At 36.3% G+C, this 288,358-nt stretch overlaps 4 protein-coding genes and 1 long non-coding RNA gene across 7 annotated transcripts; 2 read left to right on the forward strand and 3 right to left on the reverse strand.

The window, feature by feature from the left end:
• Nucleotides 1-11,634: 11,634 nt before the first annotated feature.
• LOC149954457 (diacylglycerol kinase delta) lies at nt 11,635-159,083 on the reverse strand. 3 transcript variants are annotated; one of them, XM_090169073.1, is made up of 30 exons: nt 158,881-159,083; nt 87,824-87,871; nt 85,934-85,996; nt 63,061-63,141; nt 58,768-58,872; nt 53,512-53,641; nt 52,189-52,295; nt 51,997-52,125; nt 49,715-49,977; nt 48,183-48,291; nt 45,646-45,785; nt 44,184-44,241; nt 43,378-43,472; nt 42,404-42,491; nt 40,529-40,714; nt 39,868-39,955; nt 38,674-38,960; nt 32,683-32,980; nt 31,199-31,514; nt 29,189-29,299; nt 28,622-28,780; nt 27,635-27,680; nt 27,117-27,230; nt 26,464-26,598; nt 21,315-21,457; nt 20,604-20,718; nt 17,523-17,618; nt 15,729-15,845; nt 14,227-14,604; nt 11,635-12,831 (listed from the first exon to the last, which is right to left on the reverse strand). In XM_090169073.1, exons 1-30 carry the CDS (start codon nt 159,037-159,039, stop codon nt 12,748-12,750), a joined length of 4,248 nt encoding a protein of 1,415 aa, XP_090025199.1. In that variant the 5' UTR covers nt 159,040-159,083; the 3' UTR covers nt 11,635-12,747. The 3 variants fall into 3 exon arrangements, with proteins under 3 accessions (XP_090025199.1, XP_090025198.1, XP_090025200.1); XM_090169072.1 differs by having other exon boundaries at nt 17,523-17,627; nt 158,881-159,082; XM_090169074.1 differs by lacking the exon at nt 158,881-159,083 and adding an exon at nt 113,915-113,994 and having other exon boundaries at nt 17,523-17,627.
• Nucleotides 159,084-162,063: 2,980 nt separating this feature from the next.
• Nucleotides 162,064-168,990, forward strand: LOC149954458 (uncharacterized). Its single transcript, XR_016480109.1, has 4 exons — nt 162,064-162,211; nt 168,472-168,567; nt 168,628-168,717; nt 168,817-168,990. It is a non-coding gene; the product is annotated as an uncharacterized LOC149954458 (long non-coding RNA).
• Nucleotides 168,991-170,151: 1,161 nt separating this feature from the next.
• On the reverse strand, nt 170,152-174,924 carry LOC149954459 (F-box only protein 31-like). The gene is made up of 10 exons (XM_090169908.1): nt 174,885-174,924; nt 174,642-174,817; nt 174,399-174,461; nt 174,102-174,178; nt 173,523-173,687; nt 172,978-173,058; nt 172,607-172,716; nt 172,010-172,169; nt 170,962-171,194; nt 170,152-170,320 (listed from the first exon to the last, which is right to left on the reverse strand). Exons 2-10 carry the CDS (start codon nt 174,796-174,798, stop codon nt 170,152-170,154), a joined length of 1,215 nt encoding a protein of 404 aa, XP_090026034.1. The 5' UTR covers nt 174,799-174,817; nt 174,885-174,924.
• A 1,090-nt stretch (nt 174,925-176,014) lies between these two features.
• Nucleotides 176,015-177,136, reverse strand: LOC149954460 (zinc finger MYM-type protein 6-like). Its single transcript, XM_090169909.1, has one exon. It carries the CDS (start codon nt 177,134-177,136, stop codon nt 176,015-176,017), a length of 1,122 nt encoding a protein of 373 aa, XP_090026035.1.
• A 26,185-nt stretch (nt 177,137-203,321) lies between these two features.
• LOC149954461 (F-box only protein 31-like) lies at nt 203,322-207,874 on the forward strand. The gene is made up of 9 exons (XM_090169910.1): nt 203,322-203,525; nt 203,889-203,951; nt 204,233-204,309; nt 204,644-204,808; nt 205,266-205,346; nt 205,602-205,711; nt 206,116-206,275; nt 206,975-207,207; nt 207,552-207,874. The coding sequence occupies exons 1-9, from the start codon at nt 203,369-203,371 to the stop codon at nt 207,718-207,720; spliced, it is 1,215 nt and encodes a 404-aa protein (XP_090026036.1). The 5' UTR covers nt 203,322-203,368; the 3' UTR covers nt 207,721-207,874.
• The last annotated feature ends 80,484 nt before the right edge of the window (nt 207,875-288,358 follow it).

The raw sequence follows: 288,358 nt of genomic DNA on the forward strand, positions 1-288,358 counted from the left end.
GTGCGTAAGTTAGTGTGTTAGTGCGTGTAGTTTGCGGGTTATGGCGTATGTTTTGGTGGTGGTATTTCTACTCTCCATCTGCTACTAGTTATTTGGGACGAACCGAGCAACCAAATTACAGGGTTTCCACAAAATTTTCACGGTATACGACTTATTATCAATTTTCAAAAGCGTCGGATGGGATTTGAACCTGGGCCCTCCTGCGTGGCAGGTGAGAGTGTTCTACCCAGTGGCGTAGCCAGGGGGGGCACAGGGGGCACATGCCCCCCTCCGAAACGTATGGTCGTACCTACAAATATTTTTATTTTTTTACTTTTTTTTCAATGGCTTGCCCCCCCCCCCCGAAATAAAATCCTGGCTACGCCACTGGTTCTACCACAGAACCACCGACGCATATTACGCTACAACGAAATAAATCCGTGATCCTTTACGCTTTTGTAAACGTATTACCGTCAATTTATTCTAGTATTTTTTATATTTATAAATTAAATTAAAATTAATTAATTTTTTAATATAAAATACGGTCGTGGTCAGGAATTGATCCCGGGTCGTATTTCTAGCTGGCGGTTTGTTTACCGCTGAGAGGCCTGAGCCATTGTCTTTTATGTCGCTACATTGAAAATAGAAAATATCACAGGAAAACTCTTACGAGGAGAAGTATATTTTGGCTTGCCAACTTGTTATTTATTAATATGCCTAAGCAATATTTCCTTTTTAAAAAAAAACATTTATAACCGAAAAAAACACTTTATTGTACTTAAGGCAGGTAAATCATGTTTCTAGCTTAGCAACTCAAATGTTAAACTTTAAGCATTTATAAATTTTTCTTTAAAGCATTATTTTGCACTGGAAGTGACGGTATTTTTTTTCATTTTGTTCAAAATTCGCTTTCTTTCACTTTCATGCACAATTTCTTGGTTAAGGAATTTGCATGCATAGAAAATTCTTACTCTACAATATATTTGTACTAAATTTTTCTTAAACCCTTCACAAATCTCACTATTTTCAATCACATTGGCTTTTCTAATTAACATCTTTAAAACACCCGAAACATGCATATTTTCATTGAAATTCTTTTGCATTGAAGCATAAATTGGAGGACAACATCAGAAGGTGAAATTAAACCCCCTTTTTTAGTGCTATAGGCTTTTAGGTGGGTAAATCTTTGACTAGAACTTTCTAACATTTCGCTTTCTGTTATGAAAGTACATATTTCCAATTTACAATCGTGTTTTTCTCGAATTTTTCTCGTTTGACTACCAACAATATAAGATAATGCATTTAGGTGAATACTGGACGAACCAAACGCTTCTGCCATTTTATCTATATCAAATTCCTTAAGGCCAGAAACCCTTTTTTCTTTGATTTTTGTGGTGAATTAGTAACCGGAGCTGTACTATTTTCTAACACTGGGCTATTTTTAATTGATTTTAAAGTTAATAATGTTTGGCCAAAGTCAGCTTCACAATTTTGATTTTCACTACTCACTAGAAAAGATTTAGTTACCATCTGTTTGAAAGTATGGCGAAATTGTTCACAATTTGGGTTACTGCGGTTTCCCCCTCTTTGTCGAATTGCTGCAAATAAATTATCCAAAGGATCTTGGTTTAGTCTCCGTGTAAAAATGTAGTTTATTCCTTCCAAGTGAAGATCAGTCCAAAGTCCTTAAACAGCTGCTATGCTCAAGAGCCATCCATCAACACAATACACTTTTACGGTGCCTGGCTTTGCGAATCCAATACTTTTCAGCATTTCTATTGATTCCTGCAGAACCTTCATGTGATTTGAATTCCACGTCATTTTTGTCCGAAGAATTTTTGGAGACTTATATTTATTGCAGTTCATGGCATCAAAGAGCGAATCCATTTTTAGAATTAAATTGGCCGTGTAGATAGCCTCAGCTTCCATAAGACCTAGAAAAATTGTCATTGGTTTGGAAGAAAATTCAGTAAAATAGAACCAACCTAAAGATACATATGTTGACATCGCTGCTACCACCGTATCGCTTAACAACTGCGCAGCGTCTTTAACTTTCATTTTTGAAAATGCTGTTGTGCAAATATGCCTCTGTGTTAGTTTCGGCGCCAATCTGGTGGGTAGCTTGTGGTCAAGTTGAAAAAACTGGTCAACGTTCTTAAATTTAACTGGTTTGTCATACACTTCCATTAAGTATATACGGAAATTATAGCGAATACTCTTCAGCAAATGGGGGGGGGGGGGAGTCGTAAAGACAATATACTTTATCATCATTGCAAATGAAATATGGCTTGCTTTCGGATATTTTCAATTTGTTGTACAAACCTCTATTTGTCGGCCCTTGGTCACATACAACAGCTCAAATTTTGAGACCAATTCCTTGTAGTCGTTCGATACTTTCAAATAGGAACAACCTAAGATTTTCAGAGCTTGTTGTTCCTCTAGCAAAAGTATAACTTAAGACTTGTTTCCAAGGGAAAAAATTCCATGAACCATAAGCCAAAACCTTTTCTCTTTCTAGACCAGTATCAACAAATCCTTCCACTTTGTCTTGATTCCGATTATACGAAAGAGCGGTTCGCAAAGATATCTCATCTAACATTAAAAGACAGTTCCTATCTTTTTCCTTCATCACTTTTACCTTATTGCTAAGTGCTTGAAAAATAAAATCATTGAATCCAGGTTCAACCTGAATTTCTCCTAGCCATTTTCGAAGCGCTCTTGGTGTTGGCAAGGCAAATATCTTCCGTAATGTACGGTAAGCTCTAGCACTCTGGTAGTAAAGTGAAAATGCAGATTCTTTATCGCAATTCGTCCACCTTCTTCCTTTGTTGCTTTTCCCAGCTAAACGAATTTCAGTTTCAAAAAACTCCATTTGCTCCAGTGTTTAAAATTCCTCACACATTTTCATAATGACTTGAACTTTTTCTGTTCTTGTTTTTAGCTTTTTCTTTAATTTTCGTAGAGTTGCCACTTGACGCTTTGAACGGCTTAGCTGTGCTGATTTGGTGTGTAGCTTCTTTTTTAATATCTTCTTTCGTGGTGTTTCGATGGTTTTAATGACTACATAAAAATGTCCAGAGAGTTTTGCTATGGAAAAGGAAATGTACATGTGTGTATACTTACCACTTGCCGAGTCAAATGTACTAGTAGGGTATGACGAATATGTGCTCTTGCTACCAGTTGGCTTTCGAATGACAAAATCATCATTATCTATAATAGAAAATTTCACCTTTATATAATCATTAATTACTTAAAATATTTCCTAATCACGCATTACCAGTAGCAATACACGGAGCTTTACTAAGTACAGGCTCATCAGGGTGCTTTTGTACCGGCTCGTTTTTCTCTAAATTCCAAATACATGTACTAGTCGGGTGTGAGGAATATGTACTCTTGCTACCAGTTGGCTTTCGAATGACAAAATCCTCATTATCTATAACAGAAAATTTCACCTTTGTATAATCATTAATTATTTAAAATATTTATTAATCACGCATTACCAGTAGCAACACTTGGAGCTTTACTTGGTTCAGGATCATTAATACGCTTTTGAACAGAGACATATTCGTAAAATTTGCTGATTTTATTGCTACCGGTTTCTATAGAGCTTTCCTTGAAATTCGAAATTGGCATAAAGAAACTTGGATCCAACAAATATTTATCACAGATCTGCTTGACTAACGATATTCTAACTGGATTTGTTCGAAAGACTTCAAAGGAATTTTTGTTATAGATCTGTAAAAGAATTAACAAATAGTAGTTACACAGATACTGAAAATATTAGAAACAAAGTAGTTCCCCACAAGATTAACATACCTCACTCTCATCCATAAAAATATTACATGTAGCTTGATAACCATTTTCAATCAATTACTCTATTAATAAATAATCTGGATGCCAATATGAATTTGAGCCTGCCGGTACTGCTTCTTCATCTAACAAAGAGTTATGTTATAAATATAATCAATACGAACATGGTATTTGGGCAAAACAGGTTTTAAATCGGTTAAGAATAATTACATCAATATCATAATACATACCAGCTGGTTCTGGCCCAGTAAATTTTATTTTCTTATTTGATGCGCTACAAGTACTATTTTCAATGTGAACTCTCTTGAGAGAACGAACCATACCGGTATCATTACCTGTAGTACCTATAGGACTACTTGCCTTAACGGGCAAGCCTCCATTGCAAAATGAAAAGATCGAAGGGATTGCCACTTTTACAAGACTGTTAATTTTCACAGAATTCATGAAACAATCTGTTTCAAAATGTTCTGCACAAAGAACGTAATTCTTGTACAAGTTATCAGGGGTTTTTTGAGGAGGTCTAACCTACCGCTATTGGTAACCCATATTTGACATCTGAAAGACAAAAAGTCATTATATCTACGCCTACTTGAAACTTATTTCACATGAATTTCTAGAACAAACCTTTCAGCATCTTTAGGAAACCTGAAGAATGATATGTTGAACACTGTTCCCCGAGAAATTTTGCAATGCAGGGCGGCGCAATATTTCGTACCTCGAGTCATCCATCGTTTTTGATTTTCCATATTTCCTAGTTTAATTTTACTATCTTAAACTAAATAACTAATCTAAAAACTAAACTGACGCTTAGTTTAAAAGCTATTATACTCATCTTAATCTTAAAACGCTTAAGCGAAGGCTACCTAGTTCATCCACACGCGTGCACACACTCTCCGAAAGAGAAAAAAAACTAATAATGTCCAGTTCTACTCACTAGGAGCGCTGCCGTCGTGGTGGACGATTCGCCGTATTCGACGTTCCTGTCTATGTAGCTTTATTAGTCTATGGTCCAACCTGTTGACTTGTTTTGCATTGAGAATGGATTGCAGATGGCTTCTTAGGCTACCCAGTTAAGCGACGCCGTAAATATTTCATTCAGTGAACCCCTTTTCGTGACAGTTTCGTCGATAACTGCAAAAAACTCAAAGATCGACGTAATCGGTGACTACAGAAAAATGGCCGATGTATAAGGCCCGGTTGGCTGGTTAAAACTACACTGGTTTAAACTATTGTTTTAACCAAGTGATTTAAAAAAAAACCAATGGTTTAAACCAAGTGATTTTTTAAAAAAAAACAATGGTTTTTTTAATAATTCTGTTTTTTTTAATTAAATTATTCCAAAATGATTGTGCATTTTCTTAACGAAATGATTACATTTATAAAACATTAACATTTCCTATATTTTCCTTAAGTTTTCTCATGTAGTATATAACCCGAAAACCTTCCGTCGTCATGTATCCTTCTTTATCCTAAAATTAACTTTATTTAATCTACGGTTTTTCGATAATAATCCTTATTTTAGCTATATTTTCCTTTAATTTGCTTGAATATTTCCCAATCTTTCTATACAATTTTCGAGTTTTTTCTGGTCACCCTGCATTTATACAAAATCAAAAATGAAACTAAAACTTCGTTTTGGTGAGCCTTGTAAGAAACAAAACCAAAACTAAAACTTCGTTCTGGTGAGCCTTGTAAGAAACCAAACCAAAACTAAAACTTCGTTCTGGTGAGCTTTGTAAGAAACCAAACCAAAACTAAAACTTCGTTCTGGTGAGCCTTGTAATAATCGAAACCAAAACTGGCGAGCCTTGAAATAAATTATTTGAACTGGCAGAGTTTAACCTAGGCATATTTTTTATTACTCATATTAATTTTGAGTTGATTGGTAATATGTATGCACGATTAAAAAAAAGCAAAAAATACATTAAAGGTTAAAAAAGCAGTGTTTATAAAAACCTGATTTAAAAAAATAAAAAACCAAGTTAAACATAAAAAATGTTTTTTCTTCCAACCCTGATAAATTGTTTGTTTCATTAGAGCTCGTTTGTTAAGAAAGAAATCAAAAACTTTGGGCATAGTAAATAAATTTTATTAAAATGCTTAAATTTTACTAACAATTTACACAACATAAATTACAAAATAACCCAAACTTATTGCTTTGGGTCCCGCGAAAAACATATAATCAAATTTGAAATTTCAAATATTTTTGTAAATTAATTTTATTATAAATTCAACCTGACTTTCTTCAACCGAAATTAAATTTAAACAAAATATCTTCGTTAACCAACATCCCGATATTTGCAATATAAAAACTTATATTTTATTGCGTTATTAATTTTTCCTGTAATTAGAACCACCTAATTAATTTTCGAAATGCTCCCTTAATTCTGTACAGATTTTATGAAAGTGATAATTTTCATTGAAATTTTCCCCCTTTTTATAAAGCTTTGTACCTTTGTGATCATCGTGAACATGCCACGATCACATTTTTAATCACGATTTTTTTTCAGTTTTATATACAAATATTTAAAGAAAGAATGTCAGTGGCGGCCGCGGTCGAATTGAAGAAGAATTCGACTTTCTAATTGACTATCTAAAACTTGAGGTTTTCGACTCCAAGCCATCTAAAGTTACACTTTCATTTTTCAAATTTAAAGCTTGATATTAAGTTGAAAATTTTGGAATTTTAGTTCTTATTCCCCTCAGATTTAATTGAATTTCATTCAATTTTTTATATTTAGTAGAATTTATTTTATTTTTAAATTTAGAATTTTTTTATTTTGAAATTTTAGAATTTTACTTTTTGAAATGTTCCGATTTCAACTGAATACAAATTTTTATTCCCCACAAAAAAGATAATTTTAATTAAATGAAATTTAAAGTGTAATTTCTTACATTTTATAATTTTGAAAGTTTGATGTGATTTTTTAAATGTTCCAATTTGCATATTAGTTTTAATATTTTTCGCGCAAATTTTATTAAATTTTAAAACTAGTTCATTCCTATTGGTTCTTATTTTACATTTTTGACAAATTTGAAACGTACGCACCTGTCGCGGTGGCACTGAAAAATGACATTTTTATGAAATCGGTTGACGTCCTAGCCAGTTTAAATATTTCCGATATTTCTCTCTTAACATTTACACAAATGAGTATTTTTTTAGTATTGAAATATTGTAAAAATATTCTTCACCAAGATCTTGTAGATATTGTGTAATTTAGATTAGAATCAATTGTTAATAGCAGCGTTTACAATTTTTATATAATAATTTGTTATAAAATCGCGTATTTTTGTTTTGTTAAAATCGTTTTTTTTCATAATATAGGATTTTGTTGTTGTTAAGTACAAATTTCATCGCGCGAAAACCAAAACCAAGTAACACGAATTACGTTTATTTTAAAGGGTTATTTAAATTCTACGATTATTTCTGATACCGGTGACGGAAATCGCAGTCTCCTATCACGAATATTGGCGAAGATATCACCTTCCTTCACTATGCCCTAATCTTTCAAATATTTAAAGCCACTAAAATGTTACGTGGTTTTTGCTTTCAGGCGACGACTTTTTTCAAATAAATGAACATTATGTATAAGAACACGCAATGTATAAAATATAGGATTGAATATATATATACAGTCACGCGAAACATAACAGAGGTGCGGAGTCGACGAACAAAATATTAAAAAAAACATCGCTTAATTTAATTTAAATAGACGCGTTCATAAAAACAACTGTTTGAAATGCATCAGTACCCACACTAAAGGTTTTTCTAAAATGTTCGAATTAGTACAAATTCTAAAGGTTGGTATCAAATGTTCGAATTGCATTAGTACGAACGTTTTTCGCAAATGTTCGAATTGCATTAGTATGAACTCTAAAGGTATATTTCAAATGTTCGAATTGCATTAGTACGATCTCTAAAGGAATATTTCAAATGTTCAAAGCATTAGTACGATCTCAAAAGGTATATTTCAAATGTTCGAATTGCATTAATACGATCTCTAAAGGTATATTTCAAATGTTCGAACTAGTACGAACTCTAAAGGTATATTTTAAATTTTCGAACTGTATTAGTACCAAGTCTAAGTATTTGTCTCAAATGTTCAAAATTTGGTTTCAAATCTGATATCCTTGCTCTAAAATGTTTTGGGCGTGATCAGTTACAGACTTTGAATTTTTAAAACATTCAGATTTCAAGCGCCATATACAACTGTCAGAAATGTTCATAAAAATAACCATAACTAAGAAAAATTTCATTGAAATTAGGTACAACTTTAAACTGGAAAAAAATGAGAAATTCAGTGATTTTCATTAACCAAAAAAAAAACTATTTAAAAACAAAACCAAACAAAAAAAAACAGATGGACCATTTATAAATTTTTTTTAAATGTGATCCTTAATAATTTTTTAAACAGGTGATCAACAACAATTTTCAAATAGACTGATCAACAATCATGTCAAAATTATGTTTCTCAACTATGGTGTTTGGAAACCCCAAACCCAACTTACAAAAGTAACAAATCTCATAATTCTGAATTTGTTTTCAATGTTGGTAATTTTTTACCAATTTTCAAATTGGCACAAATGCCATTCGAACAATTGAAAGATCACCAAGTGGTTCAACCGCTCAATCAAGTCAATGATCCAAGTCAAGACTCAAAACATTCTGATGAATTAATCTTTTTCCGTTAAATAAAGGGATTAAAATTATTTTTTGAAAATCAGAGAAAACTTGATATATATTTGAATTAATCACCTCGTGTTGGATTTGTAAATTAACGTTAATTGGTTAGTGAATTATTTAATAAATGAATCGTGGACTCGCACCTCTACGTTATTGCGAGTATATTGGAGACGACATCAAAATATTTGGGGAAATAATGTTGTTAAAAGACAAGACGAACAATGACAATAAAACTCTGTTGACCAAAGGTCATTCAGTTTGTGTCGCAAATGAGCCGACCGACAATCACGGACTAAAAGGCCAAGTTAAAATCCACGGCAAAGCACTCCATTATTGGTTCATTACGCAATTTCAAACTACTTAATTTGTCTTATATTACATTTATTCAGTGTGAAATAAAACATTTGCATAGTTAAAGCACCCATCACGAGAAAAGGTCATTATTGAATGAGAGCACGAATAGTGAACTTCCTACAAAGATAACAACTACTTTACGTTCAAATTGTAACTATTTTGGGTATATATGTTATTTTAGGCACACACAGACTATGGTCATTTAAAGTTACGAGGCGTTCTTGAAACTACCGTCTCTAGAAGCTCGCCGTTTCGTAGCCCACTTCAGGAATAGAGTTTGCGCGCCATCTACCATCGGGACAGAGGCTTAAATTTCAATTTATCACGTTTCCGCAACACTCGCGTATTTCTGCAGCTTGCGCAATTGGCTGAAAAAAACTGGGAACAATTTCTCCACGTCGAGTTTGCTAGATCTTTCGCCGGTTGGTAAAGGGGTTACTTTGTTTGCCCCATTGTATAAAAAACTGCAGAGGTTTTAGAGGTCTTCCGAGTGTAGGGCTATCTGTGGCAGGGCTAGCCACAACCCTCTCGCGCGGTCTAACTTTCTTTGTATCAGAAGGACATCCAGTCTGTTGTTACACTGCTTATAAACACAGATTATTATTATTACTAAAATGGTATACCGTCGTAGATGGCGCCACGAACCAATGCTGAAGTGGAATACTAATTTTTTACAATATTGAATAACGTTTTTCTCTTGGAAAACGTATTAGCACTGATACAAAGACAAACCTCATTTTGTCTTTGAAACGAAACAAATTACAAAATGTGTAAAGGTATTAGAAACGTATAATTTTAAAATAGCAAAAATTAATAAATAAGAATATAAAATCTCTTCTAGCACGTGTATTATGTAGGAATATATTTATTGAAAATAATCACGAAGAGAATTTCAATCTTATAAACAGGCTGTTCAAAAAGTCCCTCCTCCCCTTATCGAACTTATATTTGAGCTTGGAAATTTCTTCCAATCCTGCCAGTCTAGTTACTTTGTTCAATATGTAGATCTCAGTGCATAATCATACTTATTTGTCGGTGAAATTTTTAAACAAATCATTGTATTTAGTGACATAAGTATTTCTCACTGTTTTTGTTAATATTCCGTTGATAATTTTGTTATATTTTGAAAAATACTCATGTCACGTAGGGTACATTAGCTGGTGATATATTGAAGAATTTAAGAGTTCAGCTATTTTAGTTTGACGATATGTCAAGGAAATATTATAAAGCTAGATGTAACTGTGATGACTGTGCGTTAACATTCTAGTAATAATAATAATAATCAGCTAGGCTAATACCCAAGGCACCACCTTAGGCCCAAGTCATCTTGCGACTTTTAATGCCTTTTAAGTATAATGCATATTTAGTTTCACCTCCATCGGAAACCTGGTTCTTAAACAACAAGGGAAGAGGAACTCTCATTACACCCTGTACAAAACGAATCTATGACACAAATCAACATAATTGCTGTGCATTACGTGTAATTACTGGATTGAGTAATTAAAGTTGTCGTTCGATTATAATATAAGAGGTTTACGAACTTTCAGCTTCGCCACGATTGTCGTATTATCAGAAAAGCAAAAAGAACTTAATAGTGGTTGATGACAGTCTGTCGCAAAGCGGTTGCAAGTTTCAACACAGGAAAATGGGAAATACGTCATTTGGTTGGCAGAATTATTGCCAGGTTAATTTGAACGCGTTTAGGAAGGAAGATATTTATTTTGATGGACAAACCAAAAAAGCAACCGTTATCAAAGCTGTGACGTCGTACCATAGTGGGGGTCTTAATTGGGTATTATTATTTTACTTTAAGGGGAATCATATGCTAGACTTGGAAAGTCTTTGTGGCAAAGCTAAGAGTCCGGAAGCGTCCTGAGTAACAATCGTGGCGATTCTCATCAGATACAGACACGAAACAATAATTGACTCTTGAAAAGGCCGTTGGGTCCCAAACCAGCCAGTCTCGCGCAATTACTAGTTTTTTTTCCGCGCCTTTAACCTCGGTCAGGCGTATTTACGAGCGCGATCTCATGGGTCCTAGTGGAACCAATTAATTCCAAAGTGTAAAGACAATAAATGCGTAGAAAATATTTCTTAGGGAGGTCAATTTTTTGAGAAATTGCGCGTTTCACGTAAGCCCGAATTACGTTATTGTCGCGTTGTGGAAATAATTAAAACACACGAACATCAAAAACATTTAAAAAAGATCTGTTGTTCAAAACGACCAAAACCAATGTTCACGAACAACTATAACGAGTTTACACGCAACCGTGAGTCGAGTGACTAAAATGATTACCGATACACTTGTAAATGTAAAGAAATTGACATATAAACCAGTGAAATAACTCGCACACGATACAACACTCAAATCGAAACAAGTGCGAAGGAATATCAATTTGGTTTTCTTCAATTCGCCACCCGAATTGTCCCTGGTCAACAGCCCAGCGTTCAACGACCACTTAATAATTTCCGCAGTGGTACTGTCGGATATTGCGCTGGTTGTAAAAGGTGAAATTTGAAAGCCAAGGGCGAATTCGTGAGCGAATTTACGAGTGAAAGACACCAGCATCGTCCAAACGTTCAAAGCGTCATTTTCCGCGAGTGTCAGACTATCAGTGAAGCGAGTATTTGTGAGTCTTTATTCCAGACAGGCAATGTCTTTAACACGCGCAAATAAAAATATAGATCATTTTTGTAATGGTTAAAAAACCGTTCCGATTTTGAAAGACTTAATGTATATATCTTAATTTAAATAGTCAATATTTAAAATCAGAGCGACCAATTAGAATTAAAATGTGTAAAATACAGTACGAATGGAAGCGAATGCGAAAATATAATAAGCACCCAAATTTTAATTTAACAATGACCTTGTAAAATATGTTCAAGGTCACCTACATTTTAATTTAACAATGCATTTATAAACGATGTTCAAGGGTAACCCTAATTTGTTTTGTAAACGATGTCCAAATTTATAAAAAAATTCCAATGATCACTGGTCACCCTAATTGTTATTGTAAATGATGTCCAAGGTTATCCAAATTTGCAATTATCACTGACCTTGTAAACGACGTCTTAGGTCACCTCAATTGTTATTGAACAATGATCTTGTAAACGACATTCAAGATTACCCAAATTACATTTATCAATGACCTTGCAAACGATGTCCAAGGTCATCCCAAACTACGTTCAAGGATACCCATATTTGCATTTATCAATGACCTTGTAAACGATGTCCAAGGTAGACCACGTGCAATGTAACCCAAATTTTTAATTATCAATGACTTTGTAAACGATGTTAAATGCCCTCCAAATTTCGTACCCTAATAAAATAGAACATTTCTTTTTGAGACAATTTATACATTGAGTCTTCTTTCGAACTGTTTTGAGTAATTGAAAGGATTCATTTCCTTTCACAGACTGCGTCCCGAAAGCGAATGATTTCAAGGCGATCACGCGGACTTTCGCCATTATTTGGTATCAATTATAAGGCATAATTTTATTGTGTTTGTCTATAAAGGCAGTCTCTCGAAATTTATTTACGATAAAATGGTGTTAGTCCATTTCGAGAAACGCGTGTTCCCGCGCGCGAATTTCTTCCAAATGGCCCCGATTTGTTTGTGTGAATGAGTGAAAACATTTAATTCAAAAGAAATTTAGCGCGTTCAGACCTTTCAATATACATACAGAGAGAGATTGTCATTTTGGAATGTTTACAGAGCTAAATACTTCCTAATATTCACCGTCACGCTACTTTCGGAATAGATACAAAATCACTATCAACAAATGTTTCGTACAAATACGTCAAACTAACTTTATAAAGGAAACTAACAGGAAGTATTTGGCACTTTTGAATTTTTGTATAATCTCTTTTGGGTTTGGAAGATTTGTCGTATTAGCGAATTAAATCAGCCCAAGCTTCCTCAACGGTTACTTTTGCTCACAGAGATGTCTTTGATGGCTTGCAGAATTCTTTTAATGTGACCGACTTTCGTGATTCCAAGTTCCTAATAGAACAAATTCAATATTTTGTAAATTAATAACATTTTTAACAACGATAATAAATTTTGTAAACGCATACAATGTTTGAAAACGATACAAATTTGGTAAACGATTCAAATTTTTGTAATTGATACAAATTTTGTAAACGAATAAATTTTTGTAAACGATACCAATTTTGTAAACGAATAAAATTTTTGTAAACGATACAAATTTTGTAAACGAATTAAATTTTTGAAAACGATACTATATTTTGTAAACGCATACAGTGTTTGAAAACGATACAAATTTGGTAAACGATTCAAATTTTTGTAATCGATACAAATTTTGTAAACGAATAAATGTTTTGTAAACGATACCATTTTGTCAACGATACAAATTTTTGTAAACGATACAACTTTTTGTAACCGATACAAATTTTTGTAACCGATACAAATTTTTGTAAACGATACACATTTTTGTAAACGATAAAATTTTTTGTAAACGATACACATTTTTGTAAACGATACACATTTTTGTAAACGATAAAATTTTTTGTAAACGATACAAATTTTGTAAACGAATAATTTTTTTGAAAACGATACCAATTTTGTAAATGATACAAATTTTGGTAAACGAATAAATTTTTTGAAAACGATACTAAATTTTGTAAACGATACCAATTTTGTAAACGATACAAATTTTTGTAAACGAATAAATTTTTTGAAAACGATACTAATTTTGTAAACGATACAAATTTTGGTAAACGATACAAATTTTGTAAACGAATAAATTTTTTGAAAACGATACTAAATTTTGTAAACGCATACCAATTTTGTAAACGATACCAATTTTGTAAACGATACCAATTTTGTAAACGATACCAATTTTGTAAACGATAAAAATTTTTGTAAACGATAAAAATTTTGTAAACGATACAAATTTTGTAAACGAATAATTTTTTTGAAAACGATACCAATTTTGTAAACGATACAAATTTTGGTAAACGATACAAATTTTGTAAACGAATAAATTTTTTGAAAACGATACTAAATTTTGTAAACGCATACCAATTTTGTAAACGATAAATTTTTTGTAAACGATACAAATTTTGTAAACGAATAAATTTTTTGAAAACGATACCAATTTTGTAAACGAATAAAATTTTTGTAAACGATACAAATTTTGGTAAGCGAATAAAAATTTGGAACAAGAAATAAAAAATTTGGTAAACGAATAAAAGTTTGGGAAACGAATAAAAGTTTGGGAAACGAATAAAAATTTGGGAAACGAATAAAAATTTGGGAAACGAATGAAATTTTTGGAAACAAATAAAAATTTGGGAAACGATAGAAATGTTTTTGGAAATGAAACAAAAATGGATGAAATGAAAGTAAATCGCGCGTTCGTTGCAACAGTGGTACCTTCAGATCCCTCCTCTCCAAATCCAGAAGCTCCGTTCCGTGAATGTCGTGTTTGACGAAATTGTCTTTGTACTCGGACATCTGAATGAAGTCCAGCCATTCGGCGACCTCTTCGGTGCCCCAAGACGAGACGCGCGAGCTCTTGAAGTTGGTCGGCGTGTCGGGTGGAGTGCCGCAGCCCGCCGCCCCGCCACAATGGCCGCCGCTGCCCGAAGCGCCGCCGCCAGATGGCGCCACCGGCACGCCTCCGCTGCTGCTACTGCTCCTCCTGACGCTGCCGCTTCCCGGCTGCGCTTCGCCCTTCAAGCCACTTTTGCTCTGCTTCTTGAATTTCAGTTTGAACAAACCACCCCGGTGGTGCGAAGACTTCTTCTGCTCCTGTAATGAGGGGCGTCGTTTGTGAAATCATCAGCAATATGAAAAGGTAAGTATGACACTAGACCTCACCTCCTACTTGGTTAACTGGTCAGGTTAGTTTCATAAGGATACTATAATTTTATATAATTGGAAAATCTAAGGAAGATTATGGTGGCCCTGATGATTCTCATATAAATGGGCGTGGTTTACAGCCGAGAATTCGCTCGCACACCTAGTCGACATTAAGCCTTGCGATTTTCCGCGGAACTAGACTGTAGGATATTAAGTGTGAGAACTAATCTATTTTCCGAGTTAATGTCTTTCATTTCCTTCGTAACGAGACCAGCCAGCCAATCAATTTGAAAAAAACGGGTGACGTGTGAGAATCTACGTAGTTTAAGCCCCGCCCCTTTCTTGACCCGCTTTCGTGGAACCTTTGGCAGCGCATACTTAAGCATCTCAAGTGTATAAGTGCATAGTTTAGCTCTCAATATCAAACCGATTATCCTCTTAGCGCCATCTGTCCGTCGGTTTTAAGGGGAGCATAACGTTACATTTTTATGGTGTATCAACGAAATTAACATTTTATTAACACAGCTAGGGAAGAATCCTTGAATAAACCCCTTTTAAATATTCGGTAAGAAATCTTTTAGTCGTAGTCGGTATCGCTAGGTTTTTACGATCAATCGGTAATTTTAACGCGAGCCGGTTAATCAGTTATTTAAATACGATCCGATTAATTAGTAAATATCAGTAATTTAAATGATATTCGGCTAACCGGTAAATATCGGTAATTTAAATAATATTCGGTTAACCGGTAAATATAGGTAATTTAAATGATATTCGGCTAACCGGTAAATATTGGTAATTTAAATGATATTCGGCTAATCGGTAAATATCAGAAAATTAGACGCGAACCAATTACTCGGAAAATATCTGTAATTTATATGCGAACCGGTTAATCGATAAATATTGGCCATTTAGAGGTGGTTAATATCAGTTAGCGTCCATCACACGAGGTGAATATTCTAAAAATAACCGAAACTTCGAAGTAGGAATATGTATTGACCCAAGTCGGATAATCATAAACTTTGGACGAAGATATGTCTTTTAAAAAGTACAAGCTTCGCTAAGGAAAGCATTACCTCATCTTCGGCTCCGTGGAAGACCACCACCCCCTGAGACTCGGAGCACTTCTTCATTTCATTCTCGACGTTGCTCAACAAGGCCAACAACTGCTCCCCGCTCGACGACGACAGTTCCTGCAGATATACATACCAATCAAAAAATTATTTCCTTCCATAAAAGCACTATCCAGTCAAATAAAGAATTTGCGCGGTAGTGACAGGACAGTTTTATTTACACTGCCAAAGATCTTGGCAGCGTGAAAACTGGCGATTTTTATTGGGATGAAGAAATGTAGGTGCCGCTAATTTGACCAATAATTGACCGGAAACCAGGGTTGGAAAAAGCCGGCTTTTTTGGAAAAAATCCAGACCAGTGGTTTTAATCGGTTATACCTGTTTTTTTTTGTTATAGCTGGCTAAAATATAAACAGTGCCTTTTACATATGTAAGTAGAAATTGTCTGCAGTTATTGTCGTAAATAAGGAACTAAACAAATAAAGCGAAATAACTATATAAAATATTTGAATTCTTTTGATTTCCTCGGGAAATTAACCCTATTTTTTGTGTATGACGCACCGATAGAAGCGAGGCAGCGGACTTTGGAACTTTAAACCTACCGAAAAAATGGTAAAAGTAAACCGGTTTCTAAATATGAAACCAAAAATAAACTAAATTTCTAAATAAAAACTATTAATTTACTAAAATATTCATATTGTAATTTATTTTAAAAAATAGCCAAAATTTCTGGAGATTTTCAAGTGGCTATAACCGGATTTAACCCAGTGGCTTTAACCGGTATGGCTGGTTCTATGCCAACCCTGCCGGAAACACGTGTTCGTTAGTGTCAAGAAAAGTATCAGTTTGTTCTTTGCTTTGGTCTAGACTATTTCTTTGACTGTTGAGGCGATTTTTGAGTTGCACCCAAAACAGTAAGCTCCTTTCGCATAAAATCATATCAGCCTGGTATGTCGTTGGTTCCTCAACTTAAACGTACTTCTAAGGTCTAGTGTGACCGTGGCTACCGATTGCTTTTCAATGAGGACAAACCAACCTGATTCAGAATTATCATGGATTTTAAAATCACGCCGGAATATATCGCATAAAGAAATTTATAAAAAACTGAAACAGCGGTGAAAAATGGACAATCCTTAGTAAATGGTATTGCTTAAAACGGCTAACTGATCCGGTTATTTGGCTCATTATTCTCAGATATCTGATGATAATCAGTCAGTCAGATCTGGTTTATCTCTTATATTTCCCTCACACTGCAATCTGATTTCAAATTGCATCCGATTCATCATCCGAAGTAGCCGATCGGAACGGTTCAGCTATAATTCATCTCACCAGATTCATTGCACCTTGTCAGTTATCTGACTTAAAGGATTAGTATGAATACTTGTGGAAAGCAAATCAAAACGAGCAGTAATTAAAATTCCGAAAGGAATTTAGGAAAGCGATGTGTTAAATCTGAAATGTTTTTACATTATCTATTCTTTCTGTCGATTTACAATGAATTCCAATTAGTCGCGGGTAAAAACTATCGTTTATTCATTTTGACCCATATAAACTACTGAACGTATAATATCTGAGCCTAAATTCAGATAACCTGATGTCTTATCTATGATAATTATTTTCTCAGGTCATATGACACAACTGTTATCTGAAAACTGGTTCAAAGCACTAATAAATGGCGAACCCGATTTGAAAATATTCATCTGGAAAATATAATAAAATGTGATAATAAAAAGTAACTATTATGAACTTTAGCCTGTTAGGATGTGTGAAAGTTCAAAGAATAAAAGGCAAACTTACAGTTTCGAAAATTTTATCTTGCATGAATTTGGAAGTTCCCCAAAAGAGATTGCGCACACTGGCCACGAAATAGCTCACTTCCTGCCGTGAGATCACCTGAAGACACTAAAGATAGTTTTGTCAAAAGATCCCGCGAAAGGCCCATTGTGACACTACCAATTAATCACTGGACTTTAAATGACTATGTTGAGACGCTTTTTAGTGTTAGTACCAATCCCTTTCATGCTCGAAGGGTACGCACCCAACTCTTAAACAATCAAATCAGCTTGGTATCTCATTGGTTCCCTACGACTGACGTCTTTTGACGCCATTGGGGCGCATCCCGGCGACGTGTTTCCGGGCCCCTTCTCATTCCGAGTGGAAACTTCGCCACGATGCCGTCAGACCGTCTCAACATAGTTATTCCTCTTAAGTAAAAATATATTCTTGGGAAAACCCTACGAATGTTTAGTCACGGTTTCTACCACCAGATGGAGTTATATCTCCTTCAGCTTCGCGCTGTATTGACTAGTTAGGGTGAATTAAATAAAATTTCCAATCACGAGGGTTCAAAAACGACTTTCTTTAATGAATTTATACATTAGTGAAAAGGTATGCAATTAAAAAACTTAGGCCTATTCACAACATTTTTGTTAGTTTTCGGCTCTAGTTCTCAAAACATGTAGCATTTATAGACAAGGACGAAAAGGAATTTTCGTGGTAGGAATAGTGTAGCGTTGTGCATCAAGCAAAACGGGCCATTTAGTGCAAATTTTTAATTTTAAATCGATTTTAAGTCATGGCGTTATAATTATACTATTAAAATAATAAAGAGTCACGATACTTCATGACTTAAAAGTTTTAAAATTTATTTACAATAAAATAAACACGGCGAGCTTTCGGACCGCGTGGTCCCTCTTCTTTTTGTAAAAGTTTATTTTATTTTAAATATATTTTAAAACTTTTAGTCATGAAGTATCCTAACTCTTTATTATTTTAATAGTGGAAATTGTCCTTATTGGAAAGTATTTATAAATACTTAAGGCAAAAGCAGAAACTCGCAACACTTTAATATTATTTATTGAAATGATCTCATTCTAAGCCACTAACTTATGAAAACACACGCGTACTAATGTTTTCGCTTATGCGAGCAGATTATGCTTAAATGGAGTTCACACGCAAAATATTTTGAAAAACATTCAGTATACAACTACAGAAGCGTGGTAATTGAGATCGAAAATACACGCCAGCATTTATTGTTAAGTTAACTTCATAAAATACCGTAAAAAGCCAGGTTACGTTTCTATGTAGTTCTACCTCAAATGCCGCCATCTATCGAGCCAAATCGAAAGTATTAATAAGGCAAACGTGTTCGTTAAAATTATTAATCATGGATAGAATGATAAAATAATAATAATAAAAGCAGCTGATACTTAAAATTAAAAAAAATTGCTGCTTTTGGGTTCAAGACGAATTCCTCCGGCGTTTAAATGGCGCTACAGTCAGGGTAAGAAACCAAATTATCTCAACCGTTTCCTTCCCCCGTTGTCTCGCCCTGGCGTATACGCCGGTTAATTGGGGCAAGCAGACTGACGGGATTACGAAAAACCCGGCGCACAGACAGACAGACGGACACGTAGAGCGCGGGACTATAATCAAGGATACTGTATAAGAGGATAGGTAGCCCGCCGTACCTCCTGTATTATAAAAACGCCGGCAGCATTGGCGCGTTTAAAATAAAACGAAAGACGCGCCGGCTTGTTTCTTTTCCGTCAAGGACAGAATTCCAATGGCTCCGTATAGATAACAACTATAAAATTTGACCTGGACGGAATAGAAAATTTGAAGCCGAGCTAGGATCTAATGCGCATGGCCGGAATCAAGTTTCGCCATTTTTTCTCTTTGCGTCTTATCCTCTTAATACAGTATCCTTGCTATTCATAAAACGTTCCGGAACGTCCCCGCGATAGCCAAGGAATTCAATCCATAAAATAACGACATCTGGCAATTTACATTAATAAAAGTGGGCAATATTAATATTTTAATTTAGTTTTATTCAATCAAAAGGATGTTTCGAAAATGACTTAATTGTAGGGCTGTGCGAGTACTCTAATATCATCGAACTCGACCTCGAATAAGTAATTGGAAAACACTCGTCGATTATCGAGTACCAAATCAATACATAGTCAGGTAGTCGATTACTCGAATAAGCTGCTCTAACAAGTAGAGTACCCGAGGTGTTTATTGCCGATTTTGTTCAAAGTCGGCCGTAATGTAGACGTATATGAGATATGAAATTTCCCAAAAGGAGACGTTGCACTACCCATTCGATTTGCCATGGCAACCGAAAATGTTTCAAGTAATCGATTACTCGACTCGACTTCAATTATACTAGACTCGAATACTCGATGAAAAATTTTCGTACTCGATACCCGACTTGATTGCCTAAAACCAACTACTCGCACAGCCCTACTAAATTGAAATATTTAAAGCTAAGCCTCGGTCATAAAAACCAACGTTCTTCAAAACTTGACCACCAAAAGTGTTTGTGTGTCCAATAAACTTTCTCCAATCACAAGGAGCAGCTCGGTTTTACGACTAGTGCTGGCAACAACGTTTCGCGTTGTTCGTGTGAGTTGTAATATGTTTCAAAGTGTTGAAAGTACAATAGATTATACATAAAACATAATTTATTAGGCTAAAGCGTGATTAGGTTAAGCTTTGGTTAACTGTCAAGCCTGAACTAAAACGAAATCGTCACTCTCGTAGGATTTTCCTTTTCACTTTAATACAACTAATAGCATAAATAACATAATACCAAAAAGTATGACAGTTTGGAAAAATTATTATAGAATTGATTTTCAGAATTATTGCTCAATCAATGTTTAGTTAAGCACAGAGCCGCCTAGGTTCCAAATATGCCCAAGGCGTAATATTCAACTACCAAGGATGATAATACATTTATCAGTTTGGTCACGAGTCCAAATCTGGGTCAGTGTCAGAAAGATTCGATCAGAAAATTAGCATTGAAGCCAAGCTAAGTTTCATACTCAAGTTATTATGTTACTTGTGATAAAAATTGGTACAATAAATAGAACTAACCCCTTCTGTAACATTTCCACTTGGGAACAATTTGTCCATGTAGTTCAGAGTTTGCAGAACCAGCGGAATCAGTTCGTGTTCAACCATCAGGTAAGAACTCGCCAAGCTCTTCAAACTACATTGAAAGAGGAATAATTATATCAAAAGGGCGTAACATCCAAAAGGACATAATATCCAAAGGACATAATATGAAAAGGACATAATATCCAAAGGACATAATATGAAAAGGACATAATATCCAAAGGACATAATATCAAAAGGACAAAATATCCAAAGAACATAATATCCAAAGGACATAATATCCAAAGAACATAATATCCAAAGGACGTAATATCAAAAGGACATAATATCAAAAGGACCTAATATCAAAAGGACCTAATATCAAAAGGACCTAATATCAAAAGGACCTAATATCCAAAGAACATAATATCCAAAGGACATAATATCAAAAGGACATAATATCAAAAGGACATAATACCAAAAGGACATAATATCAAAAGGACATAATATCAAAAGGACATAATATCAAAAGGACAAAATATCCAAAGGACAAAATATCCAAAGGACATAATATCCAAAGGACATAATATCAAAAGGACAAAGTTTTCATTTAAAACCTTAAAAAATAAGATTACAATTTGACTGTAAATAAATACTTTAAATGTTTATGGTACTGTGGGAGTAAATGAATAAATGAATGATGATGGTTACCTCTTAATGAGAGCCGCCGTGACGTGAACGAAGCTCTCCAAATGGTGCAGTTCGTCTTCGGACAGGGGCAGGGCGGGAAGCGAGCGGTTCGGATTGACCGTGCGCTGACGTTCCTGCCACATTTTCAGGGCGCTTTCCAATTGCTGCGAAAGGGAAATATAAATAGACATTAAAAAAAACACTATTATTAAAGGGAGTATGAGCTTTCATGTTTAGGGTGAATCAACGAATTTCACATTTATGTTACCCTGTTTAACAGAAACTAGGAGTTATTGGCGCTAGCAGACAATTTTTGGTTTAGTCAAACTCGGTACTCCTTTTAAAAAATAGGTGGGCATTTTACTCAAAATCTATAACAGGTAGTTTTTTTAATTTCGCAACTTTATATATTTTTAAATTCGGATAAATGGAAAACATTTACTTGTTTTTCATTAATATTTTTTTCACCGGTAGATGAAAACTTTCCACGACTTGAAAAGTAAAGTTGGTTTGGTTGAAAAAGACCGATTTCTCAGAAAGATACGAGGTCATTGTAAAAAACCATGTAGGTCATAGGAGGCAATAGCCGTGCTCAAAAATGTTGGAAATTTACTTCATGTGTGTATAATTTGTGTCTTATCGGCAAAACACAACTCATTTTCATGTGACACCAAAAATTATTATTTTTATTCTATTAAAGTGCACATTCTACATGGAAAGTTTATTAATTCAATTGGTTTCTGCGATATCGATTATTTGTTGGGGAAAAAAGTGTATGGCCTATTTAGACCAAGATTGTATATAATATGTTTTCGTTTGTATAATAGTCGGTTTCCAAAGTAGTATTTTAAGCGCCAGTGGTTTTATTTGCCATAGGTATTTCCAGTTACTCATTTCAATTAGAGATCGGCGTTTGAATAAGAAATTATCCAATTATTTATTTTTATTCATAACCGAAAATTATCCAAAAAATATCAGAAAAAAACCCGTTATTTTTGCATGTTAAATCGTTGTTTATCAGTATAAAATGTTCATAATTAAACAGTTAACCAAAATTTTTATAATTAATCGAAATTTATTTATTTGTTCCGCCGATCTCTAATCTCAATTAAGTATGCCTGTTTTCTCATCAAGAATGCGCTTCAATGATGGAATTATTTTTATTTAAATTACTAATCCTTTTTCTGCCACAACATCTGAACGGACAGAACTACTTGCATCTTTTGCAGAACGCATTCAACGACATTCCTTTCGCCAACTATACAGACGACTATAGTTCCAACATGACGGTGCACCATCACATCTAGATAAAGATTATCTGGGCACCAAGTTCCCTCAGATATGGGTTGAACAGAATGGTTTTGCGCGAAGACCTACACCACTCGATTTCTCGATTTAGTCGTGTGGGGCTTCATCAAGGCGCACGTGGCAAGCATTGCTGAGTAAGATCAAAGAATGGTCGAAGCTTCGCGTCGGGTCACTCCCGATATGATCCATCACTTCTTTCGAAATATAATGAATCGTGCTGAGAACATATTGCAGCAAACGGGGGTATAGTTGAACATTTCATGTGAACTATTCGATGTAATAAAAATAAAAGCCATTGGTTTTATGAGAAATTAATTATGTAATGATGATAAGCTACACATTAGGCACCCAAGGTAAATTTCCAACATTTTCGAACATGGCTATTGCCTCCTATGACCAACTTGGTTTTTCTTTGAGAAAATCGGTCTTTTAAACCATGTACCAACATTATTTGTACGTTTTCTAGTATGCTCTACAATTTTAACATTGAAATGTTTTGAAAGACTCAAAAATCTCTTTAAATTTTTCTGAAATTTAGAAGTTAGTTAGTTTTCAATTTCATACCTGAAAATTTCAAAACTCTACCTATAAAAGTTTTTGAAAAAAAATTCTCTGTCGGAGCAAAACCAGACACCCTGCGTAAACGGATATGCCTAATCAGAGCTGGAACACGTAGCTGAACAAACAAGTACTTACTAATCAAAGAATTTACACTTTTTCGAATATTCTACATACGACTAACATTGTTTTATTTTGGTAAAATAGTGGCCAATAAGTGGTACTTATTAGTACATAAGTAACTTTGATAAATATTAGCGAATAAGTATTAATATTTTGTTGAACGGAGAAATGAATTAATTAACAGTAGCAAAACTATGAAGTTGTTAAACATTATTTACACTAAAAATGTATTTATTTCAACACAGGAAGAAGGGTTTGTGTTAAGACGATCTTGGTCTAGTATTCCCGCCACAAGAGGTGATGAAAAACGTGGTCAGTGGGCGCTTCAGTCGCGTAGGGAAACTATGAGATGCCGGACTTATTTGATGGTTTGAAAGCGGGAAGATCTTTCTCTTCGGACATGAAGCCATTCTCCCAAAGTTAAATAAAATATAATATTGGTTACACCTAGGAGCAACAAACACAAGGAGAACGCAGCTAGCCTTTAAACACGCTAACGAAGGGTTGTGTACGAATTTCATTGGACGAGCGTCACGAGCCTTTACGCTGAACGTTTTACGGGCGGGGGGGAAGACAATTTCCGAATTTTCCCCTTCCGACGGCAGCAGGCGCTAAAGCGTCTAGCCAATGAAAAACGTACACAAGAAAATCCACGACTTTTGACGGGTTGCGTTCTCCTTGTGTGGGGTGTTGTGTTTGTTGCTCCTAGGTTACACTGAGCAACTGAGAACTGTTAATTTAAATTTATTTTTTAAGTTATTGATGGTCATTTATTGTATATAATTATCTTCCAACGTTTTGAATTTTATTTACCACTTCGGAAAACTGCCTTACGAGAGAACTATCCGTGTTATTTAGTTGAAATATACATAAGTTAAATGGATTTAGTTACTGAACGAGTCTGGTTTATAAATAAGTACGAAGCGGCATAATAAACACGCGGGTAATTTTCGATCGTTGTCAGTTTAAGCGATTTTGTACCTATTAGAATCTCAATATATCTGCGGTTTCACTATGATCGCCTCTACTCTAAAGTGGTCGGCATTTATTGTTAATAAATGTTTATTAATTCTATATTATAAACATCAGTAAATGTAGGGTGCACACACAGCAACAACGTTCGGTCTTTGCACTTAAGCTCGCAACGATAAATTATTGCGTTAATTCGGTCCAATCGTTAGTCTTCGTTTACATACTTTTATACAGGATTGCTTTTTTATACCTATGTATATAGACTTGGGTCTTTAACAGAAATAGAATCTGAATATTTATAAAAAGTTAAATTTAACGAAACTACATAATTTTGGTACTTTTTCACTTAAATTAATTTTTTGGTTAATCGCGAGTAGATAGTTACATGTTGTCAGAATTTATAGTCCGCTGTACCGGTAAAATCAAGAAACCACACCAGCGGAGGCCTATCATCAGAATGCCCTACGCCAGCGTCCACAAGCCCGGACAGGTGACAAAACCAGCATGGGTAGCAGAACCCCACTACTGATGGTCGCACCCTCGACGCAAGCCGCTCAACCCAGCAGAAGGTGCAACAATGGGACGACCAGCCCGCCACTTCGCACACAGCAGTGGGATAGAGAACGGATGCTCTAGCAACTCCGGCCGACACCCCACCTACAAAGGCAGGGAGCCAAGCCCTTTGGAGAGAGCGCCTAAAGGGGAACGGCAGGCACGCAGCAGCCCGCATAACCCGGCACAGCTGGCACCGGAGATCCCGGTGTGATCCAAAAGGCCGGGAGATGGGTCCGCCGCGCCCTCATACAGCAGGCAACCCAATCCGCCGAGGCGGCCAGTTTGCCCGGCCACTCTCCATTAGCCTGGGCCGAAGCCCAGTATCCAGCCCACACCTGACCGAAGTCGGAGGTTGGAGATAGGACCCTTTGGTTACAAGAGCCGGACCCCGACTCCCCGGTACAGCCACCAGTTATTGCACACTCCGACCCCTTGAGTAGATAGTTACAGTTACAAAGCATTTTAAAAAGTTACAATTAATTTAAAATAATTTAAATCAGAATTTAAACTTAAACCAAATTTATTTTCAGCTATGCGTAGAAACGGAAGATATTTCTGTTTCCCCTTTCCTAAACATTTCTTGAGTGTAACGGAAATAGTGAGAGTAGGGAACTGTTAGCTCGCGTGGTATGAAGGGCTGGCCACCACCCTCCTACGAATTGTAACCCAACCACCTTATTCAAAGGCATTAAAAATCACTTGATTACTTGGTGGTTTTCAACCTGTGTAAAAAACCCAAATAACAAATAAATAATCTAGCCTATATAATAATAATTGGCTAGGCTTATACCCAAGGCACCACCATAGGCCTAAGTCAACTAGCGACTTGTAAAGCCGATTATCGGTGACCGGGTTATATTGCTTAGGAGGGTGGTGGCAAGTCCTTCATGCCACGCGAACCAACAGCTCCCTACACTAACTATTACCTACTTCATAGTTGTGTTATTTGGATTAATAAATTTAAAATTCTGCAGTTTTGTTTTAAATAATGACCCACGGGACATTACTTAATTACTAAAATTTCAGGACTTCCGCGGATTTCGTTTCTGATAGCGAAGGATTCCACGAAATATAAAGGCTGAAAACCACTGGCCTAGCTGATAATTTAACCTTACTCTAATTTATCAATACTTTATCTACATGTAGCTGACCTTTGGTAGTGGTTGCAGGTCACTCAAGTGACAAAGGTTAATATTAGGGATGGGTAATTCTTTTTGAAATATAAGCTAACCCAAAAGTGTGACAATCCCTGCACTTTCGTATGCTAAAGGTTTAATGAATGCTCGACTCGAGATCGACAACATAAAAGACTATTTATTGTCGCTTTTCTTGATATTTGTTTAGTCTATGGTATTATATCGTAGGTAGATGGCGATAGCATCTCCACAGAATGACGAAAATAAAAAAATACACTAACTTTGACCACTGCTACTTAGTTCCTCCGTTCCTCACTACGAGGCGTTATTTGTTGGTTTTAACTTCCTTCCCTCCCCAAGGCATACTTTCCCTTCTCCCCTCCCAACTTGTATTTCGCTCGTAACATTCATTATGAAATAGGTCCGATTGACACACTTTTGGTAATTATGTCACTTTTGGCTAACCTCACTCTTTCCACGGGCTGATTTTTAACGTGTGAATACACTTGACTACTTACCCTATTGCGACATAACACTTGGGTTTTGTTTTTGTGAACGAGACAAATGTACCCGGGCGGTTGCACCCAGGCTTCTCCGTCCACTTGAACTGGAACGCCTTCGTCTCCCAAAATAGTTATTTTCACTGATCGACACTTCAATGAGAAATAAAAGTCAGAATTGTCACTTTCAAATGGGATGTTATCCCCCAGACCACTTATATACAACAGGACTCGTAACGTACCAATCAAAATATTCGTTCTTTTACGGTAGTTGATAAAATTTGGTGGTGCCCACCTTTTTTCATTACTGTAAACTTATAATATGCCTTTTAAACATGCTTTTACCATTTTAACTACATCTTTATAAAAATAATCTTCAAGGCTCTTGTTCATATTAATTAGTAAGATATTTTAAATTTCAATTTAATATTAATTTATTAAAAACCTTAGAAGCTCTTATTAGTATTAATTCGTAAATTTTATATTAAAAAAAACTAATTACGAAGCACGGTAAAGCACCTTTAAAGTTTACAGAAACTGACAACAGATGTCGCGCGCTTTACAAAAAATATCCTAGTTTGTATGAGGATAATTTCTCTGTTGCAGCATATTGTGACATTACGAGTCCCATTGGGTATAAGTGGTCTGAGGTTATAGGAAGGATTTCTGACCTGCGCAATTCTGTGCTGTTGAAGGTTGATCACTCTCGACGCCGCCATTTGAACAGTACCGAAAACTGCCAACACTTCCAGAATTTTATCATCAAACGTTGGAATGTAAAATACCTACAATTCATTATCACAGAATTAATGAAGTTTGTTACTTATGAAGATTTTAAACCAAGAACCTTTTACCTAGAGGGACAGTTAAGCCGTTACCAGAAGTAACTTATTACTTCTCGTGCCATGTGGCTCTTAGCAATACCATAATTATTATTATCATAAATCTATAATTACATGACGGTCGTGGTATATAGATAATTTTGGTTGAGGATTTAAGATAAACCTTAGAATATTCAATTTAAAACTAGCCCAGTAAGCTGTAACCAGAATTTAAATTACGCTCATAAGCGTATACAGAACCCCTGCTGTAAACCCCAATAGGAGGCAAGGTCATTAATTTTTCCTCTCCCCAGAAGAAACTCATAGTTTATTGTCCTTCTATTTAAAAGGTTCTTGATCTTACTTACTTCTCCTTCTTTGGGGTTGCCCCAGAAATTTGTACCACCTCCATAACTGGAATGTTCATTAAAGTTTATTAATTTTTAAATAATTAAAATGAGACGTAAAAGCGGTTTAAAGGGAGTAGATCAGGGTTGGCAAAATTTTGCAAAGGGTGAAAAAAAACTAGATTTTTCCACCTATTGTTTTCCTGTTAAAAACCGTGTAGAAAATCGTACTTCCATAGTTTTTTCCACCTCTAGTGGCAAAATTCAATAAAAAATAAATAATAAAAGCAGTATATTCTTCTATTCTATTCACTCTTCTTCTGGACTTTTTTTATTTCTCCTATTTGCAATGACCAAATTAGTCACTTAATAGATATACCAATTATTAATTTAGCATGAAAAGAGTTTTTTCCGGTTTTTACCAGTTTTACCCACATGTCCAACCCTGGAGTTAAAATTAAACACTTTATCGAATTTTCGAAAACAAATCGAACTAATTTTCCCATATAAATTAGTAAACAATATAACCTCCTGTCCAAATCACTTAATGTGTGCCTCATTATCAAACAAGAAATTTTAATCTGTTTAAAACCGAAAAGAACCAATTAAACCCTATTAACAGGGCCTTAAACACTGCAAATACAGATAGCGAAAAAATCGTTCTGTACGATTACTCAATTTCCATTTTGAAACAAATGCAATGTTAAAACTGTCATTTATATTTATAATTCCCTGGAATTGTTTTAATTGTATAAATTCTTTCATTTATCAATGTGTTTTATTTTCCCCAATATGCACCACCTTAAATACTATACCTATTTATAAAAATTGTTCAACCTTTTAAATATTATGTACGTTATGTAAACTCTGTGTATTGTTTTAATGCACAATAAACCACTTTTTCATTTCATTATTATTATCTAGGGTCGGCGGCACATTTACGGTGGCCTCGCGCTAGCCGCCATGACAGTGTGGAATCGGCTCATTGTGAAAGGAATAAAAGCAAACCTTGGTATGTTAAGAACAACTATTCCTTGTAGTGACGGCAGAGGTATCCTGTAGCCATCGCACTCCAATTGAACCCTTTGCTCCAGATTCTTAAAGGTCCGCTGAACCAGCTCTTTTCCACCTAATACACCGTACCACATCAAATTTTTCGTACGCGATCTGCACAGACATTTTATTCGAAAATATTTGGTCATATCTTGGTAAGCAATAATCGTAATCATTTAGTATTTTCGACAAGAACTTATTTAGGTTATTGAGAGCGTTAGAGTATAGGTCATTATACTTGGGCCACACTGGAGAACAATAGCGCCATCTGTCAGGAGCTTGTGTAAAATGTTTTCTTCAGGCAATAATAATGTTGAATTAAAGTTGTTCATATTAAATCGAAAATTTCGGTAACTAATAATAGAAAAAGCAAACTTTAAGCTCGATACTAGATGCCGCCATAAAATTGTGAAAATGGCAGTTTTCCGATGAGATTAAGTAAAAGGTTAGGCTAGTGAGCGTGGCATTTAGACTCTTGGGTTCTCAGTAACCTAAATAGGTTCTTGATGGCGAAGCGCAAACCTGCATTTCTCCGGATGTTCTTCTCTCTTGTTGTGAAATTCGAGAGTAATTTTCGCGTCCAAACCAATTCCGAAATAATTGTTCATCACACATTTCTCTTCAAACCCGTCTCTACAGGGTAAAAAATTAAAAAGGTTACTTGCAAGACATATCAAAGGTCCACTATGTTCAACTCTATAAGAACTGGAATTTGATTTCGATATTATCTACTGATTAACCATAAATTTCCAGATTTTAACTGTATAGTTTCTGTTAAATTAAAATTATCTAAATAACTACGGTTATTTTAACTCAAGGGATTATACCATTGAAAAATGATTTTTAAATAGTTGATTTTATAAAATTAAAATTTGTCTGGCCCAACTTGTTAAAATGTTGCTCTTACGTCACAAGACACAACTTTATTAGTATATTCTTCGCTAGGTGGCGTTAGTTAGGTGCAGTGGGCTCTCGGTATTTCGTATACTTGGTATTGTGTCGAATGTTTAAGTCTCATAAAGTTACAATAGTCATCCGGGTTAAGTACCAAAATATTATTATTGTTTTAAATTTACCACATAGCGGCAGTGCACGGATTCTTTTGGGGTTACGTAACCATAGGAGTAGAATTGTATGTATATTCAAATTATTCATAGGCCCATTTAATCGTGAATTCGGTAGGCTTAAACCATTGAGTCAACAATAGTTACTTTGTATAATTAATTTCAATTAGTGTTCAATTAAGTATTCATAACATTTGGTTCATTAGAGATCCTTCTCATTAATTACCGACAGTTAACGCTTTTACTTAATTAGATTGTGTAGGTTTTTGTCTAGGATACTTCACTAGGCTGGCTACCAGTCAGTTTGATTAAGGGTAATCAGGAAATATGCTACATGTACAACTATAACCCGGCCACCAGAATTAAACGCTTCAAAAGTCGCGCGCAGCCTTAGGCCTAGGCGGTGTCTAGGGTATTAGCCTAGCTGATTATTATTATTATTATTATATTAACCCAGCCACTTGGATTAAAGGCATTAAAGGTAAGTGGATTAGTTGGAGTATTTGTGACAGCGACCCATCCCCTAATTACATATTTATCACTTGATTTAGGAAATGGGTCGAAGTATTTGTCACTTGATTTAGGAAATGGGTCGAAGTATTTGTCACTTGATTTAGGGGATGGGTCGAAGTATTTGTCACTTGATTTAGGGGATGGGTCGAAGTATTTGTCACTTGATTTAGGGGATGGGTCGAAGTATTTGTCACTTGCTTTAGGGGATGGGTCGAAGTATTTGTCACTTGCTTTAGGGGATGGGTCGAAGTATTTGTCACTTGCTTTAGGGGATGGGTCGAAGTATTTGTCACTTGCTTTAGGGGATGGGTCGAAGTATTTGTCACTTGCTTTAGGGGATGGGTCGAAGTATTTGTCACTTGCTTTAGGGGATGGGTCGAAGTATTTGTCACTTGCTTTAGGGGATGGGTCGAAGTATTTCTCACTTGCTTTAGGGGATTGGTCGAAGTATTTGTCACTTGCTTTAGGGGATGGGTCGAAGTATTTGTCACTTGCTTTAGGGGATGGGTCGAAGTATTTGTCACTTGCTTTAGGGGATGGGTCGAAGTATTTGTCACTTGCTTTAGGGGATGGGTCGAAGTATTTGTCACTTGCTTTAGGGGATGGGTCGAAGTATTTGTCACTTGCTTTAGGGGATGGGTCGAAGTATTTGTCACTTGCTTTAGGGGATGGGTCGAAGTATTTGTCACTTGCTTTAGGGGATGGGTCGAAGTATTTGTCACTTGCTTTAGGGGATGGGTCGAAGTATTTGTCACTTGCTTTAGGGGATGGGTCGAAGTATTTGTCACTTGCTTTAGGGGATGGGTCGAAGTATTGGTCACTGGATTTACGGGGGTTACTCGTAGGCACGAGGGAGAAGGTGTCCAAAAGTGATTTTTTTTGCGTTAGCTAATTTTCGAACTAGCGCACCCCTTTTATCTTTTAAATGAACAAAATGAAATGATATGAGACTTACAGACAAGTTTCTTCAACGTTCATGAGGGGGGAGGCAGCGGCGCAAAGGACGTCGGAATTGGCCAATAGAACCTGACCAATGAGGCTGTCGTTATTGAGATTCGGCCACATCGGCAAGGAGGCCAGCGGGTTGATGATGGGGAAGTCCCTCTTGACGGGGTCCTCGGCTTCCGACAGCCTCCGCTTGCCGTGCTCCTTGTGCGCCAGCAACAGCGGAACGCCCAGACTCATTTGAAGACCAATGTGACCCATTTTCTTCAAGGTGGAACCGCTACTGATACGCCTGCTGGCCTTCGGTGAATGGTGAGACGATGGTTCTGCAAGAAACGATGAATTTGATTTGGGGTATTTAATTATCAGTGACGCAATATCCATCAGGCTGACTAGACTATGGGCTAATGCTTCACAGGGAAGAGGGGTGTGTCGAGGGGCCCGAAGAAGTTTAAAGCCTAGGGGCCCACCAAGAGCCCATGTTTCAAAAGGGAGAGTAGGATGTAAGTTATGTCTCCTCGAGGGTTTTACCTGGTCACTAAAATTTTGTTTCTCAGTAATGCAATAGAAAGAAAGAGGATGAGGAATTGTATGGCTTTCTAGATCCTATGGTTAGGAGGGTTAAGCTTGGTTTCCACTAGTGCGTTTCTCAACTTCCCCAAGTTCATATGCTTCACGAGAGTAAGAAAATTAACATAATAAAGCGCGCTAATGAAAACTAAGGCTTATGCCTAATACATACTGGCGTCCAAACAAAAGTGCTTCGTCGTCGGGTACCCGGTTTTAACCAAATATTCACAAACTTTGAAATTCATTTGAGCAGATAACGTGTATCATGTTGAATTCCAATACAATTTCAGAAATCAGAAACTGCTTTTGAGATTTAAGAGCATGATTTTCGTGTTGATTTCTATTTTATTAGCCATATTTAAAGATTTTGGAATAACAGTGTTGCCACAATATTTTCAGAATCATTTTCCCTGTTTTCCCTGACCATTTTAAGAGATTTCCCTGACTTTTTACGGCCAAAATTAGACAATTTATAACTTTATAATTGAGTTTTAACAGAAGTTAACTTATATTTCAGTACAAAAGTTATTGCAACGTTAAAAAATTAGCAACACTTTCAAAGAACTAAATCACAGAATTTTTCCAAGATCTAGAGTAAAATCACTCTCAAAAAGTGCCAAGATTATATTGAAATCCCTGACTTCTCCCTGACTTTTACAAAAGCTTACAATTCCTTGACCTTTCCCTGACCTATTAAGCCTATTTAAAAATTCCCTGACTTCCCTGTGGTCCCTGACGTGTGGCAACCCTGAAATACTTTTCACCCAGGTTTCTGTACTTTCAAGTTGATTTCAAGATTTCTGAAATCATTTATTTTATCTAGAGTGTACGAGATTTGTACGAATGTCGGATTCCTCTAGCAACCTTAGACGTGAAGATTACTCGCAAAGCAGATTTTTCTTTGCAATAGAATGGTGTCCATACCTTTGTGTTTGTGAACGGGGCTTCTCTTTTCCTTGCGGTCTTCGTCGGCGTCCAGCGTCGGAGGGACAGGGGAAGAACAAGGGACGGGGGAAGGGACAGGAGAGGCGGCGGTCGGCGTGCAGGGACGGAGGACGTCTAGAGACGCGCTGGCGGGAATGCCGAGAGCCGGGGCTTCGTGTGGAAGGGGGGAGGGGCAAGGCGAGTACGCCGGAGACGGCGTCAGAGCCAGGAACGGACGCGGCGAAGGACACGGCGAACTGTCCACGCTGGCTCCACCCACTATTGTTGGCAGTGTAACCTAAAAGACCGATACAAATTAGCCTTTACATGCTCAATAAACATTTCACGAAGAATGTATTTTTTTCAACTTTGGGGGACAGACAATGTCTAGACGATCCAAGGACACCGGAGTCCAATTGGCACATCGGCGCAAGGACAGTAGATACAGGGACGAGAAAGTGTATTGGCGGACTCTGTTGGAATATATCACCTAAAACGACCTAAACGCAAGGAGTAGAAGGAAAGTCAGGTTCGGGATCGGGGTCCGGGATTTAAGGGGTGAAATGAGGGTAAAATCGTCGAAAAGTCAATGTATTTAGGGTATTTTTCGCGACGATTTGTTTTTTCGTATATCAACATATTGTGTCCAGGCCAACTTGTTCATTTATCTACGCTTATCTCGAAAGATACTTGAACGTATATCTTATCAAGTTTTATCGTACGGAATAAGTTGAAATGATGTAAAAATTGATAACCTAGGCGACGCGTGCGCAGATTACCCCGGGGGACGCGGTTAATTTGAATTTAAGAGTGTTTTGACGTCATGGAATATTCGTTGTTAAAGTAGAATGGAAATATTTTTTAAACTTCATTTTAATATCATTGTAGTACGCTTGGCACTTGAACCAATCTCACGAGTATTTCTTAAAACGAATACCTCGATCGCGTGTTATCGTACGAAATAAGTGGAAATTATGTAAGTTGTATGATACTTGATAACCTAGGCAGGAAGATAGCGCGCGCGTGCGTGGATTACCTGGGAGGCGTGGATTACCTGGGAGGCGCGGATTGCCCGGGCGCGCGGTTAATTTGAATTTAAAACATGGATTCCCTCTCCGAAATAATTCATGTACCCAAAATTGGACCGCAAGTTTTTTTCTTTTTAGGGGAATCTCTATGGGAGTTTAACATTACAATAGGTCCAGTTTGGGGTACTTTTGGTCCGAAATGGGGTACATAGGGCCGAAAATGGCGACTTTGGTCGTTTTTAGGGTACTTTTGGTCTAATTTGGTCCATTTTTGGGTACATCAGAAAAGCAGTTGGAAAAACGAAGAGCCTTATTTTTTTTTCCACCCATCTCCAAACTCCAAAAATTTATTGCTTTAATTTATTTATCGCTTCCGTAGGTATAAAATAAGATAAAAACCACTTACCTATATTTTAATTACGGTAAATTAAAAATACTTAATTAGTGTACTAAGTTACGTTTAAAAGAACTTTTTGTAACAATTCCAATATGTAAATATAGGTATAAGGATTGAAAAAATACTTAAAGTGGTTTTACTGATAAACTCTAAAGGAATTTAACTTCAAAGGGTATCTTAGATTATTGTTTTTAATTTTATTCAAGTTGAAAACGTATTAAGAGTCCTTCAAAGTACTATAAAAGGATTTTATTTACGAACTTAATTCATATTTTCTTCAAACTTTCAATTCGCTTTTATTACTATTTAAATACGGTAAAATATAATTCTTATACACAAATATAGTCAGAAAGATACTATAAAACACTAAAATTAAAATTAAATTAAATTTGTGTGGATAAGATTTGTAAATATCATTTTGAAACTAATAACTTTCACGCTTTATTTAAGTTAAGCCAATAAAAACAATTACATATATTTTAAATACGGTAAAATATAAATACATTTCCGATATGTAAATAGGTAGAATAACACTATGAAAAGTTCCTTTTTCTTCTTTTAATACGACAACACACAACTGTGATACGCAAATATATAAAGAAAATATAAAAAAAAAATTTACTCTACGTTCGATACGTTAAAATACAATTTTTTTTTATATTTTCTTTATATATTTGCGTATCAGAGTTGTGTGTTGTCGTATTAAAAAAAGAAAAAGGAACTTTTCATAGTGTTATTCTACCTATTTACATATCGGAAATGTATTTATATTTTACCGTATTTAAAATATAGGTAATTGTTTTTATTGGCTTGACTTAAATAAAGCGTGAAAGTTATTAGTTTCAAAATGATATTTACAAATCTTATCCACACAAATTTAATTTTAATTTTAGTGTTTTATAGTATCTTTCTGACTATATTTGTGTATAAGAATTATATTTTACCGTATTTAAATAGTAATAAAAGCGAATTGAAAGTTTGAAGAAAATATGAATTAAGTTCGTAAATAAAATCCTTTTATAGTACTTTGAAGGACTCTTAATACGTTTTCAACTTGAATAAAATTAAAAACAATAATCTAAGATACCCTTTAAAGTTAAATTCCTTTAGAGTTTATCAGTAAAACCACTTTAAGTATTTTTTCAATCCTTATACCTATATTTACATATTGGAATTGTTACAAAAGGTTCTTTTAAACGTAACTTAGTACACTAATTAAGTATTTTTAATTTACCGTAATTAAAATATAGGTAAGTGGTTTTTATCTTATTTTATACCTACGGAAGCGATAAATAAATTAAAGCAATAAATTTTTGGAGTTTGGAGATGGGTGGAAAAAAAAATAAGGCTCTTCGTTTTTCCAACTGCTTTTCTGATGTACCCAAAACGGGACCAAATTAGACCAAAAGTACCCTAAAAACGACCAAAGTCACCATTTTCGGCCCTATGTACCCCATTTCGGACCAAAAGTACCCCAAACTGGACCTATTAGCTTTATTGTAATGATAAACTCCCATAGAGATTCCCCTAAAAGAAAAAAACTTGCGGTCCAATTTTGGGTACATGAATTATTTCGGAGAGGGAATCCATGTTTTAAATTCAAATTAACCGCGCGCCCGGGCAATCCGCGCCTCCCAGGTAATCCACGCCTCCCAGGTAATCCACGCACGCGCGCGCTATCTTCCTGCCTAGGTTATCAAGTATCATACAACTTACATAATTTCCACTTATTTCGTACGATAACACGCGATCGAGATATTCGTTTTAAGAAATACTCGTGAGATTGGTTCAAGTGTCAAGCATACTACAATGATATTAAAATGAAGTTTAAAAATATTTCCATTCTACTTTAACAACGAATATTCCATGACGTCAAAACACTCTTAAATTCAAATTAACCGCGTCCCCCGGGGTAATCTGCGCACGCGTCGCCTAGGTTATCAATTTTTACATCATTTCAACTTATTCCGTACGATAAAACTTGATAAGATATACGTTCAAGTATCTTTCGAGATAAGCGTAGATAAATGAACAAGTTGGCCTGGACACAATATGTTGATATACGAAAAAACAAATCGTCGCGAAAAATACCCTAAATACATTGACTTTTCGACGATTTTACCCTCATTTCACCCCTTAAATCCCGGACCCCGATCCCGAACCTGACCCCGACCCCGGGGTCGGAGCCTCGCCCTTACTTTCCTTCTACTGCAAGGAGAGTTAGTTGTAAACAAAAAAAATGGCGGTCACCTGATTTTAGCGGTTCTTGACGAGGCTTAAGTGTTCAAAACAAATGGGCATTTTTTTATTTACGCTCGTAATTTTATTTTTAATTAAACATCAAAATGGTAAAAACTAACTACAATAATACTGTCCATGGTGAACCACGCCTTAACAATGGCCGCGGTTTGTTTACATCTAACTCCCCGAGAATATGAAGACGTTTAAAATCGAACTTTCTTTCCCTGCTTTCTCGTCCCTGCATCTACTGTCCTTGATCAGCGTGAGACAGGGTGGGAGAGGAAAAACCCCACCCGCGTGCGCTTCTAGGACACCAATCAGATATCGGCCCGATTTTATTTTATTAAAGGGCTCTAATAAAAATAATTGCATTATTGGTTTCATCTTAAGTTTGTGCCCTTAATTATTACATTCAATCGGGACGTAAAAAAATCAACCAGTATTCTTTAAGATGACCTTGAAGTATGTCAACGGTCACGAGAAAACCAGTTTGTAACTTATAAAACGGAAACTTATTTTAATCCCACGATGACTTAAGCCACGATCACACGACAACTGGAACCAAGTAACCGTAGTCGAGTTATTACATGTATTATAATCGTTCATAAGTATGCCTTTGTATAATATTCCCATAGACGGAATTTCAATGAGACCTTGTTTCACAAGGAACATACAATAGGTGGACCGTGAATGGAACTCTTATATTCCTTACGATTTTGAAAATGTTACCATGGAAACCAAATCTCGTGATAGGCACGAACTAAATTTTAGATGATCAAAGCCAAAATTCGCTCCATTTACTTCCGTTTCCCTTCTCTAAGGCTCTTAACACATTTCTCGTCATGCAATTGGAAGTGACGTCATTTGAAGAAAATACCATTACTACCATAACTACTTTCATTAACCTAGCAAGAAAACCGTTTTCAATAGTAACCTATTTCGCCACTAGTGAGGCCGATTCTAGAAAATATTTAACAACTAGTTATTATTATTATTATTATTGAAAGGGGAGCTGGGCCAAAAAAGGACCAATCGTGCACTTCGACTAAAGGTCCATTGTTCAATCCGTTTCGCCAGCATTTTCAAGAAATCTGAAGTTTCCAGTTGATACAAGCGAAGATGCTTAAGCCTTTGAGAGCTCTGCGTATTTTCGCATCTACAAAGTACGTGGCTAACGTTTCCTCCTAGGCCTGACAGGCCCGGCAGATTGGATCACCTTTGATACCAATCAAGTATAAATGTCTATTGAGTTGGTAGTGACCTGTAAGTAGGCCAACAACCAGCCTAATTCTAGACTTGGAAAGCGAGAGCAATTCCAAGGGTCAAAGATGAACGCTTTGGCCGGCCTTTGTCCATCCATCTCCAGCCAAAGATTGAGTTGATGGTCAGTCGTGAGATAAGAGATACAGTCACGCACTATGCCTAGGGGATAAGGACAACGGGTTCACAGCCTTGATTTTACTCTTGACCACCAGACTACAGCCGCATAACACAGCAATGGTCTAATGATCATAGTGTACAGCCAGTAGGCCACTTTGGGGCTAAGACCCCAAGACCTGCTAACTCCTAGTCCTCCAAAGTAACACCTTAGCCTTCTTAATGACAATGAAGTCCAGATGACGTTTTTACGTTAGTTTGCGGTCCAGAATAATATCAAGGTTTTTAATCTCAGTGCTTCTACTCAGGATAGTCCCAAATAGGGAAATATCATTAAAATAATTCTGTATCATTTTGAGAATAAAAGAACCAGATCCGTTTTACTACGATTAACCGTAAGGTTGACCTCTCTACCCTAGCATTCCACCGACGCAAGAGCCCTTCTTGCTATAACAATAACAGTGTTTGGAACCTTACCAGTAACAATGATGGCGATATCGTCGTCATAACCGAAGCAGCAGCATCCATCCCTGTCTACCCTCCCGATTAGTTCATCCACCACCTGGTACCACAGCAGGGGTGAAATGGCACCCCCCACCTTGCGGGCAGCCATAAGGGATTCACCAAACAGGGAGGATACCACTATACGCCTCATCAGCAAAGCCTTGATCCAGAGACCCAGCGTGTCAGTTATATCAAAGCGCTTAGCAACCTTCATTATAACTGCACTAAACCCCTTATCAAAGGCCCCGCGATATCAAGGAAAACTGCTAAAGCTATTGCCTTAGAATTGCCAGCCCTTACAATGCAAGAATTAGTAAGTTTGCGGGTTTTAGCTGGCGCATGATCACGTCTTCCGTCATCATGGGATGATCAAGTTACTTGTTTAGGCTGGGAACCAGTAACTTGTCTAGTCAAGAGCAGAGCAACGAAATAAGCGTAAATTACCTGTAAGGTGTCTTTTAAGGGCGCGCCGACACTTTGTCCCATGGGCTGTCCCCAGGGATTCCAGCACGGCAAGCTATTAGATTCACAATCCTCGCAGAACGTCGTCTGGAATACTGGGATCGTAGATGTTGAAGGCAATGTTTTAGGGGCACTTGGAGCTTCTTCGGCGGATGAAGAGCATTCGTCGGGTTCAATGACGATTTGTGGTCCACTGCACGCCGCCGCCAGCGAGTCTTTGGCCTCCTCGTCCTGGCGCTCCTTTGTTTGGGCGTTCTGCTCGTCCACGGCTATCACAAACAATGCGATCAATTAATGGTGAGTTGAGGGAGCTGTTGGCTCGCGTGGCATGAAAGGCTTGCCACCACCCTCCTACGTATTGCACCCAGGCCAACTAAATTAATGGCTTTAAAAGGCTTTAGGCCTAGGGTGGTGCCTTGGGTATTAGCCTAGTTGATGATTGATGTTTCAAGTTTCACTTATCATTTAACGGATTGAAATTGAATTTGGAAAGCGACCTCAGCGAGCAGGGTTGCTTCAATTTTTTTTTATATTCAAATTCTCTGAATTTTCTAGGTTTTCGATGACCATTTCAGGAGATTTTCCATGACCATTTCAGGAGATTTTCCATGACTTATTTTAGGCTAAATTTTAAACTTTAATAAAGTAAACGTTTCCTGTTTGCAACCAAAGTTAAATCCCTTGATTTTTGTACTACAATTGCAAATACCTTGAAATTAATAATAATAATAATCAGTTAGGCTAATACCCAAGGCACCACCTTAGGCCTAAGTCACTATTTCAAATACCTTAATATTTTTATTATAATTTCAAATACCTTGATATTTATACTACAACTTCAAATACCTTGATATTTATACTACAATTTCAAATACCTTGATATTTATACTACAATTTCAAATACCTTGATATTTATACTACAATTTCAAATACCTTGATATTTATACTACAATTTATTTATTCTTATTTATCAACGTATTTCACATTTATGCCATCAGGTGTAACAGAAACTAGTTGGGAATTGGCGCCAGATACGTTAAAACAAAGCTGTAACGTGTTTCAATGATAATTTATTTTTGTTATTACCCAGGAATTTATTAACGCGTTTACCAGACGATTTTTCGATTTTGTGCATACTCCCTTTAAGAAATGGAACTAGTGCATGTTTGAGCTGACCTTTTTCAGTGTGTTCAATGATCTGCCTGACGGCTTTCTTCAGACTATTCGCTCTGGACATTAAGGCTTCTTTTTGAATGAAGGTAGTCTGGAAAGACACCAAATCCTACTTTAAAAGCCATTCCTTAAAATACATGCACGCTAAGATTTACCAAATGGCACCACTGATTTTTTTAATTTAAATTTATTTAATTTAAATCGTATATTTTATGATTTTTTGTCATTTTATTGACCAAACTATTAATAATAAGTTTGTTCGTGATATTCCCATTTTTTGGGCCAATTTTCAAATTCCCTGATTTCCCTCTAATATTAGGTCTATTCTAAAATTTCCTGATTTTTAAGGTAAATTTTAAAATTTTCCAATGATTTTTTAGGTTTATTTTAAAATGTTCCCCAGATTATTTAGGTTAATTTTAAAATTTTCGCCAGATTATTTAGGGTAATTTTCAAATTTTCCCCAGATTATTTACGATAATTTTCAAATTTTCCCCTGATTTTATAGGTTTATTTTAAAGTTTTCCTCGATTTTCAGGGCCTATTTAGAAATTCCCAGATAATCCCCTGATAATTAAGGGATATTTTACAAGTCCCCGATTTTCCTGACGTATGGTTGTTTGTGAATCGGCCAATTTCGAGCAGACGAGAAACAGTAGGTAACCTTTTTCTTTCGGCTTCTGGGCTGAGGGAACGCTTTCTGCGTGTCCTTCTTTTCGTCGCAGTCGGGCACCAGGGGGCCGGAGTCCCTGGTCGGGTCGCACTCTTCCGCTTCCTCAACCAGAGAAGCCTGCGACTCTTCGTTCAAGGTCTTCAACAAAGAATCCAGCTTCTCGTTCAACACTGCGCACTACAAGATATTTACAGATTAGTGAGACGCGCTTGGACCACAAACGTTACCGTTCTCGATGAAACAATATTCATTCCCATCCCGATTCAGTTCAAGTATTGGTTTTCCAACCATTCCCATTCCGTTCCAAGAAAGGTTTTACCATTCCCGCCCATTTCCGTTACAACAATATCTATTCCCATCCCGATCCAGCTCAAATATTGGTTTTCCGACCATTCCCATTCCGTTCCACGAAAGGTTTTACCATTCCCGCCCATTTCCGTTACAACAATATCTATTCCCATCCCGACCCAGCTCAAATATTGGTTTACCGACCATTCCCATTCCGTTCCACGAAAGGTTTTACCATTCCCGACCATTTCCGTTACAACAATATCCATTCCCATCCCGATCCAGCTCAAATATTGGTTTTCCAACCATTCCCATTCCGTTCCACGAAAGGTTTTAACATTCCCGCCCATTTCAAATATTTGTTTACCGACCATTCCCATTCCGTTCGACGAAAGGTTTTACCATTCCCACCCATTCCCGTTACAACAATATCTATTCCCATCCCGATCCAGCTCAAATATTGGTTTTCTGACCATTCCCATTCCGTTCCACGAAAGGTTTTACCATTCCCGCCCATTTCAAATATTTGTTTACCGACCATTCCCATTCCGTTCGACGAAAGGTTTTACCATTCCCGCCCATTTCCGTTACAACAATATCTATTCCCATCCCGATCCAGCTCAAATATTGGTTTTCCGACCATTCCCATTCCGTTCCACGAAAGGTTTTACCATTCCCGCCCATTTTCGTTACAACAATATCTATTCCCATCCCGATCCAGCTCAAATATTGGTTTACCGACCATTCCCATTCCGTTCCACGAAAGGTTTTACCATTCCCGCCCATTTCCGTTACAACAATATCTATTCCCATCCCGATCCAGCTCAAATATTGGTTTTCCGACCATTCCCATTCCGTTCCACGAAAGGTTTTACCATTCCCGCCCATTCCCGTTACAACAATATCTATTCCCATCCCGATCCAGCTCAAATATTGGTTTACCGACCATTCCCATTCCGTTCCACGAAAGGTTTTACCATTCCCACCCATTCCCGTTACAACAATATCCATTCCCATCCCGATTCCGTTCATGAATTTGTTTTCCAACCATTCCCATTCCAGTTGACATAGGTTTGATACATTTTCTCAAACTAGAAATCCAAATCTACGATTCAAACCGGACGAAAGCCCATTTCAGACTATCTCCTAATTCAAATTAAATTACAATTACCGACCTTTTCTTAAACGAAAATTAAATATCAATCGCGTGGTCAGCGTGGTAAATGGAAAATGGATAGTCTGTCGTTAAAAGATTGGAGTTTTGGTAGAGGAAACTCGACAATAAACACAAACTAATTGCAATAACTTCTCTACTTCGGGAGAGTGACTATCACATGTATCGAGAAAATACATTCTTGGTAGAAGCTACGCAGTAATCGACGAGCCTGGTTTGATCCCAGTTTCTGACACTGATTAAAAACGTCTTGAGGTTACGATAATAATTAATGTAGGGAGCTGTTAGTTAGAGTGGCATGAGGGACTTTCCACCCTGCTACGCGTTGAAACCCGGCCACCTGAATTAATTGCTTTAAAAGTCGCTCGATGACTGATTCAGATTAATATATTGCCGTGACGTACTTTGTGGGTGATGGAATCTTCTTCGTCGGAGGCGTCTTGGGCGTCGGCCACCTTCGCTATGAAGTCTTTGACGGTTTCGCAAAGTACTCTAAAGAAACACAAGAGCCATTGCAATTATATAAAAAGGAATTGTCAGGGTTGCCACATATTTTACATTTTCGAATTCCTCTACTTTTACAGGTTTTCCCTCACTGTCTAATATTAATTAATTTACTGCATTTTCTAAAAGGCTACCAAAACCGGATAACATTTATAAGGTCTGAGAAAACACCGAAAAAATTTAAAATTATAAAAATTTCAATGCCAACTAAAAAAAAACCGAAATATAACTAAATTCCTTGACTTATCCCCGAAGTTTTTACTTGATCTTAAATTTCTCTGACTTTTTACTTGTTCTGAAGATTACCTGTCGGTTCCCTGACTTTTACTTGTTCTGAAGATTCCCTGTCGGTTCCCTGACTTTTTACTTGTTCTGAAGATTCCCTGTCGGTTCCCTGACTTTTTACTTGTTCTGAAGATTCCCTGTCGGTTCCCTGACTTTTACTTGTTCTGAAGATTACCTGTCGGTTCCCCGACTTTCTGCTTGTTCTGAAGATTCCCTGTCGGTTCCCGGACTTTCTACTTGTTCTGAAGATTCCCTGTCGATTCCCTGACTTTTTACTTGTTCTGAAGATTCCCTGTCGATTCCCTGACTTTTTACTTGTTCTGAAGATTCACTGTCGGTTACCTGACTTTTTACTTGTTCTAAAGATTCCCTGTCGGTTCCCTGACTTGTTACTCGTTCTGAAGATTCCCTGTCGGTTCCCCGACTTTCTACTTGTTCTAAAGATTCCCTGACTTGCCATAACGTTTTACTTGATCTTAAAATCCCTGAAATTTCCATGACCATTTTACTTGTTCTAAATATTCCTCGACTTTCCCAGGATTTTGAGGTACTGTGGCAACCCGGATTGTTGTTCTGTCGTGATACGTACTTAGCGGATGATATCACAACGGAATGTTGATCGGATTGCAAAATCTTAGTTAAGTGAGCCACCACGGAATCTTCGTACATTGATATTGGGTCGTACTGTCGGAGGAAAGTGCACCATTCCAAAATGAAAAAGTTATATTTAATAAAGACCAAAAGTAATTGACATTTCTTACGAGAGAAGGATCTATCTAGGCTACAAAAATGAAACTTGTACCTTCGCAAGGTCCACTCTAAATGTACGGTATAAAATGTCAAATATGTTGTATTTCCAGGGTTGGAAAAAAAACGGCTTTTTTAAAAATTGAAAAATCCAGTATGCTTAAACCGATTAAATCCATTAATAAAAAATGCTCAAATTGCTTATATCTATCCCTCATTACTTCGAAAATGCTCAAATTGCCCGATTTCAAAATAAAGTTTTTGCGAGTGAGAGTACCTTTACATTGTGAGGTATAGCATACTTATTTACCCGCTTTTATACCCTAACATGGCGGCGTATTTTCACGCGCAGAATGAATTTAAAAATTCCCCAATTGCTTATATCTAGCTCTCATTACTTACGACAAAAAGTGAAGGTTAAGTTTTAGTTTTTTCAATTTTTCTAATTATTTAAAAAAATATAAATTAAAAAAGTGGTTTTAGCCATGGATTTTAATTCGGTGGTTAAATCAGGTTTAAACCAGGGTGGATTAAACCAGTCTGACTGGTTCTTGCAAACCCTGTGTATTTCACCCCGAAGGAACCTGCTAAGGTACATGTTTCAAGCAATTAATATTATTAATATTATTTTCTTCTGATAATATTTACTTGAGTGGACGTTTTTCGAGTAACCGGCAATGTTCCTTCATACGTCATAATACTCCACCTAAAGCAAGCGCACATTAATAACCGAGACAATGTTTTTCTTGAAGTAAAGGACTATTCACACGAGTTTACATTTTTGTAAAACATTGTTGATCAACAAAGGTCGGAAAACCAAGCTACTCAAAGTTTTAGGTTGAAAATATTTCAATGTTATAGTTTTCGTACATATCTTTTTTACTAAGCAAAACCGAAAAAAAATATAAAATTAATCTTAAATACTTTAATAATAGTCATATTTAATAGTGGAACTATTTTTTTTTGGAATTTCGAGTAGTTTTCTTCGCTAGTTAACGGGCAAAACGTGTGATCGAAAACTCAACTTGTTGAAAAATGTTGACTTGTGTGAATATGTTAAAGTTATTAATTTCCTAAAAAATTACAAGTCGAAAAATTTCAGGAAAGTAGTTTCCTTTTTATTTAAATTGTGATTAAAATCAAGATTTAAGTTATTTTTTAAAAAAATCATTGATTTAAATCACACAATGAATTTCAATGGGGGAATTAAAATTGGCAAAAATTAGGTTCTTAAAAAATTAAAATACATAGAAAATCTCCACTAAAATTATAAAAGTCATGAAATTTCATTCCGATTTCATTGAATTCAAGATTAATTAGCTGATAAAAGTAAAATGTCAATTAATTATACTATTAAAGAGCCTTTAATTGTATAAAAATCGATAAATTCAATAAAATAAAAAAAATCCGGTTTATATTAAAAAAATACGATTTATAATAAAAAAATACGACTTATAATAAAAAAATACGACTTATAATAAAAAAATACGACTTATAATAAAAAAATACGACTTATAATAAAAAAATACGACTTATAATAAAAAAATACGACTTATAATAAAAAAATACGATTTATAATAAAAAAATACGATTTATAATAAAAAATACGATTTATAATAAAAAAAATACGATTTATAATAAAAAAAATACGATTTATAATAAAAAAAAACGATTTATAATAAAAAAATAAGATTTATAATAAACCAAAATACGATTTATAATAAACCAAAATACGGTTTATAATAAAAAAATAAGATTTATAAAAAAAAAATACGATTTATAATAAAAAAATACGATTTATAATAAAAAAAAACGATTTATAATAAAAAAATAAGATTTATAATAAACCAAAATACGATTTATAATAAACCAAAATACGGTTTATAATAAAAAAATAAGATTTATAAAAAAAAAATACGATTTATAATAAAAAAATACGATTTATAATAAAACAAATACGATTTATAGTAAAAAAATCCTGTTTAAAATTTAAAAATCTGATTGATTTGATTTTTATAAAAAACAATGCCAACCCTGATCCTTCAAACTGATTGGTTAAAAATGGTTTTGTTTTGGTATTAGTGCGTCAACGTGTAAAGGTGGAACTGACCTGTCCAGCTGTTTCGAAGTGGCCCACTCGTACTTCTCCAGCAACTGCGGCAGTTGCGTGTCGTCGTCGCAAACGTGTCCCCATCCCAGCACGCGCGCCAAGTCGTTTCCGGTCCCCAACGGAAGTACTCCAATCTGGCACTACCATAATGACCAAATAAAGCACCACTTTAGTAACACACGCGACACTAACTGTTCTTTGGTTTAAATAATTAGGCTGATGTTCAGTCCTTTTTCATGCAGCTCCATATTCCAGATTTGGTTTTAACCAGAAGTAACGTAATTTAGTATAAGTGTAAATTAAAAGAGACTGAAAACGGCTTTAAAATTCACAATTTATTTATTTTAAAAATCTAACGTTTCGGAGGAACTCTTCCTCTTTTTTCAGGGATTTATTTTTTAAATAAATAAATTGTGAAATTTAAAACCGTTTTAAGTCTCTTTTCATTTAGTTTTTTCACAATGCGCTTCTCTTAAGTGTGATACTGAACTATTTGAATTAATGGTAGTCCGTCGATAAGTGATTGCGTAAACTCTTCACATTCACAAAAGACAAGCTATTAGCACCTGAATTAATCGCATTTAAAGTCTCTAGATGTGCCTAGATATTGTCATTTATCCATGAGAACAATTTCCCTAAATATTTAGTTTTTTTTTTGTAACAAACAACATATGCTAAATCCATTTGTGCCATTTTTGAAATTGAATTTTTATAAAACTTTTTTATACGTATAACTTGGACCACAAACTGTAGTTTCGAAATATATGTACGCAAAACTTATTTATTGTTTAACTAATACTATAACCAACCATGGACTAAAATTTACAGTCCGTGAACCAACTAACCCTCTGTATAACTCTGAGAAGTGAGTAAAACATGTTGTTATGCAGAATAAAAAAGGTTAAATTGAATTATTATTATTATAATCATATGTAACATAGTTACTCATAAGTATGCCACTAGCTCTATTTCTTCACTATCGGTTTGTTTCAACCATACCCTACGTAATATTTGACGTCATCGGATCTCAAATCCCGATTATGCCGTCGCGCAATTAGCTCTACGTCTGCTAAACCGACGGCCATTATTTTAGTAAACAAACCGGTTTGAACAACCAAGGCTTAGAAGCTAAATGAACTCCAAAATACTGTTGAGTGCTGTTACTGCAATTAATATACAAATTAATGAAGTTTTAGGAGACTCAGGTTCTAAAATTAATTTGTATTGTCAAATAAAAGAAGTAGGTTTATATGAAAAAATAGTTGAAATTCAAGTTGAGCTTTTCTGGGCCATCTACAAGATTCTTTTGAGCCTAGGCTTATCTCTTCTAGGCTTGGTATGGGTTTTAATAACGGTGGTGGAATATCCCACTTCGATGACTTGTTCCATTTTCGGAAAGGGATCACTCGAATCATATTGGCCATTTTCCCAAACCGTTTTTTTCTAAACTACTCATTATTTAACTTCATCCGCACCAACCGAGCGAGTTTATAAATTCCGATAAAGCTACATTGGGCTGACTAAAATTCCTTCTCAATTTAGAGGTTTTCCATTGGCTTAAATACATTTGTTAGTAGCCAATAGTGTGACTCCTAAAATTACAAGGATGTATAAAAAGGTTAAAATCTACCGTAGTTCACCTTTTTACTGGTTCGTGGTGAAACAAACCATTAGTGAAGATTTTTGAATTTTTGAATGGATTAAAGGTACAGTGGCATACTTATGAACAATAATGTTACATATGTTATAATGATTATTAAAGTAACCGTTATTTAGTTTTAAAAGTTCGGCTGATGTTCAGTCCTTAACCGAACTTTTAGTTTAGGTTAATGGTCGATCTTAAAGGGGAACGGCCAAGCTTTTCCAAATATTTCCTTATTTCCGTATCAAAAGATTAACAAGACGTTCAATATACTAACACGTACCTTTTTTGTCTTGAAAAAATTGCTTTTGGCCCAAAAAGTTGAAACGAAAAATAACGCCAGGTGTTTGGGTTTGAAATTTCGCCGCCATCTTAGGGGCTGCCGCCAGCGCCCCTAACCCCATATCGAGGGGCTGATCACTCCGCGTAATCGGTGTACAGAGCCGTACCTTTGACTGTACTAATGGGATTACGCGTAATCTTTGAAGTCCCTTCCTTTGGCAGTGCTAATCTAAGCGTAATCCGGTGTACAGATTTTCTAAGAGTGGTTAGCTCCTCGCCCCGTATACGAGCGATGTGCGAACTACCCTAACTTTTAAAATAGCGCAATCTAAACTTAGGTCTCTTACAACTGAAACGCGCCGCGCGTGCAAAACATATTTTTCGCGTCTTCAGCAGCGCGCGCTTTTACGTTGTTTTTCTGTCTCACCGACTTCTCACCAGGTGTCGCGGCGGACGCGCGCTTTTCGATTAAAAATTAACCACTCAATATTTTTGATGCGGTTTTCGCCATAAATTTTATTTTTTAATGGGCTATATGGCTATCTAACTGGTTAAAGCTTGACCGTTCCCCTTTAAGAAATTTATTCGAATGACGTTCTAAATCGGCGCTTACTTGATTATGCAAATGATGTAAATCTATTTCGGTCAACACCCAGCTGACGCTGCCATCTCCGCCACACACCAAAATCCGGAATGGATTGAAACTCTTGAACATTCTTATTCTGAACAAATTCAGGAAAACTTCAATAAATATATTTAAATAGTAGTCATTATATATAATATTCTTCCAAAGACACCCTGTAAGGCCCAGGGTAGGGGGGGGGTTTGTTTCCCATTTTCCTACGATGAGTGAAAAGAGCGCCAGAGAGCTTCAAAGTGTGGTTTACTAGCCCCTGGAAGTAGGCTGCAACGAGCGCCAAACCAAGCAGCAGGGACTTTAAATACTGTTTAAGTTTACTTTTTTACGCTGGTTACCTCGATTTGTTTACAAAACCTTTCTTACCTATCACACGAACCCAAACCTTTATGTTCGCATTACTCCCGAGCATTAGACACACTTCGCCTACTCCTGGAGCAATTTGTGAACAAGCAAACTTTAGAGATCAGCCCCTCAACCAAAGTGATATTACATACGTTGGACTCTTGAGGTTCAAAGTATGAATTTCCAGAAGGAAACAAAGTTTTTACATTCATATTCCCTGTTTTCCTGACCATTTTAAAAGAATTTCCCTAACTTCTAAACGGCCAAAATTTTAATTTTAGTTAATTTTATATTTTACTTTCATCAGAAGTTAATAAATTTAAATTGACTTATATTTCAGTAAAAAGGTTATTACAATATTGAAATAATTAGCCCACTTTACAGGAAATAAATGATAATCATAGAATTTGTCATAGATCTAGAATAAAATTACCTTCGAAAAGAGTCAAGATAAATTGAATTCCCTGAATTTTTCGGCTCATTTTTAAATTCCCTGACGTTTGGCAACCCTGTTATTTTAAGTAAGCCCTTTACGATTAGTATTGTATTCTTATTTGACAACTAAAAGCCTTAAATGAGGTTTAAACCGTCTTTAATCACAGAAGCTGGTCGGCGTCTTGGATGACGGATATAAAGACGGGCCCGTAAATATTACGGGGGCCCGTGCAGTTTGAGAGGCCCCGGTTTGAACCTGTTTTCAAATTCACCTGAAAAACGTACAATTGTTTCAAGAAATAATGGCATTCTTGTGGCTGGAAATTATTTAAGTACTAAGGCCCGGGCCCACTTGTCGGCAGTTAAAGGGGCAAAACAAAATACGAAGGGGCCCCGGTTTGAACATGTCTTCCATGTCACCCGAAAACGTATAATTCTTGCAAATTTTCTTGTGGCTCGAAATTATTTAAGTATTAGGGCCCAGGCCCACTTGTCGGCAGTTTAAGGGTCAAAATCAAAATATAAATGGGCCCGGGTCTGCAGCATTTTTCCCACGTCACTCTCTGAAAACGTATAGTTATTTACAGAAATAATGGCACTCTTGCGTCCGTGAATTTATTTATCGCGGCCCTGGGCCCGCTGTTGGGGTGAAAGGGTCAAGGTGAAACATGGAAGGCTGCTAGGAACATCCCACCTGTACGTCTATTAAGAAAGCGACTGAGTCTTACCCTAGTTCGGGTCCCCCGTTCATGAGATCAAAAACCTGCGCCGGGTTCAGGAGTTGCTTGAACCTCCGGAGAAACTTGACACCTTGATTGTCGCCGGATTTGGAGTTGACGAAGACGAGCAGCGGAGAGCAGCCGACGGGCCGCAGGGCTTCCCAGGAGTCGTCGCTGCCCAGGCTGTGCAGGGCGGTCGGAGGCACCACGGACGTCCGGCACAGCCCCAGCGGGCAGTGCTCGGGGTACTGACACTTGCAAGTCGTATGCACCTGCGATTCAACAATTCATAGACTAGGATTTCGTGGGATCTACGGTGCCGTTATTTTGCCGAGCGAGTTTGTACCGTGCGGATCAAGAACTTATTTAGGCGAGGAAGAACTTGGAACTGCAACTAGATTATAGCTCCGGCGTGATGATGTTTCGCCTCCCCCCCCCGTTTAAGCTCCATTTTGATTTTTAGATCTATAACGCCATCTCTTGACCGGAATACGAAACATTCATTATTATTGTTATATTATTATTATTATATTATTACATTAAAATTATTAAATTAAAATATAATTATTTTTATATTATTATATTATAATTATTTTTATATTATTATATTATTATATTATAATTATTTTTATATTATTATATTATTATATTATAATTATTTTTATATTATTATATTATAATTATTTTTATATTATTATATTATAATTATTTTTATATTATTATATTATAATTATTGTTATATTATTATTGCTATATTATTTTATTTTTAAATTATTATTATATTATAACATTATTATTGTTATATTATAACATTATTATTGTTATATTATATTATAGTTATTGTTATATTATAATTATATTACATTATTATTATTATTATTTATTATACTATTATGATGATTTAATTTACAAATATTATATTAATGAATTATATAAATATATTACTTTTATAAATTAAAATTCTTTTTATTTCACATTAAGATTGTTTACGTTATATTTTGTAATAGCATATTAATTACATTTCATTCACATTATTTTGTTTTTATTTTATAAATATGTTATATTAATATTATAAAATAAAAGGTAGCTATTTTACATTTAAAATTATCGTTACAGGTTTTCCAAAAGTATATTTAGAAGTAGTTAGAAATTTTAGTATTTGTGAAAGTTGCCCTCATAAATACTTTCGATTTAGGTCAGCAGATGGCGACAACTTAAGCTTATAAAAATAAATGAAAAATGGACAGAACAACGTGGCTATGAAAACTGAGCTGGTTCCAAGTTTTCCCTTAGGTAAGCCGGTTCTTGTACAGATTAATCCATTTTAGTTGAGATCGAGTGTCATCGATATTGTCCATGCTAATACTACATTTTGAACTTTCGGACACGCTTATTATTAAATCGAAAGAAATTATTTAATAGGGGTCCTCAATTTTGTTGACGCTAAAAGCTATTACACTTCGATCTTATACTACACTTCGATCTTATACTACACTTCGATCTTATACTACACTTCGATCTTATACTACACTTCGATCTTATACTACACTTCGATCTTATACTACACTTTGATCTTATACTACACTTTGATCTTATACTACACTTTGATCTTATACTACACTTTGATCTTATACTACACTTTGATCTTATACTACACTTTGATCTTATACTACACTTTGATCTTATACTACACTTTGATCTTATACTACACTTCGATCTTATACTACACTTTGATCTTATACTACACTTCGATCTTATACTACACTTCGATCTTATACTACACTTCGATCTTATACTACACTTCGATCTTATACTACACTTCGATCTTATACTACACTTCGATTATTATTGTTATTATTATTGTTTCTCTAAATGTGCATTGCAAGTAAGCCTACGTTCGTACATTTCTACGAAGGAATCCATTCATCTACTTGGAATCCTTATCCCGCCGTATCGCGTTTGGTAAGATCACTCTTGACGGCTTTGACCCCGCCTACGAGAGACAAAATCCCCTTTGCGCACGCTCCCCTCTCGCGTTGTTGTTTGTTAAGTTAACATAGTGACGTCCAACAAACCGTTAGCCACATCGAGACGAAAATCTGCCGCGATAAGCATTCCAAGTAGAGCTATGGATTCCTGTTTTAATCAGGTGGCCGGAAAACAACTCGTAGGAGAATGGTGCCACGCGAGGCCTACCCTAACAAGGAAAACCCCTTGCACCAGTCGCTCGGCCAATAAAGGATAACGTGATTTGTTGAACACCAAAACGGCGAAATGGTGTTAGGACTCACCATAGCTCTGCACCAAAGGCACCTCCAATCTTGGAGCCTGAGCACGCTGCCGCAAGTCTTGTCGCAAACGGCGCACTTGGCACTCACGGGCAGATTCCCTTCCAGCCACTGGTGAGACATGATCAGGTTCTGCAACAAAAAAGCCAATTCAACGCGCGAACAAGAGGAGGAAGGAGAGCAAAGGACACTGACCCCGCTTTCGTCCTCGATGATATCCTTGCCGACGGAGGACAGCGTCGTCCATTTGCAGTTATTGCTCGCTTTGACCGCGCACCGTTTGTGAGCCTTGAATTTGCAAACTGACCAATAGACAGACACGGTTATTAGCGAAAGTAAGTTAGTAAAATTCATCTTAGAGACGAGTTATCAATCTCCTTATGTACCTTCGCAAGCTTCCGCTGGTTATTAAAAATACGTTTACCAAAATATCTAAATATTCCGACGCATTTCTATTACTACATTTTTCATCGACCCATAACCAACTTGAATTGTCGACGGTAGTTATACATCACGAATTATAAATAAATAAATATTTCAGAAACATATACTAACAAAAAACAGGACTTAATAGGGTATTTTAGAAAATTAATGGAGAAAATAGGATATGCGGGAAAATATAGGGTTTTGTAGATATTAAAGGACCACTATAGGTTCCCTGTAACAGTTAAGTGGGCTTTGGTCCTGGTAAAACAGGGGGTAATGAGGGCACACTAGAGAGCTGCATTTGAAGCGAAAACGTTACCACTTCCACCCATTCCCGTTGAAACAATACGCATTCCCATCCCATTTTCGAGCCATTCCCGTTCCACTTAACATACATAGCAAATTAATTGCGAACATAATATAGATAAATTTCCGAAACTGAAATGTACCTTTTCCAATCTCTAACCTAAAATAAGATGTTCCATTTGGTAATCGCCCATTCCGGCGGTATTTCCAAGCAGGGTTCGTACCAAATTTCCGGAATTAAATTCCCTGACATTTCCGGGTTTTCCCGGACCAAATTGCCAAATTTCCCCTGACCATTTTTGTAGAATAAATGAATGGTTTGAGGTAAAGGTCTTGAAAAATATTTTCACTCAAAAATTTATTTGACTGATTTTTCAGGGTCATTTTAAAATTCCCTTACTTTTTAGGACCATTTTCAAATTCCTTAACTTTTCCCTGACCTTTTGGAAACCTTTTAAAATTCCCCTGACTTTTCCCTGACCTTTTGGAGCCCATTTAAAATTCCCTGACTTTCCCCTGACCTTTTGTAAACATTTTCAAATTCCCCGACTTTTCCAGGTTATCCAGGTCGTTTACGAACCCAGCCAAGGTTAAGTTAAAAGGAACCACCTATGGACTGCATCCCAAGGTTACCGTGCTAAATGGTAATACACCTAGACTAGGTAGCTCTCTAGCGCACACATCCCCGGTTTGAAGAGAAAGTCGGCTTCGTGGGAAACTGGCTCGAGCCTGCGCAGGTACGCGTCCCATTTCGGCGCCCTTGACGGAGAGTTTGACCTCAATTACCTTCGCATGAAAGACCGTGAGATGTGACCCCGGAGAGGGCCTCCTTGCAGACGTTGCAGTACGTCGGCCTGGCGTGCGAGGCCACGTACCAATTGTGTTGACCTGACAGGAAGTCCGTGTGGTCTGCTCCCTACGTTGGAAAGATATTAGAAAGTAGCGAGAATCAATTATAATTCGGGAGTATGAGCGGACATTTTGAAATGGTTCCCGAAACCCGACGTCTTTTGACGCGATTGAAGCCCCCACTGGTGAAGGTTTCCATCCCCCCTTTCGTGCACATCCTCCACAAGCGTAAGTAAATACATAGAGCACGTAATACAAAATTTAATATAATACTATACGCGATAATTTCGTTCGCCTAATTGATAAGTATCAAGTAGGTCAACTGCTAAAAAACTCACTGTGTAAACTTTGGGGACTACAGAATTCATAGGGAGAGTGGTCTAATTGCAGGGTGGACAAAAACCGGTTTTTAAATATTTAAAAATCCAGTATCGTTAAATCTGGTTGTAACCGGTGGTTTAAGCCGGTTAAATCTACTAATAAAAGAATGCTCAAATTGCGCATTTACCTACTTTTATACCCTAACGTGACGGCGTATTTTCACGCGTAATGTGAATTTTAAGATCCCCTAATTGCTTATATCTAGCTCTCATTATAATAAGCATCGAAAGCTCTGCAGCCGCAAGCTCATATGATGGACTTATAAATGTAGATTAACGTCAAAATGCAAGTGATTAAATTTCAGTTTCATAACTTTAATTGCATTGTATTTTATTTTGATTTTAAATAACTTTTTTGTGTTTGGCAATTAATATTTTTTTAGAAAATTGATATTGGAAATGAAGTATACATTGAAAAAGCCAAATTAGCAACAACACGGAGGTCGTGTTCTACTGGAACCCTATTTGCAAGAGCTTTGCTCTTAATTTTGTTCAGTCAATAACTCCGTAAAATATCCAGCTAAGCCTCCTCTAGATGCAGGAAAAATTGACGCCATAATAGGTGTGTAATTTTGGATTTATTTGAAAATGGTCTTTATGTTTATAATATTGATAAAATTATGATTTCTTTAGGCTACACTTTGGGGAAATATCCTAGTTGTAAAAGAAGAGATATTATGTAATCGTTATCCAATAAAGTTAAAGAAATTAACTTTAATTTTCGTAAACAACTGTAATGTTTTTTAATTGATTAAAGATAATTTCCAGCATTATGTGTTTTTAATTAACGTGAAATTTTTATTCTTTCTATAGAAAACATTTGGGTTTTCTACAGAAACATTTGAGATTTTTTATGGACTATTAAACTTTTCTATAGAAAGAATCTTAATTTTTTATAGAAATTTATATTCTTTCTATAGAAAACATTTGGGTTTTCTACAGAAACATTTGGTATTATTTTATTGACAGTTAATGTTTTCTATAGAAAGCATCTTGTCATTTTATAGAAAATAAATATTCCTTCTATAAAAAAAATAATTTTCTATTAGAAATACCAAGTATTTCTGTAGAAAACCAATATATTTTCTAGAGAAAACCAATATAATTTCTATAGAAAAGCTATAGATAATCCTAGGTTTTTATATAAAATCGTAATGTTTTTTCCATAGACAATATATAGAAAATTCCGGAGAATATTCATAGAAAATTGACCCAAATTTCTATAGAATTTCTCTAGAATTTTTTTGTAAGGGATGTACTTACGACAAAAAGTGAAGGTTAAGTTTTAGTTTTTTCAATATTGCCAATTCATTTCTCAATATTTTTTTTTATAAAAAAGTGGTTTTAGCCAGGCTGGATTAAACCAGTCTGGCTGGTTCTAATGAGCATGAACTTAATAGGTTTTTAATAAGAACTATGGGTAAATGGTTATCGATTAAATTTATACTCCTTATAAATTATTATAATTTCTTAGATGCAATTATAGGTGGATTGTGACTATCATACGGAGTGTCAAAGGATTTTTTAAATTTCGGGTTTATTATACGTAATAAATAATTTTCGATTCGCGGGTCAATAAATATCTGAAACGCGCTTCGCGGGCAAAAGCGAGTCAGTGTCTGGTTCTGAATTTCACCGGGCTAATTTCTCCGGGGAAATCTACGCAGAATTCGGAAGCATCAAGTCGTATTGATTCATTTCTAGGCCAGCGATTACGCGGGTTGCGAGAATCTGAGCTTTTAAAACTCTACTTAAAGTTAATCAAGTACGTTGGATAGGGATCATTTGATATCTGGGAAAACCTTCCACCTCAAGTTTCACCGCCGATTTGCGGTTTCGATAATTCAGGGCCCCCACTCAACTCTTCAATTTTTTTATAGGAAAAATAGGATTATTTTCTTAAAATATAGGACTTTATAAGACTATTTTTACAAAATTATAGGATATGCTATTTAATTTACTAACTTTTTGCATTTAAAAACAAAATCTATATTGAGAGGAAGAAATCTTGGATTTTCACTTAAAAAATAGAAACTATTTAACCATTTTATCACAAAAATATACTAGTAGCTAACCATGTTAACAATAACAAATGAATAGACTAGAATGACTTTGTATAGGAATTTATCCTATAGCTAAATCTAGCAATTTAACTGAGTGGCTGGATTTGAAATGAGCAAAATATAAAAATTATAGGATTTTATAGGACTTTTGGGGGATTTTGCTAAAAATATAGGATGTTATAGGACATTTTTGAAAATATAGGATTTTATAGGAATTATAGGACCTCTGGGGTCCCTGCGATATCAGAAAAAAAGCAATTGGAATTGATAGAACTTTTCGCTAAAATCCGAGCATAAATATTTCCAATGAAAACTATTCGTAACCCCAACAATTCTGACTTTAGACCATCTCTCAAATTTCATGGAACCCTTGATAAAAACGAGTACAAAGTTTACATTTTCCTAAAAATAACGAGATTCAAATGACCCGTAACGATTTGAGGGGCAAAATTGATATTTTCGTCTGTAAATACCAAAATGTTTAAATTCAAATTCTGACTATTTTCTAATCTTTTTAAAAGATTTTTCCATAAATTTATATGGCCAAAATTTTTATTTTATATTTTACTTTCATTAGAAGTAAAAAAAATTAAATACATTTATATTTCAGTAAAAAGGTTATTGCAACGTTGAAAAAATTAGCCAAACTTTCAAGGAAATAAATGATAATCATAGAGTTTATCATAGATGTAGAATAAAATTAACTTTAAAAAGTGTAAAAATAAAATTTAATTCCCTGAATTTTCCCTGACTTTTTAGGACCATTTTTAAATTCCCTGGCTTTTCCCAGATAATCCTGTTTTCCCTGACATGCGGTAACTCTGTATTATAAAGCTTAAAAATTAATGTTTCAGAATGTTTAAATATAGTCATATTGTAGCGTATATGAATTTCTAATCGAGTCTGGTTTCGAGTATCAAAAATTTTTTTCATCGGGTAATATTTTATTGAGTCGGGTTGTCGAGTATTCGATTATTTCAAAATTTTCCTTGTTCGAGTAGTCAAGTAGTCGGAAAAACCCGTTCGGGTACTCGAGTAGTTAGAAAAATCTTTCGGGTACTTGATTAATCGACGAGTTCTATTCGGGTAGTCAAGTAATTAAGCAAAAATTTAAATATCCTACTAGTTACTTCTTAAATGGATGTTAAAAAATTAAAAATAATTAACAAAACGCTAGAGTATAGTACATTAACTCGGGCATTCACGGCAGAGATAATTCCGAGGTCTCTCAAATCCAAAATCAAAACGAAAACCAAAACGTAAAAACTTATATAAGAATCCAGCCAGCCAATCACTCAATGCCTTTGAAATTAAAATTCATTTGGATTTCTACTGGCTACGACAAAGGGATTATTGCCGAGTACCCGAATATTGTCGGCGGGAAAAAATTTGGTGAGTTTTACAGGTGGCTTAATCGAGTATTCGAGTACCCAATTAAGGCAAATTTCTGAAACTCGATAATCGACGAGTATTTAAAATTTTCTTATTCGAGTTCGAGTAGCTGACCTCAAAAATAGTCGATGCTGATCGAGTACTCGCACAGCCCTAATTTCAAAATATTGTCCAATTTCTTCATATATCCTTGAAGGTATCCACTAATGATGTGCACATTAAACACGTTCTATTATATTCTATACACATATGGTATATCTATGCAGAAATACATATGTTATGTAAAATGCCTTAAGTACCTAGATAAATATGATATATATACCGTAGCTATAATTCATTATACATAACATTTGTGCACATAAATGTGTATATGTTTTGCGAGATGTAGTTGAAATGGAGGGCGTCGTTCAACTGCAGGAGTTGGGCGAGTAAATCAATAGTGTCTGCTATTTGCTAAATCGTCGCTTCGTGCGTGTCCTCGCGAAGGGGAGGGTGGGGGCCATGCAAATGAACCTCCCAATTCATCATCCTACAACGAGTCGCGGGTGGTTGTGGTGGCATCATTATACGTTATTAATTTCGCTCTCTCTCCAATACGTGATCTTTGGAAAAGGAGCTTATTTTTTTAACATTATTTGTATTTTATTTCGCCGAATTTTTTAACTCGCGATTAAATTAAAAAATAATTTTTGAAAATTATAAAAAAAATCGGTTCTAAGTATTTTTGGTTTTTCAGTATTTTTTTTAAGAATTTGCGAGTTTTTGGTGAAAATAAAAACGATTAAATGTTTTGCAAATGTTAGTGGATTTAAGGTATTTTTGCCAATTTTTCGTTAAATTTAAAAATTAATAGAAATTATTGAGGTATTCTAAAAAATTCAATTGATATTTTCGTCGTATTGTTAACTTGTTTGTATTTGTAAATTTTTGTTAAATTCAAAAACCAAAAAATTATATAAATATTTAAAGATTTTAACGAATTCAAAATATTCCGGTTTTAAACAAATTGGGAACAATTTTGTTAAATTTAAAAACATTCTTTTTAATGTACAAAGTTTTCAGGCTGTATTTCTGTATATTTTATTTAAATTTCGGGATTTCAAGGGGTATTTGTTTATTTTTCGAGGCTTTTATGCTGACGTTATTTTTAAAATAGACAGGTTAAAACGTGTACGTGGAAACTTGTAGGTTTTACCTTCACGTTTTCGACGTAGTGGCTTAACAAGTCCCGTTGTTTTTTAAAAGGAAGTTGACACATTAAAAAAATGAAAATATTTTAAGGTGGATTTAGAATTTTTCAGCAAGTAGTTTTGTAAATGGCGACGTTTAGGAATGGAACTCTCGGGCGAGTGTCTTACCTCGTAGAAGTCTTTGCTGCTGACGCTCTTGAGGGCGGACATCCACTCCTCCATTTCCTTTCGGGTCTCGGCGCACAAGATCAGTCTCCGGAATGGCGTTATTAGCTGCAACCACGACATAGAATCAAACTTTGTGCCGAGAACACGCTCTCGCGCGCCTAGACCATAATCAGCGATGGGCGTTTTCACGGAGGAGCCGCTCCTCTCAAACATTCCTGGCGCTCATTTGGGAGGCGAAAATGCCGCTCATCTCAAGCGACCCTGGCGCTCACGCTCATTTGAGCTTCCCTTTTATGGCGCCCATTTGAGGGAACAAAGCTGTGCTTCTCTATTTTGGCGCTCATTTAAGAATCCAAAACGGCGCTTCTCTATTTTGGCGCTCATTTAAGAATCCAAAACGGCGCTTCTCTATTTTGGCGCTCATTTAAGAATCCAAAACGGCGCTTCTCTATTTTGGCGCTTATTTGAGTGTACAAAGCTGCGCTTCTCTATTTTGGCGCTCATTTGAGAGTTCAAACCGGCGTTTCTCTATCTTGGCGCTCACTTGATTATCCAAACCGGCGCTTCTCTATTTTGGCGCTCATTTAAGAATCCAAAATGGCGCTCCTATATTTTGGCGCTCATTTAAGAATCCAAAACGGCGCTCCTATATCTTGGCGCTCATTTAAAAATCCAAAACGGCGCTTCTCTATTTTGGCGCTCATTAAAGAGTCCTAACCAGCGTTTCTCTATTTTGGCGCTCATTTGAGAGTTCAAACCGGCGTTTCTCTATCTTGGCGCTCACTTGATTATCCAAACCGGCGCTTCTCTATTTTGGCGCTCATTTAAGAATACAAAATGGCGCTCCTATATTTTGGCGCTCATTTAAGAATCCAAAACGGCGCTCCTATATCTTGGGGCTCATTTAAGAATCCAAAACGGCGCTCCTATATCTTGGCGCTCATTTAAGAATCCAAAACGGCGCTCCTATATTTTGGCGCTCATTTAAAAATCCAAAACGGCGCTCCTATATCTTGGCGCTCATTTAAAAATCCAAAACGGCGCTTCTCTATTTTGGCGCTCATTAAAGAGTCCTAACCAGCGTTTCTCTATTTTGGCGCTCATTTGAGAGTTCAAACCTGCGTTTCTCTATCTTGGCGCTGACTTGATTATCCAAACCGGCGCTACTCTATTTTGGCGCTCATTTGAGAGTACAAACCGGAGCTTCTCTATTTTAGCGCTCATTTGAGGGTACAATGCTGTGCTTCTCTATTTTAGCGCTCATTTGAGGGTACAATGCTGTGCTTCTCTATTTTAGCGCTCATTTGAGGGTACAAACCGGAGCTACTCTATTTTAGCGCTCATTTGAGAGTACAAACCGGAGCTTCTCTATTTTAGCGCTCATTTGAGAGTACAAACCGGAGCTTCTCTATTTTAGCGCTCATTTGAGAGTACAAACCGGAGCTTCTCTATTTTAGCGCTCATTTGAGAGTACAAAACTGCGCTTCTCTATTTTGGCGCTCATTTTAGAGTTCAAACGGGCCATCAATATTTGAGTAACGTATTTAACGCTTTTCTCTTTTCAGACTATTATGAAACAAAATAAAAATAAATCGCTGCTCATTTTTTTACGCGGTCATCTGGGCGTGTAAATTCAGCGCTCGCCTAATTTCCAGACAATTTTCGAGCGAAATGAGGAGCCCTCCGAAATGAGCTGCGCGTTGCCCATCACCGGCTGCCATTGTGACAGCTCATTTTAGAGGTTAAAACGCTTTGGGAGAATGATTTGAGAAGACAATAAGCGTTACGCTGACAGCGAATACAGAGGTTCGGCGGACTGAGTTTCAACTTGAACGTTTTGGACACACTAATTTACTGGTCCCGGTTAGCACAACCAAAGGCAGGGATTTTTCGGTCTCAGTTGGAAATTAAGAGATCCTTCTGAATTCAATTTGAATGAAATATATTGCCTGACAGCGGTAAACAATTTTAATAATAAAATGTTCGAACTCAGTGACGTCATTATTTCGATCACCGTCATCCGTTATAACATCCGCTCCTTTATTATGTTGAAAATAATCTAATTCCAATTCCTTCATCAACGTAGATTTTTAAATACTGTAAATCCACAAATACAGGGTGTTTCCAAAGTTTATGAAATTTTTTAAGGATTTGTACGGGGTGAGTTGAGAAGTATGCCTGTTTTCCCCCATTTTCCTACGATGAGTGAAAAGAGCGCCAGAGAGCTTATAAGTGTGGTTTACTAGCCCCTGGAAGTAGGCGGCAACGAGCGCCAAACCCAGCAGCAGGGACTTTAAATACTGTTTAAGTTTACTTTTTTACGCTGGTTACCTCGATTTGTTTACAAAACCTTTCTTACCTATCACACGAACCCAAACCTTTATGTTCGCATTACTCCCGAGCATTAGACACACTTCGCCTACTCCTGGAGCAATTTGTGAACAAGCAAACTTTAGAGATCGGCCCCTCAACCAAAGTGATATTACATACGTTGGACTCTTGAGGTTCAAAGTATGAATTTCCAGAAGGAAACAAAAATTTTACATTCAAATTCCCTGTTTTCCTAACCATTTAAAAAGAATTTCCCCAAAGAAGGATTTTGTAAACAAATCGAGGCATAACCAGCGTAAAAAAGTAAACTTAAACAGTATTTAAAGTCCCTGCTGCTTGGTTTTGCGCTTGTTCCAGGGGCTAGTAGGCCACACTTTGAAGCTCTCTGGCGCTATTTTAACTCATCGTAGGAAAATGGGAAAAAACAGGCATACTTTTCAACTCACACCCTACAACTCCTTAACATTTTTGCATCACCTTTTGAAACACCCTGTATTTAGGAGTTAATCAACAATCTTATCTAAAATTTAATCTGATTCATGATCCCAAGTAACCGATCTGAACATCTGCGCAGATTCATTAAGACGAGCAGTTTTCTGTGGTTAGCAAATTGAAATTAAGAGTAATTAAAATAATTAATTTAATCGGTAGAAACTTAAAATCGATAGCTGTGAAGCATCTGAAATCTGCATATCTTCTAACTTTCAGTTTTAAATAAATTCAGATTAGTTACAGTTTAAAACTATCTGGTTTGATAATATTAATGCGTATAATCTGACTATAGGCTGTAAGCACTAGCAAGTACTTTGAACGAACATCTCTCTGCGAGTTAATAAAATAAATAATCCAGTTGAATCTTTAAATTTTAACTATTTATTTCGAATTATATTTCTCGATATTATAACTATATTTTCTTAATTTAGACATTTTGAAATATCCTATCGGAATCCAGGCCAACAACTTGTTTACAGCGAGGGGCTGATCACTTGGCGTAATCGGTGTACAAGCCTGTAGCTTTGACTGTACTAAAATGATTACGTAACTGATTACAGATGTAGCACTACCAAAGGCTGTACTCATTTTTGTACTCCTGTAATCGGTGTACAGATTTTTAGGAAGTGGTTAGCCCCTCGGTTTACAGAATATTCTTTTAGGTTTTTTTCTTCATAGCAGAGCTTTTGGCTGCACTTAGATACACTTCGAGAGAGACAATTTCTGTGAATAACCCATTCTATAGTTCCTGAACGAATTTATTTGTCTTGTAAAAAGGTAACTAAAAACCGATAACAGTTGCATGATCTGACGCAAGGAAATAAATATGATAAATCAGTTAACATATTATCTGTAGTTACGCCCAGATATTATCCAATTAGTTGAATACGGGTCAAATAGCAAACCAGATAGTTTAAACCGGAAACTAATCTCAATAAATTGTACACCGACAAACAGAAACTGAACAGATTTCAAATCCATACCTCTACTTGGAATGGTTATCGCGGCTGATTTTCATCTCGATGGGGCTGACGGTTTTTGTTAACTTAACAAACAACAACGTAGGCGGGGCCGAGGGCGGGGCCAAAGCCGTCAGAGTGATCTTACCATACGCGATACGCCAGGATAAGCGCTCCAAGTAGAGGTATGGATTTATGCTCAGAGTTATAGATTTTCAGATCAGTTAAATATCCTTAAAATTTCTAATTAGTTTATTTCGATGTGCTTAAATGTTATTAAATTAATACTAAACGTATAACTCAGATAACATCGGCTAACTTAATATGGTCCGATGAATTTTAGTAGATCCGTTCAGATTGGTTAAGAGGGCCATGAATCAGATTGGAATGGGGAATAGAATTAACCGTATATGACTGATTATCTTTAGTTGGTCGTTGCTAACACTTAAAGTTTAAAATTATGAATGTTACTAAACATATTTCATTTTTAATGGAAAGTTTCATGAATTACCTGAAAGCTGTGATTGATATTCTTGGGACTACATTCCGCTAAACTGAGGTCAGTGAGATCAACTTCTTCAAAAATCACAGACTGAAAACAGAAAAAAAAACCATAATAATACAGTCAAACCACTATTATTTTACCGGAATATAGGACAATAGAAGATTAACATTTTTCAAACACAGGATTTAAGGGGCAAATTTAAGCTTTATGTAAACAATGAAGCTTCAAAAGTTAAGAAATTGACATCATTTTTAAGATAAATTATATGACGATATTTTTTCTTCATTTATTTCTCGCTAGATGGCAATAGTTTTCGGTCGCGAATTCTGTCGCGAAATTAGTAGATATTTCGGAAAAATACTCAAACGTATAGGACTTAATGGGAGATTTCCGTAAGTTAAAGGATAATATACGATAAGATATTTTAGGAACTCTATAACCGCTGGAAAACCCCTTTAACACCCCGTTCTTGTAGGCACAATTTAAAATTTTATCATGATTTAATAATCATTTGATTGATCCGCGTCTCACGTTTGATAATATTTTATGGAAATTTTATAAATAACATCAAATAAAAGTTTATTTAGAATAATAAAGTTTGCTAAATTACGAAACCTTACAACGGTTTTCTGACGCCGAAAATTGAAATTCCTTAGAGGAAAGATTTGATTATGTTTTTTCAATTTAAAATACAAGAAAAATAAAGTGCAAATCTTTTATAAGATTATTTCGGAGAAATATACTAACTCAAGCTTATAAACCTTTATAGGACATTTCAAGGATTTACATAATATTATAGCACAGGTTAAAAAACAGGACTTTATAAGAATTACAAGACCGCTTGTCTGCCTGTATTCCGTAATTTAGTACGCATCGCCGCCGATAGATGGCAGACGTCGTGCGGACGAGGCGCCTTTCCATTTTGAGTTGCTGGGAGGTGTTGCCACTTACAAGTGTTAGAAGCACTTTCCAAAAGCGTATCGTCAGCTTTTACTTTTATTTATAGACCTTGGGAGGAATTATAGCCTAGTAACATGATCTCCTACTTCAGATCCTCTCTCAAAACGGAAACCCGACACTTTCCAAACTGAATGGGCCTCATCTATTATCAAAAGCGACATGAGACCCAAAAGTGTGTCAGTGCGGTATAACGTTTTATGAGACCTTGTCGCGAAGTAAAAAGGGGGAGTGAAAGAGGGGGTTGAAAATACGTCATCAAAATTGGAAATTTCCTCCACTCCAGCGCCGCCGAGTGAGGCGTTATAGAACGTATGTCTTCGGGAGAATAAATCGAAGAGATAAAATCGCGCCAGACCATAGACTAAATATACAATTGCTAGTACTATTCGCTACTAGTAGGTTATGTAGTCTGTTGTGAGACTAGCTCTCAGTAAATATTTTAACGGGCGCAAAGGTAGAGTTGACACACTTTTATCAATATACACACTTTCTTCTATTATTCGAGAAACCGTGTAAATTTAGTTACGGATTTGTTCACTAAAGAAGGTCTGAATTAACATTTGTTTTTCAGTTTCAAAAGGGGATGCGCAGTTCAAAACCCACCCGAAATGAAATCGTTGATACGCCCTTGAAATAGATGATCAATCTCATTTCTCAGTCTGACTAATTAAAAATCACAAATTCTTTACAAAGAAATAAACATTTAGAGCGAAGCCCAGGGCCGTCTTAAGGCATGGGCTACAGCCCAGGGCCCCAGCCAGTTTTGGTGCCTCGGAAAGGCCAGACAACCAGCCTCTACTCTAGGGGTGAGGGTTTAGTTGGTTAAATATTATTCATGCTCAATTAATATTTTGTATCTTTTAGTTACGTCTGAAGTATTTTGACCTAACAGCGAGTCACTGTCAGTAAAGATCTTATTTTCCGTAGGCCTATGTTATACTTTTGTGTAGTTGAACTTAGACAACGGACATACAAAGGCTGACCGTTGGGGATCGCAAAGGTCTTAAGAAATAATTTAGCCCAGGGCCCCAAAAGGTCTTAAGACGGGCCTGGCGAAGCCCTTTAGAGAACGTATAATAATAACACTTTTATTTAATACTAGATGGCGATAATTAAAAATTCTTAACACTTACTTGATAAATACAACTCGAAAAAATTTAAAAATTTCGTGGTTTTTAGCTAATTAAAATTTTATTCTTTTCAGTCTGGTGGCGCCATCTGGTAAGAATGCGGGTGTTTAAAATTATACCTCTAATGGCGTTAAACGTGAAAGGATCTTCTCCCTGGACAATTAATGGATTTGAATTCGACGAAGAGAGGGTGTCCGCGGGCGATGGTGGCGCCAAAGCGGAATAAATAATGGAGACTAACTGCCGGTAACCCAATTCAAATAAATGGAACATTATTTGGCGAAGCTTCGAGGAACGCTAACAAGCCGAACCTCCCGTGTAGACACAAGCCAGTTGACGGAATTTGAGTGGCCCGCAGTTTGGCCAGCCAGGCCCGGACGGAATCAACGCGCGCGAAAGTAACTTACATCCCTCTTAGGAGAGAAGTCGATCTATTTTCGTACACTGCTAATGTTGTTTGTTTGTTGCTTTTCCAAAATACTTTTCAGATAGCGTTAGAAGAAATAAATTAGAGCTCTGCGTAACAGATTAATTAACTGACAAAATTTCGATTAATCGTAAATATTTTGGTTAACTGTTTATTTAAGGATATTATCCGTGGATAAACAACGATTTAACATGCAAAAAATAATTTATATTTTCGGATAATTGTAGGTTATGGATAAAAATCATTGAGTTGGGAATAAATAGAGGTACAACTAAATCTGGCTGGCGCGGGACCAATTTCGTTCAATAAGGAGACTTTATCAACTTTATCGTTCTACCGTGGCGGCATCTGTCTCTAGTGGTGGCAACTATATTGCAATTGATTTTTTCTCGCGAATCTGACGCGAAATTGAAATGTATGATTTTCTCGTAACAAACACACCTTTGAAGTTGTTTAAAATAATTTTATTCTGTCAACACGATCCTTTTTAACTCAAGTTACGGTGAGTTAGCTAATAATTGTTTATTTTTAGCCATATAACTTTACAAAATATAGATGGCGCTACCGCCTAATTATAAAGATGAATTTTGTACAGTCTTATCAGAACAGGTCCCGCGTAACCATGGCAACAGAAATCGTAATTGTAATTCTAGCAGTATTATTCCCAATTCAATGATAAAAATAAAGTAAGTGGTTAATTTTTATCCAAACGCCGAGCTCTAAAATAAATCGTACTGCGACTATAAATATCTATTAAAGAGGATAAATATAAGTAGATAAGCAGTAAACGAAAACAGTCTGTGCTCCTGAAAGCTACGTTAGCCCTCCTATACGCGTGATTAAATATCAGGACATATTTCAAATTCTACATCGTTAATCGAAGCAATTATGTATTCATTTCAAAACAGGGAGGATGCTTTCGCCGAGACGATCAGCGGGAGCCGTGGCCTAGTGGCTGAGTGGTTAACGCTTTCGCCTCGCCACAAGAGAAGCCGGGTTCGATCCCAGCTTGTGGCACTAGGTGAAAACTCAGAACTATACTCCATCCGCGTTAAGTTTGCAAGTTTTCCCCCGAGCTATTCGGCTTCCAATTTCCATTAAATTTTTAGAGGTTAACGGTAATAGTGAGTGTAGGGAGCTGTTGGTTCGCGTGGCATGAAGGGCTTGCCACCACCCTCCTACGCATTGTAACCGGCCACATGTGTCGCTAAACAACTTGGGCCTAAGGTGGTACCTTCTCTGTAAGTACAAAGAAATATATTTTTGGTCGAAGTAATACCGGCAATAAATGTAAAAAACTGGTCTAAAACATTGTTATTTTCAGTGTTTTCTCACAATATTTCTATGATTTCGAATGATATCTGGATCATTCCATGACCGATATATAAATGAAAGTTTACGTTATATATTTTCACTGACAAATTCAAATTTCAAGTCTCAATTCCACTTAAAATCGAGAATGAAATTTAACTTATTAAATCTAGCAAATTCAACAACTTATATCTAGAGAACTTTTAAAAAAAATCCAATGAAAATATTTTCGATTAAGAAAATTGTCGGAAAAATATCTCGTAGTGCAGACAGCCTCCAGCTAGTATTTTCGTAGCTTAGACGGAAACTTATCTCGTCAAGGTCCGTAATTTACTCCTGATAAGAAGTCGCATCCTAGTCTCGGCGGACACTTAGGTAAATGAATCGGAAACGAGGTCGGGTGGAGCCACCAAGTGATGACGAGGAATTGGCGACCACCGATAGATGGCGCCAGGGCCCTGCGGCCGCTACTCGATGTTTTCCAATCTGCCAATCTTGGCCAATATTATTCTCGCAGGCAGCTCGCCAGATAAGCGAAAGGCGGCCAAATGTCTTCGAGCGTCGACAATATTCGGCCATCGCCGAGTCCACTTCCGGAAGAAACTCCTATCTTTTTCTGACGAAATTGTGGAAATGCCGACGACCAAAATATTCGGATCAATAAATGGGTTTCTAAAGTGAAACGAGTGGGTTTGGAGGTATATCATTTTCGGGAGTAGAAAGTAGGACCAACAATTACTTATGTATACTTAGTTATTTTCCTGGAAAATATTTTTAGCTTTGCTTCCAACAGAATGCATCTAGGAACCACAAACACAAGGAGAAGGCAGCTAGTCTTTAAACACGCTAACGCAGAGTTGTGTACAAATTTCATTGAACGAACCTTTACGCTGAGCGTTTTACGGGCGGGGGGAAGACAATTTCCGAATTTTCCCTTTCCGACGGCAGCAGGCGCTAAAGCGTCTAGCCAATGAAAAATGTACGAATACAAATGCACGACTTTTGACGGGTTGCGTTCTCGTTGTGTTGGGTGTTGTGTTTGTTGCTCCTAGCTGGCATAAGTCTTTAATTGTGTTTTATTAAACTTGTTAAAACAGGGTGGCCACAGTTTTTCACATTCAAATTCCCTGACTTTATCAGGTTTACCCTGACCATCTCCGGAGATTTTCCCTGACTTATTTTGTGATAAGATTTTGTATTTTTAAATCTGTATTTAGTAAACGTTTCCTATTTGTAACCGAAATTTAATTCCCTGACTTTTCTCTGATTTTTATACCCATATTCAAATTCATTGACTTTTCCCTGATTTTTATTCCCATATTCAAATTACCTGACTTTTCCCTGACTTTTATTCCCATATTCAAATTCCCTGACTTTTAAAGCTATTCCAGGTTTTCCAGGTACCGTGGCAACCCTGTAAAAAGTTCCACGAGCGTCTTGATATTTTACTGTAAATGAGCTCGAGCTTTTTTTTCTAACAAATGTGATTTTCTTAAATAAATAAAATACCCTCGATCAAGCTCTAATTAAACTTATAATTTGTTTTGCATTCTTTTCATGTATTTGAAACTAACGAGGTAATTTAGGCCAACACAAATATATTTCAATTGATTCTTTTCAAGCAATTAGTTTGAAGATTCAAATGCGAAAATGCAGTGTTAAGCACATGCTTATTTCACGCTAAAGTATCAACAGGTATAGGTATCAATAATTTCCTATGACTAGAATTTTGACCTATTCTCCACCGTAAATTTTGTTATTTATTTTTGCAGACGATTTTTTCAACTGTTGCCTCTGTTTTGGTGCCGAGGAAACCTCGTTCTGAAAAGACCTAACAAAATCCTTTTGAACCGCTGCACTTGTACCGTATATTTGAAATTGCTGCCTCGCCCGTAGTCAAAAGCGTTTACCCACTTCCTGCCGATTTTTCGGAGGTCACTAGCTTCGTTACAAAACCATGAGTCGGAAAACTCTAAATTCGATATTACCTTTGCCGTTACCATCGTTTCAACAATGAAACCCAGCTCACTCACAAGGAGACTTAGTCACCCGAGGTGTTACACACCGATGTTCTTCAAACTCGGGGCATTTTTAGACCTTCATGTAACTTGAAAAATCCTTAAGGGATTTTAATCAATGGGCAACGGTTTGCCATGGCAACGAAAAATGTTTTTGACAACTTGAAATGGAAATAACCATTGAAAATAACATGGGATTTTGACCGATTCCAAGGGTCCCCCTGTGAAACATTTTACAAAATTGAAAAAAAAATTAAAATACCAAAATTATAAAAAAATTTTATAAAAATTGACAAAATTGGTCACAATTTTTTTATTTTTTTCACAGGTAAATCGGTCAAAATCCCATGTTACTTTATGTTGTCAAAAACATTTTTCGTTGCCATGGCAAAACCGTTGCCCATTGATTAAAATCCCTTTTGGATTTTTACCTCTCCGAGGGGACAAAGTCCCCTAGGAGGGGTTATACAATCACCGTGTCTGTCTGACTGTCTGTCTATCTGTCTGTCTGTGGGTATGTCTGTGGGTCTGTCTGTCAGGCCTGCGAACGCGTTCACATTTTCGGGGCAAAGGGTAATCATTGCGTAAGCAGTTTCTCGAAATTTCTGCGTTCGCAGTTCCTCGAACGGATTGATTTGCGGTTTGGTTTGGTTGGTCTTTTTTCGTCAACGCTCACCGGATATTTCGTTATTGTTATGTTGCAGGTCGTGAATGTTGAGTTCGTGTTGTGACTGTTGTGGGTGTTGAGTTTGTGTTATGATGGTTATGGATGTTGAGTTCATGTTATGACGGTTGTGAGTGTTGAGTTTGTTGTGTTTGTATGGGCGTTTTCTCTCCAACTTCTTCTTTATGACTTTGGGACGGACCGAGTGCTGAGTGTAATGCTACCTCTCAACGTCCAATGGCAGGGTTTCCACCAGTTATACACGGTATTCGTCTTAGTATCAATTTGCGATTTTTTGGCGCCGGCCGGGAATCGAACCCGGGTCTGCCTCGTGCTCTAACCACTCAGACACCAACGCTTGTTAATTTACGGTGTTTTTCCAAAAAACAGCTTTGACGAATGTCCTTTACAAGGTTATAACGTTAGGTACTATAATTTTTCTACATCATTTTAAATATTTATAAATTAAATTAATCTTATATTTAATTAAATAATTATAAATGATATTAATCTTAAATTTAATAAAATATTTATAAATTATATTAATCTTATATTTAATTAAATATTTATAAATGATATTAATCTTATATTTAATTAAATATTTATAGATTATATTAATCTTATATTTCATTAAATATTTATAGATTATATTAATCTTATATTTAATTAAATATTTATAGATTATATTAATCTTATATTTAATTAAATATTTATAGATTATATTAATCTTATATTTAATTAAATATTTATAGATTATATTAATCTTATATTTAATTAAATATTTATAGATTATATTAATCTTATATTTAATTAAATATTTTAGTATTTTAATGTAAAATTTGATCGCGATCAGGAATTGAACTCGGGTCGCATTGTTACCATGCGGATAGTTCACCGCCGAGCCATTGACTTCCTTAGGGAAAATATTCAAGTAAAGGAACAATTATGATTATGAACTAAACGGATTAATACAATATCTGTATATATTATTTATTCCCGCGGAAACTATATCAAAGTAATAATATAGCGCCACCGTGTGGAGAACTATCAATCAAACCGGGTAAAAAATATTATCTCTTCAATTTTTCGAACTTTAGTCAAATCTTGACGGGTCTAAAAAACGCCAAATAAACGTATATAAAGCCGTTGCCGTCAATAAAGAAGATTTAGTCTTTCTTAGTTCTTGGCTGTCAGACGAACTACTACAGGACGGGGTCCTGGTGTCGGTCAAAAGTTATGAGGTAACTTTGCGGTTTAATTAGTATGTTCGGTCTTCGCTCAAGAAAAGAGTTAAATCGTGTTTCGCGTTTGGAACGTGAGTGAATAGACTTAAGTGTATGAACAGTGCGTGTTTAAGACTGAAAGTGTTAAAGTAATTGTGAACTAACTCAAGTCAGCTGTAAGATTAAATTGATTGTTTTTATTGTTTGAATTGGAATAACCTAATTATACCCTTGAAATTATCAACTCAACCTGTGAGGCTAATTAAGTAGATTGGAAGTAATTAGTAGCGAACAGCTCTCAGCTGTTAATTAAGACAAGAGTTTATAGTAAGGTAGTTACAAATCTAGTCTTAGACACTTGAGTACCAGTTCTGTACAATTACGTAGGAGGGTAATATATTGTTGGGTTATTGATGAAAGTTAAATCTAGAACGTTCCATAGACTGTTCTGAATAAAAATAAACATTTATAATTTTGCATAATTCTGTTTGCCATTTTATTTTCTAATCACTCACCCACAACATTAAAGTTCTTGCAATCCCGAATAAACTAAATTTTCGATATAACGGCGACGGAAAATTATTATCCTAAATTTATTGCGCGGCCTTAGGGAATATTCTTTTAACAAAATTTCGATAACTATCGTTTAATTAAAATCGGCCCCATCCCGTTAAAATTATAAACCAAAAAGCGAACGGTCGTTATAATACCCTCTGTAGATATTTCTTTCATTAAAATTTGCTTTGTATTATATTCAACTGACAAACTTGTACCGTAAAAAGGGTTTAATTCAATTGTGCATTGTTATAGTACGTCTAACTCACTGTGGTAACTACTTAACTTATGATATTCTGAATAAATTAAAATTGGTCGTTTCGTCTCAATTATTTTAATTATAATTAAAATTTTATACCGGGCGGGATAGAACTGGGATAACATTTTTAACAAATAACCCTTAAAGATATTTCTCCGCGATTTAGAGTTATCTCGAGAAATTAATACCATTAGGGACAACTTGTTCAAGTTATATGAAGGTCTACCAATTCCCCGAGTTTGAACAAAATCGGTGTGTAACACCTCGAGTGACTAAGTCTCCTTGTGAGTTAGACTACCTAATACAGATAGATAATATTTTTGCCACTAGGATCCGCCATGTGTGAAATTTGGGGGGTCGTGTGGTTTCAAAATGGTTGTCTTTATATTTTAAATTTTAATTATTTCAAAATCAATTAAAATGCCTTGGAATAAAAGTTTTATTTTATTTGGGCCTCTTAACTGTATCCAACTAATTGTAAGCAAGAAAATTGTATAGTGTGAACAGAAAGAGTGGGAACAATTGTTACAATTGGTCTATTCACACTATACAATTTTCTTGCTTACAATTAGTTGGATACAGTTAAAGAGGCCCAAATAATTGTATAATGTGAACTGGGCTTTAGATGATAAGGCATCAAAACATTTTAAAGTAGTTACGACAATTTTGGCGTAATCGGGCCGCCATTTTCCAAGATGGCGGATTATGCCTAAGGGTGATTTTGGAACGTGCCTAGAAGTTCTATAAAAATACCAAAACTTTGTAAAGATAACTATTGGCTCCGGGTGAGGTCCTTTTTGAGGTAGTAACGACTGCCCGAACAATATACTTCCGGTATGTTATCAACTTCGCCCTCTGGTTAGTTGTTATTTTTAAGGCAGCCTTGCATAATTGAGGCGAAATCGGTACGAGTATACAATCATTATTTACGGTAAACTAGGATACACGAAAACAATTTGTTATTCAATAATACCCACAGGATAAGGCACGTTTTAGTACTGTTCAAAAGAGTTTTTCTTATCGTCGTGTAACCTGGTTTACCCTACATGTCTAAAATGTATTAAAATTCTATCAAAACCCTTTTCTTATTTTCTTAAGCGCGCTGAACCGATTTAAAAAAATCTTCGTGAACATGGCCCCGACGCTGTTATTAATCACTTGTTTTAATCCCAGCTCGTCCGCTCTGCTTTGCGAAAAGGGCTCGGCGGGGAATTTGGACAGCAAAACCATTTTCTCGCTGTTATTGCGGTCACACGAACAATATTTTACTGGAGGATAAATGCTAATAGACCTTCGTTGTCGTGTATCCGGCTTTACCAAAAATTAAAAGCAAGTTAATCTGACTAGAACCAGTGGTTTTCCAAGGCTCGTGTGAACTGCTTTGTATACACTAGAAATAAATCCGTTCCATAAGTCTAGCATCCGTAAGCGTACGACAGAAAAGCGAGACCAAACATAATATGCAGGGTGTTTCAAAAGGTTGTGCAAAAAATTTTAAGGAGTTGTAGGGGTGAATTGAGAAGTATCCCCCCCCCCGACCATTTATATAGTATTGCACCCCCCCCAACCATTTATATAGTATTGCCCCCGAACATTTATATAGTATTGCCCCCGAACATTTATATAGTAATGTTTCCCCGAACATTTATATAGTAATGTCCCCCCGACCATTTATATAGTACCCCCCCCCCCGGACCATTTATATAGTACCCCCCCCCCCGGACCATTTATATAGTATTCCCCCGACCATTTATATAGTATTCCCCCGACCATTTATAGAGGATTTACCCCTCGACCTTTTATAGAGGATTTACCCCTCGACCTTTTATAGAGGATTTACCCCTCGACCTTTTTTTGAGGATTTACCCCCGATCATTTTAAACTAACAACTAACTAACCATTCCATATGTGTAGGTTTAAGGCAAATATTTAAATTCCCGGATTTCCCTGACATTTAAGGCAAATATTTAAATTCCCTGATTTCCCTGACATTTAAGGCAAATATTTAAATTCCCTGATTTCCCTGACATTTAAGGCGAATATTTAAATTCCCTGATTTCCCTGACTTTTAAGGCAAATATTTCAATTCCCTGATTTCCCTGACGTGTGGCAACCCTGGCTCACACGCGCTAACGGAACAATGGCAACAGCGGCCTTAGACATTCCCAGTGTATAATGGTATAATTTCCCTCGACGCGATATCGTTAGTGAGCTCGTGAATGAACGATCTAAACAGTATAAGTAATGATTCAATCTCGATCTGATGTATCGCGTTGTACAGCGGGCCATTCGACGGCGCATAAAGGAGTCCGCGAATTCGATTACTCGAGGGTAAATAGCGTCTTCCGATCGCGCGATTCGATCAGCCGGAGAGAAATAAATCTGGGAAGCTCTTTATTTCCGAACGGCTGATCCTTCCGCCGAGCTCCGTCCGAATGGAACGCCGCGCCAAGATCCGCAGCGCCCTCTGTCTCAGGACGATGTTTCCGATTCCGCCGCGACCTTCTCCGTCACTCGAACCACAAGTGTGCATCAACCACTCTCGCCTGAGAAGTATCCGTCTTCTACTGATAATGATATTTGCAGAGTTGCCACAGTATGTTGAGATTCCAATTTCCTGACTTCTCCCTGTTTTCCCCGCCCATTTTTACATTAATTCCCTCCTCGACCATTTTTAGAGTATTTCCATTAGACCATATTTATAGTAATTCCCTCCCCGACCATTTTAGAGCATTTCCATCCCCGACCATTTTAGAGCATTTCCATCCCCGACCATTTTAGAGCATTTCCATCCCCGACCATTTTAGAGCATTTCCATCCCCGACCATTTTATAGCATTTCCATCCCTGACCATTTTATAGCATTTCCATCCCCGACCATTTTAGAGCATTTCCATCCCCGACCATTTTAGAGCATTTCCACACCCGACCATTTTAGAGCATTTCCACCCCCGACAATTTATATAGTATTCCCCCCCGACCATTTATACAGCATCCCCCCCCGACCATTTATACAGTATCCCCCCCCCCCGACCATTTATACAGTATTCCCCACCCGACCATTTATACAGTATTCCCCACCCGACCATTTATACAGTATTCCCCACCCGACCATTTATACAGTATTCCCCACCCGACCATTTATACAGTATTCCCCACCCGACCATTTATACAGTATTCCCCCCGACCATTTAGAACGGATCCCAGAACTAAAGTAAAACCCCCTGGGGAGAGCACATGCAAGCTGAACAAGGAAGGAGTTGTTCTGAATTTTCCCCCAGAGCCACAAGCTGGCATCGAACCCGGCTCCTCTTGCTGCGAGGCGAAAGTGCTAGTCACTCCTCCGCCCCATCTAAATTTTTATGTACATTTTTATACAAACAATGTATATATTCTTGGTAGAATATAAATACATTTTAGACTATAGCGCCGTAATTCAACCTCCTAACAGTGAAATAACTCTGAAATTTCTTGGTTTTCGTATGTCGTCAGAGAGATCATATCAAAAGGCATTTTCTCTTCTGGTCATATACTGTTGCTTTTATTATCGGCTAAAAGGCGACCCGAAGATCCCATTCCGAAAATAAACCCTTTTTAGCGCCGCTACTGCAGCCGAGCAATTGTGATTTCTGGAACACGCGCAACTTTTATACGATCGTGAATCCGCCAAGAAAAGCGTTTTATGAAGGTCCGTAGCAATTGCAAAAAGGGTTTTTCTGTAAATGAATATTTATTTGCTGATAAATTTAATACAAGGTTAGCTTCTTTTTGCCAAAAACTAAAATCCATTTATAGCGAAAGTTTGATCATTTATTTCCAATTTTAAAATTGTTCTTGTCTAAAATTAAACGTTATTTGGCAAATGTTGAATTTCCGTTGCTGGAATTTTTGCTAAAGGTGGATTTTTGTTGTAGGTCAAGGGTGATTTCTTTTGGTTGAAGGTTGAATATTGTTTGTTAAATATTGAATACTTATGTTCAAAACTTATTTGTAAAAATTGAATCTATTAAATGATAGAAAATAAATCATTTCGCCAAAACTCAAATCTTTTGGTATTAAATTTTTTTTGGCTGAAAAGAAATGAATAAATAATGTATATCTTTTTGTTATAATTCAAATCCTTTTGCTAAAACAATAATAATTTTGTAAAATTCAAATCCTTTTGCTAAAAGAATAATAATTTGGTAAAATTCAAATCCTTTTGCTAAAAGAATAATAATTTTGTAAAATTCAAATCCTTTTGCTAAAAGAATAATATTTTGGCTATAATTACAATAATTTTTCTAAAAAATAATATTGTTTGCTGAAATTATTTGTTTTTGCTAAATTCTGAATATTTTTTGCTAAACAGTTTTTATTGTTGCTGAAACTTGAATCTCTTATGCTAAATAAATAAATCTGCAGATCGAATTTTGAATTTCGCAATGTAACATTTCCTACGACAACTATTCATTCGCGGAACATGAGACAAAAGTCGTGATCGAGATCAAGACCCATTTCAATTGGAATTATAGACGCATTTCTCATTGGCGGAACCTGGCTCATCTTGTATAAATGGGTGGAGCTTACGATTTGCTTAAAGGGAGTATAAAGAAAAGGTGATGACGCCTATTAAAATAACGGACCAGCGTAGTTAAAAAAACGACTTATATTCAATAAAATGTGGTCTCATTTGCAAATATTAGATATATTAAAACGTAACTAGCTCGCTCAAGCCCCCGTCCAAATATTTGCAACCTTTATTTTCCCTGAGCGCCCTACTGCTAGCGCCATTGAGGGATAGCGGACAGTTCTGGAATTACGGTACGCAGCTAGGCGCGGAGAATAGGGAAAATTTGATCTAGCACGCTTTTGAAGAATTGAGGTATTTTTCTCGCGAGCCGTTGTAGGTGACGCAACTGCGTTACCGTGGTGGAATAAAACACAAATTAAAATTGATTATAAATAAAATAACAATTTATAACATAACTTTTGAGAAAATCTTTTTATCGTGCAATTAAATACTAATGACGCTTATTTTTCATGTTGGAAGACGATGTTTCCATTTCAGTTTTTGCTGCCCTCGAACATAACGATCATCCGCAACTTCAAACGCTGGTACCAGAAGACGTACGACAACAACGCAAAACGAAAACAAGTTGCCAAAAGCCCAAATATAGTCCCGCGCTTTAGTCGCCACCTATTTAAGGCATTAAAAGTCGCTGGATGACATGGGCCTAAGGTTGTGCTTTGGGTATTAGCCTAGATGATTATTATTCGTGAAACTGCAGATTTGGCGAGAGAACAGAAATATTTTAATATTAATTTAATTTAACTATTTAACTTTTTTGTTTGAAGTTCAGCCAGTCTGGATAGAGCACTACACTCCTAGAACATACAACGACGAAGCCCTCTATACCCAAGGAGTATTCTTATTATTAATTTAATACATAATTTTAAAATAAATTTAATAGGCCTTTCTATTAACTAACATTGGCCTTCTTGTTTTGATGTTGCTGCTGCGTCACGGGATGACGTATCTATGACGTTTTACTACGAAAATCCCTGGACATAAGAGTAAATTTTAAGCACAAACTGAACTGAACTTCTACGTATTTCGTGACAATTGAGCAACATAAAAACAAGTTCAGCAGGAGTAGTTTATTTTATAGAAAGGCCCTTCTCTCAAATCGCGCTTTTAAATTTAAACTCCGACGACAACAGATAGAGGGCACCATATTCCTAGCACAGGCAGTATATCTTACTCCCCCTTTATGCCCTAGGAGCCAGTTAGTAGATATCCAAGGGCCGCTCTACCTTTCCCAATAGTGTCAAGTGTGAAGATCGAAATTTATGAAAATTGTCCCTTTACCAAAATATAACTCTGGCGCCATCTATAACGCACCGGCTTAAAATGCGGGGCATTGAAGCCACAAAGAGGGTAAAAAAGGTTTCGGGGGAGGCGCATTCTTTGTTCATTTTCTGCCCCCCGTCCGCAATAACTCATCCCGAAGATCCCGAGTGACCCCGTGACCTTTCAGAGACGGGCTAGCTTCCGGGATTCCTCTCTTTGGAGACCGCTCAAGAGAAAGGGTCCTAGGACCCGCCTATTTCTTCTCGCAGGGGGGGGGGGGGCGCTACTGTTTTCTTAATTGGCGAATCGATGTCGTAGCGCGGGGAAGCCCCCTCATCCGTCTCGGGGACGTCCAGTTCGGCTGTGGCTCGCTTCCTTCACAAGAGCATTTGGCCCACCCCAAATTGGACGGCGGTATTTGGGGGAAAGAATTCGTTGGAAGGGTAATAATAACCGCGTCGTGTCCAATGCAAGAATACAGCGTCATATTCGAGTCCATTTTAATCGAAATGGACGCGAGGAATTCTTTCGGATAACAACAATGGACAGTTGATAAAGACCAAATAAAATGAAAAATACGCACCGGAATAAGAATGGGAGGAGTTTGCACAAGCGTTATTTAATGTCACATATCCTAGTTTTATACCGGAAATCATCATAATTATAATTTTTATAATATCAAGAAAGGATTTCGATGGTTTTGGGTTTTCAGCGATGTTCTCCCGGGGCGGCGCCAGGAGTTTTTTCTCAATTGTGGGCCCCCCTATCTTACAAATTAAATTTTGCAAAATGTTTATGAATAAATTGCGAGCGGGTAGCCACTTAGAAAAAAATTGTACACCAGATTTCTGATTTAAAGAAATACTGCCGATATTTCTTAAATACTGCCGATATTTCTTAAATACTGCCGATATTTCTTAAATACTGCCGATATTTCTTAAATACTGCCGATATTTCTTAAATACTGCCGATATTTCTTAAATACTGCCGATATTTCTTAAATACTGCCGATATTTCTTAAATACTGCCGCTATTTCTTAAATACTGCCGATATTTCTTAAATACTGCCGATATTTCTTAAATACTGCCGATATCTCTTAAATACTGCCGATATTTCTTAAATACTGCCGATATTTCTTAAATACTGCCGATATTTCTTAAATACTGCCGATATTTCTTAAATACTGCCGATATTTCTTAAATACTGCCGATATTTCTTATATATTTCTAGATTTTCAGAAATATCGAAAATATGGTTAGTTTTCTCGAGGTAAAACAATAAATAAATAAGTAGGCTTAGTATTGAAAGATATTTAGTAATTTTAAAGCTTATGGTGATATTTTAATTGTGGGAAATTGCGTATTTGTTAATTTTTGTGACCACAGAATATTTTAAAATCTTTTAAAGGAATTATAGGAAATTTATCAGTGAAATATAGGAAGAAAATTGTGAGAGAAAAAAGGATAAAATTAATTATACAACAAGAGAAAATAGTTGTCAAAATTGTTTAAACCTTGAAAAAAAGTTGGTAACCAATAGAAATAGTCGAAAACTATCGACAAACAGTGTTGGAAATAAGCATCTTTAAAAACTAGGACGTTTTAAAGACTTCTAAGGGTAAAATATCCACTATTTCAATTTCTTCAGACTTTTGAGTTCAAATATAGGATATTATTGGAAATTTAAAATAATATGGGATAAAATGGAAGGATATTAAATCAATGAAAAAAATACGAAATATAGGAACTGTGGTCACCCTCGGGGATGTCTAGAAAGTAGATTTTTGCGTGACAAAATTTGAGAACAGCCCTGAGTGCGTAGCAGTTACCTTAAGTCAAATTATATTTTGGACATTTAATCGCCCAGCCATATGAAACGAAACTTGTGTGACAGGTATTAAACAGCTAAATCTCATATATTTGGAGAAGAACCTTTCACAGGGGTAACGCCATTAGAAGCGGATTTGGAAGTATCCGACTTCGTAACAGATGGCGCCAACAGTCGTATGACATTGTTTTAAATAAATAAAATTTTCAATGTCATAAATCAGAAAGTATTCCAGAAAAGGTGTAAAGTAAAAGATTTATACTCCGGCTTTGCTGTAGATGGCGCCACACAGCACTAGGAGGCTCTCCCGCTTCTATTTAATAAACGGCGCTTGACGCACGCTCGGTCGTGCGTGTTAAGTTGGGGTGGCGGAGTGGTTAACACTTTTGACAACAGTTTCGGAGTTTTCTCCTCACTGGTTAAAGGGGTTTCCCTTGTTATTAATTTTCCGGAAAAATGAAATGCGGAAAAATTTCGAAATAATTTTCCGCAAATCACAAAAATAAGAAATTGAAACTGAAATTACTTTTCTAGGATTTTTAGTGTTTTAAACTTTTTATCGATATAAAATGTCTAATATCAGTAAACACACTACAAAACATTAATAGCGTTACATTGTTAATCAGTTTAAACTATTCTAGATGTTTAATTTTACTTTCAGATTCGAAAAAAAGAGGCGAAAAAGCCGCTTATTTAAATTTGCAAACAATATAAGACTAATCATGGAAAATTTTCCGGAAAAAAGGCCTCTGTCATTTTCCGACTTACAACACTAGTTAACGGTAATAGTTAAAGCGCCTAGGGTGGTGCCTTGGGTATTTAATAGAATCAGCTCAGGACATATTCAAAATTTATTCATTTCATTTCAATTTAATCGGGTGCTTGGCGTATAACTGGCCAGATGCCTCGATTCCCGTTCGGTCATTTGCCACGCTTTCTTTAATAAACCTTTCTATAAATTCCTAGCTAAACAGGCCAAACACTTTCACATAGACAACATAGCGCAACTTCATTAGGACTGACACATTCATTTATTGTTTGGTTTAAAAAACTTTCTTTTGCTCATTCCTATTTGACTGGTATTTTCTGAAGCGTCACCCATGAAGTCGACTTTCAAAATACAGTTAAAGTAGCCTACGTGAAAAAAGTTTATTTCAAAATATATTAATTAAGTCCGTAACTGAACTATTTATAAAATTAATGTGATATAGTTAACTAACTATTTCTTATGGTTTGTATAAAACTATAACCGTTAAATGAGTAGGATTTTGATCAAAAATCCACTATTTATCCAGACAACTAAGCTGGCAGATTTGCCAGAGAATTCTATATTTGAGCTTTCCTGGTTCATGAAAAATTGAGCCAAACCTTCTGCCTCTCTAAACACAAAAGTAAATAACCAGATAAGTAATATTTTATAGAATGGTCTATTTCATAATTTTCCCCATTTTGACTTCCAATTATCGACTGGGGGTTGCCAAGAATTGTTATACGTTGCGAAGTGATTGTATGGGTTTGTTTTAAAAAAAACAAGAAGGGTCGCGAAATTATTAAAAGTTGCTGACGACGACATTGTCTGTTTAGGACCTTTTACCATCAACACCAGCGATAAACCACAGGGCTCCCAGGAATTTTTTTTTTAAATTATAGGAATTATAGGAAATTTTATAGAAAATATAGGAATTTTTAGAAACATTTTTGCTAAAAATATTAATTTATAGGAGCATTTTAGGTAAAAATAGGAATTTATAGAAGCTAAAAATAAGAATTTATAGAAGCATTTTAGCTAAAAATAGGAATTTATAGAAGCATTTTAGCTAAAAATAGGAATTTATAGAAGCGTTTTAGCTAAAAATAGGAATTTATAGAAGCGTTTTAGCTAAAAATAGGAATTTATAGAAGCGTTTTAGCTAAAAATAGGAATTTATAGAAGCGTTTTAGCTAAATATAGGAATTTATAGAAGCATTTTAGCTAAAAATAGGAATTTATAGAAGCATTTTAGCTAAAAATAGGAATTTATAGAAGCATTTTAGCTAAAAATAGGAATTTATAGAAGCGTTTTAGCTAAAAATAGGAATTTATAGAAGCGTTTTAGCTAAAAATAGGAATTTATAGAAGCGTTTTAGCTAAAAATAGGAATTTATAGAAGCGTTTTAGCTAAAAATAGGAATTTATAGAAGCGTTTTAGCTAAAAATAGGAATTTATAGAAGCATTTGAGCTAAAAATAGGAATTTATAGGAGCATTTTAGCTAAAAATAGGAATTTATAGAAGCATTTTAGCTAAAAATAGGAATTTATAGGAGCATTTTAGCTAAAAATAGGAATTTATAGAAGCGTTTTAGCTAAAAATAGGAATTTATAGAAGTATTTTAGCTAAAAATAGGAATTTATACGAACAATTTAAAAAAAAATAGGAAATTATAGGAGTATATTGAAATTATAGGAATTTATAGGAACTCTGGGAGCCCAACCTTTGATGTTTTCGGGAACACCGGACCGAAGCCAGAGCTAAGCTCTATTTAGAAGGCAAATTTTTCCCAAACGTTAAGGCTGTTTTCTAATACATTATTTTTAAAGTTATAGGAATTTCTGGACATAGCTATAGAAAAACTAGAAAATTTCGAGAAAATAGGAAATTATAGGAGCATATTGAAACCCTGGTTCGTTCACAAATTGTTAATAGTTTGAAGTTATAGTTATCGTATGGTTATTGTTTAATATTGCGTAGTTTTAGTTTTTAAGTTAGATGAGAGGGAAATTGGTGCATCATAGAATAGGATTTTATTTCATTGGATCGTTTAAATAATTAACAGTTATCTTTGAAGTAAATATTTCATGGCAAACTTCTTACTCCTTTATTATTTGACACCCCTAGACACCATTTTATATTTACTTTAATAATTATATTATCGCGGGGCCCAATAGTGAAAGCCTGCCGAAACCCACAGCTTATTGTAGTTGTATAAATCACTGATGACTTGGCCCTTTCAACACTAAAATAGTCACACGGAAAAAATTATAAACAATAAAATTGAACTTGAACTTGAACTTAAATTTAAACTTGTAGCGTGGAGTCGGATATTCAAGATTAGACAAACGGCAGCTATCTCTAATTGGCATAGCTTACGACGTGATATATTAACTCCCATACTCAAGCGCTACAGGCTGCCTAGCTGATTCTAATAAGCGCGCCGTTGCGTAGCACAGTCGGGCTTAGAGGTCGGCGGAACAAATAAATTAACCACAAAAATTTTAATTAATCATTAAAATTAGTATTATTTGTTTTATACGAATAAATTATACGATTAAACAACGATTTAACATGCAAAATTAATCATTTTCTCGAATATTTCTGAATAATTCTCGGTTATGGATAAATATAAATAATTGTATAATTTCTTATTCAAACGCCGACCTCTAGTCGGGCTAAAAACCTCCCTTCGTAAATGTCATCACAAATAATCATAATTGAGCATCTAAGGACTTGGTTGGTCTACTCAAACGGTCTAGAGTATTTTTAAACGTAAACTCTTTGCCGAAAATATTTCCGTCAGGAGAGGAGTTCCTTGAAAGATTTATTGGTACCTGGCAGCTAAGAGCCACAGCGGCTAGCTAGAGACTCCGGTTGAGTGACGCTAAGAGCCCTTGGTAACAACGTCCAACTCGCTCCTAGGCGAATGGACGATGGCCATTTAGTATTCGGAAGGCGAGACGAGGAAACGCAAATAGCAATGCTTCCTTTTTTTAATTACCGTGAAAGGAAACGGGAAAAAGCCAGCAAATCTTCGAATTTGGCGCGGAAGCGCATTGTCAAATAAAAACACACCAAGGAGGGGGGGAGGGGGGTGCGATCCTATTTGGTAGTCAAAGGAGAAGCTCCCTTTACGGGCGTAAAATACGTCCACAGTTAAAAGAATTTAGCGACTTATTTACGACCCTTTCGGCGGACGCCACTTTTATGTCGGGACATTAACGCGGAGGACTTTGAATGGCTGAAGGAATGCATAATGAATGCGCCTGGTTTCCACTTCCCGGATATACAAGGCCTGCGTTTCACTACGGAAAGAAACGCGAAGACGGAACAAAAAAATGGTATTAGGCCTAAAAAGGATTCTTTGGAGAGGTTTCTCGGTCCCCATTCCTTGGAAATTGTTTTCGTTCGAGTTCTGAACAGGGCAGGGCTACGGAGGAAAAGGGCCCAAAAGCACGCTTCTTAGAGGGCCCAACATCAATGGGCCCGAAATTTCTCTGCACGGCCCTAGTCTTGAAAAACCCTTCCGAGTCCTATTCTAGTCCGAAATTTGTTTCTAAGCCGTATAAATTAAAATTAAAATTTCATAATAATATTCGCTAATTTAATTACCAGTTTCTAAGCCGTTTAAGTTAAAATTAAAAAATAATTTCATAATCAAATTAACTTATTTAATTGCTAACTTCAAAAATAATTGTTTGGGATTAATTTGTTGGTGTAAGATTTATTTTGTAATTTTATAATTTTAAGGGTTCATCCCAATCTAATTTTTAAGCTTTTGATATCGTAATTAAACGGTATATTCCCGTTGGATAGAATCCTATTGGTCGAATTCCCAATGGTTCGAATCAAAAAATATACTTTCCCAATTGATCGAATTCTAATTTTGCAATCCCATTGGGTCGAATCCCATTTATTCGAAAACGTTTATAGAATATTTTTGCCTATCCAAATCGAAGTAAAAAACCATACCCGAACTGACATTGTGCGAGAAAATAATAATAATAAAAAATATTTTGAATATATAAATTAACTCGTATTCCTAACTTAGGTTAGGTTTCACGCTTTCACTTGTGAGCAAACAAAATGTCGGTCGAATGGGACAGTCGGTCGAATAGGATTCGGTTGAATGAGAATCGACCTAATGGGACAAAAGCAATTAAACAGGGTAAACCCAAACTAATTAAACAAATATAGAAAAAAAATATAGGTAAAACTATGAAAAATAGGGGTTGTAGGCACCCCGCACAACCCAGCTGCGTGTCGAGCATTATTCCACTCAACAATCAGCCTGGCAACTCATTGGTTCCCTAAAACTAAAATCTTAATACGTATTGAAACGCCTCTACTCAACGGTTAGTCTCACCTAGGAGCAACAAACACAAGTAGAACGCAGCTAGCCTTTAAACACGCTAACGAAGGGTTGTGTACGAATTTCATTGGACGAGCGTCACGAGCCTTTACGCTAAACGTTTTACGGGCGGGGGGGGAGACAATTTCCGAATTTTCCCCTTCCGACGGCAGCAGGCGCTAAAGCGTCTAACCAATGAAAAATTTACACAAGAAAATCCACGACTTTTGACGGGTTGCGTTCTCCTTCTGTGGGGTGTTGTGTTTGTTGCTCCTAGGTCTCACGAAGTATATATAAATACGTTCTTCATCTCACATATTTTGGCGTCAACGCTCAGCGTCCTGGCGTTTGGCCCTTATTCGCCCTTTAAAATAAATATAAACTGCAAAGCAAACTTTATGGAAGACCCTTCAATTTTTAAAATTTCCCTGTACAGTGGCGCCAAACATTTTTATTGGAAACCAGCCTTGAAAGCGAAATGATGCATTACGACTTCCGGGATGGACTTGGAATGGCCATATTAAAAAAAGAGTATTGTGACGTCAGAGATATCTTCCCAACTCCCCGTCAAAGTAAATTCCAAAGGTCATGAATTCCATTTTTCAGCAATCCAAATTTCCAAAAAATAACTTTCAAAATTGGTTGGAGCTGAATCGAGAATGTATTTATTTGAGACGACTTTCAGGGTCGTTCCTAATCACCCCCGTGTTAATCAAAATAATAATTATAATAATCAGTTAGGCAAATACATAAGGCACCACCTTAGGTCCAAGTCCTTTAGCTACTTTTAACGCCTTTAAATCAGGTGGCCGGGTCACAATGCGTAGGAGGGTGGTGGCAGGCCCTTCGTGTCACGCGAGCCAACAGCTCCCTACACTCACTATTACCATAAACCTCTACTAGTTTTTATGGAAAGGGGAAACCGACGAGTTCCGCGGAAAACCCCTTTTAAAAGTAAACTAGTTCCCGCCGAATAAAATTATCTACAACTGACAGTCCAGGGCCCCAGGAAGTTTTGGGGCCCCGGCTAGGCGGCTAGGGATAAAAGTTTAGTTGGTTAAATATGATTTATGATCATTTAATATTATGTATCTTTTAGTTACGTCTGAAGTATTTTGACCCATCGCCACATCGCGTATCATACGGTACCAACAATTTCTAAGGCCTAACAGCGAGTCACTGTCAGTAAAGATCTTATTTTCAGCAGGCCTATGTTATACTTTTGTGTAGTTGAACTTAGACAACGGACATACAAAGGCTGACCGTTGGGGATCGCAAAGGTCTTAAGAAATAATTTAGCCCAGGGCCCCAAAAGGTCTTAAGACGGGCCTGCTTCTAGGAATAGGCACTTGGTTTTAAAAGTCGCGGGCCAGGATATTATGGGTCAAGAAACTTCGACCACACCAGGAACACGGAATTTCACGTTGCCCATCAAAGTATCCCGTCAATATTGCTTAAAGTGACCAATCGTGGTGTTTCAAAAGATTGCGTCTTATAAGGCTTAGCTTTTGTCAAATTTTACTGCAAGACATTTCCTTCAAGATAACAGAGAGAGAGAGATGACTTACCTTATTATCTTTTGCATAGTAGAGTTTCCGAGGCTTGAGTTTAAAATATCTTCTTTTCCATCTCTGTTCAAACAACAAAAACGGTTTTCAATAATATGAATATAACGTCTAACGTAAGCGATTACCCTCCGAGCCCGTATAAGCGATTACCCTCCGAGCCCGTATAAGCGATTACCCTCCGAGCCCGTATAAGCGATTACCCTCCGAGCCCGTATAAGCGATTACCCTCCGAGCCCGTATAAGCGATTACCCTCCGAGCCCGTATAAGCGATTACCCTCCGAGCCCGTATAAGCGATTACCCTCCGAGCCCGTATAAGCGATTACCCTCCGAGCCCGTATAAGCGATTACCCTCCGAGCCCGTATAAGCGATTACCCTCCGAGCCCGTATAAGCGATTACCCTCCGAGCCCGTATAAGCGATTACCCTCCGAGCCCGTATAAGCGATTACCCTCCGAGCCCGTATAAGCGATTACCCTCCGAGCCCGTATAAGCGATTACCCTCCGAGCGCGTATAAGCGATTACCCTCCGAGCCCGTATAAGCGATTACCCTCCGAGCCCGTATAAGCGATTACCCTCCGAGCCCGTATAAGCGATTACCCTCCGAGCCCGTATAAGCGATTACCCTCCGAGCCCGTATAAGCGATTACCCTCCGAGCTAGTTTAAGCGATTACCCTCCGAGCTAGTTTAAGCGATTACCCTCCGAGCTAGTTTAAGCGATTACCCTCCGAGCCCGTATAAGCGATTACCCTCCGAGCCCGTATAAGCGATTACCCTCCGAGCTAGTTTAAGCGATTACCCTCCGAGCTAGTTTAAGCGATTACCCTCCGAACCCGTATAAGCGATTACTAGTGTTCGTACGGGGACCCCGACCCCGACCCCGACCCCGACCCCGACTGTCGCAAACCAAGTCGGGGTTTTCCATTTTTCGGGGTTATGTTTTCGTAGTGTAATTTTAAAATTTCGCGCCGACGCACCTCGCTAAAATAATAAAAATATAAAATAGATAGGTTCCTTCTCGCCCTTTTTTCGTGGGCGAAAATAGAATGATCCGTATGATCTTCGGCTGATGCCGCTGACGTAGCTCTCGCTTGACGCTTGCCTTCGACTTGAGTCGCTTTTTTAAGTTTTAGTTTCATGATTGCCGTTGTTTCGACTTTCGGGCTCTCTCAGTCTCAGCTAAGGAGTGTGGAGTTACAACGTTTGGAAATAGCTTGTGAATTTATAAAACAACTTATTTAAACAATTACAATGCCTAAGCTATAGACCTCTATTTTAAAATCTACCTATCTTATCTATTTTTACAATATAGTCTTAGTCGATAAATCAAAATAACGGTAAAAAATGCCGCCGATCAGTTTTGTAAAATATTTTTGGTGGCGTAATCGTCGGCCATTTTCGGTATGGAGATACAGGCCGGAAGGCAGAAAAGGCTGCCAGATTTCGATAGACCGAAAACGGCCAACTCTCTCAAATGTTTTCGTTTTCAAAACGAAAATTTTGCGGCGTAGCTAGCGACTAAGACTATTACTAATAGTCCCTAGGCTCAGAGGCTGGCTTACACAAGATACACTATCTAATCTTAACCAGTAAAATTGGGGTATTTTTATAATTTTTCTATTCTTAATAAATACAAAGAATTTTCCATCCCCGACCCCGACCCCGAATTGTTTTTCGCGGGGTTAGACCCACCCCGACCCCGACTTTATTTTGACCCCGTACGAACACTAGCGATTACCCTCCGAACCCGTATAAGCGATTACCCTCCGGCCCGTATTAGCGGTTACCCTCCGAGCCCGTTTAAGCGATTACCCTCCGAGCCCGTATAAGCGATTACCCTCCGAGCCCGTATAAGCGATTACCCTCCGAAACATTTAAGAAATAATTACCTGAAAAGATGTTGTTTGTTTCATTAAATACCCTTCTTTAATGCACACCTGAAAATTAAAACAGAACGAATTAAAATATGAACAATGAAACACTCGCGAGTCAAACGTTTCGCCTATTGAGATAATTTCTCAAACAATACCGAGGGGTAATCTCCATTTGGGAAAAGGTAATACGCCACTTAAATATTAAATACTGCGCCACTTACGGCATTTTCTAAAACAAAATACCAAAAATAGTTATTCTCGCTAAGTAGGCATGGTTTAAGTTTACTTGGGTACCGCGCTGTTTAAATTTGGTTTAGGGGAGGTGATTGCTGTAGGATCAGAAGTGGGATTGGGTGCAACGCTAGAAATCATCTCAACACAGTAATTTTCCCTATTTCCCTGCCTTTGGTAGTGCTTATAGAAAACAGTGACTTCGAGTATTGTATTAAATCGCGTGTTACCAAGAACCCATAGAAGTAACTAAGAACTATGAAAAAATGAAATGCTGGCACCATGGAGAGATACTTCTCAAACTCGGGGAATTAACTGGCGCCTTCTAGTGCTTACATTTTCGTATAATCTTGAAAATAGGGTCTATAAATTTATTTATTATTATTTATTGGTATTATTTTTATAATAATAAATTATAAGAGCGGGGTTAAAATATTCCACTTTTTCATTTTCCAGATGGCGCTACGAACAGAATTTTACGGCGTTTCCATTCTGAGAAGAATAATATCATGGCAGGCCGGGAGTAGTGGCTCACTCCTGTAATCCCAGGCGTCCGGGAAGCAAAGTTTGTGGATGGCCGTGTGAGGACGACCACTAATCCCCCAACGGGTGGTTGTCATACTTCCGCCACGGGTGTCCCAACCCTATCCCCAAATATCCCCCGTTGGCGTGGCCGTAACACATATCTCGCACCTGATTAATCAAATGGACGAGCGGACTGAATTGTCCCACCCGTTACAATCGCTCATGACGAGCTTCTAAAAAAAAAAAATATATCATGGCAGCATGATATCATACACACACTGCAATAGAGAAATCGCTCTGAAATAAAATATTTTTCAGCAGTAATACCAGAAGCCTATAATAAGTGAAGCCTCTAACTCGCCCAAAATCGTGAACCGTCTCGTTTTCGAACTAGAGGTATTCGGAGGGATACAGATTTGTTAAGCCGATATGTGGCCAGAAAATATAGTCCTCTCGATTTTTTTATACCGAGGGACTTCAGGTGTACAATTCAGCAGTGAAATCACTTGAAATCACGTAAATTTAGTAGCTTTAATAACTTTAATCAATTAAATATTGAAATCACATTAAATATCGTTTTGATTGAACTTGGTAATTTCTACATTATTAAGGTAATAAATTTTAAAATTTATTTGCTATCATAAATATACAAACTAATTAACAATAATCGTGATTCTGAAGGCGATATCTCCGTATAATTTTCTCAATACGCTTTCAAAAACCTTAAGCCTTGTCCGCCTTTCGCGTTTAAAGTTTTGAACCAAGGATGATCTATACCTACGTTTCAGGTTTGCCAACTGACGTTCTGGAGAGAAAACTACTTTTTCGCTACAAAGACTAAATATAGCGCTCACTAGATCAAATTCCGTAAATTGTACTAGAATATATCCCTTTCTAAGATTGCAACCAAGTATAGCATCTTATTCGGGTAATTAGACAAGCATTCGTAACGTGGTAGCATCTTGGAGCTGCAGTTTCGAAGAGATTATTTGGGACTAATTGGACGCGAAAAGCTTTGAAATATCGCTGTCAAAACGCGCCTTTAACGAAGACATTCCAGAAATTTTGCTCCACTAAATAATTCGATCAAATACCAAATCTAATTGTTAAATAAATAACTTATAAAACTATTCTTTTTGGTTACTCGCGTATCAAATAATAAATAACAACAACGTTAAAAGTAACAACTTTTGGCTACGCAAAAAAAATTTCAAAATAAATAAAAACCATTTAAAGACAACCAAATCTAATACTAGAATTTAGAAAATATTAGAATTAAATATCGTCAATTTCTGTAAGATCATTATTAATACAGGCAGCCCAACCAAATATTTAAATTACTTATAAAATATAGGGATTTCATTTGTCAATTTAAAGTATGATATATATATATATTTTGTTAATAATAATAATCAGCTAGTCTAATACCCAAGGCACCACCTTAGGCCTAAGTCATCATGCGACTTTTGAAGCCATTAATTCAGGTGGCCGGGTTACAATGCGTAGGAGGGTGGTAGCAAGCCCTGCATGTCACGCGTTCGAGCCAACAGCTCCCTACACTAACTATTATCGTTAACCTCAACAAGCTTTTGTGGAAGGGGAAACCGAAGATCTCGGGGGAAAACCCCATAAACCAGTGAGGAGAGAACTTGCAAACTTAACGCGGAAGGAGTTGTTCCGAGTTTTCACCCAGTGCCACAAGCTAAAGAATGATATTTGTCAATTTATGGAATGATATTTGCCAATTTATGGAATGATATTTGTCAATTTATGGAATGATATTTGTCAATTTATGGAATGATATTTGTCAATTTATGGAATGATATTTGTCAATTTATGGAATGATATTTGTCAATTTATGGAATGATATTTGTCAATTTATGGAATGATATTTGTCAATTTATGGAATGATATTTGTCAATTTATGGAATGATATTTGTCAATTTATGGAATACCAGTCTGCATTTTCCAACACAAAAATGCACTACCAACTAAATTAACGCGTTGATTTTTCATTGCGAGCTTGAATGCCCAGTCCGCAATTTGCGCGCTCGTTGTAGCTGTTTGAAATTAGCGCCGCTAAAACACGGCTAAAGTCTAGCGACATCTACCGAGCAACGGATGAAGTTCAGGAACGCTCATTAATGCATAGTGAGCAGAGAAATATTAAAAACATATTGAATGCAAAATATGAAATTTGTACTCAAGTTGTAGGACTTTTATGCGAGAGATTTTATTGAAAATTAAGGAAATTTTTTATAATTTTTTCAATTACTTAATACAAAGTGAAATTATAGAAAATTAACAAAACAAAAGGAAATTATAGTTAAATTATGAGATATAATGAAAAAAATTATATTATCTAGGTGTGGTAATTCTTTGAATGCTAAATCCAACAACTTTAGTAGTTTCAGAAAACGCATTTGATATTCAATTCGGTCTCCCAAATGATGGGATTTGCACGCGGTGACACAGATCACTTTTGAGGAACAAGCAAAGCGGCTTTGGCGCCAAAATAGGCACCCTTTTCGCCCCCCTCCACAACCAAATTTTTACGTACCACTATCGCTGGCAGATGGCGCTTTCAAACTTCCAAAAAGTCGTAAAAAAGTGATAAAGATTGGCGGCGGACTGATAAAAAAACAGTCATTTGCTGTTCCAAAAAGCAAGCGATAATGCCTTTCAAAAAATGTCCCTCGCTTTTTAATAAGATAGCCTAAATGCGGACCCACCCCCGCGCGCCTCCCACAGGCCACCTTCCATTTGCGATATTTTAAAGGGAGTAGACAGTCTTTTCGAAAGAGAGGGTGGTAATAGGTGGATTCCATTCCCTCCTATCTCGTGAAGATTTACTTCCTGTACGTCGTCTTGCCTGTACAGGAAGTGAGTTATCACGAGATAAGGCAAAGGGAATTTGCGCTCACTGACTTCCGGAGTATTCCTATTACTGGGGTCATTTCAACTCCCGTTTCACGAAACGAAAGCAAAAAAGCATTCCATTCGGCCTAAAGGGTATCTTTTGCGTCGACATTAGACGTCGTTGCAGGGTTCGTACAAAGTTTCAGGAATTAAATTCCCTGACATTTCCAGCTTTTCCCTGACCAAAACGCCAAATTTTCCATTTTTGTAGAATAAATGAATAGTTTGATATAAAATCTTGAAAATTATTGATTATGTATTTTTAATACATCTTTAATGTATTTACCTGATTTGTTTTGTGTCATTTTAAAATTCCCCGACTATTCCCTGACCATTTGGAACCATTTTCAAATTCCCCGACATTTACAGGTTTTCCCTGAACAAAACGCCTAATTTTCCCTGTCCATTTTTGTTTTCCACGTCGTGTACGAACCCTACGTGGCGTTTTTACCCTAGTGACAACCAGCCTTAAATCTCCTACCGATCAATAGCGCTCTATAGCACCATTGTATATCCTACTTCACACTCCCTTAATTTAACGGAAATACGACTAATCGTCTGCTTACACGCACTACGACTGGTTGTTAACGTAATTAGCGCCACCCCTGACGTCTGTTAAACCTGGTGGTCGAAATTTTAAATTCGTTGATCCACCATAATTATTGGACTTTTCACTCTAAAAAACCCACTGCACCCCTAACGTCAAAAATGTTAAATATGAATCAACTTGACACTCCTTTTAAAGGAAAAAAACGTGATATAAGACTTATTTTCAACGTAACTAGCGCCAATACCCTAGCTTACGTGTGACCTGGTGACAGAAACGTAAAGTGATCTTTTGGTTTTTCAACTTCCCTTTATTGTAACTTTAGTTGAAGGGCTTATCTTTTATAGTATGACGTCAAATATACGTCACTTCGCAGATCAATAATTATCTGAAATTCGTGGATCCAGCAGAGATGTGTGTACACTCCCTTTAAAGCGAGGTCTGGAAATGCTTTCGTGGTTCGAAGTCGTTTGCTTTCCGATAAACGCACCCATCCAAATTCTAGCGCCGTTCGTTAATTCATTTCGAAAACTGATTATTTAGTGTCACTTCGGTGCGTTACAGCTCCCTCTCGCGGCAGAATATCAAACCACACCTAACACACATTTTTTTGAATTGCAATGACAAGAACCGAGTCCTTGCAAGCTTATAGCTACGGTGTTAAGATGTTATGCCGACGCCCCGACCCCATTTCAGCCTCCATCTTTATTTTTAGGTATACGAAACATTCACATATTCTAATGTATTAATTAATTATTATGGATACGGTATATTCTACGATATTGTCATATAGCATATAAATAAAAAATTAATATTTTTGTTATTAATATAATTTTATTCATTAATAATATTATATTATCATAAAAGTACTCATTTCATTTAAAATTCTAGTTAAAGTAGTTTCCAAAAGTAATTTAAGAGTAGTGACATAGTTAAAAATTTAGAAAATTTCAATTATAAATAGTTTCAATTTCGCTCTGTAGGTGACGACATCTAGGTCTTACAGAAAATTTATAAATTTAGTGGATCTACGTGGGAATGAAAACTGAGGTTCTCCCTCGTACAAATCGTTTCTCGGAACGACCTGAGTGATAAGCTGTTCTCCAATTACGAGCATGAGTAATGCCAGAAGTACGTAATATATTTTAACAGAAGTTTCCATTTTCATACACTGATAATGTTATTCCATTGAAAAATTTAAATTTCCTCTGAAGAAGAGTAAATATTTAGTTAAAAAAACTAAGGTTATAGAAAATATCTCACACCGTAAAGCCGAGTTCCCACTTGACGAATTTTCGAGACTTTCGCGACGAATTGAATTTTCGTCGTAGCTTTGAGCTTCACTAAATTTCATTCGCACGCGTCAATTCGCTTCGCGAAAACTGCATTTTTCGCTAAGTGGGAACTAGCCTTTAGGCGTCAAATCTGAAGCTGTTTTGGCGGTAGAAATGCCTCAAGGCTGCGAACGAAGGTGCTTGTTTGAGTTTTACGTCCTAAAAATTCTTCGAGCCCTAAATTAATACTTCTGGTAATATTAAATCTGTAATCTTAGCTATTTTTTTAGTACACATAAAGCTACAGATTTCTACACCGATGTTACAAGCTTAAAGGCCTAGGTTTTCCTCTGCATGTCACCCTTTAAATTTACTTTCCTTCCAAACAAATACCCTGGTGGTAGGCCAACGTGTACCAGGGTATTTGTTTGGCAGGAAAGTACATTTAAACGGTGACAGGCAGAAAAAACCTAGGCCTATGCACACAGGAAGGATGGTTTTGATCCGAATTGTTTTAAACCAGGGACGCTCGGGGAAGTTCTCACGTGTCAGGCAAACCTACAAACGCCGAATTTTTAAAACCGAAAAATAATCACAATTACAAGTACCGCCAGAAGTAGAGATTTATACGAGGGGCAGATCACTTTGTTACCGGGTATCCTAATAATCATGATTAAATTTTTAATCATGATTTAATCATTTTTAATCTTTGTACAGCCAAAGCTACCGATTTAATTTTAATCTAATCTAATCATGATTTAATCATACGAGGGTGTCCTAATAATCATTGAAGTGAGCTGCCCCTCGGATTTATAGAATGAGCGGGAAATATATTTACGAAGCAAAGCTATCGCTACGCCCTCTTTTGGTTGCCTTTGAAAACTAGATAGGTAGCGTATTAGCAGACGACATTAGCCAGTAACATAAGGACATTTTAAGGTGCGCAATTACGCGTTTTAGGGTTAAAATGGATGAATTAAAAAAGTTAATATTTTATTATAGTGTTGTAAATTTGCCACACAAATAAAAAGCGCAAAAATTTACAAATAATTTTCCGCAAATCGGAAAAATAAAAAATTTAAACATAAATTAATCTTTAAGGGTTTTTAATGTTTTAAACTTTTTATCGATATAAAATGTCTAATATCAGTAAACATAATACAAAACATTAATAGTGTTATATTGTTAATCAGTTTAAACTAGTCTAGAGGTTTAGTTTTACTTTTAGATTCGAAAAAATTAGGAGAAAATGCCGCTTTATTTAAATTTGCAAACAATATATTAGACTAATCATGGATTTTTTTCGGAAAATTTTCCGACTTACAACACTAGAATTAACTCTAGAGTTTTATAGGATTTAGTTGAACGTACTATGGTTCAGTGAAACCACGTTGCCACAATTGTTTCGATGAGTATACTTAGAGCCAATTTTATAGTACACTTTGATCCGAGGGGTCGGACACTTGCCATAATTTTGTACGGGATTTCGGGATTTCGTAGAGATTTTGGCGATTTTATCATTATTTTTTAAGTGATTTTGGGATTTCAATGTTAATTTACCATAGACAGAGTTAAAAGATTTTGCGGTTTTGGACAAAGTGTACGGAATTTTGGTAAATGTCCGACCCCTCGCTTTGATCTTAGCCATTCTATGAAAGAATGGAAAGAAAACTGTTTTTATTATTTCAAAAAAATACGGATTTTCCGGAAAAAAGGCCTCGGTCATTTTCCGACTTACAACACTCTTTTATTCTAATTTTAACGCGGAATAATTACATCAGCCAAATTGCGTAATTTTTCTGTAATTCGGAAATAGCAGACGCTAGAGCGGCGGCGCCAGCTAGACGCGTTTCGGTCGCGAATAGAAAAACGCATTGTTAAATCTGATGAACGAAAAGTCGTTTAAAAGCGGTCCGTTCTTCTTCGGTACGTGTTCCAGAGGTGGGTGGGGCGGGAAACAAATTAGGGTTAATTGTTCCTGTTGTACGATGTCCCTGCTATAATGGACGCAAAACAATAAAAGGCGGGGTCAGGGTCAACACTGCCTCGCCCTCTGGCGGCCGACGGCGCGTTGTCTTTTAATCGCTCCAAAGACGAGGGGCGGGCGTGGTCGCTAGAAAAAAGCCCATCAGCTGCTTCCGACACGACACCTTACAATTTGACATTTAGAAGCTTTCCTCTGTTTTTCGTTTAGGCCTACCACCAGGATATTTGCGCGGCGGGAAGTAAACTTAAAAAACCGGCAGAAGAAATACTAGGACCTTAAGACTCTTATCAAATGAAGTTAAGTTCCAAATTTCGAACACGAAACTTATCAAATACCGTAACTCTTATCGATAACGTATTTACGTTACTGAAAACGGAGGAGTTCACAGGATTATATTTCTAAAAATGTATAATTTTTCAAAATTATATTATTTTGTAGTACTATATATGTCATTTCATTTACTAGCTTTATTTATTTAAAAACAAAATCTATATTTAGTGAAATCTTGGATATTAACTTAAAAATAGAAAGACAGTATTTAACTATTTTATCACAAAAGTTAATTAGTACAATAACAACATATCGGCTAGCAATTTAACTGAGTGGCAGGATTTGAAAAAATTTAGGATTTTATAGGACTTTTTGGGGATTTTACTAAAAATATAGGACTTTATAGGATCTCTATGGGCCCTGAGTTGATCGTTTTACAGAAGCAGAAAGTACTACCAAGGTTAGACCAAAAACTGGCTACCAAGGTCAGAAGGAAAATGGTTATTTTAATTGACGGGTTCTAAAATATTTTTTTGTGATAATAATTGGGAAACTAAATTATCATTAATGTAATGAAATTGTTATATTCATTTTTAGGCGTGTACGTTCTCAGTTATCTAAATAGTTCTTGGTTTTATATAATAAGTAGTGCCAATGGTTAAAAGTGCTATGACCAATTTGTAAAACATTTTGTCCATAAACAACAATTAATGTGCTGTTAGTGTAAAGATTTGACCGTAGAATAATTCTTAACCGATTCAAATGGAATTTCGTAGATAATTGGAAACCTGAAAGTGAAACAGAAAGTGAAACTTTAACCGTTGCCTACGTTATTATAAAGGCCGGTGGCAAGCCAATTTTTTTAGTTAATTTTGGCCACTAGGTTCAACGGTTAAGCCGGGTTTTCATGGACGCTTGTAGCTTGAAAAAGAAAAGATTGAGATTTTTCCATTTTGTGGGAAGCGTATACTTTATTTTGTATTTCGCGCTCAAGCTGCAAGGAAAGCGCTTCGCGTTTTCACGATGCAAGATATTTCTAGCGTGCCGTTTGAGCTGGCGGCTGCCGCGTTAAATAAATATGGCGGCTCCGAATCGCGGACGTCTTTTGATTAAGAAAAAAATGTTATTACTTAAACTTTTAGTAATTATTAAGGCCAAAAACAATAAAAGAAGGTGTAAAACAAAACGATGGTAGGTGCACCCTATTTACATAATTTTGCTCAACTCTATAAATGCAACATTCACTGCATCTCTGTCTCGGTGTTCTTTTAATTTTCGGTTCCAAATTATTGGGTTATCCTTTACATGGCTTATAAAATTGTTCTTCACTTCTATTTCCCTTTGTTGTTTTCTCTTCTTTTTCTATTTATTTTTGTTGCTTTTTGGTTAATTTGGTTGTGGTTGAACTCATTGTTATTTGTTTCGAACAGCGTACAATAGTGTGATAAGCCTCGGTACCAACACTAGCACATACTACATAACAATTGGCTGGCTGAAGTCACATGGACCGACGTCACGCGCGAAATTTTCGCTTGGGCGTAAAAATATCTAGTTGGTTTTGATCGACGCTAGAAGCGTGTTCCAATCTATTTTCACACGCGCACGCTCCAAGTGCAAAACACAAGCGTTCTTGAAAACAGAAGCGATTGCAGCGTGAGCGCGAACTTTAAACTATTTCTTGCTCAAGCCAAACTTTTTCAAGCTAAAAGCGTCCATGAAAACCCGGCTTAAGGTTTCAATTTTCAAGTAATCAAGACTCACAAACAAATTAAGAAAAAATATTTAATTAATTTAACAGGTTTTTATATAATTTGTTGTTTTACATCGTTGAAAAATTAGAACACTTCGATAATGTCTTATTAGAGAGGTTGAGCAGAGAGCTCTCTAGCGTTTAAATAAAAAAAATGTAATATTAGAAAATTTAGAATAGGCGCTAGTATAAAGTCGGATATGCTTGCTGAACTTGTTAAAATGGGACGACGAAATAGTACAGTTAAAGCCTATGGATGAATTCATAGGCTCTTTGGTGGGGAAGCTAATGGAAGCATGGTGGAAGGTAGTCTTTCCCATCAAAACAATAAGGCCATTTTACTTTATAATATCGCCTATTGTGCGTTTTAGCAATCGGAAATACCAGTTGGTTTAAATTGAAATGATCCTAAGCCTCGTATATTATAGGTGAAATCGCAGACACATTTAAAGTAAAGCCGGGTACACGAAAACAAATTTTCGTCTTTAGACAATGCTCACAGTCATACATAAGGCACGTTTTAGTATTGGTTAAACACTTTTTTATTTTCGTCGTGTACCCGGGTTTAGGAAATATTTCTAAAATATATTAAAATGTTATTGTTACTGTGTTTTCTTTAGCCGTCAAAGTCAAAGCACGTTTAACCTTTATTAATGTACTTTAAGTAGCGTAGACAACATTTGAGGCTGCATTCGGTATTAAATGTTTCTAAGGCAAGAGAAATAGCCTCATTCTGATTTGGTGAGCGTCATATTTGCTCAGTGATATTGACAAAGCCGGTATTTCCCGAATCAATGTTTTCTTCCTGCAGTAAATCAACCGAGCGGGTACATACTACATTGACAACAATTCGAGAGTGAACCCAGAGTACACCGACTGCCCCAATCCCAGCGAGCAAACTTTCATTCCAAATATATCATTTCAGAATACCAGAAGTACATCACATTTCCAAAGAGATAAGTTAGCATCGCTCTATAGACACTTGTTTCAAGGCAAAATGTGGGCGGCGCCATTTTCTACAAATGCTTCTTTCAATCAGGGTTGGATATAAGGCACTAGTCACGGCATCTGCCTACTAAAATTAATCGAAATCTGGGGCGTCACTAGTCAATTTGACAAGTGTACAATTAACCTAAATATTCATAAATAATGGCCAATATGGCGTATCATAAATTCATCATTCATCAATCCCGTTTTATTTAAAATAAAAAATTGATCGGCCAAAGTCATACTCCTATTTAAATTCTGACGGTATAAAGCAAAATGTTGGCTGTCCTTGTTTTTATGCACCCATTTTTACCCCCCCCCCCTAGTCAGTGACTACTAAAAAAAAATAAGATAGGAGGCTAACTAGTCAGGTTGACTAATAAAAAAAATATCCTTATGCCCAACCCTGCTTTCAATATGATATAGTAAATAAATGCAGTTTAATTTTTAAATTTTTCGTCGTGAATAAAAGTAATACACAACTGTGATGCGGTGTATTTATAAATTAAAAATATGAATATCAAATTTAGTTTTACAATGATTTAGAATGTAATAATAATAATAATAATAATTATAATAATAATCAGCTAGGCTAATACCCAAGGCACCACCTTAGGCCTAAGTCATCAAGCGACTTTTGAAGCCTTTAATTCAGGTGGCCGGGTTACAATGCGTAGGAGGGTGGTGGCAAGCCCTGCCCTGTATCTCAACGTTCTACGGCTAAGGGTACTTTCACTAGACGAGGCTTAAGTCACCGCGTTACCGGAAATAGAATGCTATTCCTCTTCAAGAAGACTCCATATTTATGTGATACGCCGTAAAATATTTATTGTGTTGAACATAGAAATAGAAATGAGACTAGAGCCACTGCGCTATCCGGTAATCTCAAGGCAGCCATGAGAGTGGAATCAATAATAATCCACGCAGGAAAGCGCCATCTATTAAAAAAATGAAACTTTAAATATTTTAAAATAGATGTCGTGCTCATACTGGTGTTTCCATTCTCATGGCAGCCTTCTAACTCGTACACCTCACCACAATCTAACCGTACTTCTAGTCTCATTTCTATTTCTATGGTGTTGAAATAAAATATTGTGGCAACCCTGTTTCTAAAATTTAAATTCCCTAACCAAAATTAGGCAATTTTTAACTTGATATTTTTCTGTTATCGAAAGTTAATAAATTTAATTCAACTACTATTAACGAACTAAGTAATAATCACCGAATTAATCACAGAACTGCCTGTTTAGGCCTATTTTCAAATTTACCGACTTTTCCGCGATTTCCCTGACCTGTAGTTATGCTAAAAATACGGAATATTAAAATTTACCAGATAAAAAAAATTGGTAAATTGTATTCCAAGCAGTAAGCGTGTTAAAAAGGATAAATAGTAGCTTAATTTGAAAAACAGACTAAGCCTTGTATATAATTAAGGCGATATCGGTACTGGCATACAAGCGGCGATATTTGCGGGACAATTTTCACAACCATACATAAGACGCGTTTTAGTACTGTTCAAACAAGTTGTTTCTCATCGTCGTGTACCCTGCGTTAGCCAAAATGTCTTAAAATATGTTCAAAATCAATCGCAACCCTACTCGTTTCGTTAAGCCTTAGAACTGAATGAACGTCTAACCGATTTTAAATAATTTTTCTTCGCGAACGTCCAAGATTTTTTAAATCGAGCGTGGCAAACAGATCTATGAACCGACGTTTGTCGTTCAAACAACCAGCTTAAACTTCCTAATTTTTTGGAAAGGCGCAATAACACGGGCCGGTATTTGCCGACACCCACGACCAAAAGCCGCTTAATTACAACGCTGAAAGGACATCTATTAAATCGGCGGAAAGGTTTTTATTAATACCGCGCGTTTAATAACTCTGGCATTATTGGTCGCGTGGCGAGTTCGGCGGAGCCTAAGCCTCGGCGGACACCCACGCGTTTCGACAATCTTTGTTCCTCGGATTTCGCAGAGTTCGTCCCCGGGGGCGCGACAGGCTTTTGTCCGACGGCAGACGCTCTTCAACGCTAAGCCTTTGTACTAGAGAGAGATTGCGCTAGATTTGAGTACCATTACGGAGGAATTGAATGGTCTTTTATCCGGGCCTCCTTAAAATCAATAGGCGCGCGCTATTCGTCGCCGCCCGGAAACCGGCCGGCCGAGGCTTAAGGGCGAAGAACCGATCCTTCGCGTGTTTCCCAAGTTAGGGCTCGCGGCGAAACGAGCGCCAGCTTATATTATATTAAAATTTATATTTGACAGAACGGAAGTATTCGGTTCCGAAAATAACAGCCTAGCGATAAAAATGAAATTCTACTGTTATAAGCGGAAACTACTAAGTCGTTTTCCGTTCAAACACCAAACTTAAAGAAATACTTAAAACTACTCCACGTATAGTCCGTGAGCCAGACCAAATTTTGGTACCAACTCGAAGGACCAGAAAATTGTGTGTTTCCTAATTAGGGGTCACGTGGGAATACCGAAAACTGTTGATAGATTAGATACACAGATACGCGAGGGCCCGAGGGGCAAAACATTCTTACGAAAATGTGACTAGAAATTTTAGAACTGAAAACTAAGCGCAAAATAAGAATCAGTGTCGTCAGCGGAAATTAATATGGTCGGGTATTCTTTTTCCGAGTGTTTTAAAATTTACCCAGAGTGACCAGATTTCCAATATTTTTAATGCCTTCCAATAAATTCCTTTATTTTTACCTATTTTCCTATTATTTAATGAGTTTTTGAAAATGATATAATTTTCGAGTGAAAGTATACAGATATGCAGTACTTAATTACATTATTATTTTCCTATATTTTCCTATAATTCGCTTATTTATATTCCTATATTTTCCTATATAATTCGCCTCCCACTTCATAAATTCGATCGCCGTTTCGACCAACATTTAGCATCTGCTCAAATATTTGGATCAAAAGTTCCTCCAAAGTATCGTTTTCTCTTCGCAGTTTCTGAATTATTGCGCGCTGGATCTCCTAATACTTTCAGTCGGAGCCATTTTATTTTACAGAAACTTGGTTAGCTCGCAGTTTTCCGCTAGTAAATCCATATGGGCGAATATCCTTTGATCTGCTTTTAAAATAATTTCCTTGTTTTTAACTTTCAATAATCGAGGATTCGTAGCTGAAAAGGATTTTAATTGAAGTTTTTAATGGGATCATGGAAACCCTTTCCACGCTGGGTTCGACTTTCTTGAAAGCTTCTCTTTTATGATGAGCATTCGAGATATCAATGATGGATTAGTCCAATTACTTTCTAATTGCTCGTACATTATCCCTTTTAACTCTAGAGATTTGCAAATCGCGATGAGGAAAATTAACCTTTTGATTAGAAATTTGGTCTCTTAGCTGCCGTAAGATCATGGCCCTAAATGGGTCGGAGTGTGCAATAACTGGTGGCTTTACCGGGGAGTCGAGGTCCGGCTCTTGTAACCGGTGGCGCACTGGGAGATGTTAGCTTCGATCAAATGGTCCTATCTCCACCTCTGACAGGTTTGGGCTGGATACTGAGCTTCGGCTCAGGCTAACGGAGAGGGTCCGTGCAAACTGGCTGCCTCAGCGGATTGGGTAGCCTGCTGTGGGGCGGCGGGCCTCCATATGCGGGCACGGCGGTCCTGTTTCCCGGCCTTTTGGAACAACACCGGGAACTCTGGTGCCGGCTGTGCCGGGCTACTTGGACTGCTGTGTGCTCGTCGTTCCCCTTTAGGAGCTCTCTCCAACGGGTTTGACTCGTTACCTGTGTAGATAGGGTGTCGGCTGGAGTTGCTACAGCATCCATTCTTAATCCCACTGCTTTGTTTCGAAGTGGGAATTGATCCACCCATTGCTGCACCTTCTGCTGGGTTGAGTGGCTTGCGTCAAAGGTGCGACCAACAGTAGTAGGGTTCTACTACCCATGCTGGATTTGTCACCTGTCCGGGCTTGTGGACGCTGGCGTAGGGCACTATGATGATAGGCCTCCGGTGGTATGGTCTCTGTTACTAGGTACACCGGGCTATACATTCTGACACACTGCCGTAAGATCATGTTCGGATGTAAGATAATATTTCGAAACCGTCTCCGGTTGAAGACTGAAACCTCGTGTTGCAGCCGCCGTCTGGGTATCTTTGTTGACGGTTTCCTCAGTCGTTGGGTCAACTGCAATTCTACCAAACGGATTTTTGTCTCGAAGTTGTACAGAAAAATTGCCACGTAAAAAATGTTCTTGTAAATCTGGGGCTGTACTTTCGAGTTGGGTCATTTGGGCTTAGTAGATCTGTTAATACCTAGCATAGTTTATTTTGCCCAGAGCAATAGCCCACGGAATATTATCACAAATAGCTGCCAAATAGAGGTACCAATTGCATTCTCTGTCGGCTCTAATCAGTCTAAGGTTACAATATTTGACAAAATTACAGATTATGTGGAAATTTCACATCATGATCACCATATTTTTTATATATTCTTGGTTCCTCCATACAAAGCAACCGCAATATTTTCAAGACCCCAGGAGTCCTTTATTTTAAACACTGCTTTAAAATTTCTTGTACTGTGGACATTTCAGTCGCTGGAGCGTTACTAGTCGGTAAATACCCTACTGTGTCTGCAGTAGGCCTTGTTCCGTCCATTTTGTAAGAATGTCGAATCCTGTCTAAGAGCATACTGCTTGGTTTCAGAGCAGTGGTTTCTAGAAAATATCCTAAGTAAATCCGCGATTTGAGAATTTTGTGCAGATGTAATTCAGTGCTTCCACTCCGGGTAATTAAAAATTCCCTTTTTCACTTTTTAGCACTGCCAAAAATTCCCTCAGTTTTTTAAAAATAGGGTCAAAATATTCTTGTTTCATTGTTTAAAAAGTACTAAATCAATTATAACCTCATTTAATTATTAAAATAGTTTTTTGATTTAAAGAAAACTCAGACAACCACCAATAAACAAAATAAGATTAAGTAAAGTCGGAAGGTTGCCAAAAACACTCAATAATAAAGATAAGATAATAATCGATAAAATAAAATAAATAAAAATCCAGACAAAAATTTCAGTTTCGAGCGAAAACTCGAAAATTCCCTCTTTCTCCCTTTTTTTAAAAAACAATTCCCTTTTCCATTTTTGAAGTCAAAAATTCAGTACAACGGGAGAAATTCCCTACAAGTGGAAGCTGCCTGTGGCATTTTAGCAGATAAATTCTGGCTAGCAGACGACAAAATCCATTTTTTCCTCTTTACACCTCCTTTTCAGAAGGAGTAAAAAGAGTATCCCTAATACTCCGGAACAAGCGAATTGTTTATGGCCGGAGTAATTCTCATCGCCAGAACAGACGAATAAAACGTTTTAGGCAGTGGCGTAGCTGATGGTCCGCAGGGCTCGCGGTGCGGGGGGGGGCTCAAGCTTCAATAGGGGCCTCGAGCTTCGGGGGGGGGGGGGGGCGCTAACCATAAAAAAATTAAAAAGGGGGGGCCTCAGAGATTTTTGCGGGGGCCTCTGAGTCCTCAGCTACGCCACTGGTTTTAGGGTAAACAAACACTTTAGTCCGAGAACAGGCAAAAAGAAACCACCTGTTATCGAAGACCAGCCCATATGAATCAGATTTGTAGCTCGGTGTACCGCAATCAGAGTGCACAGCATCGGAGGTCCTCATCATAATGTCCTACGCCAGCGTCCACAAGCCCGGACAGGTGACAAATCCCGCACGGGTAGTAGTACCTTGCTACTGATGGTCTCACCTCAGACGCGTGCCACTCAACCCAGCAGAAGGTGCAACAATGGGACGACCAACCCCTCACTTCGCACACAGCAGTGGGAATAAGAGCGGATGCTATAGCAACTCCACCTACGTAGGAAGAGAGCTAAACCCTTTGGAGAGAGCTCCTAAAGGGGAACGACGGGCACACAGTGGCCCAAGTAGCCCGGCACAGCTGGCACCGGACACCCGGTGTTGCCCCAAAAGGCCGGGAAACAGGACCACTGCGCCTCATACGGAGGCCCGCCGCCCCACAGCAGGCTACCCATTCCTCCGAGGCGACCAGTTTGCCTGGACCCTCTCCGTTAGCCTGAGCCGAAGCCCAGTTCCCAGCTCATACCTGACCGAAGTCGGAGGTGGAGATAGGCCCATTTGAACAGAGCTAACATTTCCGAGTGCGCCACCGCCCTTATGAGTTAAAAGAGCCGGACCCCTTAAGGGCCCGAAGAACCGCTCAGTGGGAACATTGGGGTGGGGGTTGAAGGTTAGTGGGACGCGATCGGTAGCGACGCTCTCTAACTTCTCGATACATAGAGCAGTACCAATTGAATTTCCTCAAGCTATTCATAATTTTTATTATCTCTACATTGTCGGTAAGGGTTTGATGACCCAGGGAAGTAAAATATGTTTAGGAGTTAAAATTTAATTATAGGAAAATAAAGGAAATAAAATAGGCGAAAAATAGGAAAATATAAGAAATTAAATAGGCGAAATATAGGAAAAATAGTAATTTTAATTACGGCATATCGGTATACTTCGACTTGAATCACCTAGAATATTGATATTTTTTTGTACACTGATTTCTCGTATTATTGGATTTCTTAGCGTATTTACATAGCCGGTACATTTCAAGATTTTGTTCGAAAGTGGCAATGTTTTCACTAGATGTTCTTTGATAGACCGTGAAATTATAGGAAAATAGGTGAAAATAAAGGAAATTATAGGAAGGCATGAAAAGTATGGTAAATATAAAAAGTCTGGTCACCCTGCCTAATGTGATCCTCAAGCGAAATAGGATCTGTTACACACGATAGAAAATTCATTGACTGGCCGATCTCTGTTTCAAGATTTCTTCTCAAATGTTTTTTAGTTGAGTTCGGTATTTGGTTTTCTGGTACACCTTCGTTTTTCATTAGATTAACTAACAAGGAGACATCCCGAAGTGTAACCCACCGATTTTGTTCAAACTCGGGGGATTGGTAGACCTTCGTGTATCATGAAAAATCCTAAAGGTAATTTATTCAATGGGCAACCATTTTGCCATGGCAACGAAAATTTTTTTGACAACACAAAATATTAAATTTTCCCAATGAAAATAACATGGGATTTTGACCTCAAATTGATCAAAAGTTGATCTGTATTTTTTTTTGTCAATTTTTATCTACTTTTTCTATTTTTGGCATTTTCGAATTTTTGAAATCGGTCAAAATACCATGTTATTTTCAATGGAAAAAAATTTATTTTTTTGTTGTCAAAAACATTTTTCATTTCCATGGCAAAACGGTTGCCCATTGAATAAATTCCCTTTAGGATTTTTCATGATACACGAAGGTCTACCAATCCCCCGAGTTTGAACAAAATCGGTGGGTTACACTTCGGGTAGTCTCCTTGTAAGTTCTCTGTAAGATCCATCTGTGATGTATGTTTTCGAAATTAATTTATCTCTCAAGTATTGAAAAAGGTCGGCTAAAGCTCAGAGTTCTTCCAGTTTAAATGGTTTTCCCCATCTTGACCTTGCTGACTCGCAAATGACTTTCACGAGTGTAATCCTCGTAACAAGATTTAAGGAAATGAGTTTCCGCGGCGATTATATCTCTCGAGGTAATAGCATTCTTGGATCACTTCGTTCAAAAGAAATTTAACTTTTTATGCGATCTCGTTTCGACAGATTTCAGTTGTTGTTCGCGGGTATTGGTTCCCGAGTTACGTTTGTCACGTACACAGAAAATGCAGATTTTTTCATACACTCTTGACTCGGACGGGGAATTTCGCGTGGACCGATGAAGATCAAGATTTATAGAATCACTTTGCTCACCCACTTGCTTTTTTTCTAGTTCCTCGAGAGAAAAGTGGACCCGCAGAAAATATCTGGAACGCTCGATGTAGCTTCATTAGGTACGTGTATGTTTCAAATTGGTTTGAACTAGTGTTCGGCAGTCGACTAATTTTATCCATGAATAAAATAAGCTCGGCTATATTTAAATAATATTTATTTAAATAACCAATAGTTGAATAAAAATTGTAAAATGTTTAAATAATCGAAGGTGAATAAACCTATTATTTAAATAAAACAAACAATTATTTAAATTAATACCATTTTTATTCATATTAATGCTTGGTTGCGTAAAAAAAAAACATAATTAAAGAAGTTAAAATGATATTCGTTTTACCAACGTTTTTTTTTTTAAATAAATCGGAAAATTTGTGGATAAGGAATAAACAATTCCGAACACTAGTTTGAACTTTGTCATATCGGCTGCTTTGTACAATGAAATGTTACATCTTTTGGTTTTATAAGCTCATTCGAGGAACACTTTTACTGACATAAAACACTACACAGAACTATTTTCTGGATTGCGCCTTCCCAGACATGTTTCACTTAAAAAAATCCCTGGCTTTTTGGAGCACTTAACTTCATCGACAGCTCAGAAAAATATTTCCAAAGTATCACTTTTTTAAACATACCCCAGCTAATAATTGAAACCAAAAAATATACCAGTCCGGGGTTGAGGGCAAAGAGCATGCCTGTATATCGAGTATAATAATAATAATAATAATAAGCTAGGCTAATACCCAAGGCACCACCTTAAGCCTAAGTCAGCAAGCGACTTTTAAATATAACGCTTTCAAGCACAAACAATGACTCAGGCACGAAAGCTCTAAGCCGGTTGTCTCGCACGTAAATAACAATAATACGAAAAGCGCCCCCTATCTTAATATTGCGCTTAAGTCGGTAAATATACTTATAAGGCGGTCAACATTTACATCAAATGAAAGATAGGAGACAAGTATAGCAAGTAATAGACTCCAAAGAACTTAAACCTTAATATAGGGCACCGTGGATGTATATTAGTTTTACTGATATCGGCAGTACTGTTGAGCCCCGAAAAGACGTAAACCAGTCTATACTGTTGGAATCTCAGGCTGAAATTTCGACTTCGATATTAATTTTGAAATAATGACAGTGCATAGACTGCGATTTCTATAATTACTTAAAAGTGTTTATTTTAAAGTGAACCGTTAGTTTTAAGAAAATAACGCATCCGACTTAATATATTGAGGATACAATTATCTATTAAATAACGTTGACCATGTGGAAATCGGACCCAACGTTATGGCCGTTTAAAGAAAGGCCATCAAGAACTGTCCATCTTGGATTGGCCATCAAGAACTGTCCATCTTGGATTGGCCATCAAGAACTGTCCATCTTGGATTGGCCATCAAGAACTGTTCATCTTGGATTGGCCATCAAGAACTGTCCATCTTGGATTGGCCATCTAGAACTGTCCATCTTGGATTGACCATCTAGAACTGTCCATCTTGGATTGGCCATCTAGAACTGTCCATCTTGGATTGGCCATCTAGAACTGTCCATCTTGGATTGGCCATCTAGAACTGTCCATCTTGGATTGGCCATCTAGAACTGTCCATCTTGGATTGGCCATCTAGAACTGTCCATCTTGGATTGGCCATCTAGAACTGTCCATCTTGGATTGGCCATCTAGAACTGTCCATCTTGGATTGGCCATCTAGAACTGTCCATCTTGGATTGGCCATCTAGAACTGTCCATCTTGGATTGGCCATCTAGAACTGTCCATCTTGGATTGGCCATCTAGAACTGTCCATCTTGGATTGGCCATCTAGAACTGTCCATCTTGGATTGGCCATCTAGAACTGTCCATCTTGGATTGGCCATCTAGAACTGTCCATCTTGGATTGGCCATCTAGAACTGTCCATCTTGGATTGGCCATCTAGAACTGTCCATCTTGGATTGGCCATCTAGAACTGTCCATCTTGGATTGGCCATCTAGAACTGTCCATCTTGGATTGGCCATCTAGAACTGTCCATCTTGGATTGGCCATCTAGAACTGTCCATCTTGGATTGGCCATCTAGAACTGTCCATCTTGGATTGGCCATCTAGAACTGTCCATCTTGGATTGGCCATCTAGAACTGTCCATCTTGGATTGGCCATCTAGAACTGTCCATCTTGGATTGGCCATCTAGAACTGTCCATCTTGGATTGGCCATCTAGAACTGTCCATCTTGGATTGGCCATCTAGAACTGTCCATCTTGGATTGGCCATCTAGAACTGTCCATCTTGGATTGGCCATCTAGAACTGTCCATCTTGGATTGGCCATCTAGAACTGTCCATCTTGGATTGGCCATCTAGAACTGTCCATCTTGGATTGGCCATCTAGAACTGTCCATCTTGGATTGGCCATCTAGAACTGTCCATCTTGGATTGGCCATCTAGAACTGTCCATCTTGGATTGGCCATCTAGAACTGTCCATCTAGAATTTCCATCTTGGATTGGCCATCTAGAATTTCCATCTTGGATTGGCCATCTTGGATTGGCCATCTAGAATTTCCATCTTGGATTTACCATCTTATTGGATATCAAGCTTTTTCGGCATACGCACTTGACCCCTAACAAGAAAACCACATTTTCTGGTCCCTCGAGTTGGTACCAAAGCGTTCATTTATGGCGTCTGGCTAACGAATTTATAATTACAATTTACTATTGTAAAGACAGATATTTTGAAATTTTTAAAAAGTTGACTTTTTAACAAAACGATAATACCAGAAAGAAGCGTCCATCTATAAAATTTGGTTTTGAAATAATTAGGGTTAATTAACGAAATTGTGCACAATCTGCCAGTACGCTGCACCCCGCAAGAGTCAATCAAATCGACACGTTACTTCATTACTTATGGGAATTTATTTTGCATATGCTACTAGTAGACTAAGCCTTTGTATGTTCAATAAGTAAGTCTAGTGTGAGTTCCAGGGGCGTCCAATTAACTCCCAGTAAATTCGCGTGTGAATTCCAGGGGCGTTCAATTAACTCCCAGTAAATTCGCGTGTGAATTCCAGGGCCGTTCAATTAACTCCCAGTAAATTCGCGTGTGAATTCCAGGGCCGTTCAATTAACTCCCAGTAAATTCGCGTGTGAATTCCAGGGGCGTTCAATTAACTCCCAGTAAATTCGCGTGTGAATTCCAGGGGCGTTCAATTAACTCCCAGTAAATTCGCGTGTGAATTCCAGGGGCGTTCAATTAACTCCCAGTAAATTCGCGTGTGAATTCCAGGGGCGTTCAATTAACTCCCAGTAAATTCGCGTGTGAATTCCAGGGGGCATCCAATTAACTCCCAGGTACGTATCACTAAATCCTAGTAAACTCACGTGTGAATTCTACGTGTGTCCCACCAAAACATTCATTTTTCATAAAAAGAAAGTTCCTCGCGTCGGAATTCCGGAGATAAAGAGGAAGTTGCTCAGCTGCAGCGTTTGATGTTTTCTCTGGTGGGAAGTCCAAACATTTCTGGCTCGCGGAACGGCCAAACTGTCTCGCTATTATTGGACGAAGGTACCCCGGGGCTGCCGACGGACGGAACGACGGACGGACGGACGGGGGGAGGCATGAAATTTAATAACTTCATTAAGTGTTGGAGGGTCGTTATTAACTAGCGGGACCCGCGAGTTGGAGGAAAAGTGCTAAGGTAAATATTGGGGTTTTCTTAATTTTGCGCAGCCAACGGGGAGAATGTTGGTCTTGCGCCAGCCACCAAGAAAGTGTTCCGTTTGGAGGAGAGTCTGTGACAGTAACTACGCCTCCTCCCGGAAGACATTCCAGAAGGACAACGGAAAAGCTCCAAACATTTCATAAGAAAAATAGGAATGTCGATTTAAAGGATTTTATAGCAAATATTTTTTTGAGAAATACGGGATAATGTCTGTTGAAATTCTTTGTAGCTTTGTAGCTTTTTGGTTGGCTCCCGTCACAATCTAGAAAAATCAAAAGTAACAAAAAAACGATTTGTCATTATTGACAATGCGCGTGTGCAGAAGAGGTTGCTATCGAAATATCCAACAATTGATAGTTTTGGTCTAATTCAAAATCGTGGCGGTCTGTCATGCCGACGTCAGTGATTTTAATGAAATGCTTCGACATACGGTCGATGGTGCCAATTTAAGTTTTGGGCACCAAACATAAACGGATATTTGTGGTCCCGCTTAAGCATTTATTTTATGATTGCCTCATAACATACATAGCGTAACATACAACCACTACTTAAAATTGAACTTACACAATCGATAGTTCGATATATCGATATCCGCCCCTTCTCCACATATGACGGATCCATATTTTTTTGGTCATTTTTGATTTTTACAGAAAAGCCTTCCAGTACAAAAACAAAACGTTATCTTTATGTGAATTAAATTATATAACTGGCTTGGCTTTTAAATTTAATTTAGTTTATTAGTTCTAAAGAGTTCCACTTTTTGCCGCGATAAGCATTCCAAGTAGAGGTATGGATCCCTAGCTTTGACTATTTTGTAAACAGTTCTCGAGGGGATTTATAAAAATATTTTGAGGCTATGGTGGATTAACTGGATTGCATGAAAATAGGGTAGATTAGGGACCTTGAAGAAAAATAGAACTTAGAGATATTCTAAAGGAGCTGCATTTATATCAAAACACGCGTAAGATACAAAGTACAAAAAAAATCTCCTAAAATAGGAAAAAACTGTAATAGACGGTTCAATACACCAATGCGCATATAAGAAGGGAGAAGAGCATTTTACAGGGGTACCACCATTGTGTATAAATTATTAATAATCTACTTGTTACTAGAGGGCGCCATCAGTTCACAATCAGAAATATCAAAAATGATAGCACCCGCGAAATTCTAATTTAAATTGTGGTTATTTAAAAGCTGAAATTTTTAATAACTATATTTGCCTAAAATATTTTATGTAAAATTTCAGCTTGAAATAGCACTTAAATTATTATAATTATATAATAAATATAATAATTTAATTTTTTTTCGAAATTTTGCGCCAAAATATCCACGCTGGCGTCATCTAGTGCAGAAATACGAAATTAAACTTTTATACTCCATGGTGGTTTCTAAATGTTTGTTTCCCTGTATGTAATATGTGAATTGGTCTACAGCGGCTCTTTTTTCAGCGCGCCTGTAAAATATAAGTTCCGGGCCCCAAGAAAGCCGTTACTGCTGGTGAAAAGTCCAGGCCAGTGGCAAATAGTGAATAATAAAGAAAAATTGCATTTCAAAGCTTTAAGAAGTTTATTGTAAAAATGTCTTAGTTTACACTAAACTTACAATGTTAGTATTAATTATTCCAATGAAACTAACAGACTATTCTTATGTTAATCAGAATCTGACCATTTCTACGCATATGCATTTGCCTTCAGTAGCCCAAATCTGAAATTTCTGTGTTAAAATATTTTTAAATTATTTTATAATTTTCTGTGGTAAGAATATTTATTGTTCACTTATGGCCACTAAATTCACTTCTGGGCTGGCCGGAATTTTTCACTTTTTTCCACACTATTGTCCACCTGGATTTTTTCGCCTCGGAACACTGTTAAAAACCGCGGGACAAATATACCTCGATTGATCGAACCCGAGCCCTCAGGCTGCACGGCCTGGAACTCAGAACCAAAACTTACTAAAACAAAAACAGTAAAAATAACGATTATTTGGTAAAAATTATAAATTATTGAAACGGAAAATATAACTAACATAATTCTAAAAGTACTTTTTTTGTAATTTGAGACCCAAATACATAACCTGGAAATATTTTTACTAACCAAGATTCACTATTAATAATCGCTCAGTGCCACACTTAGGTTTATTGCAATACTTATGGTATTATGTTGTCGTTTTAGCGTTTACGACGACAGGCAGTGTACGCTAGTGCGTTTTTACGCGAGAATTGCCTCTATCGTAATATAACTCGAGCCGGTAGATGGTCCATTGGCAAATCCGGGTTTTCTTATCAGCGAGTTGATACTTATCGAAGCAGCGTTATTCGGGAAGTTTAATAAAGGGATGTTAAACAAGGCGTAGACACAGCAGGGATGGCCGAGATTAGATTACAAGGCTTCAGCGACAATGGATTTACTTACACTTCGGAATAATGAATATGTTGAAACGAAAAGCTCTTTCCCTCCGGTTGCCACCAAATATTCCGATTCAAATTCCCTGACTATTCCCCGTTTTCCCTGACCGTTTTAAGAGATTTCCCCGACTTTTTATGGTTACAAAAGTTAAATATAAAGGAAACATTTTGACCTTAAAAAGTCAGGAAATTAAATTTTATCTTGACACTTTTTAAGGTAATTTTACTCTAGATCTATGACAAATTCTATGTTGATCATTCATTTCCTTGAAAGTTTGGCTAATTTTTTCCACATTGCAATAACCTTTTTACTGAAATACAAGTCCATTTAAATTTATTAACTTCTGATAAAAGTAAAATATAAAATAAAAATGATCAAAGTTAAGAAAATTTAAATGGATATATTTCAATAAAAAGGTTATTGCAATGTTGAAAAATTCCACTTCATATTTGTGTTGTTTCGATTAATAAATTGATAATTCTGCAGTTTTGTTTAAAAATATTACTATTATAAATAATAATGAAATTTCAATGGTTCCGCGAAAGTTACAGTTGAAAACCACTGTATTAAGTTTACCTAATACAAAGATGCCAAAAAAATATGTAGGAATTATAAGACTAAATTACCAATTTTAAAGGTGTTATATAGGGTTAAAATATAAAAATACGTGAGTGTTATAGCCTGTATTTAAAAGTAGTCATAACAATGGCTATATTCCAAATCTTTTAGAATCTGTTCTTTCATGTTTTCAATTTCCGCGAGAAAAATGATACATGAAATATATTTCTTATTGGAAAATATGGGATTGCTGGGAGCTCTGCTATTAGCACTACCAAAGGCATGATATCCATATAAAGTGAAATAATATTACATTAAAAATAGTTTAAATAATTATGTATGACACTAACTACGACTACAATCTTTAAATTGACTTAACTAAAATAATTTTTTCATAAAAATATTTACTTATTATTAGCTTCTACGATTAAAATAAGATAAAAACCAAAGACTAACGATTGGACACAAAACATTTGATTTTACAATGCAAATATTTTCCGGCTGAAGTACGTTCACAGCGCCATCTGTACGTGAGGTAAGAAAATAAAATACTAACTAATATGTCTCTATAGCTAGAATTAGCGACTACCCCAATTAAATCCTTAATTTATTTAATTATTTCGCATTATATTATATTTTGATGTACGAATAGTCAATATATTATCTTGAATAACCAAAAAACGCCAATTGACAAAAATAAAGCTACTTGGCGCTCTGCCTACGCGTTTCTACCGCGGGCTTAAGCTCCTTCATACGTCTCAAAGGATTACGTGAAGCGAAATCCGATTTCAAGATCAAAGAGGTCAGCGGTGCGTCAAGTTCTCCAGAAAGTTTTCTTACTTTCAGAACAAAGTTTTGTAATGAAAACATATTACAGTAAGAACCTTTCAATTTTTGTAAATTTGTCATGTACAGCCTTTACAGATTATCTTTGAGTAAACTAACAAGTTATTTCATTTTCTAAGGATGAAAAATAAGCGAATAAGTAGATTAGTCCATGATGAAAAGGGATAAAAAAGCTAAACAAATTTATAAGCAGGCTAATCTCGACCTAAGCAGTTACTATCCCGAATTAGAAATACATAATTTTGGATGGAATTATAGAAATAATAAATAAATCTGATAATATAAAAAAATCTATCAATATATGAATTATAAACTCACAGGATCCCAAAAATCCATTCGCCGATTGGTCACTTCTAATAGCCCATTAACATCAATAACATCGCAACGTTCAACTTTGCACTCAGACACACTTAGCAAGACCACCGCTGCGGCAAACTGCTTCTGCCTCAAAAACCTCTAATTGAAGAATTAGGAGCGGGAAAACCTCAAAGAAAAAAGCCCAACGTGGCGCCACTTTGGGAAGAAAAAGCACTCTTTTTAACCCCTTAAATATAGCAACTCCTGCCCTGTGTGGAGCGCCTTGCGACAAATGGAAATAAAAATAGCCCAAAAACCGTTTCCAGTTATGTCTTTCATTTTTTACATTTTTTTAAATATTCCAGTTATTTCTTTTAAATTGTGATATTTTGAAAAATAGAACAAATTATTTCTTTAAATGTTGATACTTTCAAACCTAATCAAAATTATTTCTTTAAATTTTCTATAAATAGCCCAAATTATTGCCTAATTTTAAAGAATTGGTGAAAAAACCTTTAAAAGGAGTATAAATATTTTTTATTATCAATAATATTAACAATAACCAATATTAAAAAAGTTAACAGCATTTTTAACCAGAAATGAAAAGATAATTACTATTAGTACGGTTACTAATCGAAACCGTCCAAAAAATCCAGAATATGCGCATACTAAAAAACTACGTAAATTAAATTGGATGTTTATATTTAATTACTTAACTAATAAACTAAAATAAAATAAACGACGGATACTTCATGGTTAGTACATATTTATTTAAAACTTGTTTTTAAAGTTTTAAATAAATATGTATAAACTATGAAGTATCCGTCGTTTATTTTATTTTAGTTTTTAAAACTTGATCATGGTTAAAAAAATTATTTTGTATAATGTAACTAATAGACGGTAATCAATCAATTAAATTGCAAAAAAAAGGCATCGCTTAAAAATCAATAAATGCCATTAAAAAAACGGATTTAAATAAAACTAATATTTCATTTTCGATCAAAAATAAACCAATTGACCACCCAGAATTTATTTCCCCGCATCGTATTTTTAAAATCAGCGCAGTTCGGCGGGGAAAAATGCCAACCGGCAGCCCTGCACGCTTTTGAGAAGGCAGTGTTGGGTGACGAGAAGCCGGCGACAACAAAGAGCGGATCCGTACATAGGAGCCAACAGCGCGGGATAATAGGCCACTATAACTCGTAGCTCAACGCTTGAAACGGGAAACAGGCCTTGCCAAAAAACAGGGCGAAAGACAACGACCCTGGCTGATGACTCTCCGAAAGAAAATAATAGATTTCAAAGAATGGAACCCAGAAATTCCAAAGAAAGAGCTTTTTTCCCCACAAAAAATGCTCTGATTGGAACAAGTTGAACAAGGAATCTTATAGTCCGGCGCTTGTATTAGCTTCAATATTTGTTAATTTTTGTTAAAAGCACAAGTTTAGCCAGCGCCAGAAAACGTGAGGGAGGAACAGTAACTTGTATCACCTCTTATAAGTTCCCCTCCACGGTTCTCAGATCCTGGAGTAGGGTGGTTAAAGGGGTTTTCCCCAGTTCTTTACTTACCCCTTTCCATAAAAAACTTGTAGAGGTTAACGGTAATAGTGAGTGTACGGAGCGGCTGGCCAATGGCCATCACCCTCCTACGCATTAATAATAATAATATTAATAATCAGCTAGGCTAATACCAAGGCACCACCTTAGGCCCTAGTCATCTAACGACTTATAATGCCTTAAACAAGTGGCCGGGTTACAATGCGTAGGAGGGTGGTTGCAAGCCCTTCATGTCACGTGAGCCAACAGCTCGCAACACTAACTATTACCGTTAACCTCCCTGGTCATTGTCACCCGGCCACCTGTTTAAGGCATTAAAAGTCACTAGATGACTTGGGCCTAAGGTGGTGCCAAGGGTATTAGTCTAGTTGATTATTACAATATCAAGGAGCACACCCAAAAACTTACTCTAGGACTAAACATAAGCAACTTTTGTCAATGTATAGGATTTTATAGGACATAAAAATATATAATATTATAATTATAAGAAATATAAAATAATACAGGACAACATTATCAAATATAAGACATTATATGCGCATTTAAGGTTTAAATAATGCTTTAAGAAAAATTATGAAATGAAAATTTTAGGTACAAATAAAAACGAAAGAGGGCGTATCGATAGTTTTCCAAATTATTTTTTATTTGTAAATTCACGTTTTTAAATTTAACTTCTAGCCCTAATGTTTAGATGGCGCCATATTCATAGCACAGACAGCGACGAAGCCGTCTATAAACCAGTCTGGAGATATCCAAGGGCCACTCTGTCGTTTGTCCTTTTATCAGAGTATAGCTCTGGCGCCATCTATTATGCGCCAAAATAAAAACTACGACATAAAATAGAAAACATTTATGCTCTTCCAAAACGGATACGGGATTTTCAGATTTGTATCGGCATAAGTCTATAATTACATTCCACGAGTTCCATCAGTTAGAGTTACTGATAGCTCCGTGACGTATAATTGACGTCATACCCAAGATAAGCGCCCCTTGTACAGCGTGGCGACGGTGGCGCCGCCCTTTGTCGAGAGATTCCTCAGTGGTCCCGACATAGTCCAATAACATTCATTCACACAGGTACCATTACCAATTTCATTAATAAATAGTTGAGTTTAAGTTAAGTCAGTGTGTTAGGTAGTCGAATTATTGGAAATGGATAAAAGTAGATTTGACGTCTCACCCAAAAAATAATAATAATAATAATCAGCTAGGCTAATACCCAAAGCACCACCTTAGCCTCTATCGGGAAAAACTGGCAACTTAAAACCAAATCATCAAACACTCGCTGGGATCACGAGACAAAGAACGCGTATTTGGACTGATGGTTTGTTCCGTAGTCCATCAAAAATGAGTAGTCAATGGATCTCGGTAATTATTTCTCAAGCGAACGATAATAAACTAACGCACTAATGTGAAATATAATTTTGTCTAATGGTATCGATTAAAGATATCGCGATTCTTTGTATAAATTTCCGATAAATAAAACTATCGATACCGATAATCTGAATAATGAATACCCTACCCACAGCGCCACTCGGCGCAAGACGCGAAATGAATACCCTACCCACAGCGCCACTCGGCGCAAGACGCGAAATGAATACCCTACCCACAGCGCCACTCGGCGCAAGACGCGAAATGAATACCCTACAAACAGCGCCACTCGGCGCAAGACGCGAAATGAATACCCTACCCACAGCGCCACTCGGCGCAAGACGCGAAATGAATACCCTACCCACAGCGCCACTCGGCGCAAGACGCGAAATGAATACCCTACCCACAGCGCCACTCGGCTCAAGACGCGAAATGAATACCCTACAAACAGCGCCACTCGGCGCAAGACGCAAAATGAATACCCTACCCACAGCGCCACTCAGCGGAAGATACGAAAATAAATTTAACCCAGCGCTGCTGGCACGAGCTACTTAACGCGGCGGCAGTGTAGGCATGGCGACAAGTGGGGATCGGAGGTGCCTAATAGAAGTTCGTATAAGTTATTAAAGGTCACTCGGAAGTTTAAAAAGGTAAAAATGTATAAAAACAATTAAGATATTTTTCTAACGCGGTTTTCGTATCTAAACATTCACGCTACTGGTTGAAGAAGGAAATTATATATCTAGACCCTTGGAATGTCTTGGAGAAACCCGTCCGGCCATAATGATTCTCACAGAAAGGGCAGCGCTTCTTTATCAACTTTAGCGCGTAAATATGGCTAAACCCCAGTGACTCCCTAACACGTAGAATACGTCAGTTATACGCGAGCCAATGAAATGAGGTTCTTGAAATGATTTTAGATAAAAGGGGGCGCTGCGCATCATTGGGGGAACTCTGCTAGAACGCGGGTGTAAATACGATACTAGACAGAACTATAAAACTCACATGCAAGGAGTATTCTTTGTTAGATTTATTTATTTAAAAATTAAATATTATCTATATATTTATTTATATATATAATAAATTAAATTTAAACTATTTTAAAATCAGAGCGATGTCGTAAAAGAAAGTGCATCAGCACACAACGCTTTTTCATGGATCTCCGCGTTCCAAAAACTAACCAATGAAAACTGTACACAAAAAAATCCACGACTTTTGACGGTTTGCGTTCTCCTTGTGTGGGGTGGTGTGTTTGTTGCTACTAGCTTATACATTCTGAGTGTACACGAATATAATTTCCCTGTTAACGCTTATAGCTTTCCAATTAAGCCCTTTCGGAAAACGTGTTGAGGTGGCTTTTTCGCTGCCATTCTACACGTACAAGTTTCTTTTTTATACGGGCTTAATACATCGAATATTGCCAGAAGTAAATGAACCGAAGTTATAGGAGAGGGCCAAAATTTTAAAAAGGAATTTTCCTTAATAAATCGGAGTTCCACCCCCTTTAGTTCCCGCCAAAAATTGCACCAGGGAATTGTGGATATCCACATTCGATATACACGTCATCCCCTACTAGTCGATAGATGGCGATAGTGGAGCTCTGAAGGCGCGACATTTGAAAACGTCGATTAAAGGAGGATCTTACGACGTTAGTATGAGAGATATAGACTCTTAAACGCGTCTTCCCAATCGACCGCCATAACCTTACAGTCTACAGGGAGGGTGATGAAAAAAACGGTTTTGGGGGGACGAAATTTCTGCGGTAGAGGGCTGGCTCGTTGGTTGTCTGTACGATAACGGCGGCGCCCAGTAAACTTTCCTAAAAAGAGTGTATAGTGGTCTGATAACTCCAGTTCATTTACTTCTGATATTGCTGAAATCCGGAGTTTTTTCTCGTTCGAAACCACGCTCGGGTTTTTAATAAAGTTGTAATTTTCCCGCGCATCGAAAGATTGGAAATGTTGGGCAGCAAAATATCGATTGGCGCCCGAGAACCCAACACACACACACGTCAATATACGTTCGCTGTCTAATGAGGTGTGCCAGCAAAGACAGTACACGTTGGCCACGAGTGCTGCAGTGCCAGCGGTTTGTACAACTCTTAAAAAGCGCCGATGATCAATCACGGCCCCTTCACTTGGTCGTCGAGTGGGGTGGTTTCACGAAGCCGGATCTGTCGTTCTCGATCTCTCGCTGTTATTCTAACGGAGGCTGCAGAAACCTTCGCGTCTATTACTTCCGTTGGTTAAAAAAATTAAACTAACTATGGCATACAGTGAAATAACGATATCTCTCCCCGCGGGTTAAAGAGTGCTTACCCCTAGTTTTTGGTTTCCCTTTCCATAAATACTTGTAGAGGTTAACGGACTAAATCAGGGTTGGCATAGAACCAGCCATACCGGTTATAGCCACCGGGTTAAATCCGGTAATCTCCAGAATTACAATATGAATATTTTATTAAATTAATAGTTTTTATTTAGAAATTTAGTTTATTTTTTGTTTCATATTTAGAAACCGAATTACTTTTACCATTTTTTCGGTAGGTTAAAAGTTCCAAAGTCCGCTGCCTCGCTTCTATCGGTGCGTCATACACCAAAACTAGGGGGAATTTCCCGAGGAAATCAAAAGAATTCAGTTATTTTATATAGTTATTTCGCTTTATTTGTTTAGTTCCTTATTTACGACAACAACGGCAGACAATTTCTACTTACATATGTAAAAGGCACTGTTTATATTTTAGACGGTTATAACCAAAAAAACCGGTTATAGCCAATTAAAACCACTGGTCTGGCTTTTTTCCAACCCTGGTCTAATTAGTTAGTGTAGGGAGCTGTTGGCTCGCGTGGCGTGAAGGGCTTGCCTACACCCTCCTACGCATTGTAACCCGGCCACCTGAAAAGGGTTAGCTGATTTAAATCAACTTGACTTAAATTATTGATTTAAATCAATTTTTATAAAGTATTTTTGAAAAAGGAAAACCTGGCCAATTGCTATAATTTAGGTTTAAATATAATAATTCTTCTACTTTCCCTTAATGTTGCATTGGATTCTACCTGTGGTTGGAGATTCCGCCGAATTTATTTTGTAAAGTACCAAAATAGGTTTTAAAAAATAAAAACTTTTATATGATTATTAGCTTAAATTTAATAAATTCATTATACATATATATAGATTAAGTCTTTAAAAATTAAAACATTTGTTTTAGGTAAAATTATGATAGTAAATTATATAAAACTTTGAAATTGTTAAATACTGTTTTAGTTTATATTTTTACGATGGTTACCTCGATTTATTTACAAAGTCCTTTTTTACCTATCACACGAACCTAAACCTTAATGTTCGCGTTTTCCTGCTGCTTGGTTTTGCGCTTGTTGCAGCCTACTTCCAGGGGCTAGTAGGTCACACTTGGAAGCTCTCTGGCGCTCTTTTAACTCATCGTAGAAAAATGGGGGAAAACAGGCACTCACCCCCTACAACTCCTTCAAATATTTGAATTACCCTGTATATTGCTATTATTATTATGATGATATGTATGGTTATTATTATTATAATGATATGTATGGTTATTATTATTATAATGATATACAGGGTCTTTTTTTTTGCTCGGAAAAGTGTTTTTTTTTTCAAAAACTATTTATAGTACCGATTTCAAATTTGGAAGGTCAATTCTCTATACCGGGGGACATCCGTTTGAGAAATTTGAGCGTTTTCGGTAATGTTTTTCACCAATTTTGAAAAATTATTTTTCGACCACTAGGTGCGAGATAAAAAATTTCTATTATAAAGTTGTAGGCCGTCATCGAAAACCCTTAAAAATTGTTCACTCGACGAAAAACAACTTATTTATCAGTGAAAATTCAAGCTTGAAAAATTTACAAGTTGGTGAAGCCAAATTACGATTGTTTGAAACGATAATTGAAAAGGGAACAAGTCTAATACAAACGTAGTAGAGTTTTCACACTTGAAAAAATGTACACGTTTGGTTTTTAAATGCAGATATTTTATTCACATAAATTTTTACAAAACATTTTCAATAATATCACCATTGGCTGCAACACAGGTTTGTGCGCGGACAATTAAGTTCTCAAACGCTTTCTCTACCATTTCTGGTGTGACGTCTCGGCAAGCACTGATTATTCGTCTAATGAGTTCCTCCCTAGTTTCAATGGGCGTGGCGTATACCTTTGCTTTAACGAATCCCCAGAGAAAATAATCCAGCGGTGTTAGGTCAGGTGACCTTGCTGGCCAATGCACTGGACCATTTCTCCCTATCCACCTTTCAGGAAACTCGTTGTTGAGGTGCTCAGTTACTTGCCGGGAAAAATGCGGAGGGGCGCCATCTTGCTGAAACCACAACTGACGTCTTTCAGCCAATGGAAGGTCGTCGATTGCGTCACTCAGTTCGTTCTGTAGAAAATGTAAATACCTTTGGCCGTTGAGGTTCGTCGGCAGGAAAAAGGGACCAATCAAACGGTTTCCAACAAGTCCAACCCAAACATTGACCCGTTCAAATTGAACCTGGTGATGATATTCAAAACCCCAATGTGGGTTGATGTCAGACCAAAGATGGCTGTTTTGATGATTAAAGGGCCCATCTCTAGAAAATGACGCTTCGTCGGAGAACAAAACATGGCGCAAAAATTGTCTATCTTCTTGGACAGCATTTAGTAACCAGTTGCTAAATTCATAACGTCTTTGATGGTCTCCGTCAATTAGTCCTTGGTGGAGCGTAGCTCTGTATGGGTGATAGCGATTCTTACGAAGAATTTTCCACACACGATTTGCAGAACAACCCAAATCAGCAGCGGCGTTAGCGCAACTGTGACGAGGATATGCCACAAAGTACGCGAGTACATTGTTCTCGAAGTCTAAATCCGGTTGACCCAATCCGCGAAACCTAGGTTGCAAGTTACCAAATTGATTGAAATCGTGAATTGCTCGTCTTACTGTATTTACAGATGGTGCTCCATTTGCATGTCTTTCTGCGAAGATTTCAGTCACTCTTCTAAGGTTTTGCGCTGCTTCTCCATAGTAAATGGCAACTATCTCGGTACGCTCAGCTACTGAATAACGAGGCATTGTTCGAAATATTATCAAACACTGATAATAATCTCCCAAAGTTTTCCTTTAAATACCCAATGCATGTTTAGGATTGACCTATAGCCTCGTGTTTTTTAAATCCGGTCGTTTTTTTAACCAAAGTTTCAACTGGATTAGGTAATTCGGTTTCAATTATCGTTTCAAACAATCGTAATTTGGCTTCACCAACTTGTAAATTTTTCAAGCTCGAATTTTCACTGATAAATAAATTGTTTTTCGTCGAGTGAACCATTTTTAAGGGTTTTCGATGACGGCCTACAACTTTACAATAGAAATTTTTTATCTCGCACCTAGTGGTCGAAAAATAATTTTTCAAAATTGGTGAAAAACATTACCGAAAACACTCAAATTTCTCAAACTGATGTCCCCCGGTATAGAGAATTGACCTTCCAAATTTGAAATCGGTACTATAAATAGTTTTAAAAAAAAAAACACTTTTCCGAGCAAAAAAAAAAGACCCTGTATATGGTTATTATTATTATAATGATATATATGGTTATTATTATTATGATATATATGGTTACTATTATTATGATAACACAATAGCACAACAATAATCAGCTAGGCTAATACCCAAGGCACCACCTTAGTCATCAAGCGACTTTTGAAGCCTTTAATTCAGGTGGCCGGGTTACAATGCGTAGGAGGTTTTATGGTTATTATTATTATTATGATATATATTGTTATTATTATTATAGATATGGTTATTATTATTATATATATGGTCTAGTCATTATAATATATATTATATATAAAAAAAGTATTAAACACTAATGGCTTCTTTCAAAATGTGTTTTCCTGCAAGCAATTTGGGATCAATCGAACAAATTTTCGAATAACGACCAACCAAAGAAAATACTTTTCTACGGAAGAGAGCGTGCACCAAACTAATATAGAAAAGAACAGACCGATTCGCGAATTGCTTACAAGGAAACAAGCATTTATGGAGAAGCCCAATTTTAAAACTTTTATTTATTCTAGAGACGATCCCAAAACACCACTTTCTTTCGAATATTGTGAATAAAACTAGTAAATTATGCTAAATAATCGTTTATATGGTAAAATAATATGGGAAATCAAGAAAATAATTCAAAAAAGGAATATATCAACTTTAGAAGATATTAAACTTTATTTTCTTTACTTCCACAAGGCTATTTTTAATCTTAATGGTTTTATCTTCGTAAATCTAGACTTTGTAAATACTGTAAATAATTCATGGAAATATTATTTACCATAATCTACCATTATTTACTACTTTTACCATTTTATACCATAACGTTATTTACCATTATTAACCACCTGATAATTACCACTTCGGAATCCTCTCCGTGATTTGATGGTTTGTAACGCTCATTTTTTGGTGTTATTTAAAGATTAGTGTTATTTAAAAATTATTGCATTTAAAATATTTCCTATTTAGATTTTAAGTTTTAACACATTAACTTCCTTAAAACTATTGAAAGAAGCGTTATTTCAAACGGCCACCTTTAAAAATAAAAACTACAACCACGTGTACCCTTCCCGAAAGACACGTGGCGACATGTGGTACCGTCGTGCGACCTTCTTCCTGGGAAAGACACCAGATGATTTCATCTTTCTACTTTTATACGCAAACCTTCTACAGCCAATAATCTTTAAGCCAAGCCACCTACTCCAAGCTACCCTTAACCTTTTAACCTCTCCAATAAGAAGCCACCAAATGTCCGTTTCCGTAATTAAACCACGCCTACTGAAATGGGGATGAACAAAACCAGGGAGTTGGAGAGATTTAGACACAGTCCTCAGCGCCCTGAGTGACAGACAGAGCCAGAGACCGGACAGAGCCAGAGAGCGGAGCCAGAGACCGAATCGAGCCAAAGAGTGGACCGAGTTTAAGAGCGGACAGAGCAAAAGGGTTAAGGAGACCCAAACGAGCGACGTTGAACGGCACCAGACCGTTTCATCAATCGGTGAGCGTAAGTCACAGGCTTCAAACTATTGTTATAAAGAGAGAGAGCCCGCGTATCCCCCCCCCGCGTATTTCGTGTTTTTGCATGCTTATTGTTATTATTATTAAGTGTTTAAATATTTTATTGTTATTTGTATTGTTATTATTATTTTGGTTTATAATATATAAAACCGTTTGGGCACCCGTACTCTCGCTATATATTTACCTATAGCATGCCCCTAGACATTCTTGAACCCGGTTACTTAACGTTAAAGTTGTTTCTCACGAGATTCCTTCTACTTTGCTAACGCTAGGGAAACCAATAGACACGTTTATACGTCATCCAGAAATTAGCGTTGCAGGTTTGTTATCGTTAAAACATTGTGTTTATTTCCAATTATTGAGAATGTTTCTTTAGTTAAAACTATAAAAAATTATTAAACTACTAAAAATCGGCGTTTCACTGTTTTTAGAATAATTCTATATTTTACCGCTACACATCGTGTTTTAACAATGGGAAATAGCTAGAATCTTGTAAGAATTGTTAAAAGCCAATATCTTATACCCAATTAGATGATTTTGAACGTCGTTGCCAAGTCACTTAAATACATACCAAACGAAGAATTCAGATAAATTTTGGAAGATCAGTTCAGGAGATCAGATAGCTTTCAGGAAACGATTTGAAATCAGATTGGAGATAAAAAAAATAAACCCGATCTGACTGACTATCTTGACGTAACTGAAAAGAACGACCCCAAGAACCTGAACAATTGACCGTCGGGAGCATTAATACCAAGCGATTTGACCTTGAAAATGGTCATCTATACTTTAAAAACAAAAAGGAAATTTTAAAGTATAATAGTTGTTATTTAAAGGTTCGAGTGTAATATTTTAAATAAACTAACATCGAAATCTTAAGCTATTTTTAAACGCAATATTAGCGGGAAAATAGTATTTTAAGAGCTTAAGCGACCGTGTTGGGTGGCTGCGGAGAACAGAGAACAACAGTCTCTTAACGAGGTGCAGTGGGACTGACGAAGCGGATAAAAATATCGGACGCACGCGTCCAAACAAGAGCTTTATAATTAGATACGATCAGGACGAGGACGGTTCTTGGAAAAGACCGATGTGCAAGGCTCAACTTCTCTCGTCGGGGACCTAATCACTTTGGAAATCTGCGGCGCAAGTAGCTAGAAATCGAAATAATTATTTCTGGGAATCCACAAATCCAGAAAAAATAATGGAAATTTGAGAAATTCGGAGAACACAAAAATTGTATTTAAAAATATCCGAAAATAAAGTTTCCCCTCTTTCGAGAAAAAGAAAGAGGGGGAAATTTTAGAGAAAAAAAGAGGGGGAAATTTTAGAGAAAAAAAGAGGGGGAAATTTTAGAGAAAAAAAGAGGGGGAAATTTTAGAGAAAAAAAGAGGGGGAAATTTTAGAGAAAAAAAGAGGGGGAAATTTTAGAGAAAAAAAGAGGGGGAAATTTTAGAGAAAAAAAGAGGGGGAAATTTTAGAGAAAAAAAGAGGGGGAAATTTTAGAGAAAAAAAGAGGGGGAAATTTTAGAGAAAAAAGAGGGGGAAATTTTAGAGAAAAAAAGAGGGGGAAATTTTAGAGAAAAAAAGAGGGGGAAATTTTAGAGAAAAAAAGAGGGGGAAATTTTAGAGAAAAAAAGAGGGGGAAATTTTAGAGAAAAAAGAGGGGGAAATTTTAGAGAAAAAAAGAGGGGGAAATTTTAGAGAAAAAAAGAGGGGGAAATTTTAGAGAAAAAAAGAGGGGGAAATTTTAGAGAAAAAAAGAGGGGGAAATTTTAGAGAAAAAAAGAGGGGGAAATTTTAGAGAAAAAAAGAGGGGGAAATTTTAGAGAAAAAAAGAGGGGGAAATTTTAGAGAAAAAAAGAGGGGGAAATTTTAGAGAAAAAAAGAGGGGGAAATTTTAGAGAAAAAAGAGGGGGAAATTTTAGAGAAAAAAGAGGGGGAAATTTTAGAGAAAAAAGAGGGGGAAATTTTAGAGAAAAAAGAGGGGGAAATTTTAGAGAAAAAAGAGGGGGAAAATTTAGAGAAAAAAGAGGGGGAAATTTTAGAGAAAAAAGAGGGGGAAATTTTAGAGAAAAAAAGAGGGGGAAATTTTAGAGAAAAAAAGAGGGGGAAATTTTAGAGAAAAAAAGAGGGGGAAATTTTAGAGAAAAAAGAGGGGGAAATTTTAGAGAAAAAAGAGGGGGAAATTTTAGAGAAAAAAGAGGGGGAAATTTTAGAGAAAAAAGAGGGGGGAATTTTAGAGAAAAAAGAGGGGGGAATTTTAGAGAAAAAAGAGGGGGGAATTTTAGAGAAAAAAGAGGGGGAAACTTTAGAGAAAAAAGAGGGGGAAACTTTAGAGGAAAAAGAGGGGGAAACTTTAGAGAAAAAAAGAGGGGGAAACTTTAGAGGAAAAAGAGGGGGAAACTTTAGAGGAAAAAGGGGGGAAACTTTAGAGGAAAAAGGGGGGAAACTTTAGAGGAAAAAGGGGGGGAAACTTTAGAGGAAAAAGAGGGGGGAAACTTTAGAGGAAAAAGAGGGGGGAAACTTTAGAGGAAAAAGAGGGGGGAAACTTTAGAGGAAAAAGAGGGGGGAAACTTTAGAGGAAAAAGAGGGGGGAAACTTTAGAGGAAAAAGAGGGGGGAAACTTTAGAGGAAAAAGAGGGGGAAACTTTAGAGGAAAAAGAGGGGGAAACTTTAGAGGAAAAAGAGGGGGGAAACTTTAGAGGAAAAAGAGGGGGGAAACTTTAGAGGAAAAAGAGGGGGGAAACTTTAGAGGAAAAAGAGGGGGGAAACTTTAGAGGAAAAAGAGGGGGGAAACTTTAGAGGAAAAAGAGGGGGGAAACTTTAGAGGAAAAAGAGGGGGGAAACTTTAGAGGAAAAAGAGGGGGGAAACTTTAGAGGAAAAAGAGGGGGGAAACTTTAGAGGAAAAAGAGGGGGGAAACTTTAGAGGAAAAAGAGGGGGGAAACTTTAGAGGAAAAAGAGGGAAAACTTTAGAGGAAAAAGGGGGAAAACTTTAGAGGAAAAAGGGGGAAAACTTTAGAGGAAAAAGGGGGAAAACTTTAGAGGAAAAAGAGGGGGAAACTTTAGAGAAAAAAGAGGGGGAAACTTTAGAGAAAAAAGAGGGGGAAATTTTAGAGAAAAAAGAGGGGGAAACTTTAGAGGAAAAAGAGGGGGGAAACTTTAGAGGAAAAAGAGGGGGGAAACTTTAGAGGAAAAAGAGGGGGGAAACTTTAGAGGAAAAAGGGGGGAAACTTTAGAGGAAAAAGGGGGGAAACTTTAGAGAAAAAAGAGGGGGAAACTTTAGAGGAAAAAGAGGGGGAAACTTTAGAGGAAAAAGGGGGGAAACTTTAGAGGAAAAAGGGGGGAAACTTTAGAGGAAAAAGGGGGGAAACTTTAGAGGAAAAAGGGGGGAAACTTTAGAGGAAAAAGGGGGGAAACTTTAGAGGAAAAAGGGGGGAAACTTTAGAGGAAAAAGAGGGGGAAACTTTAGAGGAAAAGAGGGGGAAACTTTAGAGGAAAAAGAGGGGGAAACTAGAGAAAATGAAAGAGAGGGAAATTTCCCAAATTTTTCAATATTTCCCATGGAAATTCCCTGATTTTTCCGGGATTTCCCATTGAAATTTGCCTTATTTTTTCAGGTTTTACAGGTCTGTACTACCCTGCGATTTCACAAGTCAATATTACTACTAACATTTCAGTAAAGTTTCTTATTTTCACAAGATCTGGATAAAAATTACAACATAAGTTAATATTTACGATATTGTTTACGAAGTGGGTGAAGATTTTAAGGCATAATAAGCATAAACATTTTAATCAAATTTGATATGGCCAAAGATCAAAGCTAATAATATAGGCACGTGATTGAGCGAAGCAAAACTGAGATAAGAGAGTAAAAACGAGCAAGATATGATATGAGCCAGCGAATGATATTATAAAAAAACCGCTCTGAAGAAAATTGGGCGTAGTTTTCTCGAAACCAGGATGTGCCGCTTACGTGCTGAGAACGAATTTCAACAAAATTCACATCACTATGCGTAGATTAATAAATAACGAAAAGTAATAGCAACAAGTTCAGGGTTCATACAGCTATTGACAACCCGATTTCCCTGATATATCTAGGTTTTCCCACGGATAATTCCCTGATTTTTCCAGGTTCAAGATAAACTCAAATAAAAACTACGATTTACAGAGTAACTCATTTCATGACTCATTTAAGATAAATCGGTTCAATATCATAATAAAATAAGTATAATTAAAGTCAAATCTTTAATAAGAAAAACTTCTTGGTGTAAATTTGTATTCATTAGCGCAAGCTTTCGGATCCCTCATAAAATTCCCCGATTTTACAAAAAAATGGAATTTCCCTGACTTTTCGGTCGACCATCGAATTCCCTGATATTTCCAGGTTTTCAAGGTTTTCAAGGTCTGTATGAACCCTGAAGTTTGTTTTGCGGTTTCGGCTGAGTATAAGCATGAATCTATTTGGCCTATGAATATTTCACTGGAATACCCGAGGTTACCTCCGGCCAATTAATAGTGACGTAGTCGAAATAGAACTCTTTGTTATTTATAAGCAGTCGAAGCGTTAGTTCCTAAGTTAACGCGTTATGGTTAGGTGTCCTTTTTGCAGTATTTATCATTAATCTATTTAATCAGAGTTGGAAAAAAAAACGGCTTTTATTTGAAAAAATCCAGACCAGTGGTTTTATTTGCCATAACCGGTTTTTTTTCGGTTATACCGGCTAAAATATAAACAGTACCTTTTACTTATGTAAGTAGAAATTGTCTGCAGTTATTGACGTAAATAAGAAACTAAACAAATAAAGCGAAATAACTTAATTCTTTTGATTTCCTCGAGAAATTCCCCCTAGTTTTTGTGTATGACGCACCGACAGAAGCAAGGCAGCGGACTTTGGAACTTTAAACCAACCGAAAAACTGGTTAAAGTAAACCGGTTTCTAAATATGAAACAAAAAATAAACTAAATTTCTAAATAAAAACTATTAATTTACTAAAATATTCATATTGTAATTTTTTTTTTAAAAGCCACAAAAATCTGAATTTTTTCAAGTGGCTATTACTGGATTTAAACCGGTGGCTATAACCGGTATGGCTAGTTCTATGCCAACCCTGTAATCAAATAAATTAAATATATTCATGTATTTAATTAATATAATTATTAGAATAGTTATTATAATACAATTATAACAGATAATTTATTATTTAATAACAATAATAATATGGCAAACAAAGTATCTTCGAGGCCACAGGCACTCGATCGAATCGCGTACAAAAGATCGAACTTACATTCCTTCATTTTGTATTTTTATGCTAAAAATAAATTTTTTAAAATAAACAAACTAAAGCGAATCGTCTGTGAGAATTAGCTTCGCTTTCTAGCGCTACAGGAATCCATGCCTCTACTAGGAATGCTCATCATGCCGTATCACGTATGGTAAGATCACTCTGACGGCTTTGGCCCCGCCTACGAGAGAAAAAATGCCCTTTGCGCGCGCTCCCCTCTCACGTTGTTGTTTGTTAAGTTAACAAAATGACCTCAAAAAAACCGTCAGCCACATCGAGACGAAAATCTGCCGCGAAAAGCATACCAAGTAGAGGTATGGATTCCCGAGCGCTTAAATGACATCATTTCGGAATTCGTTTTTATTGGCTTAAAAAGGAAATCGTTAATAATAATAATAGTTAGGCTTATACCCAGCAAGTCATCAAGCGACTTTTAAAGTCATTAATTCAGGTGGACGGGTTACAACGCGTAGGAGGGAGGTGGCAAGCCGTTCATGCCACGTGAGCCAACAGCTCCCCACACTCACTATTACCGTTAACCTCAACAAGTTATTATGGAATACGAAACCGAAGAGCTCGGCAGAAAACCCCTTAACCAGTGAGGAGAGAACTTGCAAACTCAACGCGGAAGGAGTTGTTCCGAGTTTTCACCCAGTGCCACAAGCTGGGATCAACCCGGCTCCTCTTGCTGCGAGGCTAAAGTGCTAACTACTCCGCAACTCCAGAGGCGTAGTGAGCCCCGGGCGCCGACGGTCCAGGGGGCGCCAAAGAGGCGCCTAAAGTATTAAAGCGGATATTGGAAACTTGAAAATTTTTTAATATATCAATAAAATTGTAATAGATAAATATTTATTTTGTTATTGATAATAACAAGGAATTTTATGGCGGAAATTGGGCCCGGCGTAGGTGGGGGAGGGGCTGCAAATTTTCGAGTTTGGCCCTGGGCGCCAAATAACCTCGCTACGCCATTGCGCAACCCCCACTTAAGCCTACTAACACTTTAACATTATCCGCTTAATATATACATAAACAGAAGTACCCTTAGCTTTAGAACATTTGAAAGCCGTGTAAAAGATTAAGTTGCTATTCCTTTTCTATACCTTCTGTAGGGAGGTGTGGCGAGGGGGCCTTCGTGCCCGAAATAAGCGATAGGAAGGAAGCACTCTGCGGTCAGTGATTGACCTCCGCCGCGAGGTCAAACCGATATGATCCTCAGCCGGGCTAAAAATAGTCCCACGGGATAGAATCGAACTAAAAACAAAGAAGAGGTTAAGCGGCACGCGTTAGAACGCGAACTATGTTCCCGGTTTCAACCTGAACTTTTCGCTCCATCTCGCTATCCCCATCGTAGAGTGTTGTTCTCTGATAACGCACCTCGCGCACGTCAGCCCTAACAGCCATCACGTGACAATGACCATCGTTTGCCCTACAGATAAAACAGATTTAGCACTCTATATAAACTTAAATCCAAACTATGAATATAAAAAATATAATTTATATAATAATAAAATTTATATAATAATAAAAAAAATAATAAAATTTATATAATAATAAAAAAAATAATAAAATTTATATAATAATAAAAAAATAATAAAATTTATATAATAATAAAAAAATAATAAAATTTATATAATAATAAAAAAAATAATAAAATTTATATAATAATAAAAAAATAATAAAATTTATATAATAATAAAATTTATATAATAATAAAATTTATATAATAATAAAATTTATATAATAATAAAATTTATATAATAAAATTTATATAATAATAAAATTTATATAATAATAAAATTTATATAATAATACAATTATAATAATAATACAATTATAATAATAATAAAATTATAATTATAATAAAATTATACTAATAATAAAATTATACTAATAATAAAATTATAATAATAATAAAATTATAATAATAAAATTATAATAATAAAATTATAATAATAAAATTATAATAATAAAATTATAATAATAAAATTATAATAATAAAATTATAATAATAAAATTATAATAATAAAATTATAATAATAAAATTATAATAATAATAAAATTATAATAATAATAAAATTATAATAATAATAAAATTATAATAATAATAAAATTATAATAATAATAAAATTATAATAATAATAAAATTATAATAATAATAAAATTATAATAATAATAAAATTATAATAATAATAAAATTATAATAATAATAACGAACGAACGAACGTGGGGTTTATTGTGTAACAAAACAATCCTGGTTACAAGATCAGCTAGTTGATACACATTTTAACAAATGAGAAAAATATACAATGGTGAAACTAATGACATAAATGCATTTTTATGAAAATGTACAGCAATAGATAAATAGTATGGAAGTAAAAGTTATAAATTTTTTATGTCTGACAATTTACAGCTAAATAGGTCAGTTTGTGCGTATAGTTATTTGCAGTTTTTTGTAGACGGTTTAGTGGGTTAAGGCTAGTATACAGTGTGTTGAATATTTGCTTATTTCTTAGCTTGTAGTTTGGTACAGATATGTTTAGATTAGAAACAATATTTTCACTGGCCACTCTATTATTAAGTATCTTAAAGATAAATATTAATTCAGTTTTATCTCGAAATTGTGCTAAGGTATTAATACTAAGGTCAGTAAGAATTTTTCCATAATTATAATTGTGGGATTTTAAAAAGTTGGTGTGAAGATATTCAACAAATTTCTTATTTATAATTTCTTATTATAATAATAATAAAATTATAATAATAATAAAATTATAATAATAATAAAATTATAATAATAATAAAATTATAATAATAATAAAATTATAACAATAATAAAATTATAACAATAATAAAATTATAACAATAATAAAATTATAACAATAATAAAATTATAACAATAATAAAATTATAACAATAATAAAATTATAACAATAATAAAATTATAACAATAATAAAATTATAACAATAATAAAATTATAACAATAATAAAATTATAACAATAATAAAATTATAACAATAATAAAATTATAACAATAATAAAATTATAACAATAATAAAATTATAACAATAATAAAATTATAACAATAATAAAATTATAACAATAATAAAATTATAACAATAATAAAATTATAACAATAATAAAATTATTATAATTATAATTTTAAATTAATAAAAATAATAATTTCTAATTTAAAAAAATAATTTGAAAAAGATAGAAGAAAGGTTTCCGACGATCATTAATAATTTTCTTCGTATTTTGACAAAGATCAAAGTGTAGTATCGTTTGGAATCAGCTGTGAAACATGACTAGGCCATTCCGCCATCAAAATTGGATCGAAGTACGCGACAGATACCCGGTCCAATAGTAGATTGCACTAAATCCTAGTTTCGCAATAGCACAGCAGATCGACATTTCTAATCTATAAGAAACTCGCCAAGAATTCCCTGAACTCCGAAGAAAAAGTTATCCTTCGATCGAAGTGCTCTCTACCGTGAAGAATGAGAGCCCAACTATTAGTTTAGTCACGGACGAAACAGACTCAGTGGGGACTCGCCTCTTCAGTTGCTCGATCTCTGTTAGCCAGGATTAAAAACGGAAGACAAAATTATCGCGTTGTTGGTTCAAATAACTTTATAAACGGTTTCTCCAAATTCTTTATTCATCAGCAAAAACAATTATCTTTTATATTCAAATAACTTAAAACATTTTAAAAACGCGCGTTTTAAACTTAACCATTTATCACGAACCTAATCACACGCATTTTTAAATCTACGATTTTGATAGTAAGTCCATAAATAACATAATATTTTACAGTATAATTTCGATTGACATAGTTTAAATTTTTATTTATAGACATGACCTCTCATTTCTTGGGTTGCCTTCATACTTAGACTTATTCACTACCTACGTAATTAATCAAGGTAGGCTCGGAAAAAAATTTGGTCTTTCAAATTCGCCGTAAAATTCCCGCTAGGTGCGCGTGTACGAAAATCGCAATATTCAGATTACCATATTTCAGGGTTCATACAATATTTCAAAAACCATTTTCCCTGATATTTCCAGGTTTTCCAGAGCAGTTTTGAATATTTTCCAGGTGTACTTTTTAAAACAATAGGGGTCTCTAAAATGTTAAAAGCATTACTGTGAAGCTTGTTTTCCACTGGCGCGCGCAACGACGCGTTTCTCAGCTTTGAAACGTTCAAACGTTTTTACGCGCGTAAAGAAAATAACATTATGACGCGCGCTAGTGGAAAACAAGCTTAACACTTTCTAATATAATATAGTCAAGATTGAACGTATGAATTCAATACTAAGTAATAATTTCAGTAATACTAAAACAAATTGCACATAATTTGGAGTTATCATAATTATTTTCCCTGATTTTTCTGGAAAATTTTCATTTTCTTTGAAATTTCCCTGACTTTTTGCTTTAAATAAATTTCACTGATATTTAAAGGTTTTCACTGATTTCCATGTTTGTATGAACCCTGTATTTTAAAATAAAAATACTAGTTAACCTATATCTATTGTTTAAAGTTGCATATTTTGGCAATTTTGACTAGTAAAACCTTTTAAAATTTTTAGCCAAGCTAAGGCTTAAGATAGTCTTTATTTTTAATGTAATTTCGTATAGTTAATCACCATGGCCGATGCAGTAGACAAGGCCGGAGCAATAGATTCGACATATATGCGCACCTAGCGGGAATTTTCGGCGAATTCGAAAGACCAGAAAATGTATTTTGTTCCGAGCATGCACGGGCCTTGATTAATTACGTAGGTAGTGGCTTAGGTCAACAGACCTAACAGCTTTAGCCTCGTCGTAATAGTGAGCCTTGCATTGGCGTAACAACCGGTAACAACATCAGTTGGCAGTAGGTTTTTAAGACGCGTATTATTTTCGCCAGGGTTATAAATAGATGGTTCAATCACTGAGCTGAATTCTTATAGAAGAGTTTGGCTAAAGAAAAAGTAGTCCATAGATGGCACGCGCGACACTGTGTAGCCCCTTCAAGTATTTCGGCGCTTCACTACAGTACTTCAGTGTACTGAGATTATGCATAACATTCACGAGATGGTGGGATATTTAATTTGTTCAAGCTGTCTAAAATTGGTTTCGTTTTTAAACCTACGAATTTCGAGTGGCTATTTTTTTAAATAATTGTATTTAATCAAATACTATAATAATAATATAATTACTCGAATAACGAAATGAAATTTGAATTTTTTACTTTTGAAATCAAATGAAATAATATAACTAGATACAGGCACAGAATAGCATAGTTTTATGTTTAGGTATGCTTTGATTGCTTGCTTGCTTGCTTTAAGTTTTCTTTATTTGATGGCTTTCACGTAGCCAAACTAAACCGAAACACGTTAAACTTACTGTCGAAATAAAATGATTAACGAATTAAGATTTAAAGTATACAGTAGCAGTGGACGATTTTAAACATCGCGGTAAACCGACTTAAGCAGACGTTGGTAGTGACGTCGTGGCTCACCACAGTGTCGGCAGCGCCATCTGTGGCGAGTATGGTCTTTAGCGAGATTAAAAATATAAGTGATTGAACAAAAGCTCATCTTTACAGAAATGACGTCAATTTTACGCCACTCCGCAAATAGCTCTCCTAAATTATTTCGGCTACCTGTCACACTTATGGTAAATAATTATGGACTTACGGTTTAATCTTACAATTTAGATAAGATATATCCTGGGTTTGTCGCTCAAAAGAACGATTTTAAATACAACAAATTTAAGCCAGACTGGAAATATAGTAGAATTTATTTTGGGTAGGACGTCAATTCTACCAAAAGCCTATAATATTGTTCCATAAGTTTGTCACTTTGGGGAATATTTTACTGAGAGCTAGTAACAGAGTGACGTCATCACAAGAAGAAAATATTCCCCTAGCGAGGCGCTCTCAAAGGCTACGTGTGACGCGTTAGCAAGCGGACGTAAAACGGCGACGAAGCCCGTAATGCAGTCTGTCTTGTGAATAGCTCTCAGTAAAACTAAAATAATAAGAAGTTTCACACTTATGCAACAATATTATACACTTATGATTCTACTTAACTCTACTCGGTATTTAGTTTGACTAGCTGATACACACGAAAAGTCGGAACCACTCCTTCCGCGTTTAGTGTGCAAGTTCTCTCCCCACTGGTTAAAGGGGTTTTCTCCAGAGTTCTTCGGATACCCTTTCCATAAAAACTTGTAGAGGTTAACGGGAATAGTGAGTGTAGGCTAGGAGCAACAAACACAGCACCCCATACAAGGAGAACGCAACCCGTCAAAAGTCGTGGATTTTCTTGTGTACGGTTTTCATTGGCTAGACGCTTTAGCGCCTGCTGCCGTCGGATGGGGAAAATTCGGAAATTGTCTCCCCCCCCCCCGCCCGTAAAACGTTCAGCGTAAAGGCTCGTGACGCTCGTCCAATGAAATTCGTACACAACCCTTCGTTAGCGTGTTTAAAGGCTAGCTGCATTCTCCTTGTGTTTGTTGCTCCTAGGTGTAGGGAGCTGTTGGCTCGCGTGGCCTGAAGGGCTTTTCACCACCCTCCTACGCAATGTAACTCGACCACCTGATTTTAAGGCATTAAAAGTCGCTAGATGACTTGGGCCTAAGGTGGTGCCTTGGGTATTAGCCTAGCTGATTATTATTATTTTTATTATTAACACCGTGTAATATTACGAACTTTCCAGGAAAGCAACGAATCCTTCAAGAGAGTGTTTGGTCCGGGATTTGGCAATTTCGAATAGCAACGGTTTGTTTGCCAGGGGGGAAAGACTCACTAATTAAAAGATGGCCGGCCAATGATAGCTTGCCAACAAGTTGCTCAAGCTACAATTAAGGCTTTAGGTTATTCGCGTAGTAATTTTCAAATATTTGAAAATAGTTAGTTGTTCATATTAGATTAAACATTTAACTGATCTCAAATTGTATCTGAAACCGATCTGACATAGTTAATATCACGAGATTCAGTTAGCTGAAGAATTTATCCTTAAATTAAAATACTTTTAAATTGATTTCAGATTATTTAAAGCTTTTAACTATCTGGTATTCAATTATTATTAATTATAATCGCTAGGCTAATACCCAAGACACCACCTTAGGTCTAGGAGGGTGGAGGCAAACCATTTATACAACGCGCAGGTTGACCACAGAATATATTAAAATCCTTTAAAGATATTATAGTAAATTTATCAATGAAATTTAGGAAAATATAGGAAGAAAAAGGAGAAAATTAATTATACAATAACAGAAAGTGGTTGTGAAAATTGTTTTTAACCTTCAAAGGTGATAACCAATAGAATTTAGTCTAAAACTATCGGCGAACAGTGTTGGAAATACGCATCTTTAAAAACTAGGACGTTTTGAAGACTTCTAAGGGTCAACTATTTAAATTTCTTCAGACGTTTGAGTTCAAATATAGGATATTATTGGAAATTTAATGAATTTATAGGAGTAAGAAAGGACGTTAAATTAAAGCAAAAAATAGGAAATACAGGGAACTGTGGTCATTACACTCGCTATTACCGTCAACCCCTACAAGTTTTTATGGAAAGGGGAAACCGAAGAACGCGGGGACAAACCCCTTTAATAAATGGGGCCCATATTAGCTGATCTGATATCTGATATCTTAAGTAATAATTTTCCTCTGTTCAGATAACGCAAGTACGCAAATATGAGCATCGATTGTTAACACTATCTCCAGGTATTTCAGACGTTGTCGTCCGATCGTCTAGCGCGGACTGCTTAACCTCAACGGGGCGCGAATCGGGGATTAGGGTCAAAATAGAAAGAACCAACTTTGAAAGGTTTGTTTATCCGCCCCTCGAGCGCTGTCTTCGCCGAGACCTGGTTACGCGGGCTCTCGGAGCTCTTATTGAAATAATTGAAAGGGGGCTTCGCGTGGGAAGGACTGGCGAGGTTGGCAGTCGCCGCCCCAGGAACCCACGCCCGACAAACGCTACAAAGCTGGGCCCTGTATTCCCATTATAAATAAATTGAAAATATATATACACTCTGCGATACACAAAATTCATTATCCCCCCCCCCCCTGGAAAGGGGGCTTTTTTGACAAAGTACATCGAGTCGCGTTCACACCAACAACATTTTAGGAGTAAGTCAGGAATTTTTTGTAAGGTATACCAAAAACGAGGGTAACCTAGTTTTATTTTTAGGCCTATTCCGATACATTTTGGGGCCCTGTATCATTCGCTGAAGGTGGCGAAATATTTTCAATTTCGAGGGTTCTGGAGTTGTTGATTTTCCGGAAATATTATGATTATATTATTATTATAATTATAATTAAATAAAATTTGAAACATATATGACTTTTTAATTGTTTTTATTCTACACTACTCTAGACGTTTAGTTTTACTCTTGGATTCGACAAAATGGCGCGAAATTTAAATTTGGGAACAATATTAGGCTAATCATGGAATGAAAAACTTTTTGCTTTTTTTTGGAAAAATACGGAACATTTTCCGATCGGGAAACTTTCTACGGCAAATGTTCTGTCTTAAAATTATATAAGGTTCCTTATAATAAATTTCAGTAAAATTTAAAAAAAAAGTAAAAGTGATCCCACAAAAGATTTCAAACATTTTAGTTTTATGGCCCCTTTTGAAGGATCCGGAGGGGGTCCCCTAAATATAGGATCCGGAGGGGGTCCCCTAAATATAGGATCCGGAGGGGGTCCCCTAAATATAGGATCCGGAGGGGGTCCCCTAAATATAGGATCCGGAGGGGGTCCCCTAAATATAGGATCCGGAGGGGGTCCCCTAAATATAGGATCCGGAGGGGGTCCCCTAAATATAGGATCCGGAGGGGGTCCCCTAAATATAGGATCCGGAGGGGGTCCCCTAAATATAGGATCCGGAGGGGGTCCCCTAAATATAGGATCCGGAGGGGGTCCCCTAAATATAGGATCCGGAGGGGGTCCCCTAAATATAGGATCCGGAGGGGGTCCCCTAAATATAGGATCCGGAGGGGATCCCCTAAATATAGGATCCGGAGGGGGTCCCCTAAATATAGGATCCGGAGGGGGTCCCCTAAATATAGGATCCGGAGGGGGTCCCCTAAATATAGGATCCGGAGGGGGTCCCCTAAATATAGGATCCGGAGGGGGTCCCCTAAATATAGGATCCGGAGGGGGTCCCCTAAATATAGGATCCGGAGGGGATCCCCTAAATATAGGATCCGGAGGGGATCCCCTAAATATAGGATCCGGAGGGGGTCCCCTAAATATAGGATCCGGAGGGGGTCCCCTAAATATAGGATCCGGAGGGGATCCCCTAAATATAGGATCCGGAGGGGGTCCCCTAAATATAGGATCCGGAGGGGGTCCCCTAAATAGGATCTGATGTGGTCCCTTAAATTGGACCTGGGGGCCACTGGAGTGCGTTGGGAAACTTTAGTCATAAGGGTCAAAGAACAGTTTTAATTTTGAGAGCAAGCTACGTAATCACCAATGTTTTGGAAAGTGGCCATTTATGCCCGAGTCACGTGACTGGAAGGGAGGAGCTGCCGGAAATTCGCCTTTAATTTTTCAAACGATTCTGTCAACCTTTAAAATCTCACGCGGGATTTGACAAGCGAAGTTCCTCGCGATACCAGCGCTACATTCTGTCGTTCATATTAGCTACAACTAGTGCCGTAGAAAGACTAACACGGAAAAGCCAAATTTTAGGTTTTTATAGAAAGTTGCGCGGAAAAATAAGTCTAGTGAGAACGTGGCTAATATAGCAAGAAATCGAGTTTTTGAAAGAGCAAAATAAAGATTTCGGTGAGCTGTAAAAGTTGATAGAATTTATAGGCTGGGGGGGGGGGGTTTAAGTATTAAGAAAATTCAATCCATACGGAACAAAAAAAAGGAGAGTTTCCTTTGATCGAATCAGCGGAACCCGGCCAGACAGCTCTCACAATGGAACTCGACGACGTCACAAAAGACGCTTTGTTTACCGACGCGCTACTCTCATCCAATTTCGCCCGCCGAAAATATCGACTGTTGTCTTAGTCTGTAAAAGGTTTACGCGCTCTGTCGCCCGATGGGCATTTCCTTTGCTAAGGCGCTCAGCTCATCCATCCCATCGCGCTCCCTAGATTGGTAACCGCTCAGGCTCGCGCCTTTCCGAGAGCACTTAAGAGAAGGAATCTGAACCCCCCCTTTTTTGGAACTCATTTGATGGTAAATCGGTGCTTCTCGCGTTTCGAACTCATTTGAGGGTAAATCAAAGCTTCTCTCTTTTCGAACTCGTTTGAGGGTAAATCGGTGCTTCTCTCGTTTTGAACTCTTTTGAGGGTAAATCGGAGCTTCTCTCTTTTCGAACTCGTTTGAGGGTAAATCGGAGCTTCTCTTTTCGAGCTCATTTGATGGTAAATCAGAGCTTCTCTCTTTTCAAGCTCATTTGATGGTAAATCGGAGCTTCTCTTTTCGAGCTCATTTGATGGTAAATCGGAGCTTCTCTCTTTTCGAACTCTTTTGAGGGTAAATCGGAGTTTCTCTATTTTAGCGCTCATTTGAAAATCAGAGCTACTAGTTCTCTTAGTAGCCCTAAATTTAGACGGAATTGTGCTCTCATCTTTCAAGAGTTGAAACCCATGCTCCTCTTTTAGCGCTAAATTAATAATCAGCATCAGCTTTAATAACATTTTTTTTATCGCTAAATTATGATGGCTTAATGGGTGGTCCTCTATATGCAAGCTAAGTTGAGAGGCTGTAGGCACGCTCTTCCAGGGTTGAAAAAAGCCGGCTTTTTTTGAAAAATCCAGACCAGTGGTTTTAATTGGCTATATCCGGTTAAAGCCGGCTAAAATATAAACAGTACCTTTTACTTATGTAAGTAGAAATTGTCTGCAGTTATTGTCGTAAATAAGAAAATAAACCAATAAAGCGAAATAACTAAATAAAATAACTGAATTATTTTGATTCCCCCTAGTTTTTGTTTATGACGAACCGACAGAAGCGAGGCAGCGAACCTTGGAACTTTAAACCTACCGAAAAACTGGTAAAAGTAAACCGATTTCTAAATATGAAACTAAAAATAAACTACATTTCTAAATAAAAACTATTCATTTAATAAAATATTCATATTGTAATTTTTTTTTAATTAAAGGCAAACAAATCTGGATTTTTTCAAGTGGCTATATCCGGATTTAACCAGGTGGCTATATCCGGATTTAACCAGGTGGCTATACCCGGATTTAACCAGGTGGCTATACCCGGATTTAACCAGGTGGCTATACCTGGATTTAACCAGGTGGCTATACCTGGATTTAACCAGGTGGCTATATCCGGATTTAACCAGGTGGCTATACCTGGATTTAACCAGGTGGCTATAACTAGATTTAACCAGGTGGCTATATCCGGATTTAACCAGGTGGCTATACCTGGATTTAACCAGGTGGCTATACCTGGATTTAACCAGGTGGCTATACCTGGATTTAACCAGGTGGCTATACCTGGATTTTACCAGGTGGCTATATCCGGATTTAACCAGGTGGCTATATCCGGATTTAACCAGGTGGCTATACCTGGATTTAACCAGGTGGCTATAACTGGATTTAACCAGGTGGCTATATCCGGATTTAACCAGGTGGCTATATCCGGATTTAACCAGGTGGCTATATCCGGATTTAACCAGGTGGCTATACCTGGATTTAACCAGGTGGCTATACCTGGATTTAACCAGGTGGCTATACCTGGATTTTACCAGGTGGCTATATCCGGATTTAACCAGGTGGCTATATCCGGATTTAACCAGGTGGCTATATCCGGATTTAACCAGGTGGCTATACCTGGATTTAACCAGGTGGCTATAACTGGATTTAACCAGGTGGCTATATCCGGATTTAACCAGGTGGCTATAACTGGATTTAACCAGGTGGCTATATCCGGATTTAACCAGGTGGCTATACCTGGATTTAACCAGGTGGCTATACCCAGATTTAACCAGGTGGCTATATCCAGATTTAACCAGGTGGCTATACCTGGATTTAACCAGGTGGCTATATCCGGATTTAACCAGGTGGCTATATCCGGATTTAACCAGGTGGCTATATCCGGATTTAACCAGGTGGCTATACCTGGATTTAACCAGGTGGCTATAACTGGATTTAACCAGGTGGCTATAACCGGATTTAACCAGGTGGCTATATCCGGATTTAACCAGGTGGCTATATCCGGATTTAACCAGGTGGCTATACCCGGATTTAACCAGGTGGCTATATCCGGATTTAACCAGGTGGCTATAACTGGATTTAACCAGGTGGCTATATCCGGATTTAACCAGGTGGCTATATCCGGATTTAACCAGGTGGCTATATCCGGATTTAACCAGGTGGCTATATCCGGATTTAACCAGGTGGCTATACCTGGATTCAACCAGGTGGCTATACCTGGATTTAACCAGGTGGCTATATCCGGATTTAACCAGGTGGCTATATCCGGATTTAACCAGGTGGCTATATCCGGATTTAACCAGGTGGCTATATCCGGATTTAACCAGGTGGCTATACCTGGATTTAACCAGGTGGCTATACCTGGATTTAACCAGGTGGCTATAACTGGATTTAACCAGGTGGCTATACCTGGATTTAACCAGGTGGCTATACCTGGATTTAACCAGGTGGCTATACCCGGATTTAACCAGGTGGCTATACCCGGATTTAACCAGGTGGCTATACCCGGATTTAACCAGGTGGCTATACCCGGATTTAACCAGGTGGCTATACCTGGATTTAACCAGGTGGCTATACCTGGATTTAACCAGGTGGCTATACCCGGATTTAACCAGGTGGCTATATCCGGATTTAACCAGGTGGCTATACCTGGATTTAACCAGGTGGCTATAACTGGATTTATCCAGGTGGCTATACCTGGATTTAACCAGGTGGCTATATCCGGATTTAACCAGGTGGCTATACCCGGATTTAACCAGGTGGCTATATCCGGATTTAACCAGGTGGCTATATCCGGATTTAACCAGGTGGCTATATCCGGATTTAACCAGGTGGCTATATCCGGATTTAACCAGGTGGCTATATCCGGATTTAACCAGGTGGCTATATCCGGATTTAACCAGGTGGCTATATCCGGATTTAACCAGGTGGCTATATCCGGATTTAACCAGGTGGCTATATCCGGATTTAACCAGGTGGCTATATCCGGATTTAACCAGGTGGCTATATCCGGATTTAACCAGGTGGCTATATCCGGATTTAACCAGGTGGCTATACCCGGATTTAACCAGGTGGCTATACCCGGATTTAACCAGGTGGCTATACCCGGATTTAACCAGGTGGCTATACCTGGATTTAACCAGGTGGCTATATCCGGATTTAACCAGGTGGCTATATCCGGATTTAACCAGGTGGCTATATCCGGATTTAACCAGGTGGCTATATCCGGATTTAACCAGGTGGCTATACCCGGATTTAACCAGGTGGCTATAACTGGATTTAACCAGGTGGCTATATCCGGATTTAACCAGGTGGCTATAACTGGATTTAACCAGGTGGCTATATCCGGATTTAACCAGGTGGCTATATCCGGATTTAACCAGGTGGCTATATCCGGATTTAACCAGGTGGCTATATCCGGATTTAACCAGGTGGCTATACCTGGATTCAACCAGGTGGCTATACCTGGATTTAACCAGGTGGCTATATCCGGATTTAACCAGGTGGCTATATCCGGATTTAACCAGGTGGCTATATCCGGATTTAACCAGGTGGCTATACCTGGATTTAACCAGGTGGCTATACCTGGATTTAACCAGGTGGCTATAACTGGATTTAACCAGGTGGCTATACCTGGATTTAACCAGGTGGCTATACCTGGATTTAACCAGGTGGCTATATCCGGATTTAACCAGGTGGCTATATCCGGATTTAACCAGGTGGCTATACCCGGATTTAACCAGGTGGCTATACCCGGATTTAACCAGGTGGCTATAACTGGATTTAACCAGGTGGCTATAACTGGATTTAACCAGGTGGCTATACCTGGATTTAACCAGGTGGCTATACCTGGATTTAACCAGGTGGCTATACCCGGATTTAACCAGGTGGCTATACCTGGATTTAACCAGGTGGCTATACCTGGATTTAACCAGGTGGCTATATCCGGATTTAACCAGGTGGCTATATCCGGATTTAACCAGGTGGCTATACCTGGATTTAACCAGGTGGCTATACCTGGATTTAACCAGGTGGCTATAACTGGATTTAACCAGGTGGCTATATCCGGATTTAACCAGGTGGCTATATCCGGATTTAACCAGGTGGCTATACCTGGATTTAACCAGGTGGCTATAACTGGATTTAACCAGGTGGCTATACCTGGATTTAACCAGTGGGCTATACCTGGATTTAACCAGGTGGCTATACCTGGATTTAACCAGGTGGCTATATCCGGATTTAACCAGGTGGCTATATCCGGATTTAACCAGGTGGCTATATCCGGATTTAACCAGGTGGCTATACCTGGATTTAACCCGGTGGCTATAACTGGATTTAACCAGGTGGCTATATCCGGATTTAACCAGGTGGCTATACCTGGATTTAACCAGGTGGCTATACCTGGATTTAACCAGGTGGCTATACCTGGATTTAACCAGGTGGCTATATCCGGATTTAACCAGGTGGCTATATCCGGATTTAACCAGGTGGCTATACCTGGATTTAACCAGGTGGCTATAACTGGATTTAACCAGGTGGCTATATCCGGATTTAACCAGGTGGCTATACCTGGATTTAACCAGGTGGCTATATCCGGATTTAACCAGGTGGCTATATCCGGATTTAACCAGGTGGCTATATCCGGATTTAACCAGGTGGCTATACCTGGATTTAACCAGGTGGCTATATCCGGATTTAACCAGGTGGCTATATCCGGATTTAACCAGGTGGCTATACCTGGATTTAACCAGGTGGCTATACCTGGATTTAACCAGGTGGCTATATCCGGATTTAACCAGGTGGCTATATCCGGATTTAACCAGGTGGCTATATCCGGATTTAACCAGGTGGCTATATCCGGATTTAACCAGGTGGCTATACCTGGATTTAACCAGGTGGCTATACCTTGATTTAACCAGGTGGCTATACCTGGATTTAACCAGGTGGCTATACCTGGATTTAACCAGGTGGCTATATCCGGATTTAACCAGGTGGCTATATCCGGATTTAACCAGGTGGCTATACCTGGATTTAACCAGGTGGCTATACCTGGATTTAACCAGGTGGCTATATCCGGATTTAACCAGGTGGCTATATCCGGATTTAACCAGGTGGCTATACCTGGATTTAACCAGGTGGCTATATCCGGATTTAACCAGGTGGCTATATCCGGATTTAACCAGGTGGCTATACCTGGATTTAACCAGGTGGCTATACCTGGATTTAACCAGGTGGCTATACCTGGATTTAACCAGGTGGCTATACCTGGATTTAACCAGGTGGCTATATCCGGATTTAACCAGGTGGCTATATCCGGATTTAACCAGGTGGCTATATCCGGATTTAACCAGGTGGCTATACCTGGATTTAACCAGGTGGCTATAACTGGATTTAACCAGGTGGCTATATCCGGATTTAACCAGGTGGCTATATCCGGATTTAACCAGGTGGCTATACCTGGATTTAACCAGGTGGCTATACCTGGATTTAACCAGGTGGCTATACCTGGATTTAACCAGGTGGCTATATCCGGATTTAACCAGGTGGCTATATCCGGATTTAACCAGGTGGCTATACCTGGATTTAACCAGGTGGCTATAACTGGATTTAACCAGGTGGCTATAACCGGTATGGCTGGTTCTATGCCAATCCTGCGCTCTTCTCTTTTAGCGCTCATATGAGAGACGGAACGAGCGCCCACCACTAATCGGCTAGGCTAATACCTAAGGCACCACCTTAGGGTCAAGTCATCTAGCAACTTTGAAAGCCTTAAACAGGTGGCCGGGTTACAACGCGTAAGAGGGTGGTGGCAAGTCCTTCATGCCACGTGAGCCAACAGCTCCCTACACTAACTATTACCGTTAACCTCAACAAGTTTATATTTCGCCGCTCAAATAAACCCAAAACGCCAAACCCTCTGAAATGAGCCGAGCGGTGCCCATCTCTCATTCCACGACGCGTAAAACGTTTAAAGCTGCGAGTGCAAAGCCTTCCATCTCATCCATATTCATGGCTCTTCTTACTTCAAAGATAATCAAAAGACTTTTGCCGCTGAAATATAAAACCTTTCTTCGGGATTATTTTCGGCGCAAATTCCTTCCCGGGAGATGCGTTATTCTTAAGCCTTTTCTAAGAATTTTTAGTACGTTAATAAAATTACTTCTCTTTTTAAATGGGAAGCCTATTTTAAATCGATTTTTCGACTTCGTAATTGGGGACGCTAAATGACTCCTGAAAGTCTGAATTTAGAAGCCAATCTTTTCCCAAAATAGGATTATTTTCGTTTTGAAAGTTGACCCTAATTAAAATTAAAACCACACTTACATTAAACTACCAATTAGGATTAATTTGTTCCAAAATAGTTATTTTCGGTTACTGGAAAAATTCCTTTTAGGAAAAAAGGATTATGTTTTCCAATGTATAGGATCATACGGTCTATTATATAAAATAATATACGACTAAAATTTATCCTGAACTTAATATTGTAATGGAAATTTCTGCATAAAAACGCTAAATTATTTAAAAAAAAAATATATACACAGATACAACGAATATTGAGGCCGAAACGAGCATAGGTGGCGCTGAGGTACCAACATCCGCGCTCAAACTTGGACTTTAATATCCTGTAAATTCTTGAATTGTCCTGTACAGAACCGGTTGAAAATGCAGTGGGCTGGTAGGCTGAAAAATCAGCGCCATTTTATTTAAACGCAAATACTCTACCCGCAGAGCCACTCTGTGGAAGACGCGAGAACTAACTTTCATAGCTTAAAAGGTGGTTTTTTTTGCCTGTTCTCGAACTACAAGTGTACTCTTTTTACCCTAAAACATTTTATTCGTCTGTGGCGGGGATGTTAATTACTCCGCCCAATAAACTATTCGCTGGTTCCGGAGTAATAGGGCTACTCTTTTTATTCCTTCTGAAATGCTAGAAGCAACAAACACAAGGAGAACGCAGCTAGCCTTTAAACACGTTAACGCATTGTTGTGTACAAATTTCATTGGACGAGCCTTTACGCTGAACGTTTTACGGGCAGGGGGAAGACAATTTCCGAATTTTCCCCTTCCGACAGAAGCAGGCGATAAATAGTCTAACCAGTGAAAACTGTACGCAAAAAAATGCACGACTTTTGACTGGTTGCGTTCTCCTTGTGTGGGGTGTTGTGTTTGTGGCTCCTAGCTGAAAAGGAGCTGTAAAAGAGTTAATCGGATTTTGTCATAAAAGACTATTTATTGGCGCCTTTCTGGATCTTTTTTAGTCTATAGTATATCGTGGTTAGATGGCGATAACATCTCCACAGAACGACGAAAAATCAAAATATTCACTAACTTTGACCAGTGCTACTTAGTTCCTCCGTTCCTCACTACGAGGCGTTATTTGTTGGTTTTAACTTCCTTCCCTCCCCAAGGCATACTTTCCCTTCTCCCCTCCCAACTTGTATTTCGCTCGTAACATTCATTACGAAATAGGTCCGATTGACACACTTTTGGTAATTATGTCACTTTTGATATTACTAACAATTTTGTTGCTAAGGGAAAGAGTTTTAACATTGCAAAAGGTCGTACAATAGATGAATTACAAATAAAACTGAAAACATTGGCAAACTTTTATTTATAGTAAAATTTAAATACGAAGGTGGGCTAAAGGGAGATATAATGGAATTAGTGAAAGCCAAAACTATAGATGGAAATATGCCACGGCCGAGCGGAGAATCGGTACTTCCTGGCCAGACAAGCACCAATTTCCCAGAACTACGGCTTCTAAGCGACCAGCACCCCGAAACAGAAGTCCGATACGACCGCGGACATCTTTGGACTTAGGAATGTCCAGAATTCCACGTTACACGTCAAAGGAGGGAAGTTTAAGAGGCATACTGGCTGACCCTGAGCTTCATTGAGAGATGCGCTAAGAATCGTTTCAACACATGCCCAAAGTATAAAAAAATAAATGCGTTCTTGGCGCCTGCCACTAGATGGTGTTAGAAGTCCCTCAGCTTCGCGTTGTATTGACAACTTAGAATGAAATAAACGCTTTACGCCTGAGCTCTTCGAAACACACTTAAATAATTCACAAGGAATTCAAAACAGAGAAGTTGTTATTAGTTTAAAAGTGTTGACAGTGTAATAGAGCGCCACTCGGTAGCGACTTCGTGAACTACAGCTTCTTGCGCTTACTATTACTATTATTATTGGACATTAAATTGACTATTTAAAACGCTCGCTTCGTCTTTGGTCGTGTTGAGTCATTTGATTCTTAAAAGCATTTTAGACATTATCAGAAGCTTAGGATAATAGGCTTTTCTATAAAGTAACATTGGCCTTCTGGTTTTGCTGTTTCCGTTGCGTCACGGGTGACGTATCGATGACGTTTCACTAGGAAAATCCCTGGACATGAGGGTAAATTCAACGAGGTACCCTGTTTTTAAGCAAAAACTGAACTGAACTTCTACGTATTTCGTGACGAATGAGCTACATAAAAACAAGTTCAGCAAACGTCGCTTGTTTTGTGAAAAAAACTAATGGTGCTATAGTTCCTTTAAGAATAAGTAATAGCACGTGTTAGCAGACGACTTTTCAATTTGGAAATGGTAGAACGTAACTGTGGGGGTTCGACCTTGATTTGGTGGCGGGAAGAGGTTTACTCTTTCGCCACGCCGTAAAAGGAGCCGGGTTCGATCCCAGAATCACTGAGTGAAAACATCTCTGTATTAAAAATTTAAATGAGACCTTGTTTCACAGCCACCAAAGAAAATACGGACTAACGTCGTTTAAAACTGGTTTTAACTTCCTTCCCACCCCGCCAGAACTAGTTTTGATGACGAAAAAACCGTCATCGACTGGGTAGTGACGTCAATTACGTCATATCCTTGCAACAAGGTCTCATTGAGAAAAGGTTCTTTCTGACACCCTTATGATTAAATAAGTTACATATGATTATAGTGAGTGTAGGGAGCTGTTGGCTCACGTGGCATGCAGGGCTTGCCACCACCCTCCAGCCACCTTAATCAATTGCATGAAACGTCGCTCGATGACATGGGCCTAGGGCAGTTCTTGGGTCTTAGCTTACCCGATTAATAATATTATTAATATTTCAAATGATCATTTAACACTTTGGCGCACGTGACTAAAATAAAAACTGTACGAATAGCAGAGCTCTACTTTTAACCATAAAACTCAATCAACAACAATTCTATCCGGCATCGCAGTTTCTAAATCACACACTCTCTACCGTTTTCTAAAGTTGGGGATGAATTATATTCTGTCTATTACGCAAATTAATTTGGCCGGGTATACTCGCCTAGAGCTGGGGAAATTCAATTAAAATCCGTCCATTTAGCGCTGATGAATTGATCAAGATGCCGCTTAGAGAGTGTCAAGATGAACGTTTGATGCTGGATCAAAGAATTTCGCGTTTTAGCGGCTACGAGCGCTGTTCGTTGATTTCAGGGCTGTTTAATTCAGTTATTTTAATCGCAATTAAAAACTAATTAATTTATGAATGTGTACAAAAGCAGGCTCTCTTCCAATGTCAATTAAGCGCCAACTTCATTAAATTTCATTATTAAAGAGTAAGTTGCAATTATTTCATTACCGACTTCATTTTGTTAATAAACGAAGCGTACATCTGAAATTTCCAAATATAAAGTTTCGTTGCTTTCCGTTTCGTAGCTAATTAGAAGTAATTAACAGTTTAAATTTTGCGTGGTGATTGACGTCATTGACTACACGCTATTTCTCATTGGCCGCTATCCCCAACATAGGGTTTAAGCTTGGATTCAAAATGTAAATGCTACTAATTCCATGGTCAAATCCGAAAAATCTCTGATAGAACCATGAGATTCAACTACTGAATTTTGTACGCGGGTGCTTACCATTGAGTTGGGAATAAATAGAGGTACAACTAAATCTGGCTGGCTCGGGACCAATTTCGTTCAATAAGGAAACTATATCAACTTTATCGTTCTACCGTGGCGGCATCTGTCAGGTGGCCACTATATGGAAATTGAATTTTTGCACGAATCTGACGCGAAATTGAAATGTATGATTTATCGTAACAAACAAACCTTTGAAGTTGTTTAAAAATAATTTTATTCTGTCAACACGATCCTTTTTAACTCAAGTTACGGTGAGTTAACTAATAATTATTTATTTTTAGCCCTATAACTTTAAAAAATATAGATGGCGCTACCGCCTAATTATAAAGATGAATTTAGTACAGTCTTCTCAGAACAGGTCCCGCGTAACCTTAGAAACCGAAATCGTAATTGTAATTGTAATTCTAGCAGTATTATTCCCAATTCAATGGTGGGAACTATGTAATCTACCAGATACAGTGGGAAAAAATCTATACGCAACTTACTCTTTAATTAAAAAGTAAATTTAAGGTTAATTTAAAATTTAGTTTACGTTACCGCTGAACTAACATTATTAGTCAATTTGTCAAAAGGCATACCACGTTAAAAAATCATAAAAACACGATTTCAATAAAAAATCAACATCCATGTTCAAGAAGAAAATAAATTAAAAATCTAAAAAATACTGGCATTTAAAGTCGCTACATGGCTTGTGCGTAAGGTGGTTCTGATTATTAGTAAAAAAGTGAAATCAGAAACTAATCTGAATTGTGAGCCGAGAGTCAGTTTCAGATGCCTCGTACACAGTTTAAACTAATTTCAAAATTTTAAATAGTTGGTTTTAATTTGTTCCCTAAGATTTATATAGCTACTAAACGTATAATTCTTCAGCTAACTGAATTTCGTGAGATGCATTATCAGGGTTCGTACAAAATTTCCGGATTTAAATTCCCTGACATTTCCAGGATTTCCCTGACCAAATTTCCAAATTTTCCCTCACCATTTTTTTGGAATAAATGAATGGCTTGAGGTAAAATCTTGAAAAATGATTATTATGTATTTTTAATACATCTTTTAAAATTTATTTGCCTTATTTTTTTATGGTCATTTTAAAATTGTCCGACTTTTCCCTGACCTTTAGGAATCATTTTCAAATACCCTGACCTTTTGGAATCATTTTCAAATTCCCTGACCTTTTGGAATCATTTTCAAATTCCCTGACCTTTTGGAATCATTTTCAAATTCCCTGACCTTTTGGAATAATTTTCAAATTCCCTGACCTTTTGGAATAATTTTCAAATTCCCTGACCTTTTGGAATAATTTTCAAATTCCCTGACCTTTTGGAATAATTTTCAAATTCCCTGACCTTTTGGAATAATTTTCAAATTCCCTGACCTATAGGAATCATTTTCAATTTCCCTACCTTTCCAGGTCGTGTACAAACCCTGATTATGCCAGATCAGTGCAGATACATTTAGAGATCAGTTTACTGGGTGTGGGAATCTACAAGGTTAACCTGATCTGACTGACTATCTTCGGATAAAAGTCGCTAGACGCACTGGGACCTGAGGTCAGTGAGGGTATTAGCCTAGCGCTCCATTTAAATTACATAGCCTATCACACCCTGGAAACCGAATTCCCCGTTTTTAATGCGCCTGCCGAAATGAGCAATTCATTAAAGAAGCACGTTGCGAGGAACTGATTAATTAAAAACTCCGCTCGACGACAAAGTCGGAAAGTTGGAATTCGGGCTGCAGACAGACTCTGCTTCGACGGCGTGAAGCTCTCGAAAGGGAATTCGCTCGGAGGCGCATTTGCAGGCGGCCCCGCGCGCGGAGATTGAATTAGGGCCGCTCGATTGGAACAAAGGTGGCCGCGAGAGTACCAAAGTCCAAACTATATTTGCGAGAACTTTTAATTGTAACCCGAGAAACTTTTCAACGTTTTTCGAAACATTTTTTAAAGAAACTTTTTTCGAGGCCAGGTGGAGGAAATAGCTCCAATTATCATATTTAATTCATTTAATTTAATTCTAGTATCATTTAGTGGTAGTGTTCGGCATTCGATTAATTTTTATCCATGAATAAAATAAGCTCGGCGATATTTAAATAATATTTATTTAAATAACCAATAGTTGAATAAAAATTGTAAAATGTTTAAATAATCGAAGGTGAATAAACAAACAATTATTTAAATAAATACCACTTTTATACAAATTAATGCTTGGTTGCGTAAAAAACATAATTAAATAAGTTAAAATGATATAAATCGGAAAATTTATGGATAATGAATAAACAATTCCGAACACTATTTAGTGGGTTGCAAAAAATCATATATATTTATTTCGACTTATATATTCGTATAAAGGTTTAGTTTTAACAAAAATGTATTTATTATTACCGAAATATTAGACTAAACTAATAAACACCATACTATATGAAAATTATACTGAAAGAAAATGGTCTAGTAAAATTATTTGGCTCATTTCCAAATTAGCAAAATGAACCCTGAATTCTATGTTTTCCCCAAACTGGGTCAACAATGCTCTATCCGTTCTTGATCAGGCGCTAAAAAGTACTACACTTTGATCTTAACCAAACAATAAAATGAGGGCCCTTCTAGAGACTTCTTAGCAAGGACGAATCCAGAATTTTTTATTTGAGGTGAGGTTTAAACTGCGCAACCCTGTTGATTCGGGCTGTGCGATTAGTGGTTTCAGGCAACCGAGTTGATTATTAAGAATCAAATTTGTTTTTCATCGAGTAATCAAGTACTTTATTAAGGGGAAACTTTCTCTTATTCGAGTCGAGTAACTATAAAACCTCGAGTAATATTTTTAGCGAGTCGGCATATCAACTACTTGATTAGGAGCTGGTTTTATTCTAGTAATTAAGAAATAAAATTTAAAAGGAGTACAGAGTAACTTTCAATGCTGAAAAATATTCCTTTAATTCAAATGAGCCACAGTTTCCACAACTTTGTAAGTACCGTTTATTGAACCCCAAAAGCTTATTCTAGTAATCGGGTACCCGAATATGCCATTTTTGGTACTCGGTAATCGACCGAGTATTCTCCAATTACTTATTCGAAGTCTAGTTCGAGATGATGTTGAGTTGATCCATTTCGCGAGCCTTCAAATCCCCCTTGAAGGCCTTGATACACGTCTATGAACAGATGTATTTTACCCTTTTCCAAAAAGTAATTAAGCGCGTTTGAGTCACGGTGAGCTATTTATCCCGCGGAATATCATAAATAGAGTGAACGCGTCTCTTCATCCATCCGCGTTAATTAATTAATTAATTAAGGGCCACAGAGACAGAAACAGCCGCTGAAACTTTCGGAAAGCTCAGCAGCTCTAATTAATCTTCACTGATAATTCTGAAGTTGAAAGTGCATAAGCTTAATTAATTCTTGTTTCAGACGGCGATTCCGCGATTTTCAACAACATGCATTTTTCGAGCCGCGCCAACACTTGGCCGCCTAAATGAGAGAATTTGCATAATTAGTTACACACCTAATTTAGTTCGTGCAGCTTTATTTAAACCTAAATTTAATTAATCAGTCATGGCGTCGAGATCCATAGATTCATTGTTTTCTAATAATAAGAGTTTCAGTAACCGCACCGCCATCTATCGGCTTTAAAATTAACTATTAGGATGGTACCCGTCACTCAACAGAGGTCAAGGGAAGCCTAACTGACGTCTTAGGTCATCGAAGTCACGCTCAGGTATGACGTAAAAGTAGTATGCTCGTCTGCTTTTTCGTCTGCTTGTCAGATATTATTGAAACCATAAGTAACATAATAACAATTTACAAAGAAACTGATTTACATAGCTATTGCGTAATCAAGATTTTTTCTCAGCACTGTGCCCTCTAGTGTCTAAAATACGCGAGACTTCCGCTAAGCCGAAATATCTGGTTTGCGATAGATAGGCGGAATATTAGGATAAAATGATAAAAATTGAAAACGTTTTTCTCGGCGCCACGAGCTCATGTTTTTATCACGCGTGATTCGCACGCGGGCTTCGAAACAAAGCCAAAGCCCCTCGCGACTCCAGAACGTGCTCTCCGATATAAGGCTGAAATTTTAATCAAAAAGTAGTCATCCAAAACGGTAAGTCGCCAGTGCAATTTACAGCTTGAAGAGAGTATCAGTGCCGAAAAAAGGTTCGGTTAGAAAATTAGCATTAAAGCAATAGGAAGTGTCATACTTATTGTTCTTACGTTACTTATGTTGAAACTATTATTAGCGAAGCTTTCTCGAATTCACCGAATCGTCTGCTAAGTAACGGAATTTCGTCTGCTATGACAGGAATTGGCGATAGTTTGAATCTTTAGTATACTTAAATCACTAAACAATACTGCTCCGAAATTTTATACAACATTTATTTCTGTGTAATTTAAAAACGATCGTTTTAAAGCGAGTGCCCGACAGATGTCGTTACTGAACTTGAAATTATAATTTCGGTTTTTGCGTATACAACAAACCGAAATGGGATTTCGACCAGTAAGTGTCCCTCGAAGTTAATAAAATTTTATTTACAGAAACATCGATTTTTATACCAAAACGGGCGTAAAAATCGTAGAAGAATTTATGATAATTTTAAAAATATACGAGTTTATAATTAAAACAGGGTTCATACAATATTTCAAAAACTATTTTCCCTGATATTTCCTGGTTTTCCAGAGTAGTTTTGAATATTTTCCAGGTGTACTTTTTAAAACAATAGGGGTCTCTAAAATGTTAAAAGCATTACTGTGACATAATATAGTCAAGATTTAACGTATGAATTCAATACTAAGTAATAATTTCAAAAATACTAAAACAAATTGCACATAATTTGGATTTCTCATAATTATTTTCCCTGATTTCCCTGATTTTTCAGGAAAATTTTCATTTTCCCTGATATTTTCCTGACTTTTTTGCTTTAAATAAATTTCACTGATATTTCCAGGTTTTCACTGATTTCCATGTTTGTATGAACCCGGTATAAGAATTAAGCCCGCCCAATGATCGTATCAATTTGCCTGATCTTCCGTAATTTGCCGTTATTAAACGAAATTGCTCAAGGTTCTATCGAATACCAAGTTCTGTAGCTTTATAAAATACCCTAGTATTTTTATCGAAATTTTTTGATCGTAGTAATTTGTTTTTATAAAGCTTTATGACGGTTTCTTGGCCAAATGATTAATAATTTTAGTGCAGTGGTCAGGGTTAAAAAACAACAAACAAACAAAATGATGTTGTGGTTTAAATCAGGTTTTTTTTTGTTTAACCAGGTTTTTTTAAACAATTGTGTTAATTATGTTTAATTGTGCCTACCTAAATTTTTAGTTAAGAAAAAATTATATGCCCAGGTTAAAAAAAAAAATATCTTTTATAAAAGGTTTACAATTCTTTGGCTCTCAAAAGTCTCGCCAGAAAATAAGTTTTTGTTTATCAGTTTCAATAACGCACAAATATTTTGGCCAAGAAGGCGTTTTAGTTTCGTGGTGTTTTGGTCAGAAAAATGTACAAATAATTGGAAATAATATAGAGAAAATCGTAGGAAAGATAAAAAACCAAAGGACAAAAATAAAAACCACTTGGTTGCAACCTTGGATTATTACAGTGTGGTTTAAACCAGCCCACTCTGGCAGCGGTAATGTAAAATTTTAAATAATCTTCCCTAAATTAATTTTTTATTAAAAATTAAATAAAAAATTGGCTCTGAATTTTCATTACTAGAAAACCTTAGTTCATATATTTCGTTTAATAGGTGGTTTAAATCCACGATTGTTTTAATAAATCACTTCATTTAAATCCCGATCAAATGGACTTAAATTAGACAACCCTGCAAGTTAAATATTTTTAAAGAGTTAATATTAATTAATTAATGGTCTCGATTTATTAAAAAAAAACGTTTTCGATATAAATAAAACTGAAATTGAATTGAAACCTTTGAAATGGTATCTCTTTTATTTAAAGATATCACATCGAATTCTGAAATCACCTGGCCATCACTTTTAATCTACAGGTTACGTAAATATCAATCTAAAACTAAGAACGTACCCCAATGAAAGTTTGTGGGAATTCATCACACGTCACTTAGGTGCTATTTGTTCTGGGATTTCCAGGTATGGTAGCTATCCCGTGGCCAAACCTAGTAAACGCCAATTTTTAAATTTAGAGTTACTAGGAAATTGAAATATAAATGCGAATTGTACACTACGCTGACGTTATATTTTCCCTGGCGAATAGTTTATATGGATGCTAACAGGGTTGCCACAATATTTTTAATTGAAATTTTCCCAACTTTTTATATTTAGATATAAATAAATAATATATATATATTGAACATAACAGATCCAAAAATTACGGAAAAATAGGAAATTTAGAAGAATATTTATACGATTTTATACAAAATAGGTTTTGAGAAGATAAAGGATAAATAAGGAAACTTTCTAAGGGAATTAACGATTTCAAATAATTACCAAGGGAAAACCTACGGTAATTTCGTACGAAATGTTTTGTAGCTTCGTAATCTTCGATTGTCATTTGTACCAAAACACGATTGTAGACCATTGGACCGAAATCCCATTCGTCCGAATGTACCATTCAACCGAATTCCAATCGACCGAAAACCGCGTTTTGCGCGGTTTTCATTCAATATACCGTTAGTGATCCATATTTATATATCGTAGGTTACGTGACGATAGTATATCTAATTTGGACTAAACTATGTCTTAAATATTTATTATTTCGTACCGACGTGTATTTTTAGACCTTTTTCCCTTGAAATTTGATATTTTCCGGGTTTAATTTGGGAAAATAACCTTGATAAGACCCGACGTGAAATAGTTGCCTACCATATCTAACCTAACCCAACCTAACCTAACCTAACCCAAAATAACCTAACCTAACCTAACCCAACCTGAACTAACCTACCCGAAGTGAAAACGAACCAGATTTAAATTTCCCATTCAACTGAATCCCGCCATGTTGGGCTATAAACGAAAATACTTTTCGGTTCAATGGGATTCGGTCAAACGGGATTCGGTCCAATAGTATACAACCCCAAAACACGCGTAAGCAATAATTTTTTTTTAATAATATGAAAAACTAAGACATTGAAACAGTACCAAATATTATTAAATTTAAATAACTGGATTCAAATGTAAATATTTCCAAACACGATTATCGTCTACGTGTACCCTACTGTACACAAACTATTCATCAATTGCAGGTTATAGACAGGGTTCGTACAAAATGTCCGGAATTAAACTCACTGACATTTATAGGTTGTCCCTGATCAAATTGCCAAATTCTCCCGGACCATTTTTGTAGAATGATTTGAGGTAAAATCTTTAATAATATTTATTATGTATTTTTAATTTGGAGTCATTCAAAATGTCCTTATATTTTTTAACCATTTTCAAATTCCCTGACTTTTCTTTGACCTTTTGGAATCATTTTCAAATTCCCGGACGTTTTGGAAACATTTTCAAATTGTCTGACTTTTCCCTGACCTTTTGGACCCTTTTCAAATTCCCTGACCTTTTGAACCATTTTCAAATTCCCTGACCTTTTGAACCATTTTCAAATTCCCTGACCTTTTGAACCATTTTCAAATTCCCTGACCTTTTGAACCATTTTCAAATTCCCTGACCTTTTGAACCATTTTCAAATTCCCTGACCTTTTGAACCATTTTCAAATTCCCTGACCTTTTGAACCATTTTCAAATTCCCTGACCTTTTGAACCATTTTCAAATTCCCTGACCTTTTGAACCATTTTCAAATTCCCTGACCTTTTGAACCATTTTCAAATTCCCTGACCTTTTGAACCATTTTCAAATTCCCTGACCTTTTGAACCATTTTCAAATTCCCTGACCTTTTGAACCATTTTCAAATTCCCTGACCTTTTGAACCATTTTCAAATTCCCTGACTCTTCCAAGTCGTGTACGAACCCTGAATTACGTATTTGTTATTTTAACTTTGTTGAAAACCAGAAACTGTCCCGAAAATAATTATTTCCCTCCGAAAAAATTTGGATGGAGTTTTGTAATAACCACACAAGAACAATTTATCACTTATTCAATATAATATAATATAATATCATATATAATATAATATATAATATAATATAATATATAATATATAATATATAATATATAATATATAATATAATATAATATATATAATATAATATAATATAATATATAATATAATATATAATATATAATATAATATATAATATAATATATAATATAATATAATATAATATAATATAATATATAATATAATATATAATATAATATAATATATAATATAATATATAATAATATTACAAATCCAATATCCATACAAAACTAAAAAAGTAGGGCATGTCGTATAATTTGCGGAAATATTTATTTTATAACGCCTTCTGCACACTGGGCCAATTGTTGTCGCATTTTCGACCCTTTCTAAGGTTGTCCCCGGCTATACTCCGATAACCAACTCGACCGAGTCTTCGTTATCGACGACCCACTTTCACTGTTGCAGCTCTGGACATCACGTCGACATCAGCCGAACATTTAATGAGGTTGCTCATAACCAAGCTTCCACTACGCGCTTAATGTTCGTATTTCAATCACGATTTAAATAGATTGTTTTAATCAAGATTTAAATCATTACATTAAATGCTATAACGTACCGAAATTAACTTGTGACAATGAGTAAATTAGTTAGTTTCTGCCTTAATGTTAATTCTAAAGAAAAAATTACAAGAATTAATTTTAAAATTTTAATTTAGATTTAAGTCAGTTATTTTCATCAAGATTTAAATGTTAAGTAAATCTATGGTTTTAACCGCTAAAATTTACTTAAATTAATTTATGGTAATATGTTTTAATGTCGGTTCTAAATTAATCAAGTATTAATTAAGTTTCTTGCAATCCAAAATTACAACACTGATTTAACGATTAAATTTAGTATTATTTTATACTTTTTATACCCAAGTATTTATTTAAAATTAAAAATTAAAACTGAAATTTCCAGTATAAGCATAGGTAGAAAGCCACATTAACCTTTTAAAAAATCTTTTTAATTAAAAGGTTTATTTAAAAGGTTTATTAAAATTAATATAACCATTAACGATTTGGTACAATTTTCAACTTTTAGCACCCAATGGACGTCTATAATTTACGAATGCTAGCGCAAGAAAGTTGGAAATTATTAAAAAAAACCGCTACATTATTATTTAGGACGAACCGGAACGTTGTACGGAATAATAATAAAAAATAAACGGCTTGACGTATCAGCACGAGCGCGATCAGCTGTCGGAAAAAAAACCGGTATTTTACAATGTTGATGTCGAAAGGGAAAACGCCGTTGGAAATATATAACGAAATTGATCCGTCGCGTTTAGAACTACGTGTCAACAATGCAAAGGGAGTTTTCAACGAGCGTTGGCTAAAGCGATAAACGAAATCTCGGGAAAACAATTGGACTTAAACGTTGGCGAAGATTTATCGCGTCTCAGTCCGGTGAGTGGTCGGCGTATATCGTAATAAGCCTCGTCGCAATTTTGGCGTTCCCCGCCTGGGCGAAGGAGGTCCGGGTTTCCCGGGACGAGGCGCTTTCGCCCGCCGCTGAAACCGAAAAGGGGAGTTCGCCGAGACAAATGGAATAATAACGAGAAAACTTACTCCGTTTTTGATGGCTTTCGAAGTGGAAACTCTTCGGTGGAATGCTTTAGAAGTCTCCGCTTCGCCTTCGCTTTCCGAGGATTCGTCCGTAGCCGGATCCGAGGCACATTTTTCGGCTAAGCCGCCCGCGATCCCGACGCCTGCCGCGCCGGTCGCCATCTTCCCCAGAGTGACGCGAAATGTTTCCGAATTATTCGCCGCTCAACCGCCGACAGTCGATACGCGCCCGAACAACTTTCCCTCCCGCGAGACATCTAGCGACAGAAACGGGAACTACTGGGTTGATAAATTACGCCGTTTCGCGATAAATTTCTTACTCAAATTAAATATTGTTATATTCAAAATAGGATGTTGGTTGCGTTCAAGCCTTAAAATTTACATATACTAAAATAGAATTTATAAGCGTCACCGTCAAAATTCACGTCTTGAAAAATTATTTTTAATTTGTTTTTATTCAACCAATTAACTTAAAAAAATTAAACTAAATGCCATTTCTTTCATTTGAGGCAATATAACCTGTAAAAAAACAATCTGTATGGAAGAGCCCTTTAATTTTTCAAATTACCCGGTACAGTGGCGCCAAACATTACTAAAGCTAAAGGCAAGAGCGGCCAGAGCTGCAAACGTTGATGTTCCACACCAAATACCTGAGGTTACAATCCCTTTAATATAGACTGTACCATAAGTCTATAATATTGTTCCATAAGTTTGGTGAATATTATACTGAGAGCTAGTAACGGAATGAGGTCATCGCAAGAAGAAAATCTCCCTCTAGCGGACGCAAAACGGTGACAAAGCCCGTAATGCAGTCTGTCTTGTGAATAGCTCTCAGTAAAATTTTCCTTGTGAAGAATAGGAAGTGTCACACTTACGTAAAAATATCATACGCTTATGACTGTACTAGCACGAATTTTTCCGAGAAGTTCAGTGGTGTCGTTCAATTATTTTCACCTCCTACAAATTACAGAAATTCCGATTGTAACATTGGTGATATATTTTAAAATTAAATGCTGGTGTTAAGTAAATTATGTAGCTTTTGAGGTCTTATAAAATACTGCATTTAGTTCTAAGCCTAATTGCAAAACCGCTTATTATCCTTTCAAACGCGACCGGATGTTGCTTAATTATTGTAAGCTATTAATAATTTGATAATATATTTTTAATGATTAATAACGGAAGAGTCTTATTCACAAGAAACAAAACTGGTAAGTTTGTCAGCCATCTTGGAAAAATGGCCGGCATTTGTTGAACACACATAAATCAAAATCTACTAAAGCAAATATAACAAAACAGGTGTCAGTCTTCTACGTGTCGCATCTACGCGCGTGAGCTGTCATAATCGTGGTTTGAAAAGGTCAAAGGTTATTGGTTAAACAATTGGAAAACAGGTTATTAAAATTGTCAAAAGATTAAAAAATTTGGTTATGTGCTTTAAAATATAATTGAAGAATAAATGAAATTTGGACCATGAAATAGTAGTACCAAACAAACAGCTATATTCGACAGTGAACTGTTAGAAACCACTGAGCCAAAGTCATTCAAACCAAATATGCGCAAAATGTAAAAATGGCACACCAATTTTGCTCGCTACTGACCAAATCTGCGTGAAACATAAAATTATCCATCAAGACTGCACGCTACTGAACTTAATGAGAAGATGACGTTATCACGTTTCTAAATAAATTTGTAGAGATTGTAAAAAGGATAACCTAGTGTTCGGAATTGTTTATTCATTATCCACAAATTTTCCGATTTATTTAAAAAAACGTTGGCAAAAAGAATATCTTTTTAACTTATTTAATTATGTTTTTTTTACGCAACCAAGCATTTATTTGAATAAAAGTGGCATTTATTTAAATAATTGTTTGTTTTATTTAAATAATAGGCTTGTTCACTTTCGATTATTTAAATATTTTACAATTTTTATTCAACTATTAGTTATTTAAATAAATTTTATTTAAATATCGCCGAGCTTATTTTATCCATGGATAAAGATTAATCGAATGCCGGGGTTCTCCTAAATTATGGGATAATTTCGATTCTAACTTGGTTAGCTCTCTGATTTATCTTGATCAATTTCATTATCAGTCTTATGAGACGATTTGTTCATAACTGGTCGGTTTTCTGATTAAACTTTGTTGACTTTATGTCCATACTTCCTTGGTTTTGGTTCAAATAATGTCAAAACGACCCCTATCTTCGCATTTGGTGGCGTTGTTCAGCAAAATTGACCGGTTTCACGTTCAAATTTGAACAATGAGATATATAGCGCACATTTGCAAATCAACATAAATAATAATCAGCTAGGCTAATACCCAAGGCACTACCTTAGGCCTATGTAATCAAGCGACTTTTAAACTAATTTAAAGCCATTAGTTCAGGTGGCCGTATCACAATGCGTAGGAGGGTGGTGGCAAGCCCTTCATGCCACGCAACAGATCTCTACACTAACTATTACCGTTAACCTCCACAAGTTTTTATGGAAGGAGAAACCGAAGAGTCATAACTGTGAATACCATCTTGGATATTTAAATCCAAGATGTACTGTTTGTAGGGCGTTTAGCTCTTTCGACTCGCAGCAAGAGGAGTCGGGTACTCGTGGTACCTTAGTCTATATTAAGGAACGAAATGACATTTAGTTTGATATATTATGTTAATTAGTTGACTCAAAACAAATTAAAAAACTTTTTCCTTCCCTTAATAAGAACCTGCGTGTGTTCTAACATTGCATTTAGTTTTCGTTGATAGTCTTAAAATGATAATCTGTAGTGAAATTGTTTTTGGGCATTCCACTTGCTCAGTTAAGGAACCATTGGGGCGCTGAAAGGACGTGAGAAGATTGTTAGCGATGCTAAAGATTTTCGTCGTGTCTATAAATAAAAACATTGTGGAAGAAAAACAAGCAAGCCTTCGATAAAAATTAAGCTTATTATCGTAGGTTAAAGGTGACTTTTTCCCACTGGTCCAAATTTAATGATCTTTTCATTTAATAAACGCCAGCATAAACTCTATTTATGTCTTATTCAACTTGTTAAAAAGTTCCACGCGCGTCTTGATATTTTAGCGTAAACGGGCTCGAGCGATTTCGCGCGTGCTCCCTGAAAATGAAAAAACGCACGAGCCTTTTACGCTAAAATATTAAAGAGCGCGTGGAATATTTTAACAAGTTGAATAAGACATGAATAATTTATGCTAGAGCCTATTCTCGAAAGTCTTCTGTCACCTAAGCCTTGGATCGTAGCCTAACGTTTTCGATTTAGCCGCTGCCGCCAACAGGACGCATTGGTTGCTCATCGGTTCGCTGTGGTTTTGGCTTCGGTCATCGACTCTGGTAAGGGATACTTTTTGTACCTTCCGAAAATAAGGTTTAAGAAGCCACCCCTCCTGGTAAGCTCTTTATCGGAGATGTTTCCTGTAAAGAGAGCTGACATAAAACTGATGCTTCCGAATGGACTAATGTCAATCAGTCCCTTATAAAGGGTTCGTACACGACCTGGAAAACCTGGAAAACCTGGAAAATGTTTCCAAAAGGTCAGGGAAAAGTCAGGGAATTTGAAAATGATTCCCAATGGTCAGGGAATAGTCAGGGAAATTTATAATGGTCCAAAATAGTAAGGGAATTTTAAAATGACCCCAAAAACAAATCCGGCGAATAAATTTTTTAAAAATGTATTAAAAATACATAATTAACAATTTTTCAAGATTTTACCTCAAAACATAAATTTATTCTACAAAAATGGTCAGGGAAATTTGGCAATTTAGTCAGGGAAAACCTGGAAATGTCAGGGAATTTAATACCGGAAATTTTGTACGAACCCTGTTATAGGTATTACACGATTTGTACGTGGAATATGTTGCAGATTGTAATGTAAGAGAATGCGGCACTTGGCACCTAATCTCAGAGGCATCCAAAAGAACGCGCGTAGTTGGGTAATGTGGCATCTACTTGTTCCCTTGTTGGCCATATGTTAATTTGACCTAACTGAAGGTACATGAAATTCAGCCATGAAATTGTACGCTTGATGAAACACCAAAACGGCGAGCTAGGTCTTTCACAAACAGGCCTAATCGGAGCGTCATTAAAACCATTAGGAACTGATCTTGAGTTGGAATTTTTCTCGGACGTCCAGCTGGCGAAGGAGGAGTTTGGTTGTCAGCTGTTTTGGAATTCCACCAAATTATATATTCCCCATTTTCGCCTGGGTTTAGAAATTTGTATATAGCCATTAGCCTCTTATAACTCGGAATTCCAGTATAAAAGTAGACTTTCAACGGTTCGGGGCGTAGAACTCACTCCGCGGCGAAGAGAGCTCACTATTCGCGAAATATGCTGCTGTAGTAGACGTGGGGTCTAAGGATTAAAATGACGGTGGGCTACTGTACAGATAGGAAAGAAACATTTCACGAAATGGATTCATTTTCCGCTAACCATGCTCCGCAAGTTCGGAAGATCCTAAGGCTTTTTTAAGAATAGCTTCTTTTCGTTTTTGTTTATTTTTTAATGTGTATTATTTGTCAAGGATGGTTCTTGTTTATTTTTTAAGGTGTATTATTTGTCAAGGATTACAGTAATGCAAAAAGTTTTAACCGCAATTTATTATTTAGAAATATATGATAAATATAAAATTGTTACTTGCGAGCAATTTTTACTTCATAAAATACGACACCAACGTCAATTTGCCAGAACGAAAATTCTAAAAAGTACATTTTTGGATAACGTGGGAACGCGACGCGGGAAAGGAAGTTTGGTCTGAACTACAGAAAAACGAACTGGGGAGTAAGTGCTAGGGTTCATATTTCTTAAAAATGACGCGAGAGAGAATAATGAAATTAACGGTATTTATACGCCTTTATATGCTCTTTCGTTTAAAATTAATTTTATTCTGGGAGCGCCATAATTGAGCGAAATATCAATGACGTAAGCTTACCCAAAAACTGGCATGGGGTAGTATTCTATTTGAATTTTATAATAATTGACGCGGGAGAGGTTAATGAAATTTACGTTATTAGTACACCTTTAAATGCTCTATCGTTTAAAAATAATTTTATTCTGGGAGCGCCATAATTGATCGAAATATCAATGACGTAAACTTACCCAAAAACGCGCCGTTTTCGGGACCATGCCCGGCATAGGGTAGTATTCTATTTGAATTTTATAAAAATTGACGCGGGGGAGGTTAATGAAATTAACGTTATTAGTACACCTTTAAATGCTCTATCGTTTAAAATAAATTTTATTCTGGGAGCGCCATAATTGATCGAAATATCAAAGACGTAAGCTTACCCAAAAACTGGCATGGGGTAGTATTCTATTTGAATTTTATAAAATTTGACGCGGGAGAGGTTAATGAAATTAACGTTATTAGTACACCTTTAAATGCTCTATCGTTTAAAATAAATTGTATTCTGGGAGCGCCATAATTGATCGAAATATCAAAGACGTAAGCTTACCCAAAAACTGGCATGGGGTAGTATTCTATTTGAATTTTATAAAATTTGACGCGGGAGAGGTTAATGAAATTAACGTTATTAGTACACCTTTAAATGCTCTATCGTTTAAAATAAATTGTATTCTGGGAGCGCCATAATTGATCGAAATATCAATGACGTAAGCTTACCCAAAAACTGGCATGGGGTAGTATTCTATTTGAATTTTATAAAATTTGACGCGGGGGAGGTTAATGAAATTAACGTTATTAGTACACCTTTAAATGCTCTATCGTTTAAAAATAATTTTATAGTCGAAATATCAAGGGCGTAAACTCACTAAAAACGGGTCAAATCTTAAATTCCGAAAACATGCCCGCCATGTTCTATTTGAATTTCCCAATAAAATTCAAATAGAATACTACCCCATGCCAGTTTTTGGGTAAGCTTACGTCATTGATATTTCGCTCAATTATGGCGCTCCCAGAATAAAATTAATTTTAAACGATACAGCATTTAAAGGTGTACTAATAACGTTAATTTCATTAACCTCTCCCGCGTCAATTATTATAAAATTCAAATAGAATACTACCCCATGCCAGTTTTTGGGTAAGCTTACGTCATTGATATTTCGCTCAATTATGGCGCTACAGAATAAAATTAATTTTAAACGATAGAGCATTTAAAGGTGTACTAATAACGTTAATTTCATTAACCTCTCCCGCGTCACTTTTAATAAAATTCAAATAGAATACTACCCTATGCCGGGCATGGTCCCGAAAACGGCGCGTTTTTGGGTAAGCTTACGTCATTGATATTTCGCTCAATTATGGCGCTACAGAATAAAACTAATTTTAAACGATAGAGCATTTAAAGGTGTACTAATAACGTTAATTTCAGTAACCTCCCCCGCGTCAATTATTATAAAATTCAAATAGAATACAACCCTATGCCAGGTTTTGGGTAAGCTTACGTCATTGATATTTCGATCAATTATGGCGCTCCCAGAATAAAATTATTTTTAAACGATAGAGCATTTAAAGGTGTACTAATAACGTTAATTTCATTAACCTCTCCCGCGTCAAATTTTATAAAATTTAAATAGAATACTACCCCATGCCAGTTTTTGGGTAAGCTTACGTCATTGATATTTCGCTCAATTATGGCGCTCCCAGAATAAAATTAATTTTAAACGAAAGAGCATATAAAGGCGTATAAATACCGTTAATTTCATTATTCTCTCTCGCGTCATTTTTAAGAAATATGAACCCTAGCACTTACTCCCCAGTTCGTTTTTCTGTAGTTCAGACCCAACTTCCTTTCCCGCGTCGCGTTCCCACGTTATCCAAAAATGTACTTTTTAGAATTTTCGTTCTGGCAAATTGACGTTGGTAAATACGACATATTTCGAGATTTTCTCGGGAAATACGAGATTTTTGTATGTGTTGGATAAGGTAGGACTGGTGACGAATTACATTTAACGGCAAGATATTAGTAAATTTTTAAAAAGTGTCTAAACCGAAACTGTGTTTTTTTTTTACGGCGAATTCAGTTCGCTAGATACTAGGTACGATTTCACTGGATACGATGTCCGTAGGTGGGGTTAATATATATGCACCCAGGAGGAGGGAAAACTCCTTCGTGTGGGATCGATTCATCTCTCAGTTGCTCTCCCTTGTTTAATTCGCACACAAGAGACTATACTAGGTACTGTCCTCTAGGTCGCGTTATAGATGGCACAGCTTGATTAGCAAGAATGGGGTTGGGCGGCGCTGCGCGCCCCCAGCGCTCGAGCGAAGTGAGTGCGCGGCGCCGTGAGGCGCCAATACTCCGATTACGAGTCCAGTTTTACTTTTAGTTTACACGTACAAAAATCTCAAAATATGTCGTATTTTCCGAGGTAAAAATTGCTGGAAAGTAACAATTTTACATTTATCGTATCTTTCTAAATAATAAAATGTGGTTAAAACACTTTGTATACTGTAATCATTTTGTTTTTTAATGCGAAACATTATTTTTCGGGAATTAATTCTTAATGAGATATAGTTAATGGGGTTTATATATGCACCCATGATGATTATAAGAACAGGGCTGGGGGGGGGGCGCAGGAATGTCATGTCCGTGCAAAGCGTTAGTATCGTGACGACTAATGGCTCGGAGTTGCGAGTCTCCAGAACCGTCAAGTTTGTGAGAGACTCCGTGCATGAAAAGAACGTGGCCATTAGGAAAGTCCGAGGCAAGGTAGAGTGCTTGAGTATGGCGCAGAGTTCACTACGGGAGATGTCAAGGCCCCCACTCAGTGTGATCGACGTGTCCAGGTTCAGGCTAGCTAGTCAGATTCCGAGGCCAATAGGTTGGTTGCGTCCGTAAAGAGTACCAGGGAAGAAGGACGGGCGAGCGAGCTAAATTTCTGGAAAGAGGATTGAGAAAGTTCGGTAGTGAACAGCGAGGACTCGTCCCACGGGAGAAACAAAATCCAAATCTTGACGGAGGAGCTGTACCATGACAGTAGTTGCTAGTCGCTCAGATGTTACAAGGGAGCGTCCGGAAGCAGGGGCTGAAGCCAATCGACCAGCGAAAGAGAGTAGGTATGAAGGTGAGATTGGAGAGGATGCTTCCGCTTGGGGAAAGAACTCGGGAAGGAAGATCATGCATGGTAGCCAGAAACCGAGGATGCCGAGAAGCGAGGTAATTGTATCCCAGGAGCGAGACTTACATCTTGACACGACAGAGTTGATACGGAAATGCCAATTGAGTTTCCGTTCCAACCAGACGCCTAGGTACTTGGCCCGAGGGACTTTTTGAAGAACCACTCCGTCCAAATGAAGGGTAAAATCCACAGTCTATCGTCGTTTGCAGGTGCAAACAAGATATGAGCATTTGGCAGCGTTCTAGGTCATGGACCATTGTACGATAAAGTATCCCCCTACGTTAAGGCTGTCTTGGAGTGAATTTGCAGAAGCCACAAACGTTATAGCCTCAGTCCACATGGCCAGGTCGTCTGCGTGCAGTCCTTGATCAATTTCGTGTGGGAGATCTAGGCCGACATCATTAATTGCCATTAAGATGAATGTGGTGCTAAGAGGGCTTCCCTAAGGGACGCCCTTATTGACCGAGTGAGAGGCGGATAAAAAGTTATCCTGTTTGACCCTGAGGCGACGATTGGAGAGGAAATTCAACAGCAAAAGGTACATATAACCAGACAATCTGATCTGGGCAAGAAATAAATATAAATTGGGTGGCTCCATGCAAGATTTTAAACGGCAATTTAAAGCTTTGGAAACAAGTTTGTTAATAAGATGATCCAAATTCCTTTTCGCGTAGTCGTCTGTATCTCCGGGCCATAAATCAGAAATTAGAGTGACCACGTGAGGGCGTGAATTCAGGAAAATATATTTGGGAGGTGAAGCCAATTTGGTGTTAAAATATTTCAGATTCGTCTGCTTGCAGGAAAATTAGCCGTAAGAGCAAACTAAGAGCAGAGAGTGTATAGTATAGAGAGACGTATCTTTCTATTCCCGAATAATAACATTTCGCATACGGTTTTTGAACCTTACGGTAATTGAAGAAAAGTTGAAGATCCCTATACGCGATGTCGCTAGTGGGAACTTTTCATATTATTGAACCAAGGCCTAGAGACCAGATGTAGTGAAGGTAAAATAAAAATTAAATTTCGAGGGAAATAGATTATGTAATATAAATATCAAATGTATAAATATTAAGAAAAAATTTTAAGATACATTTTTTCTTGGTATTTTTAACAGATTTATGTCTAATCTTCTCTGTGATTAAATATAGAATCGTGGTCTATATCTAGTTTTTGGACGGCACTTTGTATGCAAAATCCCATAAAGAAATGTATCATGTTTACAAAGACAGTTTCAGAATTATGAAACCCTAGTCGCTATCAATTAGGACGAGATAGAGCCAGCACTTTTTGGTCACTTTCTGGAACAGAGCACTTGAGCGTATTACTATAAATTATTCAAATACAGATTTTTTCAAAGCTTTGTTTAATTTTTTAGCCGTTACGCAACAACTGCTGTTTACAAGCCTTTGGATCGAAATAAGTACCCGTAGGCCTATTAGACAATTTGGCGCCCATACATTTATTGTTTTAATATATAAGATATCAATTTCCGTTCGTATGGTTTGTGTCTTTAGTCTTCAGTGGAAATGAAAGCACGTTCGGAATCTGGAGGGCGACGGCGGAAACTTTCTGAAAAGTTCTAACCGGTGGGAGCCAAAAGATCTAAATGAGTGAGCCTCTCACCACTGATAAGAAAAGTCAAAATATTATTATTTCGTTATATTTAATAGGAAGATACGTACGTCACGAGGGAAAATGTGTGAATTATCCCACGCCAACAAGTGGCCTTTGGATGAACGGACTTCAATATAGCTTCTCGGGTTAGTAATTTCCAGCCCAGCCGTGGCCTTCCGTACTTCGAGAACTAGGTCAAATAGTTTCCACAATAGCCGGAGCTAAGCATAACTTTGTATTATTAGGTTTTTCCATTTGATTGCTCGGGATTCGCTCCAAATCTGTCTCTGACGTCACAGATCTCGCCCCAATCGACTAGAGTACAACCGCAAATGGAACATCCCCTTTACATATTTTCGCCTGCTACCAATTTCAAAAAAGGCGCCACTGAAATTTTAACGAACTTCACCCACTGATCCATTTTGGCCATTTTGGACAGTAAAATATCTTTCTAAAAGAGCTCAAATCGGAAATGAGAAAAGTGAAAATTTCGCCACTCAAAAGAGAGCGTAAATAGGAGACAGACATTTTTGGCTTAAAAATGAGCGAAAAGAGGAGACAAACATTTTTGGCTCAAAAATGAGCGAAAGAAATGATCGAATATTTCCCCGGTCAAAATTTATGGAGCGCGAGATGAGCAGGTCTTTAAAAAAAGTGCCCATCACTACCTTCGTCTCGGAATTTTTTTTTTTAATTTCACCTAACTAGGGTCATCTTTTCAAGTAAGCATTCAAACAACCAAGAAGTAACGGCGCGAAGAAGTGATTCCGAGGTTGCAGTTCCCGATTTATCGTGGCCATTGGGGAGACCATCAAGGGCCACGGTAAATTGGGAACTGCAATTTTATTTTGTTAGTCTGAGCAAAGAAAATATGAACCTCGGAATCACTTCTTCGCGCGCAGTCAATTCGGGACCGAAAACTATCGCTACGCCACCTTTGGTTCATCATAGAAACCTAGAAAGGTAGTGGCTAAAGCAGACGCTATTAGCTTTTCCTCATTATTTTGATATGAATATTTAAGATAAAACGTTCTTTTTTTTAATTGGTACCTAGCAGACGCTAGATCATGTGAGCTACCTCGGAGAAGCTAGCGCCGTTACGCCACACAGACTCGTTCCGGTGGCGAAAAGCGTTTATCCACCTCCTACAGGAACTACGAAAAACAATGAGCTCTACGGTTACCATTGCAACAACTATAGATAGCGCCTATCAGAAAATAATGGAAGACTAACATTAAATGAAAGAAGGGCTTAATCTAGCTGAGTTGCTCTGTTTTTCTCTATCAATAAATGAAATAAATAAACATTGCCAGCAACAGCGGCAGCATTTTATAAGTGGAATAGTTATTTCGTTGTAATGACGTCATGGATAGATCAATACAAAAATTGGAAATAATTTATAATAAAAGTTTTTTTCGTAAGTACATCTATTAAACGAATATAAAAAATATTTTTAACTATAACTAAACGCCCTTGCAGTACAAAAATAGTAAAGTGCTATTAGTATTAATTATAAATAATACTATAAGTGTTCCTACTATAACATGTACGTTTCAGCAACATGTAAATAACATTTAGATTTAGATGTATTTCGCGAATGACGAATCCGTCACCCTGTAGTACACGTTCATCCAGTTTAGTTCCAGGACAAGGAAGACGAATGTGTCGTGGTCCAATATCACCCAATGTCCATGCGAAAACCAAGGATTCGGATTGTCCTCTTCCACAAGCTGGAAAAGACCTTGGAACCTGTAAAAATAAAAGACAGTAATTAGAACCATAATTATGTTTTATCCTTTAGCTTTCCTAGTATTGTGACAGGCATTTTTTTCCGCAAGTTTTTACTGAGAACCAGTTCTACAATTACCGTAGTTTCTTCTTACCATAAGTATGGTGTTCTTACAGTGGCTTTCTATTAGGTCAGGAGATAAAATTTGGCCAATATCCATTGCTTGTTCTCAATCTCTCTAGCACCGGGCCTTCCTTCCCACTCGTTCTCCTGAGCTCTAGGCTAATTAGAGGGTTCTATTATCCCTCTAGCACGGGGCCTTTCCTCCCACCCGTTCTCCTGAGCTCTAGGCTAATGACAGGGTTTATCTTCTCCCTCGAGCACACAGCTCTACTCCCGCCCGTTCTCCTGATCTCTAGGCCAATGAGAGGGTTTATCTTCTCCCTTGAGCACACGGCTCTACTACCACATATTCTCCTGAGCTCTAGGCTAATGTGAGATTTTTCTCTTCTCCGTCGAGCACACGGCTCTACTACCACATATCCTCCTGTGCTCTAGGCTAATGAGAGGGTTTCACTTATTAATCTTTGGTACCAAAGTCTTGTTCTCTCGCTTATAGACTAATGCAATAGGATTTTTAGACTGATAATGAAACGGCTACCTTCCAATGCTGTTTTCTGGGAGGGGCTCTTCGAACTCGTGAGAGAGGTCGTCTGGAACTCGGAAGACCCCAGGAGGCGTGTTTGTGAAGTCCTCGTGAACGTAGGGAACATTTACAGCTTTAACCAGATTCAAAGATTCACAGCTCTCTTGATCTTCCCAAGTGATGTCATGCAGAGGGTGGTTGAGGTTTGCTAAAAAGGTCACATTTCCGGCAGGCACGTTTATATCGCCCTGGATCAAACCAGAAACGTATTAAGATTATTAAATACATACCAGCCTGCTTTTAAATCCCACTAGCTCAAGATAGTAGTATTTTTGATTCCCGGAAGATATTTTTCGCTTTCGTGGAGTTGCTTTCCCCTTACCGGCCGAAAGGAGTAGGTATTACGCGAGGAAAACCAGAGGATTTTTTTAATAATAATCAGAAGGTATCTTAGGCCTAAGTTATCTCGTGACTTTTAATGCCATTAATTTAAGAATGCCTGGTTATACGGCGTAGGAGGATGGTGGCAAGCCCTGCATGCCATGAAGCCAACAGCTCCCTTCACGTACTATTAACTGTTAACCGCAACAATTTTTTATGGAAAGAACTAGAGAGGAAACCAATTAACTCAAGCCAGAAGGAGTTAAAAGCTGCGATCGTACCCGGCTCCTCTGGCCGCGAGGCGAAAGTACTCCGCCAGCCCACCTTCCGAGAATCACGAGGCGCACAGGCTGTTGCCCACTTGTTCTTTGTTAACCTGTTTCGTATCGGACACAAACATTTTCTTTTCAATTTTCGAGGACATACGAATAGTCAGTTATGGAAAAGTTAAATTTAGAAATTGAAAATATAAAAATTGAATAGTAACACAGACACTACCTTTGACGAAGCTTTAAACTGTAACTAGATGTTCTTAAGTCAGTTAATTTAGGAAGAGAAGGCTTATGTCAGTCGAGAAGGTTAAAGCGACAGATAGTGTTAGTGTTTTACTTGGAGTACAGTTAAAATTTATCACTTCTCTAAACGGGCGCCTAGTACGTTTTAAGTTACCCAAATAACCAACCGTGATTTTCAAGGCTGTGGCTTTGGTTTCGTTTTCTGTGTACGTGAGCATTATGAGTTCCGGGCCGTAGACGCTGTAATTCACTTTGAAGAGCCCTGGTTGTATCGGATAAATTGGTTTCTTACGAGGCATTCTGATTCTGTAGAAAGTGCACGAATTCCTGGATGCCAATAACGAAATTATAACAGCAATCATAATCTACAAGCTTTCTAAAGTTTTAACAAAACATGGCCGATACCATGTCACCTCGATTTGTTCGCCATTGTAGGACACAATTTTGGGAAATCTATCGGGTTATGGTTTTAAAGGAACTGTTGTTTACACCGAAATGACGATATCTCATTGATTAGATTATTGCGCTTTATTTTAAAAAAATACTATCTTCACGTAGATTACCTGGCCGACATGTTAGAAAATACCAAATTAAATAAATGGTATTTTCTGCAATAATAAAAACAAGCCTACTAACAAACGTTCATGAAATCATGGTTTGTTCAAAATGGCGCGAAACAAAGTTTTTATGATGTAAAACCTCTTTTATTCCCTAGGGAAAATTTGTTGCTATTACTATCCTATATTTTCTTTGATTTTGCTTACCAATAGTTGGCGTTGAACCTGTTCCGAAGTTCAGCTGGGTTGTCAATTTCCGGGTCGTAACCCGGGGCCAAAGGTCCGTAGCCTTGCTCTTCCAGCCACTTTTGAAACTCCTATTCAAATCGAGGAATTTTGGAAGGGGTAAATCAGAACGGCCAAACGTTTATAAGCAGGTTCGTCGAGAGCGGGCCCGGGCCCAGGCCTCGGGAAAACAATTCTGGGCCTCAAGAGCTCCTATATATCTGTTAATAGCAACCAGTTTTCAGGGAAAAGTGAACTACTTTTCTACAAAACCCGGGCCCCAGGGTGTACGGGCCCCGTCTCATCGAGTATGCTTGCAAGTAGAAAATGGTCCTGTAGAATACAAACTTTACCTCCTCTTGGCTTGTTAGGTTTGGAAATGGGTTTTCAGATTTCAAAAGGGAAACTTCAAAAGCATTGATGTCGTTTCTTTTCTAAAAACAATAATACGGAACATAACCAGAGATAATATACCCATGCTTATCAGCTGGTCACTAGTGGAGGTGAAGTATATTTGAGATTTCTATAAAGTTTGGTCACCCTTTATTACGGTTTGCATTAAAATAACCGATTTGAATAATAATGAATTAACGGGGATTTAATTTCAAGGTAGTCACCAACATTACACGGACAGGTATTTTTTATTAACCTTAGTTTATATGCTTTTATAACTAGATAGTGTACGATGATCTGTTACTACTTTTTTGCTACAGCAGGGTACACGACGACGAAATAGAGTGAAACGTTGTTCAATCGCCCTTTTCGGGTATCCTAGTTTATTATAAATCTCTGCGAGCATTTCACAACTACCCACCGAATCCTAGTGATTTAGCCACAGAGGGCAGTTACGTAGGTTCTTCGCGCAATTAAAATAGTTCAAATGAGAGTTTCGATTTACCAGAAGTCGAATTTTGGCCTCCTTTCCAGCAGAGGTCAGAATCAAGACTCGTTCTCCGTCCGCATCGAACCCGACCGAGAAGAGCTTTCTTCTCTTCAGAGGATGTGCGCAGCCCAAGAAATACGGAGCGTACAGCTCCATGGCCACCAGCTGGCCCTGTTCGTACTAAGGTAAGGAAAAGTGACTCCAATTATGAGCGTGACTAGACCATGTTGCCTTGTTGGGTGTATGTCCACTGTTTAATGTTTGAACGCACCCTTTTTAAAGAGAGTATAACTGTTTATGAAAATTGAGGGATTGCAAGGTTGTTTCAAATCTCCATTGTAAACTCCGCCAAATCTACACTTTGGTATAATACATCGTGAGGAGTGTTTCCCCTAATTTAGTTGATTTTGAATTAATCACCTTCAACTAAGCTAGGAGGAGCGCCTGTTAGGAAAAGGTCGAATTTTGAATAAGGTGGTTTAGTAGGAATAGAGGCTCCTACTAACCTTTCACCCTAAACGTTGTTTCTAGCGGAAAAAAACGTGCAATTCGTTGTTCCGACGTCCACCTTTATACTCCCTTTTTAAGTCTTACCTGAATATCCAGAAGACCACCGAAATATTTCACCGAGGGCTGCCAAAGTCCAAAGATAAATCCATACGGATGCAATACTACAAAATTAAAAGTATTCTTTTGAGCGACTTGCCTACGTGAAGTTTTATCTTAAACCTTTTTAGTTGAAAATAACGATTTGAAAGTTACTATTGGTTCTTCGTCAATCAGCGCGCTTAAAATCTAAAAGCCTGTTTCAAGCGAATAACATTACCGATAAACTTATATTGGATATAGATCGTTCTAGAATATATATTTTATTTTTGTGGTAATACTTACTTTTCGTGTAGAGATTTCTGGCGCTAAAACGCTTTTCATTGCTGCCAAGTTCAATGTTGTAGTCTGAAATTAATGAAAAAAAGAGACATAATGCATCTACAACGCAACGACAGTTACCGAATGCGTGAAGATGGAAACTATTAAGCCTAGCCATAATATTAGTTCGACATAGAAATATATTTAATGAACAAATATTTGGTCATTTTTAATGAGTTTTAATCAGTCACGAGTGCAACGGCATACCCGTATAAATCAGTCTTCTCCAAATCCCTTCGAAATCCGTGGTATCTCTGAATTTCCGGGATACCAACGACAGACATCGAATGTCGTATGCCTCGAGAAAAGAACACACGTGCAATAAAATCTCTTGCGGAAGATCCTCTATATTAATTTTCTCCATAATTTTCACGGTAAAGTTCCTACAGAATCCGACATGCTTTACGTTAATATCATTTCAAAGCTCGTCATCATTACACATTCGATTACCACGAGCCGATAATTCCTCGACGACTCCGGACTCGTCTCATCCAATGGCAAAGCGTGTTTTAGAGTGAGGCGTAACTTAATGTTATATTTCACACTTAGTTTCAGCATGCTCAAGCCTACGTTTTTTGAAAGCAGCGTGTGGAATAGATATTGTAGGTGTTTTTGGCGGATGGAATAGATATTGTACGTTGGTGTTTTAAATAAAAGAACATTTAAATGGTATACCTCTTCAAATTTTTCAACTTGTTATATGGTCCATATATTAAAAAATGTAAATTTTGATCAAAGTCCTTGTTTCTCGAATGATATATATTTGATAGTATATTTATTTTTATTTTTATTATATTTATTATAATACTTTTTATCAATTGTTTTTTGATGAAAATGGAAATGGGGTCAGGTGCAATCGGTCTGCGCGTGCCAAGGGCGTATCCAGGATTACATTTGATGAGTTTTTTTAGGGAGGTAATTAAAATATGATAGCCATTTTTCCCAACCACCCTTAAATAGGCCCGTGGGTTTGCCTGCCTACTAGCATGCTTAGTAGGGGCCCACAACAAAGATATTTCGTGTAATGGCCTCCGATATTGGAGAGAACGCGGCCTATATCGGGGGCCCTGGGCACAACGGGAAAATGGGGCCCCTTTTTAGTAGGCAGTATAGTATAAATTCATCATATTATTTATTTTTAAGTTTATTGCAATCGAAATACTACAAAACGTTCAAAATCCATTTACAAACATCTTTTCCTAGTTTTGCGCTCCGCAAAACTCGCTAATAACTTCAGAAAATTCAATTTCTTGGAGCACATCTGATTCGATGCTCATAAGCGACAAATTATTCAATCTGGACTGTTGCATGCATGCGCGATGTTCATTTTTAATAAGCTTCAATTTAGAAAATGAGCGTTCTCCAGTGCAATTCGCTACCAAAGCCTACCATCAAAGATAAGAAGATTCGCAAAGCAATTTCAATGTTAGGGAATGTCGAATCCAAATTGTCGTTCTTAATCTTTGAATAAATGCTAGACATGGACATCTTTATCTTCTGTAACGTAATGTTTGAAATGCTGGCACTCCGATATTAGCTCAACTTCGACCAGATCCTTATAGTAGTTTGAGCAAAGATTTCTACATTTCCGCGAAATTTCTTCCGAATTCATTCCGAAGTTTCACAAAGAAGCCAAACCGGTTATTAATATCTTCGTATGCCTTTCCTCGTGTTGTTAATCCTTCTATTACTGAGTCAATTATAGGCAGGTATGTTACTACTTTAAACTTTTGGCTTCCACCAAGAACTGTGTCACTTGCACCTCCTTCAAAGCGAGTTAAACGACGACTTCTTCGCTTTACACGTGTATTGCTGTCACTGTAGTCCGCCTCGGAAGCTCTCGACTTTGCCAGCTCTTCATATTCCTCGAATTTTTCTCTTAGATCTTGAACATAAGACTTTAAAGACTTGATGAGATTTACCACAACAGACATGTTTATGTCTACTTTCTGTACAGTTTTGCTTGTTTCATTAAACCGGTGAAGAATGTCGTGCCAAAGCATAGAGATAAATACTGTCTCTAATTTGTCCAATTTTTTGCTAAGTGATTGAGCATTGTGTCTCGTATCTTTTGATTGATTGTCGTCATGGGCCAAATCATCAAGAGCAGCTTGAATTTTTTGATACCCTTCACACAGTGCCCTGGTTGCATCAGCGTGAGCTGACCATCGTGTGTCACTTAATCGCTTAACGACCTTCTGGTTTGGTCCTAAAGAAGAAACCAATATGTTCCAGCGATGAGTAGACAGTGCAAAGAATACGTACAAACGTTGTACAAAGTCAAAATGCGAGACGACTTGCCAGCAGCACTCAACAGCTTTAACACCAACAAGATTCAAAGAATGTCCTGCACAAGGAACGTAGACACCAAACTCGTTAACCTCTTTAAGCCGGGCTTGCAAACCAGAATATCGACCTGCCATATTTGAAGCGATATCGTATGACTGGCCACGACAGTCTAATAAGGAAATATCTTTCTGTTTCAAGAAATTTACCAAGACGTCTGCTAAATACTCAGCACCATGCCCTAGTATAGGTATAAATTCCAAAAACCGCTCCACAGGTGCACTATCCTTTACATATCGAACCGTAAAACTCAATTGATCTACATGGGATATATCTGGTGTAGAATCCACAGAGATTGAGTAATATTTTGCTTTGCGCAGTTCAGAAATTATTACGGGCAATACTTTATCCCCCATTAGATTAATAAATTCTTCAAAAATATTGGCTGACAGATACGAAGGTGTTCCTTTTCCTGCATTTCCATATTTCTTGATGTGCTTAGTAGCTCCAAGGTTCCCAATTAATTACCATTTTGAAGCGATCCAATATTTTGGTTGTCTCCTCTGAATGCTAGACCCCTTGAAGCCAAAAATTTCACCACAGCAACAATTATTTTTAAAATTTCCTGCCAATAAAGTTTTTCCTGGTGGATTTGTTTCACCAATCCAGAATCGATTCGACCAGATTCTTTTTGTAGGTTGCAGTATGTTAACATGCTTTTTCGATGCCCAGTACCATTTTCGTGCTCCGAAATTCGAGTAGATGAGTGCTTCCAGTCATGAAAACCATGTGGTTCTTGATTAGAAAATAATCGGCACACAAAACAAAAGACTCATCCTATTGATGGTGAGTTCAGTAGCCACTCACAGTTAACAAATTCTCCGTTACGAAGCTCCCGTTTAAATGCAGCTTTTGTTAAGCCCCTTTTAATCATTTTATCACCGGTTCCAAAAACACGGACAGAATTGGTGTAGTCACAGTCCTGATTTTGGCAAGTTGAAGGACCTTTACGCAGGGGCGGCTGAAGGGCCGGGCAACCCGGGCAACTGCCCGGGGCGCTGGTTTGAGAGGGGCGCCGAAATTAAGTTGCGCGCCTTTTTGGTTTACCAAGAATTAGATTTGTTTATAAACATTTTAATGAAAGCATAACATAATTCGAAAAATCTTTAGCTAATTAGAAATACAAATCGCTTTCCCAATGAAAATGTCCAACATCGTCGATGAACGATTTTTCTCTACTATTTACTTTACAATAGTAAATAATCCATAAAATTACAGTGGATAGCTCTGACGGATAAAGCATTTTCCTGGTATTTTCATTATAAACCAGGTTATATAATATGAAGAAGAAAACGTGATTGGGCGGTACTACAAGAATAGAAGGAAGCCCAAAGGAATACGGTACTTCAATGTACTTGCTTGCTATTCGTTGTCGTTTATCCAGCTTTATGATAAATAAACTAGCAGACCATCTTCAAGAATTTTATTTGTTTTTTAGGCTCTTATGAACGGGCATTCAATCTTATAAAATGCATTTAAACCGTTTTCGATGGCTAGTTCCAAAGCAGTCTATCGGTACGATTTAATCTGTCGTGTGTTAGTCTCTTCTATTTTACGAGCACGCGCAGAAAGCCATTTATTAGTTTTAGTTTAACAGTTTTAGTTAGATATTAATTAGAGTCACGTTTAAGATGTCCGAGAAAAAGAAGCATTATGGTTCTTTTTATAAAAAAAAAGTAAATTAAGAGAAGCCGTGAAGCAGAAAAGCTTAAAAAAAGTTCATAAGTGTAGGCCTTAAAAAACCCCGCAAAATAGTGTTTTAATTAAGTTGTTTAAGCAATTAATGTAAGGAATAAAATAATTAAGTTTACTAAGAACAACCCGTGAGTTTAAAATAAAAATATACATTATTATTATCTTTAACGGGTTCTTCGTGGACTTAATTCTTTTATTTCACATATATTAAAGTTCTAAAGTTCTAAAGTATTTTAATTCCGACAAAAGGCGATGCTCATCACGTCAGAGTAAAAGAGAAGGTCAGCTTAGAGCTGACCTAGATATTTCACGTGTGAAGTGTATGCGGTTTGGCAGTGACTTCAGGTGGTCCGGGAGAGAGTTCCAGTCCTAGATGGAGGAGGAAACAAATGCATGCTTCCGAAGCTTAGTTTTCAGATACGGGATAACATAGGATTGGCCGGTTTTCAAACTGCGGGGGCACGCATCCACGATGATATTCGCTTTATGGATGATGGAGTTTATCGCCACAAGACGTTTGATGCGGCGACGCGACGCGACGCGAGAGTGCGCCAGTTAACATTCTAAAGTACTTGTGAGATACTGATGTCCCACGAGTACCCGACCGATGTGGCAAAACGGACGGCCTTTCGTTGTACCATTTCGAGTTTGTGGGTTTCCGCCACGGTGTGTGGGGACCACATGGCCGAGCAGTACTCCAAAATCGGAGTGACGTAGGTTTTTATGGCCGATGCTTTCGTGGGAAAGGAAGCCGAGAGCTCGGTGGGCCCTAGAGACAGTCATAGAAACGTGGATATCCTAGTTAAAGTAACACCGAGAACGTGATCGATGGCCGTGCCTTCAACTTGGTACCCGAAGGAGGTGGGTTTAAACCCTGGTCGGTGAAGGCTTAGCACTTTGCATTTTCTGTAGTTTAGTTTCAGCTTCCAGTGGCAGCTCCAGAGCATGATTTGGTCGAGGTCCAGCTGCAGGGTGTCGTGATCGCCAGGGCGACGTCGTTGGCGTAAATGGACAAACGAGAGAATACACCAGAGCCTACGTCATTGACATAAATTCTGAAGAGAAGAGGGCCAAGTACAGAGCCCTGTGGTACGCCTGAAGTGACGGGATACCAATCGGACTCGGCACCAGGAAGGACTACACGTAACTCACGCCCCTCCAGGTAGGAGGCTAGCCACCGTAGAGTGGGGCCGCGTACGCCGTAGCTAAGTAGTTTCGGAAGAAGAAGCTGATGAGGCACCGTGTCAAATGCCTTTCTTAAGTCTAGGAAGACCACATCCACTTGGAGGGCGGTCTCCAGACCGGTGGACCAAGCGTTCACTCTGGAGAGGAGCTGGGTTTCGGTATTGTAACCGCGGCGGAAGCCGTGCTGGGCTGGAGTAATGGCATTATGGAGCTCCAAGTGGTTGGTGATGGAGGAGGTGACAACTTGCTCAGCAACCTTTAGGAGTTGGGCTAACAGGGAGATTTGTCTGTATTCATCAGGATCATCTGGGGGCTCTCTCTTTGGAATCGGTTTCACGTTGGCGCGCTTCCAGTCCTGGGGGAGTGTGGCTGTGGAGAGCGAGCAAGCAATCATGTCCACCACCGGATAGGCCAGCGGTCCCGCGCAACGTTTCAGGATTGCCGGGTGAAGTCCATCGGGCGCTTTATGGGGATTTAGGATTCCAGTGCTTGAGATTGTGATATCTTCCATAGGGGGCAGACCGGGGGGAGGAGGGGGACACCGAATCTGGATGAGATGTTGCGTGAGGGGTCTGACCGAGGGGCAGCTCACTAAAATGATTATTAGGACACCCTCGTATGATTAAATCATGATTAGATTAGATTAATATTAAATCTGTAGCTTTGGCTGTACAAAGATTAAAAATGATTAAATCATGATTAAATTTTTAATTATGATTATTAGGACATCCTGTAACAAAGTGTTCCGCCCCTCGGGTCTGACGTAAGACCACCTAAGAGAGGGTAGCCTGAAAAGTGTCCCACTTGTCACACATATCCTGGTTTGCCGATCGCTAGGCAGGTGCGGGGGGGGGGGGGGCAGTCTAGGTGGTGAGGGGAGAGCCAGCAGAGTGATTTGAAGGAAGTCGTGGTCCCTGAGACCTGGGTGGTGTATCACGTCGCCAACAACTCCTGCGGGAGACGAGAGCGCTAAGTCGAGAATGCTTTCACAGGAAGACGTAGTTCTCTTAGCACTAAGAACGTGCTGCGTGTAGTTGCACAAGAGCACAGTTCACAAGAATTTCAAATCAAGAGTTAAAGGGGTTTGTAACAGATCCCAGTCTATGGATTTATAGTTGAAATTGCCAACTACTAGGATATCAGAGACACCCTGGGACAGCTTTTCAAGTAAGGCGTTGACCCGGGCGGAATACGATTTATTGGACGAGGGGGGACGATAGACGCAAGCGACCCTCAGACATTTGGAGCCCATAGTAAGTCGCACCACAACCGCCTCAACGGTATCCTCGGAGCGCACTGGATAAGATTTTATGCTATTGGCGACCACGATCAGGACACCACCACCGTGTCGATTTCGGTCGTGACGGTATACGGCAAAGTCCAAGCCAAATATTTCCGAGGAATTTATCGAGGAGTTCAGTTTTGTCTCAGGTAACGCGACAATAGCAGGGCGGAGAGTTGAGAGGTAACCTCGGAAGGCTGGGATCTCATTGCAGAGCGATTCCATGGCGTAGAGGAGAGTCAGTGGAGACCGTCGGGACGGTCAGGCCGACACGGTCGCTGAATTGGAAGTGTTTTTTGGCGCTGATACTATTCAGTATGGACCTTATAATTAATGTACTTAAGGTATACTAGTCTTGCCACCTTACCTAGTGTTTTAAACTCCATGTACAATGACCATGTACCATAAAGAAGGTATTAAATATGTTTACACAAAGTATTTAGAAAGTGATTAAAGGGTTTATTTATTGTTATGAAAACTGTAAATTTATAACACGGACATGGTAATGTTTTTTTACGGGGAGAAGGGGGGTTGTTTAATTAAGTTTCAATATAACAGGGGCGCCAAAAATCCCCCTTGCCCGGGGAAAAAAATTACTTGAGCCGGCCCTGCCTTTACGAATCCAGTGAGAACGCAACTCATTGACAATGGGTCCCCAAAGAGCTGGATCCGTTGAAAAGCACGATGTTACGGTTAAAGACGTTGGTGGAATGGTATTTTCAGCTGGTATATTTAAAATATTTTCTTCACTGTCAGTCAGAACACCAGCTGCAACCAATTCAGCCGTGTTTATTTGAATTATTTCTTCTACATTTTGCATCTGGGAAGGTGGAGAAGAACAGCAAGAACTCTCCACAGACTTTTTGGAACGGATTCTGCAGACAGTGCAGTGAAAAAAGAAGACACTTACGGTAACTTCGCGAGCTCTTTCTTATCTTTAGACGCTTTCTTTCTATTCTCAAAACCACTTGCGAAGGCACGTTTAATTTTATAATTTTTATTAATAGAAATAAATATATTACTTAAGAAACGTATTAATTTTAAATGAAAAATTATAAACTTTTCTATCACAAGAGGCTGACTATAAGGTAGCGTGGTCCGCGGGGAAGGCTACTAGGCTATTTTACTATGTAATTTAGAGGTTTTTGGATTTTGTGGTAAAACTGGGTACGCGAAGTAAATTCAAAATATGCAATAAGACAATACTAAGGTAGAAATGGTGAAAAACTAAACTTTATTAATTAGAAAATCTTTTGGGGGCCTCTGCGAGGCCCCCTTTGGGTGTGAGGCCCTGGGCACGTGATCCTCATGCCCATGCCTTAAGACGGCTCTGTATGGCCCCTTGAAACCTAGCACCATAATTTGGAGGCCAGTTCAGCGATATCTCTATGTAATAGTCTCCGTATCTGGTCGCAGGTTCCTGTTCTTTATCGCAAAACCCATTATTAAAAAATAGCAATATAATATTAAATTTTGGTTACTTTTATTATAAAGGACATCGCACTTCTTCTATGGGATTTGGCTTTCGACAGATTTTTTTCAAAATGAAATATGTTGCTAAGCTTGATCAAAGGAGCATAATTGTCCATAGCCATTTTTTCCTAGCTCCTATAGTTTGGCCAGTAGCAGCGTTCAAAAGTGGACGCAACCTAGTGTAGTCTATTTGTTAAAAGAAGTCTCGTCCCATCGCTTAGCGCTCTATGTTTGCGCGTCGCTAGTCCGGGCTCACTATCAATAGAGTTTTCTCGCCAAGATTTTTACACCTCTACTTCATTATTTCTCTTCTCGCAACTTATTATTCGATGAATTTTCGTACGGGGAATTATTTAATATTCAATATTTTATGAGCAATAATAAAATAAAAGAAATACTAAAGAAATCAGAATATATATGATTAACCGTTTCGTTGAATCCCACATTCAACACTCGCTCATAGGTAAGAAACAGTCACTCAACAACAGATCAAACACTTATTTATCGATACAGCACATACTCGGTTAAAGTCACGGTCACACGACAGTTAAGACTCAATACTTAACTATTTATCTACTGAGTTCGTTCACGTGCGATCAGAAAGTCGTACGAACAGAACGAAACCAAATACGACGCTCGGTTTTGGCACGGCCAACTTTGATCACGCGCTGTTCGCGCTACTACGGCCAACACATTCGTCGAAATTCCGCGAGCAAGGATTTTCCCCCTATAAACTGTACTACAATGTGTAGGAGTTCAGCGCCACGCTCGGTGGTTATATTGTCTTCAATGTAAAAACTATACTAAAAATAAAAATCCACTAGGGGCGCTCACGTCATACACATCTTTTGCTCATAGGTTAACACAGAAACGTCAACGAATGAGATGGCCACTGTAGCGCGAGAGATGCGCGAGAAATCAAAGTTGGCCGTGGATTTGGGAAGCACCCGGAATTTCGGCAAGAAACCTCTATTGATAGTGAACACGGACTAGCGACGCGCAAACATAGAGCGCTAAGCGATTGGCCGAGACTTATTTTAACAAATAGACTACACTAAGTTGCGTCCACTTTTGAACGCTGCTACTGGCCAAACTAAAGGAGCTAGGAAAAATGGCTATGCACAATTTTGCTCCTATGATCAAGCCCAACAACATGTTTCAATTTGAAAAAAATCGGTCGAAGCCAAATCCCATAGAAGAAGTGCGATGTCCTTTAAATAAGTAATTTGGTTAACTCGGACAGAAAGTGCATTTTCTTAAACTACCAACTAAGTTACTTCAACCTTACTCTAAACTTAGAATGTTAATTTCGATGGATGGTTTAGCTAAGTGAAACGTATTGCGATTTAATAATAATACATTAATATAGTAAATTTTTATCTATAAAAAAGTTTTAATTTTATGATTTAGTAAACTCTGACTTGTCATTCCAATCAAATCATCAAACTAACATACACCCTTTCAAATACTAATAATTGCCGTTTTTTTAACCCATCTCGCAGCTTTAGGTTTGCGAACTTCTAGTTGCCATTAGTTTTAATTTTATTTAACGCTTCTAGTAACTTCCAAAACACACCAAGGCTAAATATAAGCCAACAAGAGACCCAACAGCGGATTGTGTACAGGTAGCATTTGCAGCGCCACAATACGCGTCATAATTTGGAAAATTACATCAGGTTCTCTTTTGATAGCCTTGAACCTCAATCATAACGAAAAACCCGGCTGTTATTCGACCACTTTTCAAATTAATCGAAATACCAAATATTTCAATCCCCCTTTTTGAATATTCGACTATTTGATCAGGAAAATCGATTATTCGCAAATATTTTCAGGCTTTATTCGATTTGATATTCGACAGAATTATTAGGTGTAAGAAATAAATTACTTTAAAATAAATAAATTACTGTAAAATAAATTACTTTAAAATAAATAAATTACTGTAAAATAAATTACTTTAAAATAAATAAATTACTAAAAAAATAAATAAATTACTGTAAAATAAATTACTTTAAAATAAATAAATTACTAAAAAAATAAATTACTAAAAAAATAAATTACTTTAAAATAAATTACTATTTAATAATTAGAATAAATATACTATAACATAATTAAAATAAATATACTAAAAAATAATTAGAATAAATATACTATAACATAATTAAAATAAATATACTATAAAATAATGAAAATTAATATACTATAAAAAAATTAAAATTAATATACTATTAAAATTATATCTTTTTTGTACTTTTATCAAAATTAAAATTTTTATATATGAACCAATAACATCGCGATAAAGCGAAGAGGTACAGCATCTTAATTTTTTTTAATTCAAACAACAATGTTTCTCCGCCAAAAAACGTATAATATCTATTCCACCCGTAGTTTTCCACACGTACAAAGCTTAGCCACCCAATATCAGTATGACTTGTATACATAGAAGTAAGGAGAGCGTAGGCTTGAATATGCTGAAACATAGGGTGAAAAGAACATAAAGTCACGCCTCCCGCTAAAACGCGCTTTGCCATTGGACGAGACAAGTCCGGTGTCGTCGAGGAATTATCGGCTCGTAAGTCAACGAACTTCGGGTTCGTTCCAGACACATTTTCAAAAGTCTCGTTAATTAACGAAATTCGTAATTTATCCAGACCCAGACTAGAGTTAGGAAAAGCATTTCAGAGAGATTTTAACTTCGTAAATTCGCTCTCTCATATTTTTGGCCTTTTTTAAATAAGCTCTGCCCCCGTTGGCGTCAAAAGAAAAGCCGGAAAATATATACGGGAAGCGGTTCATTTCAATCGCTCAGTTAAGCCTTGGCGTTGTCTGTTATTTTTTCTTGTGAACAGCGGCAATTTTCCACTTTCGACCTCGTAATCTCGGCTATTTATCAGTTATTTTATTTTATATATGTTAAAATTCATTGATTTATTTCAAATTTTTGTTGTTATTTATTCATAAACGCGAAATTGTTTTAGAAATGGGGGAAACGAAGAAGGAGAGCAAAGGGCAATTTGTTTATTGTTTTTTATATATACATTTTGTGGTTGAGGGCCAAGTCGATAGCGACTTATAGCCCTCGCATTGTTATTGTACAAAATTTAAACCGTTTACCTAATTAAATAATGATAATAATAATAATAAAAAGTGTTAAAAAAAGGAGCAATATTAATAATAATTTAACATGAGTCCTTTAAAAACATTTAGAGGAGTTTTAGCTTAATACAATTTTTAATAATTTTTTTCGTGGAATTGATTGTTTGGCTTTCTTTAAGATGTTCGTATAAAATATTAAATTTTTTTACACCATTGTAAAATATTGAGTTCATTAGAGGAATTATTGGGGAGTATCGATTTAACAGGGTTTTAGGGGCTCTAGACTCAATCTTTTAACTTGTCGGGGATTAGCGTATATTCTTAAACGTAGTTTTTTCGTCTCAGGGAATAGTAAGGGGAGTTTTTCAATATTTAGAATCTTAAATTATGTCTATTTTCTGGGATTTTTCTGGGGCTTGTCAACCATACCACGCATGACATACCAAGTATAGTAGGGGTTAATTAAGTGTATTAACGGCTTTTTATTAATTGGCGATTTTTGTATAAACTTAATGTATACTATGGGAAATTATCGAATATAGGATTATGGGATACACAAAACGAATGATTTTTAAAAATAGCAAGTTAAATCTAGAACGCTCCATAGACTGTTCTGAATAAATATAAACATTTATAATTTTGCATAATTCTGGTTGCCATTTTATTTTCTAATCACTCGCCCACAACATTACAGTTCTGGCAATCCCGAATCCAATAAATTTTCGATATAACGGCGACGGGAAATTATTCTCATAAATTTATCGCGTGGCCTTAGGGAATATTCTTTTAACAAAATTTCGATAATCTATCGTTTAATTAAAATCGGCCCGATTCCGTTAAAATTATAAAGCAAAAAGCGAACGGTCGCTATAATACCCTCTGTAGATATTTCTTTCATTAAAATTATATTCAACTGATAAACTTGTACTGTAAAAAGGATTTAATTCAATTGTGCATTGTTATAGTACGTCTAACTCACTGTTGTAACTACTTAACTTATGATATTCTGAATAAATTAAAATTGGTCGTTTCGTCTCAATTATTTTAATTATAATTAAATTTTATACCGGGCGGGATAGAACTGGGATAACATTTTTAACAAATAACTCTAAATTGCGGAGATATATATTTAAGGGTTATCTCGAGAAATTAATACCACTAGGGACAATTCTTCCGAGGAGAAGTAAATTTTGGCTTGCCAACTTGTTAAAGTCTAAACTTTTTACGTATGAAAATTTAAAGGTCCAATCTGGTTTTAGCGCAGTCAACAGATAAGATGGTTAAACGGGGTTAGTTTTTTGTAATTTATTTCGTTTTTTCAGACGTATATTTTTATCTATTGTGTTTTAGCTTGTTAGTTTTCAAGCGTAATAGTTCATTTATGAAGAAAATATCGAGTTGTATACATCGTGCTCTTACACTTACGTTTGTCTGGTTTTTATTTGGGTCGTCATTACTTCGTAATTTATTTTAAACGTTTTCTCGGCTGATTAAGATGTTTAATGCAGTTCATCAATTGGGTTCGTTTGTTTTATTTATAAATAACCCTAACTATTCCGTCTACGGTCATTTATTGATATACGAGCTGTCGTTTAGTCAAGTGGCTTTCTGTGTTTTGTGAATGGTAAGTTTTTCGCTTCTTGTTAATACATTTTTTATTGGTGTAGATATTTGGATATGTACGATTCCTAATGCAGTCATTGATTTCCTGGGTGTGCGAGTCATTATATGATATTGGAAAATGGACGGTATGTCACAACGTCAACAGGAAGTCTACGAGTCGTCCACTACCAGATGTCGAATATAGCTATTCTACGGTATCTTCATCAAGGGCGAGTGTTGAAATAAAATGAGCGTTAAAGATGCGGCAAGTATGTCGTAAGCGAGAAAAATACAAATACCCTCTGTAGATATTTCTTTCATTTAAATTGGCTTCGTATTATATTTATCTGATAAACTTGTTCTGTAAATAGGGTTAAATTCAATTGTGCATTGTTTTAGTACGTCTAACTCGCTGTGGTAACTACTTAATTTATATTATTCTGAATAAATTAAACTCGGTTGTTTCGTCTAAATTATTTTAATTAAAATTTTATACCTGGCGGGATTGAACCGGGATTACGTTTTTAGTAAGTAATTCTGAATTGCGGAGATATCTTTAAGGGTCGTCTCGAGAAATTAATACCACTATGGACAATTCTTCCGATAAGAAGTTTATTTTGGCTTGCCAACTTGTTGATATATACTAAAATAAATAGATTTATTTTTAAATATTTTTAATTTTGGTTATCAATATTAAACGAAGATAAGCCTTACATTTCAGTATAACACTTATGACGCGTGAGGTCTAAGATATTTGACGACAAGTGATGTGCTCCAGAGAAATAAGTCCAGTTTATTATGTTTATGGGAATATAATTAGAGATCTTGCTCGTTATTGGATTTCACGACTTTTATGGCCTGTAAAGACCTTGCGAATAGTTTGATTTACCGACTTTTATGGCCTGTAAAGACCTTGCTAATAGTTTTATTTCACGGCTTTTATGGGCTTCCGAAGCACTCTCAATGCAACTGGCGTTTTTAGGGAACACTCTGAAGTCTGAAATTTCCAAATTAAATAGCATTCATACATTATATTGCATTCCTTTTACTATGACACTTCTACTACTAAAAATTGAGTGGAAGAATAGTGGTGGTAAGTAATTTTAATTTAAGAGTTTTATTAGAAGACGGGGTTCTCGAGTTCGATTTTTGCTCAACAAAGGGTTAAAAACCCATCACGTCGAGACAAGGAAGCATTACTCGTACAGGTCCAAGTACGAGGAAAGCGCCTTCCGGAATTGAACTCGACTTGGAATGTCCTTCAGGTGTTCCGGAAGGGAATTCCACTCCTGGACGGAGGAGGCTACACGATTCCCTCGGGGGGGGGGGGGGGCGATGCAAACCGGCAATGACCCTCGAAAGTGGAGCAAGGGCACCAGAAGCGCGATGCACGACACTGTTGACAATGACAAGCCTCTTCAAACGGCGGCACGCAGTCAGGGTGTTCCACTTATTGTTATGAAGAACCATCGTCATGGAGGTACTCCACGCGAAGTCAACGCTGGCAGCGAAGCGTAGGGTTCGGCGCTGGATTTTTTTGACTGTGCGAACTCCACTCGTCATGGAAGGATATCAAACTGCTGAGCAGTATTCCAGGATTGGAAATACAAGCCAAGCGCTCTCGCAGCCTGGGTGGCGACCCGGGTGATATGCGTAGTCCACTCGATGGTATCAGTGAGGGTAACCCCAAGAAACTTGTGGGATGTGCATCATGCATTAGCTGGCCCACCCTGCGAAGGGAAACGACAGAGCATTTGGCTATGTTAAGCGGTAGAAGCCACTGGTCACTCCACTTGCTAATAGTATCTAGGTCAGATTGTAGAGTGTCACAGTCCTGCAAAGAGAAGATCGTCCTGGAGGGCGCTACATCATCCGCAAAGACATACATCGTAGAGACGACGTTGTCTCCCGTGTCATTGATGTTGATGATGAAGAGGAGAGGTTCCAAGTCCGAGCCCTGTGGGACCCCAGCAGATGCTGGGAGTCAATCGGAAGTGACACCGACGAGAACAACCCGAAACTCCCTATTTTCAAGGTAAGAGTGGATCTTGGCCTTGAGAAGCTCGTGGGGCACTGACCCAAATGGGTGCTTTGTGGAAGTCAAGGAATATGATGCCGACACGGCCAGCCTGCTTAAGGCCAGAGGTCCAATCTTCTACGCAGAGTAGGGCCTGGGTTTGGTGCTGAAGCCACTCCTGAAGCCGTGCTGGAACAGGTTCATCATATTGCGCTGGATGAAATGCGTAGAAAAAGCAGACGCACAGACATGCTCATCGGATTTCAGAACTTGGGACAGGAGAGCAATTGGGCGGTACTAAGTAGGACCGAAATTATCTCCTTCCTTGGGTATCGGCGTGACGTTAGCCCGACTCCAATCACACGGAATAGCACCGGCGTCATAAGACAGCTGGAAGATCATCGAAAGCGGAGCCGCTAATGCATTGGCGCACTGGCTCAATACAATTGACTGGATGCAGTCAGGACCAGGGGCTTTATGTGGTTTGACTTTGGTCAACAGCTGGTGTATTCCCTTGACCGAGAAGATGATGTCCGGCATGGGCTGGGCAAGAGGTGCCAAGAGCGGAACTACGGCTACATCATACGCTTGAAATGTACGTCGAAAGGTAGACGCCAGGAGATTGGCCTTGCCTACTTCTGTAGTGAACGTCGTTCCAGAGCTGGAGATATCGGGAACTCCCGCTGACTTCGTCTTCTTGGAGACTAGCTGGCAGAATCTTTTCCTGTGGGTTGTGATATCCAACGGGACTTTGTCAACTTGATAGGTGCGAGCATCTCGGAGTTAATATTTGACCAGAGCACGATGCCGACTGAAAGTTTGTACAATGGCAGAGAAGGGCGCTTGCAAGAGCGATTGTACCTTCGCTTTGTGATGCGCATCAGACGTCTTAGGGAAGAGCCTACCCACGGGAGATTATGCCTCTAGGATAGATGCTTAGTGGGAACATGATCCGTCACCGCTTGCCTAACGGCCAAGGTGCAAGCGCTCCACATCTCTTCAATATAAGTGGCATCGGGGAAGTGGATATCAGAGAGTGAGCATACCATGGACGCGAAGTCAGCCTTGTTGAAGTCAGGGACCGATCTAGGAGGATTCCTAGGTAGGGGGCCGACCCCACGAATATTGAGCAGGATAAAATCATGGTAACTGATGCCCGGAAGATGGGAGAAAGTTTCAAGAATGTTGTCATCGGAAACCAGAACCAGGTCTAAGATGTTGGCAGCTGAATCACGTACCCTGGTGGGCTCAGTGACACGCTGGCTGAGGTGAGAAGCCAGGAGAGTATGTAGAAAGCTCGTTGCCACTGATGAGGAACTTGTCTACATAACCCAGTCAATACTGGGAAAGTTAAAGTCGCCGGGCTAAAAAAGAGAAGAGTGCGAGCTCCACTCCCGGGGGCTAAAAAAGAGAATAGCGTGAGCGCCTCCATCTAGCTCAAAATGAAAGATCGCGAGCTTGGAAAATTAATTTTTTGTCCATCTCTGCCGTGAACCGACCAACTCTAAAACCTGATGCGGCACAAACGCGCAAATCGGACACCCGTCTAAAACAATACCATTACCTTACCGTTAAAAACGGGCTTCACAGATAAAATATAGGAAATAAAGTATATAATTGGCGCCCCCCGACTCCATTCTCTACATTTGTCACTCTTTATTATCTCTCCCTTAGTTGACTTAAATAGTTTTGTTTCCTCACTTATTTATTGGTATATTTAAAGTCTGCCCTTTTTACTTTTTTCTCTAATTTGATTTTTTGAGGTACTAGGAACTAAGGTAGAGATTTTAATAAATAAGAGGTTATAGTCCATTAAATGGAAGATTGGAGATTAAAAGGGCAGATTGTTAATTGGTAATTATTACGAGACCCTCTGAGAAAAATAAAACGATTATTTTATTTTCAGACTAAACTTCTTCTGCAACTGTGGCTATTTGCTTCTGCCTTCAGTCTTGGCTCCCATTTTTAATTTTTTTGAAATGTTATATTAATAAGTTGAGATACTGTTTTTTTGTTAAAAACTAAGCAATTTAGAGAATAAGGATAATATGTGAAATGTAACAGAGATGTATTATTTACGTTGATTTAATTATGTAAAGCAACTGAAACTACCGTAAATCCCACTTTCTATAAAAAAGAGTTTAAAATCAACTTTAGTGTAAATACTTAATTAACGGTTAAATAAAAGGATTGACCAAGAGGCTTTGCAATAGTCCAGATCTTGTACAGAGACTGACTCGAAACGAAGACGTATCAAAGTAAGGAAGGTAATTATCTCAAGCTTATTGGCCCAAGGTGGAAACTAATCCGCAACTGCTGTTTGATTGAAAACGTTTTCGTAAAAAATAAATTCATGGATTCGTAGTTTGTATTTAAGCGGTTTAATTGGAAATTGAATGCATTATAAATATAAAATCTACTGTTTGATTGGAAATGAAATGCAATATGAATGAGAAATCTACGGCTTCATTGGAAATTGAATGCATTATAAATGTAAAATCTACTGTTTGTTTGTAAATTGAATGCATTATAATTGTGAAATCTACGGTTTGATTGGAAATTGAATGCGATATGTGTGAAATCTACGGTTTGATTGGAAATTGCTGAGATCTACTTTGTGGCTTTGAGGGCTGAATTCCATTTCTATCTGCCGGTTGTGTACGTGTCCAGTTCGGGGACTTCCGGTCTTAAAGCATTAGTTCAAATGAGGTTTTCGGTGCCAAATTGAATCTGTGCATCTGTCACGCGTGGAAATGGCACCGTTCAAAACTCACCTCCTGTTTGACCAGCCGTGATTCTAAATGTGTTGGTTGTGATGGCAGTCGTTTGAGACTGGTCAAAGTGTCACAGGAAATATCATAAATTCGAGTGTTACATGGGAATGGTTTTTCATCGGTACCTGGGGTTTGGTGGGGTTCTCTGACCAGAGCGTTGGGGTTTATAATTTTATCAAAGTTCTGTTTTGATGCTTGACCACCAAAAAATTTCAGGAAGCCCTATATAAAAAAATCCAATATAAGTCATTCTAACGAAACATTTCTTAAAAGCTAATTCCGACTTAGCAAAACTAATGCGTGTCGAAGTTTTCCCTCTGTGAATTTTTAAAGTGTAAACAAAATCCGCGAAAGTCACCCACTCACCTCAAGTAGTTTTTCTTGTCAGTTGCAGTTGTAGAAAGTGAAAATCGTAGTACAATTTAAGTAAAGCTGTAAATCATTAACTTGTGGAATTTCTCATATGACTACAGGCTCTGTTCATCTCAGTTGGGGCAAATTAAGATATCTGACTCAGCAAAAGCGAATCGTTCTCTATCTTCTGGTGGAAATTAAATTCAGAATATCAAAAGTGCACCAAATAAAAGCTAATTTTAAATAAGCGCACTTTGCTATCATCTCATTAACAAACTTGTTTCCAAAGCTTTAAATTGTCTTTTAAAATCTTGCATGGAGGCTCCCAATTCATATTTATTTCATGCCCAGATCGGTTTGTCTGGTACCTTTGGCTGTGGAACTTCCTCTCCAATCGTCGCCTCAGGGTCAAACAGGATAACTTTTTCTTCGCCTCTCACTTGGTCAATAAGAGGAGTCCCTTAGTACCAGATAATTATTTATGGCAATCAATAATGTTGGCCTAGATCTCCCGCATGAAATTCACTAAGGACTGCACGTGGATGACCTGGCCATGTGGACTGAGGCTATCACGTTTGGGGCTCCAAGACAGCCTTAGATTTTGGTGGGATACTTTATCGAACAATGTTCCATGACCTAGAACGCTGCCATGACCTAGAACGCTGCCAAACTCAAATGGCATTTCCATATCTACTCTATCGTGTCAAGATGTAAGTCTCGCATGAACCTCTTAAAGCACGCTCCACCGTTTCGGGCTACACTGAGAGAAAAAACCCTAGTTTTAACAGGATAATATTACATGAACCATCTGTATATCACTTGCACAGAATAATCCTGTGATAATTACTGTTATCCTTTAATTTAACAGAAGATATTTACATGAAACGTGTTTGTACAACTTGTACAGAATAATCCTGTACAAATTGCACGTATCCTTTATTTTATACAGGATCATAAGTACATAAATGGCCTGTATTCTATAAAAATGGGTTGGTCTTGTAAAATGTACAGAAGGAAATTGTAAAAATGTTCAGGAATATTAGCAGCTGTATTTATTACACACATTGAGAGTGTAAAGTTAACAGTTCATTATGCAAAATTTACTAGAATAACAGATATGTACTTAAACGGCTAGCTTCAGTAAGATTAACATTGAAGTTCTTTGATATGGAAATGTTTTCGATTCCGACATGGCCCAAAATTATATTTTTGGGTGCACTGCCCGATTGACTAACTTTGACTTTCAAAAGCTCTATTTTGAAATATATTAATGATAGAGTCATGATATGTTTTGTAGTTAAAGCCATCCATTATCGACCTCAAATGGTTTTAATTAAATATTATTTAAAACGTTATACAAATTGTACGAAATAAATAAGAAAAATGGATAAATATAAAAAGCGTGAGATATTTGATACAACCTAAGCGAGTGTTTCTTTCGGAAAAGAGCGAGCGTTTTAATATTTAGTCGATTGTCGAATCGATTTACAGCAATAAACAATTCGGTGAAATACTTACTACGTGATTATTTACTTTGGTTTATAGAGAGGCAAAAGGCTTGGTCCGATTTCTCTTAAACCAGAGAGGCTCACAATTAGATTAGTACCTATCTGGCAAACCTGAATACCCAGTTGCCTCGTGAAACATGTAAGTTTTTATTTTTTGTTGAAGTGGGTTAAATAATTAAACTATCGTATCCATAACAATAACAGTTTAATTCGTTAATAATAACAAAACATGATGGTATAAAACAACACTGACAATTAAGCGGCCTCACATGTGGGCTAGAGTTAGAGAGAGAGTGAGCAGAGTAGAATTAGAAAGTGTGCATTTTGTACATGCGCCCCCTAGTGGCGATATATAGTAAATGTTAAAGTTTAGGGCTCCCCCTTTATCACTCCCCCTCTTTAACATTCACAGCATTAAGTTACAATAAGTTAAACGTTACTCTATATCAATCATGAATATTCAATAAATTTACACAATTTACAAAAGCAGTTTTGTTGAGGGATTTCATTAAGATATCTGCAACATTATCTGAGGTTTTTACATATTGTAAGGTAAAATTGTCTTTATCAATATTTTCTCTTATGAAATGGTATCGCAAGTCAATATGCTTAGTGCGTTGGTTTTCGATACTATTTTTGGTAAACGCGATGGCTGATTGGTTATCACATAATACTAGGGGTTTGTCAATATGTACAGTAAAAGTTTTAAGCTCATTGATAATCGGCTGCAACCATAAAAGTTCCTTTATAGCCTCAGTCAAAGCAACATACTCAGCCTCTGTCGTAGGGGGTGCCACGGACTTCTGTTTCATGGATCTCCATGACACTGGTGTTTTTCCAAGATAAGCAACATAACCGCAATGAGAACGTCTGGTTTCTCTATCTGCTCCCCAATCGCTATCACTGTATATCACCAACTCTGGATTTTTCATACCATGATAAACTAACCCATGATTTGCTGTTGTGATTAGATAGCGCGTTAGTTGACTTAGTCTATACCAATGAGTATGTCCGGGATTTGAGTTGAATTGCGATAATGCAATTACCGAAAATAGAATGTCCGGGCACGTCCTCTGCGCGACGAACATTAAACTTCCAACCAAAGCACGATACGGAACATTTTTCATGAGAGCCATATCTTCCGTGACAGGACAATCCTGTTTTGTCAATATGGTATTATGTACCATTGGTAAGCTCACCGGTTGTTCCAGGCATATTCCAAATTTCATCCCTATTTTGTTGATATAGGATGTTTGATGTAACTTTAAGGTTCCTTCCTTGAACTCGAACATGACTCTCAATAGTTTACGAATTGGTCCCAGACATTTTATGTGGTACTTTGTAGACAATATATCATGAGTTTCTTGAATGCAGCTGTTATCTTTCGCCAACACTATGAGGTCGTCAACATAAACCATAAGGATAATTTTGAAAGGTATGTAATAAGTACAATTTGTGCCTCTCAACTTAGAAAAACCCAAGTCAGTGAAACTTTTGTCACGTTCTCGAAACCACTGTCTGCCACTTTGTGGTAAGCCACAGAGTGACTTTTGGAGGATTAGACAATATTGAGTAGGATCTGCCTTTGTATACCCTGGCACCTGTTTCATATATACGGGTTTATCAAGGTTGCCATACAGATATGCATTTGTCACATCCATGTGACTATGCACCCATCCGAAACACATGACAAATAGTGAAATAAATAGTCGTATAAGTGAAAAGTTTACGACTTGAGAAAAGACTTCATCATAATCGACGCCTTCAATTAATCCAAATCCTTGTGCCACAATCCGGGCTTTATATCGGACGATTTCTCCATTATTGTCCTTTTTCAATGCATAGACCCATCGGCATCCTATTATTTTACCACTTGGTTTCTTGACTATTTCTGCTACCTGTCGTTCTTCAAGGGTCTTCATTTCTTGATCCATGGCTTTTTGCCATTCATTCTTTTGAAGTGAAGTGAGAGCTTCTTCGTAATTTGCGGGTATCTTAACTTCCATATAACAAGCTTCAAATACCTCTGCTACATCTGCCGGAGTAATACCAGATAGCATCATTGAAGTCTTGAGGGTCTTAGAAAAATCAAAAACATTTAAGTCATAATTCATCTTATTTTGCTGCATGTATCGTGTTACACCAGGCTTTGATCAGAGCTGAATACCATCTGGGTCGTAATAATATACGTCTCTCTGACCTGCTGTTGACCCTGATTTACGGGTTCTAATTTCTCTTGTCCAACCCGGTGGTAATCCAATAACTGGTTGTCTTCCTGTATGCTCCATGGTTATTTGAACTGGATTTTCTGTATTGTTGTCAATTATATCTATTTGTAATGGTTCCACTTCTGGCTTCACTTCCATTGGTATTTAAGGTTCCTCCTCAATTGGCTAAAATACAAGATCTCTCTCATCTTGGGTAGTATATCGAATATTGTCAATACCAATCTTGCTTTCTGCAAATGTAACGTGTTTCGACTCTATTACGGTTCTTTCTTCAGGCAACCATATTCGATACCCTCTTGTATTTATGGCCTATCCGACGAGCAAACCAGGCTTTGCTCTTCTCTGAAATTTATTTTTACGGCGTTGTGGTGGAACGTGTAGAAATGCTAAACATCCAATGCGTTTAAGAAATCTCCCACTCGGTTTCGTTTTTCGCCAGAGCTCTAGAGGTACTTTATTCCCCAACTTTGCATGTCTGGAGCGATTCTTCAGTGACACAGCAGTATGTACTAACTCAACCCATAAGAAATGTGGCCGTCCGCCATTTTTCTTTATTCTACGTAACTGCGTTGTTATGAAACCGGGCCTTTGCTGACGTTGTCGTCACACTCTTCTGTTTGTTAATTTAACCCTTTGACTCCCCAGCAGAGATGCCATTTGTTGAAGTGGGTTAAATAATTAAACTATCGTATCCATAACAATAACAGTTTAATTCGTTAATAATAACAAAACATGATGGTATAAAACAACACTGACAATTAAGCGGCCTCACATGTGGGCTAGAGTTAGAGAGAGAGTGAGCAGAGTAGAATTAGAATGTGTGCATTTTGTACAGGCGCCCCTAGTGGCGATATATAGTAAATGTTAAAGTTTAGGGCTCCCCATTTATCATTTTTTAAACAAAATAATTTTTACCTCTCCGAGGGGACTTTGTACCCTAGGAGGGGTTATACAACCACCGTGCCTGTCTGTCTGTCTGTCTGTCTATCTGTCTGTCTGTGTGGGTCTGTCTGTCAGGCCTGCGAACGCGTTCGCATTTTCTGGGCAAAGGATAATCACTGCGTACGCAGTTTCTTAGAATCAAGGAAAAGGTTTTTCCAAAAGCGCCCCCTTTTTGTCATTGGGTGTAGTATAATTTCTTTATCGGCCGGGATTCGAACCCGAGCCCTCTTGCACGACAGGTGAGCGTTCTATCGCAGAACCACGGATACAGTTACGCTTCACTGAAAATTAAAAACTCTTCCGAGGAGAGGAATATTTTGGCTTGCCAACTTGTTACTAGTGAAATAGCTATATATCAGTAAATACATAAGCATGTAAATTATAATCGTGCTATATTTTGGAATATAGTCTCTTTACGTAGGCTACCTTAGCTTTGTATACTAGAAATCAACCTTACGCGTGAAACTTTAAAAAATACTAACCAAAAAGGACTGAACATAAGCCTAATTTTTAAAAACCCAAGAACAAGTTGTGCATTATTGGTCTCTCTGAGGGATTTGACCCGTTTAGCCCCGGATTGTGTTCGGATAACCTTTTAATTATATTTTATTGAAAAATGTAAGATCGGGCCTTCATATTAGCTGTGTTTTTCCTAGCTGACACGTCAAAAATTCAGTTTCATAATCGTAAATTTGACTAAACGTCTTAGTGCATTTTCTACAATATTGTTTGTTGAATAATTATTTGCTACTTATCGAATTTACTGAGATGTAAAGAGTATTTTCTACCGACGGATGTGTAACACCAACTTTAATATTCCAATAAAATAACGTATAAGATTAACGTACTCCAGACTGTTATTCATGTTGAATTGACAGACTTTATTACTGTGTTATTTACAGCTATTTCATCATGTTAAATAAGCTGTTATATTTACAGAAAGGTATTGGCATCCCCTGCTTCCAACACTTTAATGTAATTTAAATAAAATAAATAAATAAAATAATCAGCTAGGCTAATACCCAAGGCACCAAATTAGGCCTAAGTCATCATGCGACTTTTGAAGCCCTTAATTCAGGTGGCCGGGTTACAATGCGTAGGAGGGTGGTGGCAAGCCCTGCATGCCACGAGATCGAGCCAACAGCTCCCTACAGGGTTTTTTTTTCTCTCAGTGCACTGCTAACAATATAGAGGTTTCTCTCCCTTGCGTTTTTTGCACAGTGAAATGATCATTTCTGTTAGTGGCGTATATAAACTCTGCGCACTAGAACCTTTTCTCTTCGCGGGTACTCATTTTCCAGTTTCCGGCCGAAACGATCAGTGCTGTATTTGTTGCTCCTAGGTTTCCACATAACGGAAATTAATCCCGTTTGCTGGGAAAACTGACAAAGAGAGCTGCAAAATATTCGTAAGCGGAAAAAGGGGAAAAAGCGACTAAAATCATCCAGAACGGGAAAGTTGGCTGAAAATGTGAACTATATAGAAAAATATATAGTTCAAGCTTATTTCCAGATAATTTTGTTTATCGTACTTATCGTAGCTTATTTCTAGACTATATTCTGAACTCGCTATATTCGCCGCATACTTGAAAGAAACTGATTAACGACTGTTGTTCTAGTTAGAATTGTTTGCTAAATTGGGATTATCTCGGCACGGCCTTAAAATTTGAGAGTGAGGCATTACAGAAAACTGAGAAAGAGAGCTGCAAAATATTCGTACGCGGAAAAAGGGGAAAAAGCGACTAAAATCATCCAGAACGGGAAAGTTGGCTGAAAATGTGAACTATATAGAAAAATATATAGTTCAAGCTTATTTCCAGATAATTTTGTTTATCGTACTTATCGTAGCTTATTTCTAGACTATATTCTGAACTCGCTATATTCGCCGCATACTTGAAAGAAACTAATTAACGACTGTTGTTCTAGTTAGAATTGTTTGCTAAATTGAGATTATCTCGGCACGGCCTTAAAATTTGAGAGTGAGGCATTACAGATATTCTATAGCACGAGTAAGTTTTCTGCAATATGATTAAGCTCTTTCTCTTCAGTGGTCATGCAATTCCATTTCGTTCTACCATAAGTAACATAATAACAATAAGTATGAAAATTAACGAGATTTACAAACAAACTGATTTTCATAGTTATTGCGTAATTTAGATGTTTTCTCAGCACAGAGCCCTCTAGTGTCTAAGATATGCGAGACAACCGCCAAGCTGAAATATCTGGTTAAAAAAATCAGCTAGGCTAATACCCAATGCACCACCTATTCCTAAGTCATCAAGCGACTTTTAAAGCCATTAGTTCAGGTGGCCGGGTTACAATGCGTAGGAGGGTGATGGCAAGCCTAGCATGCCACGCGAGCCAACAGCTCCCTACACTAACTATTACCGTTAACCTATACAAATTTTTATGGAAGGGGTTTCCGATAGATAGGCGGAATATTAGACTAAAATGATAAAAATTAACAAAGTTTTTCTCGGCGCCCTGAGCTAATGTTTTTTATCACGCATGATTCGCACGCGGGCTTTTAAACAAAGCCAAAGCCCCTCGCGACTCCAGAACCCGCTCTCCAATATTAGTCTTAAATTTTGTCAATCTGTTCTTCAGGGAATGTAGGAAAAACGAAACGTTAACAATACATGTAACACTTTTGAATTGTTCTTCTTCCGTTGGCCTTTGTAGATCTGGAAGTGGGTTTTCGGTGCTAAAATGAGTGTTTCTTAATATACCCATTTTTTTACAATATCTTCCATCGACAATCTTTGTTTTTTTTTACCGCCAATTAAATTTCCATTAAATATTGATAACCTCTACTTTCTAGAAATATGTTACCACGTCTCTTTGAAGCCATATTAAAGGGATCACTACCACCCACGCTCGGTGGAGTACCTAGATGAGTAATAAGAAAACACCCCGCACTTCGCATACCAATAAAAACACAACTTGTTCTGGCTAGTGGGGGCCCACCCCCCGTCGTTTTCTGATCCCTGTGATATCTGGGGCCTTTCTCTGTGCTTTTGTAGTTAGACCATTTTGTTCTAATTTGTAGGCCAGTTCTTTTTGTCTCTTCCTTTTCAATCTCTTTCCACGATTTTTCTACGTTTTCGTAGGCTTTCATAAATTCTCATAACTCTGTTGCCATTATAGCTTTAGGCCCAGCAACAATTGATTTATTTTCCCTTTCGTTCAACCTTGGTGAAACGTCTTCGCTTTCCCTATTTTAAAAACAATTTCGCGTTTTGAATAATAAATAATATTGAAAAACAAATGTAAATAACAAAATTTTAAATATATAAATAAAATTTAATATATTTATAATAAAATAACTAATAAATACCCGAGATTACGAGGTCGAAAGTAGAAAATTGCTGCTTTTTCAAGAAAGAACAGACAACGCCAAGGCTTAACTGAGCGTTTGAAGTGACTCGCTTCCCGCCGATGTTTTCCGGCGTTTCTTATGATGCTGACGGGGGCGGAGCTTATTTAAAAAAGGCCAAAAATATGAGAGCGAATTGACGGATTTTGAAATGACGTTTTAGCGCGCGACACTAGAGGTACATGTCTTGGACACACAGCCTTCTTTGCGTGCTTTTTTGACCATAATATGTAGAGGTATTTTCACGCGCAAAATGAATTTTAAAAGCCGTCAATTTACGAAGTCTCGTTAAAATCTCTCTGGAACGCGTAATCGTAACTCTAGTCTGGGTCTGGATAAATTACGAATTTCGTTAATTAACGAGACTTTTGAAAATGTCTCTGGAACGGACACTACGTTCGTTGACTTACGAGCCGATAATTCCTCAACGACACCGGACTTTATGTTCTTTTCACCCTTTGTTTCAGCATGCTCAAGCCTACGCTCTCCTTACTTCTATGTATACAAGTCATACTGATATTGGGTGACTAAGCTTTGTACGTGTTAAAAATTACGGGTGGAATAGATATTGTACGTGTTTTTGGCGGAGAAACATTGTTGATTGAATTAAAAAAAAATTAAAACAGTGTACCTCTTTGCTTTATAGCGGTTTATATGGTCAGTATATCAACAGTAGTAATACTTTCAATCCCTTTAAAACCTCTAGGCGCTTCTTCCATCACAAGCTCTTCGCAGCCTTGGTCGCTTTCATTCAATACTTTACTGTTTTCAGTTTGCGTAACTTGCTAAAAAAAACAGGTTTGGGTGGTATAAATGTTTGTGTGGAGCTTCCACCATTACAGATTAATGATAAAAGAATAGGATATGGTAAATGTTATCCGATTCTAGAGTTATGCAGCAATTTATACCAATCGATACTTTCGTTAGTTCAGATTGATTATCAGAATCATTGATTAAAAGATTTTGTCTCCATAGAGTAATCACTAACTGCAACCATTGTATTGGGAGACGATTCACGTTTTCTCTTTCTTTATAATGCTCTTTTAAATCGGTTCACTTTATTAACGGGATCAACACTTTCAAGTGAAGAATTCTTGTAAAGATCCGGAAAAATGGATGGAACGTAATTTGGATGATGTGGATGATCACTTTTAGCATTTTCAATAAATTGGTTACTGCACCCACGGTTTGTTGCCCCTACAATATATTTCGGAAAATAAGACGAGGAAAGAGCAGTCACGACTACCACACTATCCATAAGGCCGAGGCTTAACAATACTCACTCTGTTCGCCTAACAGCTTGAATCCAAAGGCTTTTTCGCCCGGGAAATCTACATTCTACGGGAAACGAGTAAAAACTGATACCTTTCGGACAATTTGCATAAGTATTTTTACACCCAACAACGAAACAATTGACATTACTTTTACTCATTTCGATAAAGTATCTATCTCCCAATGTAATCCGGAATATCCGTCGTCGGCCGCGCTTAGAGGCGCTATTTTTCTGATGCACGGAGAGTATATTAAAATTTTTAATTATAATTTTTATAGTATATTATTTTAATTATTTTAAAGTATATTTATTTTAATTATGTTATAGTATATTTATTTTAATTATTTTATAGTATATTTATTTTTATTATTTTAAAGCATATTTATTTTAATTATTTTATAGTTATTTATTTAATAGTAATTTATTTAACAGTCAATTATTTTAAAATTTACAATATAAATGTATTATTATTATATCGCAATACCTTTATTATTGCCAATTTTGTTCAAGTCGGGCGAAATTTAGACCTATATGAGCTATGAAATTGGTGTTCGTACGGGGACCCCGACCCCGACCCCGACCCCGAAAGTCGGGGATCCCCGACTTTTGTCCCCGTCCCCGACCCCGACCCCGACTGTCGCAAACTAAGTCGGGGTTTTCCATTTTTCGGGGTTATGTTTTTGTAGTGTAATTTTAAATTTTCGCGCCAACGCACCCCGCTAAAATCCTAAAAATATATAGGTTCCTTCTCTCCCCTTTTTTCGTGGGCGACAATAGAATGATCCGAATGACCTTCGGCTGATGCCGCTGAAGTAGTTCTCGCTCGACGCTTAACTCCGACTTGAGTAGCTTTTTTAAATTTTAGTTTCACTTTCATAATTTCCGTTGTTTCGGGCTCTCTCAGTCTCAGCTAAGGAGTTACAACGTTTGTAAATAACTTGTGAATTTATGAAACAATTTACTTAAACAATTGCCTAAGCTATAGTAAAATTGGGTTATTTTTATAATTTTTCTATTCATAATAAACTCAAAGAATTTTCCATCCCCGACCCCGACTTGTTTTTCGCGGGGTTAGACCCACCCCGACCCCGACCCCGACCCCGACTTTATTTTGTCCCCGTACGAACACTATATGAAATTTCCCAAAAAGGAGACGTTGCACTACCCATTCAATTTGCCATGGCAACCGAAATTGTTTTGACCAACCATGGTTAGGTGAGAGGGCTATCATTTTTCAACCATCTCCCTAAAAAAACCCAACAAATGTAATCCTGGATACGCCCTTGGCACGCACAGACCGATTGGACCTGACCCCATTTCCATTTTCATCAAAAAACAATTGATAAAATCTAATATGATAAAAATAATAAAAATAAATATACTATCAAAATTATATCATTCGAGAAACAAGGACTTTGATCAAAATTTACATTTTTTAATACATGGACCATATAACAAGGTGAAATGTTTGAAGAGGTATACCTTTTAAATGTTTTTTTATTTAAAACACCAACGTACAATATCTATTCCATCCGCCAAAAACACCTACAATACCTATTCCATACGCTACTTTCAAAAAACGTAGGCTTGAGCATGCTGAAACTAAGCGTGAAAGATAACATTAAGTCACGCCTCTCTCTAAATCACGCTTTACCATTGGCTGAGACGAGTCCGGAGTCGTCGAAGAATTATTGGTTCGTGATAATCGAATGTGTAATGATGACGAGCTTCGTAATGATATTAACGTAAAGCATGTCGGATTCTGTAGGAACTTTACCGTGATAATTATGGAGAAAATGAATATAGAGGATCTTCCGCAAGAAATTTTGATGCACGTGTGTTCTTTTCTCGAGGCATACGACATTCGATGTCTGTCGTTGGTTTCCCGAAAATTCAAAGATACCACGGATTTCGAAGGGATTTGGAGAAGACTGTGTTATACGGGTATGTCGTTGCACTCGTGACTAATTAAAACTCTTTATAAACATAAGAATATTGTTACAGAACACACAATTTATTATTTAATTGTTGTAAAATGTATCGCAAGTATAATTACAGCTAATAAAGATGTCGTTGCACTCGTGACTGATTAAAACTCATTAAAAACGACCAAATATTAGTTCATTAAATATATTTCTATGTCGAACTAATATTATGGCTAGGCTGAACAGTTTCCATCTTCACGCATTCGGTAACTGTCGTTGCGTTGTAGGTGCATTATTTCTCTTTTTTTCATAAATTTCAGACTACAACATTGAACTTGGCAGCAATGAAAAGCGTTTTGTTACTTTTTTTTATTAATTTCAGACTACAACATTGAACTTGGCAGCAATGAAAAGCGTTTTAGCGCCAGAAATCTCTACACGAAAAGTACGTATTACCACAAATATAAATTATATTCTAGAGGTATCTATATCCAATATAAGATTATCGGTAATGTTATTCACTTGAAACAGGGTTGTTCCGATATAAATTTCGCTAGATTTTAAGCGTGCTGATTAACGAAGAACCAATAGTAACTCTCAAACTCGTTATTGTACCCTAAAATGTTTTGAAGTAAATCTTCCAAAAGCTTTCCAAACTATTTGAGCAAGAATTCTTATCGTCTTTACGTAGCCTAGTCGCTCAAAATAATACTTTTAATTTTATAGTATTGCATCCGTATGGATTTATCATTGGACTTTGGCAGCCCTCGGTGAAATATTTCGGTGGTCTTCTGGAAATTCAGGTAAGACTCAAAAATAGGGTGAAAAGTTAGTAGGTGCTTCTATTCGTACTAAACCACCTAATGCTCAATTCGAGCTTGCCTAGCTTAATTGGATGTGATTAGTTGAAATTCAACTTAACTAGAGGAAACACTCCTATCGTAGTATTATACCAAAGTGTAGATTTGGCGGAGTTTGAAATGGAGATTTGAAAAAACCAAACTACCCCTCAATTTTCAAAAACTGTTATAGTCTCTTTAAAAAGGGTGCATTGAAACATTAAACAATGGACGTACACCCAACAAGGCAACATTGTCTAGTTACGCTCATAATTTGTGTCACTTTTCCTTACCTTAGTACGAACCGGGCCTTCTGGTGGCCATGGAGCTGTACGCTCCGTATTTCTTGGGCTGCGGACATCCTCTGAAAAGTAAAAAGCTCTTCTCGGTCGGCTTTGATTCGGACGGAGAACGAGTCTTGATTCTGACCTCTGCCGGAAAGGAGGCCAAAATTCGAATTCTGGTAAATCGAAACTCTCATTTGAACTTTTTTAGTTGCGCCAAGAACTTACGTAACTGCCCTCTGTGGCTAAATCACTAGGATTCGGTGGGTAGTTGTGAAATGCTCGCAGATATTTATAATAAACCAGGATACACGAAGTAGAAAAGGGCGATTGAACAACGTTCCACTCTATTTCGTCGTCGTGTACCCTGTTGTACAAAATAGTAACAGACCATCGTACAGTATCTAGTTATTCAAATATATAAACTACGGTTAATAAAAAATACCTGTCCGTGTAATGTTGGTGACTACAATGTAATTAAATCATCGTTAATTCATTATTATTCATATCGGCATTTTACTGCAAACCGTAAAAAAACGGTGAACAAACTACGTAGAAATCTCAAATATTCTTCACCTCCACTAGTGAACTACTGATAAGCATAGTTATGGTTATGTTCCGTATTATCGTTTTTAGAAAAGAAACGACCTAAATGCTTTTGAAGTTTCCCTTTTGAAATCTGAAAACCCATTTCCAAACTTAACAAGCCAAGAGGAGGTAAAGTTTGTATTCTACAGAACCATTTTCTACTTGCAAGCAGGCTTGATGAGACGGGGCCCGTACAACCTGGGGCCCGGGTTTGAAGAAAAGAAGTTCACTTTTCCCTGTAAACTGGTTGCTATGAACAGATATATAGGAGCTCTTGAGGCCCAGAATTGTTTTCCAGGGGCCCGGGCCCGCTCTCGGCGGACCTGCTTATAAAACGTTAGGCCGTTCTGATATACCCCTACCAAAATTCCTCGATTTGAATAGGAATTCCATAAGTGGCTGAGAGATCAAGGCTACGGACCTTTGGCCCTAGGTTACGACCCGGAAATTGACAACCCAGCTGAGCTTCGGAACAAGTTCAAGGCTAACTATTGGTATGCAAAATATAGAATAGTAAAGAAACTAATTTTCGCTAGGGTATAAAAGAGGTTTTACATCATAAAAACTTTGTTTCGCGCCATTTTGAACAAACCATGAGTTCATTTATTTCATTAAAGTTTGTTAGTAGGCATATTTGTCTTATTGCAAGAAAATACCATTTATTTAATTTGGTATTTTCTAAATAGTCGGCCAGTTAATCTACGTAAAGATAGTATTTTTTAAAACTATAATCCGATAGATTTCCCAAAATTGCGTCCTCCAATGGCGGACATATCGAGGCGAAATGGTAATGGCCATGTTTTGGCGCGAAACAGTCTATTACGCCAAATAGCTTTGTTAAAACATAAGAAAGCTTGTAGATTCTAATTGCTGTTATAATTTCGTTATTGGCATCCAGGAATTCGTGCACTTTCAGCAGAATCAGAGTGCCTCGTAAGAAACCAATTTACCCGATACAACCAGGGCTCTTCAAAGCGAATTACAGCGTCTACGGCCCGGAACTCATAATGCTCACGTACAACGAAGACGAAACCAACGCCACAGCCTTGAAAATCACGGTTGGTTATGCCAGATGGGTAACTTAAAACGTACTAGTCGCCCGTTTAGAGAAGTGATAAATTTTAACTGTACTCCAATTAAAACACTAACCCTATCTGTCGCTTTAACCTTCTCGACTGACATAAGCCTTCTCTTCCTAAATTAATTGACTTTAGAACATCTAGATACAGTTTAAAGCTTTGCCAAAGGTAGTGTCTGGGTTACTATTTAACTTTTATATTTTCAATTCCTAAATTTAACTTTTCTGTAACTGACTATTCGTATTTCCGCGAAAATTGAAAAGAAAATGTTTGTGTCCGATACGAAACAGCGTGATACATAGGTGGGCTGGCGGCGGAGTACTTTCGCCTCGCGGCCAGAGGAGCCGGGTACGATCGCAGCTTTTAACTCCTTCTGGCTTGAGCTTACTAGTTAATTGGTTTCTTCTCTAGTTCTTTCCATAATAAATTAATGCGGTAAGTGAAGGAAGCTGTTGGCTTCATGGCATGAAGGGCTTGCCACCATCCTCCTACGCCGTATAACCAGGCATTCTTATATTAATGACATTAAACTTGGGTCTAAGATAACTTCCTGGGTATTATTACAAAAATCCTCCGGTTTTCCTAGCGTAATACCTACCCCTTTCAGCCGGTAGTAATAATAATAATTATCAGCTGGTATGCCTTTAATAATCTTCATACATTTTTGGTTTGACCCAGGGCGATATAAACGTGCCTGCCGGAAATGTGACCTTTTTGGCATACCTCAACCACCCTCTGCATGACATCACTTGGGAAGATCAAGAGAGCTGTGAATCTTTGAATCTGGTTAAAGCCGAAAATGTTCCCTACGTCCACGAGGACTTCACAAACACGCCTCCTGGGGTCTTCCGAGTTCCAGACGACGTCTCTCACGAGTTTGAAGAGCCCCTCCCAGAAAACAGCATTGGAAGGTAGCTGTTTCATTATCAGTCTAAAAATCATATTTCATTAGTCTACCAGCGAGAGAACTAGACTTTGGTGCCTAGGACTATTAAGAGAAACCCTCTCATTAGCCTAGAGCTCAGGAGAACGGGTCGGAGGAAAGGCCCTGTGCTAGAGAGATTGAGAACAAGCCAAGGGATATTGGCCAAATTTTATCTCCGGACCTAATAGAAAGCTACTGTAAGAATACCATACTTACGGTCATTGTAGAACTGGTTCTCAGTAAAAACTTAACTTGCGCAAAATAATGACTACTAGGAAATCTAAAAAAACACTTAAATATGGTTTTAATTACTGTCTTTTATTTTTGCAGGTTTCAAGGTCTTTGCCAGCTTATGGAAGAGGACAATCAGAATCCTTACTTTTCGCCGGGACATTGGGTGATATTGGACCATAACACATTCGTCTTCTTTTTCCTGGAACTTAACTGGATGAACATTTACTACAGGGTGACGGATCCGCCATTCGCAAAATACATCTAAATCTAAAGTTTCAGTTTTTAAATGTTATTTAATTGTTGCTGAAACAAACATGTGATAGAACTAACACTAATAGTTTTAATTATAATTTATACTAATAGTACTTTATTATTTTTGTACTGCAAGGGCTTTTAGTTATAGTTAAAAACCTTTTTATATTCGTTTAATAAATGTTCTTACGAAAAAACCTAATTATTATAAAATATTACTATTTCTTGTATTGATCTATCCATGACGCATTCGACTCAGGGTGAAATGTACCATCGGGAACAACAGCAAACACGGCTCAATTCGGTGAAATCAAATTTAGGGGGCAACTGCCCCCTCCTGTCCCCCTTGCCCACTAAAAACTGTGTTGTCCACCCCGCATCGCTGCGGACTCATCGGATCCTCAAAGTAGACATCAAAATAGAATTTTTAGGCCACATTGCAAGTTGGGACGAATTTTGCCGCTGGAGAGCTCTTTTTGGGCCTCTTTTACCCGTAATAAATTGCTGCTGTTGCTGGAAATGTTAAAAACACAGCAACTCAGCTAGATTTAGCTTATATATGGCCATTCTATGATTTAATGGTAGTACAATGAAACTAAACGTCTTCTATCGTTTGCTGTTTGGCGCTATAGTTGTTACAATGGTAACTGTAGAGCTGATTGTTTTTCGTAGTTCCTGTAGGAGGTGGGTAAATGCTTTTCGTCACCGGAACGAGTCTGTGCGGCGTTAAGGCGCTAGTTTCTTTGAGATAGTGCAGGAGAATCAATAGTCGGGTCGCAAAAAAATTTAAGACTTTATTTTAAGCGATTTTCATGTCCAAGATTCGGTATTGTGGATGCCTAGCGAGATTATTCTTACTGTCCACAATTATTGTCTGGAAGTACTTCCATTAATTTTAATGTATCGGCGTTGGTGTACAGTACAGAGATATCCATACGGATTTGTTGCTACTGTGAACTTCAGCGAGAAACGTATTAGAATCCCGTCATTTAACGAAAGTTAGTCGACTGTAGATAAGAAACTGTACTGTAATGAGTTAGTGTACCATTTTTGACATGGAAGGCCAACTGATCAGCTCGTATCCAGTTTCCCGGAAAAATGCAAAAATCAAACTTTGTCCGTCTTCGAGTTAACGTTGTTTTTCGCAATTTACTCAAGAAATAATAAACCATTTCTTATGGGAACTTTATTTAAATCTCATTATTTATACGTAATTAAGTATTTTAACTAAAAATTATGATTATCGCAATTAATTTAATTGCAGATTAATAGTAATTATCATTTAACCTGGTAAGCCTTTGCTTCGTAGGGAAAATTAGTCCGTAGAACCCGATCATATATTCTAGGTAAAAAATAACGTATTTAGATAATTTAGTAGTACCAGAAAGAATTTTGTATAAAGTGAAATTTTGTTTAAAGTTAATTTTGTTTTATCTCTTCCATAAGTTTTTTTTACCAAGCTGATTTTTTACAGAGTTAAAAAAATGAATCATTGAATTTTGATTTAGGTGTATCCATCTAGCATTGTGTAAATAATTTTGGGAATTTTTATTACAGTAATGAAGTATGGTAAATATTTGAATAATTTTTCATAACAATAAACGTTCTGGGCATTCAAACTCAATCCTCTATGACTCTATGTAAAGGCGTCTTAATTATTCAAAAGCTTAACGAGTGAGTAGACTGAAATTATTGTTATTTGAGGATTAGTTATCAGCAGTAGTGTACGAGCCATACCGTTGTTAGGTAGTATACAGCCAGAACAGGGCTGGAGAGACCCACCATTCAAGTACTGTTGATAAATGTTTGCCTTTGTGACTATAAATTACACGTTTGCCTTCGTGAATATAAATTACACTTTGCCTCGGTGAATATAAATTACAAATGGTTGGTTTTTAATTTGAAAGCTCGGCAGAGTTGGAAAAGTAAACGATTCAAAGCTCCTCACAAATCATGCTATGCTTCCCATAAACACTATCTCATCAAAGGTCTGTTTTTGATTGGAAGTTTTACCAAAATTAGCATATTTAACTTGCTTACTAGAACCAGTTATACACCTATTATCTTGTTATCTAAGTCTTAATGGGAAATTAAAACTCAATTTGACATAACCAATTATCATCAGTTCCCAATGTTAAGTAAAATATTTAAAATAATATTCAATGTATTAAATTTCATTCAATAATATTAAAATGTCTGTTCAAAATATTTAAAATTAAACCTATTATAGGCAGTCGAGCGCTCTACCACAGAACCAACGATAACTTCAAGCTATATTGCAAATAAGACACTCATTGTAAGCATAATAGTTAACAAAATCTTGAATTTTTTTACGAATGAAATTGTGAAGGCCTAATGTGGTTTTTTTACGAAAAAATTATAAAGATTTAATCTTGTTTAATATAATAAGTTGCTTTATTTCAATTTGGTACTTTTGTTTAGTGTTTTTTTAATGAATGGAGTTAAAGATTTTTTTCTTCTATTATTTGACGTTTTATTTTAATGAATGGAGTTTAAGATTGTTTCTTCTATTATTCGACGTTTTATTTTTGCGGTTGTATATTTGTTTTATCTTTTATTCTTTTAAAATTATTTACTTCTTCCGCAAAATGGTTCATTTTTTGGAGGAACCTTTTTACTTATTTTTTGTGTATTAATGTTTTGAGAACCTTTACGTTTGGGAAAGGATAATTTTTGACGGAACCTTCAAAGTGTATACGTCGCATTTTCAAAAAATTTAATGGTCAAATCTTGTTTTAGCGCAGTCAGCAGATAAGATAAAGGGTAGAACCCGTTAGTTTTTTGTAATTTATTTAGTTTTTTCAGTCGTATATTTTATCTATTAGGTTTAGCGTATTGGTTTTCAAGCTTAATAATTCATTTATTAACAACATATCGAGTTGGTCTGGTTTTCAACTCGGTCGTAATTTATTTTAAACGTTTTCTCGGCTGATTAAGATGTCTAATGCAGTTTATCAATTGGGCTCGTTTGTGTTTATTTATAAAGAACCCTAACTATTCCCTCTACGGTCATTTATTGATATACGTTTAGTCAAGTGGCTTTCTGTGCTTTGTGAATGGTAAGTTTTTCACTTCTTGTTAATAAGTTTTTTGTCGGTGTGGATATTTGGATATCTACGATTCCTAATGCAGTCATTGATATCCTGGGTGTGCGAGTCATTATATGATATTGGAAATTGGACGGTTTTGGTCTTTTTCATGCGGTATGTGTCACAACGTCAACAGGTTCCGACAGTCTACGAGTCGTCCACTACCAGATATCTACGGTATCTTGATCGGGCGAACGTTGAAATAAAATGAGCGTTAACTATGCGGCAAGTATTTCGTAAGCGACAAAAATACAAATACCCTCTGTAGATATTTCTTTCATTAAAATTGGCTTCGTATTATATTTAACTGCTAAACTTGTACCGTAAATAGGGTTAAAGTCAATTGTGCATTGTTTTAGTACGTCTAACTCACTGTTGTAACTACTTAATTTATAAAATTCTGAACAAATTAATCTCGGTTGTTTCGTCTCAATTATTTTAATTCAAATTAAAATTTTATACCGGGCGGGATTGACCCGGGATTACGTTATTAGTAAATAACTCTGAATTGGGGAGATATAACTTTGAGGGTCATCTCGAGAAATTAATACCGCTAGTTGTATTTTAATTTTGACTGTGTTGAGCTTTTGGGCGGTATTGTTGGCTGTAATTATCATTTTTTCGTGTGAAGTGGTTTAAAGAAGGTTTTCTGTGTTGTTATATCGTAAGCCAAAAAAAAATACAAATACCCTCTGTAGATATTTCTTTTATTAAAGTTTGCTTCGTATTACATTTAACTGATAAAATTATTCTGTAAATAGGGCTAAATTCAATTGTGCGTTGTTCTAGTTCGTCTAACTCACTGTTGTAACTACTTAATTTATAATATTCTGAACAAATTAATCTCGGTTGTTTCGTTTCAATTATTTTAATTCAAATTAAAATTTTATACCGGGCGGGATTGAACCGGGATTACGTTATTAGTAAATAACTCTGAATTGGGGAGATATATAACTTAGAGGGTCATCTCGAGAAATTAATACCACTAGGGACAATGCTTCCGAGGAGAGGTATATTTTGGCTTGCCAACTTGTTTTATTTGTTATTTTTTGATACTCTAATATTTTAAACTGGATATAGTGTAACGTTAATTCTGCGTATTTCGAATGTAGTGATGTGGAGGGTATTTTTACGTTTTATTAGGATCAGTTTTTTTAATTTTTAATATCTTTCGTTTTATTTGTATTTTATTTAGTTTTTTTAGTCGTATATTTTTATCGAGTTGTATACATCGTGCCCTTACACTTATGTTGGTCTGGTTTTTAACTGGGTCGTCATTACTTCGTTATTTATTTTAAACGTTTTCTCGACTGATTAAGATGTTTAATTTGAAATAAAATGAGCGTTAAAGATGCGGAAAGTATTTCGTAAGCGAGAAAAATACAAATACCCTCTCTAGATATTTCTTTCATTAAAATTGGCTTCGTATTATATTTAACTGGTAAACTTGTACCGTAAATAGGGTTAAATTCAATTGTGCATTGTTTTTGTACGTCTAACTCGCTGTTGTAACTACTTAATTTATAATATTCTGAATAAATTATACTCGGTTGTTTCGTCTCAATTATTTTAATTATAATTAAAATTTTATACCGGGCGGGATTGAACCGGGATTATGTTTTTAGTAAATAACTCGGAATTGCGGAGATATATCTTTAAAAGTCATCTCGAAAAATTAATACCGCTAGGGACAATTCTTCCGAGGAGAGGGATATTTTGGCTTGCCAACTTGTTGGAATTATTTTAAAAAGCAAAATATATTTCTAAAATAATTTCCATAAATTTTTCCTCACCTTTTATATATTATAAAACCCTTTGCTTTTGAGCCTTGAAACTAACAGTAAACTGAAAAAAAATTAATTGTAAAGGATTACGTGTAAAATGACCGCATTTAAATTGCTGAGCCTCGTTATAGAAACTAAACTAGTAAAAAAGTCATAAATAAAAGGGATTTGCAATCAATTTAATCAAGAAAGTTATTAAAGTTAACAAAAATAGCAAACGTCTATACAGGGCTTCCACATTTGATATCTAAAATTATCCTCTTGCGATAATTTCAAAAATTGGCGTTTTTTGCCTAGAAATTTCCATTTTTTAATATAGATATTCAGACTAATTCTGAAAATGAATCCAACTTTAAGGTTTTATTTATTACAAAATTACTTACATTTGAATAGTTTTGCAAAAACATATCCTCAAAAGTTGCTTAGAATATTTAGATCGTGACTTTCATTACTTTTAATAATCACCCTTTATTAAATATCCATCGCTTTTCCCGTTTTCCCTCTTAAATTGCATTATTCCCTTTTAGCGTTTTTAAAGGTTGAAAAATTCCGGAAAAAGAAAAAATTTCCTCGCATATGGAAGCTCTGCATCTATTGCATTGAAAATCAATGCCAGAAATAAGTGTTTCAAAAATATGGTGCCTTATTAACCAAAATAACTTCGAATTTTTTATCCCACAGCCCTATTTTATATCCATGGCGGCCGATTTTAAAATTCATTTTAAATATTTCCATTTAAATATACATAATTCTGAACTAAAACACGCGTACTCCTTTACAATTTAAAATTTCTCAGTTTACTGTTACAGTTTCAAGGCTCAAATTTAAGGAAAAGTTTTTAAAAGGAGAGGAAAAATTTATGGAAATTATTTTAGAAATATAATTTGCTTTTTAAAATAATTCCAAAAAATAACTCTTTAATTCTAAAACATTTCCAATATCTGTGCCTTCATTGATCCCAACTACCCCTGAAATCAACCTTCCAACTGCTTTGATAAAAGCATTTTTTTATTTAATATATGTTTACCCCACCCAAAACCTGAAATTTTAGCCTGTTGTCCCGAAAGCATTTTTTTGGCTCCGTAGTACGTTGATGAAAAATGCACAAATACTAAAATTAAACTACAATCTGTTAAAAACTGTGCTAAGAAGTTTTTTTTTCATTTTTAACTATTTCCGGAACTACTCATTTCCAGAAGTCCGCGATATTTTTTTTTGATTCAGCAACCCACAATTAATAATATTCCTTAATTTCTATTTTTTAAAAGTGATATCTCCTATTCGATAATCATACCAACCGCACAGTTGTATTATGAGAGTTGAGCGTAAAATACCATAGTTTAAGATGAATGCACTAAATCTTTATAGGGTCATTAGACCTTAGTTCCAAACATGAAAGATATACAACTTAAATACTAGCATACCATGGAAATTACTTAGACCACTTAATATAAATTTAATACAGGTTACTCTTTTTTCCTTTCTGAATGTTAATTACTTTTTATACTCTTGATACCTGAGCCAAGCCTGGCTCATTGTCTTTACATCGTATTTTTATTTATTTGTACTTTGATCTTCAGGACACAGTACTTAATACGTTTAGAGTAAATTCCAAAAATCATGTTACTCTTACAGTTCTGATGAGCTTCGGAATGTCTTCTCTTTTGATTTCTGTCAGCTCACGAAACACCGCCCTAAACACTTAAACATTCACTTTCCACTTGGAAATCACAAGAGAAAAACAACGTCCAAATATTCAGTTTTATGATTCCGGTTTTAAGGAATGAGGGCAATCAGTCTTTTCGGTGCAAGACTAAATCTCATCATCCGACACGTGTAAAGATGACCTCGAACAGAACTCATCACCTGTTAGATAAAAAAAGGTGTCAATCAGCCAAGAGCATAGATGCATGGTTTGAGTAGCAGCGGTGAATTAGATATCCTGAAATGTAACTAAGAACATATGTTCTTAGTTACATTTCAGGATATCTAATTCACCGCTGCTACTCAAACCATGCATCTATGCTCTTCTTGCATAAGTCAACTCAAAAAAGACAATCCAATTGTTGGCCGAACAAATCTGCTCTCTTACTTTAAAGCGTTCAAAACATCAAAATGTTTTTCTTCGGCAGCCTCAACGTAATAACTGCTAATTTCTTCAAATTTGTAACGGAGACAAATTAACTCTCTGTCGTTAATTTCAATTGATTTGGAAGTGATATCCCATATTCGATAATCGTACCGTGCTGTTATCCCGAACTTAATAAATTTCGTCTACAAACGGTGGCAGAGGTGGGCAAAAGATGTGATTACTCTCGAACGTGTGCGTGTTCAAGTTGTTAATAGCTGCTTGATTTTCGAGCAAACGCGCTGAAGACCAGAGTCGCCCCCAGCTACCTCTAAAAGAGCGTGTTCCAGGAGAGCTAGAAGTATCTCGCTCTGGGCCGGGTCGATCTCGCTTCGCAGGGCGTGTTCTCTCTAAGCGAAGAGACGCTTGGTTCTCTCAGATTCGCTTACGGCCCGGCGAGCGAGCTTACAGGGCATAGTTACTTTGAAGTTGTTTTCTATAATAAATAGGAAACTCGCTCGTCGGTGTGGCGTATTTTAGAGAGCATGATACTACCATGAAACAAAAAGCTACTTTTGAAACAACAGTAGAAATGATTCACCATAGCCACGGTGTTGACCGTGCGCGAGATGGTAGTCGGCCATGGCAGAATATCTCACGGTTCTCAAGGTAAATCATTTTTACTACTGCTTGGTGGTTCATGGTAGTACCATGCCATACAAAATACGCCACAACCACGAGCTAGCTTCCTATTAATTAGAAAAAACAACCACAAAAGTAACTATTTCCTATACTATTGCCTTTTCAAATCGCGCTCTGTGTCGTGACTTATTAAATACATGGGGCGCTAAACCGAAAAAAATCTAAATAACATTTCTAGAATTACTTAAAACTTTCCTATCAATATTAGCAATTCCTTTTTGTTTTACAATATTTTTCGGCAATACGTGTGGAAGAGAGAGAAAAGAAGTTAGTCCGAGAGCCGATGTCTCGAAATATACCTCATGGAGAACATGAACAAGATGTAACGGACATTTCCTTACACACAATAACGCTGATTTGTTAAGAATACAGTCCGACATAATATATTCACCCTGTACACACCAAAAAGCACCAAACATAAAAAATAATCACAGCCCGATATAGAACATTCACTCTGTTCAAAAAATCGTATCAAATGAGACTGCTCGATTGCTATACAGTTCAACACAAACCATTCTCCCTATATAAAAATTCACACCAAAAAGTCTCAAACATAGTTAATAATCACAGCCCGATATAAAACATTCACCCTGTCCTAAAACTTGCAGCTGGAAGTACTCCTCACAGTCAGACTTTAAACATTCACCCTGTATAAAGAGTCCCAAACAGAGTTTATAATCACAGACCAAATAAAATGCATTAACGTGATTCGCTAATTGCGTAACCACGCGTGATATTCGTGAATATTCGTGTGATATTTGTGGGCAAACGACGTTTCAATAAAATTCTTATCGAGTGCCGTTGACAATTCCTCTATTACAAGAGGGGTGAGGCTAACAATTCCTCTATTACAAGAGGGGTGAGGCTAACAATTCCTCTATTACAAAATGGATGAGGCTAACAACTCCTCCTTTACAAGAGGGGTGAGGCTAAAAATTCCTCTATTACAAGAGCGGTGAGGCTAACAAGTCCTCTATTACAAGAGGGGTGAGGCTAACAATTCCTCTATTACAAAATTGGTGAGGCTAACAACTCCTCGATGACAAGAGGGGTGAGGCTAACAATTCCTCTATTACTAGAGCGGTGAGGCTAACAATTCCTCTATTACAAAAGGGGTGAGGCTTACAATTCCTCTATTACAAGAGGGTTGAGGCTAACAATTCCTCTATTACAAGAGGGGTGAGGCTAACAATTCTTCTATGACAAGAGGGGTGAGGCTAACAATTCCTCTATTACTAGAGCGGTGAGGCTAACAATTCCTCTATTACAAGAGGGGTGAGGCTAACAATTCTTCTATTACGAGATGGGTGAGGCTAACAATAACTCCTCTATTACAAGAGGGGTGAGGCTAACAATTCCTCTATTACAAGAGGGGTGAGGCTCAAAATGGATAAAGGTATTACCATAAGTGTATAATATTTTTGTTACATAAGTATGACACTTCTTATTTTTGACATGCAAAAGTTTTTCTGAGAGCTATTCAGAAGACAGACTGCATTACGGGCTTCGTCGACGTTTTGCGTCCGCTTACTAACGCGTCACATGTAGCCTTTGACAGTGCCTCGCTAGGGGGTATTCTCTTCTTGTGATGACGTCACTCGGTTACTAACTCTCAGTAAAATATTTCCCAAAGTGACAAACTTATGGAATACTATTTTAGACTTATGGTATTACGATTTACGTTTCCCGAAATGAGCTGATCAGTAATTAGTAGATGAATTGTGGCCTGCCAATATTAAACCGTTAAAAAAAAAGCTGGAAATTATGTTAGAAATCTCTCACAAGCTTTCCTAACGTAATTAGAGCACTAAAGAGGGAATATAAGGAATGGAGTGACAAGATTGAAGAATGACCCATTTTCCGTTTCATATATATTTAAGCACACCGAAATAAACTAGCAGATTAAAAGCTGTCCCCTGATTGGTTGTTTATGATAGTTGGTTATGCTTTATTCTATTTTTTAAACGTTTATCTCGTCTACACTATGTAGCCGTGAGAGGTAAATTTTTTCGCCGTGACGTCGGCAGCTGCAAGCGTAACTGATGACGATTTAATCCGTAGTGACATAATCCAGCGAGGGGGTAACCACTAGGTTTTTTAGTGTACACCGGACTACAGATTACTTGGTACTACAGAAATATTACTTGTACTACACGTATTACTGAATATTGATTGTATTACCAATTATTATACCGTACTGCCATATATTACACATTGTATTACACGGTACTACGCAGTATTACAGCTATTCCACAGTATTACAGCAACTGCACAGTATTACAGCTACTGTACAGTATTGCAGCTCCTGCACAGTATTACAGCTACTGCACAGTATTGCAGCTCCTGCACAATATTACAGCTCCTGCACAGTATTACAGCTCCTGCACAGTATTACAGCTCCTGCACAGTATTACAGCTCCTGCACAGTATTACAGCTCCTGCACAGTATTACAGCTCCTGCACAGTATTACAGCTCCTGCACAGTATTACACTATACTACAATTTATGAAAGGCATTTAACGGTATTACACAGTAGTAAACGTTTTTATTGGTTCGAAAAGTCCTGGTATTTCATTGATGGGTAATATTTACGTCACTCGACACAATGGAATTAAACTCTGGTGACGTTTCTTTGCCCCCCCCCCACCGCCCCACCCCACGCGACGGGAGGTAAGGCATTATAGCGACATAATCATTCTTCCTTAATATAAATAATTACATTCTTGGTAATACCAGAATCAAATTATGTTATCACAGCCAAAATAGTAGCCTCTTCCTCTTAAGACCTAATTTTACCGCTAGCGTTATTTAAAATAACATTTAATCGAAATAGCAATGATAGCAAGTCCAACCTATACGCCGAAATTTCCAATCGGGGAGAGAAATACCCCTTTGATTAAAATCCGCGGCTCAGCACTGGCAAAGATAGATAGAGATAACTAATACCCACCGAATGACGTCTGAAAAGGACCCCGAGAGCGACCCCGAGCCTCGGATTAACCCTAGCGAATTAACCCGAGGAAAAAACATTAATTATAACTTACTGACAAGGAGATTACCCGAGGTGTTACACACCGATTGCGTTCAAACTCGGGGGATTGGTAGACCTTGATGTAACTTGAAAAATCCAAAAGGGAATTTATTCAATGGGCAACGGTTTTACTATGGCAACGAAAAATGTTTGAACGAAATCGGTGTGTAACACCTCGGGTAGTCTCCTTGTGAGTTTACAGCACACATTGCTACGATCGGACGATAAGACGATACCTTCGCCCGACTTACGCTCTCAGTTTCTTTGAAGAAAAACATGGAGAAAAAGCCTCGCAGCGTTGCCATATGTTGAATATGAAATTATCGTACCAAGCGTAAAAAGTTATCGATTTTCGGTTAAAATTATCGCACACTTACATTTGGCGTTTTGATTTTTGAATGTCACAACCCTCTTACATTAATGGAAACTCTTCGAAAAAAGGTCAAATTTTTAGTTTCAATTTAAATCTTAATATTTTTAAATTTAAATTTACAAATCTATTTACCTTTCGACGATTGAAGTAGCATTCGGGGAACATCTTAAGGAACGTATTTTTTAATCACTTTGAATGTTAGCTTTAATTTAAATGAAATTTCGTTCATATAATTAAAACTCTTTAATACGAGCAAAATAAAACTAACTATTTTTTAAAAATATCATTTAGTTTTTAGAGATCACTAGCTTTTTAAAATACTATTTTAAAATAACTTTTTCAAACAAATCTCACTTATTATCAAAGGTATCATCTTCCATTTGACTAGAGTCATTAGAGACTTTGTACATGTTTTTATTAAAAGGGCATAAAATATCTTTAGTTGGCTCGAAATTAACACAGTTTCCAGCACCGCTTAAATATTCAATGCTTAAAAGTGTGCCATCAATTGTTGCAGTTATCAATTTGTTTTCTTGATTTGGTTTGGTTTTGGTCAAATTGACTATACTGAAAACGCTTTCGCAGTCCGCATTTGAATGAGGTAGTGATAAAACGCCAAGTGCAAAAATAGCTACAACATCAAATCTCTTTTTCCAATGGTATCTTAAATTTTTACCATTTTATACCAAAACAAATCTATTTCCTTAAGTAATTTTACCTCATCTGAAATATCACTGATAGATATAAACCTATTATTAAAACTGATCATCTAGTTCTGGCAAGTTTTCTCTTGCAAATAGTCTAGGAAAAATTATAACAAGCAATTCCGGAGTTCGGCTCAGGTTATTTGCATATATCGAGTTCGACACTCCCGGAAAACCCTACCGAGAGGGTAAAAGTCTAGACTCTCACCGTCTCTCGGTCGTTGTCTGCGGAAAGTGAGAATTGGCCTTTCTATGAAGTCATTACGCTTGCCGAACTTGATATAATGTATCGCTTTAGTTTTGAAGGTTAGATCTGCATAAAAAGAGCGACTCGTCGAATTTTCATAGTGAAACGTCACTTCTACGTCACGAGTGACGCGCCCGATACATCTAAACAAGAAAGCCAATGTTACTTTATAGAAAGGCCTATTAGCGTAATATATCGAAAAATATAGTACATTATAGTACGCCGAAGCGAAATTAGGTAAATTGGAACAATAGCCCCGCCACTTTGCTCCCCTTTCCCGACCCCCTTAAAGTACTTTTTAAGGAGATTTCAATGGTGCAAAAAATTTCCCGCAAACCATTATTACAGAACTATAAGAAAATTTACACGATTTCACAATTTTCAACCTGAACAAAGGTAAGTGGAGATTATCTACTTGTGATGACGTTCCTCCGTTACTTAAAATAATAATCCCCAAAGCAGTGATGGGCACTTCCGATAGCGAACCGCTCAGCTCGCACGCCGCTCGTGGTCTCTCGCGTCTTAACCACTCACGCTTTCAAAATTTGAGAGCCGGAATAGGACCTCGTGAATTTCCGCTCAATTTTGAGAGCCGTAATAGGCACTCGTGAATTCCCGCTCATTTTTGAGAGCCGGAATAGGCACTCGAGAATTTCCGCTCATTTTTGAGAGACGCAATAGGCACTCGTGAATTCCCGCTCATTTTTGAGAGCCGGAATAGGCACTCGTGAATTTCCGCTCATTTTTAAGAGCCGCAATAGGCACTCGTGAATTCCCGCTCATTTTTGAGAGCCGGAATAGGCACTCGAGAATTTCCGCTCATTTTTGAGAGACGCAATAGGCACTCGTGAATTCCCGCTCATTTTTGAGAGCCGGAATAGGCACTCGTGAATTTCCGCTCATTTTTAAGAGCCGCAATAGGCACTCGTGAATTCCCGCTCATTTTTGAGAGCCGGAATAGGCACTCGAGAATTTCCGCTCATTTTTGAGAGACGCAATAGGCACTCGTGAATTCCCGCTCATTTTTGAGAGCCAGAATAGGCACTCGTGAATTCCCGCTCATTTTTGAGAGCCGGAATAGGCACTCGTGAATTCCCGCTCATTTTTGAGAGCCAGTATAGGCGCTCGTGAATTTTCACTCATATTTTAGAGCTGGAATATGCGCTCATGAATTCCCGCTCATTTTTGAGAGCCGCAATAGGCACTCGTGAATTCCCGCTCATTTTTGAGAGCCGCAATAGGCACTCGTGAATTCCCGCTCATTTTTGAGAGCCGGAATAGGCACTCGTGAATTTCCGCTCATTTTTGAGAGCCGCAATAGGCACTCGTGAATTCCCGCTCATTTTTGAGAGCCGCAATAGGCACTCGTGAATTCCCGCTCATTTTTGAGAGCCGCAATAGGCACTCGTGAATTCCCGCTCATTTTTGAGAGCCGGAATAGGCACTCGTGAATTTCCGCTCATTTTTGAGAGACGCAATAGGCACTCGTGAATTCCCGCTCATTTTTGAGAGCCGGAATAGGCACTCGTGAATTCCCGCTCATTTTTGAGAGCCGGAATAGGCACTCGTGAATTCCCGCTCATTTTTGAGAGCCAGAATAGGCACTCGTGAATTTCCGCTCATTTTTGAGAGCCGGAATAGGCACTCGTGAATTCCCGCTCATTTTTGAGAGCCAGAATAGGCACTCGTGAATTCCCGCTCATTTTTGAGAGCCGGAATAGGCACTCGTGAATTCCCGCTCATTTTTGAGAGCCAGAATAGGCACTCGTGAATTCCCGCTCATTTTTGAGAGCCGGAATAGGCACTCGTGATTTCCAGTCAATTTTGAGAGCTGAAAATATATTAACCGCTCAATTTCGTATATTAGGTTTTTTTTGGGTTCTAAATAATATGGTTATATATTGGGTGACGTATGCAGTATTTTATACTTGTCAATAGCAAATTTATGTGAACAAGAAATAAGACAACTACGTAATTGGTATATTGAGTTTCGTATCCGTATAGTCTAGAGCGACGATGGTATATAAAATATGTTACCTATAATATGAAATTTTTACTTTCGCAATCTTTATAGAGAAGTATTTAACATTAAGTGGTAGCTCGTGGTGCGACGTTTAATATTTTATCGTATTTAAAACAAGCGATAAGTATAAATTTTTAAAATTTAATTTACTTTATTGAATATTTTATACATAGATTCTTTTATGAATCCTTCGTCGATGTTTATTTCTAAACCTAGAAACCATGTCATACATTTTAATTCCTTACCACCTGTGTATCGCAAAATATATACAAAAACTCCACATGCGTTAAACGAATTGCTCTGTAATTGTTTCGAATGGAAAGTAACAGTTTTACTATTTCTTAAATTAAGTCATTAAATCTAAAAGAAGCAGGTGGGTTACCGAAACTGTCAAAAATAAGTCATATATGTGGCAACAACGGGCTAACATGGGCCGTCGCTAGAATCAGTATTTAGGATTAATAAAGAAGGAAAAGCTTTGACATCCGCCGGAAATACCCCGAGGAACAAACTTCTACAATTTGTATCCATTTCCGGAATTTTATATATTTGAACACAATCTATTAGTTATTGTAGTCGAATATTTCAGTTCGGTTTTTTCACTTTTAATCCAATTTAAATTTCAGATCGAAAATATTTAGGAAGAAACGTTATTGTTGACATCAGTATGGATTAAGCCAATCATATCTGTTACAACCTTTAGCGTAAAGTTAGCTCGTTTAGCTTGTGGCACTAGGTTAAAAATCGAAACAACTCCTTCTGCTCGGACGCGCTGAGGCAATCTTTCCTCACGACGCTTGACGCTCTCGCCAAGGATGCGACCATTATCTACACTGACGGTTCTCTCGCTTCGGACTCGGGAATCGCCGGCGCCGCTTTCGCAATTCCATCTCTAGGGGTTGGAGGCCGTTCGTATGTCGATTCCGGTCATCCCATCAAAAGGATTGAGCTACTCGCCATAAAACTAGCTCTTTCCTACGCGTTAGCCTCGGTTTTGACTTAACACCAAAATGTGTACTTAATAAAAGTTTCAAGAGAAATTTCAACTCTTTGGTATAAAAATAGTGGTATTAGAATTACTGTTTTTGTTTTCAGGTTGTATATGAATGCCTTTTTAAGTACAATAGGCGCGCAATTTAATGAACCCACAAATAGCGGTCAATTACCCATTTTTAAATACTTTGAAGAACTAGAAATAGAATTACGGGTTAGGACTAATTGGGTGTCTCCTACAATAGGGCTTCAAATCACACTATTTCAGAATTTCAATTTGTTGTTATCGAATACGCACGGTCTACGCTTTTCACTGAAAATTGACGTTTTATACTTCCACATTTTTGAAGAATTATTATCAATCATTTTTTCGTCGGAAATTCTTCCAAGGTATAGATACTTCTTGGAAATCGTTCTGAAAAAAGGCAGTTTAAACGTGAAATAGTTTACAAAGGATTAAACAATCGTATTTGAAGAGTTACAAGAGAATCGCGATGTATACGTTTAACGCTTATGTCAAAAATATAAGTATTTAGTTGAAAAGCAAATGAAACCCTCTGTACAATCCTATCCAAAACTTGCCCCTTCTTAGGCGTAGTGAAATGACACCTACTTATGTCTAATTTTTTTCCTCGGCGTAGCTGATTTTTCTCACTAATTGGCTTATTTAAATTATAATATAAACGTAACAAATTAATTAAAACGGCGACAATTTGTTAAAAATAATTTCGCGATCTATTCATCTTCATATCACTACAAATTTTGTTAATTTGCATTACCTTCCTCAAACGAATTCTATGGTAAATATTAATTACATTCTTATAGTTTTTATAAACACAAAACCCTAATGAGCTAATTTTATTATATTTAAATTATTTACGTTTAAATGCGCAGGTTTTTTAGGTAGTATGTTCGAGCGCATTTCCAAGCCCCAAAGTACTGTCTCTGGGGCTGGTCAACCCGTCATCTCAATAAACGTAAGAAAGAATCGTTTTATTTCCAGATCCCGAAATGAATATTCTTTATTGTAATTGGTTAAGAATTTTTTAAAAAAATATATAGTTTCTATGACAGTACATGTTTAACCAGTCGAGTAGGTTTCGGGTTACTTAAACCATGACCCGAACTGACCACTTGGAAAGAACAGCGTCGGTAATTTTTCGAAGCGCATTTAAAATAAAGGATCATAGTGGTCTCATTTTAATAGAACCTATTTAACTTTTTTCACGAATATTGAAATATTTATTGGACGAGTGAACGAGAACTAGTAGCAGAATCAAAACCTTAATGTATTTGTAAGTTAGCTAATAATTGTTCCTGACACGATAGCTTTCAACGATTTTGAAATTTAAGCAAATGCTTAATTGAAATACTTTCCTCTACTATTTAGTTTTTGATACCATGAAGTTATATTTTAATATGATAGCGTTTCTATGGTAACTTATAGCATTAACTGTTATTAGAAAGAAAAGATAAGCTTTTATGAAGAGTCATTTACTTGTGCTAGTGCACTTCTACTAGTTACCTTAGGGGCGTACCAAAGGGGGTTGAATAATGGGGGGTAGGATAAGTCTTGCTTTTGTCAACTCTATCTTAGTTTTTCAATTGACGAAATTTTTCCTCGAATCCTTCTTAAAAAAGAAAATGGTTAATAAAAGAAGGTCGTGAAAATTTAATTTCGCCAACTGTCCAAAGTTATTGGCAGGGGAGGCTCCAGTATCCCCCAAAGGCAGCAACACCGAGTTACCTTAGAATAGAGAAGGATGTGGGTCATTCCATGACAAATGGACCACCATTGTCAACCCTATCTCGGCCGATTTCAATGGAATTTGGTGTAGGGTGTTTTCAGTATCCTACAAACAGATTTCTCGATTTATTTGTAAATCGGACCAGCGGTTTCAGAGATACTGACCATCGCCATTTTCAGAAATGACCTTGACCCCTAAAATTGACCAGAGCATAACTTGCTCAATTATGGTTCGATTTTCATAATTTTAGAACCATTTTAAAGAGAAATGCGTATGGAATCAGAAACATTAAAATATTAATTTTTAAAAATGAAATTATAACGATCATATAAATTGACCTTTGACCTTTGCTTTTAATGGCGGTTTTAAATTAGATTTTACTTTTTTTTCGAATTCCCCGTATGTGATTTATCCGAAAATTATGAAAACACAAAGTATTATTTCTAGTTCTTGAGATATTAATAAATATGTATAGCCCCTGAAATGTAAAATTTACTCAAAAAAATTAATTTTTTAATTTTGGTTTTTAATAGAAATTAATCAAACTGACTTTTTTCCAAATGCTAACTCTACTTTCACTACATCGGCGTCTTTTATTGAGTATTTTAACCTAGATAATAGTGAAAATTTAGGGTTTTCTATTTTACATAGTATGTTTTCTGGTAAAACCCAGCATTCGTCTGTTATATGTGGCCAATAATAATTCGAGGAATTAAATGGTGGGTACATAAATGAAATTAAATAGTCTCCACATTCATTAGAACATTCCTTCACTATTCCAATATAACATTTCCTCCCATATGAGCAAGCAATAAATGTGTCCTTTGTTATTTATTCCTTTTCAGCTTCGCTAGATTCATCCACAGAACACAAAATATTGAAAGTTTTCATTTCGTCCATCAAAGATAAGGGTGCAGCTTGAATTTGGGTTTTGTTTAAAGGAACAAATTTATGGAAACAACGGGTACCTTTAATTGTTTCTGCCCTGGAAAACCTTTCTTCCAAAAATATCCACTTATCAGTTATTTCCTCATTGGAAACGTAGAAAAAAGTAATGTTTTGAAATGCAGAAACGCAAAAATCAAACATGTCCTTTGGTGTTAATATTTGACCTGTTAACGGGCGTTGAAGGCTAGTTTTAGCTGTTAGCCTCTTCACAGTTCCCCCAATACCATCACACGGGCCTTTACCGTGGGAGGTTGCAAAAAAATGCCACTCTGCATTTATCCCGAAATCTTCTTTGTGATGACTCAGATTAGAAAAATTAAATTTATTTTTGTACTGCCCGGCGCAACCATCAGAAAAATAAATAACATTTTGAAAATTAGGAAGTAAATTTTTCAAATATAAAATTAATTTAGATTGGAAAGCGTATAGTGTTGTTGTAGAGTGCGACTTAGCATCACTAACTATACACACACTTTTATGTTTCAAAGGTTCATTTATAATGTCCCTATAGTATACTACATATGGATGGAGAGTAGCCTGGGAATTTTCCCAATGAAAGCCTTGAACCTCGTCTTGAACTACAAAGGAATAGCTTTCCGAAAAATCTCCAATCGTAATGGCATTTCCGGGTTCTAGAGATTCTTTATTGGCTTTCAAATAACCTGACTGAGCTTTAGACGTTAAATGATGACGAGTTAGTTCTATAATTTTACTGGAAAGAGTTTGCAAAAATTCGTCCGGTGAGTCCCATATATTGACGAAATGAGTTTTGTCTGTCGAAAGTCATTGTTTATAATCAATTTTTCCCAAATCCTCCAGCATAGAGCGAAGGTTTTCATTATTTAAAATTTCATTTTTTCCAGGGCAGTTTTTGCACCATCTCATCATGCATTGCCTATTTTCAACTTTGCAAACATTAAGTGCCATAAAATCTGAAACTGTCGGAGCAATGTCTTTGGATAATGCTAACACCATTAACTCTACATTCTGATGGTAAGTACACACACAGACAGTGTGCGTGCCCTTGGCTCCCGCTAAAATGCACCATGGAGGACGTAAGGAACAGAAAGTAGAAATTCCAAGAGGTGGATTGCCCTCTTCTTTATATTTCTCATAGAGTTCCTTTAGGTTCAATAACATAAGCCTCTTTTGCTTCTGTTCTTTAGTACCTGTAGTTTTGTTCCTCACTGAAACATAATCTTTTTGCCCAGGAGGCATTCTACTACAACAATCTTGTTCATAAAAATTTAAAACTGCAGTTTCCACTTCGTCGTTTAGGTTATACCCTTTCGATTGGTATCCTATTTCTCCTAAAATTCCCTTTTCAGTTTTCAATTGTCGACTTCGTTTCACCAAATATTTTGAGGCTCCAAATTTCTTTTGTGTTGTCTTAATACTGAAGGGTGAGAGTGTCAAAATTTGTAGCTTCTCAGAATATGTGGTACTTTCAGCGTTGAATTTTGCTATTAACTCGGCCATCATATTTTCATATAATGCATGTTCGTTTCCAAAATCTCTTTCAAAGACACGTCACATGTTTCTTCCAATTTCCTCTTCAAACAGCTAGCAGCAGAATCAAACTTTTTCTTTGCCATGTACTGCAATGCTCGTGGATTTTGTCCCTCTGTAAATTGCACAATATTAGATACTATTACCTGATCACCATCGAGTATTCGGCCATTTTAAGTAAGTCAAAACCACAACCGCAAAAAAACTCTTCAAATGTGCATTTCGTCGCCTGAAAGCAAAAACCACGCTACCCTCAGAGCCGTAGACAGCCTACATGGGCGAGACACAAAAATTTCGCGCCTACCATTAATTTTTTTATAAAATACAATTTTATTTTTCGAGCTGTGATAAAATTGGTATACTATAGTCTAATATATTTTTAGTATTGCGAGTCCTACTATAGCTTAAAAGTATTTTTTTAATAAATGTAATCAATTTTATAACTCGTAAACAAAACAGAAATTTGAACATACTTTTTTTAATTGGTGATTGCTCAAGTAGTGAAAGAGTAGTGTTAACTTGGTCCTCAATCATATCCTTATAAATTTCAGAAGTACCTGGAGTGGTAGCCTGTGGTGTTGAAATATCTAAACTTAGTTGGGAGTTAATATTCGATGATGGTCCACTTGTCGTTTCGGAAATACTATGGCAAGTGCTTTCTGGCTCATTTAGATTTAATATTTCTCGAAATTTCATACAACAATTTACACAAAGTTTCTGACCTGGAACTACACCATCAATTATTTCTTAGCTGAGTCTATATTCTTCGAAACTAATTGTATCTGTATTTTTGTGATGTTTAAAAATATTTGAACACTTAAACTGCTTATGGGAATACCTATTGATATGAAGTTCATTATGGTGCGAACAAATTGTTTTAATTGATTGCAAAGGAACCCCTGTTCGCAAACTAAGAATAGTTTTCTCATTTCTTTTCCTAACCTTTCTTAGACTAACATTTTTAGTTAAAGATTTTCGGTGACAACTATCAGGAACTTTAACAAAAGAGCAGGCTTCCATCGCGAGATCGAATAGAGTTATCGAAACAATAACAGACGTTAACACAGACGAATTTAGAAAATTGAATTTCAGGGGCTATACATATTTATTAATATCTCAAGAACTAGAAATAATACTTTGTGTTTTCATAATTTTCGGGTAAATCACATACGGGTAATTCGAAAAAAAAAGTAAAATCTAATTTAAAACCGCCATTAAAACCATTTCTCTTTAAAATGGTTCTAAAATTATGAAAATCGAACCATAATTGAGCAAGTTATTCTCTGGTCAAGTTTAGGGGTCAAGGTCATTTCTGAAAAAGGCGATGGTCAGTATCTCTGAAACCGCTGGTCCGGTTTACAAATAAATCGAGAAATCTGTTTGTAGGATATTGAAAACCCCCTACCCCAAATTCCATTGAAATCGGCCGAGATAGGGTTGACAAGGGGGTCGCGTGGACGAGCACCTACCCCAGTTAATAAAAAATTTTGTCTTGCGTTATACAATATCTGAAATTTTCAGTTGTGTTCTAAATGCATTCAATAATCTCAGTTTGTGTATTTATAGACACTTTTTAAAAAAAAATATTGATATTTACGAATATAATTGGTTATTTAAAAAAATATTTGTGTACTATTTATTTTATTATTTTTGGTCCTTATGAATTTAAAATGTGAATTATAAACATCTTATTTATTTTATACTTATTAATAATAATATTCGATATTAAATTAAAAAAGCAAATCAATGAAAGATACTACACGTATAAAATAGTTGATTATGAAATTAAAAACGACTTCGTTACATTTGCATAAGGTGGTAGGTATAGAAACTACCACTGACCTTTCACCCTTATATTCAATCAACAGCGCTCTTAGTTTCAAAAACCAGATTATTTTTGATCCAACATAAAACCGAGGGGCTAAACCCTCTTAGAAAATCTGTACACCGGATTACGCTTAGATTACCACTGCCAAAGGCAGGGACTTCAAAGATTACGCTCAAAGTACGGCTCTGTACACCGATTACGCGGAGTGATCAGCCCCTCGCATAATACATCCTACTTAATAATAAATTTAAGTTTTCTGCAAATTGTTCTTTCCCTAAATGTAAAACGGTATAAATTGTGTTTGGATCCTATTGATATTGAAATTAGCTTTACAAAAGGAACAGCCCCTATTTTCTTTAAATGGCAAAGAATATATTTATTTTTACTTCGGGAGGATGACTTAGCAGGCATCAAGGTTCAATTTTCCTCAGGCGCGAGAGGGTGGCAACAGAACACGCCGTGTGCTCCAATCGCCTATAGTCTTAGGGAACCAATGAGATTTGAACTTCTTCAGGGGAAAAACGAGGGGGAAAGAGTTGCTCTCCGAGCGTGACCGCGTTTTGGGGCCACGCTCAAAATCCTCTTAGCGGACTCATTCTAGTTCTAAATATTTCGTTTTGCATGAATTGAACTTTTCCAAATCTTAAGTCATGGGAATCGAACCTTTTTTGTTTTGTTTTAAACTTATCTGTGTTGCCATGCATTGAAGTCTTCAGTCAGTTTTACAGCTTTCTTCGGAGAGTTTTCTAATTTTAAAACCATGATTAGGATTTTGAAGTTGAGTGCACGATACAACCATTGTTCAGATATTGTACAGGTCGATGCAATTTCAAGGGTAGACTTGATGTTGATCAATTTATCCGAAACGATTCCTCTATTGATCTTAGACAAAATGTGAAAAAGCTTATTAGTTAAATAATTATGAAATTAAAAACGGCATCGTTACATTTGCATATTTAATAAGAGATGAAAATATTTACAAAGAAAGTCAAATTGTTCATGACATCCTCAGTAATGAACAATTTCAAAAAGTATCGAAATGTAAGTTTTGTAATGAATAGCGTTTAAGCAATTGAATCTGGTCTTCCAAATTACTGCTTAAATCCTTTGTGGTTAACCGTTTTAAAACGAGTTCATTCTTTATCAGGTAGGTGTACTTGTTCGTTAAAACTTCAACTCTTACGGTTTTGTTTTATTATCGTATCCAAACTATTGGGAAACACCGTGCAATAACTTCAAATCCGCTACTAGCGAATAACTCGCATCAAGATACATGTAGATTGGATAAATTGTGTACATGCTGTAGATAAGAGGGGGGAAATGAAATAGTGGACCATGCGCAAGCTCCCTACGTTCCAGAAGGCGCGATCACTTTATTTCCAAGATATAAATCGTTTTTGGAAACGTTCTGTAAAGAGCGAAAGTTAAAACTGGTAATGAGATACAAATAAAAAAACATATTTTAGAAAAATTACATTTAAATTTGACTTTCCATATCTGTTGTGTTAAGCAGTTCTTATTTGTGCAGACGCCCTTTAAACTTGGTAAAACCAGTAAACAGAGAAAGCTGAGTAAACTCTGCCCGTTAGAACCAGGCTAAATTGTTTTCTATTTTGGCTTTTGAAAGCCAATAAGATCATATTTCGTTACTCATTTCTTATTTACATTTCTTCGAAATAGCGAAACGAGAGGAATCACAAATTGTTTTTCAGAAAATATATTACAAGGGGTTAGGCGCCAAGGCTATTAAAACATTATATTTTCATTCTGATGTAGAATAATTGACGAAAAAATAGAAACTGTTCAAATTTAACGAAATGATCCATAAAGGTTATTGGTTTCGCGTGAGAGCTCTCGCGTTGTTTGGAGCAGACCATATCGATTCCACTAAAACGAACCCTCAACAATGAAAACCTTAATAGACTGGCTGTTTCGTATTTAATATAAACCAAACATGCTTAATGAATTCTTAATGGGAATTTCATCATTATTATATATTTAATAGGTAAGGAAAATACCTTAATATGCATATTAAGAGGTTAGGTTATATATTTTCAGTTCTATAAGTTTCTGTTAAATAAAATCCACAGATATGGTACGTTAAGAACAATTCATTAAAAATTATCAGTATAAATAATTTTTTTCAAATTTGAGAAAGGGTTTCCTAGTTTTAATATTTAATCTATGCAAGGCCCCATAAATATTGCTTTGAACTTACAATTGTTAATGTAACTTGACGTTTTGTAAAAAAAAATAGTAAATCTATTTAATTAACTTACAATTGTTAACGCAACTTAAATCTAAATAGTAAATCTATTTAATTAACTTACAATTGTTAACGCAACTTAAATCTAAATAGTAAATCTATTTAATTAACTTACAATTGTTAACGCAACTTAAATCTAAATAGTAAATCTATTTAATTAACTTACAATTGTTAAAGCAACTTAAATCTAAATAGTAAATCTATTTAATTAACTTACAATTGTTAACGCAACTTAAATCTAAATAGTAAATCTATTTAATTAATGGGTAATTAATTTAACGTTAATGCTCCTTTTTCCTCTAATATTTGGTTTCCTTTCGTTTTCTAATCGTTTTGTAAAGGATCTATTTTTTCGTCATATTTACAAGATTGTCTGTAATTGTGATATTTAGGTTATACCACACTTTGTGTTGAACAAGAAATTACTTACAAACACTGTAAATAGTTTTTGGTCACCTCAGTTTGTGGGACTTTATTGCAATCTGACCTATAACAGCCAATCCAAACGAAATTTAAACTTTCATTCACCCCATGCGAAAGGTACAGTTAACCTTACTTCAAAGAAAAACCTAACAGCGTCCTTCTTTTCTTTGTAATTTTCAGCAGCGACATCTTCACTCAGCATTGCATAGTTGTTTCTTAATTAAAAGACATTGGCTGAAAATTAGGGTCCGGCCATTTTGTAAAATGTTTTACAAGAAAACAGTATAAATGGAACGGTAACAAATGTACGTATAAATTTGGCATTTCATGACTCACTAGCCAGACGGTTGTTTTTTTTTGGGTGATTTCTAAAGAAGCCTTTATGAATAGATTATTTAAAAAAATATACGAATGTTTTAAATGAAATAATTAGACAACATTGATCGTTGTTGCATTCGATGGTTTGTTTCCGAAAATGAAACCAATAAATAAGTAGGTTATGACACTCATATCTGCATACTTGAACTTTGGTATAACCGAATCTCCTTCATTTCCAAAAGGTCAAAAGGCGATCTAATTAGTGCTTTGAAATGAAACAAGCTACCTGATTGATAATCCGAACAGAACAGTTTTTTTGGGTCAGTTTAGATTTCGGATTCGGGAATTATTATCATTATCCGCGCAGAACAAATCGTTATTTTATTTTGAAAATCGGATCAATATGCAAAGAATATAAATCTGTTTTTTGAATTTATCAGACCGTTATCTGTGGAATCTGCTGCAGAATCGGATTAAATGTTCGGTGGTGTAGTGGTTAGCGCTTTCGCCTCGCAATAAGAGGAGCCGGGTTCATTCCCAACTTGTGGCACTGGGGGAAAACTGAAAGCCACTCCTTCTATGTTGAGATTGCAAGTTCGTTCCCCACTGTTTAAAGGGGTTTCCCTCGAGTTCCTCGGTTTCTGTTCCATAAAAAATTGTAGCGGTTAACGGTAATATTAAATGTAGAGAGCTGTTGGCTCGCGTGGCCACCACCCTCGTACGCATAGTAACCCGGAATTAAAAGTTGCTCGATGACTTGGGCCTAGTTTAAATTTAGTGTAACATATCGTTTCAATAATGATACGCCTTTGGACCTTGCCATTTTACGTTTATCGTCAATTACTCGCCAACTTATTTGTTTTGCATTTGGAAAGAGGGATGAAAGTATAAATATCTTTTTAAATTGTTTAAAACAAATTCCTTGCATTTTAAAGAGTGGAAAGTATGCCCAGGATCGAAGTTCCAATTAGAGTAGTGCAAACAAGATCACGCATTTATTTAAAAACACTTTGATAAACTGTACATATGTCGGGGTTTGAATTTCGAAGGGAATCCGTCGATATCTTGAACGATTGTACATGCTTCAAACCAGGTATTTTTATTTTTTAGCCAAAGAAGAGATGGATACCAGTGAGGATTTCACTTTGAGGTATACCTCTTGATTATTCTAATAACTTAAAAAAAAATTCTAAGGATAAATGTTAACCAATCACTATATCATCAAAGAGCTTTCTGTTTGTAAAACCGTAGCGAATTCCCTCAGGTTTTCGTAAACACCAGCGTTATTATTAAGGCAGTACATCCCCGCGCCTGTACCAGAATTGGTCTTAGACCCGTCGGTAAACCAGACCACCTCACCTTTGTTAACGAGGGTAATTTAGACCAATCCGTGCGGCTTGGGAAGTTAACCTCAAAATGCTTACTTAAGTGAAATTTAGCATCCGAAATCTCAGAACCCATCTTAAAGGGAATATAACCTGCAAAGCAATCTTTATGAAAGACCCCTTCAATTTTTCGAATTTCCCTGTACAGTGGCGCCAAACATTTTTAAAGCCAAAGGCAAGAGCGGCCAGAGCTGCAAACGTTGGTGTTCCACACCAAATGGCTGAGGTTATATTCCCTTTAAGTACTGGTAACTTAGTCGAATAGTCTGAATGAGTCGATTATTAAGTTAAAAAAAATGTGTACTAAACTACTAAAGTAGAGTTACTTAGCCTTAAATTAATAACTCTGCTTTAGATATTTTTTATAGTTCATAACAATTAAATACATTTATAGTTAACGTTTGGCTGATGTACAGATAATTTAGTTAGTCACTGCAGATAATTCACATTAGTAGTAACGTAAAAAAAAATAAATATTAAGTAAAGTTTGTGTAAAGTGTTATTTTCCTTTAACATTATTTGCGAAATATTTCAGAGGAAATGTAGTTTAACGGACTTGTTTTGTAAGTCTCTGAAAATGCTGGAATCTCCGTGAAAACTATAAAAATTCGGAAATTTTAGCTTGAACTCGTATCAAAGTTTTCAAAGCTTCTATAGATATTTAACTGGTAAACGTAATATCAATCTAATTATCTAAGAGTTCAAAGTTTGGTTTCCACATTTATTTGAGAAATAAGGGTTGCATTTGTGAAGCAACGAGCTAAGTTATCAGGGTTAATGTATCACATCCATTTGCGTTATTTTTGATATAGAGTTTCAGTTCTTATTTCACAAGAAACATTCTATGAAACATTAAACAAGGTTACTATTTCCAAATAACAGCATAATTTATAAGGTAGATGAATTCAAAATATTTTAATTTAGTTAATTATCCAATTTAATCTTAAAAGCTTCTTCGTGCCTGGACCATGAAGCGACCGACAAAACATTTTTTGCAGTAAAATTGGACGTATTTAGCGAATTGTTTGATGAGGCCCGGAAAGAGAACGAGGAATCCCGCCAAATATCCTCCCGCCAAAATTGAGAAAGTGCTTCGCAGGTCTGCCATTTGGATGTAATTCACACTGTTGGGCTGAGTGGCCTTCCTCAGTTTTCTCATCTTTAGAGGGCGACCGATTTCATCTTCCCATTTATACAAAGAACCAGATTCACGAAGAATATCGATCCTGCAAAATGGAATCGTTTGAATTATGAGGACACGTCGACACGTTGCACAAACAAGAACTTAGACTTAAACAAAACTTCCACAATGTAAAGTTTAAACTAAAAATTGCAGTTTGGTAAGTTTTGAAACATTTTGAATCCGACAGAATGAAGGCTTGTTAAGGAGTCATTTATGTCTTAGGAAAAAACGATAATCGTAAATTATCGAAAGTAAATATCGCTTACCAGAGACTCGTTATTTTATCTTTTTCAATAGTCTCGAACCCCCAGTCAATTAATTTTCTCACAAAAGTTAAAAATAGTGTCACCCAACGCGGGAGATTATTGAGCTCATTAAATCTGGGTATAATCCATTTCAGGCCAAAATGTAGATAGAAGCTTTTTACCACCGAAAATTGACTTTTCCTTTTTGTGTTTGTCTGACTTCTTGAGAGTGAATGTCAAAAAAACTTTAAGTTAAACTTGGAATTTTACTGACGCTCATTTAGTTATTCATATCTAATGTAGCAATTAATTGGTCAGCATCCGCTGTACAGACCTTTTCGACACAAAGGCTTTATATTCAATTTTGGTGGGTCACGATAGTTTAACAATTATCCATAAGAGGGCTAATGTTTTGGGTTCCTGAAATCAGATGATTCATCATTTCTTTTTATCGTCAAGTATACTGTTTCCGGTGTGAAATTTAAAAATAGGCTTAGCCCGACAAAATTAATATCATGTAGTTAGCACACTAAAGATAAAAGGTTTTAGAGTTTCCGTGTCAGTGACGTCATCGAATAGTTTAATTTCCTTGGTTGAATTTCCAATAGTTATACATCCCCAACCAAATGTACACCCAAAAATTGGTCAATTACCCTAAAATTGCCATGGACCAACTAATTGGCCTTGAAGAGTTGTAAAGTCTGAACACCCCTTGAGTCACAAAATTTCTGGATTTCGTTCGTGGTTTCGACATATTTTGAAGCCTATCAAACTGATAAAAATATAACATTTTTAATAAATTATTTTTAAATAAGTGGTCCTTTCCATTTTAAGATTCTCGAAATGTTATGGTCCCTGGGAGGGGCTGTACAATAACCGTGTCTGTGGGTTCCCTCTCAGAGGAAATTATGTTCGAAAACGTACAATACATTTTGTTTACTTTTACCAATGCTTTTACACACAGCTGTAAGGTACCAGTTGATGCAGGACGCGAAAACAATATTGGCCGACTCGCCGAGGCTTATTTTTTAACTTTTATACTTAGAAAAAAAGATCCATTGTATCTCAAAACGACAATAGATTATGTTTCGAGCGACTCGAGCATTTTTGAAGCCGTTTCGCTAATATTTATCATATATTAACTATAATTAATTAGGTTAAGAACCATTTTAAGGCGCCTCGAAAATCGCGTAACGTTATGGGAAAAGATTTTTTCACCACGACTGTACTTCTCACTCGGTGATTCCAAATTCCGACACTGGAGGTCTCTATCGCATGCAATAGCATCAATTGTACTTTTCTCGTCTGGTCCCAATTAAGCGGAATCGAATGTAATACATGATAATAAAATAGTAATATAATATCAAGAATGTATTTATTTATACCTAGGGAGAATGTCTATGTCGAGACGGTTTTTAGCCTTTCTCTCAATCCACCCGTTGGTCCCCCCAGTACGCTCCTCCGCTTAAAAAAAAACGAATAGTCCCGGTATTTCATTGGCTGCTTAAAATTTACGTCACCTAACGCGATGGAAATCAAACGCCGGTGACGTTTTGTCTTTCCCCCCACGCGAGACGGGGGAAAGGCGTTCAACGTGCCCGGCGATTGTCGCAACATATTCATTCTTCCTAAATATAAATAAATACATTCTTGATAATATTCATTAAGAAATAATATATTAATATTATATTAATATTATAATAACATAATATTATAATAATATAATATAACAAGTTATATTATTATATAATATTATATTAATATTATAATAATATAATATAACAAGTTGACAAGCGTAACTGTATCCGTGGTTCTGCGGTAGAACGCTCACCTGTCGTGCAACAAGGCTCGGGTTCGAATCGCGGCCGAATAAAAAGTTATACTACACCCAATGACAAAAAGAGGGCGCTTTTGGAAAAACCTTTTCCCTGATTCTAAGAAACTGAGTATGCAGTGATTACCCTTTGCCCCGAAAATGCGAACGCGTTCACAGGCCTGACAGACAGACCGACAGACAGACACGGTGGTTGTATAACCCCTCCTAGGGTACAAAGTCCCCTCGGAGAGGTAAAAATATAATAATGTAATATTAATAAAATTATATTATAATATTAATAAAATTATATTATAATATTAATAAAATTATATTATAATATTAATAAAATTATATTATAATATTAATAAAATTATATTATAATATTAATAAAATTATATTATAATATTAATAAAATTATATTATAATATTAATAAAATTATATTATAATATTAATAAAATTATATTATAATATTAATAAAATTATATTATAATATTAATAAAATTATATTATAATATTAATAAAATTATATTATAATATTAATAAAATTATATTATAATATTAATAAAATTATATTATATTATTAATAAAATTATTTTATAATATCATAATAATTTTTTTAATTTAATAATATAATAATATAATATAAAAATATAATAATGAAATGAAATGAAATGTTTTATTAACGTGTTAAGCAACAGTACCGGGGTACCTACAAGGTTAAACACGGGGGAGGGAAGAAGGGGGAATACAATGTACATAAATATTAGTTACATATAAGGGAATTATGTAACGGTCATACCGAGACATAAGTAAGAATAATTTACATTTTTAAATGGTGTATTGGAGTTTAAAGATCTCGCTAAATTTACAAGAAAAATGTCTAGGTTGCCGCAAACTTTGTTGCACGTGTCTTGCATTCTAAGTAGTGGAGTAATAATTCTTTTGGAAGAAAATGTCTGACATGACGAGTGCGCGGATCAGGAACGTGGAAATTGATAGAGATAGTCAGTTCTGGTATTTTGTAAATACGAATAGTTTTCCAGAGGAATATTAACTCGCGCTTATTGTTAAATAGACGAATTGTGTCCATATTAAGGTTATTTAAAAGGAATCGGTAATCATAAGGTTTTTTGAATAGAAAAAAAGAATGAGCAAGCTCCACAAATTTTCTTTGTACACCTTCAACTTTGTCTAGTAAGTAGTCTGCACAACCCCCCCAGGACAGCATGTCATAGGTAAGCTTTGATCTAATTAGGCTTATATAAAGCATTTTAAAACAGCGGACGGAACGTAGTACCTTGGCGAGACGAAGGATCCCATACAAGGTACGCCGACAGCGCCCAACGACAGAGGAGACCTGTTCCCTGAACAGTAGCTTATCGTCAAGTAGGATGCCTAGGTCTTTTAGCACGGTAGTCCTCGGGATAGTGGTACCGTTTACTACATAGTTGTACATGATGGAGTTTGTTTTTCGCGTAAAAGATATAGCGAGGCTCTTTCCTTCGTTTAACAGCAGGTTGTTTCTTTGACACCATGACAATAAGCGCCGTAGGTCCGAGTGTAGGGCCAAGCAGTCCTCTGGTTTACATATGGATTTATAAATTTTATTATCATCGGCGAATTGTTTTAAGTTGGAGTTCTCGACTACTGATGGTAAGTCGTTTGCATAAATATTATATAGGAGCGGCCCTAGGGAACTGCCTTGCGGGACACCACAGGTGGTGGCGTACGATATAGTCGTCACATGACCGTTGAATTTGAGCACGTTGTTTCGCCCTTCGAGGTAGTCCCCGACCCAATTCAAGGCCGACCCCTGCAGGCCATAGAGGCGTAGCTTCTGTAGCAGTAGAGGGTGAGAGACCCGGTCAAATGCCTTAGACAAGTCGAGGGAGATAACATCGACTTGCCCCTGGCTTAATATTTGCGGCATTACATCGTTTAGAAACGCGACGTGATTAGTTTCGACCGATCGAGATCGTAGGAAGCCATGCTGTGACTCGGAAACGCACGGCTTGAACCAATCATAAATTATGGAGTGCATCACCGAGTCGAAGATTTTGGCAAAACAGCAGAGCAATGATATGGGCCGGTAGTTTGTAACGTCCCCGGCAAATCCAGATTTGAAAATTGGGGACACGACTACCGTTTTCCAAAGTGAAGGAAACTTTCCGGTGGTTAGCGAGAGGTTGTAGATATGATTAAGGATGGGTACCAGTAGGTCACCACAGCCCTTAATAATAAACGATGGTATGGCATCAATGCCAGTGGAATTTGTGATCTTTAATTTGTTTATGGCTATACAGATGTCTGCTTCCTTGATTTTGATTACAGACATGACGTCAGCTAATGGCAGGGACGAGGGCAAAGTATACGCGCGGTGCCAGTGAGAACATCAGTGGCTATGTTTTTGAAATTGTTACAGAAGGCCTGACCCAGGGCCTCTGGCTCAGAGGTAATAGTAGAGTTGATAAGAAGAGATAATGCTGGAGATTTGTTTTTAATACGCTCGTTAACAAAGTTCCAAAGGTGTTTCGGATTATTCAGAGATTTGTGGTAAGTATCAGATGCGTGAGCAGACTTGTCCCTCGCCAGTAGCCGTTTGACTTCGCTGCGTAGGGAATCGTAGTTTAGCTTATTGATGGCATTAGGGTGCCGTTTTAACTTACGGTGAAAGTATTTTTTCCGCCTTAGTGCTAACGCTAGTTTAGGTGAGTACCAGTAAGGATACTGGAGCCTCTTTATGGGTGTAGTTTTTGGTATGTGTTGGATCATTGCGTTCTGGACACGCTGAGTAAGGATTTCAACGCACTCATTGACATCCTTCGAATTGTAAAGTGGCGACCAATCAGTAGACTGAATTGCTGTGTAAAGGCTGTAGTAATCACCTAGTTTATAATTGAAAACTGGTTATTTATGGGTAGCAGGAGAGGTAAGTTCATCGTGGTAGCCTACCATCAGCGGAGGGTGAGCCTGGTCGATAGTTACCAACGGAGATTCGGCATCGGTATACGTAACTTGAGCATTGTTTACTAGAATTAGGTCAAGAATGTTTCCTTTCGCGTTTCGAGTTTTGTTAATTTGGGTGAGATTACAAACCGCACAGAGGTCTAGGATCGCCTGTGCTTTTTTCCGAACGTTCGGATTGCAATGGGTGACTGAGCTGGACGACCAGTCCACTCCCGGAACATTGAAGTCACCAAGTAGAATTAAATTGTCATTGAGATTGGCTAACTTAGCCGAGAGCAGAGTTGCACTATTTACAAAGGTGTCAGGGGATAATTTTTGCGTAAGGTATACGTTGCCGATAATAAGGGTGGAGTTGCCTGCATTTAGCTGGACAAAGACACTCTCTTCCATAATTTCTAGGTCAGGGCGGCGAAGAGAAGTGTAAGTATCATTAACGGCCGTCAGGACACCGCCACCAAAGTCCATGCCGAGGCCAATGCTAGATTGGCAACGATCAGAGCGGTAAACGTTATATGTATTGGGGAAATAATCGACGGTAAAGTGGTTAGCAGTGAGCCAAGTTTCGGTTAAACAAATGATACCGGAAGAGTTGGATAAAAGGTAAGTATAAAATTCGTCAGATTTGGTCCGAAGGCCGCGGACGTTTTGGTAGAAGATCTCAGGCGAGTGTTTATTGCTATTGGACGAGTTCATTAGAGTCATCGTTGGAATTGGGAAATGTTAGCGTTTTAACTGCGGTTGCGGCCGAGCTAGTTGATGTGCGGTCTTCGATCCGCTCAGAAGTGTTACGATCCACGGTCTCAGTCTCGTGTTTTCTCTCAGGGTAAAGTTTTCCTATAAAGGTGTTTAAAAGGCAATCCACGGGCCATGTATTGGCGTCCATGAGTACAGGGAAATCATTCTCGTCTGCGGAAACGTAGAAAGAGGAATAGCTTGGGTAACGGGTCTTAAGGCGAACGCATTGGACAGTGGTTATGCCCGCTTCAGTCTCAAGACACAATTTCAGATCATTCGAGGTTAGTGATGGGCAAAGCCTAGTAAAGTAAACCGCCTTACGGCGAGGTTTGATTGCCCTTGGAACCGCTTTGATAGACGTTCGGGCGCTTGACCCCGCGAGCTTCAATTTAAACTTCTCGTCACTCTTATATTGCTTTGGCGGAATGCCATTGGGTTTAGATTCTGGTAGCAAGGGGCCTCTGTTGGATGACGCAGAGGTTGGAGCCTTCTGACGCTGACGCTGTTCCTTGCTACGATTTGGGTTTTTAGTAGTAGAAGTATTTTTGGACACAGTAGGTGCCTGGTTTTGAACGGCTGCAGCCACGTAGGAGCCGGAGAGGTGTGGCGAAGATGAACGTGACCCAACAGTTTGAGCCACTACCGTAGGAGGTTGTGGGGTGGCAGCGAGTGCCTTTATCCGTTTTAATTGCTCGTTTTCAAGTTGTAAGGCATCTACAGTTGATTGCAAGACTGTTAGCTTTGTAGAAATATCGACCAGGGCAAGTTGCATGTTATCAAGGACCGAGTCTTTGGTCCTGGTTAGACTTTCGTTTTGTAGTAGCTCATTTAGAATCTCTAATAATGTCGCGGCGTCTAAAGAAGCAGTGGCGTCGGGAAAAGTAAACGATCCGGCTTGTGACGAGGACAAGAGAACTTGAGGCGACGTCTGACTAGTGCCTCGGCAGTTAACACAGTTGTAGCTGTCTTCACACTTAACATTGACATACTGATCCTGAGTTAGGGTTGTGCAGCTTAGGTGGATTTTTCGAGAGCACTTATGACATTGTAGATTTTTTTGTTTGCCTATGAACGATTTGTCACATTTAAGGCATTTAATTAACGAGCCGGCCATTTTTTGTAATGGCCAAAATAAAGTGTATAGTATTATAATAATGCATAAAAAATAAAATAATGAAAAACAACTTGTTCAGGCAATGGATTAAATGTAAGTACACTATTCCTAGGGTATTAAAAATTCGATGCAGGGCAGCAGCTTTACAGTTTGATAAAGGGAACAAATACGGTCAAGCAATCATATTAAATATCATACAATCCGATAAAAATAGCTGCTGCAATGACCAAATGCAACACCCTGATGTAAAAGAATAATAAGCAAATACAAAAAATTATGGGTAAAGCGGTACTAAAAATGAGAAAGCAAAATAACACCAAACATCGAAAGTGATATCGCAATGAAAATGCCTAAAAATATTGTTAGTACACGTTCGCAAACAAAATAAAATACTATTAGGAGTCCAGCGTGATAGCAAAATCTAAAAGATTCAATAGAAACATTACCCATTAAAACCAAGATAAAAAAAAAACCCTATAAAAGTCAACAATTATACGTCAAAAAGAAGTGAGATAAACGAAATTAAGTACAGTTAAGTCGAAGAACATTAATATAACAGCAATACACTAAAATTGGGCTTAAAACAAAAATGGACAAAAGTCGGATAAGCCTGGACCAACGAGATGCCAGAGGCAGGCTAAGCTAAGTAAGCCGACACCTTAATAAAACTATTCCTAAAGAACGGCATCACAGACTAGCCGATCCAGTCGCAAATCACAATACAATATTAAAAATAAAATTAGGAATGCAATCTTGAAGATTTGTAAACCGAACAGCAACAAGACAAAAGTATGCCCCAAAGAGGACGGACACGTCGCACAAATAACCGCCGGAAGCACGTCGCACAAATAACCGAACAGATCAAGGCACTCAAGAATTTTATACCGGTGGAATGACTAATTAAAAATGAAACAATGCCCTATAGCCGAACACCGCAGAAGTGCGACACACACACCAATTAAAGATGGAGACAAAATAAAAACGAATAATCCTAACTTTTAAAAAAAACAGACTGATAAAACTACCCTAAAAGACGGAAAAGAACGCGAGGAACACGTGTGACACTAGCGTAGTAATATGTAAGCTATAATCATTATATAATGTAATATTAATAAAATTATATTATAATATTAATAAAATTATTTTATAATATTATAATATTTTTTTAAATTTAATAATATAATAATATAATATAATATAATATAATATAATATAATATAATATAATATTATAATATTATAATATTATAATATTATAATATTATAATATTATAATATTATAATATTATAATATTATAATAATAAAATAATAACTTAATAAAATGATAAGATAATAAAATACTAAAATAATTTAATAATAAAATAATATAATTATAAAATAACATAATTATAAAATAAAATAATTATAAAATAATAAAATTATAAAATAAAATAATTATAAAATAAAATAATTATAAAATAATAAAATTATAAAATAAAATAATTATAAAATAATATAATAATATATTAATATAATAATATAATGTTATATAATATTGCAGTGTAATATTGCAATGTAATGAATTAATGGTTTATTGTGCGGCAAAACTATAAAAAATTTCACTGTATTGACTCAATATTTTCTAACAGATACTGGCTACAAGCGGCCCAGGAAAGGGAGCCGTACTTCGCTCTGGAGCGGATGAGGCTGTGAAATAACCAAATGAAATGTTTCCCAGGCTTTATATTTTTGGAAACTCCTAACAGTTTTTTTCAGGCGATTTAGGTATTATGTATTTGTTTTATAAAATTAAGTCCGTTGCAAAAAGTACACCAAAGTCCTTAACAAAATTTCTTTCGGGTTATATTCGCGTGATCAATGTTATTCGCGTATTTTATGCCTTTTGTTTTTCTAGTAAATGGGACAACCATAATGGATTTGGTTGGATTTTTAGGTAGATTGTTCATAGTACACCAAGAAGCAATGTGGTTGATATCTGATTGTAGTAGAGAACAATCGCTCTCATTATGGATATTTCTACAAACATAATGGTCGTCAGCAAACTGATAATTTATTTTTATTACAGCAGACTGATATTTAAGTACAAATTAAATAAGAGTGGACCTAGGGAAGAGTCCTGTGAGACGCCACAACTAGAACCCTAGCAAACATCGGTTACGACACTATTGCTTTTGATAATATTTCGCCTATCTCTAACCAGCTCGGGAGATTGTCATGTAGTCCATATTAATCTAGTTTTTTTTTAAAGGTACGGGTGTGATACCCCTTTCGAAGGCATTGGGTAAATATAAATATATGACATCGACCTGTTGTTTGGTTTGTCGCAAAGTTAACTAGGAAGTCCAAATGATTCGTTTCCTCACTTTTCCCTTTCGTAAATCCATGTTGAGTGCGATTTGGAAAAGTGCTGAACCAGGTTGACAGATATTTGCGCATGATGCTGTCTAAAAATTTGGCAAACACACAGATAAGAGAGATATGCCGCTAGTTCGTGGCGTCCCCAGCGAAACCACTTTTGAAATCTTTTAATTCAAATAGATAGATTAAAGATAAATTCAACGAGAGGGCCCAGAATGTCTCCGCGTCCTTTTATAATAAAAGCAGGGATTGTGTCAACTCTAATAGAAAAGGTCAATTTAAGTTAGATGATGGCTTCTTTGATATCAGACCCGTTTATAGTCAAATTGTTAAACCTATTTGAATATTGAACTGCCTGGTAAAAAGAAAAGTTTTGGTTTAAATTAGTATTGTCGACAGAAATATTCGAAAAGTTATCTAAGAATCCATTGGTTTACCTTTGATATTGCGATTAACGTATCCCCAAAACATTTGGGGTGTTTAACAGCCATGTCGCCTAAGTTTTTTGGCATAATAATATGATCCCGTTTAATTAACAACTTGAGCGTAAGTCCCAATAATTTTGTCAATCCTTAATTTTGCCCGTCAGTTTAATTTTGGTGATAATACTGTTAGCGTTTAAGAACAGCAACCAACTATGCCGAGTACCAGTGTGGAACCTTTATTGTGGCTAGATATTGGAATGTATAGATTGATGGCCGTTAGTCAGTATGCCAACAGAAACACCCACGTTGATTTGTTGATAAATTTCATCAATCAATTAAAAATGAAGTATAATAATGCAATGTAATAATGCAAAGTAATAATTCAATGTAATAATGCGAAGTAATAGTGCAATGTAATAATGCAAAGTAATAGTGCAATGTAATAAAGCAATTTTATTATGCAATGCAATAATTCAATGTAATAATGCAAAGTAATAGTGCAATGTAATAATGCAATGTAATAATTCAATGCAATATTGCAATGTAATAATGCAATGCAATATTGCAATGTAATAATGCAATGCAATATTGCAATGTAATAATGCAAAGTAATAATGTCATGTAATAATGCAAAGTAATAATGTAATGTAATAATGCAATGTAATAACGCAATGTAATAATGCATTATAATATTGCAATGCAATGTTGATGTATTTTTTATTTAAAACCTTTGAAAATTAACCTGTCACTTAAACCTGGACTGGAAAGAAACGCCTCGCCCCTTGAACTCTTGTTTTATAAGCTTCTCTCTATTTATCTTTTACACCTACAGTAGTATTTATAGTAAAGATATTTATTTTAAGCTTAAATTCTCCTGGTAGATGTAAATTTACATCAGAAAACCAAAATTAAATTTAACATTTTGGTAAATATTCTACGAAAGCATCATGCAAAACTTACACCCAATTAATCCGATCCCTGCACTTGAAATCCTTCCTGAATCCAAGAGCTACTCTTATGTTGTTTAAATGCTCTTTAACCATTGAGTATTCGTAGTCTCTGTTGCCAAAGTACCACAACCGTATACCGAAACTTCTACCAGGGTATAAGATAGCCATTTTCTGCTCAATGAGACGGGGTAAATTCTTAAAATCGAATTTTATTGGTACCGCAACTTTCCTGTAAAGATCTCCGTACTGGTTCGTTGAAGGCTGATCAGTAAAGAAATCATGTAATAGTGAATATAAATTAAAATATTATATTGGTCTACCTACACTGATACTGCAATTTTCTTAAAACATATTACACATAATAGCTTAAAGGTCGATTTCGTCTGTTAGTGAATTTGATTATTTTCATTTCACGATAAGTACTCAGTCAAGATAACGAGGATGTTTAAGATAGCTAGGTCGTAAACTCTACAGCGTGTGTTCTTTGGGCATTAATTAGTCAAAAATGACCTTCTAGGATCCTGCTGTGAGCCCCAAAACATTCCGACCAAAACAAGGAAAATTAATTAAAATCTACCGAAAGATATACGGCCTTGTTAATATAAAAAATAATTTTGTAATGGGTAAAACGATCAAGTTATTACAGAGTACCAAAACTTGGTTAGGGGTCTGTTAGAAGTAAGCTTTGTTAAATAAAGAAATTAGTAATACCATTCTGAAATGTCTCGATACCTTTAAAACAAGTTTTCAAATTTAAAACTTTTTAGATACAAATAAAATTTTTAAACTCATAGATACAAATTAAATGATTAAATTCAAAGATTCAAATTAAATTATTAATTTCAAAGACACAACTTAAATTATTAAATTCAAAAGCAAATTATTAAATTCAAAGATACAAATTATCAAATTAAAAGGTACTAAATATATTATTAAATTCAACGACACAAATCAAATTAAAAACAATTACATAAACTGATAGAAATAACCATCGGTGGCTCGAATACAATTACGGGTATATCACAACCTTTAATTACGCGTTGTCTCGTGCACTTAATCTTTCAAATAACTCCAGATAAAAACTATCAAGGGTTTAAATGAGGAGTTCAGACTGGCCATGCAACGGTTTCATCTCCTCCAACACACCTCAAGGGGAACGTGGTATCCGGGTGAGCTCTTACATCGCGACTTAAAGAGGCTGGAGACCCTAGATGTAACACTAAACTCTTGTCGGTTAAATGGTCTCAAATCGTGGTTGTTATGCAAATAAAATATTCCGTCTCGAGAGAAATATGCCTCATCAGATGTCAACAGAATACTCTGAAGCTGGAAGTCACTATCTAATCTCTTTACCAACCACTGACCAAAATCAATTCACTGAGAATAGTCCATTTTGTTTAAGACTACTAAAGCGGAATGGGTGAATTTTTAAGGGATTTAAATTATAAGTAAAAAATACGGTTTCAAAATAAGTTTAGTCTCCGAATTTGAAATTTAAAATTCTACGATAATTTTAAAATACCAGTAAAGATCGAAACAATTTTTGTATGTACATTATATAGATCAAAATGAAGAGCAGAAAGTTCATAATCTGTAATTATTTGATTGTCTGTCTGGGGTATAACCTTTTTAAAGAGATAAATAGGGGTAGTCAATAAATTCCAAAAGAATACTTTTTATTATTAAAAGAGCATTATTCTCAACTTCCTTGATTATTCTTTGTTTGTCTGTCTGTTGTATTCAATTTTTAGATAGGAAAATATGGTTTGTCTATAAAGGCCGAAATGTTATTTTAATATGTTATGATACTATACGTATTTTTTACTTTTTTAAGGGATGTTTGTGTGTTTCTTTTTTATGTGGGTGCTTTGGCGATACTATTTTAACGTATGATCAGGAGTAAATTAAAAAACTTATGAAAATGTACCGAAATTTCTTTACGTAGTTGTCGACAAAAATAAATGAATGGAAGTGATGTTAATATATCCGAATAGTCGTCAGGTAAATTAGTATTTTATTCCTGACACTACTATTTGCCCCCGATATTCTAGACTTTTTTTCAAGTGAGGGTAAAATAGTTTCGATCGCGCGGTTTAAGCTCTTTAATCCCGAGAATAAACGATCATTTGAGGTCGAGGGTAATTAGCAACGATCGTGCGGACCCGACTATTTACCCCCGAAATTGCTTAGCCCGGGTATTGCGGGTAAATAGCTTGGTCCGCGTGGTCGTTGCTATTTTTACCCGAAAGTTGGGGGTAAATAACCTAAGCCCCAGCCTCTACTTTTTACCACCGAGAATCGGGGATAAATAGAAACAGACAATTTACCCCCAAAAGTAGGGGTAAATAGCAACAGCCTATAAGATATGGAGCAAACTTTTATTGGCACGGAGTAAATGGAGCAAAATGAAAGCAATATCTTTACAATATCAAATTTGTTTTTATTTTATTTTTCGTAGGCTAGCGTTAAGTTAGTCCCGGTTTGTTTAAAATTTATTTTGCGGGTATTAGATATGGAACAAAATTTTATTTTCATGGAGCAAATTACGATCATTTTTCCTTTATTCAGATATACTTTACACGCGGAATAACTTAATTGAGCTCTTGATTTATGGTGGCCATTCCCTTTGAGAGGTCACCAGCCCGATCTCTAGATTGAATACCCGCGCGATTGTATTATCTGGGACTTCGAACAACTTTTGCTATTTCTAAATAACTTAATCATTTTAGCAATTCAAACAAATGATTATTTACTACAAGCAATATCGTTCAATGCACAATATCGTTCAATACATTTAAGGTAATTGTTGATTTGAAGGGTACTTTTCGGGGGCCTATATCTTTGAAACGATGCCCTGTAGGACCCATGTTCGTAAAACCTTTTTTGACAAATTAGCACCAATAGAACAAACTCTAAAGTTACAACATAGATATGATATCGAAAATACCATGTACTAAATTCTTTGATATATTAAAGCTACTCTTTTGAAGACTAAAGATAAAACTAAAATAACCGCCATTCAATAAAATGATGATATAACCCGGCCTTAAAAAACATAAATAATTTAGGTTTTATACCAAATTGTTTATGTAATTTTCCATGAACAATCCTTTGAACACTCCTATTCGCAGAATCCCTTTTTGGAACAAATCGGCCAGTTGCTCTAGGGAGTTGATCGGATTGTCGCTCTTAACACTCGTTGACGCCGTTAACAGGTCGCCGTAGTATATGACAAAGATCGTCAGTGCGGATAACCACAGTGATAGTGGAACGGTTCTGGACAGCCGTTTGCCCGAAATTCGAGAACTGAGACCTGCAGTACGTCGAAACATTATGATTTTAAAAAAATTGTATTCTGACAAAAAAGGTAAACATTTCCCTGCTATGCAAGTATCACCCTGGAGATACGCACTCGCAGGGTTACTTTCCCCTAGATTCAAATGTACAGAACTAGGGTTACGACTAAGATAAATTCGTTTTGGGTTTGAGAGACAAAAGAAGTATTGTAAACTGTATTTTGGCCCCAGTCCACAACATTTAAAAAAGTGATGACATTTTTATTTTAACAAAGAAAAGTTTGTTTGTTCAAACCAAGCAATTCGTTCTGGAATAAAACTAAACGAACTAGGAGGAATATAAGATGCTCTTACTTTGACGAGATGCAATTCCGATGACATACCAAACCGCCCAAGACTGGTCCTGAAACAGATCGAACAGCACACTTCGCACCAAGAGAATTATTGTTATAATAAACGCTAGAAACGCCAACCACACCTTAAAAAATAACCGAAAATAACATCTCTGACGAATATTGAAATAGTGCGTGAAATTTAGTTATTCTACATATTCTGATTAGCGTACTACTCTAGCGTTTCCAAAAAATGTACCCATCTTTTACGATTTTCAATAGTTAAATATAGTACCTGTTAGTTAAAGTCATAATAATACACGGATAACAACTTCTTAATTGCTTCTTCTGTTATTCGCGTTAAAAATGAGCTTTTGCGATGGTTAACGTTTTCGTTCCTTTTTTAGAACACGGTTTGAAAAAACACCGTGAAGGACATACGTCATAAACATAGCAATTAAAAATATATCAAATTCTTGACTTCGATTATTTTCACATATGACATAGTCAGGCGTGTTACAAATTCAGAACTGAAGCGCGAAATTTTAACCATTCCTATTTGTGTTAATTCTGCTAAGATGATTGTTTTAAATTTGTAATATAAACTTATTTTTATCCTAATAAAAAAGTATATAAGAAGGTTATAACGGATTAGTATGTCAAACATAAAGGGTCGTGTTCCCAATAAATTACTCCAAAAACCGTTACACAGCCTTAAAACTGATAAACGATGTTGTTCTTCGAAACAAATTGTTCGTATAAAATCATTAGTTGAAGCTAGGAAATAATAACAAGGGATTAAAATTAAATAATGAGCTTTTAGAAGAAGAAGTCTGACATTGAATACAAGCTATTTCAAAGTGTTGATACTGTTCCAAATAAAAATTAATGTTTTTTAGGATTAAGAATGAAAATTTCCAATCTCACATTTTTCAAGATCTGTTTAAATGACCACCTGCGGCTCTAATACAAGCGTGAACCTTTCCTATGTATCTTTAATTCAAGACTAATTTTCTTTGTCAGTTTGAAGGTTACTATCCATTTTTGTGTTATTTTTGCAAGCTTATATCTTTGTATCGAAGCACCTAATGACCTATGATTATTGGGCATATTCTGCTTATTGGGAGGAATAGACCACGCACCTGAATTTTGAAACGCTTATCCTTAACACCCTGTATTATTTACCAAAGACTATATATATGCTTCGCTTAATAGACTGGCGTGTTCAATCGCTCGATTTGCTTACGCTTGTCAAAATTTCTCCGCTCTTCGGAGTGTTACTAGTGGCGCCTCTAACGGCTGGTCAAAGGCTTCTCCAGTGTTTCGAAAGTATTAACAGGATTTTTGTATGGAGTAAGCGAAGCGTATATATAGTCTTTGTTATTTACCTTTCGGTCTTTCAACCATCATGTGTCAATTATTAATTGTTTATTACATACACGTTTTTGTTAATCGTAGAACTCGTTAGTCTACTTAAGACTTAATATAATAATTATCTTTCTAATCATAATACTGAATATTTAAAGTCAACACCTCACCGAATTAAGTAAGGGGAGCGTTTGTTTAAAAGCTTTTTATATTTTTAAATTTAAATAAGCCTAAGCCTTGTACATACATTTAAGGCGAAAACTAAACGCTTATGCCAAGATAAGACAATAGGGCTGTGCGAGTATTCGAACATCATCGAGTACTCGACCTCGAAAAGTTATTGGAGAATACTCGGTCGATTACCGAGTACCAAAAAATTGCCAATTCGGGTAACCGATTACTCGAATAAGCTGCTCTCTAAACTCGTCGAGTATTTGTTTTTTTTCTTTCATCGTTGCTTCAATGTTCAAAGAAGGGTTTTTACAACTTTTGGCGGGGCAATAAACGGTACCTACAAAGTTGTGGAATCTTTAAATTAAATTAATATTTTTTCATATTAAAAGTTACTGTATACTCCTTTTAAATTTAATTTCATTATTTCTTGAATAAAACCAACTCCTAATCAAGTTATCGATAACCCGACTTGTTAAAAATATTAATCGAGGTTTTTGTAGTTACTCGACTTGAATAAGATAAAGTTTCCCCTTAATCAAGTACGCGATTACTCGACTCGACTTCAATATTACTCGACTCGAATACTCGATGAAAAAAAGAGGATACCAACCCGATTGCCTAAGACCACTAATCGCACAGCCCGAAATGAGAGACATTTGCGGTAAGCCACGGCATATGTAATATATCTTTGGGTTTGGGCAATGCTCAAATAAGGCAGTTTTGGTAAGGTTTAAACGCGATTTTCTCCTCGTCGTGTATCCGGTTTTGGTAAAATGTCCAAATATGGTTTTAATTCCATTGGAACTACACTGAGAGAAATTCCTGTAGTTTTTACAGTGGTTTTTTTACAGTTTTGAATTGTAAATAACTTTTACAGTGTTTTTCTGTAAGAAAGAAAAATAGGAAAGTCGTTTTTACCGTAATACAATGAACGTCTGTAAATCTTACCAATGGGACTGTTATTTTCACTAAATTGTGTAAGAATTACAGAACTTTTTCTGTTATCTTTAATCCACAGTTTTATACTGTTAATATCACATAATTATTTTACAGATGGACTGTACTGTTTACTAGATAAGTACTGTAAAAAATACAGCTCCATTTTTTTCTTCGTCAAAGCGATTTTTTTCTGTAGATTTTACGGAAACATTGCAGGCACTAATTATTTATGTATATTTATTTGAATTGTGAAATAAAATGATTTCGAACTTATTCGGAAGTTATGGCTATTTATTATAAGAGGGGTGCCACTTCCTTTTAAAATTCTTTTGGTTGCCTTAAAGAAGTACTTTTTAAAATAAATTTATTGGCACAAAATTCTATATTTACCGCAAATAATTTAAAGTATATATGTAATCTAAGTTTAATAAGTACTTCAGGGGGAACAAAAATGGGGCGAGGGGCCGATCCTTGATAATTAGGAAACCCTAGTATGATTAAATCTGATTAACATCAAATCTGTACCTTTGGCAGTATAAAACTTAAAATCGTTAAATAATAATTAAATTTTTAGACATGATTATTAGGACGTTTTATAGTATACCATTCAAAAAGTATTTATCCGTAATTTTACAGTGGGAAATCGGCCAACTTTACATACAATTGCATGCAATGTTTGTTAATAAATGAAACAATGTTTGTAATAAAATGGTATTCGTTGTTCAACCCAATTTCATTCTTGACCAATACTCGCAGTCACTGTCAGCTTACCTGTAAGTCTATTTGTAAAGGGTATGAGACCGTTCCCTCCCCGCGTTCAAAAGTCTCAGATAACTCACAAACACAGCGCGGTACATTTGTACTTTTTTAATACGTTTTGTAATTTGTACTACGAAAATACGTTTTGGTTTTATTTATTCGTATTTAGTACGTTTTGAAAATTTATGATATAAAAATACGTTTTGTTAGTTTTTGGCATATATTTAGTACTTTTTTAAATTCAAACTTCGCGCCAAATTTAAAAACAACGAAAATTTGTTACATAGATGGCGCACTAAGCGGAAATCGAAAAGTACGTTTTTCCAATAAAAATACTTGGAAAGTACGTTTTGTGATTGGAGGAAGTACGTTCAAAAAACTGCCGGAACAACACGTTTTTTAAATATTTTATCGGTAAAACGTTAACATAGTATAAGCATCTCCTTCGGTTCCATTCGGTTCCATTCGGACGATAAAAAGTTATAATTTAATCATGGCTGATAAAACGGTAAGTAATTTATTATTCTATTAGTCCCTTTAGTTCATATGAATACGAATATATATTATATAATCTACTATAACAAATTAACTTTGGTTTTTCTTTGTATTTCTAAATAAATTTTAAAAACATCGCGTGCCGGTATCGAAGATTTTTATACATCAAAAGCAATGATCTAAATTTACGGCTGGCTTGGATATACTACGTTAGTACATGATATAGAAAACAAAAATTTAAATTTTATTATGTAAGAATAAGACCTATAGTGCCGATTAGATCAGATACTGTTTTTACATTCACCGTCAAGTAAAACCTGATATTATTTCACAAAAATATACCAAATGGTCTTTAGAATTCTATACGATTTCATAGAAAGTTTTGTACGACGGGTTATAAAATAGTGTTAAATGTTTCTAAATTTAGTTATAAAGGCATGTTGCTATAGTGGGTGAAATATTTATCCCCCTTATGAAGTGAAGACACACCCCCTTAATTCGTTTTTTGTTTCATTATCTCGAGCTTAAAGGAAAAGTCCAGGATGGTTAAAACTTGGGTTTATTTGAAAGATCATGTTTAAACATACTAAAAAATATAAGCCTTATCTTATCTTTTTTAATTAATTTTTAAACGAGCCAGGAAGAAAGGGGGTGGGGAGAAAGTCTGGAAATTTAGTTTGTTTTTAGTTTTTTATATATGATAATAATATTTATATACTTTATATTTTGTTCTTGAGTTAATATATAACGTAAAATGGTCTACATGACCAGTTTAATAATATTGATTTTGTTTTGTAGATGCATCGCAAGGATCGTCCCAGAAAATCGCACCGATGTTAATACAAAAGTCACATTTCTGACCCAAATTTTTTTTCAGTTTGAGTGGATGTGATTATAGAAATGAAAAAAAAAAAAGGATTTTGTAACAAAAATTGAAAAACCAAATAAAACTTTCAGTATAGTATACTCGTTGTATTTATATATAAAAACAAACAATTATTAACAGAATATAAATCAGTAAAATTAAAACAGCTCAAAGCTGTGAAATGTACTATAGTTCTGAAAAAACGTAAGAAAAAACACAAAAACATGTAAGAAATGCAAATAAAAACAAAATTTATAACTGTATCAGTAAAAACCACAGAATAACAACACAAATAAAAACAATAAAATTTACAGTTGTTTCTGTCAAAAACACAGAATACCAACACAAATTAAAACTGTAAAATTTACAATTGTTTCTGTCATAATCACAGAATACCAATACGATAAAGACAGTCAAATGTGTATTTGTTTCTGTAAAAAATACAGAACACCTACACAGATATAAATGGTAAAATTTACAGTTGATACTGTAAAAAATACAGAATACCTACACAAATATAAATAGTAAAATATACAGTTGAAACTGTAAAAATACAGGTTTGAAAAACAGAAGCCCACTGTAAAATCTGCAGTTGGTACTGTAAGAAATACAGGTTTGAAAAACAGAAGCCCACAGTAAAATCTGTAGTTGATACTGTAAGAAATACAGGTTTGAAAAACAGAAGCCCATAGTAAAATCTGCAGTTGATACTGTAAGAAATACAGGTTTGAAAAACAGAAGCCCACAGCAAAATCTGTAGTTGGTACTGTAAGAAATACAAGTTTGAAAAACAGAAGCCCACAGTAAAATCTACAGAACATTTTCTGTAATTTGGAAAAAACGGCACATCGGCTTATTTTACAGTACTTTTCTGAAAACTCTGCTAGCAGTCTTAACAGTAAAATTTACAGAAGTTTTCTGGCATCACGTGCTGCCAGAAATGTTCTGTAATATTAGCAGAATTTTTTCTCTCAGTGTATATTTCAGTCCTTGACCTGTAAGCAACCTTAACTTAGGTTAAATAATTTTTCTTTCCGAAGGTCTAGACACTGCCAATTTGTTATTGCTCAACAGGGCCATTTGTGACTTACGGTTATTTGAAAAGGAGTAATGAACAACACATTTGTATTTCTCGGTGGCGTTTGGGATCCGATGAAAAAATTCAAAGATTCGTCAAAGTACGAACTGCTAAAATCTATGACACTTCGCCTCAAATTAGAGTCCACAAGCATTGAAATTCCGACATCCATTTCCTAAATGTTTTCAAATTATACGCTTAATGGAAATATAGCCATACCAAGAATGTATAGAAGTTACTAAGAATATTTGATCATAGCATTAACCCCTGGTACCATCCTCACAGCTTTTTTGGAGAAAGTTCGTCTGCATTTAAGGCGCATTCAAGGTTATACCATTACCATATAGCAAACTTGAATGGGAAAGCAGACGAATTTAAGCTCCAAAGGCTGCGAGGATAGGAATCAGAATCCTGTAGTCCAATATTCTTAGTAGCTTCAATACATTCTTGGCCATACTAGGGGCAGTCTGGCTTCCACCATCGCGAGTTTGAATTGGCGGAATGTAGTCCTCCCCGGTTATGGTTATACTCCCATTACTATTTAAATTAGTTTGAGAATGTTAGGACAAACACCTTAGTTGCGAGTCGTCCAACCACACCCGTCCAGGTGTTATTGGCTAGAAGTGCACCCGTTCCAGATTTAGTTTCGTATAGGACGTATCTGAAATGGAAAGATTAGGTTAAAACAGCTTATTGGATTTGAAATAAGTGATTTTCAACATGCTCTAATGAAAGACTTCTTAAGTGTAACTGATGAGAACCATCCAAATTGTGAAAATTGAACAAAATTAAATTTATTTAAAAGTTTCAAGGATTTCAGTTTTATAGGTGCTCCCTCGATTGGCTGTGAGTTTGAAGCATGCGATGGGGATGGCCAATCAGTTATGGTAGGCTCAGCAAAAGGTTTATAAAACATTAAACTTAAAACGAGTTTGTTCTTATTTAACCTTTTAAAGTTAAAAGCGGGAAATGCTTTCGCTGGCATCGAATCCTAACTTGCCATTTCTTTAACAAAACTTTAGTTTCCGGGATAATTTCATCCTCAAAACAAATTGTTTAATGAAAAGGTATCCTTTTTGAAAATGTATTCTATAGAAACGAAATAAATAGCAGTTGATCGATCGCTTTAAAATCTTGGCAAAAATTAATTTATTAGATTGAGTTGCTTGTAAGGCGACTTGTGCATATACTTAGACGATGCGTTTGCAGAAACCCGAAAATAGTTGTATCATTGTAGAATTTCTACATTTTAAATGTATTGTGTTAATAATGTTGAATTTTTAATTTTTCAATTATGAATCCATTTACTAATATTTTAAAAATCTTAACCCTAAAAACTGTTAAGTTGGTTTTGAGCTTAGATACGGGTCCTCAAAGTTGTATTGAAATCCCTCAACCCATGGTGGCGTGAGTAGGTGAGTGATAGAGGTTAATTAAATATATAATGGTATTACAATAACAAAGCTTTGAAGCAAATATTTAACTAAGAGAGAGGAGTCGAAACGAACCAACGGTTCCCGAATAGTTCTTTTAAAAATGAAGTAATTCGTTTAAACTTTCGTAGAAACTCACGTAAAATTAAGAGTAGAGGAAAGTACATTGAGAAGATTGGAATTGAATCCGCGGTGGTGATATATCTGCTGAACAGTTCCATTGACGACTCTCTCGACGATTTCTACTTGAAACAATACTGACTGTGGTTCAAGAAAGAACCTCATAATGTATCAGTTTAATGAATGCTTTCTTTTTAAATTTTAAAAACTTACCTTATAATAAGTAATTTTCAAATTTTCGTTTAAACAATTGTTCTTTTGGTGTGACATTTTGGCTTTCGTTCAATCTGAATAACTAACAGATAATTTTTAAGTTTTACTCTCCTTTTTATTATTCGACTTACCTCTTTAGTTAACTTTCATTTGGTCAAGCTTCGGAAGTTAAAATTGTTTCCTAAAAGCTGAGAAGTTAGTGCTAACACAATTTTAATGTTTTTGAGAAACACAATTCTGAGGAAAGAAGCCATTATTACAAACGATCATTTACACGCATTTATATGAAATCCTTAATACAGTCAAATAATACTATTAAGCCAGAAAACAATTTTTGATGGGGTTATTAACACGTTTTTATAATTGCGAAAAACACAATTTTGGAAAACCACCAAAATATAACATCCATCTCTGTGGTAATATTTTAAGCTATTATCCATTTGCTCGAACAAGTTTAGTTTCATCGATCAAAAGAGGAAGTAAATAGTCTCACAAAACTTACGACTAAAAAACCGTTAATTATATAACAAGTTAAAGGAAAACGGACAAGCTTTTCCAAATATCGCCTTATTTGCATATCAAAAGATCAACAAGACGTTCAATATGCTTACATGTACATTATTTTGTCTTGAAAAAATAGTTTTTGGCCCAAAGAGTTGAAACGCAAAATAACGCCAGTTATTTGGGTTTGAATTTTCGCCGCCATGTTTAGGTGTATCGCCAGCAACAGCAGCACCTTAGTGAGTGATTTGCGAACTATCCTAACTTTTAAAATCGCGCAATTAAGGCTTAGGTCTCGTATAACTGGAACGCGCCACGCGGGAAAAATAAATCTTTCACGTCTTCAGCAGCGCGCGCTTCTATGTTGTTTTTCTGTCTCACCGATTTTTCAACAGGTGTGGAAGTGGACCCGCGCTTTTCAATTTCCCCAAATTACTTTATTTTTTTAAAAGTTAACCACTTAAAATTTTATAGGCGGTTTTCGCCATAAATTTGAATTTTTAACGGGCTATGGGGCTATCCAACTGATTAAAGCTTGAGCGTTCACCTTTAATTGGCGTGCCTTTACGTAAATTGAAACTTCGTTTTATTTTTTACCTCTCCGAGGGGACAAAGTCCCCTAGGAGGGGTTATACAATCACCGTGTCCGTCTGTCTGTGTGTCTGTGTGTCTGTCCAACAAAGGTTAATCATTGCGTACGCAGTTTCTCGAAATCTCTGCAGTTTCTGCGACGGTGAGCGTTAACGGATTAATTTGCGGTTGGATTGGGTTTGGATGGTGTTTTTTCGTTAACACTCACCGACACGAGAGTTTTAAATTAGTTTAATTGGTTATTTCGTTATTGTAATGTTTATGTGTAGGGTGTGATTGTTGAGTTTGTGTTATGACGGTTGTGGGTGTTTAGTTTGTTGTGTTTGTGTTTTGATGGTTGTGGGTGTTGATTCTGTTGAGTCTGTTGTGTTTGTACGGGCGTTTTCTCTTCAACTCCTTCTAAAGCCGCATTCACACTATCCAACTTTAGTCACCTGACTATGTCTGTCTGAGTCTGACTAGTCAGCCCGACTAGTCAGGTCAGCTTTCGCGTTCATACTATCCAACTCGTCAGCTTGGTGTTGGATGCGTTTTGTCGGTAGTTTAGTTCGAACGTTAGACGCATGAGCTCGTTTATATATCATTAACCAATCAGATAAAGGAAATTTAGGTTGAAGCTGTCTGATTGTTTTTCTGATTTGGGAATATTGTGGCTGGTTAATTTTATTGTTTGAGTGATAGTCAATATGGAGTCTGATCAAAAAAGAAAATTGCTTTATTAGGTATTGTTTTGAACGTAAATAAACAAAGGGTGAAAAAGAACGAACAATTAGATTAATTCTGTTATAAGTAAAAAGGGAAAGAAATAGTTATACACCTTACGGTTTCTTTTACTATCAAACTTTCTCCACACAAGGATCAATACGTCAAAAAGTTTATAAAAAAAACCTAAATTTAACGTCGTCGGCTCACTGCGATTTAACACGTGATCGCATTGCAGTCACTTTTTCTTGGTTTCTATTGGCTGCTGCCACGTGACTAGCTAGTCTGCCCGATTTTAATCGCCTTTCTTCCCGATTCAAAGTCGGAAGCTTCTCCAACAAAAATATTATCAGGTGAAGCATTCACATTACCGGACTTGTCGGTCAGACAAAAATCGGGCAGCTTGTCCGCTGACTAAAGTTGGATAGTGTGAATGATCCTTTATTGATTTTAGAGACGGACCGGACCGAGTGCTGAGTGTTAAGCAACCTCTCAACGTCCAATGGCAGGGTTTTCACCAAATGTTCACGGTATCCGTCTTAGTATCAATTTGCGATATATTGGCGCCGGCCGGGAATCGAACCCGGGTCTGCTGCGTGCAAGATATTAACTCTAACGACTCAGCCACCAATTGTGGGAACCGATTGATGAAAAATAACATCATGTCGCGATCTTGATGATTGGTTGGGTCCGGCGAGTTTGAATGGTCTCGAGCCTGTTGATTGTGGTGAAAGTTCGCGTCACCGAAAACCACGTGACGAGGCCATGTACAAATCCTGTTTGTTCGCGCACTTTTGGTAGTACTTGACCAGATCTCACGGAGAAAACGAGACCATGGCAGTGACCGGAGCGAAAAACTCTTCGACCAAAAATGGTGGTCGGTCAGACTTATTGCGTGAGTCGCCGACGTGAATTAATTTAACTGGCGCCTAAATGGTCTCCGAATGCAGAAGGGGCGAATCTGTGGAGTCCGAAAAGTCGCCAAGTGTGTGCGGTGTGCGGAGTGAAACGCGTCCATATGGTCTGCGGATGAGAGCGGGCTTAAACGCCGACAGTATCGACCTCGAACCGGACCCTTCAAATAAGTATCAACATTTACTGAATCTTATGTTTTGTAAATGTCAATGCTTTAATAGGTTAACCAAATTCTTTTTATTCTAACTATTTAAGCTTTGTTTTGTTTATTATATTCATGGTAACCCTTTAAACATTTATTTTTAAGCATATCCCTAGAACCCGGTTAACCTTGCTATCCCCACCAGTAAAGTTACGCGAGAGGGAGGACCATATTATAATGTAAGCTTGGTCACCGGGTTTCCTTCAGGTTAGGAATAACGCCTTGGGTTTAGTAGAAAAACCCCTTCAGAAATAACTATAAAAGAAATAAATATAAATTAAATTAATTAACTATTAAAGAAATAAATATAAATTAAATTAATTAACTATTAAAGAAATAAATATAAAATACAAAACTATTAAAGAAATAAATATAAAAGAAATAACTATAAAAGAAATAACTATTAAAGAAATAACTTTAAAATAAATAACTATAAAATAATTTATAAATTATATCACTATAAAATAAATTATCATAAAATAAAACTCTTTTAAACAAATCACTGTAAAATAAATTACTATAAATAATTAATATAAAATAAATTACTATAAAATAATTAATATAAAATAAATTACTATAAAATAATTAATATAAAATAAATTACTATAAAATAATTAATATAAAATAAATTACTATAAAATAATTAATATAAAATAAATTACTATAAAATAATTAATATAAAATAAATTATTATTAAATAATTAATATAAAATAAACTACTATAAAATAATTAATATAAAATAAATTACTATAAAATTAATAACTTTAAAATAAATTACTGCAAATAATTTATATTAATTATATTTCTATAAAATAAATTATTATAAAATAAATTACTATAAAATAAATATTTATAAAAGGAATTATTATAAAATAAATAACTTTAAAAAATTTCTATTAAATTAATATTTACAAATTAAATTACTATAAAATTAATTAGTATCAAATAAATTACTATAAAATAAATTATAAAATAAATTTCTATATAATAAATTACTATAGAATAAATTGCTATAACATCAATTGCAATAAAATAAATTAGTATTAAATAATTTACTATTAAGTGCATTTCTATCAAATAAATTACTCTAATTAATTTACTATATAACAAATTACTCTAATTAAATTACTATATAACAAATTACTCTAATTAAATTACTATATAACAAATTACTCTAATTAAATTACTATATAACAAATTACTCTAATTAAATTACTATATAACAAATTACTCTAATTAAATTACTATATAACAAATTACTCTAATTAAATTACTATATAACAAATTACTCTAATTAAATTACTATATAACAAATTACTCTTATTAAATTACTATATAACAAATTAATATAAAATAAGTATTTATAAAATAAATTATAATAAAATAAATTATTATAAAATAAATTACTATAAAAAATTATTGTAAACTAAATAACAAAACAATACTTTAAAATGAATTACTATTAAAGAAATTACTATAAAAGAAATTACTTTAAAATTAATTACTTATAAGAAATTACTATAAAATAAATTACTTTAAAAGAAATTACTATAAAATAAATAACCTTAAACAAATTATCATGAAAGAAATCACTATATAATAACTATATAGAAATTACACTAAAATAAATTACTACAAAATAAATAACTATAAAAGAAATTACAATAAAATAAATTACTATAAAAGAAATGACTTTTACAACTTGAGGACGAGCCGGCTAAAGTATATATATATATATGTAACGAAGATTTTTGTATTAGCTGATGTATGGGAAATTAACATGGGGTTAACGCTATGGGAAAATCGTAGTGACGTCATGGTTTTCTTGCGTGCCTATAACGTCAATAGGGTTTGCTTGATTGTTTTGAAATTTTACAGGAAAGTCCTTTAAATTAAAATTTTGCGTAAATATTGTTGTACATTTCAAGCAAAAGATGGCGACAGCGCTATCGATCCAATTAATTTATGCTGTTGCAAAAGCCGTCGTGCTTTAGCTAAGCCGTGGTTTTTTTTACAATACCAATAAGGAAGTTGTTATTGTATGAGCGTAACCAAGGTATTATAAGCGCTAGGCTCAAGAGTGCGCAGATAAAACTGTTCTGTGTTCGAGCCCCTTAATACTCCTACGTTATGTGTTGATGGAAGTATTATGTTTTTAATGATAGATTTTTCAACTATAACATTTTTAACAATTGAACTATTACTGTTTGGGTGAAAATGTTACTTATATTAGTCACTTTGGGCTGTAACTAAATCCTTTGGCTTAGGATAAATGAGCTTCATATTAAAATTTCCTATTAAAATGTAAATTATGGTAAGATTAATCCAACGAATATCCATTATTGTATTATGTTATGAAATGTTTTAATTTGAAGAATATGGTTGACAATTTTGCAATTAATAGACTTTTACAATTTGCTGGTTTTAAGACGGCCTACATTCATGAGGGCTGTAGTAGTTGTCAATTCGAATTGGAGGGGCGTTATTGTGTGCTTACGCACGTTTAATCTAAATTTTCCTATGAATAAATAAATTTAACTATTATGAGCTTGAAAATATAACTCTGTAAATTGTATAAAAATAAAAAGTTGTAATTTGAGGACTATTTCTACAACTGGGTATATCCTTTAAGGTCTAAGTACAGCAATGATTTTTCATCGGGCGAAAATGGCTGCAAACAACAGTTTCCAATTAAGGCCCAAGTGTCAAACTATTTTTTAGTTCAAGGGATAAAGTAGTGGCTACAATTGTTTTTTTTTCTAGTTGAAGAAGCGCAATATATGAAACAACTAGTCAATGACTTGTACCCAAATCAACCAAACTGTCGGGAAAACACTTCTTTATAAGACTGGGCTAGATTTTACTATCTTGTTCCCACCAAACCTACCACAAAAGGATTTTCTGAAGTACTTGAATTAAAGAATGGGGTTGGTTTAGATACAATGAGGCTTAAGCCTTTTCTTGTTAAGCATCCAAAATATGATCAAAATAAATCTGAATCAGAGGCAAAACTCTTTTATTATGGGCTTTTAATGCGTTTTCTTCCATGGAGAGATGAGTCTTCATTAATAGGAAATTACATATCGTTTATCAAATCTTTTGAAAGCAATTTACCAAGTTTAGAGATATGATGAAACCTCATGAAAATTATTATTGGAAGCTGAGAAAGATTTGGAACCATGGGGTTGCTTTATGGGAGATCTCTGGCCACATGGTAGTACCACGTACCTGGGTTTTGGCAAGAAGAACACCGTATATAAGAGGCTGCCCGACTGAACTCAAGCGACGGTTTGTTGGTATGTTCTCTTGAGATATCGTTGTATATTAAACATAGTTATTTATAACTAAAAGACTGTGAGATCCATTATATCAAGTTTTTATTGAATCTGATCTCTGGGCAACCATTGGCTTCAGGAACTTCACTTAATACTGTGGGGGCGGTGCTCCGTCCGTGCCTTCTAATCCTGTTAACATTGGAACTGGGGTTCATGAAACTTTGAATGGGTTAGAATCCTCTGAAGTATTATATGCGGGTGGGGTACGGGACGGTGCTGAAGTTCGAAGAGAAGGAACCTCTGCGTCTCGGGGTCAACAGCGGAGGGTGGTTCAGTGGCCGATTTTGGCCGGATTTTAACTGAGGATATTGATAAACCACCTTCATTACTAGGGCAAGGAAATTTGAGATTCTGGTGATGCGTTTTGGGTGAACTGGGGCTTTAGACACGTTCCAGCGCCTGATGGCATTTCGGTATACTTAGATCACATTGCGATCGCCTCTTAGTCCGGGAAAGAGCATATGGCCACTCTGCGCTATGTATTTTCCTAGTTGCGGCATGCTGGGTGGACCTTTCAGCTTGGATAAATGTAGTTTCGCTCAGCCGAAGGCCGACCTATTTGGATTCATTATCAGCGAGGAAGAGGTTCAATAAGATCCTGGTAAAGTGAAAGCTGTTAGTGAGTTTCCTCGCCGTTGGGGTCTTCGGCGGGTCTCTCAGTTCCTGGGAATGTATGGGTGGAATTCTGCGTTTATTCCACATTTTGCTACCCTGGTTGCATCTCTTGAATAAGTTAAAGTGGAAGAATCAATGGTGGTTCCTGAGCAGGAGGCAGTGTTCCAAGGTTTAAAAGAACATATCTCCAATGCCACTCTGCTTCGGGTTCCTGATACAGAGGGTATAATCTTTGTGACTACTCATGCTAGTGGTATGAAAATATTTTCAGAAAACGATGAAATTTCACCAATCATTGTCACCTGTTATATTAACTTAACCATCAAAATTTCAATTTTCTACCTTAAGTAGTTTTTGTACCACATCACTTGTCCGAACATAATAAACCACCTGTATGTTAAGTGGAAACTACTAAAGAAAATTAAATATAGCTAATGCACTCTTATTTTATACACTCTTGGAAACCTTTCACTGGGAACTTATGAATTGGTGGGTTTGCGTTTGTGTCTGTAAGGTTGCCAGCGCATGTTACCCTACAACGATTTTATTACGTTTCTTAAATCATACTTAAGTTTTTTAATTTAATTTTAAAAACGATCATATGGTTAATGATACACCTTAGATATAATACAAATTGCACTTTCATACATTTGACGAAGCAATAGCTCAACAAAACCACTGCAATCGCAAAAACCGTACGTTTTGCTCATACATGTAGCTCTAATGACACTTTATAATCGATTGATTGAGTTAACGTATGATTGAAAAACACTTTTCATGTACCAACTTGGTATTGTGTGTGGGGTTACTTAGAAAAAACGGCCTTATGGTCATTGATAATGACATCCTGTGCAATGGGTTTTTTTGCGGTAGTTCCTTTTCCCCAAAATTAAGATTCCACGATAGTGGAATCTTTATAAGGGGCCAACATGCTTCTTCATAGACTTTGAAAGCACTATTAATGCTATTAAAAACATAAGCTTTTTTTTTTCACTTTTAAATTTTAAGCGATTTTCTTGCCCAAGATTCAGTATTAGGGAGGCTAGCGATAGCTTAACGGGTTTGTTATTACTGTCAACTTAAAATATAAAACACTTCATAATCGCAATACATTCCATGGTTTACTCGACAGTAGGTAAAATGCTACCGAAGGCTTTGCTTTATTGAAACATTTTTGACATGACGGCTTTACTTATCGGCTGGGAAGTTCATGAGCAACCCTTTTCCAAAGTTTGAAAATTAAACTTTTGGTCGGTACCGCCTTAAAAGTTTTAAATCTTCTCAGTGTTAATAAACGTATTATTTGTAAATAAATTTGGTTGTGGTGCATTTAATTATACATAAAGAATTATTTAAAAATAAAATAACCATAATCTTGTGTAAATTAATTGTAATCAACATTTAAAAACTTAAGCCTTTGCACCCCTGTACGTATACGGTAATAGCTAAATTATACAACTTTCTTATATAATAATTAATCATTCTGGATCGATTAGTTTTTACATATTTAATGTTAGCTATCACATAGTACTAACTATTATTACTAAACATTTTTATTAAAGTTAATGGTTTATATGGTTGAGCTGCTTTGAAAGGAACGGATGATTCACTGTTTTAAAGTACATTTGGGCCAATAACTTTTTATTATTTTGCCTTTAGGTTATATTATTGTTCAATCTCATTCAACGGTTCACTTTAAGCATTAATTCATAAAGCAGTAGTTTATTTAGTCAAATTGTAACTACAAAAGTAAGTTTTGAGGTGGTCTCCTTGAAAAGTAGTGGAACGATCACTGTTTCAAAGTTCATTTTGGTCAACAACCTATTATTATTTTGCTTCTAGGGTGTATAATTTTTCACTTTCATTCAAGGGTTCACTTAAAGCCCTAATTTATAAAGTAATAGTTTATTTAGTGAAATTGTAACTCCAAAAGTAAGTTTTGGGGTGGTCTCTTTGAAACGTATAGCGGAACGATCACAGTTTTCAAAGTTCACTTTGGCCCATTACATTTTATTATTTTTCACTCTCAGTCAAGGGTTCACTTAAAGCTCAAATTTATAAAGCGATAATTTATTGAAATGCATTAATTAATATATAGCATTCAAAATTAAAATAGCAGAAAATATGTATGGTTTGCAATATTTTTTGTAATTCACAATTGTATGTATTTAATATTTTAAATTATTAAATAAAGTTTCACTGAAAATTAGAAATTTACTGTGAATTAATTATTTTTAATATTAAATAGTAATTAACGTCCCTAAGACGTCGTTGCTGGCGCAAAATTAATCCAAAATAAAACCCCAGATAAACTATTAAAAATCCAGCTGGATCGTCCTAGAGGCCAGGGATGTCCATAGGCTCTAGACAATTAAAATAATTTTACGGCCCTTGTATATAAACTAATGAAGGTTTAAGAAATTGCAAAACCACTTCTTATACAATAAAATAGTTTTATTAAACTTTAAATTTCAGGTCTGACCTGACGAAGCCTCCGAAGGGAGGCGAAACTAGTCGTCCGTTGTTAAATCTTTAATTTTTAACTTTTTTGAAATTTAAAGTTTAATAAAACTATTTTATTGTATAAGAAGTGGTTTTGCAATTTCTTAAACCTTCATTGGCTCTAGACAAACCGACATTTGGGCGTCTGTACAGTCTGTTAACGTCCGACCGACAGTGATGTCAAGTCGCCAAATTGAAATTTCCCTCACAGGGACTTAAAATTTCCCTTTTTGACCAAACTTTTCCTTAGTTTCTTTATTAGCCTTCAGAAAGTGATATTTAATACATAGCGCCTTCTAGGTAACCAATATTAAACTATAATATATATATTTATAATTTACTATTTTTCTTAACACATTTATTGCTTTATATGTAATAGAATAATTAGCTGAAAACAGTACGTTATTACACGAAATAACGATTTTCTTTACTTTTCCCCATTAGTTTAATCAACAGAGCTAGATGACTAGAAACTAGAAATTATTAGATTAATTATAATTGGTTATATAATTTCTCACACTGCACGCGACCACAGTCACCATTCCGAGGAGCAGACGAGTCCTCGATAATAAAACGAAAAAGTGGAAAGCAAAATTGCAGGGGTGCCAGGTTAATAGAAAACATAAAGCTTTCTTGCTAAAATTACTCTCTTTTAATATTTTCATAAAATTAAATCAAATATTTTAAATATTGTGATTATTTAGATTAGTAACTTCACTTTAAAATCACCCTACGTGGAATTTCCCTAGATTTCGCAAAATTTTTAGCCGGATTTCCCTTTTCATTTTTTGGATTATTAGGGGTAAAAATTTCCCTTGATCTGGGAAATTTCCCTCGACTAACCATCACTGCCGACCGACGTCAACCGCAGATTTTGGGGCGTCCTACGGACGAAGGAAAGATCCGAGTGTGACGTCAATTGAATGTCCAAAGGATGATTTTGTGTTTGCTGGGTAGACAATGTGGGTTTAAGAAAAAGCGTTGCCAGATCGAAAATCTGAAATTATCGTATCTAGGCCAAAAAATTTTCGATTTTCCCGGAAAATTATCGTACATTTCTTTTTAGAAGTCAATTTGACATAAAACAATTATACATTGTTTAGTATAACATATTTAAAACAATTTTCATCCAATAATATAGTAAAATATCCTACAGCAAAGTATTGATCTGTTCTATTTAAAATATTTTTATAAATTAAACTTTTTATTTTCCAACTTATGACTTTCTTTTACAAACATAAATTTTAGGCAAAATATGCCCTGTGAGGGAGAGCAAAGGGACAGCTATTAAATAAAAAATGCTTTTATCAAAGCAGCTGAAAGGTTGAATTAAGGGGGAATAGTTGAGATCTATGAAGGCGCAGATATTGAAAATGTTTTAGGTTTAAAGAGTTTTGTTTTTGGAATTTTCAAAAGCGAAATATATTTCTAAAATAATTTCTATCGATTTTCCTCAGCTTTTATATATTTTAAAACCCTTCCCTTAAATTTGAGCCTTGAAACTGTAACAGTAAACTAAAAAAATTTTAATTGTAAAAGATTACGTGTAAAATGACAGCATTAAACTTCTATATACACATATAGAGTAGTTTCACTCAAAAAGCATGGGTGACGTCGTATCATGTGACACTGAAATCACTGTATAAATACATATATAACAGAAACTGAACTAGAAAAAAGTCATAAATAAAAGAGATTTGCAATAATTTTAATCAAAACGGTGTTCAAGAGAAAATTTGGATGTAACTATAGCTTCTATTTTCACAATCAACAGATGACATTCTCTTCCTATAGAGAGCCTGCAAGTGCAAAGAGAGCCGTGTGTCTTGCCCTGTGGCTTAGAAAAGAGAAGTCATTGTTTTTCTTCCAATAACAATAAATTCTAATAGGTCTTTCTAGAAAGAAACATGGCGTTTTAATATAACTCTTAAGTCTCTTTTTTTACTACCAGCGCTTACTCGACTTGTGTGGAGCTTCAGATTTTCATGAGGCATGCCAAAACTGTATAAAGCTCCGTGTTGTTATGTGTAATTCTACAATGGATTAATGAGGTCAATTAATAGAGTAGTATCGCTCTGTAGCTTTGGGCTATGGCCGCCATTTTGAGGGCAGTTTTTTATCTATAGGAAAAAGCATAGGTGACGTCGACATACGTCACGCCGATATTACTCTATTCATGATTCTACTTTAAACGAAAAGTTTAAAAATGCAGACTATGATAGATAGAAATTAGTATATGACATATATAACATCAATTTAATTCATCAAGATAATTAGCTTACATAGAACGTTGCCAACTCCTTTTACCGTTTAATTTCTTTTATATTCATACAACATTTTTAATTTAACATAAAAAAGTAAATTAATTAGGTTATAACTCATTACGAGTACTAATTTGCAAAATAAATCTGCACGAGCTAGTAACAACAACGTAGCAGACGTCTATCGGATTGAAAATTAACGCCAGAAGCCTAGAAATAAGCTTTTCATTTGAAAAATATGGTGCCATATCAACTATCAAGCAATATAGCCTACCTCGTATTTTTGTCTTTTTCTTTCTAGATTATGGTCATACAGCCCTATTAATTTATCCATGGCTAAATGCGCGTGATTTTAAAAATTGGTTTAAATATTTCGATTAGAATAGAAAAAATTCAGAACTAAACAAGCGTACTCATTTACAATTTAAAATTTTCTCAGTTTACTGTTATATTTTCAACTTTTTTTCAAGGCTCAAATTTAAGGGAATGGTTTTAAAATATATAAAAGCTGAGGAAAATCGATGGAAATTGTTTAAGAAATATATTTCGCTTTTGAAAATTCCAAAAACAAAACTCTTTAAACCTAAAACATTTTCAATATCTGCGCCTTCATAGATCTCAACTACTCCCCCTTAATTCAACCTTTCAACTGCTGTGATAAAAGTATTTTTTATTTAATATATATCAGAGGTCAGTAAACGAAATATATTGGTTTTTACCATAGAATAAAAGATTTTTCACTCACCATGTATCATTTGATATTTTTTTGTTAAATAACTGATTATAATCCTTTGTTGTAGAACAAGCACCATGAGTCGACTCAATAACAAATGTTTCCTGATATTATCGATCAAGGGTCTGTTTCTACGAGCGGTAAAATAAATGTGTGACCAAAGAGCAATTAAATCAAACCGAAATTCCTAAAAATCAGTTAAATTATTGCATATTTTATAGAACTCAAATATTTAAGGGTGCCCCTAATTTAGAACTATAATATATTAGTAAAAACGAAGATTTAGAGTAATTATTATTTATTTAAATTTCTTTATTGATGAGAAGTGAAGATGAAATAAATTAAGATCTATTGTTATTAAATTTGTTCACGGGAAATGTTATGAACCCAATTACATTTATTTGTAATTCAAATCAAGCTTAGAATCCAACACCTTCCTGTAAAAAATATTACTATGAAATCGAAATCAGTAGGTTTTAAAAATTTAAAAAGAATTATCGTAGTTTATTTGTGACAATGATTTAGTGTAGATACGCAATACTTTAAACGTTTGCTGCTATAATAACGATTGCTTGATTGGTCTCGTAGAATTCAACAAGACCGAAGCTTTTACGCTTGGAGTTGACTTCTCTTTGCAATACTTAGTCATCGGACTGTTAACTTAAAGGGGAACGGCCAAGCTTTTCCAAATATTGCCTTATTTGCATATCAAAAGATCAACAAGATGTTCAATATACTTACGCGTACCTCATTTGGTCTTGAAAAAATAGTTCTTGGCCTAAAAAGCTGAAACGCAAAATAACGCCCAGTATTTGGGTTTGAATTTTCACCGCCATCTTAAGGTGTATCGCCAGTGCCAGCAGCCCTTAGGGATAGATTTGTGAACTATCCTACCTTTTAAAATGGCGCAATTTAGGCTTAGGTCTCGTATAACTGGAACGCACCGCGCGTGCAAAAAAAATCTTTCGCGTCTTCAGCAGCGCGCGCTTTTATGTTGTTTTTATGTCTCACCGATTTCTCACCAGGTGTCGTGGCGGATGCGCGCTTTTCAATTTCCCGAAATTTCATTATTTTATTAAAAATTAACCACTTAATATTTTTGATGCGGTTTTCGCCATAAATGTTAGTTTTTAACGAGCTATAGGGCTATCTAACTGGTTGAAGCTTGACCGTTCCCGTTTAATTACTAGAATTGCTTGAACGAAATTTAAAACGATAGATACTTATTTTTGAAAACGCTTATCTGGCTTCTGGTAAACAGAGTTAAGTCGCGGTTTCAACAGTGATTGCAATTGCCCTGTCATGGAAGCTTTTGAGTTATTAGAATGGTCGTCACCAGATGAAGAAGCGGCGTTAGGACTATTAGGGCCATTTAAAATAAACTAAGACATTTAATAGCTTTTTGACAACATTAATTATAGTGAAATAAGTTTTAAAAGAGTTTTATTGCTCTATGCATTGTTCCATCAAATAGTTTCTTGGTTTTTACCCTTAAAAACAGTCCAATAGAAGAAACATTTTGTACCTTCGTCGCTCATATAATGTTTAATGAGTTAAAACTTGGTTAAAACATAAGTGAGGTTATCAGAATTAAGTTCTCACTTATTTCTAAATTATTTGAGATAAGCCTAGAAATAATCTTCGAGACAAAGATACAATTAATACTTCTCCTGTTTTGAAAACACTTAATAATAAGAATGACCTGTTCCCTCTACCTCTTGATGGTGAACTATGTCCGGCGAAAACTCAAGGTTCATCAAGAAGTTATTTACATTTCGCTGAAATAATATTACTTGATGAAATTATTTAACGCGGTCGCGTTCATATACAGCTCACTAAATTGTGATTTAGAAATAAACTTAACTTTTCCGTAACATATGGGAAAAAATAAACCTTTGTAGAACCAATATCGTTGAATGCATTGGTTGATGACATACTATTCTTAGCTTTTAGCCTAGAAGTTTAAACCACGGCATTTAACAGTTATATTATTTGGGAAAAATTACCGTACCAACCTAATTACAAAAATAACTGAATATAGTGAATAGTATAGTTTCGTTTACTTCAGGAAATAAAATTTTAATTAATTTTAATGAGAATGACTGCCAACTCAATTAACATAAGAAAATATCCATATTCCATTAACTATCGCGTGTACAGGCAAAGATTATTTCTCTTAATTATAGAAACAGAAATATAGTATTTTTATCAGCAAACTATTTATTCCATTTAATATCAAGTGGAAATGCCATTTTCCGTAATGGTTTCTGGTAATGAAAATAGTCGAGAAACAATTTTTTATTTTAGGTACAGGAATCTTATATTCTATTAATATTATAGCATTCTACCAAATTACTAATCTTGTTTAAAAACCGATATTTTTAAATTTATAAAATTTGTAAAATTCTAATGAAAAAGAATGATGAAATATTATTTTAAAATATCTAGTCCCAATATCTAGGCGGTTCGAACTATGACGAAAGCTCAATTTTACATTAAATTAAAAACTTACACGTTCGAATATATTTTGCCTTCGAAAACCGTTTTAATTAAGGTGTATCTTCAATTTAGCGTGTAGAGTTATTCCAAGTGACAACCGATGGTAATTAAGACAAAGGAAATAATTTTGAGAAGGATTTGATAAAGATAAAGCATAAATAGTACTGTTTTTCACCTTTAAAACGGCGCTGTATGGAGAAAATTTCAAATTTTGATGACGTAACTCGTACGTCACTCTTACCTTGCGTTCCCAGTTCATTCGCCCCAGTGTAACAAGCTCCCACTGAACGATTTACCTTTCTGACACACTTTTGGGTGGTATAATGCTTTTGGAAAAATCAATTTAAAAAATATTCATCTTAAAAGGTTCCACCACAGGAATGAGGGGTGAAAATGCAGGGAGTAAATAACTACTTTTTTAGTGTTTGAAGCCAGAGAAACAGGGGTGTAGAGTTGTCATTGTTGGCGCCATCTACATGTAAAAAAATAAACCCAAAAGCACATGTGATGACTCGGTTATATTTTATAAGAGTAATATTGAAATTATAGCCTCTAACCAGTTAAGTAAATAAACCAAAATATAAGTACACACTTTTCGTAATGATTTTCCCATGCTATTTTACGTAAGATAAAGTTAAAATTAGAGTTATTAAAATTTTTTTTTGCCATGGCAAGAAGAATGGCCATTGAAACTTTTCCCTTTGGGAGCTTTAAAGGTACTTGAAGGTCTACTTAACCCCGAGTTTGAAAAAAATCTGGGAGAAACACCTCGGGATGTTCCCTTGTGAGTGAAGCATACACTCCTTTACATTCCCCAAAAAGTTTACTAGCCCAGGCGTACCCTCTCTAATCAAAACTTTTAAAATATAAATCAAAATATTTTAGTTACCTGTTCGTTCCTGGATTACTTTCTCTCACTCTCTTCCGAAACGTATATAGAGCTATATTAGAGATTGTATTGTCAATGATCGGGTTTGGAAGAACAACATTCGGGCTTGGAAGGTGAACGATGAGGCCTGGAAGGTTAACGATCAATCTAGGAAAGGCCAACGATCGGGCTTGGAAGGTCAACTTTCTGGCTCGGAAGGTCAACCACCAAGTTTCATAATTCTAATATAAAATCTATTAATACACCTATTTAATATTTTACAGTTTTGAAATAAATTACTTTTTCTCTCCTTTGCTAAGAACAATCTTCATTTTCCAGTACGTCTATTTCTTCTGGTGTTATTGACCTTTCCGTGACATAGTCAGACTGTTCGAATACCTCATCAATTCCACATTTCGCTAGTGAAAAAAATATCGTCGTTAAAATAAGCATCTATAAATTTTACCTTCTCGATTGGTTCAATTATTTGGTCAGTAAAATCATTTCCTATTTTCTGATGGTGTCTCGCTGCAAATTAATATAAATATCAGTCTCAGTTAAAGAACACTTTGAAATATAAAGTAATAAAGCAGAAACACCTTCTGATGAGGTTGCCACAGAATGTGATTCAAAACACTCTTTGCAGTACATATCATGTCCATGAAGGATGTGACACGCAAAAGCTCGATTTCCTTTTGAAACATTACTTTCATCAACTTGTGATGCGCGGAAATGTTCTCCAAGTCTACTTGTGAATATCGCCACAAATTCCTGATTAAGCGCTGTTTATTCTTTATATGCAAGGATAGGCTAAGGTTTTGTGTCATTTTTCTTTAAACCATTTTTTTTTCGCATCCTGCCATTTATCAATTACTTTTAATAAATAAATTTTTGATTTAACTCTCACTTCTCATGTTTCATTAAAGAGATAGTGTCAGAATTTTCTACGTTTATGAAGTTTTTTCATCAATTATTTAAAAATATAGTAAAGAAAAATATAGCTATAAAATATTTGGTATAAATATAAATATTCACGATTAATTTTAAAATAGAAAGATAGCGTAACTTTTTTATCACATACTGTCATAGATAGGTTGATGTTTATTGGTTGCTACTAGAACGAGCTGGAAATAGAATTTTTAGGGGATTTCAGGAGGAAATTTTACTCCCATCGCTTTCTTTTGATCCGAGTTTCCCGCTTTCGCACGCTTTAAGACCCTCATTCGATACGTAGTCTAGATTATCTTTGATTCGATGGAAAGTATTGGGAAGATAAGCCACTTTTGTTGTTATTATTACTGCAGGAAGGAACTGCACAATACACGGTCTTCGGTGCTTTCGGTGGCATATTTCCGTAGAATATAAATATTGTTATAATGACTACGTATAGGAAATAATGATATAATTTATAAACAATACCTTGATATCGATTTTTTTCTTCAATTTCTACTTTGAAAATAATATTTTTACACGAAGCCGGCTCGTGAAGTCGTGATTCGAGAATCTCGAACCGCGTGGTCCGCTAGAAGAAAGTCAAAAAACGCGCTTACAAATCCTCTACGCGATAGTAGAAAAAGACTACTGGAAATTCCCCGCCACTCGAGCGCGCCGAAGTCTACCAAACTCATGACGTCAACAATCTGTGAAATTTTGCGCGGCTATTGAAATACCATTATTTTACATTAAAATATAAAACTAAATACTAATTGAAAGTGCTAATATGTATATATATTCTGATTCAGGACTTAAAAATCTATCATAACGTGTAAGCCAAAGAACAAAATTTTAAATTAATCTGAGTTGGCACTATCTCTTTAATTATCGCTAGTTTCTCAATGAACAACGGTTTTTTTTTAAAAATGTTAGTTTTCTTTATTTTTCCGCGCGGTGCTATGCCCACACATTTAGACCACAAGTGCCAAATTCATACGACGGGTTTTTGTAGGAGCAGAAAAGCCAAAATATGGACCACTTTCTTTCCAAACCCTCATTCTTGTGATAGAACCCTTTAAAAAGGTTAAAAGAAGTTGACTTACCTCGATTTGTTTACAAAGTCCTTTTTTACCTATCACACGAACCCATACCTTAATGCTCGTATTTCCCTGCTCCTTCGTTTTGTGCTTGTTGTGAAGCTCTCTGGCGCTCTTTTAACTCAGCGTTGTAAAAAGAATAAAAAAACAAGCATACTTCTTAACTCACCCCCCACAACTCCTTAATTTTTTTGCATAACCTTTTGAAACACCCTGTATTTTGCACAAACTACTCTATACAGCGTGTAAGAGTACCGAAACTTTTATATTGTATTCTATGGCTCCCAAGGACTTTAAAATGTCAAATGCACCATTCAAGTTAATGATAGCATCAGATAAACCATAGCAGTAAATGATACGCAAAAACCAATGACACATTATGAAATTGTTATCTTGTTTAATCAGTAAAGAAAACAACAACTGTTCAAAATGCCCACCTTGGGCCCTAAGAAACAAACAACAACGTCGTAAAAATGATTATCGAACGTTTTCAAATATTTCTGTCGTATTACAAATAGTCTCATCAACTATGCGCTGTCGTAAGTCTTTGACATCTCAGACTTCGCTTTTATAAACCAAGTCTTTGAGCTGTCCCCAAAGGGAAAAATCGCATGGGTTCAAATTGAGAGATCGTGCCGGCCATGGAAGGGCTCCTCCTCGTCCTACCCACCTCAAAGGAAAGGTCGCATCAAGATGATCTCTTACGGCACGGCTGAAATGTAGTAGCTCTATCAAGGCTCGTTGAAGACTATACTATGTATTTTTTTATTTATTAGACTAAATGACGAGCCACGGCTCTTAACATCTCTTTATTTTAAATAAAATTCTTTATTTTACAATATAATCGCGGTTTTAATTCTTCGCAAATTTTCACAAATTGATTTTATATTTAGCGAACGTGATACTAACCCAATGTAATTATTTGGTATCTTAATGTTCTTAATCTTGAAAATGTTAATAACGAATATGACAACATTTTATTTACTCATTCATAGTTTCGTCTGATTGGCTCGTTTTGGTCATTTATTCACACTGATTCACTCCTAATAGTCATGATGAATTCCTTATTTCTAGTTTTATTCTCGAATTGTTTAAAGTTAAATCATATAAATAATAATGCACTAAAATAAATTCCATTAAAATAATAATAATATTAACCAGATAGGCTAATACCCTTGTCATCGAGCAAATTTTATTGCCTTTAAACAGGTGGCCAGGTTCCAATGCGTATTTGGGTGGTGGAAAGCCCTTCATCCCACTCCAGCGAACAGCTCCCTTTACTACCTATTTTCCAAGTTTTTATGGGAAGGGGAAACCGGAGATCTCGGGAAAGAGCCCCTTTAACCTATGGAGAGAGAACTAGCAAGCGCAACGCAGAATTAGTGGTTCCGAGTTTTCACTAATTGCAACAATGTTGGTATCGAACGTGGCTTCTCTTGCTGCGGCGCGAAAGAGCTAGGGTCATTCCACGACAGAGTGACCCACCTTGTCCACCCTACTTTCTCCAATTATCGTGAAAACTTGTACATAGGTTTAATTTGGCCGTAGAACCCAGATTTGAAAGTTTCGTTGAGATCCGACGAGCGGTTTCTGGGATACGGCATAGGGGCATTTCGCGAAAGTGACCTTGACCCCTAAAACAACTCTTGGGTTTTCTCAGCTTCTGGTTGATGTAAACAATACTAAACAATACTCGGTTTGACACCATAAGTAATTTAACCTACAACAAAACAGGGTTTAAATAATTGACCCTTAACCCTGAAAATGGCTTTTTTATTTTTTTTATAATATTGTTTTGGAATTCTCCACACACAATACAGTTACAAACAAAAAAAATCGAGGGTAATATTTTTTGTTTTTGAGAAAAAAAATTATTTATCTAACCCCTCCCGTGTTAAAACGATTAGATTCTTAACCATGAAAATAACATTGGTCATATTTATTTAAATTTAACGATATTATTTATTTACTAGACAAATCCACTAAGTAGCATTTTTCTACGTTTAATTTATCTTCGTCTTTTATGATATATTTATTTCTGCATTGTTTGATTTGTGTAGGGCATTGCACTTTGCATAACACATTTTCGGTGGGAACCCAACATTTATCATTTTTCTTTGGCCAATTTAAACTACTTGTCACCCCTGTAGGATACATAAATAAAACGAGAATATCGTAAAATTCCGCAGAACTGTCTAATACTTTCCCAATGTAATACTTTCCGTCGTAGACAGAGACCAAGAACTCCCCTTTTGTATTTGGCTGCCCGTTACCTTTAAAATGATACCTTATATGCCTTTTTACATCAACCAGAAGCTGAGAAAACCCAAGAGTTGTTTTAGGGGTCAAGGTCACTTTCGCGAAATGCCCCTATGCCGTATCTCAGAAAACACTGGTCGGATCTCAACGAAACTTTCAAATCTGGGTTCTACGGCCAAAATAACCATATGTACAAGTTTTCACGATAATTGGAGAAAGTAGGGTGGACATGGTGGGTCACTCTGTCGTGGAATGACCCGCTAACCACTTTATCACCCCACAGTGATTAGCGCTTTCACCTCGCAGCAAGGAGATCAGGTGTGATCCTAACTTCTGGCTAGTGCTCGGAATTCGTGTAATTTGTATCCATTAGATAAGGTCTATTTTAATATTCATGGGTTTATCCATTTTGATGAAAATATACCTTCTTATTATCTACCAATTCAGATAAAAAGAAAACTTTATCGAAACGTGTAATTTTATACGTTTCACCTCTGACCCCTCTTATCTACAAAACGTTCAAATAATATAAATAAAGTGTCGAGTATGTTCACAATTCCATTATCCATGGATAAATCTAAATGAACATCGACTAAGCTTATCCAATTAGGAGGTCTATCTTAAAAAAAAATATTGCTCGTTGACTAAATTATCCAATAAATAAAGTAGATATATCCTTTCAGTTCGAAACAAAAAAACTTTATCTTATTCGTTTTCGTAATGCGTACTTCGTTTTTTCAAATGAATATTGAATCAGTTAATCTATTTGTTTTATCCGATTATTTGTTACGCGGGAGGTCACGTATTTTGGTAGAATTCACTCGTAAACTCAACTCCCAAACGGACGGTTTTCGGTTCGGTTTCGGTTCCAATTTGTCTTGATCGATTCGGTTCCGGTTCTACTTAGTCGGTTCTCGGTTCGGTTCCGGTTCCTTTAAGAACTGGAACCGAAACGCGGCAACCCTAGTAAGTTGGCGACCCATGGGCCCCACGCTATAGCTTTGGACGAAGAAAACGATCCCGAAAGTCAGCGGATTAAGAAGTCATTTTTAAGACTCATTTCCCCTACGTCAAAACGTGTTCTGTTCCGTCCTCTACCATTAACCATAGACGAGTGCTGGTGAGAAGACGGGTCACGGACCAGACTACGGTTTTACGTAGGGGTAGTAAATCTTCGCTTCATATGAGTAATAAAACTCACCCAATGACTCTCGAAATTAACATATTGAAAAAGTTTTAGAACAATTAAATTTCAAAAGTTACAATTCCCCATACCCCAAAATTACGTCTCTTATCCAAGGACCTACAATGTATTTTTCGCATCATACTTTTAAAAGTAGCCAAATTTGGTGGGAAAACTTTGCAACTGGCAACTTGAATCGAAAAAAGGAAGAATGAGAGGCCTTTGTTCTTTATCCGTGGTTAATCTTGCAATATCCATAAATAACTATGAAGTAAACATTATTTAATAGATAGCAACTTAAAATAGGTACAAAACTGTATGTTCAATAGATATAAAATATGAATAAATAATAAAATAGACTTATCTAAAAGATAAGTTATATTGCAGCTTGGAATTCTTTTTGGATAAAAAAATATATTTATACGCCACGTTCTTTATACGTAAATACGTATCTGTGGATAACCCCCCGTAGTCATTTTATCCATTATTAACATTTCATGAGCTCTTATCTAAACGAATAAATTGGATAATATCGGTTTCGACAATGGATAAAGCGTTTATCCGTTATTCATTTGTTTGATAATCCAAAGTTAAAGATAGGTGCACTTTATTCATGGATGCTTATCCAATAAACAAATTATCGAAATTTATACGGTTTATCTATATTCATCTTGTTCGTAATTCCGAGCACTACTTCTGGCACTGAGTTTAAACTCGGAACAACAAAAACTGTGGCAGGCCCAACCAGAACCAGCCAACGTGGTTTAAATTCTCCTGCATCCTTGTTTTAAAGGGCCTCAACCCTGATTCATCAAAGATTATTAACATGAGAATAAACTCTAACTGATATCACTCTGATATCTTCGGTTAATCGACTTTTTTATTTTTTGTTAACTTAATATTTTCTTGGAACGTACCTGTGGTTATCTAACAGTATCGGAACTGACATCCTAAGAATATACCCAGAGTTAAATATGGAAATAAAGGAAATCCATCCAACATTCATGGAAAATCCATGGAATGCCTTATAATGTTCTAATGGATGTTCTGTGAATCAGGAAAGTGTTAACCAGAGAAACATCGAATATTGATCATTCCTTTTTTTATATTATATGAATATAACCAAAAGTAGCATAAGACCCAAAAGTGTGTCAGCTGTACCTTCGCATCTGTTAAAATTTCTAATGAGACCTAGTCACACTATAGACTACATAACCTACTAGTTGGAATAGTACTAACAACTTTATATTTAGTCTATGGTCTGGCGCGATTTTCTCTCTTCGATTTACTCGCCCGTAGACATACGTTCTAAAACGCCTCACTCGGCGGCGCTGGAGTAACTCGATTTTGATGACGTATTTTCCGACCCCCCTTCGTTTCCCTTTTTTATTTTGCGACAAACTTTCATTAACTACTATACCGTTCTGACACACTTTTGGGTCTTATGCTACTTTTGAAATAACCAATCACCCAAACGTAGTTCCTATTTATATTTTCGGATATTTTTCAGAAAAAAAAGAACCGGTCACGCAGTACTGATATTTGGACTTCACAGGGGTTATAATACAATCGTTTGTTTCTGCACTTTAAAAACAATTCAACAATGTTCGCTCTCGTTGCATTGGAAGGGGTGGCGTAATCCTCCGAGAGCTTCAAATAACCTTGCATTTTTTAATTTCGAAAATACTTACATCTATATTTCAATTTGTTTCAACTGTTGGATTTTGATTCTTAATGTATGCTCCTTTTCTCGTCCGCTTAAAGTTATATTACGATAGGTACATATATAAAACTACTATCACACCTAATATAGAGTATTTATTGGATATTTCTATTCAAACGCTTGGAATGTGATTGTTACATACAATTAGAAATAAAACAAAATAAATCAAATTGAAAATTAAAAATGTTTGTTTATTTGGCTTAATATTTTGAAAAAATAATTATTTATATAAATCCTTAAAAACATTTCAGTGTTCTTAGATATTCAATATTTTTGTTACATAAAAGTGAAGCTAACTTCTAAATAGAACTTATACAATATTAACAATGTCAGGAATGTTTGAATATATTACAATTGTTTATCGTTCACTTTAATATTTATTAAAGTAGCCAAATTCGATCCATTAATGGTTCATATTCTATCACCTAGGTTTTAATTATACCGTCATAGTATTAAGTAAAATAAGATATGAAATGTAGTTTTCGTCTCACTTTGCAAAACAGATCGAAGGAATATAAACAACCATAATCTAAATGGAACCAACAACGCTTATTACGCGTAACTGAAAATTATAAGAGTAGTTAATAGAGTCTTACATTTTGGTTCTTATTTGAATGAAACAAGATTTTTGTGTTCGATATAAATTATTGTGTAGAAGAAATTGTCTATTGAGTAAAATCAAATCCGGCGAGCGGGATTTGATCCTGGACCCTTAATTTCCTTTGGCAGTCAAGTGTTCTTACACAGAACCACCGACAAATAGTACGCTACAACGATATTCAGAAAAACAGCTTAGGCGAAAGTCCATTTTCCTTTACGCTTTAATAAACGTCAATTTATTCTATAATATTTTGAATATTTATAAATTAAATTAAAATTAAACTTTCGTTACATTTTTAACAGGCGTTTACCACTGAGCTATTGACTTTCATGTCGCTAAATTGAAAATAAAAACTATCACAAGCAAATTCTTACGAGGAAAGGTATATTTTGGCTTGTCAATTTGTTATTTGCTGCACTATCCCGGAAATGATAAAATAAAGATTATTCGTGCTCAGTCTGTAGATCATATAAATTCAGAAGCATGTCAGTTACAGCAAATGACATAGCGATCGAAGTTACCATATTTTTTGAGTCCCAATCCGTAAAATGCCATAAAAATTAAGAAGTGTTTCGTGAAGTTGGCCAAAAATCCTCGTTATTCACCATACAAAATTAAAAAAAAAGTAAGAAGCTCCTTTAAACATTCCAAATGGAATAAGTTTTAGTTTTGGTTATAAATTCGTTTGTACTGTATTAGCAAGGGTCTTTCAGATGATTTTCGATGAAATTTAAGCATGGCCGAAATTTTTAAATTAATGTGTTTTGTTACTTTCTGCCGTGTGGATTTCAACACATTTATAGAAGGGAGTGAAATAGTGGAAAGTATAATAAAACGTGGCTAAAGGTGGAAGAAAAAAGAAAGCTTGTAGAAGAGTGGAAATTGAAGTTAGAAGCTAGTCAGAATGAAATTGTACTGAAGAAGAAAGTGAAAGAGTTAACAACAGATATAACTGGATTGAAAATATTGCAAGATAGTTGGAAGAGAGCTGAAAATTACGAAGAGTTTTTCCCTTGTTATAATTTATCTTGAAAAAATTAAATTTCAGCCTAATTTGTGGTTTAATTTATAATCTGAACCAATATAACACCTCAAATTTACTGTACGGATTCCTGAAACACCCTGTATACGAACAGTCATAAGCCACTGGAATCCTTCCAACTATTTGGAAAGATGCCGATGTAATCCCTTTAAGGAAGCCCTCCGGTTGTACCCCAGATTCGAATACTGAGAGCTTTCCCATTGACGGTTTTGTTACGAAGCGTTTACACTTTTCCGGCACGTGACCTCAGAAAAATCGGGCTCCATCGGTTGCGGTAAGGCGCAAACAATGGAGCGTTTTTTTCTGAGTTCCAACGGGAAGTGGATAAACGCTATCGGCAACGCGCGAGAGAGTGATTTCGAATTTAGGGTACGCGTTTAAGTTATCTTTGGATAAATTGAACAAAATAAACACAGTTTGATTTCTTACGGCACTCGAATTAACAGAAATTGTAGCGCGCATCGGAGTCTTACGTTAAATAATGGACCAGGAATTATTCTATTCCTAGCTTCATAAATTTTTCGTTACAAAGGGTCAAATAAGTAACATGAGGTGTACTCTAGAAATCAAGTGCCAAAATGCTCGAGGAAAACCATAAAATACCATTAACTTTCGTTAGTTAATTTAACTGATATAAAATCCTAAGAAATTGTGCAAAACATTTTGAATAAAGCTTATTTCCAACCTTTACCTGCTTGACATCACGTTCAACTTTGTTTCGTGTCACCGTTTGTGCGTCGGCTTTTTATGTACGAGAAATACGAGAGCTAATTGTGTATAAGCTAACACAAAGTGAAGCAGCTTCTTTTAAATACACTCTTGGTATACCGACGAAGGTAATGGAAGAGAGTTGGAAAATAAGAGCATTTAAAAGCGATTACCATGTTTAAATGACGCAATTTTTTAAATTTTAATTTAAAGCAAATAAAAAGTTTCATTATTTTAAGGATTTCTAATGTCAAACTTTAAGGGAAATAAGCCATGTAATAACACAGCTTACTTCCCTTAAACATAATAATGATAATTACGGTAAACCCTTTGTCATCAAAATTGTATTGTTAAGTGAACGTTCATGTCATTTTTAATCTATCGACCGAGGGGAGTGTGTTTATGGGCAAAGTCACTATTTTTATAATTTGAATTACTTCTCTCGCGGGATATATTTGGTAAAATATGTGGTTTCATATTTTGTAAGCGGACAATCTCCCAAAAATGTTTTTTTTCTCAAATAAAGACAACCAATGGCGCCCGTCTCCGGCTACTTTGGTGTTGATAATTAGAACTCTCAGGTTTTAAATTAAATACATTTTGTCGCCAATTTGAATAATAAACATTTTAGAAACACAGATTGTTAATTTAAATATTTTCTTTGTACACACTATTTAATTTTCTTGAAACGTTAATTTGAAAGCAATGTGTTTCTACGTGCCTTAACATTAAAGATCTTTCGAAACCCACCTTAAAAATTGATTTTTGATCGAAGAATTGGAACAAAGTAGGAAATATCTGATTTCCATGTTCGAGTTGTGATGACCTGGTTCACGTGATATTGGTTTTAAAGTCACGAACAAGCCGCAGGACACTTTTAAGATTCGATCTACCAATGCAATATCGCATTCTAAACCAGCTAAAAACTATTTCAGATTTTGGGATTCTTCACGAAAGTAACGAGGCACACTGAATAAAAGTTTAAAACTTTCAAAAAAGATAGTAAAAATGAAATTGGGCTTTGAAATATTAAATTTAGCAGTTAAAGGAGTACTTTAAATAATCGTTTAAGCTTAAGTTTCCTTAAAATAACGTTCTGTGAAACAGACCAAGGTATTAAAATCTTTTATGTTATCTGATAAACCGATTTTAGGTAGTAACCACTTTATCTCTCTTAAAGAAAACAAACTTATTTCAATTATATTGTTAAAAGGAAAATCCAATTTAATAGGTATTTTTTTTTTAGTTTTGGCTTACATTAATAGCCTTGGCCCCCACAGTGCTTCATCTATATGCGTCACTCAATTTATTAAATCTATAATATGGAAAGAAAAGTCGGTCAACCTTCTCTTTAAAACATACTTTTTTACATAAAGTTAACTTTAGTTTTTATTTCCAAATCCTCCGCCCCCCCAAATCCTGTGTGCGCAATTACTAGTATAGATGTGGGGGACATGGCTTCCATCCCATATGTAAAGTATACGGGACCCTACCTATTCACCCTATTATAAAAAAGGATTTATCCCCCATTTTTGTGTTGAAATGAAACATATCTAATAGCGCTTGCCCATCTTGTTTTAAAACTTGAGATAATTTCACATCGCTCCTTAAGATGAGATAATTTCACTTCGCTCCTTAAGATGAGATAATTTCAATTCACTCTTTAAGATGAGATAATTTCACTTCGCTCCTTAAGATGAGATAATTTCACTTCGCTCCTTAAGATGAGATAATATCACTTCGCTCCTTAAGATGAGATAATTTCACTTCGCTCCTTAAGATGAGATAATATCACTTCGCTCCTTAAGATGAGATAATTTCACTTCGCTCCTTAATATGAGATAATTTCACTTCGCTCCTTAAGATGAGATAATTTCACTTCGCTCCTTAAGATGAGATAATTTCACATCGCTCCTTAAGATGAGATAATTTCACTTCGCTCCTTAAGATGAGATAATTTCACATCGCTCCTTAAGATGAGATAATTTCACTTCGCTCCTTAAGATGAGATAATTTCACATCGCTCCTTAAGATGAGATAATTTCACTTCGCTCCTTAAGATGAGATAATTTCACTTCGCTCCTTAAGATGAGATAATTTCACATCGCTCCTTAAGATGAGATAATTTCACTTCGCTCCTTAAGATGAGATAATTTCACTTCGCTCCTTAAGATGAGATAATTTCACTTCGCTCCTTAAGATGAGATAATTTCACATCGCTCCTTAAGATGAGATAATTTCACTTCGCTCCTTAAGATGAGATAATTTCACTTCGCTCCTTAAGATGAGATAATTTCACTTCACTCTTTAAGATGAGATAATTTCACATCGCTCCTTAAGATGAGATAATTTCACTTCGCTCCTTAAGATGAGATAATTTCACATCGCTCCTTAAGATGAGATAATTTCACTTCGCTCCTTAAGATGAGATAATTTCACATCGCTCCTTAAGATGAGATAATTTCACATCGCTCCTTAAGATGAGATAATTTCACTTCGCTCCTTAAGATGAGATAATTTCACTTCGCTCCTTAAGATGAGATAATTTCACTTCGCTCCTTAAGATGAGATAATTTCACTTCACTCTTTAAGATGAGATAATTTCACATCGCTCCTTAAGATGAGATAATTTCACTTCGCTCCTTAAGATGAGATAATTTCACATCGCTCCTTAAGATGAGATAATTTCACTTCGCTCCTTAAGATGAGATAATTTCACTTCGCTCCTTAAGATGAGATAATTTCACTTCGCTCCTTAAGATGAGATAATTTCACTTCGCTCCTTAAGATGAGATAATTTCACTTCGCTCCTTAAGATGAGATAATTTCACATCGCTCCTTAAGATGAGATAATTTCACTTCGCTCCTTAAGATGAGATAATTTCACATCGCTCCTTAAGATGAGATAATTTCACTTCGCTCCTTAAGATGAGATAATTTCACTTCGCTCCTTAAGATGAGATAATTTCACTTCGCTCCTTAAGATGAGATAATTTCACTTCGCTCCTTAAGATGAGATAATTTCACTTCGCTCCTTAAGATGAGATAATTTCACTTCGCTCCTTAAGATGAGATAATTTCACATCACTCCTTAAGATGAGATAATTTCACTTCGCTCCTTAAGATGAGATAATTTCACTTCGCTCCTTAAGATGAGATAATTTCACTTCGCTCCTTAAGATGAGATAATTTCACATCGCTCCTTAAGATGAGATAATTTCACTTCGCTCCTTAAGATGAGATAATTTCACTTCGCTCCTTAAGATGAGATAATTTCACATCACTCCTTAAGATGAGATAATTTCACTTCGCTCCTTAAGATGAGATAATTTCACTTCGCTCCTTAAGATGAGATAATTTCACTTCGCTCCTTAAGATGAGATAATTTCACATCGCTCCTTAAGATGAGATAATTTCACTTCGCTCCTTAAGATGAGATAATTTCACTTCGCTCCTTAAGATGAGATAATTTCACTTCACTCTTTAAGATGAGATAATTTCACATCGCTCCTTAAGATGAGATAATTTCACATCGCTCCTTAAGATGAGATAATTTCACTTCGCTCCTTAAGATGAGATAATTTCACATCGCTCCTTAAGATGAGATAATTTCACTTCGCTCCTTAAGATGAGATAATTTCACTTCGCTCCTTAAGATGAGATAATTTCACTTCGCTCCTTAAGATGAGATAATTTCACTTCGCTCCTTAAGATGAGATAATTTCACTTCACTCTTTAAGATGAGATAATTTCACATCGCTCCTTAAGATGAGATAATTTCACTTCGCTCCTTAAGATGAGATAATTTCACATCGCTCCTTAAGATGAGATAATTTCACTTCGCTCCTTAAGATGAGATAATTTCACTTCGCTCCTTAAGATGAGATAATTTCACTTCGCTCCTTAAGATGAGATAATTTCACTTCGCTCCTTAAGATGAGATAATTTCACTTCGCTCCTTAAGATGAGATAATTTCACATCGCTCCTTAAGATGAGATAATTTCACTTCGCTCCTTAAGATGAGATAATTTCACATCGCTCCTTAAGATGAGATAATTTCACTTCGCTCCTTAAGATGAGATAATTTCACTTCGCTCCTTAAGATGAGATAATTTCACTTCGCTCCTTAAGATGAGATAATTTCACTTCGCTCCTTAAGATGAGATAATTTCACTTCGCTCCTTAAGATGAGATAATTTCACATCGCTCCTTAAGATGAGATAATTTCACTTCGCTCCTTAAGATGAGATAATTTCACTTCGCTCCTTAAGATGAGATAATTTCACTTCGCTCCTTAAGATGAGATAATTTCACTTCACTCTTTAAGATGAGATAATTTCACATCGCTCCTTAAGATGAGATAATTTCACTTCGCTCCTTAAGATGAGATAATTTCACATCGCTCCTTAAGATGAGATAATTTCACTTCGCTCCTTAAGATGAGATAATTTCACTTCGCTCCTTAAGATGAGATAATTTCACTTCGCTCCTTAAGATGAGATAATTTCACTTCGCTCCTTAAGATGAGATAATTTCACTTCGCTCCTTAAGATGAGATAATTTCACTTCGCTCCTTAAGATGAGATAATTTCACTTCGCTCCTTAAGATGAGATAATTTCACTTCGCTCCTTAAGATGAGATAATTTCACTTCGCTCCTTAAGATGAGATAATTTCACTTCGCTCCTTAAGATGAGATAATTTCACTTCGCTCCTTAAGATGAGATAATTTCAATTCACTCTTTAAGATGAGATAATTTCACTTCGCTCCTTAAGATGAGATAATTTCACTTCGCTCCTTAAGATGAGATAATATCACTTCGCTCCTTAAGATGAGATAATTTCACTTCGCTCCTTAATATGAGATAATTTCACTTCGCTCCTTAAGATGAGATAATTTCACTTCGCTCCTTAAGATGAGATAATTTCACATCGCTCCTTAAGATGAGATAATTTCACTTCGCTCCTTAAGATGAGATAATTTCACATCGCTCCTTAAGATGAGATAATTTCACTTCGCTCCTTAAGATGAGATAATTTCACTTCGCTCCTTAAGATGAGATAATTTCACTTCGCTCCTTAAGATGAGATAATTTCACTTCGCTCCTTAAGATGAGATAATTTCACATCGCTCCTTAAGATGAGATAATTTCACTTCGCTCCTTAAGATGAGATAATTTCACTTCGCTCCTTAAGATGAGATAATTTCACTTCGCTCCTTAAGATGAGATAATTTCACATCGCTCCTTAAGATGAGATAATTTCACTTCGCTCCTTAAGATGAGATAATTTCACTTCGCTCCTTAAGATGAGATAATTTCACTTCGCTCTTTAAGATGAGATAATTTCACATCGCTCCTTAAGATGAGATAATTTCACTTCGCTCCTTAAGATGAGATAATTTCACATCGCTCCTTAAGATGAGATAATTTCACTTCGCTCCTTAAGATGAGATAATTTCACTTCGCTCCTTAAGATGAGATAATTTCACTTCGCTCCTTAAGATGAGATAATTTCACTTCGCTCCTTAAGATGAGATAATTTCACTTCACTCTTTAAGATGAGATAATTTCACATCGCTCCTTAAGATGAGATAATTTCACTTCGCTCCTTAAGATGAGATAATTTCACATCGCTCCTTAAGATGAGATAATTTCACTTCGCTCCTTAAGATGAGATAATTTCACTTCGCTCCTTAAGATGAGATAATTTCACTTCGCTCCTTAAGATGAGATAATTTCACTTCGCTCCTTAAGATGAGATAATTTCACTTCGCTCCTTAAGATGAGATAATTTCACATCGCTCCTTAAGATGAGATAATTTCACTTCGCTCCTTAAGATGAGATAATTTCACATCGCTCCTTAAGATGAGATAATTTCACTTCGCTCCTTAAGATGAGATAATTTCACTTCGCTCCTTAAGATGAGATAATTTCACTTCGCTCCTTAAGATGAGATAATTTCACTTCGCTCCTTAAGATGAGATAATTTCACATCGCTCCTTAAGATGAGATAATTTCACTTCGCTCCTTAAGATGAGATAATTTCACTTCGCTCCTTAAGATGAGATAATTTCACTTCGCTCCTTAAGATGAGATAATTTCACATCGCTCCTTAAGATGAGATAATTTCACTTCGCTCCTTAAGATGAGATAATTTCACTTCGCTCCTTAAGATGAGATAATTTCACTTCACTCTTTAAGATGAGATAATTTCACATCGCTCCTTAAGATGAGATAATTTCACTTCGCTCCTTAAGATGAGATAATTTCACATCGCTCCTTAAGATGAGATAATTTCACTTCGCTCCTTAAGATGAGATAATTTCACTTCGCTCCTTAAGATGAGATAATTTCACTTCGCTCCTTAAGATGAGATAATTTCACTTCGCTCCTTAAGATGAGATAATTTCACTTCACTCTTTAAGATGAGATAATTTCACATCGCTCCTTAAGATGAGATAATTTCACTTCGCTCCTTAAGATGAGATAATTTCACATCGCTCCTTAAGATGAGATAATTTCACTTCGCTCCTTAAGATGAGATAATTTCACTTCGCTCCTTAAGATGAGATAATTTCACTTCGCTCCTTAAGATGAGATAATTTCACTTCGCTCCTTAAGATGAGATAATTTCACTTCGCTCCTTAAGATGAGATAATTTCACATCGCTCCTTAAGATGAGATAATTTCACTTCGCTCCTTAAGATGAGATAATTTCACATCGCTCCTTAAGATGAGATAATTTCACTTCGCTCCTTAAGATGAGATAATTTCACTTCGCTCCTTAAGATGAGATAATTTCACTTCGCTCCTTAAGATGAGATAATTTCACTTCGCTCCTTAAGATGAGATAATTTCACTTCGCTCCTTAAGATGAGATAATTTCACATCGCTCCTTAAGATGAGATAATTTCACTTCGCTCCTTAAGATGAGATAATTTCACTTCGCTCCTTAAGATGAGACAATTTCACTTCACTCTTTAAGATGAGATAATTTCACATCGCTCCTTAAGATGAGATAATTTCACTTCGCTCCTTAAGATGAGATAAT

This window comes from Leiobunum rupestre, chromosome 3 (genome assembly GCF_980474605.1).
Source record: "Leiobunum rupestre chromosome 3, qqLeiRupe1.1.hap1, whole genome shotgun sequence".
Taxonomy (NCBI): Eukaryota; Metazoa; Arthropoda; class Arachnida; order Opiliones; family Sclerosomatidae; genus Leiobunum; species Leiobunum rupestre.

Bases quoted from the DNA above. Each gene is read 5' to 3' on its own strand.
- LOC149954457 (XM_090169072.1), bottom strand. From the start codon at position 159,039: ATGGCGACCGGCGCGGCAGGCGTCGGGATCGCGGGCGGCTTAGCCGAA. The intron at 53,642-58,767 runs GTAAGACACTCG...TTTCCAACGTAG, and splicing joins GCAGCAAAGACTTCTACGAG to GGAGCAGACCACACGGACTT. The intron at 48,292-49,714 runs GTAAGACTCAGT...GAATTTGTTCAG, and splicing joins AACGGGGGACCCGAACTAGG to AATAAGAATGTTCAAGAGTT.
- LOC149954459 (XM_090169908.1), bottom strand. From the start codon at position 174,798: ATGGAGAAAATTAATATAGAGGATCTTCCGCAAGAGATTTTATTGCAC. The intron at 174,179-174,398 runs GTAAGTATTACC...TTAATTTTGTAG, and splicing joins CAGAAATCTCTACACGAAAA to TATTGCATCCGTATGGATTT. The intron at 173,059-173,522 runs GTAAATCGAAAC...TATTGTTTTTAG, and splicing joins AGGCCAAAATTCGACTTCTG to AAAAGAAACGACATCAATGC.
- LOC149954460 (XM_090169909.1), bottom strand. From the start codon at position 177,136: ATGGGGGATAAAGTATTGCCCGTAATAATTTCTGAACTGCGCAAAGCA.
- LOC149954461 (XM_090169910.1), top strand. From the start codon at position 203,369: ATGGAGAAAATGAATATAGAGGATCTTCCGCAAGAAATTTTGATGCAC. The intron at 203,952-204,232 runs GTACGTATTACC...TTAATTTTATAG, and splicing joins CAGAAATCTCTACACGAAAA to TATTGCATCCGTATGGATTT. The intron at 205,712-206,115 runs GTATGCAAAATA...ATTGGCATCCAG, and splicing joins AAGTTCAAGGCTAACTATTG to GAATTCGTGCACTTTCAGCA.